Genomic DNA, 288,358 nt, shown 5'->3' with positions numbered 1-288,358 from the left:
TGGCAATCTTAGTCAGCTCATCCACTATGTCATTGCTCTCTATAGACATGCCTCAACTTGAAATCATCAAACATTTGAATCAGATTTTGAATTGGCTTCAACCATCAATCGAGCTTCTAGTTGGGTATGGTGCATTGTCAAATTACATTGATTGTTATTAGTGAGTCTCGCTCGGGATGGAGACACCTCACATTTATCTCCTTTTTCATCTACAATCTCATAAGAGAAGCTTTGAATTTTGCTTCAAATTGTTTGTGGCCACCCCAAGATATTCTGATTTCTTTGCATGAATGTTCCTGTAATGCTCTCGCGCGATGCACTTAGCCCCACTAACACTAGGGTTACCTCTCAATGCCCCATAAAAATTGATCTTGACCTAGCCCTCCTCGGGAGCACTCCAAACTACATTTACTCTTAGGTCGACAAGAAGATCAACCAACCTGGCTCCATTAACGGGGAAGGATAATAATATTATTATTATTATGCTAAGTAAGGTGCAACAGAGCTGCAAAGAGCTTATATTGATATCAGAAAATTTTTACATTGTATTGGCAAGGCATCTGAGCATTGCTCAAGCATACCAATCTAGACTCCCAAAAAACTAACTAAAAAGTTGACAAAAAACTTGAATACAAAATTCCCCATTGCACGGGGTTTCAATAAGTGAACTAACACCTATCATATCCATACCATTACATAACTATATGCATTAACAAAAATCTACAGCATAGCAATATAGACATGTAGAACATTAGATATGAGAATATGTAATTCTTAAATCCCTTAGCTAGAAGCCCTCCTCCTCCTCCTCACTATCAAGGCCCTTAACTCTTTTATATTCATTAATCCATTCACCCCCCTCATTCAGCTTCAACCCCATTCAGGAGAAAAACTCCACACTCCAAAAAGTCACTTCATATATTATTTTGAAATCAACAATAGAATACAACATACTTACAGAGAAAGCTTCTCACAAGAGTATCACCAACCAAAGAGATAGAAGTAACTCAAGAAATATAATTCTTACATACAACCTCCATCTCACACACCTAATATATAAAAGATCTACAATACATGAAATTGCCAAATAGTATTACAAAGTAATGAGTTAAAGGCACCTAAAAGGTTGTGTCCAACTTATCTCTAATCCAAGATTCTCTATGATGTGTCAAAACGCAAACCAATGTACTCCTTTACAATTCATTTATGTGTCTAACACATTTTTATATTTCCCATTTCAAGAGAACTTTTGGAGGTTGTAGCTTTTGATTCAGAAGTCTAATTGATGAACTATTTGAAGCATTAGAAAGCTCATTGAGTGCTCTATCAAGTTATAACCACTACACTTTTTGCAACCACTTTCAAGCCCAAAAAATGCCTCTAAGGCCTTCAAAATTGACTTTGAAACTTTAAAAAAATGAAAACTTCAATATCTTCAAATCCAGACTTGATTTTGCAACAAAAATTTAATTACTATTTAGCCAATTTATGGCTTTGGGGGAAATTTTGGACCAATTTGTGCTAAAATGTTAACTTACTATAATGTAACCTTATGTAATTGTAAGGTTGAGAGACCATTTTCCTAGCTATATAGACGCTATGACTTTTGCTCATTATACCAATATAATTAGAAGCTTGATGTATGCTATGGTCTATAATAAACTATACATCTCCTAAATAGTGGGAGTCTTGAAGCATTTTATAACTAATTTTGGACAAAATCATAGGGATGTAGTTAAGGTCTTTAGATATTTTTAGGCCACCTTTAAGTACTATGCTTGTTATTATGGTGTTTCAACAAAAGACCAATACTAAATGTATATATTCATGGATTTAAGGATTTTTATTAGATAAGAGATGTCAATAGTAGAATATCCACTTGTAGTTATTTATTTAACTTATTTGGTTGTGTTATTAGTTGGATGAGCAAGCAACAAGTTGTAGTTGTTTTTTCCATTATAGAGGCTAAATACATTGCAACCACTCATGCATGTCAATAGGTCATCTAGCTTAAGAGACTATGTTTATATGTAGGACAAAGTTAGTGAGCTATCATTTTTAGCTGTGATAGTTAGAGTCTCATATTTTTTGGCAAAGAACCTAGCCTTTCATGTGATGATGAAGCACATAGATGTCTAGTACCATTTTTCTTATGTCATTGTAGAGGATGGGGCTGATGTTGGAGAAATTTTACACTTATAAGAATGTGATAGTTGTCATAGGTGAATTAACAAAGTCAATTAACATTGAGAAGTTAAAGGGGTGTAGTGAATCTATGGGCCCAACCCCTATTAGATAATTGATAGTTTTGGCGTTCCTTTTACTCTTGTAAGGTGTTCAAAAAGTGGGAGAATGTTAGGAAAACATTTCCAACCTTTCATCCTTCACTATTAAGACCAGAAAATTTAATTTTTACAATATGAACACAAAAATAAAAACTTATACCTCTAGAGATCATTTTTGGCCTTGAGAAATTTTGAAGTGACCCTTAACCTGAGTAAGGTAGCTACAATGGCATATAACTAATTGAGATCTATATTGTATTAAAAAATAATCAATTGAATTTATAAATTAAAATTTGTAGCCTTCAAAAGATGGGCATTCCATATATTGAAAATGTAAGAGCATCTATGACACATAACAGAGCTATGAGAAGGAGTTGCACTTATTAACCAACTTATAACATGTGTTAGTCAAATAATTAGATATCCTTCAATGGAGATAATGGGAGCTAAAATATAGTGCCCAAGTTGGTGAGAATATCCTAACTAGCTTATGGCATGTAGAAGGAATGTGCTATTTTTATCCTATGGACTCATCTTGGGATTTAGGAACTAGATACTTTTACTAGGGATTTGGGCACCACATTTTGGGTGGTTTTAACTCATAGCTTTCTAATGCCATTTTATGGTTTCATGTATTGCTTCTCCCATTAATTGGTTGCTTGAGATAGATTTTTAATAGTAAGTTTTGTAGGTATTGTTATGTTGCCAAAATTGCTCTAGATTTCTTGTCAAGGCGATGCCCCTATAAAGGCTTAAACTCTACAAGTGTATTGTAACCTTGATTTATTGAACAATACATTGAGTTTCATTGGATTGTTGGTTTCTCCTAAAGGGGTTTTCCACACAAATCATTATTTTATGGTTTTTTTTGTGTACATTCTCATGTACTTGTTTATCATCAATTTAATTTTTGCATATACCTCCTCATATAGATTAGTGTAGGAAGCATATTTTGCACATCAACTAGATTTTTAACTAGAAAGAATCCACTCACAAATAATATAAGAAATACCTAATCCTCCTCTCTATATTTATTTTTAATATTTATTTACTTAGCATATTGTTTGGTATGGAGGAATCAAATTACTAGAGGTCCTTATTATGTAGCTCCTATAACTTCTAGCCACATGATGGGGGGCTATAATAAATGGAGAGATGGCATTATCACCCATCTTCAATGGCTTGATTTGATACCTTGGAGTATGTTGAGACTTTAGATGAGGTTCTTGATTTTCCTTCAAAGATAGTTGATCCACTTTCACTTCCTTTGGCTTCTTATACAAAGTAATTTGAGATTTCCGTCATTCTTGATTAGTAGGATCATCATCACTTTTTAAATTTGGAGGACATATTTGGTATTTTAGATTTATGGTTATAGGATGGATTCTTATCCATTATCTCAGACTTGGTTTGTCAATCTTTTACTACATATTTGGAGGATAGATTTGAGGGAATGACTTAAATCACACATACTAAGCTTACACTTCTAGGCTTAAAAGTGTTAAACACTCAAAGTTGACTTACATTTTCTAGGCTTAATATGTTGGTTAATATGTGTGGTCACACTAAGAATACACTTCTACGCTTAAAAGTGTTAAACACTCAGAGTTGACTATCATTCTCTAGATTTAATATGTTGCTTAATGTGTGTGGTTTAAGGCTAGTCACATTTGAGGGGCTCTCTCTCCTCCTTAATGACAATCATTTCAATCCTTTTGTCACATCATATTTGTCTTTGGAGTTTGTTCTACATCAATTTCCACATAGTTCTAGTTTGTCACCTTCTTCTTTAATTGATTGGATTGTGGCATCATCATATCACTTGGACAAGGAGACACATGATAGTTTTTGAAGACATCATCTTCATTCTTCATGCTTCCATGTTTTCCAACATATCCAAAATGGGAACCATACTTGCATATATACATGGTTTTGTTTCTTCCTAAGGGGAGACAAGTGGTTTGTAAGTATTGGGTGGGTGCAAGAAGTTGGGTCCCAATTTCACGGAAGTCTACGAGAAAAAAAATTTGCCGCTAGAAACGAGTGCCCGTTTTTTAAGAAACGGGCACCCGTTTAGCTTCGGAGCCCCGACCCATAAAAATAAAATGGGTGCCCATTTAGGATCGGACCACCGTAGAGAAACGGGTGCATGATTTTTAGAAACGGGCACACGTTTCTAATAACGAGTACCCGTTTCTAAAAACGGGCACCCGTTTCTGAAAAAGGGCACACGTTTCTTAAAGTACTATAAATTTCAAAACGGGTGCCCGTTTTTTGAATTTTAAATAATGGGCGCTCGATTTATAAAAGGAGCGAGAAACACACCTATGCCTCATTTTTGGCTTCGGGTTAGGCTTGGTGGGACCAAGCCTATGCTTGGACCTCCAAAAAAATGGCTAAGGCACTGGAATACCAGAATTCTGCCTTGCCGTAATTTTTTTAAGGTCTTCCTAATCGTTTTTTTTTATGAAACAAAAACCCATTAGATTTCTCACTGTCCTAATTTCAAAAATGTAAATTTCATAGTGATATGATTAGTTTTACTATTTTTGCATTATTTATTAATCGAAAGTGATACCTAAATGTAAAATAGTGAGGTTTAGTAACAATTTAATAACTTTTTTGTTTTTAGGTTTTTTTGAAAATAAATTATATGACATCAATCTATATACAATTCTTTTGAAGATTAAAAAATATGAAATTTTCATCAAATTATGGTGGTCGTACACCAAATGTTTTGAAAATGTACTTTATAGTCAATTAAAAATTAATTAAAAAAAATATATTCGATATAAAAATAAGAAAAAATATTGTCTTCAATATTTGGTGTATTAGGTATCTTTTCCCAGAAGGATTTGCAAGCATTCTTTTATTTACGTCAAAATATGGTGGTCGTACACGTGTGGTATAGTCCTAAAACAAGCATTTTGAAAAAGTGGTTTTTAAATATGTCTACTAAAAAGAAATTTCTACCATGTGGGTATTGAAATAAATTACATATTTGAAAATTAGACTCCAAGCACTACATTTTCTATTAGTAAAGTTTTTTCAGATTCAAACCTTAAGTACCTCAAATTTTGACCTCAATCGACAAAAAAATTGAAAAATAGGGAAAACACTTCCACTTTTTGCCCAAAAGTGGGACTCAACTTCTTGCACCCACCCTATTGGATTTTATTTTTTCTTCAAACACTTACCATTTGTGAAAGAGATTATTCATTATGGAGGGGGGCTACATTGTCTCTCATTTCCTTCTTATGGAGGGGGCGACAATTGTATTCTCATGATGGATGTATTTATTGGGAGGTATTGGTGTTGAGACCTCCTTACATCTCTTTTTTGGAGAGGAGTTTTGTCCCATGAGGTTTTCTCTTTTTCTTGTTTGTGAGAAATTAGTTGCATGATTAGTTGTACATGGATACCTAACATGGCCTAGTTGTTGGGACCCATCATCATATCATATTGCATTTTGCATGATAATTCTTCCCCCTAAGTTGCACTTAAGGGGAGCTATTGGAGTAAATATTATTTACTTGTGCTTAAGTCCAACTTAAGCAATTATCATTTAATAGTTTTAACTGCATTTAATGTTTGTAGCTAGGTAGCTGACGATTGTTGGCATCTACCTAACTTTGCATCCTATTGAGACACATGTTCACATCTTGTGTTCTCTCATATCCCACTCTTGCATATTTAAGAAAGGCTATTGAACATTATAAAGTATCTCAACAATAATATATCATTTCCTAGTGAAATTTTTATCTATCTCTCTCTTTTTATGGAAGTTGTTTGCATTCATGATATTGACTTGGGAGCTCACTCCAACATTTTAAAATTAATGAATTTTGACATAACTCATAAGATTTATTTTTAAATAATTAATACAATATTAATTATTATTTTTTATTTTTAAATGGGAATGTATGAATTCAAATGGTAAACCATTGGGCTTTCTTAGTAGAGATTGGTTTGAATCTAGTTGTGGATATTCTACAAACTTGTACCTCTTATGACTCAAGTAAATAATCATCACATCTTAAGGGAAAAGGTGAACTATCGAGACTCTTACATTTAATTTTAAATGTGGAATACATTAATAAACTTGCACCATCGAAGATGAATTTGTGTAGCTATGTATTATTATATTATGCATAACTTAATTAGATAATTTATGTACTTGTCTATAATTATGTTTTTAAATGAAAACAAGATCTCATCATATAGCTTTGTGAACTTTTCTTTATTTTTAAGATATGTGTCTCTTCTTTGTATTTTTATCATTGTATTTATTGTATAGAAATTTATTAATGGAATAGCTCAAATGTAATATGTATTCTTTGTTCATTGTATCAATTATTTGGACAACACTCCAAATTAGAAGGTTTGACAAGGAATCCCACTTTTGAAAACTTAAAACCTCATTTAAAAGCATTTTAAGGATAAAATTAAACACCACAATTACTAATATAAAATGTAAATTCAATTATTTTTGTGAGATTTTGCCAAGATCAAGAGCTCAATGAAATGTACAAAATAGAGACATAATATGGGACAAGAATAAACTATATTCTCATCAATAGAAAATGATCAATAATCATCATTACATAGTTACATACAATGTAGATGAGCTTGCTTATATAGGCAAGGCTAGGGATATGTGAGCACACAAACATGACATGTGGCTCAATAAGAAACAAGGGTAGGTAGGAAATAGGTGTGGGTAGGTAGGAGAAATAATATAATAGTCCACATGAGGTGGATCACCCACTGAATGTGGAGTGTAACAACAAGATCAACACCATAAAAGGTGGAATTTCTCCTACACACACTATCCCAATGTGGCACAAACACCCAAGTGTCTCATACCCAAACTATTATGAAATGCATTTCCTAAGTAAACTTAAGTAAGGTGTAATAATATCCATGATGAATAATTATTTACACCAACAATTTTCAAGCAAAATCTTTAACCAAAATGTCAAAATAATTTACTTATTCAATTTTAAATAAATGTCCACCTAAACTTCAACATTATTAAATAAATCTGTTAACATAATTATCAATTAAAACTAACTACAATCATATAAAAAATGCCATTTGTTAATATCTCTATTTTATTTTTAGATTTTAACAATATTTTTGTTTTGAAACTTCTTTACACAAAGTTAGTCAATTAGAATTATAAATAAGAGGGCACTAAAACCTATTACATTAAATTGATATTGATATCTAAGCAGTTCAAATTTATTATTATTATGGATGTAGGATCGGATCTTGACAATTTGTAAACTAAACTATGACAAAGTGAGATGTAAATTTTTCAAAATGGATGCCCCCTTGTCTAGATATAGCAAATTCCATAGAGCCAAGAAGGGCTCCCCTTGTCGTAAAATACACCTAATGATGTTGGATATTTCTTCAATGTAAATGTTAGACATGTTAAGTACCGATATTCGGAGGTCCGTATGTCATTTTAAGGAGCAAATGTACAAAGAGGGTCATCCAGACAGTTTTATCTTTCAGCATTATTGTTGTTTCTTTTTCTTATCAGATTTTTAAATCAAGATATACACTAGAAGATTCAAGATATAGAAAAAAAAAAAGAAATTAAATAGACATTGTATTTTTCTGTTTTAAATTTTTCATGCTTATCTGTTTTGTGACTATTTAACTTCACAAACATTTTTAAAAACATTCACTCATTTGAATCATATGAAAGAATGAATGAAAGAATTTTAATGACATTCAAAAGATCAAAGAATCTAAAAATAAGAAACACAACATTGACATTTTTTTTCTTATCAATTTTGACTAAAATACTCTAATTTTGTGATATCGCATCACTTCCAATAACTCATTCGGATTGTCCACTTCAAATTGTTTTCGTACAGAGTTCCTCCACACTATGATGAAGTAGAAAATGATAAAATAGCTGGGAAATATAATCCGTGTAAATGCAGGTACAGGCACATGCGAGCGTGGCCTACGCCGTGGGGCTGATCGACTACCAACAGAAGCTTTACCTCGAAAGCTTGCAGGAAGAGGCCGTCAGTCTGACCACTCAGCACAAATGGAACGACGCCCGCATTGCAAGAAACCGCGTCCTTGGCTACCTGAAAAATAGAACAGGCCTTGCAACCCTTGATGACATGAGGCGGACTGTTCCCTATTACAAATTCGATAACGGCACCGACTACCTACGTCTCTTCGTTAACCAGGGGGGTGTGAAAGAGGCTCTCAACGCTCATCCCACCGCCACCTGGGTCAGCTGCAGGAACACCGTGCGCCGGAGGATGCGAGAGGACATTATGAAGAGCACTAAATGGAAGGTTGAAAGACTTCTGTTGAAAATACCAGTTTTGTTGTATCAGGGGCAGTTCGATCTCAGGGATGGCGTTTTGTCCACTGAAGACTGGATGCGCACTCTGGAATGGAATGGCTTGGCTGAGTTTTGGCGGGCGGAGAGAAAAGTATGGCGAGTGTCAAAGGTGCAGGCAGGATATGTGCGCTCTTATTCAAATCTGACGCATGTTGTTGTAGCGAGAGCAGGGCATCTTGTGCCTGCCGACCAGAATCTTCATTCGCAGGTGATGATTGAATCGTGGGTAGCTAAATCTCTTGCTACTTCAGCGGTGCAGTGATAGCCGAATTTCTTTTCCTTTCTATCCACACCTTTTCAATGAAATTGAGATTTTAATAGCGTTTAAGGGTTGTGATCATGCAGCTTTAGTCCTGCTAAAAGTAGAGGATACTTTACTGTGATTTAGTTAATGTTTTGATTAAATTAAAAATTACAGAGCTAAGTTTCAATGCTTAAAAGGAGAGTTCAAAGATTACAATGCAATCAATTATTTAAAGGAAAACCTCATTGATTTTTTTTTATCAAAAAGTATTCGAATGAATGAAAAGTTTGAAAGTAGAAAATGTTGTAACGTTATTTAAAATATTAAAATTCTAAATAAAATTTATGAATATAAATTAGATATAATATGTATATAAATTTAGAATTATAAAAAGTATTTCATGTATACGTAAGAGTCAATTAAAGATCAAAAAAGTTATAGGAGAAAAGAAGCTTTATTAAATCTTTTTTGCTTTCATCCCACTATAACATTAAGAAAATTGGGCTACTTATTAAACTGATTGTTGAAGGATAACTATTTCTCATTCGCATTTTAAAAAGAATTATGTGCATCAATATTTAACTACCCTTTTTAATAAGTTTGATAATTTTAAAGTGTTATACTTAAACGAATGAGTTATAAGTTTTAATGCAAATGCACCTACATTGAAATATCAATATCTTTAATTGAATCCCCATAGCTAGAAAACTAGAAGTACTTAACCATCTTGTAAAAATTTTAGACCCTTTGTATCATTTAAAAAAGAACCAGAATGAATGGTTTGAAGTGGGGTCTTAATTCTTTGTTTTTTTTATGTTAAAAGACAAGTATGCCATTTGTTTATACATTTGTAATATTCTTTGAACTATTTTTTTCTCTTTTAGTATATACAAGTCATTAACAAAGTAATAATCATTCACCTTACTCTATCAAGAAAACATCAATACTTAGTAATTGAATAATTGACAATGCAATGTTAGGTATTTACAATAGCTTTTGAATAGATCTAATTTAATTGGATTGATCTGAATTATGGATTCGGATGACAACACCTGAGTGAGAACCTGCGGTATTGTAAATTCTGTTTACAAGAACCAGAAATCATAGAATTGAAGCAAGCCAAAAAAGTAATCTATTTCATTCGAAAATCCAACATATAGAAGTTCATGATATTCCAAGGGTCACAGAGACCTCTTGAGAATCGAAGCCCAATAGTCACATTTGTTTATTACATAATAAAATCTAAACACTACGAAATTTTCAAAAAACTATATCAACTTTTTGCATTCTGCATTGGGCACACAGATTTGGCCAAGGTGACAAAGCATTCCATCCTGCAGATAGAAATCATTCACTTGCTTTCCCTTCACTAATTGATTATAAACATCTGCAAATTCAACATCGTTCTCATACAAACAAGCCCAGGCTTCAGTTTGATGACCACATGAGTTCAAAACCATACTTATGGCTGCAATTGGAGGCTTGCTCAAATAGTCTGCTACTTTATTAGTGCTTCCCTTCTTGTGGTGAATATTAAGGTGAAATTATTGAAGATATGCTGACCATCATTGATGTCGATCATTCTGCAACTTCCCTTGTGTTTGCAAAAATTGAAGGGGTTTGTGATCTATGTGGATGACAGTCTCCTTACCCAGAATGTAATGTTTCCACTGCTTACAGGCTTGAACAATAGCATACAGTTCCTTGTCGTAAGTAGCATATCGACGCACTGTATCAGAAAAGGTCTAACTGTGATATGCAACTGGATGACCATGTTGCATGAGGACTGCCCCTAGAGCATATTCCGATGCATCTGTTTGTATTTCAAATGGCTGTTGTAGGTCAAGAAGAGATAAAACTGGTGCAAAACATAACCTTCACTTTAGCCCCTCGAATGCTTCTTGTTGAGCACTTGTCCATTTAAACTTTGCTTGTGTCCCCCCCCCTCAATGACTGATTTAGAGGCCAAGACAGATGAGAAAATTCCAACACAAACCTGCGATAAAAGTTTGCTAACCCGAGGAAACTTCGTAACTCTATGAGATTTCTAGGAGACGGCCAGTCCTTAATCACCTATATCTTCTCTGGATCAACATGGACACCCTCACTATCAATAACATATCCTAAGTATCTGGTACTCTGCATACCAAAGGAGCACTTTTCTTTGTTTGCATAAAGCCCATGTTCTTGTAAGGTTGAGAGAATTTTTTTCCACATGTTGCAAATGTTCCTCCCAAGTTCTGCTGAAGATGAGTATGTCATCCAAATATACCACCACAAAGGAATCAGTGAATGGTCTAAGTATATCATTCATCATTCTCATGAATGTCATTGGAGCATTTGTTAGACCGAAAGGCATCACTAGCCATTCAAACAATCCCTCTTTAGAATTGAACGTTGTCTTCCACACATCTGTTGATTCAATTGGTACTTGATGGTACCCTGATTTCAAATCAATTTTGGTAAAGAATCGGGCCCCTCTAAGCTGGTCCAAGAGGTCATCTATCTAGGGAAGTGGATACCTATTTTTTACTGAAATTTTATTCAAGGCCCTATAGTCAATACAAAGTCTCCAGGTTCCATCCTTTTTCTTTGCTAGAACAACAGGGCTACCACAGGGTGATGCACTTGGACGAATATGTCCCTTCTCAATCAATTCTTGTATTTGCCTCTTAATCTCATTATTCTCTAATACTAACCTATGGTAGACTGGTTCATTAGGTAATGGAGTTCCTGGTATCAAATCAATAGTATATCTCACTTGGCAGTGTGTAGGTACCCCAGTTGGTAACTTAAACAGATTGTCATATTTCATCAAAATTTGATCCATTGATTTTTTCTGCAGTGTTGTGGTGTTTGTGATGGTGTGGGAATTATAAATAGATTTCCTTTCTTCTTCAGAACGAATCATCAATAAAATGAATGTTCCCGTTTTGGCAACTAACCTCTTACATTGCTTGGCACTAATCAAAGAGGTAGTGTATGCAGGGCTTACCTCTGGTATTCGGTATTTCTGCTCACGTAATCTGATGGTCACCCTGTGAGGCCTAGACTCATAAACACCATGTCGTTGGTACATATATGGTTGTCCCAATAGAACATCACAAACATCTAAGGGAGCCACATTACAAATTACCTCATCTTTGAAAGGCTTTATAGAGTATGAAAGGCGACACTACTAGTGCACCTGGATATCTCTTCCTTAACTAACCCATCCCATTGAATAGGGTTGCAGGTGGGTTGTTGTTTTCAGATTCAGTCTCTTCACAATCTCTGCTAATATTAGGTTCTTTTGAATTCCGCTATCAACAATAAAGTGCAAAGCTTTTCCTCCGACCCACATTTGTGAATGGAACAATCTCTCCTCATCCTCCTGGGGCAATATCCGTGTAGTAGCTACCGTGGCATATGGATCAGCCTCAATGACCTGTTCATGATTTCCTTTTGTGCATGTTTCTGCCACCTTAGATTCTGCCTTGTCTTCATGCATCTCCATCATTAAGCTTTTGATGGTTCTGCAATCTTTTGTATTATGCGAGGGACTCTTATGGAATTCACACCACATACCATTATCTTGTGTCTTCTTCATACTCCATGTTTTTTTTGTGGGTGAATTGGGAGAGGGTTCCTTAGAGGTTTGTTTCCATGTAGTTTTGCCACCTTCACTCTTCCATCTATTGTTTGTGAAATTATCTCTCCTTCCTTTCTGTTTGAATTTCTCCTCAATTTTGGTAGCAAATTTATATGCACTAGGTAAAGTCTCTATGTTCAGGAATTCCATTTCAGTTTGGATGTACCTATGGAGTCCACTCTGATATTTTAAAACTCAGTGCTTCTCAGAATCTCTGATGCCAAGCTTTGCTATTAAGGCATGAAACATATTAGTATATTCCTAAACAGTTTGGTCCTTCTTTTGTCGAAGCAATTGCCACTGCATATATTTATGTTCATATGTGTCAATAGGAAAATATTCTTCCTTTATGTGCTCCATGAATTCTCCCCGTGTGGGTTTTTGATCAAAAATAAAAGTGCTACCATTTTTTGTTGCCTTGGATGCTAACTTTGCTTCCCACGAATCTTTCACATGGTTTTCAGCTTTCAAGAGAGTGAAAGTTATCTTCTCTTCATCTGAAAATTGATTGACAGAGAAATATCTTTCCAGTTTTGAAACCCAATCATCAACAGCATCTGCATCGATCTTTCCTTGGAATGTGGGTATATCAAAATTCACTTGCACCTTGAATGGTGTATGCCCTATGAATGGTGGGTTTGCTTGTGACCCACGACTTTCCAACATTTGCTCGAACTGCTCCATCATTTCTTCACGTTGTTTTGCTAGTGCATCTTCAACTAATGTTTTCATGTCATCGTCTCTCTACAACTTAGCCATCTGCGATTGTGTGCATCTCAAAGGAAGGTAGTCTGAAGGATTTCTTGTTTCCAAGTCCAATCTTTGATATGTTGATCACGTGTGATATGACATACAAGAGCGAACTTGCTCTGATACCACTAATCCGAATTATGGATTCGGATGACAACACCTGAGTGAGAACCTACGGTATTGTAAATTCTATTTACAAGAACCAGAAATCATAGAATTGAAGCAAGCCAAAAAAGTAATCTATTTCATTCGAAAATCCAACATATAGAAGTTCATGAGATTCCAAGGGTCACAGAGACCTCTTGAGAATCGAACCCCAACAGTCACATTTGTTTATTACATTTAATAAAATCTAAAATCTATGAAATTTTCAAAAAAACTATATGAAAATTTATCCTTAATTCAACTAGGGGCTAAAAATGCCCTTAAGACCTTCAAAATTGCAAAATACTAACATATAGATAAACTAAACTAAAAAAAATATAATTCAAAAATTCTTCTGTTCATGGATAGCCATAATAGCTACAAATAGGTGAAGGTCAAAATAAGATAATAAAAGCTATACAAAAGCTTTGGATTTAGTTGTGAAGCCACCCAAGACCAATGTGACTGAAGAAAAGCAATAGAAGAATCTAGAGAGAACTAACACTCATAATCAATTGAGCTAGTGATCTTCAACATGGGGAGAGGTGAGGGATAATTATATAAGAAAATATGGGCGTATAAATTCAAGAGGAATAATTACTCCCATCAACCCAAAATAGATGGGAGTTTTACCTACTTGGTAAATGCCAAATACATGGTTATGCCAACTTAGGTAAAGACAAACAAATGGATATGTGAGGTGGCAAGTAAATTCAAAAGAGGATGTGGCATTCAACTACCCAAAGGTGGGTGTGAATGACACATGTGAGTGTAGGATTATGTCACGTGTTCTCATTCTAACCATTATAATATGACCTAAAAAAACTTAATAATGTGTAGGAAAAATAATTATTCCCTAACATAGGAGAAAATAAAAAACCTACACTAACAAAAAGACTAGCATGAGACAATGATATTATTAAAAATCTCTTAAAAATTAGTCTCAACCTCAAATGCATAAATATACACAATCACACATCAATCCATATTTCATTTTCTCAAACATCAATGTCTAACTCAATCAAATTATCAAGAGTTTATATGGTCTTCTTTCTTTTAGCTTTAGGCTTTAGATTGAAGGCCTAAAACAAAAAAGCAATAAATAATTTTGATCTCGCACTTGCAATATTGTCGTAAAAAGAAATTGTGGCCCCAATATGAAAAAAAAAAGACTAATAAAACTGAGAATTGAGGTCGCATGATAGAAAATAGTTTCTAGAGAAAAACAAATTACAATAATTTAATATTCTCCTAAAAAGACACTTAGGACAAAAACATGAAAAGAAACACATAAACAAATTTTTGGAATGGATAAAATGTGTGCATTAACAAATTATTATAAGTGTAAAACTAATATTCAACCACTTGAATTCAACAAACGTAATGTATTTATAATTTCTAAACCATGAAACAAAATGCAAGCAAGCTTGAAGCTAAATTATAATATATAAAATAGAGTGTAGTTAAAATAATCTAGAGACCAAATTATTAGAGAAGTAATTATAAAAAGAACAATACAACAAATAAGAATGGTATCATTTATATAGTCATCCTCTAATAAAAATCAAAGAATATTGAATCTAAGAAATAGGAAACATTAATTTAAACTCGTGTATATCGTGTATATCTTTTAGTCACCACATAAGCAACATATATATCCCATGACTATAAAAGACATTGTTTGACAAGAGTGACACATTATAAGAAAGGGTTGAATTTTGATTTAAAAAAACATTAAGAGAACAAGAGTTATGTTCGAAATTAAGATTTGTTACATATACTCATGTGAGCTTTGACTAAATGTGAATTTCTTCTTGAATTGTCATGGTCATCCCTTTGGTCCTTCCTATAGCCCTTCTTAGCTCCAGTCTCATGAGATGGATGAGCACCTTTCACCTTGTGATCCTATTGCCCCCTCTTCATGTGTTGACAAACCCTTCATGGGGTTTCCCCTCCTACTTCCCTTTGTGATGCAAATTTGGATGGTAGTATTGCTTGGATTGTTGTTTGTAGATGGAGGAAAGGTCTTTCTTCTTCCTCAAGTCCCAAACTCATACTTGATTTTTGGGTGAAAGGTCAACTCAATCTTCATGTGGGGCATTTGTAGTTTTGCTTATGTGTTGTAAATGACTTGTATATGGCTTGTTTACCTCTACACTTGGGGATTTTGTTACAAATATTTCAACGCCTTAATTTTCTACTTAATTAATCAAAAACAAATATAATTTTATATTTTTAACTATTGTAATATAAATTTAATAAAAAATATTTTAGGAATTTTGTTGAGAAACTATACTTGTTTTCAAATCATCCATTAAAAAAGAACATTATATTTTTGATAACACAATTATCAACATAAATAAATTAAAAAATATTTACAAATTGAAATATTGAAATTCTTATCACAAACAAAAATTAGCAATTTATAAAACCTTTTATTGCTACAAATAGACTTTTGTTGGCCTCTCTAGCCCTATTAGCAAGGAAATTTGGTTTGTCGATTACTTTCTTGGTTGCTGATGTGATGGCTCTAGATGGCACCTTTGGCCCTACACACATGGTATTTGTTGTGTTGTAGGGTTCAGATATGGGGCATTTGGTCCTAAGGCTCATTCTAAAAAGATTTTCAATTCTACTCATGCCACTCAGTCAGGCCCTTCCCCCCTAGAGAGTGTTATAACCTTTTCAATGTGACAAATCCTCTCTCGTCATTGTCTATGGTGAGAATGTCATTGATAATGAGGAATCATATGGGAGGCGTGGCCTAGTTTGTAGGTTATCTATTTTCTGGTGAACTCTTCCTAACATGTACATTTGGGTCTAGTCCTCTTGAAAGTCTATTTTGAATGGTAAGATTGAGCTCTTTCCCGATGCTAAGGGATTTTCATATCTTATTTTGCTTCATTTGAAGACAAAAAATTGGTTGGACAATATTGGGTGTGGGGAGAGCACTCTTTCTCCATCAAAACAGTAGTCTCCTTCCTTTAATTCCTCACTAAACCACTTACTATGCATCTGATTTGGATCAAATTATCGAACCTTTCCCTTTAGTTTTGGGATGTTTCTTGTTCAATGCAACAACATCTCAATTGGTTATTTTAAGAAGGTTTACAAGTCTATGTTCGACATGGTTTAACCTACCTTTGTTCATTTCTAGTTGACATTGACATATCCAAACCTCTTCATAAGGAGGTGGTGTTTATGGTTGGAAATAGGCCTTTGATGCAACTGTTGGATTATGAGGGTCTCCCCTTTCATTGTTGTTGCTACTTTTCTATCAATCACTTGGCTTTGGCTTTCTCCTTGTGCACCAAAAAGGTGTTTATACTTAGTGGAAGGATACTAAGGGAGATCATTTAATAGTTGAGGTGCCCACCTTCTCTAAGACTAATTTCATTAAGGATGCTATTGAGCTCCCTAATGTGATTGTGGTTTCATCATGCTCATATCTTTCTATTGTATCTCCTCCTACTATTATCCAATCTCTAGTTGTATAGGTTTCTCCCCCATAGCTATTATCTTCTTCGATAGTTATCAACTCTTATTTACCTCGTCATCTTGACACCCCTCCTTTGATTGTGATTGATCTTCTAGTTGGGGAATCACCTCTTGTGTTACCTATTAATGAGGTGTTGGATGACAACATTAATTGTAATATAATTTGTAGGAGGAAAGGCCCTCCTCCTTCTCTCGTTACTCTTTCAGGTGTGGTGAAGGAAAATGTTGTTGAAGTCTAGAACCTAGTCTCCCACTAGTTCCTACTCCAATCAAAATATTTTTATTTCTTCTTCCTTTTTAACTCCATTTTCCTTGATGGATGTCTTGTTATGGGTCTAGGCTCTTCCCATGCTTATCTAATCAAAACAATATATAAAACCAAAACCTATAACTCAAATATTTCACACTAGAATACAACCACTTAACACAAAAACTTTGCCCAATTTTAAACAAAATTCTATTTGATTTATGATATTGCAAATGGATTCAACTATGTAGTTTTTGAGTTAAATTCATTGACCCATATTTCATGAGCAATGGTTCACAAGAACCCATCGCTCATGAGAATGAATGGTCCACTTAGCACTCATTGCATCTAGGTGATGCTCATAGAGGTGAAGCATTGGGCCTTCCCAGGATGCCACCCATCTCAATACTACTCCAACTCAAGTGTGCTTAACCATGGAGTTTCCTCCAAGGTTAAACCCACTTAGCTTGCAACCCCATTTGCAAAAATTTCAGCAAGTGGTGTGCCTTATCAACCATTCTTTATAGAGCCCCTTCAACTCATCACTTGATAAGTAGGAGAAATTTTCCTCAACAAGTCGAATTATGATATTGCTATCAGGATTCAACTGTGTAGTTTTCGATTCAATGATTCAATGTCAATGAGTGTGACTCAAAAACTACAAAGTTGAATCCTAATAACAAAATTATAATTCGACTTGTGGAAAATTTCTCCTACTTAAATCAATTCTAATTGATTCCACTATTCTATCTCTCACCCCTTCCTCCTCATCCAACCCCCAAAAAAACCCAATCTAAAATGAAAACCTATTATTTTAAAATATTTGGCTTTCACAAAACTATTCCAATTGATAAATAAATATTGCATAATTTTTGTAATTTTGTTTCTCAACTTTAGTGTTATTATATGGTTACAAATAGTTTAGTTATTCTTGTTCTATCTTGGTCACCATTTATTTAATTAGATTAAATTAATCTAAGCTAATCTTGTTGTAATGTTTATTTTTACAATATTCTCTTTATTCTTTCTTTTAGTATACGAAAAATTATAGTACATATTCCAACTATGGATGGCATATTCCAACTAGGCATGGATCAATATATAAAATAGAGCATGTTCATATGATTTATAGCTAATTTTTATTATAGAACTTTTATAATATATGTTTTTTCATACATTTTTAGATTTTGATTTTTTTTTTGAATTTAATATTTATTTATATAATTATTATCTATTTTAATATGACTATATGGTCATTGCAGGTAATTTTATAGTTGTATACTTAACTATTGTCTTTTTGTAGTTAGCTAACTAAGCCCCTTTTTCCTACCTAAGATCGATTAATTATAAAGTTTTTTTTTAAAAAAAGGTCATGTGCTAGCATTTAAAGGTATGCATTCATATTCAATTACAAATCAAGTATTCACTAGTCATGTCTTATCCTAGAAGATTAAAGGTGAAAGAAATAATAAAATATTTGTATTTGATGCACTACAAGGGGATACAAATATACAAAAGTCATTTTAAGATCATTTCCTGGAACATCTTCAATCATTAAAGCTTTAGAGGGGTTTGTTGTCATTAATTTTTTTTATGGTGACCACTCAACTCCTTTACCTAAATTACAAAGTTGAAAAAAAAATCTTTATTTTTAAAAAATTAAGTATAAAAGGGCAATTTATAGTTATAATAACTAATAGCATGCATTCAATGAAGTAAACCTAATAAATACTAAAAAATGGTGTATCATCTACAATAAAATAGAAAGTGGTGAAAACAACAAACAAAATAAGAAAATACAAGACAAACAAAATCTATAATGTGATCAATTCATAAAGAAATAATCTATCATTAAGAACATCTTTTCTAAAAGTCAAAAACTTCTAGAAATATACAATACTATTGTAGGAGCATCCATGGTAGATAGGACATTCAAACTTGAATTTATTAAATATTTTTCCTCGAGTTTTAAATATTTCTTTTTGGGTCTGTGAAAGAGGAGTTACAACTTGCCTTGACTCAAAAATGCTTTTCTTAATGCTAAATATTATAAAATAGGTGGGAAAGAATGAGTTAGAGCAATTTCTATTTATATTAAGTTGGGAATATGCTTGTCCCTTGTTTGGGTGTGACTTTGAGGGGTTATCAAACTTCAAGTTTTGGTAAATGTAGTGTCATAAATTGTATGCCTTTAATTAGGGTGTCCAATTTCACACTCTCCTAGTACTCATTTTAGTATCTCTCATTCCTATATGCATTATACCTATATTTTATTAATTTTAATTAATATTATGGGTCCTCTCTTAATTAAATCTCACCAAAATCTTGCATGGGCTCTTATATCATAAGTGTGGCCATTCCTTTGTCCATTATAAGATATTTTATTAATTTAAATTAATATTTTAATCAATATTATGGGTCCTCTCTTAATTATTTCATCTCCTCATTTCTCACCTATCTAGGTCCCATTTTAACATGTGTGGCCTTATGTATTTAACCTTGACATCACAACTCAATTTACATTTAATCCTAGCCTCTCCTCGGTATTTTGAATACTAGGTCCCAATTTTGGCCTAAGTTGGAGGGAGCATGGTGCCTTAGCCACGTCACTCCTAAGAGCATGGTACCTTGGGTACCCCCTCCTGTTAATTCGGCCCCAAATTCAAACCACTTAGTGGTCAGTTTGGTTAAGTGGGAATTCATTGCCCATGTCATGTTGCTCCAAGTTTTGCACCTCAAAATGCTAGGGGGAGATATAAAAGCAAGGTATCCTCCCTCATTTTGACATATATCTAATTCAAGAGACATCCTACATTAAGAATTCAAGAATTCAAGCATTGTGGCAAGCTTCAACAACCTTTATGCAAGCATGTGTTCGTGATTTTCCTTTTAGGTCTTATGAAGTCATGTTATTGCATCCACATTTGTAGTCACATTTAAAGAGAATAGCATCAACAAGGTATAAGACATCTTAATTATTAGATCTAGCCTCTATTGCATTCCAGCATGCTTTCCTTTTCAATTCAATTTCATGGTTAATTCCAAAGCTGGGATTTAACTTAGGAAAACCCCTTTCTACTCAACATTTTCTCTCTTTTCTATGTGCAGGAACAAGTGATAGACCCACGAAAATAGGTACAAAGGAAGCAAGAGTAGAACTACAACCTATAATTCATAGGATCTGAAACTGTCAGCAGTTGGTCGAGCATGGCACCTTAGTCCTGAGAATAGGTCAAGCTAGATACCTTTATACCTCCAGGGTATTTGCATAAAGATGGTGGTCAAAAAAGTGGACACCACCCAAAAAAAACATGGAAAAACAAGCAGCGCGTACGCGGTTCTAAAATTTGAAATGACCGCGTACGCACTTAGGTTTGTTGTTCCGGAGCCTAGAGAAGGTAGCGCGTACATGCTGCTTTTAGGGAAAGTAGCGTGTACGTGCTACCTCTAGGAAAATGAGCGCGTGCGCGCTAATAATTCCAAAAGAACCGCGTACGTGGTGCCTGTCAAAAAAAGTTTTTTAAAAAAATAGGGTCTTATTTTCCCATGAATAGCACGTTTTTAGTTTGTTTTTTCTTCATTTTCTCTCCTAAACTGCGAACGGGGTGCTAGATTTCTCCTCTAGACACTATGGATCAAGGTTAGTTTTTGTTTATTTTTGTCTTTCTTTCCTGTTTGTTCAATTTGTTTTACATTTTTAATTTAATTTCATTAATTTTGATTAGGTTTTTTCATTTTTTGTTTCAAAAACCAGATTCTTCTAATCCACAACAAGAACAACCAAATGTACCTCCTGAAAACCCAGAAGATACACCCCCAATTCCTCCTTTTGACTGCACACCTGAAACATAGGAGTAATTAATTAATCAGTTAGGACAAAATATGTCTAAAATCAATAGACTGATTGTTAAATTGAAAACATCCGAACTTGAGCATCATCAATCCCTCACCACTAGCCTAGAAACATTAGCTAGTGGTGTCATAGTTGTTTCCACACAAATTACCAAATGGGGAAGCTTAAGGGATAGGTGTCATCAATTCTATGCTAATGGGCTATCATACGAGGGAGTAAAAAACAAAAATACTAGTAAACAACAAATATGTGCCCTTTTTGTTGATCCCAAAACTAGTCAGTCATTACCTCTTAATGCAAAGAGGTTTCCCATACATTGGTGTACCAATGTGCAGATGAAGAATCTTTTTTGGCAGAGGTGGTGGATGGTTTTTGATGATCCACCTTGTAATAATTATGAGGTGCCATTATATTTTTTGAGAAAAGTATATTCTGAGTTTGTGCTCAATGTGCGCCCAAACTATTTAGACATGAGAGAGTTCCATGGTAGAGGTGGTGGCTCTACCCAAGATAGACCTGGAGCCCATACGCGATTACCCACGAAGAGTCACCACCCCCTAGCACCCAAACCCAAGGTGCATCAGGTTGTCCCAGTAGAGCTGAAAGAGTCGATGGAGCTACAAACTCTTTAGGCGACCACAGCGTTGACTGGTGCCATCATCCAACATGGGACGTCGTTAGCACACCCTATTGTATTGGATGATGAGCCATTAGTTGCTCCAGGTGGCGATAGAGAACCCATCCAACATATATGTGTTAGTTGCTCAGGGCTATGCTCAAGGATAGATGATGCAGCCGGTGCAGATGGATCCACATCTCATTTGTGCACGCTTTGCAGGAGTATATGTCAGGCCCGCACGGCTGAGGATTTCGTACTGACAGATGAGTTGATGGACATGGTGTTTGCCCATGAGCGACAGACGCAAGTGTGTTGATTTGAATTCATAGCATTTTATTTATCAGTCACTTTAAATTTGTAATTACATAAATGAATTTTCATTTATACATCGATTTAAATTGAGACAAATAATATGCATTTCAAGATGCAGCAGTGGTATCCCATACTCCTCCCCCAATTACTACAACTGCAACTTCAATGCCTGAGGTATAAATTTTGTAACATGTTAAAATAGAATAGTACACTTTGAATTCAAAAAAATACAAGATATACTAACTATCTTTAATGCTTGGTCAAATTTTTGGTTTGTAGGTGTTGACAAGGGACCAAATGTCCCAGATTGATGACATCACGCTCTCCACAATCGATTTTGGCCTACAAGGCTATACAGTATCATATTTTGTACAACCCTTTTTATGTATTGTTTTGATGGAATATGCAAGTCATTTCATTTTAGATTTTTAAAATTATGTTTAATTTATTATCTATACTAATATCTCATGTTAATTTTTCTTTTTTAGGTTACCCCCTCGGCGTCTAGGGCTCGTCCTAAGAAAAAGAATTCCTCGAAGACACAAAAATGTGGGAAGAAGGTAATTGAACACATTTTTAGTTGTATAGTTGTTTGAAAATTTTGAAATCAAGTATTAGTTGGGGTTTGTAGATTGATCAGTGTTTTTGGTCTATTTTACATGTACAACGGCCATTGAGCTATGTGGATTTGTTGAATGCGCCTGATTTGCCCATGGATCAAGAGAGGGCGAAGGTATGTATCTCTACTTTATTTTCTTGATTTCATGATTATATGCACGTGTACATGTGAACTTGTGATATATTATAATCTTATAATTTTTTCATCCAGGAAATATCCATACCTATTTCATCAATGGCGAACCCTCCTCTGTGCACTAGAGAAGCATCTCAGGATCCGGTACACTTTTGTTTGATATGTAAAATTAATTGTTTTTAACCTACAATAATTATCATTATATTAATTGTATTTAATCTTTACACATTTTTTGTATAGGTAATAGCGATAGTTTCTCCATCGATGGTGAGCCATCCTCAGTCCATTGGAGAAGCATCTCAAGCACAGGTACATCATTGTTCTCTATATTATAGCTTTTAAGTGTTTTTGATATATTTATTTTAGTACATTGTATTGATTGTACATTTAATCTACAATAGACACCTTCGCGGTACGGCCATAACGTGGATCCATTTAAGTATGTCTTCAAGAAAACTCCTAAGAGTGAAAAGGAGAGGAGAGCGAAGACATTAGCTCCTGGATCAGCCGATGAGGTAATCTACATTTCAATTGCAAATGAATTATAGTTAAATGCATAGTTATGTTGTTAATTGTGAACTATTTTCTACAAAAGAATTCTAACTTGGCAATTGAATTGTGGTTTTGCAGCCATCTACAGAGCCACGTACTGCATCGAAGAGGCTTGATTTTGATGATCCACCACAAGTTTAGGATCATATAGTGTTAGTTTTGGTCATAGAATGACCAATACATGTAGATATATTCTATATTTTTATTGTATATCGATTTGGACATGGCATATGCCACATTTTTGTAATACTTGTATTGACTTGGCAGACATGCCTTTATATATATATATATATATATATATATATATATATATATATATATATATATATATATATATATATGTCGATATCGATCCAATAAATGTGTACTGAGTTCATTATTTTGTATTTGTTGTATTTTGTGGTTGTCCTTTTATAAATTTAATTGATCATTTGCATATGTAATCAACAATATGAATATAAACAACAAAAATATATGATATAAAACATTGCAATCATGGAATATGATTTGATAAAAAATTTAAAATGTTGAATTAACCCTACAAAACTCCTTGTATTCAGTTCATTATTATGTATTCGTTGTATTTGGTGGCTGCCCTTTTATAAATTTAAATGAATATTTTCATATGTAATAAACAATATGAATATAAACAACAAAAATCGACAATATGAATATAAACAACAATATGTGTTTGGTGCGAGAGCACCCTCACGCTCACAATGGTCAAATTTTATTCATCGTGTGCACAAACTGACATCTTGAGTGCATCCAGGTGGAAAATTTTACACTAAGCATGCCCCTGTCATGCATCCCAAAGCGTCGGAATGTCGAGAGTCATACCGTACCGGGGCGATCTCTCAAGTGCCATGAGTCCAATAAATTGTCAAAATTTGACAAACTATTTCTTCCAATCCAGGACATATATGGTCGATTCGTTTGAACCTATGGGGTTGCATGAGGCTCCTCTACAATGGCCTATCTCGGTTTTTGACGACTCAGATCCATTTTCAATTGGTAGCATTTTTTCGCCTGCTACAAAAACTGTCAGTTGCATGCAATGCAAAGTTGTAGGATTGGCTATAATTTATTTGGCTTGTCGTGTACACAAACCGACATCGCGAGCGTGTCCAGGTGGGCAGGTTTATGTTAGGCATGCCCCTGTCGTGTATCTCAAAGCGTCGGAACGTCGAGAGTCATACTGTACCGGGGCGATCTCTCAAGTGCCATGAGTCCAAAAAATTGTCAAAATTTGACGGATTGTTTCTTCCAATCCAGTACACATATGGTCAATCCATTTCAACCTGTGGGGTTGCATGAGGCTCCTCTATAATTGCCTATCTCGGTTTTTGATGACTCGGAGCCATTTTCAATTGGTAGCATTTTTCGCCTGCTGCAAAAACTGTCAGTTACACGCAATGCAAAGTTGCAGGATTGGCTAGAATTGATTCAATTCATCATATGCACAAACCAACATCACAAGCACATCTGGGTGGGCAATTTTACGCTAGGCATTCTCCTCTCATTCATCCCAAAGCGTCGAAACGTCGAGAGTCATCCGTACCGAGGCGATCTCTCAAGTGCTCTGAGTCCAAAAAATTGCCAAAATTTGATGGATTGTTTCTTCAAATCCAGGACACATATGGTCGATCTATTTGAACCTTTGGGGTCACGTGAGGCTCCTCTACAATGTCCTATCTTTTCTTTTGATGATTCTAAGCCATTTTCAATTGGTAGCATTTTTTTGCCTATTGCAAAAACTGTCCGTTGCATGCAATGCAAAGTTGCAGGATTGGCTAGAATTGATTCAGTTTGTTGTGTGCACAAACTGACATCACGAGCAAGTCCGAGTGGGCAGTTTTATGCTAGGCATTCCCTTGTCGTGCATCCCAAAATGTCGAAACATCGAGAGTCATACCGTACCTGGGCAATCTCTCAAGTGCCCTCAGTCAAAAAAATTGTCAAAATTTGACGGATTGTTTCTTCAAATCCAGGACACATATGATCAATTTGTTTGAACCTGTGGGGTCATGTGAGGCTCCTCTACAATTTCCTATCTCAATTTTTTATGACTCGAAGCCATTTTCAATTGGTAGCATTTTTTTGCCTGCTACAAAAATCGTCAGTTGCATGCAATGCAAAGTTGCAAGATTGGCTAGAATTGATTTGGTTCATCGTGTGCACAAATCGACGTCACGAGCGTGTCCAGGTGGATATTTTTATGCTAGGCATGCCCCTATTGTGCATCCCAAAGCGTCGAAACGTCGAGTCATACCCTACCGACGCAATGTAGAAGTTGCTTAACAACTTTTTTGACAACAATGACAGTTTTTGCTCAAATTGTATCTAGTCTCAATCTATGACCCCTATTACCCGATAATGACTCAAATAATTCTCCATGATTATACAAGAATCAAGAATGCTCATGATTGACCAGGGACACATCACATATACTCAAAACATAGTCACAAAACATTGACACACAAAATAGTCACAAAACATTGTCACATATTATTCAAAAAATTTGCCTCTAAATATGGTCAAATCAGCTCTTGGCTATTTGATTATACAAAAAAAATTCTTACAAATCATCTCATGGGTTTTTATACAAAATTTGGCATTACAATATGTGTAATTCAGCTCATCACCATTTTAATATACAAAATTTGGCATGTACATATGTACAAATCAGCTCATTGTCATTTAAATATACAAAATTATGCCCGTAAACATGTAAAAATTAGTTCATGGGTATTTATATATACAAAAAATGAATATAGAACAATTCATCGATGATTTATACAAAATTCTCAAAATCATTCTACTTTGAACCGTAGAATCAATCAAGTGAGCCTTTAGGATCAGCTCTAACCCGTATTGTGTCAAGTATTGCCTCGTGGTTAGATTCATGAACTTTCCATAAAATCTTGTTATGAGGTCTACCATGATACTTCATCAAATGAATATTTGTTGCAACAACAAGGTTAGAGAAATGAAGAATATGTCTGTGTGTTTCAAAGTCCTCGAACAACCAAACATCGGAATTCTTGATAGGGTATCTTCGAAGCCATGTTCTTGTCACGACAATAGACACTATTGGGTACTCAATACCCTCTCCATCAATGATTGTAGTTGTCAATTTTCTTTCTGGCTCAACACAACGATACAAATACTAATTTGTTCCTTCTTCATTGTTCTCTTCTACAACAACTACATACACATCACCTGCATTTTATAAAGTGTTAATTAATACCAAAAATAAAGTATGATGTACAACAAAATGAACCAAAAAGAATACTTGCAAAAAAATTAACTCAAAAAATCACCTGAATCCACTAGGTTGGATACATGGTCAAAATCCACTGATGTCTCTGTCTGGCTCAATTGTAGTGCTTTGGGAATTTGATATAAATCAATGGGAACCAACGGTCTACAAGACCATTTGTCAACCCACTCTTGTGATTCACATTCTTCCCACGAACAATACATGCATGAAGAGAAAAAACATACCATCTGTCTCATATAAATTACCAGTGAACTTGAATTTGAACTCATAAATGAGTGCATGTCACTTGATCCTGCAACTGTACAACAATCTAGATAGTTTTCAATGTTAGATTTAGTGATCAACCAAAAATATCTATGAACCATTGACGTACCTGGATTACCTGAACCCATCATAGACTTGCACCATCGCATAATTGTTTTTGCATCTATCAACACAGCACCACCTTCGTACTTCAATTCTTCTCTAGCTAGGGCTCTTTTCACACATGCTCCTGCACCATTGTGCTCTCCCTTACCATGTCCAGCCTCAGTGAAATTCCAAAAATGTTGTACACCGCTTGTCATATGCATCCTTGTCAACCAATAAAACATCCTTGCATTCTTAAATTGTGTGGTGTAATTATCTGACCATATTAAGTGTTGGTTGTATCGTATGTAACTTTCCCTTAAACTATCATAAAAAACTTTAAAGCATCCTTGTACAAACTCTGATGAATGAGTACGATCATCACTTATGTAGAAGCGATACTCTCTTACAACCTTTCTATCCTCCTCTGTGTTATCATCTGCATGCATGAATGCTATGTGTACAAAAATAGAAACTTGTGTAGAGTGATAATACATAGATTGCACTTCATTTTGAGGTTGTAGTGTATAATTTTCAGTGAAATCAATGATAGAAACAATGGTGCCAAGAGGAAATGTGTCCTTACATAACTTGAATTTCTCATCTAACCATCGAGCTCTATGTGTATGCATTATGTACTCATAAACTAGTTTCTCTTGAAACATTTTTATAAATTCAGTTGCACCTATATCATTTTTCACTAGCTCACATCTCTTCAAATCTTTTCCATCTTTAACTCCATATGTGACTATCTTGTATTTTCCGAAAGAAACTAGTTTCATACCAATTTCATGTGTGCTCTCGAAATGTACGCATCTTGGTAAACATTGCAAACCACCACATATAGCACAAGAACCTTCCAAACAAGGCATCTTATAATAAATGCAACCATCATGTCTATTACATAACACACTTGAAATAAATTTTCTTACCGACTTAGGAGGTGCTTGTATATTGCATTCCTGCAAAACATCGTTAGTGTGCAAAGTAGAACAAATATGACAAAAAATATCATAGTGCATGGAAAATTAAATATGCATCCTACAACAACACGTGGTGCGTACATGATTAATCTTAATATAAAAAGGTTTTTCCATTTCAAAAAATCTTTGAGAAATTCTTATTTGAGGAAATTTTTGAAGGAGTCTTTCATAAAATTTAGTTTGAGTCATATCCAAATAGTGTTTGGCATGTGGCTCACGATTTGTAGACCCAATTCGCCTTCTAACAACATCTCTTTGGTTGGGCGAAACTCTTGTGTTGTCATGCCAAAAATTTTCAATTAATGTTCTTAGTGCATCAACAACAACCTTGTCTTTGCATGGTAGTCTACCCGAGAATGCCCAAAGAGAATTATTGTTAGGTTCCTCTATTTTTTCCCACCTCTTTAATGTTTTACTTAATGTTGTTCTACTAATGTTTAATGACTTACTTGTTTTGCTTATCAAACGATTTTATTTTATTTTCTGGCTCATTATGGTTGATGTAATGACACGTCGAGTAGCATTAGAATCTTTAGTATGTGATTTTGAACCAATAGCTTGATATGCATCAAATAGATTTCTCACAATAGTTCTTTCACTGTTACTTTCAAATGATCTTAGGCCTAGAATTTTCATTGTCTCTCTAAAATTCAAATTTTTAATCATTTGAACAATTAATTGACATCTTGCGGTTTGATTTAAGTTTTCAAAATAGTTTTGCCATATTATTTTAACCATTCTCCTACAAGTTCGTTCATTCATTTTATTGGGCATTGGCTTCAATATATTATCATCAATGTCAATTAGATACTTTGGTTTCCTACGAATGATTCTAGGAGGTGTTAACATCGATGCATTATGTACATTCAATTCATCAAATAGAGAAGGTGTATGTTCATCATTTAATTGATTATTCAATGCGATATCTTTTTCAATTCCATTAGGTTCATACGGTAAATCAAATGTCTCTTCTTCAATTGCATTAGGTGCATTATGTTCGTTTGGTAAATCTAATTGAGATGTTGAGGATGACATACCTTCTTCTCCCATTGTTCTTATGTCACGTAATTTCTTCGTACGCTGCCTTTGTCTTTCCTTTTCAACCTCTCATTGTTCCATTATTCCTCGCTTGTTCTTTCCCATGGTTGATATCGGTTGTCCTAAATATAATCATATTACATATATATGTAAACAAAAGTTCATAAACAAACAAATAACCATAAATATGCATCTTATCACTAGTTTTTGGAATCAAACTATTAAACAATCACAATACTATTGACAAAACTAATAAGAACAACAATTCAATCATTTGAAATCATGCAAAAACAAAAAATTCACTTACTTCTATGTATAAAATAGTGATAGAAGTGCAGACCCAGTTCTAGTGGGGCCTTCAACGACCTCAAAAACTTCTTTTGAGGTCATTGAGGCTCTTGGGTAACTAAAACTATGTCTATGTACCGCGTACGCGCTACATTAATAACCTCATGCGCATTGTTAGTCCATAAAATGTTGCAAGCCCAACAGTATTTTATTTTCCCATTTTGTACTTATAAGTAGCATGTATGCGCTCCTAAGCCTAAAAAAAGTTATCGCAGGGTAGCGAATAATGGGCTCAGTACCCCGTACATGCTTACAAGTAATAAGTACCATGTACGCGCTCCTACGCCTTAAAAAAGTTATGGCTGGGCAATGAACTAATAGGTTCAATACCCTGTACGCGCTATTGGTAGTAGAAAAAATGTGAATGAAAAGAGAGAGAGAGAGAGAGAGAGAGAGAGAGAGAGAGAGAGAGAGAGAGAGAGAGAGAGAGAGAGAGGAAGGAGGGGGGAGGGAGAGGAAGAGAGATTGAATCCAGGACACAATATGACCCCTAACAACATCTAAGGGGTCATAGGGTGTCGTAAGGGGTCATAGAACATCATATGACCCTTTAGAACACCATATGGTGTTGTTATGGGTCATTGGTGTCCTGAGGGGTCATATGGCATCCTATGACCCCTTAGGACACCATATGGTGTTGTTATGGGTCATATGGTGTCTTAAGGGGTCATATGGTGTCCTAAGGGGTCACAAGACACCATATGACCTCTTAGGAAACAATATGACCTCTAATGACACCTAAGGGGTCATATGGTGGGCTAATAAAATGATATATTAAATTTAAAGTTATGAATAGAACATCATGTAATAGAACATCAGTAGTTTAGTTTTGATATAGCTAAGTTAGACCATTGTCAGCATTAGAGAGACTCCAAGCGAACAAACAACGAGGCTTCACTAAAAAGCAAGTGTAAGAGCTTGACCTAACCCTAAGAGTACTACCTAAGCTCTAAAATATATGATGCTATTAAATTTACAAGGTTATAGGACTGATCTCAATTGTGACTATAGGAATTACAGAAGAAGAGAAAGAGGAAGGGAGAGAAGAAGAGAAAGAGGGATGGGGTATGGAGGAAGGGAGGAAGGGAGAAGGGGAGAGAGAGAGAGAGAGGGATGGGGTATGGAGGAAGGGAGAAGGGGAGAGGGAGAGGGAGAGGGAGAGGGAGAGGGAGAGAGGGAAAGAAGGAGGGGGGAGGGAGAAGAAGAGAGATCGAATCCAAGACATAATATGACCCTTAGAACACAATATGACCCCTAACAACATCTAAGAGGCCATAGGGTGTCCTAAGGGGTCATATGACACTATATTATCTCTTAGCACACCATAGGACCTATAACGACACCAAATAGTGTCCTAAGGGGTCATAGAACACCATATGACCCTTTAGAACACCATATGGTGTTGTTATGGGTCATTGGTGTCCCTGGGGGTCATATGGCATCCTATGACCCCTTAGGACACCATATGGTGTTGTTATGGGTCGTATGATGTCTTAAGGGGTCATATGGTGTCCTAAGGGGTCACAGGACATCATATGATCTCTTACGAAACAATATGACCTCTAATGACACCTAAGGGGTCATATGGTGGGCTAATAAAATGATATATTAAATTTAAAATTATGAATAGAAAATCATCCAATAGAACATCAGTAGTTTAATTTTGATATAGCTAAGTTAGACCATTGTCAACATAAGAGAGACTCCAAGTGAACAAACAGTGAGGCTTCACTAAAAAGCAAGTGTAAGAGCTTGACCTAACCCTAAGAGTACTGCCTAAGTTCTAAAACATATAATGCTATTAAATTTGAAAGGTTATAGGACTGATCTCGATTATGACTATAGGAATTATAGAAGAAGAGAAAGAGGGATGGGGTACGGAGGAAGGGAGAAGCGGGGAGAGAGAGAGAGAGAGAGAGAGAGAGAGAGAGAGAGAGAGAGAGAGGGAGAGGGAGAGGGAGAGGGTGAGGGAGAGAGGGAGAGAAGAAGGAGGGGGGAGGGAGAGGAAGAGAGATCGAATCCAGGACACAATATGACCCTTAGAACACAATATGACCCCTAACAACATCTAAGGGGTCATATGACACTATATTATACCTTAGCACACCATAGGACCTATAACGATGCCAAATAGTGTCCTAAGGGGTCGTAGAACACCATATGACCCTTTAGAACACCATATGGTGTTGTTATGGGTTATTGGTGTCCCGAGGGGTCATATGGCATCCTATGACCCCTTAGGACACCATATGGTGTTTTTATGGGTCGTATGGTGTCTTAAGGGGTCATATGGTGCCCTAAGGGGTCACAGGACACCATATGACCTCTAATGACACCTAAGAGGTCATATGGTGGGCTAATAAAATGATATATTAAATTTAAAGTTATGAGTAGAACATCATACAATAGAACATCAGTAGTTTAGTTTTGATATAGCTAAGTTATACCATTGTCAGCATAAGAGAGACTCCAAGTGAACAAACAATGAGGCTTCGTTAAAAAGCAAGTGTAAGAGCTTGACCTAACCCTAAGAGTATTTCCTAAGTTCTAAAACATATGATGTTATTAAATTTGCAAGGTTATAGGACTGATCTTGATTGTGACTATAGGAATTATAGAAGAAGAGAAAGAGGGATGGGGTATGGAGGAAGGGAGAAGGGGAGAGAGCGAGAGAGAGAGAGGGATGGGGTATGGAGAGAGAGAGAGAGAGAGAGAGAGAGAGAGAGAGAGAGAGAGAGAGAGAGAGAGAGGGAGAAGGAGGGGGGAGGGAGAGGAAGAGAGATTGAATCCAGGACACAATATGACCCCTAACAACATCTAAGGGATCATAGGGTGTCCTAAGGGGTCATATGACACTATATTATCCCTTAGCACATAATAGGACCTATAACGACACCAAATAGTGTCCTAAGGGGTCATAGAACACCATATGACCCTTTAGAACACCATATGGTGTTGTTATGGGTCATTGATGTCTTGAGGGGTCATATGGCATCCTATGACCCCTCAAGACACCATATGGTGTTGTTATGGGTCGTATGGTGTCTTAAGAGGTCATATGGTGTCCTAAGGGGTCACAGGACACCATATGACCTCTTAGGAAACAATATGACCTCTAATGACACCTAAGGGGTCATATGGTGAGATAATAAAATGATATATTAAATTTAAAGTTATGAATAGAACATCATACCATAAAACATCAGTAGTTTAGTTTTGATATAGCTAAGTTAGACCATTGTTAGCATAAGAGAGACTCTAAGCGAACAAACAACAAGGCTTTGCTAAAAAGCAAGTGTACGAGCTTGACCTAGCCCTAAGAGTATTTCCTAAGTTCTAAAACATATGATGTTATTAAATTTGCAAGGTTATAGTACTGATCTCGATTGTGACTATAGGAATTACACACTTGATTTCTTTCATGGGTATGTACCGTTCTAAGCCTTTTGACAAGTGATGATCATCATATACTACCACTGTCATGCATACAACAAACTTTAATTTCTTTAGGTGACAGGCGTTGTGTAACAACATGGGAACTCTTGCATACCAAACACTATCATTCTCCAGGACATCATCTGTGTTACTCTCCCTCTTTCTCTTCCTATCGGTTGTTTCCTTCTGACAAACATATTGCAGGTACTCTGACTCATCATGTTGCTTTGTTGATACTATTTTCCACACCTGCTCTGCTCATTAAAAATACATTCGAGAAGAATATTGCTACAGGTTTCCTTGTTTGTCACAATAATGCACCTGTGGTTCAATTTCAAACCCTATTCCTCCTATTAAATATACACACACAAATCCATCAGTCAATTTTCTTAGGAGAGCATACATGATAAAAATCAAAGAGGAATTTGTAGACAAAAAATAAATTCACTTACTTCTATAGAAGTGCAAACATAGTTGCAGTGGGGTATGGAGGGAGGGAAGGAGAGAAGCAGAGAAAGAGGGATGGGGTATGGAGGAAGGGAGAAGGGGATCGAGCGAGAGAGAGAGGGATGGGGTATGGAGGAAGGGAGAAGGGGAGAGAGGGAGGGAGAGAGAGAGAGGGATGGGGTATGGAGGAAGGGAGAAGGGGAGAGAGAGAGAGAGAGAGAGAGAGAGAGAGAGAGAGAGAGAGAGGCACCTTGTATGCATTTGAGAGGGGGAGACAATACACTTATATGTGTATATATATACTTAATATATTATATATTGTTATATACATACATACATACATACATACATATATATATATATATATATATATATATATATTATATGTATATACACATATTATATATACAATATCATATTATACACACACCCTAAATTTAAACAATAGCGCGTACGTGCTGTTTATAATAAAAAAGAGTGCATACGCGTTGTTTATAGTAAAACGAGCGCGTACGCGCTTCTTACACCATAAGTACCCCGTACGTGCTTTTTATACCATAAGTACCTCGTGCGCGCTTTTGACTTTTTAGGCTTGGAAATAGGCCTGGATGAAAAAGCTATGGTTTGGAAGTTTGATTTCCCTCCATTTCTCTCATTTTTGACGTGTTTTATTTTATCAACTTGGTTTATCGGCTTTGTCATCATCAGGTTTACACTTCATTAAGTGGCTATTTCTAAAATTGCCACCATATTTTCACCCATCTTCTAAGCTTTCTAACCATATAATTTTTTTTAAAATTGAACAACAATAACATATTATTATTGAATTTCTTTTACCAGTGTCTCCATAGTTCTCAGACACATAGGTGCACCATATTTTTAATAACTTTTGATATACTTATCCAAATTTTAAAAACTTTATACATTATTGTAGTGCACTTGATTCTTTACAATTTAAAAAAAATAAAATTGTATTTTCGATTTGTTTAGTGCAACTTATGTTTCGTGCACGAATAGGTACCTAATTTTCAGGATGTGCTCAATTGGAAAAATCATAAAAAAAAAATACTCAACCAAAAATTACAAAAAAATACACATCTTCTTGTGCTCACTCTTAACTATCTTTATGCCAAAGGATTTGTCAAAATACTAAATCCAACTATGACTTTTTTGATGCGCACGTCAGACACTATGTTATGTTTTTCAAAAAAAATCAAGGTCTGTTTTTCGTGCGCGAAGGATTTGACCCCCTTAATCTTATCCAATTTTGAAAATGTTTAGTAGTTTGGAAACTATATTAAGAGTACTACAATATTTGTTCTTTGATTATCTTCATATCTTAAGTGGATGACTTTCAAATTTTTCCTCAAGTTCAGGTTCACTTGATTTCAAAAAAAAAAAGTGTCCACTTATACCCCCCTTTTTTACCACCATCTTTGTGCACTTACTGGTGCAGGAGCACCTTCACAATTTTGGCTTGTTTGATCATGATGGGATCATGAATTGAATAAAGGACTATTGTAAGAGTCCAAGTGTGTGTTTTAGGTTTCATTATGGTTTAGGTTTATCTTAGAGTGGTTTACCAAAGGTTTCACAAGTTTTTCTTTCCAATTTTGGCCCATAGTGCCTTGTAAGCCAAAAATGGCATTATAGTGAAAATATGCTCAAAACCTTGTAACAAGCCTAGAAAGGAATTGGAGTAGGTGTATTTATTTATTTGACACCTTCTCAAATGGTTAGGTGTAAGATATTTGTCTTGTAGGTCAAAAATGCACTAAGAGTCAAAAATTGCCAATGTTGTCAAGCAACATTTTGACAAAAAGTGAAAAAAATTGTAAAATCACTCTACAAGGTAGTTATGAATGCCATAATGGTTGAAATGGTTTTATTGTGCCTATATAAGGACACTTCAAACATTGTAAAGAGGTTGGCTTTGTATTAGCAAGAGGAAAGTAATAAAATATGACTGTTTTTCATGCTTTTTAAGCTTAATATGTTGTAACAGTCCGTACAGAGCACTATTTCCATACTATTCTTTCATGGGAGTTTGTGCCATGGTTTCATGAAGGTTTTTAATTCTTTGTGTTATGGTTTTTATTTTTTTTTGGTTTATCAAAAAAAATCTTTTAGTTTTTGCTAGTTCGCTGCCCTGAACTGGGGTTTTCAAGAAAATGGGTTGAAACACTTGGTCTCCATGGGTAACCAAGCAAAAATGAACCTTGGAGACCAATTTGGACCTTTTTACATATTGTATTTTAAGTTTGTGCTATCAATTGTGATGGAAAAGGTGAATTTGAGTGCTTATTAGGCAAGTTAAGTGAGTAACTTGGCTAGTAGATTGAAATTATGAGCAAAATGTTGTTCTCAAAGTCTATTTGAGCTAACAACGTTGGACAAAGGTCTGAACCTCCCCTATGAGTGATTTGAAGCAAGTTGGAGCTCCATGAAAATCTATCTCGCCCTTGAAAATCACAACAAACAATTGGGGCAGCAGGTTCCCTGTTTTGGAGAATTAAATGGTTTTCGGCAGCAAATTGTCTTTGTAACCTTCCATGCTTGAAGGCTTTACCATACTTGTCAATGCAAGGTTAATTGTTGTTTTGAAGGTTTAAAAATTCTATGGTGTAACCATTTTGGGAGTCCTAACCCTCTAATGTGCAGCAAAGACAATGAATGACAGTGAAAACTCATAAAAACAGTGATTTGACAGTGCATTTTGCTCATTTAGAGTTTGTTTGTAAAGTGTTTGGCATAATTCTTGTGTGAAAAAGATAGGGGAGAGTTATAATTGGTGTGGCAGAGCTATATTGATAGTTTGGGAGCTTGATACAGAATAGAGAAGTGATTTCTAATGCATCATGGTTCAAAACCCTCACAAAAAACCTTGTTTTGAGGCTAAAAATAGGGCAGTCATAAATTGACCTTCCCAAGACCTCTCTTGGCACTAATTCATGATTTTGGCCAAAAGAGTACTCAGAACTATTCGCCTTTTTCAAATATTCCAAGTTGGGAGTGAGTAATGAGCAAAATAGTGTTTCAGGAGGGCTAAAAAGGGCTTATTCCTTGTAGCCCTGTTTTGAAGCAAATTAAGAATCCGATTGGAGTAAGGATTGGTGACCTTGTAAAACCTTTTGTAATTAGTCCAAAACAACCTTGGAAACCTTGTGAAGCCCTCATAACTCCAGTTTAAACATTTGGGGTTTAGACCTATAGTAAGGGTTTGAGTAAGTGTTGAGTAAGTGAGCATGGTAGTTTGAGTTGAGCAAGTGTATGAACAAATGATGGGAAGAACTCAAGGAGGAAGTTTTGGGGTTGAGTGAAGCTTGTGAACATTGAAAGTGGGCCCTATCTAGAAAACCAAAACCTTTTCTCTCTCATTTGTAGGAGTCTCTTAACAAGAAGATTATACTTAGCTTTAATGGGTCCTCCTGTGCATTCCTCCCTATCACTTACCCTCCACTTCTACCTAAAATTCAAACTGCGGGTTACTTACAGTCTTCTCTATTGGATCTTCTTCTAGAATCGATCTATCAATTCATTGTCTTCATGTGCATGAGGATCAAAACTATCATTTTAGCCTATTTGACCTACTTGTTTGCATTCTTCATTTGTGGTTTGCATAGTCCTTTTCAACTCATTGAGACTACTAAATTCACCTTGTGCCCAAGGATCTTGATCCAAGTGGATCATTTTCCTTTCAATGTAAGAGTAAGATAGGCTTGAGATTCTTAATTTGCATGAATATACTAGTGAACCCTATTTTCCTACATTACAATAACTATGGTGGTTAAAAGACAAGTTTCAAAAATTCATTTGATGATTCCCATTTTTAATTTTTTGGGAAGTTTGAGGAGAACAAAAAATTTGTCTTTGAATAAATTTCATGTTTGAAGATGGAGAAATATGATCATGGGTAGATTTCAGACTTAAAAACTTGAAGCCATGTTGATTCTTGTTGTAGGTTGAAGAGAAGCTTGTATGAAATAGGATGCATGAGATGAAGAAGTGATTTTGGCTTGTAGATGAAGAAGGATGCATGAGATGAAGAAATTGTTTTTTAGGCTTTTTTTATCAAGGAGTTTTGGCCTCTTGTTTGACTAATGAAGTTCTATAGGTGGCTTTTTTGGACATGTCACCCTTTCTTTTTCTATGATGTTGACTTATATTTTGGGGTATAGTGTTTTTGTTAAATACCTTTTGGAGGCTATTTATGTACAATGAGTGGTGTAGGTATTACTAAGCCTAACTTTTTATAGAATATTTATTTTGTTGTTAAAGTAGAGGAGTCTAATGTTTAAGAATCTGGAGCCTGGAGGTTATTGTTTTGTTGCAAGTCTATTTTTTAGAGAGTTTCTCCAAGACTATGCTAGTTACTCTTTTGGCTTCTAGGGTTTTTGGATTTCCTACTATGTAGGTTGGTGAAGCTATTTTTTATGGGGAGAATGTTGTTTGCATAGGGTCATGCTTGGACCTTTTATCTTACCTCCTAGTCTTGAGAGTTTCTCTAGGGAATGTTTGGTGGTTTTGATGGCACAAAGTTGTTGATTTCCATATTGGGCTTATCAGAAGAAAAGCAACTATGAGGGAGGTATTTAGGGTTCTCCTCTTGTTTAAGCTTGTTGCCTCTAAGTTTTAGGGTAGTTTTTTTGGGGGGTGTTTTCAATTGGGGGTTTATTTACCCTTTATGTAGGAGAAGTTTATTATTTTGGGTGTTGAGTGGGCTCTCTACATGTAGTGATTATTATTTTTTTGTTGAGGGCCTATGTTGCTTTTATCCTGACATCTCTTCATGTTTTTCCTATAGAGGCAGATATTTCTCCTTTGGAAGTGGAGAGCACTCATGTTGGAGAGGTTGAAGGTTTGTATCTTTTCCAACTTACTCTCTATCTTTCTTATCCTATTAAGTTGGCACCTTCTCCTATTGAGCTAGAGATTTTTTATGTAGGAGAAGTTTTATGTTGTTGCAGGTGGGTTGTTGCTACCCTTTGTCTAGATCTTGAATGAAAGGGGGTTTTTGCTACCCTTATTCCATACTTCTATCCTTTCTCTCCTATTGAGGCGGTAACTAAGGAAGATAGTTTTCTAATGTCTAGATCATTATATTTATTTGTTGTTGGGTTGTTGATTGCCTCTATTCTTTCTAATGACAAAATTTTGTAAGTGGTCTTTGGATCCTAATAAAATACATTTATACATGGTTTTGGATCCCTTATGTGTTGAACATACCCAAAGACTTGGAGGGGGGGGGTGAAACAATCTTGGATAAAACTTAAAACTTTATAACACAATATAATTTCCAAAAATTCTTAATCTAATCATAAAAAATGAACACACATACACAAGAGAACACCAAATTTACATGAAAATTCCAAGAAGGGAAAAAACACGATTAGAGTTAACTCACACTATATAAACACATGTTACAATATTTGTTTTAGGGCTCATTTCCAGGACATCTTATTTCTCTCAAAAGAACTTGTAGGTTGAGGTTCACTACCTCAAGGAAAGATACAAATTACTTGCTAAGGAGACCCACTATCTCCAAGAAAGATACATGAAAATATGTGTTACAATGAACATGCCTTTAGCAACACTGCATCTAGCGATCCCCCTAAAATTTAGTTTCTCTTGAGTCATTATCTCAAGCAACCATTTGAAAATTTGGCTCCAAAACTTCCACCACAGTCTTCCATTGCCTCAAAATTTTCATTTTAATTAATCTAAACAATAACATATACCTTGCAAATTATTATATCTTCTATATATACCATCTACATCTTCTCAAAATAGCAATTAGGTTGGTCAAAATAGGGGACAAGAAATGATGCCACCAGGTCGGCCACAAAACATAATTATGGTGAAAGCAGTCCAATATAGGAGATAGAGAGGACCTAAAAGCATCTTATTACATCTTCCTATGCAGTCCCAAACATCACACACACACTGGTGCACATCCATCCAAGTTAGCAACAAGGTAATGCATAGATAAAACTATGTAGCACATAACCATTCAGCCCAAACACACATTTTCAAAATGAATTGGCTAAATGTGAATCCCCACAAGCCATAGTGGGACCCAAAAATAACTTAGCACAAGCTCCAATGTTGGCATAGTCCCCCAAGGATATAGATCAAGCAAAAGAATAAGCCCTATCGACCATATAACTCTAAATTACCCTTAAAACCAACCTCCAGACACAATGCAACACCAGAGAGATCAACCAAAATCATGCATACCACATAAGGATATTCCCAGAACATCCATCAACACTTCTAAATACATATTTTATACTGTCAAGCTAAGACAAGTTGGCAAAACCAAACTGATACAAAGTTCTTCATTACCAAAATGCTAGGAAACACAATCGTGATCTATAAGACATTGACAAACACACTTGCATGACACTTCAATACCTAAAATTTTAACTAAGACACTACATAAACACTATAAGCATGTCCTCCAAACCGTAACAACAAAAAAATCAATGTCAAGCATTCTTCGAACCAATCCTAACTAGCCATCAAATTGCCAACATACTAACTTAACTAGAAACATCAGTTACAACACCAGGGGCTTGATACGATAGGAGAGAAATGTACACAAATGATATTTCTTCCAATCATATTAATACATAAGTGGGAGCCACAATACTAGGTGTGGTCCCTTTATCATCAATGTTTAGAAGAGAATTTACTCTGCTTTCTAAATCATTACATAGTATAATGCTTAGATTGATGAATGCTAATGTGCTTTAACTTCCTCCCATCAAACCTATAGATACCTCTAAGCCTTTATCAACTTAATTTGATCATAAAGACTTTTTTGAATACCATTTTCAAGTCGGCCATGATACTGAAAGCGTGTTATAAATTGAACCATAAGGTCCAAGATTTTATTGATTCAAATACTATATCTATGGGAGATGTGAATGATAAAAAAAAATCCATAGCACCTCCTAATAAAAAATTGTAAATATTTACTAATCCTTTGACTTATCATTCTACCGATGTTGTTGAGTCTAAGCAACTTAAAATTACTCCTAATAATATAGGCATAAAATCAAGTATTGTTGTGGACCTTATTGAACAATCCAAACCTACACTTGAACCTCACATTATTTTTAATTATAGAGAGATAATTGATGCACCCAATGGACCAAATTATACACTACAACAAAAATTAAAGGAGAGATCTCACAATGAGTGCTCATTGACCCAATATGTATGGTGCATGTTGTTACTAAAGGGCATCTTTATACTCAACAATTTCATCAAGAAACATATGAAAAATCTAATATTATGATTAAGTTGCATGATGGTTTCACTTGTCCTACTATAGGCTCTATCACTCTTCTAGTTTGAGGTTGGCACTAATTTCTTAGAGGTTTACCTTCACTATTATGCCTAACTCCAATCAATTTCGTGTGAAGTTGGGACATCCTTGACTCTTTTCCATGAAATCTATCTCCTGTACCATTCCTAAGTGTTTGAAATTCCCTCATAATGAATGTACTATCATGATTAATCATGGCCTTTTCCAAACAACAACAAGACATGAAAATTTCACCCTTGATTACTTTTGGCCTCAAAAACTTGAACCTTTGAAGCCTCAAAATGATGTTCTTTTTGTATATTATCAAAAATGGAAAAATGAAATGATATAGACCTTGAGAAAAACTAAGGGTCCATCACCTACGGATATTCCTCGTCCTCATACTAAACCTATACTTCTTCCTACTCCTATTCCTCCTATATATATCGTGGTCCCACCTCCTACATCTTATAAATGAAAATGCCTAGCATCTTGTATCTCTAAACCTAGTGAGGTTTATTTTGTTCCTCCCCCTACAAGAGAAGAAAAGAAACCTATGTTGATTGATCCTCAACCTTTGCAAGATTTGAGTTGAACTAAGAGAAATTGTAGTGCGAGATAATGTCAACGAAGACATCATGTCAAGGCTAGTGAACTTGCTTCTCGAACCAATTCCTCCCCAAAGATACCAAATGTTGACTTGGCCCGATTTGTCTAACCTTCGCCTAACCCTGGGGAGGAAGTTCAATGTAATCCACCATGTCAAAAGTTAAAGATGTCTATGAACAATGATTATTCATTTCCTTTACATGTTAAAGATCCTATTGTGATTAATTTAGATGATGATATTGATGTTGATTCTAATGATATGTATGAGGTTGTTGAGATTAATCATGAACCATCTTCATATTTTTAAAAATAATTAACCCTATCTCCTAGTGACAAACAAAGTGACTCGTAATTAGAGCATGGTCCTTGTTTGGAACTTGCAATAGCTCCATCTAATGTTCTTATTGTGGATCCTCTTGCATCTTGTCCAACATCCTTAAGTGATGTTAAGAAAGATTGGGATGTAGATGATTTTCTTGACTAACTTCACTTGTGCAATACACTCTTATGTATGTAATGTGTTTCCTATGTTAGGCTCTCTTATGTATGTAGATTGGTCTTTTCTTATGTGTGTTTGCTTGTATGTAATGTGCTTCCTTTGTGATGTGTTGCTTGATGTGTCTTGGTGTTATGTTAGGCTCTCTTTGGATGATCCCGGTTGCTCTATTAGTGCAAGGTAATGAAGAGACCAAATATACCATGACATTCTTCTATTTGCATCTCTAAAAATTCTTCTATATGTTGTATCTATGTTATGTTGTACATGTGCTATTATCGTAATTGTGCCTTTTTGTTCTCTACTTGGGGATGATGCAAGGAATTGAGATCTCTTTTTGGTCTCTACTATGTTGACCCAAAAAGACTTTACTTTTTCATCTTATGTGCTCTTCTTCCATTGTGCTCGTAGTTCAACTACCTTTGGGGGATGAGGTCAATTGAATGCAATCATAATTGATATACTTGATTTATCAAATGCACATACTGACCCCAGTTAGTGGATCCCTTATGTTCTTTCTCATTATATTTTGTTACCATTGTCCTTGTTTTGTCCTTGCTTGGGAGCATATCATTTTGACAATGTGCTTGTCTTTGGGATCCAGACATTCTACCTTAAAGCTATTGCTATTAGTAAGTCATACATAATCTCTTTAATGTGAGGGCACAAAATCTGCTCATTGTTATATTTTATGTACACACCATGAGACTTGGTTTGTACATTTTTTATCGCACACCATGACATGTTCGATACATGCTACAATACCCATTTTGCAGTCGATTCAATTCACTTATTCATATTACTTTGCAAACTAAGTCTTTTGCTTTGTGATCTTTTGGACCGATTATTTAATTCATTTTTTTCAAATCAACATGACTCATAGTAAGCATAAGCCTTACTAGGCTAGTATAATCATGCTCTCTTTTCTCTTCATGTGTTCCTCTGTTTATCTTGATAATAGACTGATAAGATCCTAAGTCCTTGGGGGTTTGTTGTGTCTTGCCTCTTTAATATCTCGATGAAAGTTTTTCAATGCTACTTTGTACTTTATCGAGAGTATGAATGTAGGCTCATACTCCCACTAAAGTTGGGGCTAAATGTAGCATCACAAATTGTATCCCTATACAATTTGGTCCTCACCTAGGCCTCACTTCAACATTTCAAACCTTTCATTCCTTGACCTTATTTTGATTTTTCTCACAAAACTCCTAAATCAACATCTTCAACACCTTTCTAGGACTTTGTCTAAATTTTTGCCCTAATGGGTAGGACAAGGATGTCACGTGAGCCCTTTCCCTCCCAAAAGGACCCCAAATTTTAACCCCTCAATGATCAATATTTTAGAGGCAAAAAAAATTTCTTTGTGGTCACTCGCTTCAAAATTTCAAATATGTTTGGTGTGGTTAGGTATAAAAGCGAGCCTTACCCCCTCATTTTATCAAATCTCTCAATTACAATTTCACAAGATCAATTTCAAAATTCCAGTGAGAAAGCAATCAATAATATTCAAGGTAGTGAAGGAGAGGTGAAGTTTAGATTTCAAGCACTCATGATGGCATCCATGATCAAAAAATTATGAACATACATTCCACATGAAAACATCAACCTTGGCATGAAGACTTCAAATCAAGATTCATCAAGGTATCAAGTTCCAATTCAAGCATTTCAATTTAGATCTATCCTTGCCCTCAAAAGGCAAGCTTTCCATTCCAATTCAATTACATTTCAAGTTCAATTTTAGTCTCAATTCAAGGGTTGATTCCAAACATAAGGTGACATATGTAAACTGCTAGCAACAACACCATTTCCCCTCTTTTTGTGTGTTGGTGATGGATCTAGAAACTATAATCAAATATTTTGACAAAATATACAAAGATGATAAGACTTGACTTTTGTAAGAGCAAAAAGTGGAGGATGGGGTCACCCCACACCACCTTGTTCGACAAATTTCTAACAAACTTTTGGGAGAAGATGCCAAGCAACATTCTAATTCTGAAAGTTTCCTACTTGTTTGCATCTGTCAATTTGAGGATATGACCCCCCCAAGCCACCTTGTCTTGTACTTTTGGGTCATATTTTTAGAAAAATGTTCCTCTTTGTTCCCTTACTTTAGATCTAACTCTGTGTTTGCATGTTGCATCTGAAACTTACTGTTCATGTCATTTTATGTCAATTTTTTTAAATCTTTGGTCCTAGATCTAGCACTTAATTTAAATCCCCTTAATACAAATTCAACTCAATTTCACAAAGGAAGTCAATTTTATCTACATTCAATCCATTTCATACTTAAAGTGAGATTGGATCAATTAAATTCACTCTCTCTTTAATGTTTAATGTTTGGAGAGTAGACTTAATTCCTTGTTTGCATGCATAATCTTGTAAACCCTATTTTCCACCATTATAGAAAATATAAAACTACAAATTTGATGATATTTTGATTCACATCCCCTCTCAGTATATTAGTGTGTTCAACAATTGGTATCAAAGAACTGATTCCTTGGTATAGTCTAACAACTAAAGATAAATCTTGGATTGAAACACATGGTATGTCAAAAAGGATCCACATCCAACAAGGCACCTTTGTTTAATATAATAGACTATTCATTTTGGAGCATTAGGATGAAAACTTATCTATCCTCATAAGGGTTTGATGTTTAGAAATTTGTTGTAGATAAATATATGGCTATTGCTACTGCTTCAACGTATTAGGTTGGAAAGAAGGCATATGAATGAAATGCTCAAGCAAAAAATGCCATTCTTTGTGGATTGTCGAATTTGAATTTGGAAAGGTGATGCAATGCAAATATCTAAGGAGATTTGGGAAAAGCTTCATAGTATCTATGAAGGAGATTAAAAAGTAAAGCAAGAAAAGTTGCAAACTTAGAGCTCGACAAGTTTGAAATCCTGAGGATGGAAGAAGAAAATATTGTTGACTACTTGCTCAAGGTAGATGAAATTGTCAATGCTATCAAAGGATTGGGTAAAGAAGTAAAGGATGATGTGGTTGTAAATAAATTTCTTAGATCACTTCCCTCAAGGTATGTTTTGAATTTTTTTCTATTGAAGAAGCTATAGATTCAAACAACTTTACTATGGGTGAATTGTTTGGTTCACTTACTACTTATGAAATGAGAAATGTGAGCACTAGAGAATCAAAGAAAGAAGTTCCCTTCAAGGCTATTAAAGATGAAGAATTTGATCATGACTATGAAGAAGACAACTTTATGAGAAGATCGAAGAGAGGCTCTGACAAATATAAAGGCAAGTTACCTTTTTAATGCTTCAAGTGTGGTAAAGTAGGTCACAATGATTCCCAATATCATCTTAGTAATGAAAGTAGTAATCAATATAAGGCCTTCAAGTATAGAAAGGGAAACCATCAAAAAATTCTATATTCAAAGGAAGACAGTAGTTCCTATGATGATTATAGTGATACTCAGTGCACCTCTAAAAATTAGAAAGAACTCCTATTCATGGCTATAGCAGGTAAAGAACAACAATGAAATGCATGATTTTGATGAAGAGGAAGGTGAAGTATATCTAGAAGGAGAACTCATTTATGCCCTAAATGAATTAGAGTTAGGTAGAAAATAAAATTAGAAGAACGAGAAGAAAATTGAAGAATTTGAAAAGTTGATCATAAGTCTCAAAATTCAAATAGAAGAAGCCAAGAAGATTGAAGATGTGTTGATAGCAAAGTTGCAGGCTAAGGTAAAGGACCGCGAACATCTTGAATCAAAGATATTATCTCTAAGAAAATCCTTGGAGAAAGCAAATGAAAACCTTGAAAGGAGCCTTAAGTTTTAGAAAAGCACTAGAGTATTAGATGAGATATGTAATGCCCCGCCAGGAACCTGAAAGGAATAACCACACTACTAAGCAACTAAGGGTGAAATAATTTTTATTTTAAAAGTATAAACCACATTAAGGCTTTAATTACTGCATTGCACATTAATTACACAAGCGTAAGACTAACACAAGAATTCCTAAAGGGTTACCAATGAAAAATAATACGAAAGGTTAAACTCCATAATAAAGATTAATCCAATTATCCATCAATTACTTATTGAACACAATAAACCATATTCATATAACATATTTCATCATGGAAAGATTGAAAGTATTACAATATAAATTACTCTTCAAGAAAGCATTTGCACAAAGCATAAGGATAACTAAGATAATAACATCCAATAACTTAAGATTACATTATTCATCAAATACATGCCTTCCAATAATACATATAAAATTTACATCATTACCAAATACGAGATTGCATAAATCCATTGATACAAATGACCATGTAGGTCTCAAAGTACAATAATCTCGAACATGAGAAGATATACAAATCATGAACCATGGGAATATCTGTGAAGCTAATCCTCGCATGAAGGCATGAACAAAAACATCTGATGGGAAGTGACACTACCACCCGACCATGTGATCCCAAAACGAAACCACCCCACCGTGCTAGGAGATAGCAACAGACCCTCAAGAAAGCACAAGCAAAACATGGTCGACAATACAAGTGTGACTCCATAATACTCTAGGTGAACTCAACATCACAAGAAACTAGTGACCCTAAAGAGAGAGTGTCATCGCATAGCTTATGATGGTTACCCTAGGTAGGCCTCCATAGGTCCCGACCCCCAACCTGGGTTATCCCGGTAACCTTTCTTGAACCCCCGGTTCCATCTAATTCTCATGTGAACCCTACCAACCCTTTGTGAAAGACAAGGTGGTCGGTTTGCCATTCCAGGCCTTCCCACTACATCTCGAGAAGCACTCAACCATGCGTGGGGTACAATATCTTATTTAATGTTAAGAACTACCCACCCCCTAATCAATTATTAGGTTATCACTTATTATCTCACTTTCGAGGGGTTATCCAGCCAACCACTTCAGGCACGACCCCCACTCGAAAGCCACTCTCCCATAGGACGCTATTCAAACATGGTCACTCTATGAGGACCCTATGGCGAAACAGTCAGCCATAACACCACTACAAAATACAGGTGACAAAACATAGTCTTACTAACCCTTGGTTAACCATAAGGAATAAGCACAATATGGTTTAAAACAACAAGGTCATAAAGACAACACCTAATCAAAAGGTACAATGAACACCACAACAAGACAACTAACATTTACAAGAAAATGCAACAAAATAAGCCCCTTGCAAGAAATGCTAAATTCACTAAGACTGTACTCAAACAATCTTTAAAAAATTAATAACATCATATACACTTGCAATTCAACATTTAAAATTTAATAAAACACAACCATATTGATTAAGAGAAATTCAAGTCACCATTAATCTAATAGGGCTAGAAATTTAACTAATCACAAATAATCAATTTACCTCTTTTCAATATGAATAAGCAAAAGTCATAATAACTTTAATGAATAAAACACCCCACATTAAATAATACATCTTTCCAAAGACGTCATTTAATTTTTATATTCCAATAAAATAATCCTAATAAAATAATAAAAATTCATATTAAATATATAAAAAAATATAATATATGATTCATATTTAAAAATTTAACCCACTTCAAGAATAAATTGAATTTACCAAAATTGACCGCATATAAATAATGCCTTGATAGAAATAATAATAATAATATATATATATATAAACCGCATAAAAAAAATAACATGAAAACATATCATAATGACAGTGTTGTATAAAACAGTGAACATATTTTTATTTTATAGCAGCGACACATTTCTATTAAAACACTGAGGGTTGTGGTTTAATTTCGGTGGCGAATGCTACCATTGGTAATAGTCTATGGTAGCGTATAGTAGCAGCCGCTACCAAGCGGTAGCGCTGCTACCCTTTGGTAGCAGATGCTACCATTCCACGTGGTGGGGTATACCCTGCCACGTGGGGTTTAAATAACATTTTTAAATTTTTTTTAAAAAAAAGTTTACTAACCAATAAGAAATTCTATTTTCTGCATAATATCACTGCTAAAAAAAAATAATAGAGAACAATTTTTTTTCCTTTAAATGGAAAGTTTTAATAAAGATTATTGTATACCAAATAATGCATAAAAGACCCAAATCTAAAGATCTTGGGCAAAAATTCAAGAGAAGTTTAAGCAAATAGAGGGGATTTAATTAGTCTCTTCATTTTTTTTCCTTTAAATGGAAATTTTTAATAAAGATTATTGTATACCAAATAATGCATAAAAGACCCAAATCTAAAGATCTTGGGCAAAAATTCAAGAGAAGTTTAAGCAAATAGAGGGGATTTAATTAATCTCTTCATTTCTTCCACACACACAGGGAATATCATGGATTCACACAAAGAGGGCAAATTGGCAAAATTTTGGCAGCATAACCTCTTGATTTTTTAATAAATAAAAAACTTACAAACATATAGGAAACAAACATATTTCTTGTCACTCAAATAGAGAGAATTAACAAAACTAAATTTTGCACAAACTTGAAAGCACACAAGCAACTAGATTTTGGACAAGCTCTTCAACAAATACATATTGAATTGGGAATTGATTAAATTCAAGAGCAAATTACTCCATTTCCAAACCAAACTTCCAATCTAGAGTTTCCAATAAGATTTAACAATTTCCAAGCACACACACAAGAAAAATTTCAAAACATTTAAATTTTTTTTGCATCAAAAGAAAGAGTGAAATCTACCCAACCTGAAAAGCACTTCAAGAAGAAAATTGTACAGGAGCTTCAATCCTCCACACCAAATCCACAATCTAGATTTCTCCTCCAAAATGGTTTCCAAATTTTGGCTTTCAAAAATTCCTCCTTCACTTCTCGTGAACTCACAGGTAATATAGGAAAAATATTTTTAAACTAAATTTTTAGGTTAAAAGTTTTTCTCAACCAATAGGAATATAATATTTAAAAAGTAAAAATCTAATTTTCCCCTTTTTCATGACACAATTCTTTTAGTCAAAAATAAAAATCTAATTGCTAACAACAAGGTCAATGGGGATTACTTTTTATTTATTTTATTTTCCCCATATGAAATTAACTCAACATTTATATTAAAATTCTAATAGCATAGCATTTAACTTATTTCTTTTTCAAATAAATTAATACAACTATTTTTATAAATATAATATGCAATTTAACCATTTAAATATAACAACTCCATTTATTTAATTAAATAAATAAACACAAGGGCATATTAATTAAATTAAATACACCAACACAAAAATAACATAATTCACTCAAATTAAATTTTTCCAAATAACTGGAAGCACGCAAAACGAGAAATGACCACACAACGACTCACAAAACGAAAATGTCAAAGGACTATGACTCGTATACCGGTCAAACGGGAAATGACGACCGACTGACAACACTCACATGAGTGTAACTACGGGTCAATTTAGGGTCTAACAACTATCTCCTCCACTCCCATAGAACAAATAAGATACGCTCAGACCTGTGAAACCAGGTGGAGACGATACCCCGTAACTACATGATACTTGTACCTGCAATGTCCTGCATCAACGAACCACACATGCAAATAGACATATATAAAAAAAGATATGACACACACACCAATTAAGGACAATCGTGACGTTTCTAGTCTCACCGAAGTGAGTGAAGGAAAATCATCCCCTCGCACCCCATACACTTGCAAACATGAAACATGTATATAATGCATCGTACATATAAATTAAATGTGTTAGTCCATGTCAATATTCCATAAAATCACATTTGACATTAATAAGGAAATACGACATGAAAGCATACACTACAAATCAAATTAAAGCATGCAATAACATCGCATAAAGTTTGAATAAAATATAACAATAATGTATCCACTAAACAATCAACCGAAGTCAAACATGAGTCTAAAAAGTCTGATCAAGAAGGGGTACTACAAGATATTAAGTAGTCAAAGGTCTCCTCTCATGACAACAAGGCTTGGTTATTGTGAATGTAAGAAATAAAAAACTACTGAAACTATCAATAAGGAGAGTGTAGAGAAAAGTAAATTAAGTGTTGATTCATCCATGAAGATTGAAGATAAGAAGAAGGATGATGGATTTATCAAAGTCAACATCAAAAAGAGAATATTAAGAATATTCGCTCCTATAAGACAATCACACCTAACTATGTTCAACTACTCATTCTTTGGTTATTTCTTTTCTTGTAATTAGTTTGATCATAGGGTTGTAGATGACAAAATCAATATGAGAAGAAATACTTTCACAAGAAAAAATATAAACGTGCCTCTAGTTGACTTCAATGTAATATGTTACAAATGCAACAACTTTGGGGATGTAGCAAAATTTTAAAGAATTATTATTGTGATGCCATCTAGAAAAGAAGATAGAAGAGTTGCTCCTTCAAAAGAAAATAAGAAAATAGATATTGCTAGAAATCAAAAGAGAGAACCTAAAAGAGAATGGAAAGCGAAGAAAGCAGAGAAAAAAGAGGAAAAATCTTTCCTTGGCAAAGCTACATTTCATGTGCAAAATGAGAACATATGGTACATTGATAGTGGTTGCTCAAACCACATGGCTAGAGAAAATAGACCAAGTTTCTTACTTTGAAGGTAATTGATGAAGGAATTATAAGATTTGGAACAAATGATACTGCAACCATAGTTAAAAAAGACAATATCAATTTTGATAATGGAAAGACCAAGATAAAAAAATGTCATGTGTTTTAAACATCTCAAATATAACCTTTTAAGTGTTAGTTAGATGTGTGACAACATATATAACACTATATTCCACAACAAAGGATGCGAGATAAAAAAGGCTAGGAAACTATTTGTAGATGCTTATAAAATTGCCGACAATTTGTATATCCTCAATGAGATAAAAGGACACAAGTTCTACATGAGTAAAAAAGATGAGAGTTGGTTATGGTATAAAAGGATGGGTCATATGAACTCTGATAGTCTTGTGAAGCTAAGTTTCAAGCAAGTTGTAAGGGGCATGCCTAAGATTGCAAAGTCTTCAATCACATTTTGCAAACAATGCCAACTTGGAAAGCAAGCAAGGGTGACCTTCATGACAAATGATCATTCAACATCAAGACCTTTGGAGGTGGTTCATACTGATCTATATGTGGATCTACAAGGACAAAAGGTTGATTAGGTGAAAGAAATTTCATGTTGCTCATTGATGATTTAACTAAAATGACTTGGGTTACTTTCATAAAAGAGAAATCTGAAGCTTTTGGTAGATTTAAGACTTTCAAATCTATGATTGAAAATGAAACTGGTCTAAGACTCAAATGCTTGAAGTTTGATAGAGGTGGCGAGTTTACCTCAAACGAGTTTGAAGAATAATATAAGAAATAGTTTAGTTAGAGTTAAAATGTGCTATTAACATAATATAATAAATAATAAATAATAATTTTATTTAATTAATAATATAGTAGAAATATAATATGAAATATATTTTAATTATAATTAAATTGTAATATTAAAATAATTTAAATTTTATTGAATTAATAATATAAATATAGTATAATATAATACAATAAAATATTTATAATATAATATAATATAATAATATAAAATAATAATATAAATATAATATAATATTGCAAATATTAATATAGACATAATATAATTTAATCTTTATTAATTATATAATATAATATAATATTATTATCTAATAATTACAATGATTATTTTAATAAATTATGCCAAAGGTGTACCCTTTGTGAAATATTTCAATTCACTTTACAAATCAATGGTTCTAATTCTCGGAGAGATTGTGCAAGACGATTAAAGCACTAGTGGTCGTTAGATTTCCCGTGAAGTTTTCACCAATTTTATGTTTCCCGTTGTCACTTTTTACACACACATGCCTATTTCCTTTAAGTAGGTTGCAGGACTGCAAGTGAACAAGCTAGCATTCTTCATTGTTTAGAAGATTACAATCCTATTTGGCTCATAGAATTAAGAAAGCATCAATGGACTAGAGTTTCAGAAGACAACAAAGGTTTCAACCACTTTGGAGAGGAATTGCTTAATTTGGTAGCACTTTTGATCTAATCATTTGCAATGTTATCAACAGATGGGAAAAGTCTGGAAATTTCACGTGTAACACTTACAATGGGGCAAGTGTTGTGGACTATGCAATTGACTCTCACAGTTTATGTGAGAAAATGGAGGAAGTTTTGATCGGTGAGCGGCACTGGGATTTAAAGTCAGACCATAAATCAATTTACTTAAGTTTTTCTTGGGCTGAAAAACAACGACATGGGATGAATTCTCAATATCTTCCTCAATCTCAATCAAAGGGCATAATTCTTTTGACCCAAAAAAACTGTAATACCTTCAAGATAACTCTCGAGAGGCTTTTTAAGAAGGACAAAATTTCGTGTCACAGGCTGCATAGTCATGAGTTAACCAATTTAATTCATAGTGCATTAGCAGAGTGCAAGAGAGCAAAAAATAAGAAATCAGATACAAATTGTTTTCTGGTCAATGCTTGGTTTGACGAAGAATGTAAAATGGCAAGGAAATATTTGAAACAAAAAAAATCAGAATTAAGCATTAAAAGTTACAAGCAAATTTTAAAAAGAAAAAAAGTTGATTACATGATCACAAGGAGAGAGGAGCTTATTTTCCTTGGTAAAAATTGTAGACACCTAAAATTGTCTAGTCTAATTAAATAAATATCTTTATTTATTTAATTATTTTAGCCTAATTCTTCTATTAATTAAATAAATATTTATTTATTTAATTAATTCATTTATCCTCTTCTAGCCTTATTTCTCATTTAAATAAATACTTTTATTTATTTAAATTATCCTTTTTCTAAATTAAATAAATATGATCCCACTTCCTCTATTAATTAATTAAATCTTTATTTATTTAATTAATTCATTAGTCTTTTCTACCCGTGACACATGTCATTCATCTCTTACTTCCTACACTACCTACCCTCTCATTATTTTCTTATTATCTCTACCTACCCTCTAATCATAGCCGACCATTTATCTTTTACACCTCTCAATCTTATCCCTCCATTTCATATAGTGTCTTCTATATAAGGAGATGCTTCTTTCATTATCAACCCTAGCTATGCATTCTAACTACCCAACTACACTACGCTTTTGAACTCTCATATATGATCAAGCCTACTTGCAACCACATTTCTATTCTTTGTTGAGCTCTTGTGCACATATAAAATCTAAGAGCAAATATATCAAGCAAGATCAATGGAGATAGGAAGAATGGAGATCCAAACCCTATTGGACATGCGATGGTATAATCTTTGTGATTTCATTTGATTTACATTGGCTTAGGTAATCTTCATATGTTATGGTGGATCTATGTTGTTGTTAGGCTAGAGTTTTGTGGTTGAATTCATTTAGTCTTTCAATATTGTTGTTATCCATTTTCACCATAAAAATTTTGGCACGCCCGGTGGGACATGGATTTTTGTTAGATTTTTATTTTTTGTAGGTTTTCCTAACCATATATTGTTGTTTTGTAAAACAATTTGGAGAATAACCTTGTGCAGCTAGGGTTTTGGACACAAAATCAAGATCTTGGAGAGATTCGATCATATCTCACAAACGCCTTGGAAATTTTGCACCAAATTTTTTTTGCAGGTTGAAAATAGTATTAAGAGCTCTCAATCCAAAATTCATAATTTTTGGAGCAAATTTGCATTTTCCATGAATTTTTATGATTTTTCATAAAAAATTAATTTTTAGAGCAAATTAACAAATTTTTTGGATTTTCTTATATTTTTGGAAAGCTCTCTGATTTATATATAGGCTCTGTTCTTTGTGATTTTAATTTTGATGCAAAATATTTCCTAAAAAATCAGATCTTTAAAAATTAGGGTTTTTCATTGTTTTGATCAGATCTCACAAACGGCTTTGAATTTTGGCATCAAATTTGTTTTTGCAGGTCAAGAACATTATTAGAGATTTGCATTAAACAAATCAAATTTTTTGGAGCATATTTGAAATTTCTATGAATTTTTTATGTATTTTCATGAAAAATTAATTTGGAGAGTAAATTAGCCAATTTTTTGGATTTTCTTATATTTTTGGAAAGCTCTTTGATTTATACACAGACTCTATTTTTTGTTATTTTAAATTTGATGCAAAATCATTCCTAAAAAATTGGATCTTTGAAAATTAGGGTTTTGCCTTATTTTGCTCATATTTCACAAAATGCTCGGATTTGTTACAGGAATTTTTTAATGCAGGTTTGGAAGACAATCAGGACTGTCTAGTAAAAATTTTGGATTTTTTCAATCAATTTTGCATTTTATATGAATTTTTTATGATTTTTCATAAAAAATTAATTTTTGAGCAAATTAGCAATTTTTTTGGATTTTCTTACATTTCTGGATATTTCTTGAAATTTTACAGGTGGTGTTTTATTATGATGAATCAGATCTTTGAATTGGTCAAAAAAAATCATTTTGTCGAAGGCCCCTATTTCACAAAGTCTTTTGGATCTAAAATTGACCTAACTTGTGTGCTTGCAGGAAGGGGTGATCATTTGAAACAATCCAAACTATTAACAGATCTTTTTTGCAGGACCTTGACAAGGATTTTCTTTTTTATTGTGTGCCTTGCTTTCATATATTATCAAACACTTCAATTGGTGCACTAAAATTGAACCAGTGTCTTTTGTGTCTTGGGCAATAGGCTCTTTTTGTTTAATCTTTAGAGGGTCTGTCTCCCCGTGTGGTCATTAGGACTACTAGTGAGGAGAGAACGACCCAAGTGGTAGCGAGGAAAACCCACCTCTTCCGAACCACTATAAACAACTGTATTCATGGTGAAAACCATGGGTAACGTGTGCTGATTAGTTCATACCAACACTATGTCTCCCGATAAACCCATTTGATCAAATTTATTTGATCATTTGTAGGGCGTAACCCCTACCGGTTGGGAGCCTTCTGTATTTACAGAGCTGAAAGTGCCACATGTATGGCCACACGAGCGGATGCCCTTACTAGCACCTTTTTATTTTAGAAGCCAAAATCCTTCTAGTTGTTGGGGCAGGAGGTCAGACCTCTGGAGCGGCCCACACACATACAGTTCTTAGTAGAGATACAAAGTTCACCACGGGGAGTTTTCGTGGGGACTGATGCTTGGCTGCCCCAAGAAGTGAGTGCCGAGGGTGGAGCCAGTGGGGTCAAGCATCTAAGTATCCGCTCTGAATAGCGTAGCCTCGGGGGAAACCCCATGTGGGATCAACAACTATTGTCCTGGCCAACCATAAGAATTGTGCTTGTATTATTTTGAACAATCAAACATTTGAGACCAAACATCAAAAACATTGTGTCTTTTGTGTCTTCAAGTGTATGCAAAACATTTTTTTCCTTTGAGTCATTTTGAGTCTAAACACTTGCAAACATTGAGTCCTCATCAACATTGTGTCCTCTTGTCACGAAAAACAGTCAAACAAATTCAGATTTGGTCACAACAACAACTTCACAAATTGGAAAAATTGCACTCAGATTTTAGAACTGTGTCTGTGAAGTATACAAACACATATGTGTTCAGTATTGGGAAAAACACACAATCCAACAAACAAGAGCAATCAGTTTTAGAATTCTTGAGCTTCCTAAGTTATTTCTCTAGATTTTCATCTAGCATTCAACCTACCTTTGGGTCTCACAAAGTTCATCATTGCTTTACACCTTGCATTACATTCACATTTGTCTAAACTTGAGTCAAAAGGTCACTTGCTTGTCTTCATCTTACTTTGTCAACACACTACATACAACAACATTTTGCTAAGTGGTCCCTCATCAAGGTCTATCACCTTTGGGTCTCATTTGGTCTTACTTAGAGTCAAGGTCAACTTACCTTATCAAGAGAAACTATCATCTCTTTGGAAGCCACACCTAGTCTACTACATACATACTTGGTCTACACTTTGGACATTGCAAGTAAACCTTAGATTCATTTACATTCCATCCAACTCTTGGTCTTCCATACTCTTTTCCATTTTTCATCTAGTCTCACACATCTTGGTCAAGACCTAGTTCATGGTTGAAACCCGTTCCCAAAAATCTAGGAGAGAAGCTAAAGAGGTTCAAGAGTCTGCAAACTTGAGTTCCTATGAGTATGACAATGATGTCTTTTTCAATTCTGATCATACTACATTACCTGACATGGATGCCTATAGAAACATTCCAAATGTTGAGAACATGGACACTATAAACAACAATGATACACACAATGACAATATGGACAACATTTCAATACATTCAGCAGAAGTAGAAGACTCCATTATGGATCCTCGTTTCAATCGATTGGTTGAGGAAATAATGAGGATAGATAGACAATATTTCTTACAAGTGATGGCACAAAGTGGAGCCAAGATTCCTCATGATTTTGACATGTCTCAAATAATGGAAAATCGACCTTTGCAACAACCTCACCTCAACATGGATCAAAGGAGGCCTAATAGTGGAGGCAATAGAGGACCACATATGGTGCCTGAATCACCATCATCTTTGTTTCAAAAACCTGAGGTCCCATACACACATGGTCAAGCATATGATACTCACCTTCGTAGACCATTATGGAGGTCTTATGCAGAAAAATATACTCAATCACATTCCAATGCTAAGGACCAACCACCACAACAATTGGATATTCAAAGGCATGCTCAAAATTTGGACACAAGGAAACCCCATGTCAAATTTGGGGGCAACACACTAGAACAAACTCATGACATTCCTGTAGAGTATGGTATACATGGACAAAGCAGATATTCCATTCCTCACCATGACTCTATATCGAGTGGTCCATATACGCAGCACCATTATAGACCTCCTGCATATGAACATGTGTATGATCAATATCATCCATATATGCAACATGCTCCTCTTCCACCCAGTGCTTCAAGCATGGGGTATGGTCCAAGAAGTCGATCTCCACCTAAGAACAATTTGGAGCAGAAAATTAAGGACTTACAAAAGAAAATGGAGGACATAAATACACCAAAGCCAACTTACACAATGAGAAACATATGTCCCTATCCATTTGACAAAAGCATTCCAATGCCTCCTTTTCCTACACATTTTGTGACACCTAAGTTTGATAAGTATAGAGGAAAAGGGGATCCTAAGGCACATATAAGACAATTTTTCACAGCTTGCATTGAGGTAGCAGCAGAAGAGACATATTTGATGAGATTATTCCCACAAAGCTTAGGTGATCAAGCTATGGAATGGTTCTCCCAACTCCCACCTGGAATTAAGTCTTGGGTTGATCTAGCAGAGGCTTTTATCCAACATTTCTCATACAACATAGAGACAAACATATCCATTACCACTTTGTGCAACACCAAGCAAAAGGATGGAGAGTCTTTTTCATCATTTTTACAAAGATGGAGGAATCTAGCCAGTAGATGCTCTTGTGAAATTCCACAAAAACAAATGGTAGAGATGTTCACCCAAAATGTTAACAAGGACATTGGTTATGACTTGAGAAAAGATTGCTTGTCCACCTTCAAGGACATCATTGAAAAAGGCTTGGCAACAGAAAAGGTCCTAATTGAACAAGGAGTAATTAAGATATTCAAAGAAAAGAAAGAGGACATTAAAGCAAAAGACAAGCCAAGATTTTGGAATAAAAACAAGAACACAGTCAATGACGGTGTTGTTGATGCCAATATGGTATGACCCAACATCGTTTTTTCTTGATCAAGCTCTACAAACAATCAAGTGAATACTCAAACAACTTCAAAGTCATGAAGGAAGTACACCCAATTGGGAGAACCACTAGAGTCAGTTTTCAAGAAGCTAGTGGCAAACAAAATAATAACAATCCCAGATCTACCTCCATATGAGCCAAAGGTTAAACCAAATTTGTGGAATGATGATGAATATTGTGAATTTCATAAGAGCAAGGGTCATAAAATAGGAAATTTTCATCGACTAAAGAACATCATACAAGATCTTATTGATAGAGGTGACATTGAGATTGAAGGACACTCATCCAATCAAGAACATAAGATGTTTAAAGAACCATTCCCAAAACATGACAAGGGAAAAGCTAAAGCCACAAATGAGAAAACCAACTATACCAGAGCATCCTATAACTATGATTCAACTGTTAATCACATTTCGATGGACAATTATGTCTCTACCATTATCATCGAGGACAAAACGCCTGAGAATTCTACCCATAGACCTAAGATTGTCCTAAGAGGCACTGGATCTTCTTCTGAACCTACCTCTGAATGTAATGTTACAACTAGTTGAGGTAAATTCACCTTGCAAGGTGCTCCAGCTAAAAACACAGCTTCCGCATCAACCAAGCCTGAGTATGACCTTGTAGAGTAGTTAGGGAAGACACCTGTGCTTATCTCAATCCTTGAGCTCTTATGCATATCCCCTGCACATAAATCCATTCTTGACAAAAACTTGAGAGACACTTCTATCCCTACCAATCTAAACGTGGACCAGTTTCAAGCCATGGTGGGATACCTTTCTGTTCCACACTCCCTTACATTCACAAAAGTAGACGATGCCTCCGCAAGACAACCACATAATGCACCTTTACACATTGAAGCATTCCTCCACAAACATCGAATAAAGTAAGTCTTGATAGATGGAGGAGCAGGTCTAAACATTTGTACATTGAACACTATTAAGCAATTGGGATATTCTAAAAAGGTTGTGAATTCTACAAACACAATTATGATCAAAGCATATGATGATGAAGAGCGTTCATCCAAGGGCACAGTTATTTTACCTCTCAGAGTTGGGCCAGTTACAAAGGATGTGGTTTGTTAAGTCCTTGATTTAGATCTCACATACAACATACTTTTGGGATGCCCATGGATTCATGAAATGAGTGCAGTCCCATCTACATATCATCGATGTATCAAGTTTCCACACAATGGAGTTGAAGTCATCGTCGAAGCTGACCCAAATCCATTCATATATTGCAACAATCTGCGACCTAGATCAGAAATAACAATCCCAGTCAATCGACAAGCTATTCCTTCTTCAGCATATGTTGATCCTGAATCATTAAAACCTTCTACATCAAAGAAAGCAGAGCTAAAAGAAAAATTCAAGGTTAAAGACCTGGGATGTGGTGAGTATATCTTTCATGTTGATCAAATCCCACTATCTCCTAAGGTATTCAGTCAATAGGAACAATCTATAAACAATTTGCAAGGAATTGGGTGTGAACTACCTAGTGTTGTGGCTACTAAGTCTGAATGTAAATCTCCTCTAGTGGTGCAAGCAACTCTTGATATCAATATTCCTAAGAGTGGTTCCAACAAAGAATCTATTGAGTATATCGCCAACCCTCTTGATAACTCACATAGCTTTACCATTTCATCCACTCATTCCATTTCCACTCCACTTCCAAACTTGTATCAAAAAGAATTAGAAAAGCCCTTACTCATTGGGGATCAAAAATTAAACTTTGAAAAGAAAAATCTAAAAGTCAAAAATAAAGAAAAGTCCTTTGGTTCAAATCAAAATCAAAATCTATTGGACTCTACAAAAATCAAAGCTAAGGATAAAAACCCTATGAAGAAAATAGAGCAAGAGATTATCTCCCCTAATATCAAAATAACTGGGGGCAAAAGTTCTAAAATTTTAAGTCAAAAAGCATACTTGTTGATCCTAAGTCTCCATCATGCTATCCTACTTTCACTTCTTTTTGCAATCATAAGCCTTCATAACTCATCCACTTGTTTCACACATCCATTCTTTTCTAGCGATACATCATGGACCTTTAATGGAACTTCCTTGAGGGACTTTGTTGTCAAGGATGCCCAAACTTCTCTAGGTGACACACATATGGGCCTACGTAGTCCACACACTAGTAATTCTATCTCAATTCATTTATCAATGAAGATAGTCACTCAAGCTACATATCATTCAGTCAAGGAACATCGCAGTTACAATCATAAAGTCAAGCCTCACACATTTGAGGTGGGTGACTTAGTTCTCAAGGAAAATCCTAAGAATCAACAAGACAGAGAGAAGAAGGGCAAGTTCGAACCAAACTGGTTCGGTCCTTACATCATCACAACAACATATAGATCTGGTGCATATCAGCTCTCAACCACAGAGGGTGAACCTTTGGAGGATCCTATCAACAACATGCACCTTCGCAGGTTTTACACATAGCTCTTCAGAGTATCCCAATTCAAAAATACAAAAAAATAAAAATAAAATTCAAAAATACAAAAAAATCATAAAACATAAAAAAATCGTTACTTGGTGAAAACTTGGCAAACAGGCACCTTGTGACACAAAAAATTTAAAAATTGAAAAAAAAACAAAAAAAAAACATTTCATCCAATGGTGAAAATCACTTTGGTGGCGCCCTAGACAAGTACCATGGTGAAAACTGGGTCACCAGCGCCATGCATAGAGACATTGCTCCTCCCTCCTTCGGGATTCACTTTCATCCTTCACTTTGCACACACTCACAACCTATCCATTCACAATAAACTTACCCATTCCCATCATAGCTTGTTATTGATCTACCCAAAATTGGTTAGCCATTCATAATAATCCCCTGCTTTTCACCCCTTTCCGTCCATAATAAATCAACTCCTATCTGTGGCTAAGGCAAATCCTACGTCTAGTGATGGGTGTGGAACTGAGGACATCACAGGTTTCGAGGAGTACAATTTCTTCCAATCTTCTTCAGTCTATCCGCACACAATCCGCAATAAAGCAACATTTGCATCGCCAATCCGCAATAAAGTTCCATCTTCTCCGCAATAAAGTATCAGTTTCATGGATTCAGTCAGTTTCAGATGAGACACAACAACAACAATGGGCTTCAACAAATCAAATCTTTCAACAGACTCAGATAACATTATGGTTTAGTGCTATCCATCCTTTTGTGAAACTAAACATTGTGACCACAATCAAATAAGACTTATACAAGTGACAAGAGACACTAAACTTGAGGACTATAGTGGATATTGGTGTCAAGTCTTGGTTTTCTTTTGATTTTATCTTTCTGGTGACATGTCTTTTAGCTTTTCCAGAATGTCTTTGACTAGAAAGGCGAGGATGGGGTATCGTCACCTATTTTTATATTGTTGTCTGTGGATTGTCTCTTAGTAATGCTATGACTTGTCCAAGGATATGAGGACACTGTGAGTCTAGTATGAACTGGGGCATTCCTTGTTTGCGACTATCTTATCTCCATGCAAACAGGTACAATGACTTTCTGGGTCAAACATATGCCTCGATTGTCATAACCTATTTTGCCATAATAAAGCTCAATGATGATAATGCACGAGAAGCTCTTTCACTTCCATATCTTCTATCTTTCATCCCCCTTTCTTGATTGACCTCCATTGTCCTTCCCGAGTCTATGTAGCCTGCTATCACATGATTGAGTATAATGACACACCAAAAAACATTTGCATTTCATGTAGTTGCCCCTGCATTACCACATGTTAGCATTTCATACATACATATAGATATCACAATTGCACCATATCCTGCACACAACACATGTTAGCACATTTTACATTCTCATCATGTAAATAATCATTTGCATCGTCATATCCATCTGCATTTCATACATTCACATTTGCATTTGCATAACATATAAAACAGAAAAGAACAAAAATATTGCATTTCCTCATGTACATATTTGCATCCACATCATAAGCATCACATAGGTACACATGCATATAGCTGCCGCAAAGATGAATCATCTCATATATATATAATCATAAGTGTCATGATACAATGATGTCAAAATCATATGGCTACAATCACCTGAAGGTGTCATCATACAAAATGGTACAAAAACTGATACATAGGGAGCCCTCTAAGGCTATGATGAACTCCCTCCCTCAGAGCCATCTGGGCTCGACGGAGTCTGAGCCTTAGAAGGACCCACCCCAGGATCATCTCTCTTATCCCCTCTGTTTGGTGGTGGTGGAGGACCCATGACCCCACCGCTCGATGCCTGCCTCCCTGCCCTCAGTGTTGTCTCAGCCTCTGAATAGTTTGATCCCTATCCTGCTCAGTATCCCTCAGCTGTCTCTTGAGTCTAGTTGTATCCCTCTCTAATGTCCTCCCCCATCCCACAACCAATCCTTGTGTCACCCTATCCGGACAAAGGAACCCACTAATCACTCCTGCCAGTACTGCTGGTAGTGCTAATCCAGTCCATGTCATCGTGTCTCATGCCACGTGTCCAACCCTCATCTCTAATCCTAGATCCTGGAACACTTGTCTCAGTGCATCCCTATCTCCGTCTCGATCGTAGGGTACTAACTCCCCATTGATCGGTATCCTCAGTATCCTATAAACATCCTCTAAGGTGACTATCATCTCACCCATCGACAAATGAAAACTACAAGTCTCTGAGTGCCATCTCTCAGCAAGCGCAGTCAACAATCCCATGTTTTTCCGAAACTCAGGCACATACATAATATGTCACGAGTTATTTTGGAAAGGGCTTCAACTGCAAAAGAAGCAAACGGTAAATAATATCACAACTACTGACTACGCAAGGCAACTTTATGAGCAGGTTTCTGAGATTGATCCCCACCCCTTGGTCAATACTGCGGAAAATTTGTTCACCATACAAGAGATAGAGATAGGAATTAAGAAATTGGGTGTTGGAAAAGCAAAAGACTTGTTTGAGCTTCAAGCTGATTTTCTAAAATGGGGTATGAAAACTCTCGCTCTGCATATTATGAAAATATTCAATGGCATCATTCAGTGTGGTTTCCCTAAAGATTGGACAACTAGCCTTGGTATTCTTCTTTTCAAGAGTGGTGATGTCAACAACGCATCCAACTACAAGAGCATTATGATTAATCCTCTATTTGCAAAACTTTTTAGCAGCATGATAGAAAACAAAATTAGCAAATGGGCAGAAGTAGAAGATAAATGTGCAAAGGGACAAGCTAATTTTAGGCCTAAGCATTCCACAATAGATCATTGTATTACTTTGAGGCATATCATTGAGAAGGTTTGGGAGAAAAAGGAAGAAGCCTTTTGTTGCTTTGTTGATTTCAAAAAGACTTTTGACATGGTCCCTAGAAATAAGCTTTGGCACAGGATGGAGGAGCTTGGGATTCCTTTGCATCTTAGAGCGGCTATCCATAGGCTTTATGAAGAGGTTAAAGTTAAAATTAGAACCTCAGCTGGCATCTCTGAGAACTTTAGGAGTGATATTGGGGTCAAACAAGGGTGCCCCCTATCCCCTACCCTCTTTGGTTTATACATTGACAAGCTTGAATAGTGGTTGAATTCGCAAGATGGCGATGGTATTCAGTTGGGAGAGTATGTGATTAGGCTTCTCCTTTATGCGAACGATCTCATTTTGATTTCTATATCTGTTGTTGGCCTTCAAGAGAACCTTTATGTTCTTGAAAGATTCTGCAAAGTGGTTGGGATGCAAGTCAATATCAACAAAACTAAAATCATGTTTTTCTCTAATAGAAGAAAACAAAACCAACATAAGTTTTACTTTGAAGATAAAATCCTTGAAGAAGTCATTGATTACAAATATCTTGGAATTGACTTTGGCAAAAACTTGAGTTGGGATTGTTGTAGAAAGAAGAGGACTTTGGGAGGTTGGAAAGCATTCTATGCTCTTTGAAATAGATGTAGAGAAGCATAGCTGTGGGATTGGAACACTACCCAAACTCTTTTTGGGCTTCTTGTGCTTCCAGTGGTTCTTTATGGATGTGAATTATGGGCCAGTAGTACTTCAGATTTACAATGGAGGCAAATTGAGCAAATTTAGAAACGTTTGATTACAAGCAAGTTCAAAATCAAAAGCACGGTCCCTTATGATATCATGCTAGCTGAAACTGGGGCTGTCTCAATTGAAGAAATGACTACGATTCGTTTGGTAAGGTACTTAAAAAGAATTCAGCAAATGAAAGAAAGCAAATGGCCTAATATTGTTTTCAACGATGTTTTGTGCAAAAGAAAGAAGACTTGGATGCGGCAAAACAAAACTTGGATGAGTAAATGGAATATATGCTTGAATACTTGTCCCACGACCAACAAGGAGATTAAGACTTTTGTTATGGATAAGTTTTGTAAGTGCATTTGGGGTAAAGGACTAGGGAGAAAGAAGCAATATTATATCAATGAGTTCAATCCCACTTTTGACCTTCATCAAAAAGTGTACATTGGTGCTATTATTTCGTGGAAAGATAAAATTCTTATTGCTCAACTTAGAACTAACTCTCATCAACTTCGTTCAGAAACTGGGTGTTGGAAAAGGCCAAAAGAAGTGTGGGAAGAAAGAGTGTGTATTTTTGCACCTTCGGGGAGGTGGAAACTAAAAAACATTTCATTTTGAAATGTGATGGATATAAGGACAATAGGGACAGTTATGCGAATATCTTGACAACTGGCTCTTGGTATAATTTATTTAATGAGGGGTTAGTGGAGAAGTTGGGGGCACTCATCATCACCTTGCATAGGAAGAGATTGGAATTGCGGAAGCCCATTTGATTTGGCGGTTTGTCCCATAGGCTTTTGTTAGTCTTGTGGACGTTAAAATTTATTCTTCTTCTTCTTCTATTGTTGTCGTTTTAATTGTTTTACCGCTTCAACCTTTCATTGTCGTCACTGCTTTTCGGGAAAAAAATCCCACGTATGCACCACTTCTCACGTGATATGGTGAACATGCATTTAGTTTGTTTTGACTTTAACAATTTTTAAAACACATAAGCATGATTGAAAATGATGATTTAAAAAAAATGCGCAGTCAAACCCCGATGATCTAGCTGGAAAGGACATACAACTTTCAATTGCCTAGGGTTGAAGCATATCTCATGATTCGAGAAATATTTTGATCAAAACCGCTGAGTAATTTCAAAAACGATAGGTACTCCAAGTGGATGAAGAGAGTTAAATAAACAATCACTAAATTGTACTGGTTGTTAATTTTCATTTCGACTCACTTTAATTTTGGTTATCATATGAGCTTTTTCCTTAAAGCATTAGTTCTATATTTATTTTTTTGAATTCTTTTATCTTTAAATTAAAACTTGAAAAGGAGTTTAGTTTTCTTTATTTGGCAGATTTTTAATCCTTTTTAAATTTTATTTTTTAATTTTTATCTTCATTTTATTTTTTGATTAATGTATGTTATTAAATTAAAAATATTATATAATTTATATTTTTATACGTAATATTCTTTAGACTAAATATTTACAAACTATTATATATAATTTAAATTAATTTATAAGAAATCTAACAAATTAATTATTCTTTTACAGAGGTGAAATGAGAGGGATGGAAGTAAAGACATAAATCTACTTGTGATAATTTACAGTTGTTATTGTCTTAAAATATACAAGATGATAAAACTCATTGGTTCACATACTTCACATATTAATGATGTACATCAATTAAACCAATCCTGGTTATTTTTTATTTTAGGGTTTTTGAGTTCATATAGTGATTTTTGTAGGTTCATCAATGAATAGACTAAAGGTTTGGTTGTAGGTATTTGAAACTATCTACATATTTTGTCAAATATTTTTATTGACACCACCAAGTTCTCTCACTAATGTATTATAGTTCTTGAAGATTAGACTATCAATAACTAGTCAAATATGGTGAGTTCACTCGATGATTACATATTAGAGCAATAACCTTGCCACTAAAAAAAATCAAATTCAACCAAATAATTTCTATATGTTATTAACTTAAGTAATACGCTTATTATATAGTAAGTTTACTATTATCTATTACTAATTTTATTTATTTTATATTATCATTTCTATTAACATTTATACTTTACATTCTGTCTCTCTCTCTCTCAACCTCTTTCAATCTATATCTTTCTCTACCTCTATCTCCCTATATATCTTTCTCCTTATCTCCCCATATCTTTCCCTACCTCTCTCTCTATCTCTTTTCATATCCCTCTCTATCTCTCTATGTCACCCTTTGTCCATACCTCTTTGTCCCTCCCTCTCCCTCTCCCTATTTATAGATTGAGCTCTCTCCCTTTCTACATATTGATTTCTCTCTCTCTCTCTCTCTACCTATTTCTCTCCCTCTCTCCCTCTTCTACATATCTCTCTGCATCTCTCTCTCTCTCTCTCTCTCTCTCTCTCTCTCTCTCTCTCTCTCTCTCTCTCTCTCTCTCTCTCTCTCTCTCTCTCTTCCTCCTCTACCTATCTATCCCTTTCTCTCCATCCCTCTCTATAACCCCTTCTCTATCTCTCCCTTATCTCCCTTCCTTTGTATCTCCTTATCCCCTATCTATTTCTCTATTTTTGCCTCTTTCTGCCTTTCTCTTCCCATATGTTCCCATCTCTCTCTTTCTCTTCTCACATATCTCTATGTCTCTATCTCTATTTGTTTGCCTCCCTCTCCCTTTATCTCTTTATACCAAGTTATATCTTTATTACTATATCTAACCATATATATATATATATCTATCTCTTGATTTCCCTGTTCCTCTATCTCTTTATCTCTTCCTCAAAATATCCCTATTTATCTCCCCTCTACCTCTCTATCTATTTATCAACTTCTCTCCCTCTATCTTTTTCTTCTTTGAGCTCTCTCTCTCTCTCTCTCTCTCTCTCTCTCTCTCTCTCTATATATATATATATATATATATATATATATATCTATTTTATTCCCTAGCTTTATCTCTCCATACTTATTCTTACACATTTTAATCTCTCTCTCTCTCTCTCTCTCTCTCTCTCTCTCTCTCTCTCTCTCACTACCCCATCTTCATCTCCATTTCCATCTTCCTCTCTATCTCTATCCCTTAGCTCTATATCCTTATACATATCCATCTCTCACTCTTCCCCAAGTCCTCTCTCTCTTGCTATCCCTATCTCTCTCCCTCTTTATATTGCGGACATAGCATGAGCCTACTGGTAATGAAGCTTGATTATCTTCATGATTTAGAGTTTTTATTTTAGTCATGTTTGCATCCATATAAATGAATGCATAGTTGATTTGAAGATATCACTTATCCATTGAGATCTGCATTGCATAGATAACATCATTTGCTATAAGGCCTACTAATTCACCACACTTACCACAAAAATTGTATGTAAAAACTAGACCAAAATATTTTCTAATTGACCCTTCACATCGCTTCGGCGTACCCATTGCACACCAAGGTGCAATTGCTAGTTATATTATATCATTTGATTATTGTAAAAAAGACACCTATATTTTCTTAAGATCTGGAACAATTTTCATAAATACGTTAGTATACATGTCATTAGAAAAAGTCTTATTATACTTCCACAAAAGATTATCTTTTTCTAGTTTAAGTGGAGTTTCAAATATGACCAATCACAACAAAGATAAAATATTTTTATGTATTTTCTATAAAATCTCCTTAAAGATTTTTTCCTTGATTTTCATTAATTGTAGTTTCCAAATTTATTCACTTGTTAAAATAATAGGATCCTCCTAGAATTTATTAAAATCAATCTTTCTAGCAAACTTTAAAACGATTTAACTAATAATAAAAAAAACTCTAAATCGATTTGATCAATAATTAAAAAAACCCTCTAAATTAATTTGATCAATAATAAAATTATAAAATTAACTAAACATGGGACCACCATGTAAGCGTTATACGCGTAGGTTGTATTCACAGAAAATATCTCACTGGCTCTTTCAAATTTAAAAAAGAAAGCAAAACACAAACCAAAGTCTCCAAGAATGTCGGGGAACCCTTCCCGTAAATGAACGCTCTTCACCCAGTGCAACATGTATGACGCGGCCAAGCTCCAAGTTAAATTTCCTAAAACTGAAGAGACGCGTCAGCGTGGGAAGGATGAAGGAATGGATTTTTTACTTTTTTCCAATGTTCATGAGACCGAGCATTCTATGGAGTGACGTGCGATTCCGTTCCGTTCCTCGATCACTAATCGGCATGGTCACGCGTCAATCCGCCTCGTTTTGTGTTGACCACGAGAAGTCGCAGGGGTCAAAATCTAGAATTTTGAATTGGAATAGGAATAGGAATAGGAAGCTTCTGGTTTTCATGGAAATTGAAATTGTTTTATAGTCCAAACTGCCGGGCAATTTGGTCTGGTTTTACAGAAAAAGATTTATCTAAAAAGGACAAGGGACATCAGCACATAACTTAGGCGGATGTAAAATGCCGATATCTCCAGCAGGTATGTCTGTATTGGTCGGAAGTATTAAGCGGAGGAGCCATAGTATTTGCAGATCCAGATTATTTTCATCTCAACCATCCAAACCGAGCCGGTTCTGGGATCACCGCGCATTTCTTCTGCTGGCGGCAGGGTGCGTTTTCCTCGTTTACACATTCCACCTTTTTGAATTATATATTATTTGTTGCATTATTTTCAACCACATACCTTAATTCAGTTGGCGCTGGCAAATCTGATTAATGCTACCCATTTCTTAATTTAATCCAGAGCACGTGTTTTAACCACATAGTTGCAAAAAAACTGTTAGTATTACATAGTAGATGTAGTGTTTAGGTTGTCAGGGGAGATACCAGTTTGGTCGTTGAGATTTTTCTTGTACAAACATGCCATAATGGGATTATTTTTCCATTCAACTTAGATCGTTTTTAGGTGTAGAACCACACGCACCTCAACATTTCAATATGTGATCTCCAGAATGAAGCATACATGGGTTTACCTTCAGGCCAATTCGAGACGCACTTTGTGTTGCCATTGCCTACGGATGGAAATATTTGCATCTTTATGCTTTAATGATTAAATTTTTGAAGATTTTGGTTAAGTTTCAATTCCAAATTGGACAAATTAAAGTAGGAATAGAGTGTAAATGTCCTTTGGTTTTGTAAACTTGTTTCATTTATTCGGCAAGCTAGGGGGAGAAAGATATGAAATTGTAAGTACAAGATTTGTTAATGTCCACATGGCTGACATTAAGGAAGAACATTAAACATGAGCATCCAAAATGAGGCAACCCTTTTGATGAAATAAATTTGGAAAAGAAAGAAAGAAATTGAAATTTTATGTATTTCTGTATGACAAAGAGTAGGTTAATAGGTAATAAAAGTACAAATTGGGCATCACTAGTGCTGACCTATTTTCTGAATACAAATAAGTTATTCATCTATTAAGGTGAATCTTGCTGATTAAGACATTATTGGTTCCTTTACACCGAGTATAACTGTCAAGTGCAGTCAAGGGAATTTACAGGAGGTTGAAGCTATCAACTTCAAGGTATTAAGATTGAACAAGTCAATAACGTTGTGTACATACACTAAAACCCTCCTCCTATCAAACTATGAATGGAGAGAACTTGGTGCATTCTATGTAAACTACTATGAATCCGCTAAGTACAAATCTATTTCATTGAAGAAAATCAGAAATATTTACATTCATATATTGAATTTTGTGGAGTCACTCTACAAATCTTGAACAACCCAAGATAGGGACATTACATGTAATGTCCCCTTTTGTGCTTTCCCCAACTTCATCATATAGTTATACACTTATACTTATTATTTGTAGATTGTCTTGAACACGCTTCAATGTGTATGAATATGAGATACTTATCAACAAACTATGGTAAGTTGTGATTACCATCACCTGGCTTCCTTAGCAATCTGCTATGAATCAAATAAAATTATCAAAATCTGATGCCTTGGAAGATATTGTCATCTATTAATAGTACTTTAGGCAGTCATGGTGTGAGTTGTATCTCTTTAATTGTGTCTCATCTACTTACCTAATCCTGCTTCTAATCGGGCTAGATCTCTTTGTTAATGACCAATATTGTTAACTTAACTAATTACTCCTTTGATTGATCTGATTGACCCTTTCTTAAGATGACGATACCTTTAATTCCTTGGGCAGTGGTGATGTAGAGGTAATCTCTTTTTTGAAGGGAATTCGATCTGAAATACTCCTTTGACAGTGATTTTTTTTCCAATGACTCGGTTTATCCTTTATAGACAGCGATGGCATGTGTTTCGAATCTTATCAGTGATAATCTATCAATTGCTGTTAATTCTAAGCAAATTGTTGCATTTTTCCTCTTATTAAATTCGATGCCATAAACATATGAGTATTGTATGGACAAGATTTGTTAATGTCCACATGGCTGACATTAAGGAAGACCATTAAACATGAGCATCCAAAACTGGGCAACCCTTTTGATGAAATAAATTTGAAAAAGAAGGAAAGAAATTGAAATCGTATGTATTGCTGAATGATAAAGAGTAGGTTAATAGGTAATAAAAGTACAAATTGGGCATCACTAGTACTGACCTATTTTCTGAATACAAATAATTTGTTCATCTATTAAGGTGAATCTTGCTGATTAAGACATTCTTGGTTCCATTATACTAAGTTAAACACTCAAGTGAAGTAAAGGGAATTTACAGGAGGTTGAAGCTATCAAGGTATTAAGATTGAACAATATTTTCAATAATGTTGTGTACATACACTAAGACCCTCCTTCTATCAAACTATGAATGGAGAGAACTCGGTTCATTCTATGTAAACTACTATGAATCCGCTAATTACAAATCTATTTCATTGAAGAAAATCATAAATATTTCCATTCATACATTGAATTTTGTGGAGTCATTCTACAAATCTTGAATAACTCAAGTTAGGGACACTACATGTAATGTCCCCTTTTATGCTTTCCCCAACTTCGTCATATAGTTATACTTATGATTTGTAGATTGTCTTGAACACGCTTCAATGTATATGAATATGAAATACTTATCAACAAACTATGGTAAGTTGTGATTATAAGATTCCGAGAAGAATTGGTTATTGATTTTACTGTAATATATAAGAATACTGATATTAAAATACATATAAATATTTATAAAATTCAGTATGCTATGTTTACAAGAATGTGCCTTTGATCCTTTAATCTCAAGATCGCAGTGCCCGAACTGTTTCCCTTATATCATACGGTGGGAGGATGAAAGGGTATGCTTCAATCTATTCAACATGTCTGATCTCAATCGTCATGTTCATGTGAGATGGTGGACACTGTCTCTGCTTATTTAATACCTGAATCTCTTGTGTCTATAGCCTTGCAAGAGGGTGGATATACCACCTTCACCTTGCTTCCTTAGCAATCTGCTATGAATCAAATAAAATAATCAAAATCCGATGCCTTGGAAGATCATATGGTCATCTATTAATAGTACTTTAGGCAGTAATGATGTGAGGATTTGTATCTTCTTAATCGTGTCTCATTGACTTAACTAATCTTACTTCTAATTGGGCTAGATCTCTTTGTTAATGACCAATTTGATTTACCCTTTCTTAAGATGGTGATACCTTTAATTCCTTGGGCAGCGGTGATGTAGAGTTAATCTCTTGTTCAAAGGGAATTCCAACTAATCACTCCTTTGATCGATCTGATTTACCGTTTCTTAAGATGGCAATACCTTTAATTCCTTGGGCAGCGGTGATGTAGAGGTAATCTCTTTCATTTTGGTAATCTCTGTTTTGACTTAACTAATCTTGCTTCTAATCGGGCTAGATCTCTTTGTTAACGATCAATTTGATTTACCCTTTCTTAAGATGGTGATACCTTTAATTCCTTGGGCAGCGGTGATGTAGAGTTAATCTCTTGTTCAAAGGGAATTCCAACTAATCACTCCTTTGATCGATCTGATTTACCGTTTCTTAAGATTGCGATACCTTTAATTCCTTGGGCAGCGGTGATGTAGAGGTAATCTCTTTTATTTTTGTTATGCAGCTTACCTTGGTCTTACATTTTGCCAAGTTGGGGTCAAGGTGGGGCGAGTTGAGGTGAGACTAATCCTTCGGGGCCACGCAGAGCTCCGCAGGGGACCCACCCTGGGTGTGGCTGAGTTAACCAGGTTGGGTACTGGACGAGGCTTGAACCTGTGTCGATCGCCCATGTCTTCCAACGGCTCGACCAACTGGTCTACACCCCAGGGTCAATGTGGAGGTAATCTCTTGTTCGAAGGGAATTCCATCTGAAATACTCCTTTGACAGTGATTACTTGTCCAATGACTCAGTTTGTTCCTTTTAGACAGTGATGGCATGTGTTTCAAATGATATCAGTGATAATCTATTAATTGCCATAAGAGAGATTAGATTTCCACAGTCCATTTGATTACTGCTTAGTTTCTGGATTCTTTTGTGTGAGTTTTGTTTGCATCAACGTTTCGGATCATACTCAATGATCCATCATCAGGATGAGAGAGCTGGATTTTCATCCTACAACTCTCTCAACCTGATGATGGATAATTGAGTATGATGCGAAACGTTGATGCAAATACACAGTGGAATCCAGAAACTAAGCTGTAACTATTAATTGCTTTAATTCTAAACAAATTGTTGCATTTTTCCTCTTAGTAAATTTGATGTCATATACATATGAGTCATTATTTCATTCTCAATATGGTTCTTGGCATGAGTCACTGTTGTTCTTTCAGTGAAGTCGACAATATAAAGATTTATCATCAAAGTATAATCTTTTGATAAATGGCCCATGATGAAGTCAGCCATTCTATAAAAGAAATTCATCATTGTGATCGGTGCCATCTACTGTTGTATGTCTTCTTACTTCTCTGCATCCTGGAATACACATCTCTGTATACAAATGCTTATCAACTGCATATATGCTCTTTGACATTATGGAATTGGCCCGTCTTATTTCTTTACTTGCCTAACATTGTGTTTGATAAGAATTGGCCAAGGTTCCCTATGAAGCCTGCTCATTGATTGATGGCTGGATTAACCTTCTCTGAATGTTATTGCTTTCTAGCCATGCTATTTCCTTGACATAGATGTCATTTGTCATTAACGACAATATCCCAACAAACTTGATCATATGCTTGCCAGTAATCTTACTCAGTCTCGTATGCTATCAACTTCATTTAAAAAGATAATAACGAGCTTTCTCCAACTGAACTTGTTTGCTGCATATTAAAATTACTTAAAACATCCCTTATGTAGTGTCCCCTTTTGGGAGGACAGATTTAGTTTTCAGTCTGTTGTGGTAATTTGGACAGATTTAGTTTGATGTTGTTTCCCTCTTTAAATGCACGGGTCTACTGTTTATATCAATCTGATCTGCTGCCTATACTCAGATATATATATGTGTGTGTGTGTGTATGAGAATCCTTTCTATTCCATCAAGTCTGATTCTCTGGTTATTGATTTAATATTTCCTCTTCTTTTCCTTCGATGCCTGCTTTATTATTGTTTGCAGATTTGTATTTGTGTTCTGATCTCTTTGATAAATGTTCATATCATTTTTCCAGAATTTCTTACAATTCTGACTTAGGTCTGCTCCTAAATCTGCTTCTAATGCTTCATAGATTTTTTTCTATTCCATGGATCCCTCCTTCTCAAATGAAAACTTCTCCACTTTATATCCTCCAATGTGAGGGAGAGTCACACCTCTTCATCATGTATGTCCTTTTGCAAGAGACACACCCTTCACCCTTAGCACCCTTAGCACCCTTTAAAAGAGTGTGACTCTTTATTATTTCTGTCCTTTGAAAGGGACAGAACCTTTCACAATCAGTTCTGCACTCCTTATTTAAACCAGATCTGCACTTCTGATTCCCAAATTATCCCCCTCAAATGAGGTTCTCTTCTCCCTTTTATATCTCATGTTTGAGGGAGTCACAACTTTTCATTTCATGTCCTTTGCCCATTCATTAACTTAATTAAAATTTAATTATACTTAACTATATTCTTTTATATTTATATTTTATTATTATTATTTACCATTAAATTCTATTTCAAAGTGGGGACAATACACCTTATTTTACTATTCTAGCTAAGTCTAATTATTGTTTTTGCTATTGACTATCATGGAGGTGTCCTAGGCTTATCGCAGATGGACCAAAAAAAGTTTCTTTTGCTTGGTTGGTTTCAGAGATTAGATGGGAATATTACATTACAGTGGTATCAGAGCCGATGAACCTACCAGCCTGTTGGGGAGACTTTCAACATTGTTTCAGATTAGTAGAAGATGAAGACAATTCAAGAGCTGGTGTTATAACTAAAACAAACTATCCAAAGAAGTGATAAAAATTTAGCCAATGGGGTGAGTTAAGAACAGAGCTAAAAAGAAGAGAAAAAGTGAATGAAAATGAACTATGCACAAGTGAAGAACAAAACTCTGCAGAAGGGCAGACTGGAGAAGTGAAATAGACAAATAAACGAACCACCTATCCAAACATCACAATTAAAGAGGATGCTAATAAGGAGCTTACAACTGCCCATAATCTCATGCCAGCATTTCAAGAGATTCAAGAAGAGGAAATGATTTCCACTATCTCAAAAAATAAGGAAATAATTAGACCTTCATATGCTTCTTCAATCACCAATGAAATGGGTACTTTGATTCATGAGGATTATGAGACAGCCATTAATGCAGAGTTGATACATGAGGAGCAAACTAAAATAATAGCCTCAAATACACCATCAGATATCAGGCATGAAAAAAATTATAAATCTTACTTTCACTTCAATGACCAAGGAGGTTTTTGGTTTGACTTTCGGATCAAGCCGTGGAAGACAATGACCTTTGCGATTCTAATACTTCATTTCAAGAATCATGCATTGAAGAGATTGATTATATTGATCATAAATCAGATTAGGTGCAGTTACTCAGGGATAAGGATGTTGATCATAGTTTTCTTTCACCTTTCGAGGAGGACATGGTCTCCTTCAATTTGTCAATTATTGATGAGAAGAGTATTCCTTCTAATGAAAGTGAATCAAAGGAGATGTTATATGACATTGAGACAAATAAACAAAGAGTTCTGGCATTGCAAGATTGGAAGGGACAGATATGGGTCACAAAAGAGAGAAGGGAAAGAAAAAAGTGAACAAAAGCACAAAATTCAGAGTAATATAAAGACAAGCAGATGAGAAAATTCTTTGATGAAGCAATGGCAAGCAAAGAAATAGGGAAACTAATGGATAGCGCCAAAGATGTGGAGAGGACTCTACGGCTATGTGAATGGTGGAATGAAAAATCTGAACATGCCAAGATGATAGCTTCTCAAGCAAGTGAGAACTTGTAGAAAATCAAGCAAAGGCATGGACACTTGGATAAGCAAGAGATGAGATTTCAGACTAAGTATTGTGATTCAGATATTGCATGGAGAGATCTGCATCCATCCTCACCTAATAAAAAATATCAACGAATAGCATTGGAGGCCTTGGAGGTTGTTATGCCCTAAGGGAGAGAGTGTGAAGAGTTTGACAGCTGGAAGTCATGATACCTTGGATTTATACAAACAAGAAAAGGCTAAATTGATAGATGATCATCAAGCATTACAAGAAGCAGAAAATCAGGATATAGTCACCAAACATTTGAGGGAGCCAAGGAACAAGGGAAGAGCTGAAGAAATCAAGAGACTAAGCTAAACACATAAAACCTATGACCATTGTCCTAAAGAATTAGATAAGGAAAGTTTGGAAATAGATAGGTCTAAGTTTGGAACTAAGGATAAATTTCAACTTGTGAATAATCCTTTGTTTGAGGTTAAAGCCAAAATGACTTATGATAATCCACTTTTTGAGTTGGACGAAGGAGCTCTACAAGAATCATGAGGTGAGATTGAAGTCAATCACAAAACTTGGGATCTATGTGCATTCTCTATCAGTAAAGTATTGAGGCAAGATAAGGGTTGAAAGACAAACCACTCTTCGATCAAGTTGCAAGAGATTGCAATTCACAACAGACCAAGGAGTTACATACATTCTTTTGATCAACAATTAAGTGATGGATGTTTAAGTTTGGTGGAAAGAAGGGACACTTCAATTGTATCTATGTCCATACCTTCTACACAAAATTGCTATTGTTGCCATTATTTTCCCACGATCATGACATCAGTTTGTGATCAAGTGGATTTTAAACCATTGATAGAGTGGAGGCGGCTAATAGTGGGAGGTTCTCCAAGTGCAATTTAGATTCTCACTTCCACAGTGAACAGTAATTTTTACCAACATTCTAGAGCATTCATAATTGCAATAAGTTGGAGTATTTGCAATTTTCCTCGACACCTTGAGGGAATGTGTCAAGATTTTGATTTGATGGTTGAACAAAGTTCTTTTGCAATTAATCAAGAATAAAACCGACAATGATATCTATTTCAGTTTGATTTTAGACAATGAACACTTCTTAGGATTCTAGAAGAGACGAAGACAGTTTGAGGATGTGAAGCAGATTGTTAAAATCAGAGTAATGCAACGTTAGCGTAATGGTTCATTTCTAAGGCTAACTTGGAATTCCGAAATTGTTTGGAGTTTAATAGTTGTTGAATGTAAGATGATCTATGATGAATATAGTAAATTTACTCTTATAAAAGTACACTCCTTTGAGGAGTTTATACAGCATTGGATTATTCTTCTTCTTGGTTGTCTTCAAGAGATCCTCTTTACTAGTGATCAACAAAATTATGTTTTGAATGGATGGTGCTACAAGCCTTGGGATCTAGGAATTTCTATATTGGATATATTAAATGACATAAAATTTCTTTGTTATATAATAGAAATTGATAAATTATGTGAGTTCAATGGCATCAATATGAAGCAAGGAATATGTGTGGAAACATCCAACAGGCTTATTTGGGATGCTGGTATCAACATCCTAATCTAAGGTTGCTTGTGGGCAAGCAATTTTATGAAGGGGAGACTGTAATATCCCCTTGTTGACTAAATAGTGACTAAGGACATGAAGACAAGAAATAGCTTCATGGTCCTTGTTGGAGGGATGGAAAGACAAACGACAGTTTGAATAATAAGAAGATTATTAATTAGATTTATCAAACACACCTTTGTATATCCAAAGGGAAATCTAAACATTATTATATGTTCACTAACACATGAATTATACACCATCAAATCGTCCAAGGGAATAATAATCTCATCGACCCAAGTGTTGAGAACACGGTTATACTAAGAGGGGGGGGGGTAAATTAGTATAACAAACTTTTTCTTTTTCAACTTAATATTATAAGCATATAACTTTATCTCAAAACATATTCATTGCATACTATCATTCACATTAAATCTAACTATTATGAACACAAATAGAATACAAGATATATATGTGGAAACCCTTATGGGAGAAAACCATGGTAAAATAGCTTCCTTATAAATAGAAAACTTCTTTTACAATTTCGTAGGTATCAACTCACTAGAGGCACCAACCCCTCATTCTGTTTGTGAGAACCTTTCCCAATAGAGGCACCAACCCCTCATTCTGTTTGTGAGAACCTTTCCCAATAGAGGCACCAACCCCTCATTCTATTCATGAGCACTTGCCCACTAGAGGCACTGACCCCTCCTTCAGTTAGAGGCACCAACCCCTTATTCAAATTCCACCTTTTGACGGATGATGGATGATCTTGTAATGTCCCCAACTAGGGATTACCTGAATTTTGTCCTAAATTAGTAATTCCACAATATAGTTTATCATTTTTGCAAATTATGAGAGTGACTTAATTTAGTCATTCAATAAACTTATGAATTGACGAATAAATACATGGGATTAATAGCACATATATTACAAAGAATGATAAACATGTCTTTCTACCTATAACCAATCATAGTTTAGTTTGGTAGGAAAAACTCGAGAGAGCGCCTGTAAACTGCTCAACCCAACTAAGGCCAAGAGCGCACATCATCCTACTAGAATAACTCACCTCTTGACCCTCAAGAGGCAGGAATGTCCCACTATGACAATTCCATCCCTTGGGTTGGCTTACTTAGCTTGGGAGATCCGTTAAACTGCAATTCCCTAACTTACTTCCTCCATTCATCCCTTTGATTGATTACGAGATAAGACATACACATATATAAATAATCAAACTAATTTATTTATAATCTTATCCATAATATTTATAATTCGTTCTTTATATATATACATATATAATCTTATTGATATTATTTCAAGTATATATGTTTGTATATCAAGCTATTATAAATCTTGCTAACATCGTTATCATATATAAATCTATTATCCTTATTCTGTACTATATAAATCTTTTTATGTACTATGAATGCATATTTAATTAAGTATGATTGTCATACATATTGCAGTCTATATTAATATTAATATTAAATTCTGCATAAGAACATTATCAGGCTTCATATATTAAGCATACATATTAAGCACATCCCCATGCATATCACCAAGAACAAGGATGTTATTGCTTGTAACTTAATAACAGTTCTGATCTGATCTGATCCATGGTGATGTCACTGGAGGCTTTTGATTCCTTTCCTTTATATCTAGAGGTCACACCTCTTCATTATGGATGCCCTTTGGCAAGAGACACACCCTCTCACTACTAGCACCCTTTGAAAGAGTGCAACGCCCTTTTAAAGGGACACAACCTTTCACAATCAGATCTGCACTTATGATTCCCAAATTATCCCCCCCTTTCAAAATAAGTTCTCTTCTCCCTTTTATATGTCATGTTTAAGCGAGTCGCAACTTTTCATCTTATGCCTTTTGACGATTCATTAAACTTAACTAAATTTTAGTTCTATTTAATTATATTCTTTTATATTTTAATTTTAATTTTATTTTTATTCTTTTGTATTTTAATTTTATTATTATTTATTATTAAATTCTATTTCAAAGTGGGGACATTGCACGCCCTACCCTCCGGCTGTGCCCAATGCCATGTCTCCACCATCTCAGGTTTCTTAGTCACTAGCCATCCTTGATGTGCGAAATGCTAGGCAAATTCCTCCTCACATCCACTCCGCATGAAGGTAAGAAGCCTCTTGGCCTTTGGTACCAAGTCGATGTCAATCTGCTTCGCTAGCTCTGCCACTCCCTGGGTGATTGAAGTGATGTCCTCCAACTTTGCTAGGTATCTTCGTATGGACCCGAATATGGCTCTCCTCCCTTTTGTTGAATTCATTAGTCACCATTAGGGTGGTCTCCCCACAATGTGCACTCTCCTCCCCAATTTTGATTACTTCCTTCTCCACTACCGGTTTACACTGCTAAGTCTCTTCTTCTTCCTTGTTGTGCTCCACTACCCCATCTTAGTACACTCTATCCTTCCTCCTGCTGTAACTCCTCTGTCAAGTGAGTGTCTTCTATGGTATGTGGTGATGGTGGTGGAGGCGCACTTGGTGCCACATCAAACTTACCCATTTAACTGTCCAATGTAGCATCTACCTCCTATGGTCTCTTGGCTAGTGTAGAGATTGGTTCAGTAGGTGTACTCGTAGTGTTTTCTAGTACGGTGCTTCTGGCAACGATGGCATGAGGAGGCCTTGTTTGCCATGCAATCGCCACAGGGGTAGCCTCATCTAGCACCTCGGGTGTTGCAATCCACAGAACTGTATTCGAAGAGAGTAAGTGGATTGTCAGAGATAACCTAGCTGGTGCAAAGGTGATGCTATAGCTCACTGTGTTGTCCGTATTTTGTATTCACAAAAATGGACAACCCCTTTAAAATTTTTGTTAAAAAATGGAAATTTTTACTCTAAGGTACAAGAAATTCTGTTTCGCCCTTGGACTGGTTTAATCTTCAATCCATCCCCGATCCACGTTTCAATTTTCATCGCATTTTGAGTTCGTTTGCTACGTCTTTTCTTCAATTTCGGGTTTTTTCTTCCTGACTGCAGGTGGAAAATTTTCCTTTGATTGCAAGTTTTATTTTCTCTTGTTTTAGTGTTGTAGGGAAATTTTAAGTCAATTGCAAGTGCACTTTATGTAATTTTTAAATTTGTAACTTACTTTTTATTTCCCCCTTGTTGCTTTATGTCTTTTAAGTCATTGTAGGAACTTTTTGGACATATTACAAGTAAATTTAAAATTATAAGTTAAAAAGAACTTGTAATTTCTTTAAAAAGTTCCTACTTAAGTGATTCTAAGTTGTAATGGGGATTTTATTTCCCTATTACATGTTTTATTGTCTTTCTAGTCACTTGTAAAGGGAATTTTATTTCCCTATGGCAAGTTCTTTTTTAAGTTAAGTCATTAAAACTTGTAAAGGGGATTTTATTTCCCTCTTACAAGTTATTTTGACATGTTCTTTTCTCTCACAAACCTGATTTGCTTAAGAGATGAAAAGTGAAGCAAATTTAAACTTGTAAGAGGGTTTCTAAAACCCTATTAGATGTCTTTTACAAGGCATTTTAAACTTGTTTCTTTTCCTCAAGAACCCGACTTGCTCTTCTCCCTTTAGAGTTCGATTTTGCCACAACTTCTAATTGATTTTGGTGGAGGAATCTATGGGATGAGGGGGCGTTTTGAATTCAAGGCAGATTTCATGCTTTTTGAAACACGTTGCAGCTTGTATGGTTGGTTGCCATTTCATTGTTCTTTGACTGTGTTTTTCCCTCCATAAGCCGTTTTTGGAATGACACAATTTGGAGTTGGAATGCCACATTTTGCAGTTGGAACTTAGATGTTTTGGTTCCTATTCTTCCTACGTGGGTTTTCCATGAGGTTTTGACCTATTCTTCCTCCATATTGTAAGCCATTTTTGCTGTAATCTTGTTTCTCTTTGGACGTGGCAAGGGTTTCGGTTTTGTGGTTTTATTCTCTATTTAAGGAATTGGTTCTTCCATTCAAGGATTGTTTCATCTTTTGAAAAGGCATCTTGATTAAGCAAGGTAAGGTTTATTTTCTGTTTTGCTTTCATTTCCTTTCTTTTTTGTTTTCATTCCTTGTTTGATCATTCTAGATGTATGTTTTGTTTTTGTTTCAGTTCGGGTTTGAGAGAGATCTCTCCCTTTCTTTCCAAGTCTTGAATGTAATTTAAGGATTGCATTGTCTTTCCCCTTCCGTTTTTCCCTCTTTACTTGCATTTCGGGTTTTTAAAATTCGATTGCAAGTAAGATGAAAAAGTGAGTTTTTCCCCTTTGGTTGAAAAGACTTAATCATCTTTTGCCAAAAGTTCAAGTTTCAAAGTTGTAAAAAAGCTTGTCTTTCCAATTTCGGGTTTTAAAAACCTGATTACAAGTGAAAGTTTTTCCCATTCTCTTGAGGTTAAAATCGAGGTGATCTTCCAAAATTCTTTCCTATTTCATCCGCATTCATTACCTTTGTTCACACATTCCATTCTCATTATCTTTTCCATGTCAAAATTCCATTTTTCACACATTCTTCCATTTTTCTTATTGCAAGTATACTTGCATTCGGGTTTTATAAACTCGATTGCAAATATGTCCTACCCCACTTACATACTTGTAACATATCTCCCAAGATCCAAAATTGACCAAAAGCCAATTTCCAAGTGTTCCTATTTATTCATCATTTTCCTCTCAAAGAGGGATAAAGTTTTTCCCATTGAAAAGAAGAAATATGTTTCTTTCGGCTGATCTTGATGTTGCTTTGACACTTCTAGATCTTCATCGCAGCGTGCCAGGCTCTTGTTCAATGACTGATCTACCGTCATCTTCCTCTTAGAAGAAGATGAAATATAAATATGATAAGTACCAAAATGAGATCTCTCCATCTCAAGTTTCCACTTCCATGGAGCATATCAAAGGTACGGAAATAGGGCTTGTTGACATGTTAGAGTTTGTTAAACGGGTGGAGGATCCCAAGAATAGCAATATACAATGCTTGTTGGACAGCCACATTCACCATGCTTCTTCCTTTCCAGTGGCTGCCCTAGAGCCTGAGTTCGTTCTTGCTTGTGCCAATCATTTTGACAAAGAGACAAGAACTATCAGGAATGATGATGGGGAAGTGATAATCCGGCTTGATGCGGATGCTATCGAGAAGGTTTTCAGGATACCACCGGCACCTATTTACATAGAGATCTCGAAAGATAGTGCAGCTGAGTATTATGCTTCAAGAGAAAAAGATTGGAAACGCCATATCAATAGATGGGTTAGTGAGCCACGAGCTGCTTTTACAAGGTGGGCAAAGTTGTACCGTAGTGATTTCAAGTGGGAAATCAGAGACACAATCACTCTTCTTAGCAGGATGATGGGTTTAGAACATTCTAATGTTTTTGAACCATGGATGTATAAGTTCATCATGCTCATAAGGCAGTCTCAACACATCTCTTGGGTTGAAATCATCAGTGATACCCTTTGTGAACAAATTGCAGCAGTTCCTTCCACCATGACGTTCTACATGAACTCATATTTGGTGTATATAGCAGCATCACTCAGACACATCCCTGGTGTTTCTACCAAGGGTGATCGCTCGCTTATACCGGTGTGGGATTATTATGACCAATTGCCTTTGAAACCTAGCAGATTGCACTTCAGGAGGGTCCAAGATGCCTTCTTTGGTCATTATATGTGCCTGTTTGATAAGACATTGAAAAATAGGAGAGTATCAAATTCTGCCTAGGAGAAGGTGAATGAAAATGGCTGCTTATTCCTTCAATTCCCAACTTTCACTTACATGAGAGTGGATGTTATAGCGGCCAGCCATATATGCTTCCTAGATATCCAATTGATAAGATCATTCTTATGGAATTGGGAAGATAGATCATGGCTGTCCATGCACATCAATCTGTTAAACATAAGGTTGGAATGAGAATTTCTACAAATAACCCATTGAAAATTGGCCATTATTCCCTCATTACATCCACCAAAGCCAAGGCCATGGAGATCAAAATGCAGGAAATAAAACTCAAGAGGTTCAAGCCAAGAGTAGATTTGTATTAACGAGGCATGAAGGAGAAGATCAAAAAGTCCTTCACGCATGAGCATCGGATAGAAGACATTTGGGTTGATCTCCGTATAGAAAAGGAGGTTTGTAAGATGGATTATTGCAGGCTCACTCTTGAACAGATTGTTGACCTAAACTTGGTAAACATTCCAGAAGGAATGATTGATGATGGAAAGGTACTTGATCCTAAATATGTTGAAAAGAGAGTTGATGAAACACCACTTCCGTCAATTCAATGGTCGCATAAGGAATGCACTTACATTCTTGATAGATTTCAGCCTATCTTAGCTAATACCAATACTTGGCTCAAGGGTAACGGTGTTAGACTCATTAAGATCAAGGTTGGAAAAGAAGACGATTCTACAGGACCTGTCGAACTCAAGTCTGAAATCAAGGTAGACAACAAGGAAGGTGCATCATCTTCAAGTATAAGAATCAAGTTGAAGGTTAGCAAAGCAATGGTACTTCCTCTTGAAGAAGTGACAGTTCGAGGGAAAGAAAAGCCTCAACTTCATATTCATGTAATTGATGTGGAAGATCCAAAGGAGGAACTACAATCAGATAATGCTCCTGAGTCATCCATTTTAGAATCACCTCATGAAGCTCCCCCTCAGATTCCTTTGGAATTACCTATGTCATCTCTTGATGCGAATGTGGATGCTTTTTCCACTGTTCTTATGGTTCCCGTTTCAGCGGGTGGATTTCCTCAGAGAGTCATTCCGATTTCAGCAGCAAAGCCGTCTCTTTATTATCCTCAAGAGAATTTGGTGAATATCTTTGAGGATAATCTTGCATATGCCCCTTTGTCAGGGATTGATACTTCTGTTTCTAGTTTTGATGAGTTCATGATGTAGTCATCGAGGCCTTTGATTAATGAGAAGTCTATAGTTGCTGTTCAAATAGTAACTTCTCCCAGGATGATGATTGTTGTTCAAACAGAAACTGTTTCTCTCTCACTTTCAGCCGTTGCTCAAGGAGAGTTGATGACTTTACCTCCATGGCTTAATTCTTTTACGCCTAAAAGAAAGAAGCAAGAAATCTCTCCTAACATATTTGATTTCTAGCATCTCAAGCAATCAAAACTCAAGGTTGCCAAAAGGGCTAAGACGATCTCAAGGGTTATAGTTGATAGTAATAGGATGAAGTTGGCCGAAATTGTTGAGCCAATTGTAGACAAGCCATAGGAAGAAATGCAAGTTGCTGAGTTCATGATTACAAGAGTGGAGTTGGTCAAACAAACATATGAAGTAGTCAAACATGATGCTCAACATTTTGTAGCTTCATTGGTGTAGCGGTGTGATGAACTTCTAGCAAAGAAGGATAAGCTAGACAGGAACCGGTCCAAGGAGTTGAAAAGGCTGCTCAAAGGGTACAAGCGTTAGACTCTTGGGTGGATCAGCTTCATGATCTGTATGCACAAGTGCTGAAAGACATAGTCCAAATGATGGTTATGTTAGAAACCATTGGAAGAAAGTTGAATCAGGCTTTTGAGACTTTCAAACAAGACCTGGAAAGGGTTGAAGGTAGCTTGATGATTTGGCGCAAGATGCCTCAACAACAGCTAGGTATTTTAGGAGCATGGCATTATTCCTTCCAAGGTTATGTATCTAGAATTTGAAGAGCTCCTAGAGAACAAAGCCCTCATTCTCAAATCCCTCATTGAAGATATGGATGACGCTATGAGATTGCAAGTAGAAGTATTCCAAGGTGTTGTTTCTCACTGTGTGAAGGCCTCTTGCAATATCATGGATTAGAATGGGGAGTTGCTACCAAAAGAAGTTCTCGGAGATCTACATATGAAGATTCATAATGACTGGAGAAGTGAACAATTTTCAGCTGCCTCAATTCAAGTTTTGATGAAACATCAAATCTTCTTGTAGGAAATCTAGTCCACTTTGGAGAAGAATAACCCTATGCTTCTTCAGTGCCATGATACCATTGTGAAGACCATGATTGTTGCCAAGAACACCCACGAGCCAAATTCTGCTGATCTATGAACGGTTATCCAGAAGTTCAAAGGATTCATGTCTAAACATGCTGCAACTTAAAGTGTTTTTCAACACTAAGTTGTATTTTCAGATTTGTAATTTCATAGTTGTAATATCCTTTTTGACATGTTTACTTGTAAAAGCATTTTTGTAAAATGCAAGTCATCACTTGCACACTTGTAATTACAAGTAGGCTGATTACAAGTCAATTTAGAATAGGATTTGTAACCTTGAATAAGTCTTAGTTAGTTGTTGAATAAGTCATGGTGGTTGAGAGAATTTCTCAAGTTAAATGGGATCCTCCCACCTTTTTCTCAAGACTCCTCTCCTATAAATACAAGAGGGGGTCCATTGTAATCTATATCTTTTGAGAAAGCAAGTAAAAAATCTGCTAAATTTGCAGCAAAGAAGTCTTTGAGCTTTTATGTGTAAATTGAAGAATTGAAAGGAATAGAAGAAGATTGCTCAAGTGTTGAGACTTTGTGCTACATTCTTGAGTTTATGTTCAATATTATCTTGCAAATTTTTTTGAAGAGTTTAATCAAATTTGATTTGTAGACTTTGTGCTGCTAGTATTGGAGATTAATTTTAGTAAGAATAGAAGTTCTATTGAGAGATGTTGTAAGACTTTGTGCTTACACTTGTTCTTGAGAGAGATTAGAAGTAGTTTTTGTGATAGGAAATAGCTGTGAGACTTTGAGCTCACACTAGTTCTTGCTGTTTTGTGCAGAAAGGAATAAGTTATTTCAGACTTTGTGCTGTTATATTTTGTTCTTGCTATTATTAGTATAGAAAAGGGTAGATAGGACTTCACATATCCGAGACTTTGAGTTTGATATTTTTGTCCCGTCCCAAAGGAAGTGACGGAAGTCTTTGAGTTTTCAGGAAACCTCATTTCTTTTCTCTTATTTTATTTCAAATGTTGTTATTATTGTTTTACGTTAAGTTGCTATCACTTTTCTATAAAGAGAAAAGGATATTGGCTTTCTTGAAAAAAGAAGAAAGACTGCTGTTCCATCCTACTTTAGTTTTAGTATTAGATAGATAGGGGGAGCCTTCCCTTAATTAGGAGAGTTTATACTCACACACTGTGGTTGAAGCCACAATTTTGTATATTTCTCCAAGTGTACAAAAATTTCAACCAACACACTGAAACTCTAAGTACCACTCCTTCGGCGAGGCTAACCCTCAGCTTTGATATCACTCCCTCAGTGCCATCCCTTGGCGATGGTATGGCTACACCAACTCTTGTCTGTATCCTTTGCCTACACCATCCCTTAGAGGTGGTACTACTACACTAACCCCTTTGCTTGTACCATCCCTCATAGCTGGTGTGTCGTCCATTGTACCCTTAGGCTAAACCTCCCCTTCATCCTAGTCACTACCATGAAGTGCCATCCTAAAAGTATTATCTCCACTCTCACTCTCGGTGGATGATACCTCCATTGTGTCCTCCTCCTTGTTAGGGCTATCCTCATCCTTGACACTCGACTCTTGCAAGAACTCCTACAATCTTCTCTTCCTTGAGATTGCTCATCTCCACCCGTGAGTGTATTCAAATGTATCCAGTAGAGCATAGCTGGCTTATTTAGTTCCACTCGGTTGAGAGGTTGGAATTGTCCCCACTTGTCTGTAAGTACTTGCGTGCGGAGTGCTTCCAAGAAGAGAGTGATGGCATGGTGGCACATGTAGAATGTTTTGTGTTCAAGGGTTAGGAATTTTTGAATGCATTCTGAGAGCTCCTTCCCCCATTTATATACCATACTATTCATGATTCCATTCATGAACCGTATCATCCTTACTGCGATGTTGGAGGCCATGTTGGCCCCCATAAGACGACTCTTCACCAGGTCCATAATGCATCTCCATTCCACTGTGGATTATCCTTAAGTTACGTAGAGTAAACACAATAGAATAGAAACAGTAACATACCATAAGTAATAATCACTAGCAATGTTCAACACAACATATGGCAGAAAGATATTCTTCCCTATCAAGTGTAATGTGTCTACAATCATCCCTATGAACTTGTGCCGGATACAATATTCCAAACATATATAATGCCTGGCGGTTGGTTAAGACTGCCAACCATTGGCAAGTGACACAACCTCTCGGGAACAACTAATTAGACTGCCAAGTACTAACAAAACATAACCAAAACATAACCAAAACATTATTTATTTACCGATGGCGGTTTTGCCGACTACAATGTCTGATCAATGTCATACTAGTATATGTATTGGTCTGAAACATCTTTAATCACTGCCACTATATGATCTTCATTGCTGTCAACATAGAAGTCGGTTTGTAGTTGTAAATATGTTACTTTCATTTCAAGTCATCCATAAAAGGATAGAGTCTTGCATAAGATGAAGCTATTGACATTGATTGATATATTTCACTGTTTGTGTTCAAATTCCATTTTTCATAACTTTCTCTTAACTGTTACTCTCATTTGTCATCAATGATAATGATGACAACTCAATGACAATCTTTCAATAATCTCCTTGTTCTTCCTCTAACATATTTGATAGCAAACTTCTTTATATCTTTGACATATATCTTGATAACTTAATATATTCTTTCTCCTCCTTGTGATATCTTCACTCTTATTGTTACTCTGATCAAACTCTTTAGACATCAATGACCGTAAGTTCCAATTGTCCTTGGCAGCAATGACAATATTTCCAACACGAAGGGATGGCAATTTAATATTATGTCATGAATTTTTAATTATTTAAAAAAAAATACAAGAGGATGTGATTGATACAAAGAGGTCATGACTGTTAGGAAGCGGACTCATATGAAACGGCATGACTTTTGAAAGGAAACAGTCCAGAAGGACATTTAAAGATGGACGTAGGGATCATTAGAGGAACGTGAAAATATTATTTTATTAAACACAGATTCAAAGTGCTCAGTTGAGCCACCAAGATACTGAACCAGGACACATGAGGCATACACACTTTTAACTGGGACAGCTACAGCTATTATAGGCGCATGAATACATTGTATTCATCTGCAGAAGCAGTAAGACCATACCAAGGTCTATTCAAGTTTTATACAATTACAGATTTGATTTTCTACTCTTCCATAGGTAGTCGATTTTATGTTATAAGTATTTTAAGACAATATGATCAACTAAGATTATTAAAAATCCATGTACATCATACAATCAGACTTATATCAGACTTATCTCAGAAATATAATCAGATTGCATTCTCCTTAAGGATTAAATATAAAAAACTTTATTAGACTTTATCATAAGAAGAATTGTATCCATATTGTTAGCATCTGTTTGATACAGATTTGACATTCCTCTTACTGAGTTAGGATCAAAAGATTTCATCAGACTGAGTTACATCATATTCCCTTCCAGGCTTTAAGATATTAGAGTTATATTGGAAGCAATATACAATAAAACTACACCAAGCCCATTATCACGAGGAAGTATATCTAGTGTTCCATGGGGATGCGTCCCCCCCCCCCCCCCCCAAAATCCGTGTCCCCTATAGGGGGACGTTTTCGAGACTTGGGGACTCCGGCGAAATGTCCCCCCACAACACCACCACTTCCGCCACCTCCACCACCTCTGCCGGTGTGATGTCCCCGTCAAATTAAGATTAATTTGGTATTAATAAAGCGAACTTTCCTTATATTATATCAGTTCTAGTATTGGCGTGATATATTATAATAAGAGTTCTTTTCAATAAAGATTAACGTTAAATATTAGTTTGCCTAACTATTATTTAATCTGCGGGAGTTGGTTCCTTACGGGAATTTTACCCATGTTTTTCCTTTAAATAAGATTGGCAAAATAAAGAGCAGCATCGGATTATATACAGAGCAATGTTTCAAATGAAGGTGGATAATCTGTGAGATATCCAGTTTACGAATGGTTTCCTTTCGCCAGCCCCACTGGCCTATTGGAACGGAGAATGAAGGAGTAGAGTACAATGAGAAGTTTTGATAATATTATTCATACGTGCAGATTGCAAAAAGGTTTCCAGGAGTTTGGCAAGGAGGCACGCTGTTTCCACTCCTTCACGAAGACTACTGAAGCTATTCCTCGTATGAGAGAGACCCGATATCAGCCGAAGTTGTTAACACAACTTTGGTTCATTTTAGCGTGAGAAAGAGATCGGATTTCGGGCATATTCCCATCTTGACCGCGCAGTCACCAAGAGACCATTGGAGTTTCAGAAGAGCGTAAGAGGTGGTATCCCGCGGAAGCATCCCAGCCGTGGTTGATTTAGCAGGCGGTTTATCAATCAACAAACCCGATATCGGGTTAACACTTGCTCCTTCCGTGAACCCACAGAGTGAAGTTTGTTGTGCGTAGTATATGCCATGGAGAGGCGTATTCCAAACGAGTGGTGCGAGACGTACTGAGAAGAGGTGTGCTTCCGGTACATCGCATGATCTAGTAATCCGCGAGGCTAAGTACAGAATGCATCTTCGATAACAGCCAACCACGTGATCTGCGTAGACAACCACTGCAACTTTGACAGGTGTACCGTGACTTTACTTGAGAGCTGTTTGGAAATTGTCATGATTATTGCGGTGTTGAATTCTGTTTAGAAATTATTGTGTTCACAAACATGAAATATAATTAGAGTCAGTACATAAAAAATTCTTAGACCTTCAATGATCAAACTGCTAATTAAAAAGTATATAAACTAGAGATATATATTTGATTGCAGTCAGATTTAGTCAGGAATTTTACAGTGGTATCAGAGCTTTTGAATCCTGCCAGCCTATAGGGAATTGAAACTTCATGGAAATTTAATGCACAGTTGAGTATGCACTAGGGAAATTATAATTTCCGGAGTACTAGGGCCTGTCAAAACAGATTTCCAAACTCTCCTTTAGCACAGAGTAGTTCATCTATTCCGTTTGAAATAGAAGATAGCCACACAGAAATTGACGAGGAATTTATTTTTGAAACCAACATGGGAGACTCGGATAACAATAGGGACCTATTGGCTGCATTAATTAGGAGTCAGCAAGATATGCAAGATAATGTTTACAGAATGACCAACTTGATGACCCAATTTATGGCTAATAATATAAATCAGCACCAAAATAATGGAAGACAGAATAATCAACATCAAAATAATGGGGGAAACAATGGGGGTAGAGATGAATAGTCAGCCAATAATCAGCCAGAAAGAACAGGAACAGCTAGACCATTTATGCCCACATTTACTGCTAGAAACCTGCCACTTGAAAATGAACCTACAATAAGAGAAATAAAGGAAGAAATACATCAGGATTGGTTAAGTTCTGGTGAAGAATTCAGATCAGCAATGCCATTTAGAGAATATTTAGATGTCAGAATGAAACATAGGCCAAGGGGACAGCGAGGAAATAACAGTGAATTACAAAGGAAAATTGGTAAAATGTCCATTCCTTATTTTGATGGAACAGGTAAAACAACTGCTCGGGCATGGGTGCAAAAATTAGACACATACTTCCAGTTAGACCCTATGTTGGAAGAGGAGGCAATTAAATATGCTGCATTACATCTTGACAGTGTAGCACATGAATGGTGGCACCATGGGCAAATAACTTTGGGTCATAATTTGATAGGTACTTATGTTGAGTTTCCTGAGAAACTTATTGATAGGTTTGATTCTAAAGATCCTGAATTACATCTTAAGGATTTGACTCAGCTTAAGCAAATTGGAACTGTTGAACAATATATGTCTGAATTTGAAAAATTGGCTGTCTTAGTTACTGAAATTTCAGAAAGGCACAAGATTGTAATATTTATAGATGGATTGTCTGATTCCCTCAAAGGTTGGGTTAAGTCCTTAAACCCTCCGACCTTACAAACCGCTGTCAAAAGAGCAAGAGAATTAGAACCATCTTCAAAAGGAATTTTTTTTAATAAAGGACCACCTCCTAAACCAGAAAAAGACAAACAACCTTTCAACAAAGATAATTTCCCTAAAAACAAGTTAGATAAGTTGGAGCGGGAAGAGCTCATAAGAAAAAAACTATGTTTCAGTTGTAGGGAAGCATGGCAGCTTGGACATAGATGTTTAGGGAAGGGAAAAATTCATTATATTGAGGTTATGTCTGACAGTGAGGATGAAGAGAATGTTGATCCTAACATAGAACGAGCATCGCAGAACACAGAGTCAGAAATAGGTACTAAACAAGGAGAAGGAGTAATAGCATCTATGACAAGAACTTCCCATTTTAATATTTTCAGAGTTAGAGGAGTTTTGAATGGACAGCGTGTGATTGTTATGCTGGATAGTGGCTCAATACATAATTTTATAGATGCATCACTTGTGGAAAGACGTAGCTTGCAGACTGAAAAACATGAGGGGTCAGGTACTAAACAAGGAGGAGTAATAGCATCTATGACAGGAACTCCCCATTTTAAAATTTTCAGAGTTAGAGGAGTTTTGAATGGACAGCGTGTGATTGTTATGCTAGATAGTGGCTCAATACATAATTTTATAGATGCAGCACTTGTGGAAAGAGGTAGCTTGCAGATTGAAAAACATGAGGGGTTTGATGTTAGAGTAGCAGGAGGAACTAATTTATCTAGCACTCATAAAGTTCCTAAATTGAATATTACTCTTGGCAATTACACTGTTACTGATGACTTTTATGTGATTGATTTGGCTGACACTAATGTTGTCTTGGGCATACAGTGGATGGAGACATTAGATGAATATACATAGAGTTTTAAAAGAATGGAATTCTCCTTTAAAATTGATGAGAAGAAGGTAGTCCTACGTGGTATGTCTAACAGTGGTCCCAGGATTGTCAGTGCTAAAAGAATGGAGGCTATTTTCAGACATGGAGATGTGGCATGGTTAGCACAATGTTTAATTTCCAACAAAGGTATCAAGCTTTGAATCTAAATCTTATCAGGATGATTTGTTAACAGTATTAGATTCACATTATTTGGTTTTCAGTGATATTCCTCCAGGAGTCGCACCTGATAGAGAGACACCCTAAAACATTCCAGGATGAAATAGAAAAGGCAATTAAGGAATTATTGGATATGGGGCACATCAGACCTAGTTCTAGTCCTTTTGCCTCATCTGTAGTGTTGGTTAAAAAGAAGGATGAAACTCTTCGTATGTGTATTGATTATAGAGCTCTTAACAAGAAAACAATCAAAAACAGGTATCCAATTCCTCGAATTGATGAATTGTTAGATGAATTGCATGGTGCTGTATACTTTTCTAATATTGATTTGAGATCAGGGTATCATCAGATTAAGTTAAGAGAACAAGACATTCATAAAACTGCTTTCCGTTGTCATTATGGTCATTATGAATTCTTGGTTATGCCGTTTGGTTTAACAAATGCTCCGGCGACATTTCAGTCCTGCATGAATCATATTTTTAACAAACAGTTAAGGAAATTTTTGCTAGTATTCTTTGATGATATATTGATTTATAGCAAAACTTGGGAAGAACATTTGAAACATATTGATATAGTTCTTGGTATTATGGAATCACAATCACTGTATGCGAAGGCGTCTAAATGTGAATTTGGAATGACTGAAATTTTGTATTTAGGGCATATGATCAGTGCAACAGGGGTATAGGTTCATCAGGAAAAGATAAGAGCCATTTTGGATTGGGCACCACCACAGAACCTTACAAAATTAAGGGGATTCTTTGGTTTATGCAGTTATTACAGGAGGTTTGTCAGAGGTTTTTCACAGCTTGGGGCACCCTTGACAGATCTTACCAAAAAAAAGGCTTTCCGATGGACTGAAGAAGCGCAACAGGTATTTGGGAAACTCAAAGAGGTAATGAGCTCTTGCCCAGTACTTGCTCTTCCAGATTTTAATCAGCCTTTTGTGTTGGAATGTGATGCTTCTGGTGATGGAATAGGGACAGTTTTAATGCAAAACAAACATCCTATAGTTTATGAAAGCAGGAAACTTAATAAGCTTGAGAAATTGTATTCTATCTATGATAAAGAAATGTTGGCAATCATGCATGCAGTGACAAAATTTAGGCAATATTTGGTTGGTAGCATATTTGTAATGAAAACTGACCATAACAGTCTGAGATATTTCTTGGGACAAAAAGATTTAAATGACAAGAACAAAAATGGATCAGTAAGATTCATGCTTATGACTTTGAGATTGAATATGTAAAAGGTAAAAATAATGTTTTTGCAGATGCTTTATCTAGAAGGTCTGAAATCAATGCGACATCTGTAGTTACAGCTGATTGGAAATCTTTATTGCTGGTTGAGTATTCAAAGGATTCTTTTGCATGTGATTTGCTAGATGGTAATATACAAGATGATAAATATAAAGTTGTTAATGATATTATTTATTACAAGGACAGGATTTATTTAATTCCAGGATCAAAGTTGAAAGAAAAAATTCTCCAATCTATGCATGATATTCCTCTAGCAAGGCATCCTGGATACTTCAAAACGTATCGTCAGGTAAGAGAAAGGTTCACTTGGAAAGGATTAAAAAACGATGTCCTACGTTATGTCAAAGAATGCACCACCTGCCAGCAAAATAAAGTAGAGCAAACTTATCCTGCAGGGTTATTACAGCCACTACCTATACCAGATCAGAAATGGGAAAGTATATCAATGGATTTTATCATAGGTTTACTGAAATCCCAAGGTAAAGATTGTATTTTTGTTGTGGTTGACAGATTAACTAAATTTGCACATTTCTTTCCTATCACTACAGAATTTACAGCAGTTCAGATTGCAGAATTATTCTTCAGAGAGATCTTCCGTTTACACGGTTTACCAAAGACTATAATCAGTGATAGGGATAGTAGATTTTTGAGTATATTTTGGGGGGAGCTTTTCAGATTGACAGGAACAAAGTTGAATCATAGTACCACCTATCATCCGCAAACCGATGGACAAACGGAAATAGTGAACAAATGGATCGAAGGTTACCTTCGTAACTTTGTAGCTGATCATCGGAAGGCTTGGGTTCGATGGCTATATTTGGGTGAATATTGCTATAATACTACCTTTCATATGTCAATTGGTATGTCTCCTTTCAAAGCATTATATGGCTATGATGTACTCTCTTTTCTTGACCTCGCTTTTGAGCAGAGCAATGTACCCAAATCTCGTGATTGGCTTCAAGAATATCAAGAGATTTTGTCAGCTCTTAAGGAGAATTTGCAATGTGCTTAGAATCAACATAAACTCTATGCAGATAAAAAGCGAGTTGAATGCCATTTTGAAGTGGGAGATTTAGTATTTCTCAGGTTGCAACCTTATCGACAATCTTCTCTCAAACGTAGTGGGTCTAAAAAATTAAAACCTCGGTTTTATGGTCCATATCAGGTAGTCCAGAAGGTTGGTGCAGTAGCCTATGAACTTGATTTACTAGTGGATAGCAAGATACACAATGTATTTCATATATCTTGTCTCAAGAAAGCCTTGGGACAACAGGTGTTAGTTTCCGAAGATTTACCCCCTTTAAATGATGAAGGAAAGCTTGAATTGATTCCAGAAGTAATTTTGGACACACGAGACAGGCAACTACCGAACAAAACTATCAAGGAATATCTCATCAAATGGAAAAATCTGCCTCAGGGTGATGCCACCTGGGAAAATGAAAGAGTTTTGGAGCTGCTTGAGGGCAAGCAACACGAGGAAGGGGAGACTGTGATGTCCCCGTCAAATTAAGATTAATTTGGTATTAATAAAGCGAACTTTCCTTATATTATATGAGTTCTAGTATTGGCGTGATATATTATAATAAGAGTTCTTTCCAATAAAGATTAACGTTAAATATTAGTTTGCCTAACTAATATTTAATCTGTGGGAGTTGGTTCCTTACGGGAATTTTACCCATTTTTTTCCTTTAAATAAAATTGGCAAAGTAAAGAGCAGCATCGGATTATATACAAAGCAATGTTTCAAATGAAGGTGGATAATCTGTGAGATATCCAGTTTACGAATGGTTTCCTTTTGCCAGCCCCACTGGCCTATTGGAACGGAGAATCAAGGAGTAGAGTATAATGAGAAGTGTTGATAATATTATTCATACATGCAGATTGCAGAAAGGTTTCCAGGAGTTTGGCAAGGAGGCATGCTGTTTCCACTCCTTCACGAAGACTACCGAAGCTATTCCTCGTATGAGAGAGACTCGATATCGGCCGAAGTTGTTAATACAACTCTGGTTCATTTTAGCGTGAGAAAGAGATCGGATTTCGGGCATATTCCCATCTTGACCGCGCAGTCACCAAGAGACCATTGGAGTTTCAGAAGAGCGTAAGAGGTTGTATCCTGCGAAAGCATCCTAGTCGTGGTTGATTTAGCAGGTGGTTTATCAATCAGCAAACCCGATATCGGGTTAACACTTGCTCCTTCCGTGAACCCACAGAACGAAGTTTGCTGTGCGTAGTATACGCCATTGAGAGGCGTATTCCAAACGAGTGGTGCGAGACGTACTAAGAATAGGTGTGCTTCCGGTACATCGCATGATCTAATAATCCGCGAGGCTAAGTACAGAATGCATCTTCGATAACAGCCAACCACGTGATCTACGTAGACAGCCACTGCAACTTTGACAGGTGCACCGTGACTTCACTTGAGTGTTGTTTGGAAATTGTCATGATTATTACGGTGTTGAATTCTGTTTAGAAGTTATTGTGTTCACAAACATGAAATATAATTAGAGTCAGTACACAAAACATTCTTAGACCTTCAATGATCAAACTGCTAATTAAAAACTATATAAACTAGAGATATATATTTAATTGCAGTCAGATTTAGTCAGGAATTTTACAGCCGGGGTTGTGGCCAAGTTGCTTGCTATATGGCACATGCCATTACATACTGGTTGCAACCTTTAACTTCATGAAAACTGGTTGGCCTTTCATGGGGCACTCAATAGAGATGTTATATTGCAGATTTTGCCTTGAAGATTTCAATTCACCTATATTTTTTGTTGATTTTAGTACTTTCAGATTAAATAAAACTCAGAAAATTAAATAAATTTATTGTTTTCCAGATTTAAGCATAGTAAAGAAATGAATGAATAAAGACAAGACACTGTTTCCCTGGGAAAACCTCCTAGGAGGAAAAACCCAGCCAGAAAAGATCCTCAGATCTTATTATGGTTTTGGATTCAAATGATAATTACACACTTATCTGAAGTATAGATGTTGTAGTCACAAGGAGATGACATAGAAGTCTACAAGATTAGCTTACTGATAGAGATCATGATTTGTAGTCCTTCTAATCTGATTTGCTGTGCATAACAAGGGTTAGCTGCACCTTTCAACTAGTTCACAGTCCTTGCTTGAGCCTTCAATGGAGTTCACTATCTTCTAATGATGATCTGCTGCCTTTAATGAAGTTCACTATCTCCTACTAATGATTTGCTGCCTTTAATGAAGTTCGCTATCTTCTAATAATGATCTGCTGCCTTGTATGTGTATTTCGCTTCCTCAATGTATATATATATATATTTCGCATTTGCTTGAAAAACTGAGTGGTTGGATTATTATGTGAAGTATATGCTTATTTATATGAGGAGCAATACTTCTAACCATGTCGGCTTGCCTTGAAAATTAAAACCTTTTAATTCATTTAATTTATTTAATGCGAAATGGATAGGGTTGGCCCTATCATGATGGCGTGTTGGATTTGAGTGTAGCGTGGAGACTTTTAGGAGGAGCCGAGAGGTATAGGGCCTAGCCCTATATGTTGGAGAAGGGGCTGGCCCCCTTAGGCAGATTCCAATGTTGCCCAGGGCAATTGGAATCCGCCAGCCCTAATTACAAACAACACTCCCTCTTAATTAGGAAAGAGAATCATAACCATAATCTTCCATCTTGCACACAAGCAAAGTATGGAACTACATAATCTTAATCTTCCAGCTTGCACACAAGCATAGATTGGATCCACCTTACATTGCCCGCACAGGGTGGAGAGGATCTTTTCTACCATCTTACATTGCCCGCAGAGGATGGTCAACAATTACACTTCTCCCTGAGAAGATTACAATACCATCTTACATTGCCCGCAGAGGATGGTTAACAATTACACTTCTCCCTGAGAAGATTTACAATACCATCTTACATTGCCCGCAGGGGATGGTTAACAATTACACTTCTCCCTGAGAAGATTTACAATACCACCTTACATTGCCCACAGAGGGTGGTTTGATACAACACAATGTATCACTGAGATTGAGACTCCCTCTCAATTAGGGTTTCATTTTCCACACCACCGAGTCTATCCCTGAAGTACACAAACTTCACTTTGGACAGAGGCTTGGTAAGAATAACTACAATCTGCTCATCAGTGCTGACATACTTCAGCTGAATAGCGCCTCTTTGCACCATATCTCGAATGAAGTGATAATGAGTTTCCACATGTTATGACCCGTCATGAAACACTGGATTGATAGACATTTTGATGCAACTCTGATTATCACAATGAATAAGTGTAGGATCCCAAGGCTGACCAAATAGCCCAGCAAGAAGCTTACGAAGCCATATTGCTTCTCTAGAAGCTACACTTGCTGCAATATACTCAGCTTCAGCAGTACTTAATGCCACCGAGGATTGTTTTCTGCAAGCCCAAGAGATCACTGCGGATCCCAAGCTAAAACAAATCCTGGAGGTGCTTTTCTTGTCTTTGATGCTTCCAGCCTAGTCTGCATCTGAATAACCTTCCAAGGTTATTGGAGTGTTAAGTGGATACTTCAGCCCAAAACCAACTGTACCTTGTAGGTATCTTAGGATGTGCTTGGCTGCAACAAGATGAACATGTTTGGGCATGGTCATAAATTGGCTGAGAGCATTCACAACAAAACATATGTCTAGTCTAGTGTTAACTAGATACATTAGTGATCCAATCAATTGCCGATACTCTGATGGATCTGCAAAATCAGAGTTAGCTGCAGAAACACTTAACTTCTTTAAGTTAGATTCCATAGGAGTAGACATAGGTTTACAATCCATCATTCTAAATCTTTTCAAAATGTCAATAGTGTACTTTCCTTGACTTAGAAAAATTTCGTTAGATCTTTGTCATACTTCTAGACCTAGGAAATAATGCATTATACCTAAGTCTTTCATTTCAAATTCTGAGGCTAGTTCTTTCTTGCATCTAATGATAAGTTCATCTTTACCAGTAAGAAATAAACCATCCACATATAGAACTAGAATTAGCATTTCATCATTAGATAACTTAAAGTATATGTTAGAGTCAACATCATTTTTACAAAAACCTAGACTTAACAAGTATTTATCAATTCTTTCATACCAAGCATGAGGAGCTTGTTTAAGACCATACAGAGCTTTCTTCAACCTGCACACATGAGTTAATCTATCCTGAATCTCATAACCCTCATGTTGTTCAATATAGACCTCTTCCTCAATGACACCATTAAGGAAGGCAGTCTTAACATCCATCTGATGTAGTTTCCAACCTCTAGCAGCAGCAATAGCTATTATCGTTCTAATAGAAGTATATCTAGTAACAGGAGCAAATGTTCTTCATAGTCTATGCCTTCCTTTTGAGAAAAAACCACGAGCTACAAATCTAGCCTTATATTTTTCAATACTACTATTAGCATTATGTTTAATTTTAAATAACCATTTAGAAGAAACAACAGATTTACCTTTGGGTCTGGGCACAACATCCCAAACATCATTCTTGATGATTGACTGATACTCTTCATCCATAGCAAGCTTCTAGGCATGATGATTCAAGGCTTCTTCAACATTGCAAGGTTCAGTTTCAATGAGATTGCACATCAATGCAACGTAGTTGGAGAATACTTGAGGTCTCTTAGCTTCACGGAAGGTGCCATTGGGAGCTGCAAATCTTTCGGCTTCTTGAATGGTGTTTCTTACCCAAAGAGACCTCTTTTTGGTAACGACAATGTCACTAGGAATATCAGTGGGATTCATGGGCTCTGGTGGATCATTATGTTCTTCTTGAGGTGGAGGTTCAATCGGCTCCCTCTGAATCTCAGGGTTAGTATCAACATTCATATCTTGATTGTCATTAGCTTCATCAATAACACAAGAACCTTTTGATTTCTTAAAAGCAATATCTTCTTCAAATGTAACATCCCTACTTACCTCAACATACCTTTGACTCGGGATGTATATCTTGAATGCCTTGGAGGATTCACTGTAACCGATTAGCATGCCTTTCTTTTCGGAGGGTTCCAACTTGGTTCGCTTTTCCTTGGGCACATGAACATAAATGGGACTTCCAAAAATTCTGAGGTGACTGATGTCTCGTTTGGATCCTGAGAAGGCTTCTTCAAGGGTCATGTTCTTTAGAACACGATGAGGACATCTATTCTGGATATACACTGCTGTTCTAGAAGCCTCAGCCCATAGGAAGGTCTGCAAATCTTGATTGTGAATCATAGCCTTTGCAGCCTCAACAATAGTCCTATTCTTTCTTTCAACAACTCCATTTTGTTGAGGATTGTATGGAACACAAAACTCCCTCTTAATTCCTGACTCAACACAAAAATCATAAAAGCTACCGGAGGTGTATTCACCTCCATTGTCAGATCTTAGACATTTAATTCTTTTACCAGAGGAGTTTTCAGTTAATGCCTTAAACTCTTTAAATTTACTTAAGACTTCATCAGATTTCAAGAAGTAGATCCAAGTTTTCCTAGAGAAATCATCTATGAAGATTACATAATAAATGAATCCACTAGGAGATGCTATAGACATAGGACCACATAAATCAGAGTGAAAAAGTTCTAGTTTGTCTTTAGCTCTATTTTCACTTTTATGGAAAGGACTTTTAACATTTTTACCTATAGCACAACCTTTGCAAGTATTATCATGAATTTGACTGAGTTTAGGCATACCTTTGACTAACTTTTCAAGAGAGGGAAGAGCTTGATAATGTAGGTGTCCAAGTCTTCTATGCCATAGCTCACAGGATTCGGGAGCCTCATTAATGAGGGCTTGAATAGGGTTAGTAGAGAGCTTATATAGACTATCATATCTATGACCGATAACACGAGCAGATTTAAAATTAGATTTCTTAGGCCAAGCAACAACTTTTCCCTCAGAAAATGCAATTTGATAACCTTCATCTTCTAGAGCAGAAATGGAAATTAGGTTTCTTTTAATTCCAGGAACAAACAAGATATCACTAAGGTGCAATGAAATACCAGAGTCTATATTTAAAGAAGTAGAGCCAGAACCTCTTATCGAATAACGAGCGTCATCACCAATCACCACGTGAAGGCTAGTATCCTTTTCTACTAAGTCTGAAAGATGATCACAGTAGCCTGTGATGTGTCTGGAAGCACCACTGTCAATCAACCATGTATTACTATCTGAAGGAATACTGCTAGACAGAGCAAAGATAAATAAGAAGTCATCATTTTGTTCTGAGACTTCATTCAAGTTGGCTTCTCTTTGGGTAGGGTTATTCTGACATTCTTTAGTATAGTGACCAAGCTTGTCACATCTAACGCATCGAACACGCGAGGTATCTCTTGGTTTCTTCCAAGAGTGTTGGGAACAGAGAAATGGGACTCGCCCGGACTCGCCCAAACTCGGCGAGTCCGAATACGAGTCATGCTCAGCGAGTCCTAGGGACTCGGACTCGGACTCGTCCGAGTCTGGGGAGTAAACTCGCCAGACTCGCCGAGTTGGCGAGTTTGGCTCAAAATCGCCAAACTCGGCGAGTCCTGAGCCCCAGACTCGGCTACTGGCTGGGTTAATAAAATGACAAAAAAAAAATATTTTAAAAAGTTTTTTTTAAAAGTAATAAGTCTTTTTGGAAGAGTCAGGAGCGAAATTTGACATTTTGGTCTCTCCGTCAGGATTATTTTATGGAATATAACATTTAAGTATAAGTGACATTTCCTTATATCTTTCTTCTTTCTTATACTTTAAGTTATATTCCATATATACTGTCAGGATGTTTGAGAGTGGTTTCGAGCCTCCAGGAGTTATATTGCAAAATCTAGTTTTTGGAGGATTCTTCAGTTTTCCAGACTTAGTCAAATTTTAGGATCAGGACATTCCAGACTTAGCCAAAATTCAGGGCATTTGAAGATCAGGATGACATTCCAGACTTTATCACTCACCAACTTGACCTAGCTCGGACCTTCAAGAATGATACTCACTCACCAAGCAAGACCCAATTAGCAACAAGAGCAAAACCAGGCCCTAAGGAAGACTCTCAAAGAAACCCTAATTCAGACTTGTAATAAGTTTTTTTGGCCTCGCGGGGTGCTGCCCCTCGACCTCGCCCTGTATCGCGACAAGGAGCGCGCAAGGGGCGCTGCCCCTTGACCCCACCTTGGGGGCGCTGCCCCCAAACCCTCGTCGAAAAATATGGGGGGAAACTACATCGATAGAAGTAGAGAAAATTTAACCTCCGAGTCTGACACTGATTGGATCGACCAGGTAGATATAGAGGTTAAGACTGTAGCCATGGCAGAGGAGGAGCGGAGAGCACGAGCACAGACAGGAGATTCAGAGGCAGATAGTGACACGGATGTTCCGGATGTTGGTGAGCATGGCATGGTGTCACGGGGAGCGGCTATGGCAGTCGAACCATCTAGGACCTACCTTAGACGCCTTCGCAAGGGGTCGGGGCCGGAGGGTGCAGGCTCCTCTAAGCCATAGACTTGTACTTGTATTTACCTTTGGTATTTGTATGAAACATTTGATGATGATCATATGATGACATGGATTTTTTATTCCATGAGTTTTGTAATATTGTATACATTTGACAATATTTATATATCTATGTTTGTTATTTTCTTCAGCTACAATTTGCGTTTATGCTTATGTGATTGATGTATACTTGTGTATGTAATCAAATGAGCTAAGTTTGATGATGTTATTGTGTTTTAAGGTGTATTCAATAAAGGGTGTCTGAAACAAGTTTTAAATATTTAAAAATCTCTAAATTTCTTGAGTTTTTCACTATCCCGAGTCCAGCCGAGTCTGGAGCCGAGTCTGACGCCGAGTCCCGAGTCCGAGTCCGAGTCGGCCTTGCCGAGTCCGAGCCGAGTTCGAGTCCCGTTTCTTTGGTTGGGAACTAAATGGTCTGAATTCCCTATTTCTTTTTGGATAAGGTTTCTTCCAATTTCCACCTTTCTTGCATTGGGCTGCAAGCATATGTTGATCATCAACATGAGGACTTTTGGTTTGCCCTCTTGTGATGAGGCGAGACTTTTCTTGGATGCAATCATTCTTAAGGCGATCAAGGGTAGGTAACTCAGTTCTACCACTTATGGTTTGGATAAATGACTCCCATGAGTGAGGTAGACCATTTAGGGCAATCATGACAAGGTCTTTGTCTTCCATGTTGTGTCCAATTAAACCTAGCTGATTCTTTAGTTCTAAAATTCTCATAAAGTAGGAAATAACAGAATCTTCTTTTGCCATTTTGATATTAAGTAGTTGCTGTCTTAAAGTAATTGCCCTACTGAGATTGTTAATTTCATATGTACCTTGTAGATGGCCGAACATTTCCCTTGCAGTAGTAAATGAGGCAATGGAGGTGACTAGGTGGTCTTTGATTGAATCTATGAGAATCTTTCTGGCCTTGACAACATTCCTTTTGAATTGTTTTAGCTCAGCTGCATCCGTAGGTTCAGTTAGCTCTTTCGCTTCTATGAATTGGAGAAGATCTTCTTCCTCTAGAGACAACCTGATTCAAACCTTCCATGCAGTAAAATTGAGATTCCCATCAAGCCTATCTTCAACTTTTAGCCCCATTGATCTGACCTACAAATGCGACAACAATCTGGAAATAAAGGAGTACTAAATTCTAAAATCTGAAAGTTGATCTAGCCTATAGCTCTAATACCATGTTGATTTTAGTACTTTCAGATTAAATAAAACTCAGAAAATTAATTAGATTTATTGTTTTCCAGATTTAAGCATAGTAAAGAAATGAATGAATAAAGACAAGACACAGTTACCCTTGGAAAACCTCCTAGGAGGAAAAACCCAGCTAGAAAAGATCCTCAGATCTGATTATGGTTTTGGATTCAAATGATAATTACACACTTATCTGAAGTATAGATGTTGCAGTCACAAGGAAGATGACATAGAAGTCTACAAGATTAGCTTACTGACAGAGATCATGATTTGCAGTCCTTCTAATCTGATTTGCTGTGCATAACAAGGGTTAGCTGCACCTTTCAATTGGTTCGCAGTCCTTGCTTGAGCCTTCAATGGAGTTCACTATCTTCTAATGATGATCTGCTGCCTTTAATGAAGTTCGCTATCTCCTACTGATGATCTTCTGCCTTTAATGAAGTTTGCTATCTTCTAATAATGATCTGCTGCCTTGTATGTGTATTTCGCTTCCTCAATGTATATTTATATTTCGCATCTGCTTGAAAAACTGAATGGTTGGATTATTATGTGAAGTATATGCTTATTTATATGAGGAGCAATACTTCTAACCATGTCGGCTTGCCGTGTAAATTAAAACCTTTTAATTCATTTAATTTATTTAATGCGAAATGGATAGGGTTGGCCCTATCATGATGGCGTGTTGGATTTGAGTGTAGCGTGGAGACTTTTAGGAGGAGCCGAGAGGTATAGGGCCTGGCCCTATATGTTGGAGAAGGGGCTGGCCCCCTTAGGCGGATTCCAATGTTGCCTAGGGCAATTGGAATCTGCCAGCCCTAATTACAAACAACATTTTTATATCAGCACCACCCTCCACTACTGCTCTGCTGCCGTGCCCCCATTGTCCCCTCACAGTTTCCAAGTTTAGGCCCTTTCTCTCCTTTCCGCAACCCGTCCTTGCATCCCCCCGTCAAGAAACTCAGTGGAACTATGAGTATATCACATTTGGGCATCACTAGTACTGACCTATTTTCTGAATAGAAATAAGTTATTCATCTATTAAAGGGGATCTTGCTGATTAAGACATTCTTGGTTCCTTTGTATGAAGTTTGACACTCAAGTGCAGTCAAGGTAATTTATAGGAGGCTGAAGCTATTAACTTCAAGGCATTAAGATTGAACAATATTGTCAATAACGTTGTGTACATACACTAAAATCCTCCTTCTATCAAACTATGAATGGAGAGAACTTGGTGCATTCTATGTAAACTACAACGAATTCCTGAAGTATAAATCTATTTCATTGAAGAAAACCAGGAATATTTCCATTCATACATTGAATTTTTTGGAGCCATTCTACAAATCTCGAACAACCCGAATTAGGGACATTACAGTAGTGCACTTTGCAACTTTCTATATGTAAGATAAGGGACAAAGACCTCCCAAAGTAACAATGAGAATAACATCTGATCCATCAAATAAGGCATACACATTTTATCTTTTCTTCTATTTAAACTAATCGTCTCAATATATAGCAGACTTTCATCTGCCTATGTTAACGTTTCAAAGAAAGCATTTGAACAAGGGGAAGGTGGTGCATAAGAAAACGGTTCTATAATTGTTCTTAGTGTTTGGACCTTTTTTGGTTCTAGCATTATCACATTCATTATATTTCTATTTGCACTTCGTTAAATGCCAAATTGGTGCTTGTGGATTCTGAACCCATCTGAAGCTATAGGCATAGAAAAAGAGGGGGATAATATCATAATAAACATTATATTGTGAATCTCGAAGTAGGTTTAATCACTTAATAGTTAATATAGGAACTGGAAAATGAGAGTTACAAGTTGATGTTGAAATTTGAGTTGAACCATATAACACAACAAAATGTTAAAGAGTATGTTTTACTTGTTTCTATGAGGTTGCTTTCTTTTATGTAAGCTTTTATTATATAGTTATTTTAAAATGAATGTTTCTTCTATTATATGAAAACTGGAATAATTTAATTTATCTCTTCAATCTACAAACAGGTTTGTGATGCTAGAAATTTCTTGGTTGCTTCTCGAGTGGAACATATGCATATTGATTTATTAAGTTCAACTTATTTCATTGAAAAAAAATATTTTCTACTAGAAGAGATAACGTAATTGGCTGGTATCTGAAGTATTGGTTATAATTTTTTTTGCTGCAGTAGTGGTGGTCTTATGCTTCTTGCAGATTCTGCATTATCTCAAGAACTGAACCCAGCTGAAGGATCTGATAAAGATCTCAATAAAAAGAAAGTTCTTGTCCTAGGTACTGGATGGGCTGGCACTAGTTTCTTGAAGAACTTGGATTGTTCAAAGTATGATGTTCAAGTTGTTTCTCCCCGTAATTATTTTGCTTTCACTCCTTTGCTTCCAAGTGTGACATGTGGAACAGTAGAACCAAGGAGCATTTCAGAGCCAATTCGAAAGATTGTAAAACATGTGAGTGGTAGTTTATGTAGTGCATTTGATGTGATTGATATTATAATCAGTTTGATCCTTCTCTTACTTGCAGCATCTGAGAACTTGTTACTTGGAGGGAGATTTGTTATTCGTGTTTTATTTATCTTGTTGCAGACGTCAAGCCTAATTCAAAATAAAGTGTAAAATCCAATACAGAAATAGCTAGCATGCTCAATTTCGGTCATTTTGTCTAAAAGAATATGGTTTGCATTTTACATAACCTTTGTTTTCCATCTTTATTGCACTTGATTGAATTTTGCATCTCTGTCTCTGTCCCTGTCTCTGTCTCTGTCTGTCTGTCTGTCTGTCTGTCTGTCTGTATATATATTTTCTAGAATAGATTGAACAATGGATAATATATGGAAAGCTCCAAAATGTGATTTTATTGGAAGATTTAGATACAATCAGAATAGACATCACATAAAAACAGAGAGTCAGAAATCTAGAAACAGCACATAGCAACATTATGGATTGTGGAAAACTGATATCACTAATCAGAATAGACATGTTATACAGATGCAACTCAGTCAAATTCACCTTAGGATCACCTGCGCCAATAACAATGTTCCATACTACATAATACAAATTCAGTAGATGAGTTAATGCTGGTAATTGACACAATAATCTAATAACTTTATCATGCAAAATATATGTCTTCACAAACACCATAAACTGGATGCCTAGACATATTTTATTCATAACCATAAGGAGATAGAGGTGGAAAATCAATTACAATTATTTAACTATTGAAAATGGTTAAGATTCACATGGTTTGTTTAAGTGAGCTCAATTAGGTCGATAATATGTGCAAAGATGATTTCTTAGTGAACTAGGACCAGCTCTTAGAATAGCTAAATATAATTCTGTGTCAGCTAATGATATGTATAGCTGTGGAGCCACATTTACATAATTATTTGCACAACTATTGGAAATGATTGCTTTAGAAACATCACGATCCCATTTTAATGTGCATTGATACACGTTATCTTTGTAGGCTCACTTTGTTGATATACAAATCATTCTCTCTTTGGTTTTCTTATTTTGCACCACTATTGGACTAATCCATTCCACATCTTCAATTGGCTTGACTATTCTTGTTGCAAGCATTTTACTTAGTTCTGTTTTAACTTTCTTCTTCATATTAGGGTTAAGTCTGCAGGGTCTTTTATTTTGCAGTTTGACACCCTCCTTTAACAGGGTCTGTATCACCCCTACTTCTTTGATGTCCTTGAGTTCAATAAATGTCCAAGGAAATAGATCTTCATACTAAGACAATATTTCAATCACTTTCATGACTACTTGTTCATCCCAATAATCTCTAATCTTTGCTAGTTTGGAATTGTTTGTGTGGTTATATTTTCTTCTCTTATTTTCAAGGGCTGGCTGTAGTACTTATCCTTGGAATCATTCTTCATTTGTATTTCTCTCTCTCCTTTGGCCACCTAGAGATCTAATTTTGGTTCTTGCTTTCCATCTTTTTGATGTGTTGTATAGCATCTCTTTTTCGAGAGTTGGGTTTCCTTCTCCATCCACTCAATTAGTTTCATACTCCTGTTTTTGGTGGTGGTGGAGTGTGTTCATGTATCTTGAAATTAGTTTCCTTCATTGGTCTAGAATGTAAGATTATATATATTTCTCTCTCTCCTTCGGCCACCTAGATATCTAATTTTTGTTCTTGCTCTCTATCTTTCTAATGTGTTGTATAATATCTCTTTCTCGAGAGTTTGGTTTCCTTCTTCATCCACTCAATTAGTTTCCACTCCTATTTTTGGTGGTCGTGGAGGGCATTCGTGCATCTTGATTTTGGTTACCTTCATTGGTCTAAATATAAGATCCTTCATCCACATCCACAGTAGTGTGGTATGAATATCTTCATTATCATTAAAAAAATAATCATCATAAAAAGAGAAGGTTCATATAGTCTTGCTGAAGTTCTTCCTTATCTTTTGTTTGTGTCCTCTCCTGCTTAACGTACCAGGTTTGTACTATTGGTGCTAAATTCTAATAGAAAAATTGTATGTATAACCTAGTATCATAGTCCCTCCTTCCTTTCCATGCTATTATACATATTTCTAGGTGGTCATCAAGTGGAAATGGGGATTATTCCATATTCTCCTTTTGTTGACAGGTACATTGTTTTGATTAGTATTTGAATGCATGTGAATGGGGAACGCTATCCTGATAGGTTTTCCACCAGTATGCAGCATTACACACTAGGGTATTATGCAGTACGACAATCGACAAGTCTTCTTTATCAAAAATTCTCTCAATATCTTCAATGTATCCATTAAGATCTCCAACTCCTGAATATCGGGGTATCTTGATATGGGAGATATCTCATGAGATATGGTTCAGGTACCTTGGTTTTTTGGAACTAAGGCAAGAAGTATCCTCTGTTTCATCTTTAATACTTTGCGGTGCATTTTATGCTTTTGTTGTAATTTGTGCCGTGTTTTTGGGATGCTTATGTATCATAAACACCTTTCTGATTCTATATAACTTTTGGGATGTCAATTCCGAATCTTCTTGGAACCAAGCATTAAGACTTCTTTAGTATCTGTTTTTCCATCTTCACCCTTTATGTCAATTTCTTCTTATGTTTGGTTCCTCAAATATATCAGTTATTGGGAGTTTGGAAATGATGTAGATCAGTCTTATATTCTCTTCATCTTCTTTTGGAGCAACTTCTTCTATGTATGGTTTGTTCGCATCTACTCCTAGATGTATGTGAACTATCTTATTATCATTGGCAAAGAATTATTCTTTCTTCCTTGGGTCTACCATCCCATTAGCATTCACAAACCATTGTAATCCTACTAACACGTTGAAGGTATCAAGTATACCTTGGAAAATCCATCATTAAGGAAAAAACAACCTCGAAAAGCATCCATACTCCATCTTATTAATCAACAATAAAGTAATTCAAAGCACTTACATGGTTACAAGGTTCCTTCATTGTAACAACTTAAAAATCGACAACTAGTTTTACTCCCAGGACATTGACAGTTTTACTCCCAGGACATTGACAGTTTTACTTCTAGTTTCTTTCATGTCCTTATAGTCTCCATAGATGAACCATTAGAAATATTGATGTTATAGGGTGCATTACCAAATTTAGGTTTCCCCAAATTTTATCTAGTCCTTTTTGGGATCATGATAATATCTATTTTAATATATTGGACCAAATTTTTAATCCAAAACTTTACAATTTCCATACCTAATGATGCACAAACTTCGTCAAACAGTTTGCACACCAGTTGTTTTGGGTTTGTTTTAACTTTTTGACTTTGTGTGCTGTTGTTATGAGATAATATACTAAAAAATTCACACATAGAAATTGTGATATTTAAATAATAATATTCATAAATCTTATGGCTGAATTGGATAGTAGATTGATCAAGAGTAACCAACAACAATAATCTTTTTAACTCTTATCAATTGTATGGACCCATTCACAATAGTACGGTCCTCTAGGGAAATTATGACAACTTAAAATTGTAGCATCAATCTCCTTTTGGTTAATGATAGGTTTGAGATAGATTTTAAAGGCTGCATTGACTTTGTCAATACCTTGGAAGATTATTAATTTGTATTGATCCTCTCTTGGCAATTTGAACAGTCTATGTGCTGCGACAATTTGAAGGAACCCACACCAAGTACATGGGAAGGCTTTTAACAATCTAAGTGCTGAGACAATCTGAAGGAATCCGGTATGAAGAAGAGTGTACCGGTATGGTGAAAGACAAATAAGGTATTGAGAAGATTAATATGAAGGCTTGTCAACCGGTATGGTGGAAGACAAGTAGTTATTGAGACTTTCTGTGACCTCACCGGTATGAGGTAAGGTGCATGTGTGTGTTAGCATGTTGAGTCATAACCGGTAGAGCTTGAACTGGTTTGGAGGATTGGCTGCATGTTTATGTTGAAGAGGCAGAATGTTAAAATGGTCACAAATCACCAGAGGTGAAGTTTGTGCTACCGGCGTAGTATGCACTACCGGTTAGCAGAAGGAAAAGGTCTCACCGGTAAAGGCTGGCACCGGTATGAGTTTGGTAAATGACCAAGTGTAAACCGACCTTGTGTCGACAAGATGAGTATGATAGATGTGATGTCAGGTGGAGCTGAGGTGGCAAGCATGCAGAGGTCGGTGAAGGTTCCAACGACGTGGTTGTTGAAACAGCTAGTTGACATAAATGAAACAACCACAAATCACGGGATGGTAACTGACTATTGCGGCTCGAGGAAGAAATGTGAGAGAAATATCAGGGAGTAGTTGGTGCCTGGTTCAAAGCAAAGAAATCAGATTGCAAGATGACCTCGAGAAGGAAACAACTGGATTGTAAATGTGTAGACATATTTGAAAGCTGAAAATTGAGGACAAGATTGCTATCTTTAGCAAATGTGCATTGGATTTTGGAAAACGCGTACAGATGCATTCCTCGAGTACAGGTGATTGATCCAAGGCAGATTGGATCGGATCTCATGCAGACTTGGTCGAGTGAAGGAAACCCTAACCGCCCTAAGTTTGAATTGATTCTTGGTGGGAAAGCTCAAGTTTAAATATGATGACTTGAGACTGTGATTGTTGTTGCCGCAGAGTGAAGACAAGTGTGAAACTACTGTCTGAGAGCCGAGGTGATAAACACTTGATGTGTTTATGAGTGAAGAGTGTATCGGTAAGGAGAAGCAGGATAAACTGGTTTAAGGAACAAACTGGTGGAGAAGAGCATAAAACACAGAAGTGACAAGCCAACAAAAGCGGCGCCTGATAAAGAGTGATCAAGTGTGAGTTGAGGATCAAGTGTGAGTTGAGGAGAAAAGACATTGTGAGAGGGGATGTAGAAAAGTGATCAGCAAAGCCAGGTTGTAGAGTGGGTGGAGAGTATACAGACTGGTAAGGTTGAAACCGACAGAGCAGAATACTGTATGGTTGCAAAACTTCATTTGCAACAGTGATTTCATTTGTATAACTGATTTTTAATATTGTTTTCACTAAGTTGAAGCTTAGTGCAGGGGTTGTAGCCTATAAATTGTGCAGGGGTTGGTGCTCATAAATCAAGGGTTGGTGCCCTAAATATTGTATTCAGAGTTTCTTTGTGAGGTTGGATTGGAGCAGAAGATCTCCAACAGCTATTCTCATCGAGGTTTTTCCCACATTGGGTTTTCCTTGTATATTTGGTGTTGTGTGTTGCATTCTTGTGCTTGTGTTATGTTAATGCTTTAGCAATTTCATTTTCACACCTAGTTTGCATTGTTTGAGCTATCGGTTAGCAATCAGTTTGTTTTATATACTATCGGTATCTCTCTGTCAGAGAAAAGAGTTTAAATCATTGATTCACCCCCTACTCTCAGTGATCCATTGTGTCCAACAGAGTCATCACCTTTCACAAGAATTGGGTCACCACCCTTCATAAGAATTGTGGCACCACCCTTCATAAGAATTGTGGCACCACCCTTCATTTCTGCCTTTGAGAATAATAATTTATTTCCAATTTGGTTCCTTCATTCCATATTTATGATTTATTTATTCCTTGCTTGATGATATCCTCCCAAGGAAATGACCTCCCTTTTATACCTTATTCTTGAGAGAGGAACAACCTTTCATGATTTCTGTCCTTTGAAAGAGTCAAAACTATTGCTGGGTTGAACCTTAATTTAATTTTAATTAAATATCTTTCATTTGATGAATTATTTAATTTAATTTTAATCAACTTTCTCTATGAATCATTAGCAATGTTTTTTGGTGCCATCTTTATTTAGATCACCTAAGTTATATTTTTCAAGGGCCTACGACCATGGTTTAATAAAAGTTCTGATTTGATTTTTGGTGGGGCATGACAGTCAGCCCTTCCCAAGATTGCTTGTCCTCAAGCAAAATCAGTCTTAATTTTTCAAACTGAATTATTTTGCCAATACTAGGATGTCAAATCAAATATGGAAATTTGTAATCTTTACATCCTCCATATGATGAAATTAGCTTTTTCTGTGTTACTCGGATATAATTAAGGAATTGGAAATTCTGCACCAAGTGATGTTTCTTTCCTTATCTTGGTTATGTTCAAGTCTGAATTACCAAGGTGTTGTGCTTGGGCAGTTGTTTATTTACTTGCCAAACGGCCAATATAGTCTTTTAATATCATAAGGTTTTTACCATCATTTAAATTGTGAGGATTAATTGTCCAGTATCTTTTGGCTTGTGTACTTGTATTTCCCAATAATTCTCAATAATAAAACCAAGAGATGGAAATTGGCAATGTCCATATTTAAAGATAAGTAAGAAACAAAAGAAATCTTGCAATAGTATAGCTTGAAACCAAGTAAGGGAAGCATCAATCAAAAAATAAATTTCTATATCAGCATTGACTGCATCTGTAGAGAATCGCTTTGGTTGGCCCAGACTTCGCACGGTTTCATGGATATTTCTTTGAGGCAAAGTCAAAAAAAGAACTTTCGATATATGAAGGTGAAAATTATAAGCATGAAATGCTCGTATTTCTTCCTACTTATCGAAAATGCAAAGTATGGGAGTGTTGTGATGCAGGAGCATCACCTGGGGTTTGTATGGAAGGCCACAGTTGTTCACAGTTGTGTGGCCTTTAGACTAATTTTGGTGATAATTGTATTTTCAGTCTTTATAAATCTGATGATTCCATTGAATCCAAGTTCGGTCTAGGGAAAAACTTAGTTCTTGTCACCACATTGATAGGTTGTTGGAGGGGTCGTTAGGAAGATTACTTTCAGTGAGAGAAGTTGAGTAGTGAAGGATGGTTAAGGATTGTTGGTTAGAATAGGAAACATCGAGCAGAAAAATAAATGGGAAACCAGCGGAACAAGGACGATTGGGCGGTGATAACTGGGTTGGTCGGAAGAGGCCAAACAGGCCAAAGAGATGGAAAGGTGTTGAAGAAAGAAAAGAAATCCCTCAAGTTGAATGAGAGAGGACCGAGCAGTTTGAGAACCGGGTAAAACCAATACAGTACGGTTGCAGCGTAGAAGAAAGGCTGAGGTCCGTAAGGGGTAGTGTTGAATTGTCTTAAAGCCAGAGTTGTTTGATAAGAGGGGAAACAAAAGATAGGCAACATAGTTATTAGACGGTTGGTGGAATGACAGAGAACCAATGGAAAAGGACGGAGATTGATGGAAGTAACGAATGGGAAGAAGCAATAAGGAAACATAACATCGAGGAATGGACGAATGAGAACCAGACGGCCAAGGAAATAAGATAGCTAGCAGAACGAATAAGGAAGAGTGTTGAACATTGGAGGAAGAGTGATAGAAGCGATGGAAGCATGTCAAAGACCAGGCTCAGGCTTACTTTGTTGAATAAATAATTTGTTATGTAATGGTGCATCCTTGTGGAAGATTGAATAAATGAATAGCTGTTCTTTGTTTGTTATTCAAGTGGGTTTGAGTCACTTTGATTATCAATTTCTTGGTTATTATTTGTTTTGTTGATTCACAGGAATTCTTGTTGACAAATTTCTGATTGTGTATTGGTTATCTGAAAACTACCGATTGGTAGGGCAAGTTCCTGTCATTGTTTTGACAGGGAGTCTGTAGAATGTTATTATTGTTCAAAATCATGGTCTGGGTATGTGGGTGTGAAGCATCACGAGCAATCTGTGTGTAGGTACCTGAGGGTTGTCTTCATTGTGTTGTGGCTATACACTATAGATGATACTATCCATATAAGCATACATCTTCAAAAATTTCCTCTTGTTGCATTTTTAAAAAATCCAAGGCCAAAATGATTTTTTCCCAAAAAAATCCCGATTTAATGAGCCACAATTTTCAACTATGTTCAACAATTTTAAAGGTTTAAAACTTTAAATCACAAAAAATTACAAAAAAATCACCTAGGAAATGCATTTACTATCCACCAACATGTTGTAATATCCTAACTACTTGACATCGCTATTTTATCAGGGTTTTCATTGATTAGCACATAACTGAGCGTTAGTCGTTTAGACATGATTCGCCATTAAAGATTTCCCATATTTCATCAGGTTCCTGAGGCAAATAGCAGGTAGGCGACCTTGAATGGACATATATTTCTAATAGATGTTAAGGACATCAAAACAAAGACACGTTCTTTGGTATGCTTCTATATTTGATGTAGAGGTTAACATGGAATGGTTAAAAGATGTGCTGTTGTTTTCTCAATATTCCACACTACTGTCATTTGCTTTAGGCTTTTTGCAATACTTTTCATGTATATAGCTTGTAGTAATACTTTCCATGTATATAAATTCAAAGACATAATTTAGTGGGAAATAGTAGAATATCATAAATTCTAAGTAATGATTTTTTTAACATATTTGAACCATATAAGATTACTTGCAAAAAGTAAATATGGAAAGCTAGACTAAACTAAAACAAAACTTTATTCGCTTGATATCAAGCTAAATAGGTTTGTTTTCTTGGAATTCTTGTGATCTTGACTATTCAAAAGAATTTTATCATTTTGTAATGTCCCTTGTGGATTTCCTAGAATTTTGCCAATGATTGAGCCTGTTATGTTTATTGTTTTCAAGGTTTTACTTGGAATTGTATGGTTGAGGTGTTGATATATAAGACTTCTACAATGCTTGGATGCCTCGAGAATAAATTTGATTAAATTATCACTGTACTTAAGTAGTGAATCTTAGACAAATGTGAAATGTATTATCAGCCAGTAGACATTAATAAAGTATCCTTATATAATAAAGTCTGATATAAATTCTAATATTTTGTCTGAGAGAGGTCTGATCTGATCTCTGATATAGATTTTAATTGCCAGTTAAGTGGAGGGTTGGATGGGACTCCTCACAGATAGGCAAGAGGTCTGCTTAAGGATGAATTTTATGATGGACTGGGTTTTTGAACTAAACAAGAAAGAATGAAATTTCTGATCCTTATATAGATCTGATTGCTATTCCTGAATATTGGCATTGTGTTCATGCGATGGTAGTTGGTGGGGCCATCTCTGATTCTATTCCTTTATTCCTCACGTGTCCTGTTATGTGTACTTCTGCTGCTCGACTGAACATTTTAGATTGGATTCAGTAATAAAAAAAAATCTTCCATGCCCTCCACAAAATGATTTTCATCTTCTTTTTATATCTTTCATGTAGCCTTTCACAGAAAGGTTGTGACTTTTCAATGTAAAGACAACCATTGATTTGGTTGTGACTTTCCTTTAATTGCTTTGACTTTTAGTTAGAATTGTTTTCTTTCAAATCATAATCACATCTCTTCTCTTAATTCTCTTAACCGCTTCTTACCTTGAAAGTGTTTTTCTAAGTACCAAGTGCCTTTTTATTTTGTTTTTCAGAAGAAGGAAGACGTTAGATTCTGGGAAGCAGAGTGCTTGGAGATAGATTCAAAGCAGAAGAAAATTCTCTGTTCTTCTAATATTGATGCTGGCAAAGAGAAGGAAGATTTTCTCTTGGATTATGATTACCTGATTATTGCTGTGGGAGCAAGATCAAACACATTTAATACTCCTGGGGTAGCTGAGTACTGCCACTTTTTGAAGGTGCTACTTGCTTTTGACTTTTGACTGCATTTGGTGAAAAAATAATGGTACACATATCTACAACAATTAGGGATGTCCCAGAAGGAAATTTCAAAGATATCTCAAAAGGATTTCTTTTATCAGCATAATGTGAGACAAATGCTTATTATCTATTCAAGTGTTGAAGTAGCCTAATTAAAGAATTTTACATGAATTTGAATGCATTCAGGAAGTGGAGGATGCTCAAAGAATACGCAGGAGTATAGTGGATTGTTTTGAGAGAGCAAGCTTGCCTCATTTAAGCAATGAAGAAAGAGAAAGGATTCTTCATTTTGTAGTAGTTGGTGGAGGGCCCACTGGAATTGAGTTTGCTGCAGAGTTGCATGATTTTGTTCATGAAGATTTGCTTAAGCTATATCCTTCAGTGAAGGAGTTCGTGAAGATAACGGTCATTGAGGCAGGGGATCATATCTTGAACATGTGAGACACTAAATTATATTCTTTATATGTATAGTTCTAAACTATAAAGAAGCTAGCTTTTAGAATTTATTTTTGAACTTGTTACAATGCACATCTTCTATATTATTGGAATACTGAATCAATTGTAAGACATTACTGTTTAATAATTAGTTTGTTTTAGGTTAATGGTTTACATGCCATTGAATAAATAAAGTGAGCAATGAACAAGATTGGTTGGATCTCAAGAACAATTTAAGGGATGATGTAATAATTTTGAATGTTGTGTGTTATAATGAATGCTTCCCCCTCAAGGATTATTGTATGATAACCTTTAGTAAGCTGATTTTGGAGCCCTGCAATTGCTGCTCCAACCCTATCTTATTAGATGCACCCTCTAAAACCACCAGATAAGAAGCTAGAGTTAGTTTCCTCCACCAACCTTGCAACAAGTCCAATAAATTCATCTGGCTTATCGGATCCACTCTCTACAACCACCAAATAAGGGGCTAGGGGTAGTTTCCTCCACCCATTTGAGGAGGTCATAACCTCTTCATAAATGAGAGAGCAACCATGATTCACTTAAGCTATTTGTAATATACTGCCCAAATTTTTTTACCAAAATATTCTAGTTTTGTCAAGTTTTACCATGTAGGCATTTCATCAAATAGCTATTTTAACACAATAGCATAAACAATCACCATAAGACTGATTTATCAAATGCAGATGCTAGTAACATCCTTTCTTCAATTAAATGCTAGAAAAAGTGTACATAAAAGATTGATTGATAAATATATGAGCTACTATAGCAAACTGTGGAATACAGAAATATGATATAATGCTTATGATATAACAGAAAATATAATATATTATTTGCTGACCTTTCTAGAAGCTTCCTGATAGTCCAAACAGCAACCATATAAGCTCCAAATACTCCCTAGGAGTGGTACGGCAGTCCCATGAATGGTACAGCAGGCTTTTAGGATCTATGGCAGCCTTGTTTGGTGTTGCAACACCCTTTTAGCATACTGCCCTGACCACAATCTTTGACTTAAGAGGATGCTTAGGAAATTACTAAGGCTTCAATGCCTTTCCTATGCATCGCTCCACCCTTATACTTGCCACTAATATGGTATGGGCCTTCTAAGCATGACAAAATGGTACGGCTTGATTAACCCAGCACAAATTAAAATATTTGTTTTTAAAACACTTCTAAGACACACACTGCACAATGGTTTTCTGATCTTTCTCCTCTTGCACACACGACACTTATTTACAAGTTAATTATTTGGTGGCAAATCCCAATAAATTTGTACCTGAAGTTCCAATGCTTGCAATTGTCAACAATATCTCTGTTTTCTCCATTAGTTGGGAATGTGAATCCACCATAGATTTGATTAGAAAGAAATCTTTCATCTTTGAAGCCAAATACCCAAGAGTTTACATTCTAGGGTTTAAAAGTTGAACTCACAGTCTAAACTTTGCAAATGAGAGAAATGAAATGACCAAGATGTGTAAATTAGCTCCTTCATTCTTCTTTTATAACTTTGGAGGGAACTTTTGAGAAGTTTCATTTTAAATTCACCTTTATTAAAATAATAATCCTTTAGGCCCACATAAAGTGAATTTATATTATTTTTTCTTTCTGAGTTTATTCATTTTATAGAAATTAATTAAGTACAATTAGCTCACAACATTATTTTAATAGATCTAGCAAAATATTATTGAAATCTTGCACAAATAATAGGTAGTAGTAATAAATCACTCGTAATAGAAATTGAAAACTAGCAATATAGGAGTACATTAAAACTCTCAATAAGGATACTGAAATCTGCTTGCAAGTCCAAATTGATTTCTCATTGAAGCACAATCATGACACTCATGTAGAATCACCCAGTTGGAGATGAGGGCTTTTTGTCCTCAATTTTCAAGAGGTTTCCAAGAGGCTTTCCATCCTCCAGAAATTACCAAGGGTACACATCCTTGAATATAATCTTAGAATTTCGAATTTGAAAATTAGATGATGAATAATGAGCCTTGACTTTTCTTTTATATGTGCTGTGTCTCAGGCTCTTAATTTTATTTTAATTTTTATTTATGTTGATTTTTCTCTCCAAGTATTTCAAAAGTACTTTTAAACTACATCCAAGGGCCTTTTTTAATTATATTTCAAATAAGTATTAAAAAATCCTTTTAAATAATATTTAAATGGCCTTTCAAAAATGAAGTAATGAGGCCCACTTAAAATATTATTATTATTATTTTTAATTTGAAAAGGGGACATGACAGGTAGGATTGGGGCTACTAGAGAAGATGGCATCACTATAGTAACAATTAGAGATAGAATTGTTTGTTGCTTGCTTGGAGGGGATGGTGGAGGGTGTAATATATCCTGCTTATATTGGACTAAAAATGCAAGGAATATTGTCAAACAATTATCTGACAACCTGCTGTTCTAAGTCTCAGACTGTATAACCTGCGTGTTATGCGGTTTACTAGACTGCTGAATAACTTGCTTGTTATGCTGATTTGACTGTTACAAGGTTTCAGACTTGTTTGGAAGCATTAACCACAAAGTATAATCAAAGTGTGACTTGTAAACAACTACCAAACAATAGCATAACCCACTAGGATAATTGTGCAACTTGCTGTAATTACATGAATTTGAATACAAAATCACACACCTACAGCTGACTAGAATTTTATCAAACAGTTGGCATGAAACCATAAGACAATGCGAAAATGAGTGGCAACCTTATCACTCCTTTATTTAGGAAACAATTGAGCTCTTTACAATGACCAAACCAATGCCCAAACACTTAGCAATTTATTAATAATTTTTCAGTAAGTCTGAAGATACATGGCAGCCATGGACACATGCATATAACTGAGAAATACAAGGAAAGATTGATGCCAAAAGAACCTGATTAAAATCGCCTAAGCTTGTGGTTGAAGAAGCAAGCAATATCATGTTGATTGAAGCCTCCACAATGTCAAAACAATTGGATCTTCAAAATCGCCCCTGCTGCAAGTGCAAAGCTCTGATAATAAATAGATTCCAGCTCTACAGTCTCCTCTTAAACCCTGATCATGATCGCTGTCCTCCTCCAACCATGGCGCTATCACCAAACGCCAAGTTTGATGCAAAATCGTGGTATAGGTGGGTGTAGTTCGAATTGCTTCAGATCTGATTTAACCCCTGCAACTTCTCTTATTCACCTTCAAATACACGCTAAAATGAATCGCCTTATGTCCCCATTGATAGCGCTGTCCTCAAATGAAGGTTCTGATGCTTAAACAAGATGATAATAGTAAAATCGTGGGTATGGAGGATAGAACTTGATGTGTTTCAGACATGCTACACAACCTGCAATCTTCCAATTTCTCCTTCAATTGGTCTTCTAGGAAAATCGCTTATCCTTCCCAATAGAAATCGACGCACATATATGATAAATATGGATGAGCTGAAAATGCCACAAAACGTCTACCATGAGATGCACAAGAAACTCATTGAGCACAATGTGAAGGACTAAAATTATCCTCCACTCTCAGCTGCAACCCCTCGGAGGATCTTTCACCACCTCAGTTATGCAAATCATAGGGAGGTTTTGTTCCCAATGATTAAGTCTGCAAAAACCCTTGGCTCCTCAAGTCTACACAAGAAAAGATGTCAAATAACCCTTGGTTCTTTTCCTCAAGAGGTCGGCCTCCTTCTAGAAGAAACAAAATAATATTTAATTGACCTTTCTAGAAGATTCCCCTTAAATAATAATTATATTATTTAAGTGACTTTATTATTTAATTGCACTTTAAATAATTAAAATATCATTATGAACATAAAGTGCAACACACGTGACATCATACGTGAGAAATCATTATCTCACGAAAAATCATATAAAATTAAAATGTGAAGACATGAGTAACTGCCCAAGTGCCCCTCTTATCAACTCCGTGGCCTACGAGGGTCAAGTAATAGGCCAAACTCCTCTGTGGACTGATCCTCATGAAAATGGGGACATTACAGAGGGGTCGTTGATTGCAAAGGGGATGGGAATGTTAGAGGTAACAAGAGGAGGAAGAGGGGAAGAGATTAGCTATGGCATAGGAATGCTTGGCTTTGCTAATCTTGGGGTGTTTGGTGTTGTTCAACTACTTTCTTAGGAGAACCTTCAAATCTAAAATGCCTTTGGATCTTGTGTCTTCTCTAGAGAGCTTTGTAGCTTCGAGCCTTGACTTGGAGGCCCCTGTGCAATTGATGTTAATTCTATTGTTGTTGATGATAGAATTGGTGACTCTCCCATGGATGGTGAAGGTTTTCTAGATTGCTTTCAGAACCTCTCCATCTCTTTCTAGAGAGTTACTGGAGAGGCTTGATAAGCTCGTGATAGTTGTGCTCCAAAGCTTAGATAAGTGACCCTCTCAAGCCACACACATGCAAATCAGCAATGACTTGACTTAATTAGGTGAAGGGTACTCCCCTTACACATTCAAACTCAAAGCAACAATGAAATTGACAGGAAATTGCAAGACATGATTCTTGCTTTCTATTGATTTTCATGAAATAAAAGTACAATGCTGTTTTGAAATTACAATATTTTCAGCCTCATAGGCAACATATATTGTAAAAATTTGCCTATAGCAACCCAAGATCTAGAGGCCAATGAATAGCACAAAAGCAATAGAGAACAAGATAGACAAGAACAAACTGTATTCTTATTAAGATGCAAAAATTGATCAACTATACAATGTACATGAGCCTGCTTATAAAGGAAAGGCCATAGGGAAATGAGAGCACACAATTATGGCATGAGGCCCAATGAGATACAAGGGTAGGTAGGAGAAATAATAGATAATTTCACTAAAGGTGGTTCACCCACGGAAGGTGGAATTATTATTCCACTATAAGTGGATATGAAAATGTGATAACAAGATAACACCACCAAAGGTGGGATTTCTCCTACAATCCTATTCCCTAGATATGCAATTCCCTAGGTGTCTCACATGCAAACTACTATGAATGCATTATCCTAAGTCAAATTAAGTAAAGTGTAGTTACATGAGACATAAATTACACCAACACCCCCCCTTAAGTGCAACTTAAGGGAATGTAGACCCAAGTTAACAATGCAAGATGGGTCTCGACTACTAGGCCATGCTAGGTACCCATGTACAAATGCAATGCAATCTCTTGCAAACTGAGAGAGGGAGAAAACAAAGTGGGAAAAAAATCCCCCTCAAAGAGAGATGAACACACAAAAAAACTCTCAAAGAAGAATGAGAAGGACAAAATCTTGAGAGAGGAAAAAGTCCCCCCCCATAAGAGAGAATGGAGAAGTCAACTAATCCCCCCTATGAAATATACCCCATCCCCAAGAGAGCTTGCAATTGATGAATCTTACTCTCAGTGAAGGGTTTGGAGAATATGTCTGCAACCTACTCTGCGGTAGGACAATACTGCAAATCAATGACTTGTTCCTATATTAGCTCCCTGATGTAGTGCATATGGATCTCTATGTGTTTGGTCCTCTGATGGTGAATCGGGTTCTTCGTGATCTGAATGGTACTCTGATTGTCACAATGAAGGACTGTAGGCCATGTAGTAGCTGCATTAACAACCTCTCGACACTTAGCCTCAGTCAAAGAGAGAGCAATAGCATGCTGCTTCTTGCTCTGCCAACAAATGGGGCGAGAACCGAGATGAAAGCTATAACTTGAAGTGGACTTATGATCATGAAGATCGCCAACCCAATTGAAGTCTGTGTAACCAAGGTAAGTCTTGTACCTACTGGATAGTGAATCCCAAAGTGATGTGTACCCTGTATGTAGGGCAAGATGCGTTTGGTAGCTTTCCAATGAAGCTCATGTGGTTCTTGCATAAAGCGTGAAACCATGCCAACTGCAAAGGAAATATTAGGGCATGTGTGAGTCAAGTAGATGAGACTCCCAACAAGTTGACGATACAATGTAGCATCAACAAGTGGAGTGGAACACTTAGCCTCAAGATTGACTCCTGAAAGAAAGGGAGTTGGCGCATGCTTACAATCAACCATGTGGAATCGTGGTAGAAGATCAAGAGCATACTTCGGCTGAGCAAGAGTAATCTTGGAAGAAGATTGTGAGATCTCGATCCTGATAAAGTAGTGCAAAAGGCCCAAGTTAGTCATAGCAAATTTCTCATGCAAAGTAGATTTGACACTGCTAATGATGGATGAGGTACTCCTTGTAATGATCAAGTCATCGACACATTGCCCAAGTAGCAAATGAGAGTCATCCTGTCACAAAATGTAAACATTTGTATTTGAATGACACTTGGTGAATCCTACAGAGAGAATAAAGGAATCCATCTTGGCATACCAAGCCCTAGGGGCTTGCTTGAGGCCATAGATAGACTTCCTCAATCTGCAAACCAAAGAAGAATCCTAAATGAATCCCAACAGCTGCTCCATGTAAATCTCCTCTTCAAGATCCTCGGGAAGAAATGCACTCTTCACATCCATCTGATGTACAACCCAACCATGAGCTGCGACAATAGCAAGTGTCAAGTAAATGGAGTCCATCTTAGCTACGAGTGCAAAGATCTCAATATAATCAACACCAGGAACCTGTGAGAAACCTTTGCAACAAGCCGAGATTTGTACTTATCCACACTACCATCTGCTGCAAAATAGATCCACTTACATCCATCTTTCTCCCCTTAGGGAGAGGGACTAACTCCCATGTGTTGTTCCTCATCAATGAACTTTACTCTTCCTCCATTGTTGAATCCCACTCAAGAACCCTTGATGCTTCCTTAAAGGATTGTGGATTGAAAGTTGAAGCAATGTAAGCATATGGAAGATCCTGATGTTGTGACCAAGTCCTTCAAGTATCTAAAGGATTGCCAACAAGAGAACCCAATGACTCGATTATGCCGAGCCCAACAAGGTCTTGTAGGAGATGAAGGACGAGCTTCCTCAACTTCAATTGGACCCTACAGAGGTGGGAGCCTGTGAGTTGAAGTTGAGGTGGAATCATCATCTGAGTCACTATCATCACTTTCCACTATAGAGGAAGGATGAGGAGGATGAGAGGCCAATCTAGGAGAGCTTTCCTCAAAGCAAACACTCCTCTCAATGAATACCTCATGTGTCTCTAGATCCATAAGTCTATATGCCTTAACACCCTCAGGATATCCAACAAATATGTAAGGCCTACTTTAAGGTTCCAATGCCTTGCGTTTTTGTGGAGGAATGCAAGCCCATGTTGGACACCCAAAGACCCTGAAGTGTCTCACAATCGGTTTTCTACAACACCAAGCCTCAAAAGGAGTCATACCCTTCAAAGCTTTGTGGGGAACCTGATTTTGGATGTGTGTGGCACAACTAATAACTTGTGCCCAAAAAGCAGGACCAAGAGAACGAGCATGAATCATGCAGCTAGCCATCTTCTTAATGGTTATATTCTTCCTTTCTACAACACCATTCTGTTGTGGAGTGTAGGCAACTGAGTGCTGAAGATCAATCCCCCCAAGAGTACAAAATTCCTCAAGTCTATTGTTCACATATTTGTTGAAGATTGGCAGCATCAGTCATCACTTCCAGCCTGAGGAAGACAAATATGTAAGTGGCATAATCGGCCTAATCGATTAAGAGAGAGTGTTGATGCTATGGTCGGATTCCTTCAGGCCAACATAGACAACATAAAAGTTGTGATAATATAATTATATTATATTTATTGTGATAATATTATTATTGAGAGATAATATAATTATATTATTTTGAGATAATATAATTATATTATTATGTGATAATATAATTATATTATAATAATTATTATACTGTTATTAATAATATAATAATTGGAGACCAACTTGAAAGAGTGGTGACCCTTGGTGAAGGGGCACCACCGATAGGTATAAAGGAAGAATAAATCTTCCTCTCTAAAGTGATTGATGATAGAATAAAATATACAGAATGCGTATATAACATTTCAACATGGTATTAGAGCAACAATAGGATGTTGGGAATATAAATGGCCTGCGTGGAGGAAGCATGAAAGACATTTTTCACTTCCAGTCTGAGTAAAGAAGCCTCAGTCTACGTGAAGAAGCCTCGGTTTGCGAGAAGAAGCCTTCTGACTGTGTGGAAGACACTTATAGTGTTGTGTGGAGGCTGTGTGAAGTGCTGCGTAGAGAAATTATGCATCAACTTTTATTCAACGTAAAATCTAGCAATGAGCAGGGGAGACTCTTTATGCATCAATGCTTGAGCATTCGATACAAACCAGTGATGGGTTGGTAAGAGATCATGATCCGTGAGAACTAAGATCCTACATCGGGCCGTGGAATTCATATTATCACGCTAACGTTGTAAGTTGGGGATTGAAACAATATTTGCAGCATATGGAGGTACGCTAGACTTTGTGTTGTCTTCGACAGGGAAAGTCCAGTCATCGAAGTCTGAAGTGTTCAACACTATCTTCCAATGACTATCGATCATAGCGTGGAGCCACGTCAGTAATACCATCGCCAATTATATTGTTCTTCATAATTATGATATTATCGGAGTATGATGTAACACAATTCCGATAGATCATTATTCGCACGGGTCTTGTATGGAGCAAGGAACCGAAAATACCTTTACAAAGGATGTCGACTAAGATAAAATATACTTAATTCATTATTGGCTGATTATGTCAATATTGCTGCCTTCATTAATGACTTTGGCTGACCAAATGGAGTTGATCTGCCACGCAGAAGTTTGACGGCTATTGCCAATCAAAGTTGCACTTCAAATTAATTTGATGTGGGTGTGCATATTTGGCACAGCCTGGACCAAGTATTGCAAATGTGAAATAATGACGAAGTCGCTGTCTTCCAGATGCAAATTTGCTGATAAGTCTTGGTGTATTCGCTGTATAGCTAAATCATCTAAGCTATGAAACGATATAAGCATAAGTGCCCTTTGTTTTTTTGAAATCACTGTCAAGAGACGTTATCTTGCAACATCTGATCAGAGGAGGATCGCTGCACCTTGTCAAAATCATATCGCCAGCCCTATTGGCAAATTCGCCTCAGTCCAATTGCCATCCCATTGAGATCGCTAGCCTTCAAAATCTGATCAAAATAACCATCGCCTGAGATAAGACTCAAATCAGTACTTGTTGATGTGTTTTTTTAGACAAAGATAACATGGGTGTTTGGAGTAATTAGTGGTGACAGTTAGTTAAGACCTAACAAGTAGTCCGTGAGCATGAAAAGTTACGATTATAGAGAGACCTAATGAAAATGAGACATGTCTCTTAGAATGTAACCATTATCATCGTGCAATATACATAAGGGAGTTGGAACTCATTCAATCAGACATCATTGGATTTTGTGCCACAATGCCACCCCAAGAATATAAACTGCTGGGCTTTCTCCATGGTTGCAGCGGTTGAAGGAGTTAATCAGATTGTGACTGGGAAGTTAATATCTTTGTCTGAACAAGAGCTTGTAGACTGTGATACTTCAACCAACCATGGGTGCAATGGTGGATTAATGGATGCTGCATTTCAATTTGGAGAATGGTGGTATTGACAGCGAGGCCGATTACCCTCATAAGGGTCTGGAAGGTGCCTGTAGCATGAAATGGTATTGCTGATTAATTCGAACTACAAGGCCAGAAAGAACAAGACATTGACTTAAACCGAGACGCTCTCTCTGCACCACATTATACTGTTGTGAACAAATATTTACCTACAGAGGTGCAACAGTTCACTTGTGAAAGCCATAGAGGCACTTGTGCTGGTAATGATAGCATCTAGGGTTACAAAGCCAAGATTGAGACAAGAGGGCTCTCTCAGTGAGATGGAGCATATTGAAAGGGGATTTTGTTCTAAATTTCAAGATGATCATATTCCTGCCTAGGGCTTGATCTTATGACAGTAGATCCATGGTGGTTTTGGATCTAGCACTTCCAACCGTATGAGGATCATACCAGATGATGAGAGTCTCCTAAAGAAAGATATCTTCCATGATTGGGACCATATGAGTAGGGGATGCTTCCGTGACAGAGGGAGCAACTAAGAGGATGTTCTTCTATTGATATTTGAGGATCTTGGTTATATTGGTTCAGAGGGAGTGGACCATGTCAAGATGGTTTCTCTAGTGATCAGTCAAAGGACTATGATTCATGAGATGGAGTCCCATTTATGTAGGCTGGAAGGCCTTTATACTGACTTCTAGGTCATGATATTCCTTGATAGATGAAAACTTGGTGAGCTTGGAATACACCAAGAGTGATGTAGACTCCAACCTTGTATTTCATGAAAGGTAAAAGCATGTGGAGATCAAGTATGACTATGTTAGAGACATGGTGGAAAGGTATGCTATTCACTAATGTATTCTTCTTTCCAAAAGATGTTTTAAAGTGTAAACTCTTGTGATTGCATTTCTCTTTGAGAGAGAATTAAGGAGAAAGCCCTTATCTTCACCCTTTGATATGGTTCATGGTGGATGTCATGTGTGTGACTCCATGACAATTTTGGTTCAGTGCTTGATGAGCCCCTGTGAACACTATTGTGAGGTGAAGACCTCTCAATAGTGAACACTTGTACATCTGATCATTATCGTAAGGTGAAGATCTTACGATATTGATTGATCAAACCGTTATGATGGATATCATGGGACGTGATATCTATGGATATGTCATAATGGTTTATATCTCTAGTAGTAATATCTATGGATGTGCCATAATGGTGGATATCATGAGGCGTGATATCCATGGATAAGCCATAATGGTGGATATTACATAATGAGATATTCATGGTGGATTTCATGTGACGTGAAATCCGTGGACATGCCATGTAGTAATATCTTTAGATATACCATAATAGTGGATATCATGTGAAGTGATATCTATGGATAAGCCATAATGGTGGATATTACTTGAGGAAATCTCTATGGTGGATATCACGTGAAGTGATATCTATGGATAAGCCATAATGGTTGATATCACGTGAGGTGATATCTATGAATAAACCATAATGGTGGATATCGCGTGAAGTGATATCTATGGATAAGCCATAATGGTTGATATCACGTGAGGTGATATATCTCCTTTGCACATATGTATGTAACCATTGTGGTCAAAACATCATGATGAGGTAATGTGATATCACAATGAGGTGATAAGCAACCTGCTTGCTCATGAGTACAGTCATTGTGTTGGTCATCTCGATGAGGTGATATGTCTTGTGCAGCTGGAAGTATCCTCCCTAGCTAAGAGGGAGTGTTGAAGATTGGCAGCATCGGTCATCACTTCCAGCCTGAGGAAGACAAATATGTAAGTGGCATAATCGGCCTAATCGACTAAGAGGGAGTGTTGATGCTATGGTTAGATTCCTTCAGGTTGACATAGACAACATAAAGGTTGTGATAATATTGTGATAATATTATTTTTGAGAGATAATATAATTATATTATATAATTATTATATTATTATTTTGAGATAATATAATTATATTATTATGTGATAATATAATTATATTATAAATATATTATAATAATTATTATATTGTTATTAATAATATAATAATTGGAGACCAACTTGAAAGAGTGGTGACCCTTGGTGGAGGGGCACCACCGATAGGTATAAAGGAAGAATAAATCTTCCTCTCTAAAGTGATTGATGATAGAATAAAATATACAGAATGCGTATATAACATTTCAACAATATTCCCTTCCATTGTCTGTTCGGAGAATCTTGACTAGCTCCCCTGATTGCTTCTCAACATGAGCCTTGAAGGCTAGAAATCTGTCAAACTCTTCACTCTTGGGAACAAGAAAGTAGACCCAAGTGAAGCGAGAGTAGTCATCAATGAAGGAGAGGACATAGCCGGCCTTGCTAAATGAGGGCACTTGAAATGGGCCTGCTACACCACAATGAAGTAATTGAAGAACTTCCAAAGCTCTCCGAGACTTCCCTTTATCAAACTTCTCTTTGGGATGCTTGCCCATGGAACACCCTGAACATACATCATCTGAAAAGCTGATTTGAAGTAGACTTGTGACCATGTCATTGGAGCTTAGCTGTTGAAGATAGCGGTAATTGAGATGACCAAACCGCTCATGCGATAGGTTACTTTCTGAATTTGAATGAGTGAGCAAGGCGATAGAAGGAGATCGAGGCACAAAGTGGGAGAATAAATAATGCCGTGTGTTGTGATTAGCTTGTCCCATCGCTACCAAGGCATCATTCTCAAGTTCTTTGACCACAACTGAATCAGGTGTGAACTCAACTTTCTTTCCATCTCCATAGTGGGTGATTTGATATATTGAAAGGAGGTTGGTGCTCAAGTTAGGAACATAGAGAACATTCTCAAATGTTCCATCATCCATGGCAACCGAACCCTTCCCCAACTTCCACTTGTGTATCATCACCAATGAAAATGTGAGGTACCTTGGATGGCTCCAATGAGGAAAACTGCTCCCTTGTAGAACCCATGATATGAGAGGCACCAGAGTTAAGTATCCATTGCTGTGAAGAACTTGTTGCCACAAATGCTTTCCCTTTTCCTTTTGATTGTGAGGAGTGGAAGAAGATGAGTCCTTCTTGTAGGCAGATGACTAATTGATGTTGTTCTTCTTAATGATGTTTGTCAACTCGTCAATTTGTTTTGAGTGCAACGATGCTCATCATGACCAACTTTCTTGCAATATGAACAAGTTGGCTTCTCCTTCTTAGATGTATTTCCCTTCTTGAAAGAAGATGAAGTATTGCCTTGTTGTAAAGAGGATGATTGTGCTCTATCTTGATGTGGCTTTGGCTTAGATTGCTTTTGGTTCTTGCCTTTTTCTTGATTCCTTTGATTCCCTTGATTAGCCACCAAAGCTTTTGACTTTGAAGACTTGAGAATTCCCATATTGATCAACTTTGCTTGCTCAAGCATCAACATTTCGGTGAATGCATCAAATGATGGTGTAGTGAATGAAGCACTAGAAGTCAACTGTTGGGTTTGGAAGCTAGAAACAAAGGCTGCATACTCTGATGGAAGCTTGTCCAACAAATTGTAAACCAACTGTGCATCTTTCTTGTCAATGCCACAATCCTTGCGTTTTTCTCTTAGCTCAGTTGCTTTCATATTACCACATCATATTATCTTACTTACCACAAACCTTGAGTATTACCACATCATATTATCTTATTTACTTTATTATAGAGTACTTTTTGCTTGGTTGCCATAAAAGACATTGTGAAATCCCCTTTCAATTTTTTACCCCTTTTTCAGATGGTTTGCAGGTTTGTATTGAAATGTGTTTGCAGGTTTAAGTAATGCCAAGTTTCAAGGGACATTCATTTCATGCATAAAAACATATCATGGAATTGCAACTGAACTTATACTAATTTCTGTTATAAAACATCACAATGTAATCTTATTGCATATTATTTCCAAACTCTTATTTCTGACTTCAGCATTGATTCAATATTGCTGAAAATACAGTAATATTTTCCTCAGTTTTTAAGACACATCCAATTGACTGAAACCTTTCCATGCACAGCCCCAAACTTATTATGTTGCAGCAGAAATCAGACTTCATATAGCTATGTGCAGGTCTGAAGTATTTCTTCTCCACAAAACCAACATACAGTATGATAAGTAGGTAGATAAAGCAGAAATTGGAAGTATGAAGTCGCCCAAACATGGATGACATTCTGATCACTGAGATCTCCAGTCCACACCCATCTGAGAGTTCCACACTGCCGTACAATGCCTCATGTGACCAGGAGAAAGTTTCATGCCGCCCTTTATTCCTTACGTACCATGAATAATACCATGTTGACCTCCAAACCCTTGTGTCAAGCTTCATAGGCAGCAGTAAAGATACTCTAGCATCAAAGGAAATAAACTCACGTCCTCCTAGTAGTAACAACTGTGGTTAGAATTTGAAGGGCATCAACCAAGCTTATCTTTTAACATTGACCTTGGTTTACCTCATAGAATGGCATCCAACTTCATGTCCATTCGCCCATACCTTATTCCACACAAACTCTCATATCACCGGCTAAACTGAGAAATTTGTCTTTGCTAAAAGATTTCACTAATTTCGAACTCAATCACTGAGAAATCTGAGTGACTTGTCCAACAGCCAGCTAGGGTAGAATCTTGCTCTACCGAAACTAGCAATCCCTCAAGGGTTTTGTCCTATGGTTTTCAGCTCCAAAGAATCTCTCTGAATTCCAAAAGGAAGAAAAATAATCCAAGCATGTGAGAATGAGCCTCAAAACATACTTTATAATAACCCCAGAAAAATTCTTGAAAAGCTTTCAATTTACTACACTTTTAATATTTCATTTAAATTCCAGACTAAGGTGGCTTTATTAATTCCCTTTAAATAAGTCACTTAATAATACTTTCTTAATTTAATTAACATTACCCTTTAATTATTACTTTGTTGGATGATATTAAATAATTAATTTAAATTATTCCCTTTCCCTCCACCCTTCATCCCCTCCCCCCCAACCTTTTTTAGACTGCAAGAATCAGGTAGCCTCCCTATAAACTACAGTGCATCTATGAAATATCCCACCGCTCTGTGAATATTTAATTTTCTGATTTTTGTGTCTTTTATTTATATTTTCTAATTTCTGATTTTTTTTGTAGTTTTGAGATATAATGAAATAAATTGCTGGAATTTAAAGAGGAATACTAGAAAACTTTTCTAAGCACTAATAATTAAATTCACTTTCCAAAAATTCAAGAACTTTATTGCTGAGTAAATAAAGAACAGTACATACTCTAATCAAATGCCATCCCGATAGCATATAAGCAGATTACATAGTATGGTTAGGCTGGAATGAGGGTACATCAGCTAGTTGGTATGGTACGACCATGCTGGGACTGCAAACAAGAGATTAATCTGCACTGAAAATTACACTGATTATAATCGCCCTTCAACAGCTGACAAACCCTTTAAAATCAGATCTGAAAAAGCTCACAAAACCCTACGCTAGGACCATAAAATAGTACAGTCAGCCTTGAGAAAGGTACGGCTGGGCTAGTGAATGGTATGACCCTCCAAAATGATCTTCAATCTCTTCCAATCTGCAAACAATCGACTTCCAGATGGCCTATCTACTTTGCAAACTGATTTCAATGATACACAAATATAATCTCTAAGTGAGCTTATCAAAGAGTGATCTTCCACACCTGCAAACACTAATCCCTCTGAGAGTTTTTCGTTCTCAGAAGGCCTAAAATTCATCAGCAAACCCTTGCTCTCCAAGAACTTCATTGATTTCTCCAAACATGAATGAATTAATGATCTCTCAAGGGCCCTTTTATAACCTTCTCAAAAACCCATGACTTGGAGGAAATGAAATGCACTTTGATGTAGTTGGGCCCCCCATAAAGACTTAATAAATGACTTTATAATCATTAAAATAACTTATGCAATTAATACTCCTTATATCCCCTTAATATAAAGTCATTAATTTAATTAATATTATTAAAGTTGAAACTTTAATAAATTAGTATTAATCATTAACTCCAATAAATGCCAATTTCAAAACATTTAAATAATTCTGCCAACTACCCAGTAATAGCCGTGGTAGCCTCCAGCCGTCTAGATGACTTACTATAAATAGTAAGTATGGGACCAAATGCTCAATAGATTTACTAAAAATAGTATGTACAAATGGAGCCTAAAAAACCTCTTTAAGGCAAACCACCAAAAAACAAACAACCCAAGGGTCAGTCGAAAATCCTTGAATCACCCACAAAGGGTCTCCTATACACTCCATTAGCCTACGGGGACCAAAGTCATAGGCTAATCCATGAATCCTGATGTTGGCTAGAGTGGGGACATTACAACCGAGTAAACTTTTTAACATGATCGGTGATGTTGGCGCAACACGCCCTCCAGTACCATGTGGTCTGGGGGTAGACTGGACCTTGTGACTACCACAGGAAGAACTTGCCAATCTAGCCAAGTCCCCAACCCTAAATTATTCCCTTTAACTTGACTTTAGCCTATGGGAATTAAATAGGCTAATTAGTTGTTTCGGACTACTACTCGTAATGGGACATTACGAACACTCACTGTACTTTATTGTTCTTGGGTATTTTGATTATGCCAATGCTTAAATTCTGCATTTAGCTATCATGTGGTGCGTCCCTTCTCTCTCCATGCTAGTTGTTGCTCATCAATGGCTTTACCCACATCTAATATGTGCCCATTCAACATATTCCCTCATATGTCATCAATATCAAGGTTCTTGTGGTGTTCTATCATCCAAGGTTTGTGGAAATATTTCTTTGTCAATCTATTTGTGAATCCTTTTTGTTTGGATTGATTATTTCTTTTCTCTTATTCTAATCTTAGCATTTTAGGCAATTCAGTTCATTGTTTTGTATATCTTGAACTCCAAATTCAAATTGCATTTTGTTCATGTCTAGCCAATATTTTATGATACTGCACTTATTAAAATACTCTAACATTGTTTTAAGTTATGGTTGGATGCTTTAATTTTAGGTAGTTATAAAAACCAAAAGCAATCTTACAATAACCATCTCAAACTTGGTAGGTGCTTCTTATATATATTTGTTGATTCATTTGTAGGTTTGATCAGCGAATCAGCAAGTTTGCGGCAAAAAAATTTCAGAGGGATGGTATTGATTTAAAAACAGGATGTCCTGTGGTTGAGGTAACTGACAAATACATTAGCATGAATGATAAAAAAAGTGGGAAGAAATTATCCATCCCATATGGCATGATTGTCTGGTCTACTGGAATTGGGACTCGTCCTGTTATATCTCAATTCATGCAACAGATTGCCCAGGTTTTCTCTTTGTTCAGATGCCATTAGGAAGCTTCTAATTTATGCCTTTCCCTTTTTAACCGTTACCTACATTGATCTCAATGTTGACCTTGATTGACAATGTTGCACTTTGATTTTTAAATATATTTTTGAGTAAAGTTAGAATTGTGCAACTACAATGCAGACCGACAGGCGGGTTCTAGCAACAGATGAATGGTTGAGAGTTAAGGGATGTAATGATGTATATGCACTTGGTGACTGTGCAACCATAGACCAGCGAAAGATAATGGTATGATAATACACTTCTTTGAAATGCATCTATAATGTCTTTATTTACAAGTTAACAACGACTTAAAGAGGAACTTTGCCATAGACTAGTCTTTCTTTCAAATTGTAAATACAGTGTAATTTGATGTGGCACACATTTTGTGAAGGCGATAGTTGTCTCTATCTATCATATTCTTAGTGATATTCCTCAAATCATTCATGGCAAATGGGGTCAAATTTAATTTTTACACATGGCAAAATATAAAATATTTTTATATAGCATTTGATGCATATTGAATTCGACACTAACTTTTTTTCTGTATCACCAAGATCCATATTGAGCAATGTGAGACCATACGACATGAAGTGTTTTGGTGGTCTTAAAAAGTTCACGTGTTCATCATATACATCAAGCAAATTATAACAATTTTGATTCTGTAATTTCCAAAAAAGGAATCTTGACTAAGGTAGATTGGCAGCAAAAGGGTAGGCACTATTTTCTGATCTCTAAGTTCCTTATTGACAAGGTGAGAGCATACGATGGATTACCTAATCCTATTTGGAAGTCCAACCAGCAAGTTGAAAGTGATTAATATTTCCTATGAAAAATCAATTCTTCTTCTTCAAGTCCTAGAAAAGTTAACAGTATCAGATTTTTTTCATTTTTTAACAATAATTAGGTTAATCATATAAAAAATTTAACATCTAAGAGTAACAAATTTTTTGTGACTTAGTTCATACATTTTTAGAACTTCAATGTCAAGGATGTAATGCTATGTGGATGGTTGTGGAAAGAAAACTAATCATTTTCTATGCTATCAGATAGATGATTCAATTTGAATATCAAATAATGCCATTCAAGCTAAATGTTTTATTTTCCAAAACTATATCTATTCAAATTGCATGAATAAATTGGAACTTGTTTAAGCTATTTGCAATAGAGCTATATTTTTCAAATCGCGACGACAGATTTCTTATGGCTATACTCAGAAAGTCAGTATCAACTATTGACTAGCCTATACCTTATAGTTAATTATCAAACCACTAATTATTATATCTTATAACATGTAATAACCTATGTTGTCTAAAGGATAAAACCGTAACCAAAATAACAAGTTTTTTTTTCCAAGTAATAACAATTTGATGGCTAAATAGAGTGCTAATATTTAAAAAGTTCTCTAAATTTCAAGTGATAATCCACTTGTTTACTAGGTAAAATGACAAGATATTAACAAAAAGGATAGCTAAATTTTGTTCTTTTAGCTATTAGTTTTACAATTAGGTGAAATAAATATTTCTAAGCAAACTTGATGACTAAGATTATGACAAAATAGCTTAGCATAAAAAACTCTAATTAATATTCTTGTTAATTATATTAACCAAAATCAATAAAGTTATTATTACTAATGAGAAAACTTGAAAGTTGAAACAATAAATTACCGATCAACACCATGTTGTGACGTTTTCACACATCACCTCATTGCAAAAGGGGACACCCACGTTTTGCTTGATAGCTTTGTTTGCAAGAGATGCTGCATAGGTCATCAGATGTTGTCATTGATGGCAACTCAGGTCAGTAATTTCTGTTAAATTTTGTAATGTCGGTCGTACTTGTAGACACCTAAAAATGGTCAATGCTTGCGGAGTCATACTTTAACATTGATGCATTGCCTTATTTTAGGGTTTTTGCGTCGCATTAACATTTCTCCTATGATTCGTACTTGATCTTTATCATTTGCGAGCATCGAGTCATTCTTCTACATTCTTCATTGGTCTCGCTTTCGAATTTGGTCTTGTCGATAACAATCTTCAGTCATGATTTTGGTCAATCTTATCCCGTCGCATCAATGTGCGTGTTCATTTGTCATCATTTTGGACATCGTCAATCCTAATTAGGGTTTTGTCCTCTATCAATCTTGTCATCTTGTGATCGATTTGTCATCGATCGTTGTCGTTTTCAATCTTGTCGTCTTGTCATCGATCGTTGTCATTTTCAATCTTGTCGACTTGCGATCGATTTGTCATCGATCGTGGTCATTTTTCAATCTTGTCGTCTTGCAATTTATTTTGTCATCGATCCTTGTCCTCTTGTCAACTTTGTCATTTTGAGATTGATTTATCATCGATCATCATCGTCCTCTCAATCATGTCAATTTGGATCAATTAGTCGTTGTTCCTCGTCAATTGGCACATTTATCAATCAAATCATTCGTCAGCATTGGTCATTTATCAAGTCAGAATCATGATCAAATCGAATCGACATTAATTATCTTCAATCACGACCTAATTGTCATCCTTGCATTGCTAATTCATTTTCTAGGGTTTCATGATTTAATCATTTAACCTTGTTTGTCATTTCTTCCTCTAGGATTAATAAATTATTTATTTATCCTAAGTCTTTGTGTCACAATTAAATGTTCATTTAATTGGCTAATTATTCCTCTTTTTGTAAATTAATTAATAAATGACAAATTATTAATTAATTTACCTAATTTCTCCTAGCTCCTAATTTCCTAATTTTCATCAATTTCTTAATTCCTAATTTTCCTCTTTTTCTATTTTCCTAATTTCTATTTCATCTAATTTCTATTCTCTCCTATTTTTCTCCTAATTTCATGGGAATGATATTTCAATTTGTCATAATTTGTCATAATTGACAATCAATCAATTTTGACATAGAAATTTGTCATAAATCGTCATGAATTATCAATCAATCAATTTTGCATAGCAAGTGCAAAAATTGTCATAATTTGTCATAATTGACATTTTTGATTTGCAATTTCCATTCGAATTTCTTCATGCTAATTTGATCTTTTCTCCAATTTGTCTATAAATTGGATGAATTTCTTCAATCCCAACTAATCACTTTTTCGAATCACTTTGTCGAATCAATCACGCTTTGAGTATTCTTGCGCTACTTGTCAATCTTGCTTTTCACATTAGGTTTATGCACTTGAAGGTGAGATCCACAAACAAAGGCTATTTGAAGAAGAAAGAAGGACAATGGAGCCGCATGAAGGAAGCATTCAGATCTACATTTTGTTTGCTTAGTTTTTAGTTTTGAATGTTTTGTTTTTCATGTCTTTATTGAGTGTGTTTAAGATTGATCATTGCATTTGAGCTTTTGTGATTGAGCTAGATTAGTATTGACTTGCTTGTGATGATTTCCAATTTCCTAGCTACATTAATTGGTGAACCCGACGTGAACTAACCCCCTAACCATGCTTTTGAGTGCTTTTGAGTTGATTTGCAGGTAAAAAACCCAAGAAATAGGGTAATGCAGGGCTTTCTGGGGACTTCTGCGCCTGTGTGAGACAACCTGCGCCTGTGTCAAGCATTCTGTGCCTGTGTCAAGGACATTTTGTGCCTGTGTCAAGCATTCTGCGCCTGTGTCATGCATTCTGCGCCTGTGTAAGTCCAGAAACAGAGGTAAAAAAAGCAGTGTTTTTACTTGAAAATTGTTGTGTTTTGCATTCTGTTTCTGCTTTTTTGGTTTTTGCTACTGATTCTCTATGCAGCACCTTGGCATTACGCATGGCAAAGACAACAAATGAAACTACTAACACGTTTTATGTAGGTTCGATAGCCGAAGACTAAACATATCAAACTTTTGACTTGGGTTTTGTAGGTTGCCTTGGACTACAACTAAACTTTGTGTTTGCAATTAATATTTAGGCACCTAGTATGATTTCTAAAGAGGATGGAATGAATGTATGTTTGCTTTGATTGTTGAGTTTGACATTGGAGTAGGAGAGTATGCTCTCATCCTTCTTAGGGTGATCATAAATCCAGATCTTCGATACCATTCTCATGTTTTGATTGTGTGTTACCTTTAGAAGGCTTGCCTTCCTGACCATTTGCTTTCTTTTGCAAGCAAGTGACAATCGTGAGAAGGGAACGACCCAAACTGAGCACAACCATAGTACCTTGGCATTCTAACTCACTATAAATAAATCCCTGATGTGCGAAAGCTTTGAAGGAAGGGTTACGTGGGAATTGTAGTTACTTGGGAAGTGATGACCCTTGAACTCTTTCTCATATCAACATCTAAGTAGGACCTCACAGTCTAAATCGTGCTTGCGCGACTACATTTGTTTGGTATCTTGGTGGGCTTAATGTCTCAATCACGCTTGCGTGACATCAATGAGTAACACTTAACAGAAATCCTTACTAAACACCTTGTTTTTAGAGGCCAAAAACCCTTCTAGTTGCTTGAGAAGGACAAGTTCGGATACTTGGAAGAGATACTAAGTTCGCCATGGGGAGCTTTCCATGGGGATTGATGCTTGGCTGCCCTGAGAAGTGAGTGCCGTGGAGGGGAGCCCGTGGGGTCAAGCATCTGTGTATTCTCCTTGAATCCCGTAACGAGTTTACCTCTCAAGTACCTAATGTCCTTGCCTACCATAAGAAATGTGTGAATGAGCATGATTGTCTTGAGTCTAAGTTGAAATATCTTGTCTTCTTTGCTTGTCAAAAGTTGAATTGCATCTCATTTCAAAAACAAGACAAATTGATTCAAAACAAGGTTAAACACAAGAATATTTCATCCAACAAAGTTAAAAACATCTTCAAACATGGTTGTCAAACATTCTTCAAAATCTTGTCTCAACATGCATGTCACTTAGGTTTAGGTTCATCCTAGGTTTGCATTTGGCAAAGTTCATTGTCAACTAGCAAGGTTATGTTTCACCTAAGTCATACTCCTTTGCATGTCAATAAGGGTCATCCATTTGCATGTGTCCTCTTGCATTAGAGTAATACCATTGTCATACATTTTCATTTGCATCCTTGTCCTCATAACATTAGGTCACATTTGCATACCCTAGATCTCTTCATCAAGCTTAGGTCATTATCATATCATATTAGGGTCATTTGCATAGTAATTGTCCCTTTGCATATAGTGTCAAAACTAGGTTTTGTCATACTTGAGTAATCCAAATCTTTGATAAACCCCAAGTCATTGTTAAGAAGTCTTGACCTTATCAAACTTTTATCTTTTGTCATTTTGTCAAACCTAGCTTAGTATCCAAGCATATAGGGGAGACATTGTCATTTTGTCCTTTTGTCACTTGGTCCTTTTGTCCTTTGAGGTCTAGACATCATTTCAATTTCCTAAGGGTCTCATTTTTTAGAATTGCATTCATAAGTTTGTCAAAATCTTGAAAAACAACAAAAACATTAAGTTGCATTGTCATCCTTTTAGGTTGCATTTGTCAATCCCATTAGTTGCATTGCATAGTGACATGTTTGTTGAAATGAGGTCTCAACCTTCTTACGAAGCCATGTCATCACAATTGAGCAATCAATCATGTCAGTCCAATCTCTACATGTCTCAGAACTTGGATCAAACTTATCATGATGATGTAAATGTCCAAATACAAAAACTAGAGGAGAAACTAGCTCAAGAAAATGAGATTTTGGAACAAAGAGTGAAAAACATTGCGAAGAATAGATCACAAATGTCCAAAATGTTTCAAAAATTTCCAGGTCGAAATCCAAAGATTGAGCCAATTGATGTAAGATCTCTTCTTGAACGATCAGACATACCAGCTCTCCTCTCCCAAATAGAGATGATGAAACAATTTCAAGAAAAGAGACAACAACAATTTCAACATTATGTGTCTCCACAACAAGAACAAGAAGGTGTTTACTATCAATCAGATTTTCAATCAATACAACCAATGGTTCAACCAATTGTTCAACATATACAACCAATATAACCAATGGTCCAATTTCAACAATATGTCCAACCAACTATACAATGTCCACAAATGGTTCAACCAATGGTGGAATATCAATGTCAACAACCACAATCACACATTCAAAAACAAAGGTTGCAGCCCACACCAAGCCAAGTTTCAAACATGTCGGAACAATTGAACCAAGTTCAAAATCAAAACATGACATCAAACCAAGACCAAATTCTTGCCAAACAAGTTCAAATTCCAGATACAACCATGTCAAAACCTCGAAAGAAAGGTGGCTTTATTGCAAGGCTCTTAAGGAACCTACCAAGTGAGTTCTTTGAAGAAGATAAAGATAATACACTTCTGTCTAGCAATGCCTCATCCCCCCGCAAACAAATTGACTCTTCAGTGGCATCTATCCCTACACCTCTAGAAGTTTCACAAGAACCTTCCATATTGTCCTCATCAAAAAATACAGCCAAGGATGCAATTATCCAAGAGCTATCCATAATTGATTGCCAAGATAATCCAATTCATGATGCACATCCTTGTCATGTTTCAGAAATACAAGACCCAATGCCACCATGCACTTTATTGCCATTACCTGTTTTAGAGGACCCCATTCAAAGTTCCTCTTCCTCATGTTCAAGCATTGATTCCTTGCCAGAATCCATCACAAATGTTCAAAGTGCATTTTCTTCATGCCAAAACATTGATCCCTTGTCAGAATCCTCCATGCATATCCAAAGTCCAACCTCATGTCAAGAGGATAATTTAGAGCATGAAGAAACGTGTCTTAAAACAGATCAAGATCAAGATCCTGAAACCTTATCATCCCATCCAATTGTTGACCAGGACTCCATGTTCCCAGACACTCGCAATGATTCACTTATTCTTGTCCATCCTATCCAAAGTCCTATTGACACTCCATTCCCCGAGCAAGATCAAGATATCCTAGTCCATCCAATCCCAAACGATCCCCTTCCATTTCATGAAAAAAATGTCCTTTCAAATCCCATTGACATTCCACTTCCTAAGAAAGATCCCGATATCCCTTCCATCCTTTATGATGATCCTATTGAAAGTCAAGAGCAAAGCACCTTTAAAGAGGATTCCAATGATCTTCCTCCTTGTCAAGATCAAATTATTCCTTTAAATCCTCCACAAGATCCTTTTGTTCCTCCATCTCCTTGTCCTAATGCTCCATATACACTCCAAGATCTCATTTCTTTTGATGATCCCATTATTTCTTCCATTCCATCTCTTGAAGAGCCTGTCATTGAACCATGTCCACTACACAATCCTAGCCCCCCTCATGATCCTAATCCCCCTCATGATTCTAACATGTCAGTGCAAGATGTTCATGAACCCTCGACATGCATAATGGGTTCTTCCACTTTGGTGCAATCTGATCCACTTCAAGATCTCATTATTTCTCTCATATCATATCCACCTCATAATGGACTTGCGTCTTCTTCCCAAAGAAAAGAGTATCCTACAAGTCAAGATATTGATAAAGGCAAAGGAGTAGACATTCATGAGAAAGAACTCCTCCATATCAAAGGAGATCTTAAGGGTCATGTCTACACAACTCACTCTCAAGACGTTAGTATCCCTCCATCAAAATCAAAACATATCCCTTCCCCTTCATACCTTCCATCCATCTTAGGTCCTTATATCCCTTTGTCCTCTATGCAAGGTCAGCAAAGGCACACATCCTTGAGTAAATTTCATCCATCCAAAAGAACTCCATTTCATTCATATCCATCCATGCGTTCATTTCCCCCTCCAAGCAATTTGGATGCCAAGTATAAAAGTCACAAGTCTAGAAATCCACATGTATTCAAGGATCAACATGTCCAATATAATCAACATGTCCAAACAAAGAAAAATTTGATCTATAAAGAAAAGGAAAAATCCAAAAGGTCACAAAGGCCCATTGCTCAAAAACAAAAGTCAAAATATAAATGGGTTCCTAAATCCCTTGTGCAAGCAATGCACTCTAAGGAACCACAAAAGCATGAAAAATCAAAAACCATGTGGATCCCTAAGCGGCTCCTTGAAGCACAAAAGCCTAAAGAAACATCCAACTTGGCATCCAAAGTTGCTATTCCTCCATCCAACCCTCTCAAATTTGTTCCTCCATCACCTTCTTCATCCATTTTGGGCCCTTATGTCCCCAAATCCATAGCCTTTCCTTCGTCAAAATCTCAATATCCAAAATCCATCTTTCCTCCATCAGTCCATCACCCATCAAGGTGTGTGCCAATGTTGATCTTGCCATCATTTCCATCCACTGAAGCCCAATTCTTCCAATACCCTACCTATTATCCAATGCATATTTTCCATCCTTCCATTCCTCTAGTCCAATCCTTTGCATAAATCCTTGCCTTAGTTTCATCTTATTTTCCATGTCCTTATCCTACCAACGTCTTTGAGCATACTTTTAAAGGTCATGGTCCATTTTTTTCAAGGCTACTATCCAAACAAAAAGACGTTTGAGTCCTTCTTCCATCCCCTATCATGTGTCCATCTTCTATTGAAAAAGTCAAAATACAAAAAAAAAAAAAAAAAGTGAAAAAAAAAAAGACAAAAAAAAAAAAAAAGTAAAGCAAAAATAATTCGTCCACTGGTGAAAACCTGGCAAACAGGCGCCTTGGGCAAGTACCGTGATGAAAACCTGGCAAACAGGCGTCATGCGTAATTTATGAACTTCTTGCACACCACACTTGGGGACAAGTTTTATCCTATCATATCCTTTTGTCCTTCATTGTTCCATTATCCTATCGAACCCCTGTCATTACCCTTCATATCCTATCATCCCTCATGTCTAGTTTCCCTTTCCACCTTTGATCTTGACAAGGCTGACGATCTTCATGAGCATCATGCATCTTGTTTGCGGCTTTCAGTCTATCACAGCTTTTGGTCCTTATCCATTTGCTTATTATAACCTTTCATCCATATTCCCTGTCTTATTGCAACTTTCTGCCACTATCCCATATAATATCCCGACCTTTAGTCCATGTCCCTTATCCATTCTTGGTCCTGCTTATCCTATCCATATCTTATCACTATCCATACACTCTTTCTGTCCCTTGATCTTGATCTGACATAAGGACGCAAATTTTAAACATGGTTTCAAAAACCTCTTGACATGTCCCTCATGCCATGTTCTTGCTTTACATTGTTATATCCAGTCTCTTGTCCCATCATGCAATAGCCCTTGAAAATTGCATCAGTATTGTCTCCATGATAAAAGGCCTTTGTCTTCCCTCTATCCACCAACATTTTAGAAAGCCTATTTATTCACCTGTCATATTCCTTGCCTTGCTAGACGTTGGGGGCAAAATCCAAAAAAATTGAAAAATGTCTTGAAATAATCAAAAAAATTAAATAAAGTCCTGAAAAAATCATAAAAATTGAAAAATGTCCTGAAATAATCATAAAAATTGAAAAATGTCCTTAAAAAATCATAAAAATTGAAAAATGTCTTGAAATAATCCAAAAAAATCATAAAAGTCCTGAAAAAAATCCCTAAAACATCAAATAAAGTCCTAAAAAAAATGAACACAAAAAAATTATAAAACTCGAAAAGCAAAACATAAATATATCCCCTTTGTGCATAAGATAGATCACTGAGCATCCCTCCAACGACATGCAATCACACACTGCGCTTTACTGAAATCACGCATTAACAGATGAACCTTTTTCAATCAAACTAGACGTCCAAACTGATCAACATTGTGATATCAATCAATCAGCATCAAAATAATTTGTCCTTGTCACCACTATCATGGGTCTTATACAGGGTGTGGTATACTCGAAACCAGACTGTGTCCTGTCTTAGACGGGGTACCACATGTCCTGAAACCAGATAGCATGATTGTCTTATCAGCACTTTCAACTTTTGACAATGAAGATCAAGATGTTTGTTTGATTTGTTTGAATTTGTGCATCTTATCTTTTTTGATTTATCTTTGGCTTCGATCATGTTTCTATGTTGCTCGATGATGTCACTGAGTGATTTAGAGTGACCATGATGGTTCATGGTCTCTTTTTTTTTTGTTGTGATTGTTTTTGTCTGCGATGTGTCTGTTGCAAAAAGGGTTGCATTTCAGCTCTGGCCTTCAATGCCATGATGCTACGCATCCATTTTGCTATATTAAAAATACAGGTTCTCACCTACAAGTGCATTACTGAAAGCAAGTTTTTCTTCATCTCTAATTGTCCTCTGTCGCATTTCTTCTTACTAACATTTCTTCCGTCAATTCGGATAGTCAGTCTGGTCTAGTGCTCCGATCTCCAAACACATATGCTGCATCTTGCATTCATTGGTTAGTACATTTGCATTATATCAAACATCCCATCACGCATCATATCAAGCATTTTATCCATTTCATATTATAAATGCATCAAAAATACATAAAAATATATCCATACATGTTCATAATCAGTGCATAAGTCATCCATACATCAAAAATCACACATAGATCATAACACATTGCATCCCATCATATCGATGTATATCATATCACATATCAAAATATTATCGGAGTACACAATTGGACTGTCTGTCCTCAGTATGGCCCGCAGGCTGACCACATAATGTCAAACTACATGATGTCATCTGTCTCTATCCTAAGGAGCACGTGCCTCTGTCACTGGGTGCTCCCTTTGTCCTCCTCATCCTTGCCATGTCTCAAGGATGATGTCCCTCCTGTCCCTGGTCCTGGCTGTGGTGGTCTCATAGGTCCACTCACCCCCATGCTGCTCACTGACCTCCGAGAGCGTGCCCTGCTCTCTGTCCTCGATCGTGCCCGATATGATGCTACTCTCTGCTCTGGTGGAACTGCACTCTCATATAGTGTCCTCCAATGGCGTATCTCCTCTCCAGTCTCTACCAGCATCTGTGCCATCTCACATGCACTGGCATCTCTAATCGACCCAATGTACTCAGTGACTCTTTGTTCCTCTCGCTGTGCCTGAGCTATTGCTGTATCTCGAGCCGCTGTAAGTCTGGCTATCTCCGCTCTAAACTGATCTTGCTTTGTCCTCAAGATGGAATTCTGTCTCTCTAATGTCTCAATGTGATCCTGCTGACTCGCTATGGTAGCCCTGCACATCTCCATCTCCTCTATCCTAGCTGTCTCCGGCTCTATGGGTATATCCTGCAATGCCTCTTGATCAGCTGAGTCTGACTCATCATCGTCATCCCTCTCTTCATCTCCGTCCTCGTCATCCCCCTCATCCTCATCCCCACCCTCATCCTCCTCGTCCTCATCATCTCCCTCCTCCTCTCCAACGAGTGGGAAGTCCTCCTGTCTCCTAGGTACTGGAATGTCCGGATCTGTCAATGGCACTGGCCGTCGTCGTGCAAACCATCGCTCATACTCCTCTGTCGTCCTAGCGTCCACCACATCTGACCTACAATCCCACTGTCTCTACTGTAGCTGTGTGAAGTCAGCATATGCTATGTGTGGCTGAATCATACTCCCCCACTTACTCGTCTCTCTGTGAGATCGGGCAAAGTGTGCAGTCCTTCTAGGTACATCCTGCCTCTCTCCAAACTGTCGTCTGACTGTCATGTCCCCTCTTTAGTATGACATGACACTTTACGTGGATTTGCCTGTTCCAGACTCTCGTAGGCAAATGGTTGTGATGAGAGAGTCATTTTGACGTTTATTTGGTGATTGGATGGCTCATTATGCTCTTGGAGACATTATATTTATTATTACTTTTTATTTGGGGCCAAAATGTTATTGAGGTGCACTTTTTATTTTATGAAGTAACTTTTTATCTAAAAAGTGCAATGAGGCTTCTAGAAGATTCTATTATGGATACTTCTAGAAAGTTATGGATACTTCTAGAAAGACTAAGAGGCTTCTAGAAGATTCTATTATTTGTATAAATAGACCCCATGGGTCTCTCATTTGGCATCGAAGTCTATTTTCTCTAGTGCATCTACTTGAGCATTTGTGGAGCTTGAAGGTCTGCAAATATCACTGATCTTTGGGAACGATAACTCCCTTAGATTAGCATAACTGAGGAAGTGAAATATCTTCTGAAGGGTTGCGTTATTGGAGATGGTACTCAGCCATTTCATGTTGGATTTCAATTGAAGGTTGATTTGAGGGCTTGTATTTGGTGAATAAGGGTTTTGAATTCATCCCAGCTCAAAATTTGGTACTGCAGCCGCACAGTACGACCCAGGTACGGCCTGCAGCAGGGACAGTACGGTAGTGACAGAAGGGCATTCTTGGGACAGTCCAGTCCTCCTTTCATCAGCATTTCATAATCGGAGTTCAAGGAGCGATTTCCAGGTTCCATTGCATGGTTTTTGTTGTCAATTTTTATGATAGAAGTGCACAGTTGTAACAATCATATATGTATTCAGAAAACAGTCCATTGTAATCAGACATTGCTATCTTGTAGTTGGATTGATATAGTAGAGAAGGTGCATTGCAAGGTCATTGTTCATGTGTGATAGTTTATACATTCTCTCGTCATAAATTCAGTGCTCATGTGTAAGAGTTTGTAACAGTCATACATTTTTAGAAAATTAGTCTACTGAACAATGCAATCAGAATTTGGGAAATTCATGATATATTAGCATTGAAGTCCTTGCATGAATATTTAGAGTTTCATTATTGTTTATTGTGTTACATTTCAATATTGGTATTGTTATCTCAATTGTACTTGATGCTCAAAACAACTATCATATTGAAACACTACATCACAAACAAAACAATTCAGTGCATGCCAAGTGTTTGACAAATTGTCTCAGTTCAGATTTGGGGTTTATTAGTGGCCTTTATAGTAAGGGTCATTACAGTGGTATCAGAGCGGTGTTCTTGCCATCCTGTTGGGTAAGAAACATTTATGCATCCATCAGCATTGGGGCATCACAGGTACTACACACGCAGAAGAGCAGCACTAGAGGGTGAACAGGAGTACAGAAACATTCTTACCATGGGTGAAAGACAGTCACAGAGTCCACCTAGAGTTCCCAGAAATGAGGATGATGAGGCTAGGGACTTTTTCAGAACCATGGCTACTGGACAGCAGGAGATAGTCCAGTCATTGCGTGCTTTGACCACTATGATGGAGAGAGTAGTTCAGCCAGAGTTCAGGAGCAGGGTAGAGTTACACCTGATCATGACAATAGGAGTGTAGCAGGTTTACAGGGTGCTCCTAGGCATAGGTCTTGGACAGCGGATAGACCTACTCGTCCTACTTTCCTTAGAGAAGAGGCTCAGGAGGCAGGAGAGGGCGATGTACAAGATGAGTTTCAGGATGATCTTAGAGCTGCTACTGCAGAGTGGCAGGCATTACCACCACATGTACGTGAGTTACTTAATTTTGATCGTTACTTGAATCAGAGGAGAGAGCACATGAGGAGTACTCAGCAGAACAGGAGACCTAGAGGCCATGACAGTGAGTTGCAGCGAGCTGCTAGCAAGCTCACTTTACCTTCCTTTGATGGTAGTGGACGGATGACAACACAGGCATGGATACATAAGTTGGATACCTTCTTAGCATTGAGGCCCATGTCGGAGATAGATGCCATCAGATACGCCACCTTGCATTTGGAGGGCGCAGCTCATGACTGGTGGTCACATGGTATGGTTACTTTACAGCACAACCAGGTGACTTCATACTAGGATTTTGTAGACAGATTGGTGGAGCGTTTTGATAGGAAGGATCTTGAGATATTCTTTCGTGATCTTGCACAGTTGAGACAGATAGGCAACTTGGAGATGTATATCAGTGAGTTTCAATGGTTGTCAGTTATGGTACAGGATGTATCAAAAAGACGGTTGGTCATACTATTCACTGAGGGATTGTCTGAACCCCTCAAGAGTTGGATCAAGGCATTTGAACCATCGACATTACAGGAGGCCATGAGGAAAGCTCGCAATATGGAGCTTACAGCACCTTCTAGCAAATTCACCCCTAGGAGTTCTACTTCTTTCAGAGATAATAAGAAGTTTGATAAGGAGAAAGGGAGGAAGGTTGATACCAAGGGGAAATCCACCACACCCTTGGATACTGAGGCACTTAATAACCTACGCAGGAAGAAGCTATGCTTCTATTGCAAAGGTCCTTATGACAGGGATCATGATTGTCCGTTGAAGCCTAAGGGGAAGGCCAATAGAGTTATGTGGGCATATTATGAGGATTCAGATTCAGATAGCGCAGTACATGAGGATGAGCACAGTGACACAAAGCCGGAGGTAGAGGCAGAGGCTATAGAGCCTAAGGATGAGCTGGAGTTACATTTGCAGCAAGCACGCTTGTCCAGTATCCAGCAGGAGGGGTCCTTTAGATTGCGTGGAGTTCTAGCAGGACAGAAGGTGATTACCCTAGTTGACATAGGTGCTACTTACAATTTCATTGATGCACTATTGGTTGAGCGCCGTGGCATTGAGACAGAGGAGTTTGAGGGTCTTTGAGTACAGGTTGCTGATGGTTACACTCTTAAGTGTAACAGGATGATTAGAAACATGCCTCTACGCTTGAACAATTATGAGTTCAAAGCGGATTACCATGTAGTTAACATGGGTGACCTAGACATTGTATTGGGGATGACTTGGTTACATTCATTGGGTGAGGTCACTCTCAGACTCAGAGACATGGAGATTAAGTTTGAGGTTGATGGGAGACGGCATGTATTGAGGGCTATCAGAAATAGTGATGTTAGAACTATTTCTTTCAGGCGCATGGAGAGGTTGGTTAGACACGATGGGATTGGATGGGCAGCCATGTGTACTCTCATGCCTACACAGGAGGAGCATCAGAAGGCAGAGTATCACCCTGACATTCAGAGATTGAGAGAACGGTATGATAGGGTGTTCAGTGACATTCCACCTGGTGCACCACCTGACAGGGGAATAGAGCACATCATTGAGTTAGAGGAGGGTGCTAAACCCGTGATGATCACACCATACAGGCATCCTAAGAGACTCAAGGATGAGATTGAGAAAACCATCAAGGAGCTGCTTGAGATGGGGCATATTAGACCGAGCAAGTCTCCTTTTGCTTCTTCAGTAGTGTTGGTGAAGAAGAAGGATGGCTCGTTACGTATGTGCATTGGCTATCGGGTGTTGAACAAGAGGACTATTAAGAATAGATACCCTATCCCACGGATTGATGAGCTGATAGATGAGCTTCATGGGGCATGCTACTTCAGCAAGATAGATTTGAGATCAGGATATCATCACATCAAAGTTAGAGAGCAGGATGTGGAGAAGACGACATTTAGATGTCATTGTGGACACTTTGAGTTTGTGGTCATGCCATTTGGGTTGACCAATGCACCAGCTACTTTCCAGTCTACGATGAATAAGGTCTTCCATCATCAGTTGAGGAGATTTGTATTGGTTTTCTTCGATGACATTTTGGTATACAGCAGATCATGGCAGGAACATCTTGAGCATCTGGAGACAGTATTAAGCATATTGCAGAAGGAATCCTTGTATGCCAAGGAGTCCAAGTGTGATTTGGGTATGACTGAGCTCTTGTATTTAGGACATATTATCAGTGCAGAGGGAGTAAGGATGGATCCTGATAAGATCCGTGCTATAGTAGAGTGGCCTATTCCTGAGAACTTGACACAGTTGAGAGGGTTCCTGGGCCTATGTGGCTTCTACTGCAGATTCGTTAGTGGATACTCACGACATGCAGCCCCTATGACAGATTTGCTGAAGAAGGGGGCCTTTGATTGGACACCGGAGGCACAGACTTGCTTTGACAGGTTCAAGGAGATCATGACCTCATGCCCGGTGTTAGCCTTGCCTGATTTCTCGAAGCCATTTGAGCTTCAATGTGATGCATCCAGCGATGGTATAGGTGCTGTGTTGATGCAGGACAAGCACCCTATTGCATATGAGAGCAGGAAACTCCGTGGTCCAGAGAGATCTTTCAGCATCTATGACAAGGAGATGTTAGCCATCATGCACGCATTGGCTAAGTTTAGACAGTATCTAGTGGGTGGTAAGTTTTGTATTAAAACTGACCACAACAGTTTGAGGCATTTCCTTAGTCAAAGAGATCTCAACGATAGACAACAGAAGTGGGTGAGTAAGCTACAAGCTTACGATTTTGACATATCATACATGAGAGGGACTCATAATGTGGTAGCGGATGCATTGTCACGTAGACCACATCTCAGTGCATTGATTGAAATATCAGAGGATTGGAGACATATGATAGTGGCAGAGTATGCTAGAGACCCATGGGCGTCAGGGATAGTTGATGGGTCAGTTATTGATACCCGGTATACACTTGTAGATGATTTAATTATCTACAAGAGCAGGATATTTCTAGTCCCAGGATCGAAGGTGAAGCAATCTATATTGAGGGCTCTTCATGATTCACCTACAGTTGGTCACCCCGGGTACTTCAAGACATATAGACAGGTTCGGGAGCGGTTCACTTGGAAAGGGCTTAAGTCAGATGTTTTGCAGTATGTTCGTGAGTGCCCTGTTTGTCAGCAGAACAAACAAGAGCACACCTTTCCAGCTGGGCTCCTACAGCCACTTCCCATTCCAGATCAGAAGTGGGAATGCATATCTATGGACTTCATTACGGGCTTGCCCAAGGCTCAAGGGCATGATTGCATCTACGTAGTAGTGGATAGACCGACGAAGTATGCACACTTCTTTCCCATCACTACTACTTACACAGTAGTACAGGTAGCTGAGGTCTTCTTCAGAGGGGTCTTCAGATTGCATGGGATACCCCGCAGCATAGTGAGTGACAGGGACAGTAGATTTTTGAGTCACTTTTGGCAGGAGGTATTCAGACTTTGTGGCACTGAACTTACACCTAGCACTAGTTATCACCCACAGACGGATGGACAGACGGAGATAGTGAACAAGTGGGTGGAAGGTTATTTGAGGAATTACGTGGTTGGTCAGCAGAGGGCATGGGTGAGATGGATTCATTTGTGTGAGTATTGTTACAATACCACATTCCACATGTCGATTCAAATGACACCTTTCAGAGCTCTATATGGGTATGATGCGCCTAACTTCATTGATTTGCTGATGTCTGATGTTAGAGTTCCACGTGCCGGGGATTTGCTTCAGGAGAGCAAGGACATTGTTGATGCTCTCAAGGATAATATGGCCAGGGCACAGAATCAGTACAAGCAGTACGCAGATCGAAAGTGGATTGAGAGGAGTTTTGAGGTTGGTGATATGGTTTACCTCATGCTTCAGCCCTATAGACAGTCTACTCTTAAGAAGAGTGGGTCAGAAAAGCTTAAGCCGCGCTATTATGGGCCTTTCAGGATTATCAGGCGGGTAGGAGAGTTGGCTTATGAGCTTGAGCTTCCAGCAGATAGCAGGGTGCACAATGTGTTCCATGTGTCGCGCCTCAAGAAGGCATTAGGACAACATGTTGTGCCTTCCACAGTGCTACCACCCTTGGATGATGAGGGGAAGTTGATATTGGTGCCAGAGTCTATTTTGGATAGTAGGGAGAAACAGCTCCGCAGGAGAGTTATCAGGGAGTATTTGGTGAAGTGGAGAGATCTTCCTGTTGAGGATGCCACTTGGGAGACTGAAGCCATTCTGCAGCATCCTGCATTGAGATTGCTTGAGGCCAAGCAATTTCAGGAAGGGCGGACTGTCATGTCTCCTCTTTAGTATGACATGACACTTTACGTGGATTTGCCTATTCTAGACTCTCGTGGGTAGATGGTTGTGATGAGAGAGTCATTTTGGCGTTTATTTGGTGATTGGATGGCTCATTATGCTCTTGGAGACATTATATTTATTATTACTTTTTATTTGGGGCCAAAATGTTATTGAGGTGCACTTTTTATTTTGTGAAATAACTTTTTATCTAAAAAGTGCAATGAGGCTTCTAGAAGATTCTATTATGGATACTTCTAGAAAGTTATGGATACTTCTAGAAAGACTAAGAGGCTTCTAGAAGATTCTGTTATGTGTATAAATAGATCCCATGGGTCTCTCATTTGACATCGAAGTCTATTTTCTCTAGTGCATCTACTTGAGCATTTGTGGAGCTTGAAGGTCTGCAAATATCATTGATCTTTGGGAACGATAACTCCCTTAGATTAGCATAATTGAGGAAGTGAAATATCTTCTGAAGGTTGCGTTATTAGAGATGGTCCTCAGCCATTTCATGTTGGATTTCAATTGAAGGTTGATTTGAGGGCTTGTATTTGGTGAATAAGGGTTTTGAATTCATCCCAGCTCAAAATTTGGTACTGCAGCCGCACAGTACGACCCAGGTATGGCCTGCAGCAGGGACAGTACGGTAGTGACAGCAGGGCATTCTTGGGACAGTCCAGTCCTCCTTTCATCAGCATTTCATAATCGGAGTTCAAGGAGCGATTTCCAGGTTCCATTGCATGGTTTTTGTTGTCAATTTTTATGATAGAAGTGCACAGTTGTAACAGTCATATATGTATTCAGAAAACAGTCCATTGTAATCAGACATTGCTATCTTGTAGTTGGATTGATATAGTAGAGAAGGTGCATTGCAAGGTCATTGTTCATGTGTGATAGTTTATACATTCTCTCGTCATAAATTCAGTGCTCATGTGTAAGAGTTTGTAACAGTCATACATTTTTAGAAAATTAGTCTACTGAACAATGCAATCAGAATTTGGGAAATTCATGATATATTAGCATTGAAGTCCTTGCATGAATATTTAGAGTTTCATTATTGTTTATTGTGTTACATTTCAATATTGGTATTGTTATCTCAATTGTACTTGATGCTCAAAACAACTATCATATTGAAACACTACATCACAAACAAAACAATTCAGTGCATGCCAAGTGTTTGACAAATTGTCTCAGTTCGGATTTGGGGTTTATTAGTGGCCTTTATAGGAAGGGTCATTACACTGACTCTCTCTGGCAGGTACATCTCAATCACTCTTTGGCGATTCACTGGTCGCCCAATCAGGTATGTCTCCTATATGCAATACGATAGCTCATCATGATCATCTGACCATCCAAGGCAATCAAGATATGGCCTCCATGTGAACTCCCTCAATCTATCTAGCTCGTGTCGCCAATAAAATATGTATCCAAAAGGACCCTGTCTCAGTGCTCCCCCATAGCAGTACACATATGGTCGGTGTGGTACTACCTGTCTCTGTGTAATCGGTCGACATATGGCTATGTGCTCAAATGCCCATACCTGTAACAATGTGACTCCACAGCTTAGTGTCTGCACCCCCTAATATGCTATTTGATGCAATTGAAAATATAGCATAGCCAGTACACATGGTCCCCATGCATACACTGTACCCTTTGTCGCCATCCGCTCTAGCACTCTTCCCCATACAATAGGGAATCCATGTCCTCGTCTGTCCCCTGCTAGTAGGCATGCTATCACCACAGCTATCACCACATATCGCCGATCATACTCTGATGCCATGCTCTCCTAGCCGATCTCCCTCTCGATGATATCCAGATCATCTGTGTCGCACTCAAATAACCTGCATAACGCGTCTCTCCCTGTCACTGGGTCATACTCTACCATCTCCCCATGAATCGGAATGCGGAGGATGCGCCATACATCCTCTAGTGTCACAGTCGCCTCTCCAGTCGCCAGATGGAAGGAGGAATGTAATGACCCTTACTATAAAGGCCACTAATAAACCCCAAATCTGAACTGAGACAATTTGTCAAACACTTGGCATGCACTGAATTGTTTTGTTTGTGATGTAGTGTTTCAATATGATAGTTGTTTTGAGCATCAAGTACAATTGAGATAACAATACCAATATTGAAATGTAACACAATAAACAATAATGAAACTCTAAATATTCATGCAAGGACTTCAATGCTAATATATCATGAATTTCCCAAATTTTGATTGCATTGTTCAGTAGACTAATTTTCTAAAAATGTATGACTGTTACAAACTCTTACACATGAGCACTGAATTTATGACGAGAGAATGTATAAACTATCACACATGAACAATGACCTTGCAATGCACCTTCTCTACTATATCAATCCAACTACAAGATAGCAATGTTTGATTACAATGGACTGTTTTCTGAATACATATATGACTGTTACAACTGTGCACTTCTATCATAAAAATTGACAACAAAAACCATGCAATGGAACCTGGAAATCGCTCCTTGAACTCCGATTATGAAATGCTGATGAAAGGAGAACTGGACTGTCCCAAGAATGCCCTGCTGTCACTACCGTACTGTCCCTGCTGCAGGCCGTACCTGGGTCGTACTGTGCGGCTGCAGTACCAAATTTTGAGCTGGGATGAATTCAAAACCCTTATTCACCAAATACAAGCCCTCAAATCAACCTTCAATTGAAATCCAACATGAAATGGCTGAGTACCATCTCCAATAACGCAACCCTTCAGAGGATATCTCACTTCCTCAGTTATGCTAATCTAAGGGAGTTATCGTTCCCAAAGATCAATGATATTTGCAGACCTTCAAGCTCCACAAATGCTCAAGTAGATGCACTAGAGAAAATAGACTTCGATGCCAAATGAGAGACTCATGGGGTCTATTTATACACATAATAGAATCTTCTAGAAGCCTCTTAGTCTTTCTAGAAGTATCCATAACTTTCTAGAAGTATCCATAATAGAATCTTCTAGAAGCCTCTTAGTCTTTCTAGAAGTATCCATGACTTTCTAGAAGTATCCATAATAGAATCTTCTAGAAGCCTCATTGCACTTTTTAGATAAAAAGTTACTTCATAAATTAAAAAGTGCACCTCAATAACATTTTGGCCTCAAATAAAAAGTAAAAATAAATATAATGTCTCCAAGAGCATAATGAGCCATCCAATCACCAAATAAACGCCAAAATGACTCTTTCATCACAACCATCTGCCTACGAGAGTCTGGAATAGGCAAATCCACGTAAAGTGTCATGTCATACTAAAGAGGGGACATGACAAGGAAGTCTCTGAATGCCATCGCTTTGCCAATGCGGTAAGCAATCCTGTGTTTGCCCTAATCTCAGGCATGAATGTGATGTAATATATCCCAAGTCCTGCTAATGTATCTCTGTCCGTGCTCCTGAGTCTATGTCGTAGCATGAAGTAGTCAGGTCGGTTCTCCGGCGTGATCAATGGATACTGTAGACTCTGCATCACAATTGGGGTATATTTTGTCAGTATTAGGGTTTGCTCCTACGGGCTACATTTCCTTGTTTCATGGCCAAATCAGGGTGTTCTTTATCTATTTTGACCTATCCTACCCTTATCCCCCCTTTTCGGATCATTCGCATGCCATTTTTGACCAAATTAGGGTTGCCAATGCACAACTGCGCCTGTGTCAAGCATCCTGTGCCTGTGTCATGCAACCTACGCCTGTGTACCCTACACAAGCGCAAAAGACCTCACACAAGCGCAGAATTCGCCCTACACAAGCGCATAAGTTAGTTTCTGCATTCCCTGTGGGCCCCGCTATGTCCCGCAAGCAAGTGAAATTCATGAAATTGAAAATATGGGTTTTTGAGATACATACCGCTGCTCCCGCATCCTCCGGTCGTCTGTAAGTGTGTACACGTTCTCCGAGGTGATCCGCCATTGGAATGTTCGCCATCTCTCTGCAAGTGTCCTTTTCTAGAGCAACAAATTCTCCTCTTTGGCTAGTGCAAATGAGCAATTTTCACTCTCTTGGTCTCATTTATAGATCTTTGTCAGTGCATAGATGGACGTGCACTCTCTCCATCTTATGCTGGTCGCGGTCTTTTGCATCATCAATTGCTTGTCCTTCATGCATCCGATCTCCGATTGTCAGTCCGTTCGATCCTATCATTTTTATCGATCAATTGGCCTCTTTTCTGCTTGTTTCCGGCCAATTCCTCGAGGGGGCATGCATATATCATTGTCAGTTGTCTGGGGCATCTTCATTATTGTTCTTTGAAACAATGCTTAAAACCGCATTATCTCAAAGAGGGGCAAAATGTAGACACCTAAAAATGGTCAATGCTTGCAGAGTCATACTTTAACATTGATGCATTGCCTTATTTTAGGGTTTTTGCGTCGCATTAACATTTCTCCTATGATTCGTACTTGATCTTTATCATTTGCGAGCATCGAGTCATTCTTCTACATTCTTCATTGGTCTCGCTTTCGAATTTGGTCTTGTCGATAACAATCTTCAGTCATGATTTTGGTCAATCTTATCCTGTCGCATCAATGTGCGTGTTCATTTGTCATCATTTTGGACATCGTCAATCCTAATTAGGGTTTTGTCCTCTATCAATCTTGTCATCTTGTGATCGATTTGTCATCGATCGTTGTCGTTTTCAATCCTGTTGTCTTGTCATCGATCGTTGTCATTTTCAATCTTGTCGACTTGCAATCGATTTGTCATCGATCGTGGTCATTTTTCAATCTTGTCGTCTTGCAATTTATTTTGTCATCGATCCTTGTCCTCTTGTCAACTTTGTCATTTTTAGATCAATTTATCATCGATCATCATCGTCCTCTCAATCATGTCAATTTGGATCAATTAGTCATTGTTCCTCGTCAATTGGCGCATTTATCAATCAAATCATTCGTCAGCATTGGTCATTTATAAGGTCAGAATCATGATCAAATCGAATCGACATTAATTATCTTCAATCACGACCTAATTGTCATCCTTGCATTGCTAATTCATTTTCTAGGGTTTCATGATTTAATCATTTAACCTTGTTTGTCATTTCTTCCTCTAGGATTAATAAATTATTTATTTATCCTAAGTCTTCGTGTCACAATTAAATGTTCATTTAATTGGCTAATTATTCCTCTTTTTGTGAATTAATTAATAAATGACAAATTATTAATTAATTTACCTAATTTCTCCTAGCTCCTAATTTCCTAATTTTCATCAATTTTTTAATTCCTAATTTTCCTCTTTTTCTATTTTCCTAATTTCTATTTCATCTAATTTCTATTCTGTCATGTCCCCTCTTTAGTATGACATGACACTTTATGTGGATTTGCCTATTCCAGACTCTCGTAGGCAGATAGTTGTGGTGAGAGAGTCATTTTGGCGTTTATTTGATGATTGATGGCTCATCATGCTCTTGGAGACATTATATTTTATTATTTGGGGCCAAGATGTTATATTTTTAAATTGAGGTGCACTTTTTATTTTATAAAGTTACTTTTTTATCTAAAAAGTGCAATGAGATTTTATAAGAATATTATGGATACTTCTAGAAAGTTAAGAGGCTTCTAGAGGAAGATTCTATTATAGATACTTCTAGAAAGTTATGGATACTTCTAGAAAGTTAAGAGGCTTCTAGAGGAAGATTCTATTATGGATACTTCTAGAAAAGTTAAAAGGCTTCTAGAGGAAGATTCCAAAAAGTGAATAAATAGACCCATGGGGTCTATTTAGTCACTTTTTAGAATCTTCCTCTAGAAGTCTCCTTATCATAAATGCTAAATGATCGCTCAGGCCCCCTAAGTCTCTTGCTCTCATAAGCAATAGGGTGCTTGTCCTGCATGAGTACAGCACCAACTCCCTCTCCCGATACATCACATTGAAGCTCAAATGGCTTCGTAAAATCAGGCAGTGTTAGAACTGGGCATGTAGTCATTATCTCCTTGAATCTCAAGAAACAATCCTGTGCCTCCGGAGTCCACACAAATGCCCCTTTCTTCAACAAAGCTGTCATGGGTGCTGCGTGCCGTGAGTAGTCACTGACGAATCTGCGATAAAAACCACATAGACCAAGGAACCCCCTCAACTGTGTAAGGTTCTCTAGTGGATGCCAATCAATAATAGCGCGGATCTTTTCAGGATCCATCCGCACTCCATCCGCACTAATGATGTGTCCTAAGTATAGAAGCTCAGTCATGCCTAAATCACACTTGGACTCCTTAGCATACAAGGACTCCTTCTGCAATATGCTCAATACTGTCTCCAGATGCTCAAGATGTTCCTGCCATGATTTGCTGTATACCAAAATGTCATCAAAGAACACCAGTACAAATTTCCTTAGTTGATGGTGAAAAACCTTGTTCATCGTGGACTGGAAAGTGGCAGGTGCATTAGTCAAACCAAAAGGCATGACTACAAACTCAAAATGCCCACAGTGACATCTGAAAGCAGTTTTCTTAATGTCCTGCTCTCTCACTCTGATCTGATGATATCCTGATCTCAAATCAATCTTTGAGAAATAACAAGCCCCATGCAATTCATCTATCAACTCATCAATGCGTGGGATAGGATATCTGTTCTTAATGGTTCTCTTGTTTAAAACCCTGTAATCAATACACATCCGAAAAGTACCATCCTTCTTTTTAACCAAAACAACAGAAGATGCAAAAGGTGACTTACTGGGTCGGATGTGTCCCATTGCTAGCAACTCCTTGATGGTCCTCTCGATCTCATCCTTGAGTCACTTTGGGTGCCGGTCTGGTGTGATCATGACAGGCTTGGCGCCTTCCTCCAACTCGATAATGTGCTCAATGGCTCTGTCTGGTGGCCTGCCTGGTGGAATCTCGCTAAATACCTTCTCATACTTGATTCTCAATTTTTGAATATCCGGATGATATTCAGTCTTATGTTGCCCCTCTTGGGGAGGCATCAAGGTGCATATTGCCGCCCACTGTATATCATCATGCCTGGCTAATCTCTCCATCCGCCTAAATGAGATAGTCCTGATATCACCATTACGGATAGCCTTCAACACATGAGTCCTGCCATCCACCTCGAATCGTATCTCCATATCCTTCAGTCTCAGGGTAACCTCCTCCAAAGAAAGTAGCCACTGCATCCCAAGTACTATGTCCATGTCACCCATGTTGACCACATGGTAATCCGCCTTGAACTCATAGTTGTTCAGGCGTAGGGGTAGATCACACACCATCCTGTCACATCGAAGTGTATATCCATCAGCCACCTTAACTCTCAATCCCTCAAACTCCTCAGTGATGAGTCCACGTCTCTCCACAAAGCGTGCATCAATAAAATTATGCGTGGCACCTGTATCTAATAGTGTAATAACCTTCTATCCAGCCAAGACACCTCTAAGTTTGAAAGATCCCTCTCTCTGAATACTAGATAGACGTGCCTCTGGTTTCTCCTTCTGTTCAGCATGATCTACCTCCTGTTCCTGCTCTGCATCATCAGGAGCATGGTATTTTGAGCTATCTGAGTCTGAGTCCTCGTAATAAGCCCACATCACCCTGTTGGCCTTTCCCTTAGGCCTCATAGGACAGTCATGTCCAAACTCATAGGGACCCTTGCAAAAGAAGCATAACTTCTTCTTACGCAAGTCATTAAGTGTCTCCCTATCCAGAGGTGCAGCTGACTTGCCCTTTGTGTCATCAACCTTTTCCTTACCTTTGTTGAATCCCCCTCTATTATCTCTGAATGATGAAGAGCCCTTCGAACCAAACCTATTTGTTGGCGCTGCAGGTTCCATGCTACGAGCTTTCTTCATGGCTTCCTGTAATGTGAGAGGATCAAAGGCCTTAACCCACCCCTTGAGTGGTTCAGTCAACCCTTCTGTAAATAAAATGACTAGCCTCCGCTTTGAAATATCAGGTACCATTACTGCAAGCTTTTGGAAGTCATTAATAAACTGCTCTAAACCTCCTGTCTGTCTGAGCTATGCTAATTCCCGGAAATATACCTCAGGATCCTTCTTATCAAACCTTTCTATCAGCTTATCCACGAACTCCTGGTAAGTGGTTACCTGATTGTGCTGCAATGTGATCATGCCGTGCATCCACCAATCATGAGCTGCCCCGTCCAGGTGTAAACTGGCATACTTGAGTGCTTCGAATTCTGTTATAGTCTTCAAAGATAAAAAGGTATCCACTTTATGAATCCATGCCCGAGCAGTCATTTTCCCACTTCCATCAAATGTGGGTAATGTCAACTTGTTAGTGATCTGTTGCAATTCACTCTGTTTTTCCACCTGTTTCTGTCTGTTAGCCCTATAATTCAGATACCTGTCAAAAGTCCACCCATTCTGTACATATCCTGGTAAATGTTCCCACTCTTGCCTTGCCAGTCTGAGCTCATCTCTAATATCTCTTTTCAAATCATCAGGTGTGGGTGGTGGTGTTTCCGGACGGAATGTAGGACGTGTGGGTCTGTTTGCTGTGGTAGACCGTGTTCCCTGTTCGTGTTGTGATCCTGCTATGCTCCTGTCATCACGGTCATCATTATGGTTATTTCTCCTATTCCCCCTAACCAAATGGCGCATCAAAGCTTCAATGTTCTGCAGGGTTCTATCCTGGGTTGTGGCCATTTGTTTCAAACGTTGCATAATCTCATCATCCCTCCTGTTTCTAGGTGGGCTTTGTGATTGCCTATCACCCGTGTCCTTACCTGGTGTAAAGAGAGCCCTGCTACCTCTGTTGTACACTTGATTGTACGGTGACCGCATAAACCCTATCAGGCTGGCAGGAAACCGCTCTGAGATTGCTTGAGGCCAAGCAATTTCAAGAATGGCGGACTGTCATGTCCCCTCTTTAGTATGACATGACACTTTACGTGGATTTGCCTATTCCAGACTCTCGTAGGCAGATAGTTGTGGTGAGAGAGTCATTTTGGCGTTTATTTGATGATTGATGGCTCATTATGCTCTTGGAGACATTATATTTTATTATTTGGGGCCAAGATGTTATATTTTTAAATTGAGGTGCACTTTTTATTTTATAAAGTTACTTTTTTATCTAAAAAGTGAAATGAAATTTTATAAGAATATTATGGATACTTCTAGAAAGTTAAGAGGCTTCTAGAGGAAGATTCTATTATGGATACTTCTAGAAAGTTATGGATACTTCTAGAAAGTTAAGAGGGATACTTCTAGAAAGTTATGGATACTTCTAGAAAGTTAAGAGGCTTCTAGAGGAAGATTCTATTATGGATACTTCTAGAAAGTTATGGATACTTATAGAAAAGTTAAGAGGCTTCTAGAGGAAGATTCTAAAAAGTGAATAAATAGACCCCATGGGTCTCTCATTTGGCATCCAAGTTTATTTTCTCTAGTGCATCTACTTGAGCATTTGTGGAGCTTGAAGGTCTGCAAGTATTCAGCTGAATCATTGGGAATGATACCTCCCAAGTGATTGCATAACTGAGGGGGTGAAAGATCCTCTGAAGGGTTGCTCTTCGGAGTTGGTACTCAGCCAATTCAAGTGTGCTTAATTGGAATCCTATCTTGTCAAGGTTCGATTTAGAGATCAGTTGAAAACTTACATCTTTGTTCATGTATCAATGAATGTCATTGTCTATCTTAGAAAGTCTGAAATAGTGATCAGAAATTAATTACAACAGTTGTATACTTCAGACTCCCATATTTCTGAAGCATGTATGACATCTATTTGACATAATGTCAATTCTAGTATTGATGAAAAATTGAGTTGTTCCCTTGGTAGTTAAATTGATATATGTTTCCTATATGCTTTGCAAATCAGTAAAGTGCTTAGTTGTAGATTGTATGTAACTTGTTGGACAATATTCCTTGAATCAAAATCATCAATTTTTCCATACATAAGGAAGGGATACTACAGTGGTATCAGAGCGGTTTCCTGCCAGCCTGATAGGGTTTATGCGGTCACCGTACAATCAAGTTTACAACAGAGGTAGCAGGGCTCTATTTACACCAGGTAAGGACATGGGTGATAGGCAATCAGAAAGCCCACCTAGAAACAGGAGGGATGATGAGATTATGCAACGTTTGGAACAAATGGCCACAACCCAGGATAGAACCCTGCAGAACATTGAAGCTTTGATGCGCCATTTGGTTAGGGGGAATAGGAGAAATAACCATAATGATGACCGTGACGACAGGAGCATAGTAGGATCACAACACGAACAGGGAACACGGTCTACCACAGCAAATAGACCCACACGTCCTACATTCCGTCCGGAAACACCACCACCCACACCTGATGATTTGGAAAGAGATATTAGAGATGAGCTCAGATTGGCAAGGCAAGAGTGGGAAGATTTACCAAGATATGTACAGAATGGGTGGACTTTCGACAGGTATCTGAATTATAGGGCTAACAGACAGAAACAGGTGGAAAAACAGAGTGAATTGCAACAGGTCACTAACAATTTGACATTACCCACATTTGATGGAAGTGGGAAAATGACTGCTCGGGCATGGATTCATAAAGTGGATACCTTTTTATCTTTGAAGACTATGACAGAATTTGAAGCACTCATGTATGCCACTTTACACCTGGATGGGGCAGCTCATGATTGGTGGATGCACGGCATGATCACGTTGCAGCACAATTAGGTAACCACTTACCAGGGGTTCGTGGATAAGCTGATAGAAAGGTTTGATAAGAAGGATCCTGAGGTATATTTCCGGGAATTAGCACAGCTCAGACAGACAGGAGGTTTAGAGCAGTTTATTAATGACTTCCAAAAGCTTGCAGTAATGGTACCTGATATTTCAAAACGGAGGCTAGTCATTTTATTTATAGAAGGGTTGACTGAACCACTCAAGGGGTTGGTTAAGGCCTTTGATCCTCTCACATTACAGGAAGCCATGAAGAAAGCTCGTAGCATGGAACTTGCAGCGCCAGCAAATAGTTTTGGTTCGAAGGGCTCTTCATCATTCAGAGGTAATAGAGGGGGATTCAACAAAGGTAAGGAAAAGGTTGATGACACAAAGGGCAAGTCAGCTGCACCTCTGGATAGGGAGACACTTAATGACTTGCGTAAGAAGAAGTTATGCTTCTTTTGCAAGGGTCCCTATGAGTTTGGACATGACTGTCCTATGAGGCCTAAGGGAAAGGCCAACAGGGTGATGTGGGCTTATTACGAGGACTCAGACTCAGATAGCTCAGAATACCATGCTCCTGATGATGCAGAGTAGGAACAGGAGGTAGATCATGCTGAACAGAAGGAGAAACCAGAGGCACGTTTATCTAGTATTCAGAGAGAGGGATCTTTCAGACTTAAAGGTGTCTTGGCTGGATAGAAGGTTATTACACTATTAGATACAGGTGCCACGCATAATTTTATTGATGCACGCTTTGTGGAGAGACGTGGACTCATCACTGAGGAGTTTGAGGGATTGAGAGTTAAGGTGGCTGATGGATATACACTTCGATGTGACAGGATGGTGTGTGATCTACCCCTACGCTTGAACAACTATGAGTTCAAGGCGGATTACCATGTGGTCAACATGGGTGACATGGACATAGTACTTGGGATGCAGTGGCTACATTCTTTGGAGGAGGTTACCCTGAGACTGAAGGATATGGAGATACGATTCGAGGTGGATGGCAGGACTCACTTGTTGAAGGCTATCCGTAATGGTGATATCAGGACTATCTCATTTAGGCGGATGGAGAGATTAGCCAGGCATGATGATATAGAGTGGGCGGCAATATGCACCTTGATGCCTCCCCAGGAGGGGCAACATAAGATTGAATATCATCCGGATATTCAGAAATTGAGAATCAAGTATGAAAAGGTATTCAGCGAGATTCCACTAGGCAGGCCCAGATAGAGGCATTGAGCACATTATCGAGCTGGAGGAAGGCGCCAAGCCTGTCATGATCACACCATACCGGCACCCAAAGCGACTCAAGGATGAGATCGAGAGGACCATCAAGGAGTTGCTAGCAATGGGACACATTCGACCCAGTAGGTCACCTTTTGCATCTTCTGTTGTTTTGGTTAAAAAGAAGGATGGTACTCTTCGGATGTGTATTGATTACAGGGTGTTAAACAAGAGAACCATTAAGAACAGATATCCTATCCCACGCATTGATGAGTTGATAGATGAATTGCATGGGGCTTGTTATTTTTCAAAGATTGATTTGAGATCAGGATATCATCAGATCAGAGTGAGAGAGCAAGACATTGAGAAAACTGCTTTCAGATGTCACTGTGGGCATTTTGAGTTTGTAGTCATGCCTTTTGGTTTGACTAATGCACCTACCACTTTCCAGTCCACGATGAACAAGGTTTTTCACCATCAACTAAGGAAATTTGTACTGGTGTTCTTTGATGACATTTTGGTATACAACAGATCATGGCAGGAACATCTTGAGCATCTGGAGACAGTATTGAGCATATTGCAGAAGGAGTCCTTGTATGCTAAGGAGTTCAAGTGCGATTTAGGCATGACTGAGCTTCTATACTTTGGACACATCATTAGTGCGGATGGATCCTGAAAAGATCCGCGCTATTGTTGATTGGCCTCCACGAGAGAACCTTACACAGTTGAGGGGGTTCCTTGGTCTATGTGGTTTTTATCGCAGATTCGTCAGTGGCTACTCACGGCACACAGCACCCATGACAACTTTGTTGAAGAAAGGGGCATTTGTGTGGACTCCGGAGGCACAGGATTGTTTCTTGAGATTCAAGGAGATAATGACTACATGCCCAGTTCTAGCACTGCCTGATTTTACGAAGCCATTTGAGCTTCAATGTGATGCATCGGGAGAGGGAGTTGGTGCTGTACTCATGCAGGACAAGCACCCTATTGCTTATGAGAGCAGGAAACTTAGGGGGCCTGAGCGATCATTTAGCATTTATGATAAGGAGATGTTGGCAATCATGCATGCCTTGGCCAAATTCAGACAGTATCTTGTGGGCAGCAAATTTTGTATTAAAACTGATCATAACAGTTTGAGGCACTTTTTGGGACAGCAGGACCTGAATGATCGTCAGCAGAAGTGGGTGAGTAAGTTATAGGCCTATGATTTTGATATCACATATGTTAAGGGGACACAGAATGTTGTTGCAGATGCTTTATCTCGTAGGCCACACCTCACTTCTATGATTCAGATATCAGAGGATTGGCGACACTTGATTGTAGCAGAATATGCCAAAGACACATGGGCCTCTGATATAGTGGAGGGGACAGCGATTGACACCAGGTACACTTTTGTAGATGATTTGATCATTTACAAGAACAGAATTTACTTAGTCCCAGGATCGAAAGTGAAGCGGTTGATTTTGAGAGCACTCCATGATTCACCTACAGCAGGCCATCCCGGGTATTTCAAGACTTACAGGTTAGTTCGGGAGCGGTTCACTTGGAAGGGGCTTAAGGCTTATGTTTTGCAGTATGTGCATGAGTGTCTTGTTTGCCAGTAGAACAAACAAGAGCACACTTATCCAGGAGGGCTCCTACAGCCACTTCCTATTCCTGATAGGAAGTGGGAGTGCATCTCCCTGGATTTTATCACGAGCTTGCCCAAGGCCCAGGGGCGTGATTGTATCTATGTGGTGGTGGATAGGTTGACAAAATATGCTCACTTCTTCCCTATCACTACTACATAGTCAGCAGCTCAGGTGGCAGAGGTCTTCTTCAGGGAGGTTTTCAGATTACACGGTTTGCCTCAGAACATTGTGAGTGATAGGGACAGCCGCTTCATGAGTCACTTCTGGCGGGAGGTATTCCGGTTGTGTGGCACTGAGCTTACACCTAGCACCAGTTATCACCCACAGACCGATGGTCAAACGGAGATTGTGAACAAATGGGTGGAAGGGTATTTGAGGAATTATGTGGCAGCTCAGCAGCGAGCTTGGATCAGATTTATATATTTCTGTGAGTATTGCTACAACACTACATACCACATGACCATACAGATGACACCCTTCAGGGCACTTTACGGTTATGAGGCATCCAGTTTTTTGGATTTAGTGTTGGGTGACAGTCGAGTACCTAGTGCAGGTGAGTTACTACAGGAGAGTAAGGACATAGTTGCGACTCTCAGAGACAATATTGCTAGAGCTCAGAACCAGCAGAAACAATATGCAGACCAGAAGAGGACTGAGCGTAGTTTTGAGGTGAATGATATGGTTTACCTCATGTTGCAACCATACAGGTAGTCCACTCTCAAGAAGAGTGGTGCAGAGAAACTCAAGCCACGTTACTATGGACCATTCAGGATTATCAGGAAGGTTGGTGAGGTGGCTTATGAGTTGGAGCTTCCCGCAAATAGCAGAGTGCATAATGTATTCCATGTGTCACGCCTCAAGAAGGCGTTGGGTCAGAGTGTGGTGCCTTCTGCAGTATCACCTCCCTTGGATGATGAGGGGAAGTTGATCTTGGTTCTAGAATCCATCTTGGATAGCAGAAAGAAGCAGCTTCGCAGGCGAGTGATCAGAGAGTACTTGATTAAGTGGAAGGATCTACCTGTTGAGGATGCTACTTGGGAGGGTGAAGCCATTCTGCAGCATCCTGCATTGAGATTGCTTGAGGCCAAACAATTTCAGGAGGGGCGGACTGTCATGTCCCCTCTTTAGTATGACATGACACTTTACGTGGATTTGCCTATTCCAGACTCTCGTAGGCCAAAAGTTGTGGTGAGAGAGTCATTTTGGTGTTTATTTGATGATTGATGGCTCATTATGCTCTTGGAGACATTATATTTTATTATTTGGGGCCAAGATGTTATATTTTTAAATTGAGGTGCACTTTTTATTTTAAAAAGTTACTTTTTTATCTAAAAAGTGCAATGAGATTTTATAAGAATATTATGGATACTTCTAGAAAGTTAAGAGGCTTCTAGAGGAAGATTCTATTATGGATACTTCTAGAAAGTTATGGATACTTCTAGAAAGTTAAGAGGCTTCTAGAGGAAGATTCTATTATGGATACTTCTAGAAAGTTATGGATACTTCTAGAAAGTTAAGAAGTTTCTAGAGGAAGATTCTATTATGGATACTTCTAGAAAGTTATGGATACTTCTAGAAAAGTTAAGAGGCTTCTAGAGGAAGATTCTAAAAAGTGAATAAATAGACCCCATGGGTCTCTCATTTGGCATCCAAGTTTATTTTCTCTAGTGCATCTACTTGAGCATTTGTGGAGCTTGAAGGTCTGCAAGTATTCAGCTGAATCATTGGGAACGATACCTCCCAAGTGATTGCATAACTGAGGGGGTGAAAGATCCTCTGAAGGGTTGCTCTTCGGAATTGGTACTCAGCCAATTCAAGTGTGCTTAATTGGAATCCTATCTTGTCAAGGTTCGATTTAGAGATCAGTTGAAAACTTACATCTTTGTTCATGTATCAATGAATGTCATTGTCTATCTTAGAAAGTCTGAAATAGTGATCAGAAATTAATTACAACAGTTGTATACTTCAAACTCCCATATTTCTGAAGCATGTATGACATCTATTTGACATAATGTCAATTCTAGTATTGATGAAAAATTGAGTTGTTCCCTTGGTAGTTAAATTGATATATGTTTCCTATATAGTTTGCAAATCAGTAAAGTGCTTAGTTGTAGATTGTATGTAACTTGTTGGACAATATTCCTTGAATCAAAATCATCAATTCTTCCATACATAAGCAAGGGATACTACATATTCTCTCCTATTTTTCTCCTAATTTCATGGGAATGACATTTCAATTTGTCATAATTTGTCATAATTGACAATCAACCAATTTTGACATAGAAATTTGTCATAAATCGTCATGAATTATCAATCAATCAATTTTGCTTAGCAAGTGCAAAAATTGTCATAATTTGTCATAATTGACATTTTTGATTTGCAATTTCCATTCGAATTTCTTCATGCTAATTTGATCTTTTCTCCAATTTGTCTATAAATTGGATGAATTTCTTTAATCCCAACTAATCACTTTTTCGAATCACTTTGTCGAATCAAGCACGCTTTGAGTATTCTTGCGCTACTTGTCAATCTTGCTTTTCACATTAGGTTTATGCACTTGAAGGTGAGATCCACAAACAAAGGCTATTTGAAGAAGAAAGAAGGACAATGGAGTCGCATGAAGGAAGCATTCAGATCTACATTTGGTTTGCTTAGTTTTTAGTTTTGAATGTTTTGTTTTTCATGTCTTTATTGAGTGTGTTTAGGATTGATCATTGCATTTGAACTTTTGTGATTGAGCTAGATTAGTATTGACTTGCTTGTGATGATTTCCGATTTCCTAGCTACAGTACTATTTCATGCTTCCGATATATATATATATATATATATATATATTAATTTGATTACATATACTAATATGTTAATGTTAACTAATGATAAATAAAATCAAAGTTAACTTATCGCGTTTGACCAACGGTTACACCGTTCATGGTATCGGGTGGTAAAGCGATTCTCAAACAAGTCGCACTCCTTCCGATTGGGTAAGTAAACGGTGACTAGTTTATATACTGTGATGAGAGGTACGTAGGGAAGAGATGTGTCTTCCCATGTGGGAAGACATATCTCTTCACTGCGTAACCCCTCATCCAGTTATATAGCATGCTTACATTGACGAGGATGTACACACTGAAATTAATAAGTGTGGTGCATCTTTAAAACACGCTATAGTAGATAAAATACAACTTTCAGATCATATCTCCATCTCTTCTATTTTGATCACAAAATTTTGAAAGAACTTAACATGGTATCAGAGCAGAGTTAAGGAAGATCATATTAAAATTCTGTAATGATCTCATAAACTTTCACGAGGCTCTTACTAAGATCACATTCCCATAATCCTAATGGCAACCGGAGTTAGGTTTGAAGATAGATTAGATGGAGCATCAAATTTTGTATCTTGGAAATTCAGTATCATGCTTGTTTTGAAAGAAAATAAAATTGACTCCCATGTCAAAAGTGAAATTCCTGAACCCTCTGATGATACAGAGAAAATTTAGTGGAGCAAGGACAGTGAGAAGGCTCTTAAGATAATTGTGGATTCAGTAAGAGACCACAGTGTACCAGTTATTTCTAAATATGAGACGGCCTTTCAAATGTTCAAAGCACTAGCTAACATTTATGAAATCAACAACACTAGCAGGGCTCTCACCCTAAAGAATCAACTACACCATATAAAGATGAGTAAAGGAGAAACAGTTACATCCTATTTCTTGAGGATCATTGAGCTTAGGGATCAACTATCCACTATTGGACATCTAGTAGACAACAAAGAACTTGCTATGATGGCCCTAAATGGACTTCCTACCTCATGGGAATTGTTCATTCAAAGAATCAGTGCTCGTTCTAAATTTCCCTAGTTTGATAGATTGAAAACCGATTGCATTCAAGAGGAATCTCGACTTGTCACAAGAGGAATAAAACAAAACAATGGTAATGAAGACATTCAAGTTCTAGACTCTAATTCCCACAAGAAAGGAAAGGAGAAGAACTTTAAGAGAAAGAGGGACAAGAACTCAAATGGGAAGAGGTCTTCAAAGAAGAAGAGAGACATTTCCGAAGTACAATGTTTCAGATCTGACCAATATGGGCACTATGCAATGATGTGTCCAGACAGGATCAAACAACAAGCTTCAATGGCAGAAATTAAGAAAGGGAGTAATTCCGAGAAGCTAGTCTTCTACTCAGCCCTCTCTAGTCAAGTCACCTCTAGTTTCAACACATGGTTGATTGACAGCGGAGCATCTCGACACATCACTGGATTTCGTGAGCACCTAGATACACTTGTGGAAAGTTCAAATGAAGAAGTGACAATTGGTGATGACTCAAATTATCCAGTTATGGGTATAGGAACCTGCAATATCAACCTAAAGTCAGGCATATCCCTACACCTAATTGGAGTTCTATTTGTACCTGGTATAAAGAGAAACCTTCTCTCAGTTTCTGCACTTGAAGATAAGGGTTACAGATTAACCTTTATGGAAGGAAAGGTACTTGCTTGGCCAAAGAACTCCACCATCAAGAAAGCCCACACCATTGGAGTAAGACAAGGGAGCCTCTACAAACTTTGCACCACTCCACCTCTAGCCTTGATTCATGAGACTCCAGATTCGAATGAATTTTGGCACAGAAGATTAGGGCACCTTCATTTCCATGCCCTACCTAAGATAGAGAAGATGGTGATCGGCTTACCCAAGCTAAGTCAAAAATTTGAAGGAGCTTGCAAAAGGTGTGCCTTGGGAAAGAATACTAAAGGGTCTTTTAATTCTAGCAACAGTAAATCCAACAATGTATTAGAATTAGTTCATTCTGATTTATGTGGACCCATGTTTGTACCCTCATTAGGGGGATTTTTATATTATGTAATATGTGTAGATGATTATTCTAGGAGACCTGGATATATTTTCTGAGGTACAAAGAGTCTGAAGAAATCCTTTCTAAATTTATGGAATTCAAAGCTTTTGCAGAAAATATGACAGGTAAGAAAATCATAACCTTAAGAATAGACAATGGGGGGGAATACACTTCTGATATGTTTAAAGATTATTGTATAAATGCTGGGATTAAGAGGGAGTTAACTGCACCTTATAACCCACAACAAAATGGGGTAGCTGAAAGAAAGAATAGGACTATAGTAGAAGTTGCTAGGGCTATGTTGTTTGACCAAAATATAGAAACCTCATTTTGGGTTGAAGCATCTAGGACAACCGTGTACATTCAAAATAAATGTCCTCATTCTCTTCTTGACAATAAACCCCTGAAGAAGCCTTTACTGGCAACAAACCTGACATAAGTCATTTCCGGATCTTTGGGTGTCCAGTCTATATTCATGTCCCCAAAGAAAAGAGGTCAAAGTTAGAACCTTATGGAAAGAAAGGAGTATTTGTTGGGTATAGTGAAACCTCTAAAGCCTACAGAATATACATACCTGGTCAAAGACAAATTGAACTAAGCAGAGATGTCATCTTTGAGGAAGACATAGCATTCAGGAGGTCCAAAAGCTCTAATGAATTAGAACACCAAGACCCTCCTACAAGCTTGGATGAGGATTCCACCTGTGAGATTCAGAGGGAGACCCTTGAAGATGCTGAGCATGAAGTTCAAGGCTTACCTTTAGAAGAAAATTATCCTGAAACTAGGAAGAGACCACTTTGGGCTAAAAAGATGCTTCAAGAAGCCGGAAATTATGCTGCTCCAAAGGGGACCTTCAGAGAAAGTAAGAGACCTAACCTATTTTCCAGTTATACTGCCTTGATGAGTGAGATCATTGATGTAAAACCTTCCTGTGTTGGAGATGCGCTCAAGCATCAAGTTTGGAAAGATGCTATGTCAGAAGAGTATTAGTCAATTCTGAAAAATGATGTGTGGGATATTGTGCCTAGGCCTAAAGGCAAATCTGTGGTATCTTCTAAATGGCTCTTCAAAATCAAACATGCAGCAGATGGCAGCATTGAGAAGCACAAAGCAAGGTTTGTTTGCCAGAGGTTTCTCCCAGAAATAAGGTATTGACTATGAAGAGACATTTGCTCCTGTTGCCAGATACACTTCTGTCCGAGCAGTTTTGTCTATTGCAGCATCTAAAGGATGGAAAGTCCATCAAATGGATGTTAAGACTGCTTTTCTGAATGGTAAGATTGAAGAAGTTTATTTGGAGCAACCTGAAGGTTTTGTGATTCATAAGGCTGAATCACATGTCTGTAGATTAAAGAAAGCTCTATATGGACTGAAACAGGCCCCCAAAGCATGGTATGAAAGAATTGATCACTATCTCTTGGAATTAGGGTTTTCCAAGAATGAAGCAGATCCAAATCTCTACTACAAGGTAATCAATGGTGAAATATTAATTTTTATTCTTTATGTTGATGATCTACTAATCACAGGAGAGGATAATTGTATTTCTCGATGTAAGAAAGAATTAGCCTCTGAGTTTGATATGAAAGATTTGGGAATTTTTCACTACTTCCTTGGATTGGAAATTTGGCAACAGGCAGATGGTATAATCCTTAATCAAGGAAAACAGACCATTGATATACTCAATAGATTTGGAATGATGGATTGTAGATCCATGACCACACCTATGGAGAGAAATCTACACAAACTAAAGGAAGCAGCTGCAGAATCAGAGTTTGCAGATCCTACCCTCTACAGACAGATTATTGGATCTCTGATGTATTTGGTAAACACAATACCTGATATATGTTATGTTGTTAATGCACTAAGTCAATTCATGTGTGAACCTAGGGAAATACATCTTGTTGCTGCAAAACATATTCTGAGATATCTTCGAGGAACTATTGGTTTTTGTCTGAAGTATAAACATGTAGACCTTGACCTACATGGATTCACTGATTCTGATTGGGCTGGAAGTGTAGTTGACAGGAAAAGCACATCAGGATGTTGCTTCATGACAGGTCTAAACACATTGAGATTCCTTATCACTATGTTCGAGATATGGTGGAAAGGAATGTGATCCGATTGAATTATATTGGTACAGGTGATCAGATTGCAGACATTCTTACCAAGCCTCTCTCCAGGATCAAGATTGAACACTTTAGAGATAAACTTGGTATGGTTGAAAATGTTATTTAATTTTGAGATAGAGTCTCATTTATTCTGATATACTAATATATTTAAAGATGTTTAGTGTGTAAACTCTTTTATTTGTCATGTGTGTGACTCCATGATTGCATGGGCCTTCTATGAACATTATTGAAGGGTGACGACTTTTCAATAATGAACTCTTGTTTCAAATTGATATTGTAAGGTGATGATTTTACAATTATCAATTTAACTATCTTGATGGATATCATGTGACTTGATATCTGTGGACATGTCATGATAGTATATATATCTCTGAGACATTATGGTAGATATCTGTTGGTTGATATCATTAAATAAACCATAATTATGACATAATATTCATGGACATGCCATGAAATCATTATCAATATGGTAGGCATCACGTGACTTGATGCCAGTGCACATACCTTACTTGATAACTATGAGTTATGGTGAGTATCATGAGACTTGATATTCATTGTTGAACCATATTTCTGAATATCACTATGGTGTGATATCTCCTCTCTTTACAATCAATGGATGAATTGTGATGTTTTCTCTAACATGAAATGTGTCCTCCCTAGTTAAGAGGGAGTGTTAAATTTTGTAACGTCGGTCGTACTATTTCATGCTTCCGATATATATATATATATATATATATATATATATATATATATATATATATATATATATATATAAATTTGATTACATATACTAATATGTTAACATTACCTAATAATAAATAAAACCAAAGTTAACTTATCGCGTTTGACCAACGGTTACACCGTTCATGGTATCGGGTGGTAAAGCGATTCTCAAACAAGTCGCACTCCTTCCGATCGAGTAAGTAAACGGTGACTAGCTTATATACTGTGATGAGAGGTACGTAGGGAAGAGATGTGTCTTCCCACGTGGGAAGACATATCTTCACTACGTAACCCCTCATCCACTTATATAGCATGCTTACATTGAGGAGGATGTACACACCGAAATTAATAAGTGTGGTGCATCTTTAAAACACGCTATAGAAGATAAAATACAACTTTCAGATCATATCTCCATCTCTTCTATTTTGATCACAGAATTTTGAAAGAACTTAACAATTTCATCCACAGTTCATGATTTGCCTATATCGGAAGTCTGAGTGTAGATTTGGCCAAGTCCGGTTAAGTTAGAACAAGGCATCTGGCAGAGTTCAACATTTTGGTCGGTTTTTCATTTCAATTGGATATTTTGTGTTGCGAAGATATGGGAAGCTTGATAGATGTCCGGAGTACCTTAATCCATGATTTTAGCCTCCGATGATAATTCATGTGCAAGTTAGAAGATTTGGTATATCAGTTTTTGGGTTGAACAAGTATGGTCGACTTGTGTAATTGATCATTGTGCGGAATTGTTGGAGCCGATTTGGTGATTGTTTTTGTGTTCGAGGATGTTTAGCTAACATTTGGGAAGCATGTGAACAATTCTTTTTGGTTCGTATATGCATTGTAGATTGGATTCAGTTGACAGTTCATACACGTTTGGTGAATATGTTATATGTTCTTGAGACGACATGTAGCCGATGTGATTTCATGTTGCGGATATATAAGGCCGATGTAGTTGATCATTTTGAGTATGAAAAAGGTTGTGTGATTGATGGTGTGCAGTTTCACGCATGCAATTCAGAGATTTATGCTCCGAATTAATGCAGAAAAGCGAATCAAAGCAAGATAAGGCAGAGTATGAAATGTTTGTAAATTTGCTTAACTGGAACTGTAATTTGGCATCTGTAGATGCTATTGTTTAGTTTATATACTTTAGTAATTTGTTGTAATTCATTTGTAAGATAGTGAGTCTTCCTTGGTTTGTAGCCCTTGTTGTTTTTGAGCAGTGAGCTCTAGGCAGTGTGCCTGAATGGATGTGCATTCCTAATTGTAATATTTCTATACTTCTGCAAAGTATATTTATATTGTGGGTTCATCCCCACCATGGTTTTTCCCTTAACCGGGTTTCCACTTATAAAAATCTTGGTGTTATGGTGTTGTGGCTATTTGGTTTATGTTCTTGCATCTTTCTTTTGCTCATATGCATTAAGTGGTTGAATGAACAGGTTAATAAAGCTCCTTGATTCCAACAAGCTTAATGTTTTGTTTAAGTCGTTTTTATCTTGGCAGTACTTCCATAGTTTTTAGCCTTTTGTTTGTGAGAAGGATGTTGTCTTGTCGGTCCAGGTTAGATATGTTGAGTGATCCTTTAGGTGACTTAGAGTGTAATCCCTTGTCGTTGGGGTAAGTCTAGTTAGGAATTCAACTTTTGAGTCCGAGACTCATGAATGGGTGTCAGGATTGAGGATTGAGAATTGAGGATTGAGGTCAAATTGCTGAATGTTGTCAAAGTTGTTGAGGAAAGGTCGTCATGAGGGTTGATGTTTGAGTTTTGATAAATGATGAAATATTGAAAGATGTGATGTCTTGACAAGGAATTCCTTGTCAAGGTTGGATTTTCCTACCTTGATTGGAGGGGAATAATGAGAAAATCTTTTGAAAATCCTTGAATAAAAATGGTGCAAGTGAATTTCTTTGTGCGGAGAACACTTCAAAACTAAGTTGTGGATTTATGAATCAAAGTTAAGTTTTTTTCTTAAACAAAATCCCCATGTTCATTTGGAAGTTCCTTGCCAACATTTTGTCCTTATGAACTTGGTTCTAACCATCAAGAAGTTCCATCTCAATTAAGGATTTCTTATCTAAATTCCAGCTGAAACATGGACTAGTGACCAAGAATCCAGCTTAATCACGGAATTTCGCCCAAGGTTCCAGCTCAATTGGGTTTTAGCACTCAAGAGTCTGGGTAAGACTAGTCCAGCTCTACTAGGGACTAGCGCTCAGCACTAGTGAGTTTATCCTTCCTCACCAAGGAATTGCGCTTTGATTTGTCCATTCATATTGAGGATTCCTGCTCAGCGTCAGTCCTTGCATCCCTTAAATGCGCTCAGCATTTGTAGATTGTCCCTAGGACTCATGAAATAGCACCCAAATCAATCCTCAAGAAGGTCTAATACCTGCCTAGATCTGATCCTTGACCTTTCACACATATTATTCCCGCCTTCATCAGTCCCTACACTCCCTTAGAACCTTCCCTTGTCCTTATTAGGCATGAAATCCCGCCTAGGAGAGGGGATGATCAGTGAGCAATCAGATCCTGAAAAAGAAAAAAATCAGACCTAAAAACATGAAAATCAGACGTTAAACCTAAGTGCAGGTCCTAATTTACAAGGCAGAGCAGACTTGATCAGGATTTGAAGGTGAATGGTGAATTATGTTTGTGCTTGAATGCTTCAACTTTATTTATACATGGCAAAAAGGGTAACAACAAGCCTGCGAATAAGGAGAAGGGTCATTTTGTCATATCAATTCAAAGTGAAAAATCAGAAAGAGAGGAATGCAAGTTCACAAGTGCAAATTCAAGGAGGATGAAGGATTTTATGAATTATTAGCTTATTTCACAAATTTCTGATTTTATGCAAATGTTAACTTTCTTACATATCATTTTCATTCACAAGTATGCTTTTGTCTCTCTTTTCAACTTTGGATGATTGAATGAATGATGAAAAAGAACATTACAAGGCAAAGGAAGACAATTTCAAGAATTTCAAGATGAGGACTCAACAAGGAAAAATGTAAGATGACCTTGGATTTCGAAGATCAAGGTCTAGTACATTCGAGATATTTGAAGGAAGATGATTGCAAGATCAAGGTCAAGATTCACATACTCAAGGCAAGATGATATTCGAGAAGAGGAATTCCAAGGATGCACAAGGAAGAGGAATCAACATCATGAAGGTCTTACATGTCAATATCCACTCTTCAAGAAAAGAAGATTCAATCACATGGAGAGGGCGATCAAAGGGATGGAAATCATCAAGGTTAAGGACACTAAGGAATCCAAGTCCAAGACAAGGAATTTTAGGATCAAACATCATCAAGGAGAGAACAAGGTGAATTCCCTAACATGAGGATGGAAATACATCACATAGAAGGAAAATTCCCAAACATGAAGATGGAAAGGTGAAGTGTGATCAAGGATGAATGATAGTTTCAAAGGAGTTAAAAACTTGATCATCAAAGATTATACAATTTGGGATGAGATGAACCACCACAATCATTCAAAGGATGATGATACTCAAACCAATCAAATCATGACAAGTTACGGCATTCGAGTTCGTTTTACCTGACTCATCAACAAGCTACACATGTGGAGGTGTTAATGTGTCTTTTGTACACGACCAAACACAAAATAAACTACCTAAAGGTACCTTATCCTCTCTTGAATAAAGCTTCCCCGAATGCTGAAGATCTCCCAAAAGGATCAATCGGAGTAGCTCCAAGGTTCTATTATGTAGGTTCTCTACTCGTGGATAAGCTCTTTGCGGTACGATGTGATTTTACCGGAATCACAAGGGGACTTACTTTCGACGACCTGAACGTCTGATTTGCTTTGGATATTACTGGAACGTGGAATTTCATTGGCCCTTGATTTTGAAAAAAGGAAAAAGGATAAGGGTTGGAACGGGATCTATTTCTAACACTACGAACGTAAGAGCAATGAATTACCTTTTATGAAATTCTAACTAAGTCTTGCTTTGACATCCTAGGATCATCTCCACAAGATTAGTGCGATCTTCTGAGGAAAGCTTTATGATGTTTAGATCACCGCTACAAGCATGAACACCGTCAGGTTGATGCATATCAATGAAGAAGCGATAATTAAAGTTAAGCTTAAGCTGAATGATTCCAGTTGACTACGCAAGGCAAGTCTACAACCAACAAACCGCTAGTAGTATGGATATACGAATTTCACCGTTGATCATACAAATTTCTTCCATTCACCTAATAACATGAAATCAAATTTGAGAAGTATAGAGACCATGCAAATTGTTGAATCGACCCATAGAATTCACCATTTCTTCAATGAAGTTTACAAGTCTTTTGCAACAATATCTTGGGAACAATTTTTGCCTTCTCTTTCTACTCTACTCTAACTATTTCCTACTCTCTGACTCTTCCCTATTAACTCACTATACACTATTCTCTGACTATCAACTATTAGCTAACTATTGACCTTTACAAATGAGGAGCCAAGGCTTTATATAGGAAGCCCTTTACAAACAGACGGCTCTGATTGACTTAGAACCAATGGCTAGGATTACAAGATAGAAACCCTAATTAGGGTTTGTTACAACAAACTTCCTTAGCCAATTAGAAAATTACATTCCCCGAGCGAGGACCAATAGGAAGCAAGGGTAGGTACACCGAAGTTTGTGTCGTCCCCGATGAGTCAGGTACATTGAATCTGGACACGCTAAGGTGGACCAATTTGACCGGAGGAATGATGATTGGGATGCCACCTTGCCTAATGCTTGTGACTTGGTTGATCCTCCTCTGTCTTTGATATGATGAATGATGTACTTCCTTTGCTTGACCAGGCTTCCTTATTGTCAAGTCTTCCTTCTCTAGTTGCATATCTCGCCCTGAAGTGCTGGCAAAGCCTTTCTTTGTCATCTTGTGGTAGAATGAGGTCTTGAGGCTAACTTGAACTCCTTGAACACCCGTAGTCTTCCAACGCTTCAAAGCACCTTGAGTGCTCCCTTTGTGCATGTGGAACGTCCTTGATGATGATGGACTGGAAGAGGTCGTCCTTGCCCTAGCCTGGTCTTCTTCCATCTGCAAAACCAACCAAAAGGTGATTAAGGACACATAATGAATTCATTCTAACACAACATTTTCTACCTTAAATCATTAGCAAGAAGACATTAAAATGAAGTTTGCTCAAGATTCTCCCCAGGCAGGGACAGGCCTTATAAGAATTTTGCTCTGGACCCTTTGGAAGGGTCAGGAGCGAAATTTGCATTCCTGGCTTAAATTCTTCTCATTTTGTGACCATGCTTGCTTAGATGCATGCCTAAGGATCCCTTTAATCTCAACCAATATCAAGTTTGAGGTAAAATTGGAGCAAGATGTGTCTTTAAGGATTTCGCTCTAGACCCTCTGGAAGGGTCAAGAGCGAAATTCTTGTTTAGGCTCAAGTTCTATCACTTCTCCACTCCAAAATGTCTTCCAAGGCAAGCATACACTAGTCTTCTCTCCACCAAGGCCTAGGAATCCATCTCTTGACCTTCATCATGAGCAAATTAGGTGAAATTGAGAATTTTGCTTCGAACCCTTTGGAAGGGTCAGGAGCGAAATTCTTGACTTGCTTGTTTTCCTTCACCTAAGTCTACTCTTTTCACTTTTCATACCTGGACTTCCTTTTTTGAATCCCTTCTCTCAACATGACAAAACTTGCTTGACCCTCACAAAGGAGAATTGCTAAGAATCATGGCTAGGGACAAGACCTATTTAGGATTTCGCCCTAGACCCTTTGGAAGGGTCAGGAGGGAAATCCTTTCCCTAGCTCAAAATCTTGGCCATTGGTGGCCACAATCCATTCCAAGGCATGCCTAGGGGCTCTTCTCACCTTGGTCTAGGCCTGACTTGGCACAAAATTTGGAGGATAAGATGGTTTTAGGGTTTTCGCTCTGGACCCTTTGGAAGGGTCAAGAGCGAAAATCTTGTTTTGAGCTCATTTCTTCATTCTTTCAATCTCAATCAACTTCAAAAGGCAAGGACACACCTCTACACACCCATCCAAGCCATAAGAACTAAAGACTTGACTTGCTTTGAAGGGAAAATAGGTGGTTTTAAGAATTTCGCTTTGGACCCTTTGGAAGGGTCAGGAGCAAAATTTATGTTTTTGCTCAATTCCTTCAAGTTTGAAGATCACCAACAAGTCAGAGTCATGCCTAAAGACATCTCCCACCTTAATTTACCATAGCCCAAACTTGACTTAGCAAAAAAATTGAGAGAAAAGAGTGGTGTTGGGAAATTTCGCCCTGGACCCTTTGGAAGGGTCAGGAGCGAAATTCCCATTCTAGGCTTGATATTTCATCTTTTCAACTCCAATCTTCTCTAGAAGGCAAACATACATCACTCTCCACCCAAGGAACAAGGTTTGTGGCCTAAGCTTGGAAGCAAATGAGGTCAATAAAGAATTTCGCTCTGGACCCTTTGGAAGGGTTAGGAGCGAAATTCATGTTTTAGGCCAAATCTTTATCTTTCAATGCGTCCAACCACCTTTCAAGGCAATAACATACCAATCCACCCTCTATCATGCCTTAGAAACCAACGTCTGTCCAAAACAAGGAAGGAAATGAGAGCTATAAGGATTTTCGCTCTGGACCCTTTGGAAGGGTCAAGAGCGAAATCCTTGTTTTGAGCTTGATTTTCTACTTCATCCTTCCAATTCTCGCTCAAACTTGATCAATTCAACTTCCTTCCATCCCAATCAAGGCAATCCACCATCAAACTAGCTCCAGGCAAGGCTAACCTAGGTCTTAAGGCAAAAAAGAAGGTTAAATGGAGGATTTCGCTCTGGACCCTTTGGAAGGGTCAGGAGCGAAATTCTCCATCCAGGTTGATTTCCACCATTTCATAGTCTTAAACCTCCTCTCCAAGGCAAACATGCATAAAAGCCTTCTCAACTATGCCTCAAAATCCAAAACTTGGCCATATCAAAGAGCAAAATAGAGGAAGAGGTGAATTTCGCTCTGGACCCTTTGGAAGGGTCAAGAGCGAAATTCTTGCCTTAGACAAAATCCACACTTTTCAACAACTTCAATCACTTCCTAGGGCTAGAACATATCAATTTGCCCTCACCATGCCCAAGGAACAAGGTTTTCAGTGCAAACAAGGAGAAAAAAGGTGACTTCTAAGAATTTCACTCTGGACCCTTTGGAAGGGTTAGGAGCAAAATTCATAAAATTAGGTTGATTTCACACTCTATTGCCTCAATTCACCTTCAAACTTGATCAAATTCACCTTTCCTTATCACCATCATGTCTATTTGCCACTTACTTAGCTTGAAACAAGGTCTTTCCAATGCCTTAGGCAAAATAGGAGGTCAAATGAGGATTTCGCTCTGGACCCTTTTGAAGGGTCAAGAGCGAAATTCTTCCTCTAGGCTAATTTTCATCATTTTGTCGCTTCAAACCTTCTTCCTAAGGCAAATATGCATCCGAGCCTTCCACACCATGCAGTAGAAGTTTCAGACTTGGTCAAGACAAGGAGCAGAGCAGAGGAAATATGAATTTCGCCCTGGACCCTTTGGAAGGGTCAGGAGCGAAATTCATCCTTAAGATCGTTTTATACTTCAAACCTCCTTTCCTTTCCTTGGATATAACTTTTCAAGACTTCTCTTATCATCTCCAGGTTGACTTACCTCTTACTTAGCCCAAAAATCTTCATTTTCAACGCCTAAGGCCAAAATTGAGGGTCAAATGGAGGAATTCGCTCTGGACCCTTTGGAAGGGTCAGGAGCGAAATCCCCGATTCCAAGCCTGATTCATTTTGGAATTAACTTGACTTTGCCCTGGACTCAACCCTTGGTGCATATCCTTCCACATCCTTGCCAATTTGCTCAACAATTCCTGAAGTCGCCTCCTGAATCTTCCCTTGGCCACTGACTCTCCCTAATCGACTCTGACTTGGAGGAAAACAGGACTTTGACATGAAAACCAACACTCCTGACCCACCCTGACCTGAGACCTTTTATCTCTTTTGCATAATTTATCCATCTTCAATCTCCTAAAAGGTAAAAATCCTCTAAGACAACCCTAGGGTTCAAGGCAAACAACATATGACTTCCCAAATCTAGGCCACACTCAGCTTTGAAAGAAACCTGTTGACGTGTCTGAAATCATGGAACTACGACTTCATCCGGCCAACGCAGAATAGAATGATCTCGCCGAGTATCCTATCCTCTCTTGAGATAAGGAGATCCCTAATGCTGTTTCTTTGATCAATGGGGACGACCTCAAGGTTTTGATTGTCAGGTCTTGATTGCGGGATTCCTCAGTGGTTTGATGTGTTTTGCTAGAAACACAAAGGGGACTTACGGTGAGATGGATAATTGTCGAATGAGTTCCCTAAAATTCTAAGAGTCTTGTCATCGGTTGATTTCAGTTGGATGATACTATTTCAGCTGGACTGTGGGGGTTTCTTGGTTAAAAAAAAAAGGAAAAAAGAGGGATACGAAAAAGAGATACAGAAAATCTAACTATTTGACTAAGATAGCATGCTTAAGAAAAACAGACAGACACCTCCAAATAACCAGATTAAACACTAGCTATTTAAGCACAATATTTGTAAGAATCTAGTGCGATCTTCAAGGAAAAATGAGTTTTCATGCTATTAAACATAACTTCAGAACTTTAACATTCATTCACTAAGTGTTCAATAACCAAACTAAGCATATGAGAAGGTTCAGATTAATCGTGCAAAAGGAATGATAATCAGTCAGTCCCTAATGGTATGAACAACGAGGATTCTATCAGATGTTTATCTAGAAAATGCTATAGAGAAATGAAAGACATAACAGAATAATTCTAATGGTGAAGAAGGAGACCATGCACTCACAATGAAATAGAAACAGCCTTAACTTTGCATTAAATCCTGTGTAAATTTCGCCAGAGCTTCAGCAACAATCCATGTTCTTACAAAATAAGGGAAAACCAGTCCCTTTAAATATGTTTCCAAAAATAGATGAATGGCCAAGATCTAAACTAAACAAGTGGCCCAGGTTCATCTTTACAAAAGGTACCTATACCCATAAATGGAGGGTAAATATCAACAACCACCCAAAAGGGAGCAATAACTACCTAAAAAAGTAATTAAATAAAAACCATCCATAATAATTCAAAAAGTGCACATGCACAAAAGTTTAAAACTTTTAAAGTTTACAGCTGACTTGGCAGTCAAATGTGAACTTTGCCAAAAAAGTGCTTTTTCAAATTTAAAAGAAAAATGCATTTTAAGAAGGCACTTTTTCTTTTCCAGTTTCATATCCCTTTACTAAAAATTGATCCTCACCATGCAAATACTCTTGCCAAATGTCCCGACCTGCTGCACGTTCTTCGCGAACATACTCTTGGAACCTGATGCACAATTGGAACAACAAACTGAATGGAGGCATAGGGGGATGATGAATTTTATACTGCATGCCCTCAAGGTAACGGTCTACGTGCTTCAAACCATCCTGCCAGCTGGACCGATTACGCTCAAAACACATGTTTGAATGTAGTTGACCGACAAAATCCAGGTCCTTAGTGGAGTAGGCGATTCTATCCGTTCGCAATCTTTTCTCCCAGTCTGGCTACATTACGTCATCGGACAGATCATTTTTCCACCCCAAAACCATTGATCGGAGGATTGTCTTGCCAAGTTCTTGCATGCTTCTTGCTCTTTATCGATAATTTCTCTTGTCTCGTTCTTCATAGTGATAGTCCAGTACCATTCTTTAAAAATGCTGATATCATGGGGGTCCAGGATGGCCGAGAGTGTAGGGATCTGTGCTTGGGTCCAGAAAAGAGCTCTTACAAGAGGAAGAGTTGTAGCAGCTACCTCATGGATTCTAAGGCGTTTCCGTTTTACCTCGATCAGCTTGACCAGAACGGTCTCCCGATGGTGGGCCATCTCTTTTACCTCTTCAAGGATTTGTTCTCCCCTTTCTTTAATGCCTCGCATCCATTCCTTAACGGCTTTGGCAGTATCCCATACTCCTTCAAATTCTATGGTGGTCCTTTGCGCTAGTGTTGTAGGGGGAATATGGGATTTGGGGGCATTATGCAATGGTCTCAGGAGTTGATCAATGTACCCCTCGGCCTGCTCAGCACGAACTCGATACATGTTCTTTTGAGCTGTTATCTCTTCGAGTTGTCTGAGCATGTTTTGTACGGAATCCTTGAATTCTTCCCTTTCCTGTTCCTTGGTGGCTCGTCCGATGGGGACAGTCGTGATGCTATAATCAACCAGTGTAATTTGATCTGCTAGCTTATTGACAGGCGGGGTGGCGATATGAAGGGTACGGTTCCTTTGCTCATCATGGGTTATCCTGGAATACGCCTTGGGCTTTTTCTTTCCCTTGGACTTGGCTTGGCCTATGCCTGAGAAGATGTCTTCCAAGTTGATGGGTGGCTTAACGGCTGCCTTGCGCTGAGCTCGAGCAATCAACCAGTCTTGAGGTATAGTCTGTGTTGATGATATGGTTAAATTTGCACTCTGTTCTTTAATGTTTTCAGCCGGCTCATTGCATATTTGCAGCTGCTCCGTGACGGGACGAGTGGAGGAAGTGTCAAGTCCTTTGCTCGTAGCTAAATTCTCTCCTACTTCACTGAACAACTGTTTGGTATCTTCATGTGATGGTTGTTCTTCGGTCTTTTCAAGCTCGCGAGTCTCATCCTTCAATGGTGGAGTCATCCTTGGCAGTACTATGTAGCTGCAATTCATGGCGGCGACCCTGAGTAGGTTCATGGACTTCTGGCCCTTGAATGGATGGAATTTCTCCTTCCTCTACTTGATTATCAGGTTCGGCAGACTCAATGACTCTTACCTCTGTATCAAGCCTGTCTTGTTCAGGAGGATCATCAACTCTGAATGCCTCGATATCGCTCTAGGAAGGCGGAGTAGGTATATAATCTAGTTCAACTACATCATCAGATGAATTGGGGTCTTTTGATGATGAAGTTACTTCCGGTCTCCTAATAGGGATCTTCTCCCTTCTTGTTCTCTTAGATGTCCGAGTTCCTCTGCTAGCTTTAGCCTTCTTCTTTTTCTTGGGCTTTTCAACCTCTTCCTTAGGTGCACTGGAGGTTCCTTCATCGTCAGAGGACTAAGAATCAAGGCTACCCATCATGTGGTAGGTGAACTGGACTTCCTTATGAACCAGTCGCTCAATCTGCTGGTGCAACCACTAGTCAGTGTATCTTCCTGGGGCTACCCTAACTGCCTCAAAATCAGTGATTGGATCTTGTGACCAATCGATGCTTGGCAAAAGATGTCTTACTGCCTCAAATTCTCGGACCTGTAGGCAATTTCCAGAATCTGTTCGCTGATCTGGGACCCAACAGTACTCATAGAGTTGCATGTGCTGCACACTTAGCCTTGAATATTTGCGCCGTCAGACTTCATAGTCATCAAAGCAATTGTTTCAATATTCTTCAACTGACTCCTTTGCTCTGTATCGCCTGCCGTAGGCTCTCTTTGCCAGATTGTCGTGATCAAACCATTTCCTCAGGAAATGTTCTTGTAGGCCGTAGGAGGCTAGTTTTGCAAGGGATTCCTCAGCATGGGCTGGACTCTTGAGATGGACATCGAGGTTACCTATGATCATAGGGAAGGTGAATCCTGACTTCTTGTCTTTGAGTAAACTGTTCACCGGACGTGACTGCCTTGTGACTTCCAGGAGAACTATTTTGTCGGTCGGGTATCGTTTAAGTCGGAAAGGAGTGTCGTCAAAGCCAGCTATTCGGATATAGGATAATCTTGGGAACTGGATGAACCAGGTGCCATACCTCTGTATTAGAATAGTAGCTTGCTCTGAGAGCCTTAGTGTAGTCCTCCTTGCATCATCCTAACCAGGCGCATTGTGAAAGCATCATTGACACGCTCATACTGACCAACTGCATAGGCAGGGCTATTCTTTTCCCTTTGAGCTATGTCCTGATAGTGTAGCTATGGATAACAATCATATACCTTCACCTGATTGGGCCTATTCCCAATTTCACCCTTCACGATTAAACCTGGAAGTGGCTGGTTTCCTGGCGAACATGTAGACTAGATAGGATGTCATAGTGAAGTACTTTTTCACCTCAAGTTCGATCAATTGGGTATGGATGTTGTCACTTATGATCTGGGCCTAGTCGAACTTGGATTTCCCAGCGAAGACCTGTTCTGTAAAGTAGAACATCCACTCTTCAAAGTAGTTGGATTGGGGGAGTCCCATAATCCTGCTGAGCAATGTGACCATGTCTCCATGCTCATTGTGGAAGTCGCTCCTGGGGGTCTTTTTCCCAATCCTGATGCCTAGAGGTCTTCTCTCCTTGTACCACTCCTCATTTATCAGTGCTTTGCATTTGGCAGGGTTCATATCATACGCCACCTGTGCTTCATCTATAGTTGTTGCTATGGGGTTGTTCGGGAAGGGAATATCAAATGCGTTGCCAATGGCTTCAGGAGTGAAGTCAGTGAGGACCATATTCTCGAGGAGCACCAATCTGGTGTTTCGTTGGTAATGCCGGACAACCTCTACTACCAGTTCATAGTTTTGCATTGACAGGGGAAATCCTGCTGCCTGGGCAATGCCACTTTCCATCATCCGCCTAGGCCTGCCATAGGCATTAGGGGAGAATACTCAGTCTCTGAAATCTTGAATATCAATGTGGCCTAGTTCAGTATCACCTATATTTTCCCACACACTCTGAACTTTTGATTCCCTCAGTCCCCCTCTCTAATACTGATATTTCATCTTTTCAACTCTGTGAGGGATATCTGACTTGGATGCTCGTGACGTTTCGGCTGCACCAGGTGTCTTTGATGATTCTACCGCCGATTTAGGCATTTATCCTGTATTAGCCGGATGCAAATTATGAGACGATATAAAGGAAACAAAGCGGGTTAGTTAAAAGGGATACGTTAGCACACAAGGATTAATTTGAAAACCGAATTTAAAGAAAAGCATAATACTTTAGCTAAAAAGCTTGATTGATTTAGACATGAATATTTATGAAGCTTTTTCGATTACAAATTTACTTATTCGGCTGTGGTTCAAAGACTTAGGCGATTTCGACTGCTGAACTTACACTTAGGCATTTTAGGATCAATTTTCAAAATGGACGAAGTTTAAAATTTTCCCTAAGTCTGAAAAATGCGTTTCCTGGTTAATTTTTGGGAACAGACTTGGATTTTAATTGCTTTTCTGACGCCTTATAAAAAGGAAAAGATGCGGTTTTTTAAAGATTTAATCGTTTTGATCAATTGTTTTACACAAACACATCTATTCCCATTTTGCATATATTTTAAGCGATTTTAAGAGGGACAAAGCAAACTTACCTAGCGAAATGAATGGCGTGAATCCGCACAACCTGCCTTGCAAGAATTATTTCCTTTGGATTTGAAAAATGATGCCTCTTATGCCCTACGTTTGAAAAGACAAACTCACAATTTGCAAATTTGGGAATGAGAGAGTTCTGCAATTTCAAACTTTAGCGGTTAACTCCCTATTCCCAATTTCGCGCCTAAGTTTGGAGAGAGAAATGCAGTAATTTAAAAACTTAGATTTAGCGATTTTACCTTGGTGATTTGGCGATTTACTTCTTGCGTGATTTTCTTCAACAAATTATTTAACCTTCTACACTTCCGCGATTTTACCTTGGGCGATTTTTGGTTTAGGTGTGATTTAGGTTAAAATCGATTTTTACCTTGGGGGATTTTCAGAGAATGGGGGTTTATGGCGTTGCAAGGATTGAAAACTCGTGGCGTGAATTTACCTTATACTGCGATTTCGGCACTTTGTGTGCTTCTGCAAGCCTTTATACTTTATCGCGATTTTTTCTTGTAATGTGAACTTCGGGCTTTTAGATGCTTTTGCAAGTTATATACTTAAAACTGATCCCTTAGATCGCGATTTTTGGGGTTTTAGATGATTTCGCAAGTTTTGTGAAAATCTCGATTTTCTCTTATAATGCAAACTTCGGTCTTTGGGTTTACCTTTCAAACTTTACACTTTTTCCCCTTCATGCGATTTTCGGTGATTTCGGGGGTTTTGCAAACTTTTCTAACTTTCATGCACTTTACCTCAACTTCGGGTTTTTGAGGTACTTTGCAAACTTTTTAAACTTTATCGCAATTTCTCTCTAAATGCGAATTTCGGGTTTTGGAAGGAGTTTGCAAACTTTTATCTTTCACGCACTTTACCTCATAGTGTGATTTTGGCATTTTGTGGCACTTTGCAAACTTTCTTAATTTTAACATTCCTCCCTTATAGTGCGAATTTCGGGGTTTGGAGGCATTTTGCAAATTTTAAACTTTCACGCACTTTACCTCATAGTGCGATTTCGGCATTTTGAGGGGGTTTTGTCAATTTCAACTTTTTGCACTATTCCATTACAATGCGAATTTCGGGGATTGGAGGCACTTTGTAAACTTTCACTTCTCACTTTTCCTCCATAACGCGATTTTCGGGATTTTACATATTTTTGAAAAGTTTTACTTCTATCACTTGTCCCTCATTGTGCGATTTTTGGTGAATGGGAGGAATTTGTCAAGTTTTACCTCTTGTATTTTATCCAATACTGGCGAATTTCGGGGATTTCACCCATTTTGCCAATTTTTAGAAACTCATGTAATTTCCCCCCTAGTGCGAATTTCAGGATTTGAAGGAGTTTTGTCGACTCTTGACACTTTGCATCTTTTTATCTCCTCTATATCCCTTGGCGAAAATCGGCACTTTGGGTCCTCATGCGTCCTTTAGACGCTTTATCTTTTACTTGGGGAATTTTGCTAGTTTCTATGATTCCAAGCCTATCTCAGGCGATTTTACAAGTTTAAACGATCTCTTGAAATTTTCTAATGCCCGAAGGTTAAACTCACCTTGCGAATTCACTGGCTTCCGCTCATGACATCATCATCTCATGGACTGATTACGGGCACGCCCCAAAAGGATGCGAGACACCCTGCATGGGACACAACAGGGCGAAGGCGAAAAGACCAAAAAGAGTTAAGGGGACCCCGTCGGCGACAGGGAGTGTGTGCAACGCACAACAAAACCCTAGGATGAGCTCTTCGAGAGAAACCCTAATCTACCTAGCCCAGGCAAACACTAACTCACTCAAAACACCTAGCAAGCAGAGAAAAAACCTAGCTAAGGGAAAGCAAAACCTAAGGAAAAGAGGGGGTCCCCATCCTAATAGGGCAATGTGTGAAATGGTCACAACATCTAAATTTCGCAAAAGGATCAATCGAAGAAACTTCAAGGTTCGGGAACTTTATTCAAGAGAGGATAAGATACCTTTGGGTATTTTATTCTGTGTTTGGTTGTGTACAAAAGACACATCAACAGGAGGGCACCAATTTCAATTTACCTAACCTCATTTCCCATTGGTCCGAATTCAAGGGAGGGACATGTGTCCTAAATGTTGTAATTATCTCATTGGTCAAAGAGGAGTTAGTTATAACTAACCCTAATTAGGGTTGCATCTTGTAATCTTGGCCATTGATCATAAATCAATCTTGGCCCTTGAATTGTAATTGGGATGTCTATGTAAGGGATTGCCTTCTTATTTGTAAAGGTTAATAGAAAATAGATCATTAGGAGTTTAAAGTAGAGTAGGAGGAGAAGACAAAGATTGTTGCTAAGACTATGGCAAAATAGATTCTTAATTTTATTGAAGATATGGTGGATCGTTGTATGAACTTCAGCATGTTGCATGGTTTCTACTTCTTGAATTAGATTTGTTTATATGGAGTTGATTAGATGAATGGAATAAGTTCTTGTTGATTAAAGATGAAGCTTGTATGTTCATACCATTTGTGATTTGTTGATTGCAAGTTGCAATGTATGGTTAGACTGAACTCAATTCAAAGCTTAACTTCAATTGCTTTATGCTTATTGTTCATGGTGTTGATGTGCATAAGGGATATGAAAATCATTCACTTATCCTTAGGAGATTGCACCATCTTTATATAGTTGTTTCCTCATGGCGAAGCAAAGCTTGATTTGGTTTCATCAAGTCAGCAATCATTTCTTACATCCATTTGTCTTTTTTTTCCCCAAGTTAGTTAAGTGTTCCACTCTCCAGCAAAATGTAAGTCCCTTTGTGATTACCAGAACTATCACATCAAATCACTGAGTCTATCCAACAACATTAAAGTCGATTGTCCGCATTGTAAACCTTGGGGTTGCCTTCTTTGATCACAAAGCTTAGCATTCAAAGTTTCCTTGTTCAAGAGAGGATAGAATACTTAGTATTTTATTCCGTGTCCGAGGTGTCCTAAAAACCACATCAACTCACTTGATACATTGTTAACAAATAAACCTCAATTTGCTGATTAATGAATATTAGGTTCAGAAAGAAGTTAATACTTAACCATTACATAAAATGGAAGGTGCATGATTTCTTGTATACTCTAGGTGTGGCAGTATTTCTTTGTGTTGCACTTGAGATTCTCTTTGTATTGCATCTTTTGCATAAGTTTATCAATATTTCTCTTCTTTCAAAACCTATGGGTACATATTTGAACAACATATAAGTTAAATGGAAGTAAATCTTGCCATTGGCTTCTAGGGGGAGGGTCTCAAATAAAAAGTTGGCATTGGCTTGGCCACAACCTAAAAAACAACCATTACCTTTTATATAGAGGGCTGACCAAAACTATTCACCCATTTTTAAACATGCACTAGTCTTTGATTCACGTACATCACTTGGAAATTAGTATTTACTTCTATGTAATCAGTTCATATGTTAAAAAATATGTTAACCACAACAATTTTATTAATAATGTAGTCAATTTATTAGGTAGTATAGTTAGTATTGTATTTACATTAAATTTTCCTTAATCACCATTGTGATGTAGTAGTTGTACACTTTCATCTATTGGAAGTTGGAACATATATTGTGCTCTTTTGTAAAGATCATGGCAACCATGCATGTGCTGAAAATGAAATAGGAAAATACTCAAGCTGGAGATACACATAAGTAATATTAAGAGAAAGAAATCAAACCAAGTCAGCTTTTAAATTCACATCATAAGAAGCTATTACATAACTCGACCATATCATGAAGACATTCACTACACATCATAGCTATTAATGTTTACTTTTTAGGTACTTAATAGGACATTCTGGAAACTTATTCCTCTAGGTCCACTGGTTGCTATTTGCATCTAACATGGAATAATAATAACAGTCTTGATCTCTCAAGGTGCCATGGATATTAATCTCTGTTACTAACTAAACATAATGCCAAGATCATACCCAAAGATTAGAATTTGGAGATTTTGATCAGAACCTCATTTTTGACGCATTTAACTTATAGCAGTGTTGTGTCCTTTGTTCTATGGTAACTACATACCGAAAGATTTCAGGTTTCCCAGTGCACGATTTTTTTGTAACATATCTTTTGAGTAAAATTTGTAAATGGTAATTCAAAACATTACTGAAGCTTTCATCCGGAAGATTTGTTACAAGAAAAAATACCTCCTAATTATGGAAAACATGAACAAAATTAGTAAGACAAAGTCTTAATTTTGATGCAGCAGTCCTAGGTAATAATATTAAATGTGAATTGGAATGCTCCAATACTTAATATTGATATTTCTGAACTTGTTAATGATGCTAGAATAGATCTACTTCTTGTGGTCATGATGTTGAATGTTGGATAAATTGCAGGAAGACATATCCTACATATTCAAGATTGCAGATAAGGATAATTCTGGCACCTTAACCATAGAGGAATTTAATGATGTAATAAAGGATATCCGGCTGAGATATCCTCAAATAGATCTTTATTTGGAAAGACAGCGTATGAGTAATGCAACCAAACTGCTAGAAGGGGCAGCAGAAAGTGGACATGATAAGACAATAGAACTCAATATTGAGCAGTTCAAGTCTGCACTCAGTCATGTGGATTCTCAAATGAAGACGCTACCGGCAACTGCACAGGTACTTGTTCTTTTATTCTTTCAATTTATCATGCTGAGCATAGACATCCAACAAATAATTCTGGAATTGATCATTGCTTTGTCTTTGGGTCCTTGTGCTCCAATGGGGTTTTCCCAAAGCCTAAGTTTAGCTGGAACATTCTAACAGTAAAGCATAGAGCAAAAATAGGCACATTAATCAAATAATTATCTAGAATGACTGTAATGGAATTATATCAATATAATGTTTAAGCAATGTTTAAACAATGTAAGCACATTAATTCTAGAGTGATCACCAAAGTAAAAAGTAAAAATTTTGCGCTATCACGACAACACCAAAGTTCAATTAGGATGATCTTGTGAGGGCGAGGTGAGAGCATATGGTGAACAAGACAAGAGATTAGTCACTATATATTTTCTTAATTTAATAAGAATTCTGCTGTTTACTCGGGTAGGGTAATGTTCCTTACAGAGCTAACAAAATTTAACTTACAGAACATGGAATATCAGAACATAGATTACCAAGTACAACTTCAGAAAGATAGAGCTTTTATTCCAATACGCATTGTTGATAAGACAATGATAATAGGCCCTGAGACATCCAAAATGAGTACATAAATAGTTTGAAGCTGGTTAAGATTACCAATTGTCAAGAACTATCAAGTAACAACTACTTATCAGGGACAAATAAGCACCATTACATAACATAGTCGACTAACTGCTACACAATTAACACATTTGGGTAACAAACATTTAGTTATAAAGAAACTTGGCATAATCTGTTGACAACATCAGCTCTCCCAAAAAAGAAGTCTTCCAGACAACTGAAACAAAATGGGGCAATTTACAACAACAAAACTATTGAGGAGGGTGAGAGGATATCCGTAGACAAGTGGAGGATGTTGGGATCGACGTGGCTTTAGAAGTGGAGAGCCCTTGGTGAAGGTGCATCACCTGATCCATGCAGATCTTTAAGTCACTCTCAGCCACGAGCTCACATTCCCATGACCTCTTAACCATAAGAACCACCTCTATCAAGTCACTCTTAATTCTCCAACTCCTGGGCCATAGCCTTAGTTTACTACTCTTGCACTATCAAATTTGCATTCTTCTTTGCCAATTTTGCCTTCTTGTACTCCAGTTTGCTCTCTCACTCAAGCAACTGAGCGTCCCATTCCACCAAGGTGGCCTTCAAAGCTATATGGCACTCACACTTTGCAGTGGTGATCTGGGTCTCTTGGGCAAGCTGCTCTTGAGATATGCTCATATGGGTAGATAGCTCACTCCTAGCATCTTCTGCCTATCTAAGTGCACTTGCCTTGGCTGTATTAGCCTCCTCTAGAGAAGTTGTCACCCTCATCATTCTGTAGAAGACATCTCGGAAGAATGCCTCCATGCCATGGAAAGCAGTGAGCACTCAACCATGCCTTCTAGTGGTGGTGGGGCATGGTGGGTGTTATGCTGCCAACATAGCTGAGGTCTCAACAGTGGGCCATCCTTGAGATACAAAACACTCAAAGAATTCCCCCTCACAATCCACTTGCATGAATGCAAGGATCTTTTCAACTTCGGTGACTACTAAGGGGGCCAGGTCAATATCCAGTTGTCGAGACAAGAAACTTCATGCATAATGAAGGCAATATCCTCCAACTCTACCAAGTATCTTTGTATCGTGCCAAGCATGTCATGGCGGTCTGGTCTAGAAGTTTCTGTGCATCCCTTGAGTCTCATACTCATTGGATCAGTGATCCGAACTCTCACAATTCTAAGTCTTAGCCTTTTCAGGTCGAGAACTAGTAGCACTCTGCCTATCCCGCTCTTTGGGATCACTTTGCTGATTAACCATGGGCTCAACAAATGTCTCTATCGCGTGAGATGCCTCTATTGCTGGTATACCGTGTTTTGCTTCCCCTGCAGGTGCTAGGTGCTCTTCTCATTGAATTGCCAGCTGCTCTACCTTCCTTTCTCCAACTGCTAGCTATTCTACCTTCCTTCCACCAACTCCCAGCTGCTCTACCTACCTTGATCCAACTGCCAGCTACTTGCTTCTCCTCCCTCAACTGCTAGAGAATCCAAGTTCTTGTCTAGGAGACTTGGTGGTGGCGGTGGCTGTGTGATTGGTGACACTTTGAACTTGCTAAGCCAATTGTCCTCCCTAGTAGCTCCAACTCCCTCCTTAGAATTTGGTGGTATCACTTTGGCAACAACTAGCAATGGTGTGACAACTAGTGTCACTTGGTTGACAATGATTGTTGATCCCGTGATTTGTGCCACTTCAACAACAATGGCTATTGGAACTCCTTTAGCTCGTGGAGAGACTATAGTTCATGAGGGTGTTGAGAGTGTTGAGAATTTGGAGGACGAGAGTATGGTGGGTGAGAGTGCAATAGTCACTGAGGCAGTCTTCTCTAGAGGTGGAGGTCATACTGGTATAGAGTATGCTTTGTTGAATCATTCCTTGAACTAGTATGCCTGGGACTAGTATTTTCGAGAGCGGTGTCTTCAGTAGATGACAATATCGCAATAGCTGCACACTCACCACTTTCTTCTTGGCGCTTCCTTTTCCTTGGCAATTGCATTGTTGGTGGAACGACCTCCTCTCCAACTGCCTGAACTCCCACATTAGCCCAATAGAACACCGTTGCCCATCTTGGTTCCAACTGTTATATAGGTTGTAATCTCCCCCATCTGTCCGGAGGCACTTGCCTATGAATCGCATCTAGAAGTAACCTAATGGCATTTTGGGTCATGTAAAAGGCTTTGTGTGTTAAACTTAGAAAGTCACGGATTTTGTTGGATAGCCCTCTTGCCCAGTTATAAACTTTGCCCACACTAAGTTGTTTCATGAAATCAATCATCCAAAAGGCAACATCGGAAGCGTGGCTGGCACTAATTAGCCTGGTGATGTGTTTTTTAGGACACTTTGAACACAGAATAAAATACTAAGTATTCTATCATCTCTTGAACAAAGAAACCTCATATGCTATACAATGTGATCAAATGAGACTACTTCGAGGTTTACACTGTGAACAATGGAATTTATGCTCGGGATAGACTCAGTGATGTATGATGTGATATTGCTGGAATCACAAGGGGACTTATGTTTATGAACACTGCTGGAATGTAGAAACTAACTTGGAGAAATAAAGACAAAAGAGGTAAAGGGTTAAGGGAATCTAATCTAATCCTAGGAATGTAAGAGTTGATTGTTGACTTAGTGCAACCAATCCAAGCTTTGCTTCGCCATTAGGAAACAACTACACAAAGATGATGCAACCTCCTAGGGATGAGTGAATGATTTTCATATCATCTATGCACACCAACATCATGAACAATGAGCATATAGCAGTTGAAGTTAAGCTTTTAATCAAGTTCAGTCTAACCACCCATTGCAATTCGCAATTAACAAATTCCAAGTTGTGTGAACAAGGTTTCACCATTCATCAACAATAAGATCTTGCATTCATTTAACTCATCTAAAGTACGAGAAGTAGAGACCATGCAACAAGCTGAAATAGCACACAAAATCCACCATCTCTTCAATGAAAATAGTATGTTTATTACAACAAGCCTTGGCAACAATCTCATTTCATCCTACCCTACTACTACTAAATATCATCTATCGATCAACTACCAGCTATTAACCTTTACAAAAATGAGATCATTGAGCCTTGTATAGAGGTCTATTTATAATTCAAAGGCTTTGTTTGATTCAAGATAGACGACCAAGATTACATGACAAAACCCTAATTAGGGTTAGTTACAACTAACTCCATTCGACTAGTGAAATAATTACATTTTGTTGGACACATGCCCATCTTTTAATGCAAACCAATGAGAAAAGAGGTTAGGTACTTGGAACTTTGTGCCACCACATGTGCAATTGTAGATAAGTTAGGTGCATTGAACTTGGATGAGTTGACTTGGAATCTCTTGATTGGCTTGATAATGACTAGGCGCCAACTCATCATGCATATGTTATAATTCATCACAAGGAAGTCTCCATCTTGAGCAATATCTTCTTGATACTCAACATTTCCAAGCTTGATGATGATGGGATATATTCCCAAATTGCATCGTCTTCTAACTTTGATTAACTCTTCTGAAACTATCTACTCAAGAGATGCATTCATTGATTTTGTCTTTCATCTCCATGTGTGGGAATTTGCCTTTATGTTGTCGAATGCTTGATCTTCATGTGTAGTCATTGCAAGTCATTGCAAGTGTATCCTCCATCCGCATTTGCTACTTGTGCATGATGTCTCTGACTGGCACTACTTTCTTGTTCTTCTAACCTTGATTCTTGAATTTCAGAAGGAAATTCAAGATTGTTGTTGCATTTCTTTCATTTGCAATGTTCTTCTCTTGTTGTGATTGCAATGTTAGAGTCTTCTTCATTTCATTTTTCATGATGTTGATCTCCTTGTTGTAATATTGTTCTTCTTTCACATTGAAATCTTGATGTTCATCCTCTCGCCTATGTGAATGTGGTCTCTCATTGATGATGAATCTCCTTTCACTTGCCATTGTTGTTTTCTCATCATCTATGCCTCCTTGAACATTGAATTTAGCCACATTTCCTTGACTAGGTCGGAAATAAAGGGTGTAGTGGATTAGCGCCTATGCTTAGGTGCAATTGCAAGGCAGTGGTGGAATAGTGCCCATCTCTATTTGTTTTCACCTTGAACTAAGGGTGTTTGTATGATAGTGAAGGAATTGCACTCACTTAGTGTGGGATTGAAAAGGTGTAGTGCGATTCCGCGCTTTCTTTTCCTTTCAATGATACCCCTTGGGCAGGATTGCAAATTTAATGTGTAGTTGTGCCCTTTCTTAACAGACTTATCAATTTCACCTTCCAAACTTGGCGGATTTAACATGAAGTAAGGAAATTCTGTTTCAAGTTTGAGCGCCATTTTCTCGTGTTTACATTGTGATGTCATGAATTTATCTTCCCTTGTAGTTCTTGAATTGTAGAACCTGTCTTTGATGTGATTGATTTCCTTGTAGTAGTTGCTGTGGAGTCCTTCATGTCATAATATGTCTTCATGCCTTGAGGTAGTCCTTGTCATGATTCCTTCATGCTATTATTACAACGCTGAAGTTGTGAAGTGAATATGTTGATCTCCTCCTTTGCATTGTGAAGTCCTCCCTTGTCATGTTTTGAATTTGACTTTGTTCTTTTGCACTTTCATCTCCATGTAGTTGAGGTATCTCTCTTCATGTATCATTCCTTGAATCAAAACATAAAATATCTTGAGATACAAACAGGAATGAAATCATATATTGAATTTGGAATACAATGCAGTGATAACTTAAAACTTGCACATCGCTAATCTTCAGGAACCTCTAAAAGACAACCATGCTACTCAATCCTCATGAGAAAATTGTAAAACTGAGTTTCAACGATATCATTCACTTCCTTTGCAAATCTTAAGTTTTTACCTTTGCACAATATCTTCCAGAAACAATGATCTCAAATTATGTCTGATTTTTACCTCTGAAATGTTACTTTCAGATTGGAGAATTCTGGAAATGGAAGTGTCAATCTTAAATAATGCTTATAGTGCTGATTGAAAATGGTTCAGGTCTGAAAAAAATGGATTTGTTTCTTCTTCAATACATAATCAGACATCTGGTCTTTTTTACCTCACCTACAGTCTGATCCATATTGACCTTTACTTGTATTCTGCTCCAACCTCTCTTGTCTAATCCGCACCCTCTCCTCACTCCCACCTCCCTCTTGTCTCTTCGGTTTTTCAGACTCTGGGGTTCTTGACTCCTCATCCTTAGCAACGTTTTCCCGAAGGCCCGACATTCGATCTCTGATGACCAACAACAACTTCCAAATGGCGTGATCGACACTCAAGGATCTTAATGCTTCACCAATTCCTGCAGCTTGTCTAGTTTTATTGATGGAGCTACAGGGGCCCATTTATTATATTTTGCAAGTTACCATCAAGTGGAGTCCAAGGCCATGCCTATTTATGGTTGCTTGATGGGTTTCATGTCAGGTCTGCGTACTCCAACCTTGGATTGTAAGGCAATCCACGTTCTAGAAGTACTTTTCTTCTTGGGATTGCCTTGTCAGGGTATGGTCTGGTTTCTTGCATGCACACTACTGTCAGATCCAACCACTTTCCATCTTCACAAACTGACATTCTCTTGTACACGCCAGAATCAGGGTCTGTCCTCTTTGACCGTTGGTTTCTTCTCTACGACTAGTTGGCTATAAATAGGTTGTTTAGCCTCATTGTAAAGGGTTCTCTCCCTGCTAGCTTGAGCTATCTTCTGCTCTTTCACTTATCTTGAGGATTTGTATATTTTTCTGCATTTCTGCAACCGTAAGTTTGGCCATTGGCCTGTGAATGAATTGAAATCACCATTCTTGCCTCTCTTCGATTGTGCATGTTGTGTATGTTTTCTTACCTTCATGTAGGTGTATATTTTGTGGCTTTCTGTCACACATATGCTGTGTTAACTTGTTTCTGAGTGTGATTTGGGGAAAATCTTCTTCCCTTTTAGCTTTCAACAAAACTTAACCTCCATATATGCGTTTGGTGTCATTTATACAATTGAAGCTTGTGCATCTCCATAGTATTTTGATTGATTCTTTGTGTCATTTCGGGGTAGGGAGAGAGACATCTCTTATCTTGGTGCATCACCTCTTTACTTTTTGCATTTTCTCACCTCTTTTCTGCTACAATCTGTTAGAGTTGGTTTAGAAGTACGATTTGAAGTGATGAGTTTGTTCAACACATGCATCTGGATTAGGAAGGAAGCTGGATTTCTCTGAAGTTTCAACCCCCTTGTGCAAGGTCCCACACTTTGGGGTTGTTTCCATGTTTCACGAGGTTGCTGATTTGGTAGCTCAGCAAGGGTGCAAACTTTTGTGACAACACAATTTGTCTTCTACACCTCTCTCATTTCTTCCACAATATACTCACATATGCTTTAATCTGCAAATATGCTCCTTAAGATCTGCTCTTCATATCCTTGAATCTGCTGGTGTATTAATGATATATTTCTGTGTCTTTTATGCCTCTCTCACTTCTTCCACATCATATTCTCCACATGTGACAAATTAATTTTATATCTTCATCCCTCCATGAAGACAGACATCTCTTAGAAAAAAGATAGCTCTTTGAAAATATATCACCCTTTGTTAAGAATCCTGCCTTTTAATTGCCTTTTTAAAATTCTTTTATTTATCTTCAAATCACTCTCATTTTTATTTCTGATATATTTATTTTTTGCACCCACAACTCACACCATCATCCCTTACCCAATGCTCTCTTTATATCTTTCCAAGAGGCAATTTCACTTAGAGACATCTCCTTTCACCTTTAAAAATTTTAACTCTTAATTTCATATGCTAATCACACCTCTTCATTTTATAAATCTTTTTGAATGAAAAAAATCTCTTATTATATTCCTCTCTCCAACTTCTCTTTAGCTTTATATCATCCTTATGCCTTTTAATGAAAGTAGGCATCCATTTGAATGGAGACAACCTTTTATAAAGGTATGACCATTTGTTAATTAACCATCTTTAATTCAAACCTTAATTTGCTGCTTTTTATAAATTAAACATTGCTTCTTCAATATTATCTTTTAAATTAAGTTTAATAAACTTCCTTTGATCATTGTCATTTTATCCTTTGACAGTGATTTACCTTTTGACATCAATGATAATTAATCTTTCCTACATTTGACATCAATGATAATGATGTCTTCCTTCTGTTGACATCAATGTCAACTTCCAATACCTTGGACATCAATGACAACTTCTAATACTCTCGTGTATTTTTTAATGATAGCAATAAAGAATACCTTCTTGACATCATTGGCAACACTTCCAACACTTCCATCTTGTTGTGGTATCATTTGAAGGGTTTGATCGCTGTTATAAATGTGTTAAGATTGATTTTGTTTTGTAAAAGGCAGCAAGATTTGAAGTATCTTTTGATTTTCTTGTGTTGCAAGCATATTTTATAAATTGTAAGTGCTGTTTTGTGGATGTGAATATTTTATTACATTTTTTCAAAAGGTTAAATTGTTTGAATTAGTGGGTTGCAAAAGTTCTTATTTTGATTTGATTTATTGGTGAGAAGGATAAACCTTGCAAATTTCATTAGAATTCATTAAAGTACCTTGTTTGTAGTTTTGGTGTATAAAAAATTGCTGTTCCAGAATTGTTTGTGAGTTTGAAATCAAGGAAATTCACATGAACTCATTCACAAGTTGAAAGTAGAGGATTCTGATCAGACATTGGGCTATTTTCAAGTGGTCAAACATAGTAGTTTTTTCAAACCAAGTTTGTAATTCTTAGAGTTCCACTAAAACCCCTTGATTGGGATTGTCAATTAGCTCACCTACTGATATATTTTAATCATCATTGCTAATAGCAATTAGAAGAAGACTCTCAAGGTTACCCTACTTTTCAAGTAGTGAAACTAATGCTGTTTGAATACATTGATGTGCTAAACCATACATCAACACTATGTGATGTCCCCATCTAAACAATCAAAACATGATGATGCCCACTGTAAAATAAAATTTAATAATAAGTAATAATACAATTAATATATATATATATATATATATATAAAATCAAATAAATGAATGGAATGAACTAAATAAAATCTTAATGATAATAATAAACCAGATTTAATATATCTTATATTTATTAAATATTAATATTAATTTCATATTTATCAAATAATAATATAAATTTACAATATTATATTATTGGCAAAATAACAAAGTAATGAGAAAACAAATATAATAATAAATAAATTCAGAAAAATAACTATTCAATAAAAACAATATATAATAGAATAATAGAATAGCAACCATCCTAAACAATAAATAAAGTTAGTTATTAAAAGTAAATATAAGTAAACTACTTGTCCCCTCACAATAGACAGTGATATTCAGTAATATAATAAAAATTAATCAAATTTGACATAATCTAGGAGGCAAACAAGGATTGATATCATAAATAATTAAAAGGGTCCAATTAAGAAACAAATCACATAACCACTGATTAAGATCGGCGATTTGCTGAAGACAAAAAGAAATGTAATACATATAATCAACGATGTGATAAATGTATTCAGATAGGGGGATAGTTACCGATCGGGTAAAGAATTCTAACAGCGACTTCATATTATATGTAGCAAATACCCCAGAAGATTCATGGTAATGGGACTACAACAGGAATAGTTTGTATATTATTGATAAGCAGTAATTAAAGACCACTGCACATTATATAAGCAATCAGCATATGCAACGAATCTTATAATGATTAAAAAAAATGATCATTGAGAAGGTGGTAATATCGTTAACAACAATTTATATTAAGGAGCAAGCCCGAAAGAATAAAGAAGATGCATGACTTGATCAACCAAGTAATTCCATGAGCAGCGATTAGGATAGTTAAGATTATCTTTGACATTGATTTATAAAAAGGGGTACAAATGCTAAGGAGAGGCAAGTCAGTAATTAAAGGATAATAAACAGTAACAAAGATGTGTCTGATTTAACAATTATGTATATTAATAAGCAAAGAGATATGACTCCTCAAATGAAGTGAGGCGACTCTTATGGGAATTAAAGATATAAAATAAAATGAGAGATGTGTGGAAAGAGGGGAAGTATCTATCTTATCCAAATCTGAGTGCCCAAGTAGAGCGGGAGGAATACCAAGCTTGGATGCATAAGGAGAAATATGAAAAGAAAAAAGGATAATATTTGGGATAGCGGGTTGTAAGTGTATAGTGGGAATACATTCACCAAGGGAATAATTCATTATATAAAAGATTAATTCAAAGTGTATATGATAAGGAGGAGATTGTGATCTCTATAAATCAGACTTGTGACCAGATCTATAGCAGTCTCAAAGGTGATATAAAGAACTACTTTGTGAAGAGAATTGTGTGGCAGACTTATAGTCATTTCACAGCATTGGAAGATCAAGTTGAAAGGGAGAAATATAGCATAAGTTATTGAGAATCTATTTTATTATGACTCTAATCTGAAGGCTCAGTTGAACAGTAGCAATGTGTAACATTGAGGCATATATCTTAAGGGTACAAATCAGAGAAAACTGATCAAGATAAGTTCCATTATTCGGATTAATCTCAGAATTTTATAGTAAATATATCTAGTTTTGATAAAATTATATTTATTAATATATTACAATTCTGATTTGAGGCTAGAATGGTTGTCTCAGGTTTAAATCAAGAGAATTTCTACAAGGGGACATTACACGCTACAACTCAAGTGCACTTAACTGTCTCCAATTTTAATCTAAATTTGATTTCTGTACAGTCACTATGTTACATCCTTTTTACACTAATTTTATGCTCCATTATGTTCTTTGGAGCCTTTTTTTACTTTTCCGTGCTATTTATACTGATTATTGTTTTGACATATTTATGGTTTACTTCCTAAATAATATTTATTGTTTACGTGCAATGGTAGAATATTTCTATATGTTACACCCTTGGTACACATTTAATTTTATCTGGTACCCTCTCTCTTTGGAGCCTTTTTCTTCTTTTTCATGCTATGTCTACTGATTATCTCTCTTTCTAACATGTCTTGATTTTGATTTAAATTAAATACATGAAAATTTCAGTAGGATTCAAATTTCTCCAACATACAATAGGTTTGACACCATGTATAGGTTCTATCAGGGCTATAGGCACATATATTACGAGACATAAACTGAAGAAAATAAGTCAGTTTCATTCACATTTTAATGGATTATGTTCTAGGTATTACTGAGATGGGCTCTCATACAGGTCTGTCACAGTTCCACATCCTTCTATTCTCATTAGCACAATTTACATCTCTTTATTGTAGTACTACTACCAACGACCATCAGTATCATGCTAATGTTAAAATTTAATTGTCTGGCTAACATTATAATTTGTTTTTAGTTGTCTTCTCCAATGCGAGTTCTCTCCTTATTTTCTTCCCCATTAACTTTAAAAGTCATTTACATTAGTTTTGTTAATATTCTATTTACTTTCCCTTTTGTTGCGTTTGCAGGTTGCAGCTCAACAGGGCAACTACCTTGCGAAGTGCTTCAATAAAATGGACAAGTGTGAAGCTGAGCCAGAAGGTCCTTCACGTTTTAGGGAGTCAGGGCGTCACCGATTTCGCCCATTTCGGTATGAGCTGATACTATCCTTGAAATTATTTGTTATCTCCATGTTTCACTGCATTGGAAATTTTAGATACAATTAAGCATATGCCATTTACATTATGGTCAAATTTGGCTCACCTCAGTTTTTCTTTAGAGTCCCTTAACCAATATTTTGTAAGTGCTTATTAATGACAATACCTTATCAAGATCTCTAAAGCATGGAGATTTTGGATGCATAAATTCTGTTTTGACAAGAACATATTCTATTCTAAATTTATGTATAATGAATCAATGTCTCAATGTTATGTAATATCCCCATTCAAGACCTAAACTAGGTCATGGATAAATCGCAAAAGCAACATGAGTTGATATACGATTGAATAAGTTTTAATTAAAGATTTAAACTTATTCATGTGGGCAGCTATGTGTTGGATATTTTGTCATTGATGTCAAAGAATGATGGTCAAGGTTGTCTAGCAATCGCTTGTTTGAGCTGCTTGCTTGCTTGCTTGGTTGAGCTGCATGTTTGATCGGTTGAGCTACCTGGTTGTTTGGTTGAGCTACTTGCCTACGTGTTTGTGAGCTACTCGGGTGTCAACTTGAGCTGGTTGCTTGTCCACTTCACCTGCTAGCTTGTCTACTTCTAAGTGACACATCACCAATTGAATATCCAATAAAAGTGTAATGTCCCCTTCCCAAATTGCACTAACCTTTACCTATAAACATAAATTACACAATTTAGGGCTAGGGATTGAACTTACCATTTAATCAACTTGCTAAAAATTGAACTCTTGTATGTAGAACCTATATATAAAGCATAAGAACAAATACAAAAACGTATTCATCTTATTGTTAGAGTTAGATCAAATACTAAGTTTATAACACATAAAAGTTGGAAAGAAGAGATATGAAGGTTTGCTTGGAGCCATTTCTACACCAAGCCCAAGAAAGGCTGCCTTCTACAACCTTCTTGCTCCACTTGGCAGCTTGCACTTGCTTGCCTATCAAGTCTGCTTCTCCCATGTTATCATGCCTTGTGGGGGAATGGGTAGAGAATGCGACGGGTTCCTTGGCTCATCTATGTAAGGGCCATCCAAGCAATTGATGCCACTTTGGTCATCCTAGGATGGCTTACTTATGAGCCCCTCATTACCCCTCCATCACATTTTGTACCCCTCCTCCACAAGGTTGTATTCTTATGATGCAAGCATTATTTGAATATTATCTAAAGAGACACATTTTATATTTATAATGACTATGCATAATATATCATTCATAGTTAATCATGATTGATTCCCAATGAGATATGATTAATTCAAATCTGATAAATATATTCTTTTTTCCTAAACCCATCATATCCTTAAGTCTGCTATGAAAGGACAATATTGAATTCTGCAATAAAGCAGCGTATTTAAAATATGCTACTAGTTTGTGTTGAAATCGTTTGCCGTTGCGCCAAAAGCTCGAACTATCAACGCCCGATACAAATGCCAAATTTAACTGGACCCATGAGAGGTAGTTAAGTGTAATGTCCCCACTTTAGCAGTTGACCAAGTGTATGTGCGTTAGCCTAGCTCTACATGGTCCCGAGGGCTAACGAATTGTTTAAGGGGATCCTGAAGTGTTTTGGCCTAGTCATTTCCAGTTTGGGCCAAAACGGAGTTGATTTACTTAGTTTTAGGCATACTTACTATTTTTAGTAAGTCAGCAGGACACAACGGAGGCTAGTTTTGGTGATTGGATTCGATACTCCTCGGCGAGAGCTTTCCGACGAGCTATCACTCGCGCTATTCAGAGTTCGATTGCTAATATATTTTAATGCCTGAAGTGTTATTAAAGTAACATTTAATTTAATTGTAAAACATTAAAGTGTTACTTTAATATTTATTTTATGGGGATGTGTGCAAATCAAAGGGGCACCCAAGGGAGACATAAGTGAATATTTTAATATGTTTTATATTGCACATCTTTTATCCCACATGCTCAAGTGAGTTGGGTCGACCCTTGGAGAAAGAATAAAAGGAAGCTTTTGTGGCTTCATTTAGCAGGTTGAATATGAGAAGAAATTGATGTGTGAGTTGCAAATCCGTTCTTGGCATTAGAGGACATCTATCCTCTCTTGTGACATTCTAGACGTCATTCCCTTGGGGTTTGGCCTGTAGAATCCATTGGTATCAGCTTCATTAGTAGGCAGATTGGGTGCATCTCCAGCTACAGGCAGATTAGGTGTTTTGCTCATACCTTTTTCACTTCTTGACCAATGCTTATGCCATTCTGAAGGGATGATTTTATGAAGATATTGGACTGATTGAAGACTAATTAATATTGTAGCAGCACTGTAGCGCAACACTATTCATGCTACTGTAGCATGACACTATTCATGCTACTATAGCACGGCACTATTCATGTTACTGTAGTAGCAAGATGGGAAGTCATTGTTGGAACATTATGTCAAAAACGCTAGAGTATTTAGTGAGTTGAAAAATCTGCTATGTATTTGATTTTATTAATTCTGGAAATAATATCATATCAGCAGTAGTTCAATCTTCATGTTGCATATTATTATAATTTCCTTCTAGTTCATGTTATGTGATTTGAAATCTATGCAAAGACTTAAAAACAAACAAACATTTCATTTCTGAAGCCATAAGAGGTTTAAACATTAAACGGAGAAATAAGGAGTTGGATGCAAACTGTTTGACTAAATTCTTATCAGCAGTTGGTTTAGTTTTTGGGCATTCTAGGGTATCCATTACATTAAGCCATGTCACAAGTCCCCAAGGAGGTGCTGACCACCAAGTCAACAATCTCCCCCTCAGCACCAACCGAGCCTTCATCACCCACTGAAGGGAGACTCAAACCCGTGACCTGAGGCTTTGATACCAATTGTTGGAATCGTTTGTTGTTGCGCCAAAAGCTCAAACTATCAAAGTTTGATACAAATGCTAGATTTAACCCAACCTATGGGAGGTGGTTAAGCCATGTCACGAGTCCCCAAGGAGGTGTTGACCGCCAAGTCAACAGTTTGAATAGCAAAGTGTATTGCAATGATAAAACATACTTGGCTCGTTGCTTCTTGTTTCCTATGTAATTTCCTATGAACAGATGTAATGTCCCCTATTCTAGGTGACATGAGATGAGCAGGGGTTGACCTACCATTCGAGTTCCCGTAGGTCAACGACATGGTTAGGGGACTCATCCTGAGGGTCATGGAGCTTTGCAGGGGTTCTGTGAGCCGTTTCGGACCTTCAGACGAGGTCTCCTATTTTTTAGGGAGAACTGGCAGTTGATTGAATGACCACCTGGGGGACCAAGGAGTAGAGCAGGATCCTTTTGAGCAGTTACAGTTGTTTGGAGAGAGCTTCCTACTTTTTAGGGAGATTCCCTACTTTTTAGGAGGTTGTGTTAGTTTCCATATTTGAGGTTCCACGGGACCATACCATGGTTTCAGTTTCAAGAGATTTGGGTGTGTTTCCTAGTTTCTAGGAGCATCCCTAGATTTTAGGGATGAGACTGCCAATTGATCCATGATTTCCGACATCAGTCACAGACAGGTGACAGGTTCAGTTTCAGGCTTTTGGTGTGTTTCGAGCTTTCTGTAGCTATTTGGGTTATATTTTTAATATATTTAAATATTTCCTAAGTTAGCGTTTTAATATTTTAAATAAGGCTATGTCTATAGCCATTTCAGAGTAATAAGGGGTTTTTGGCTTCATCTGGATTCATATGCCCATGCTTTATAGCTCGTTGGAAAGGTCTTGAACTTTTCTAAATGATTTTCACTTGCCAGGGTCCTTTTGGTGCTCGGAGTTATTTTATATTGAAAAAGTGGTGTTTTCTCTACACTTGGGCGCCAATATTAGAGCGCCCAATATTAGAGAAAACACCACTTTTTCAACATAAAATAACTCCGAGCGCCAAAAGGACCCTGGCAAGTGAAAATCATTTAGAAAAGTTCAAGACCTTTCCAACGAGCTATAAAGCATGGGCATACGAATCCAGATGATGCCAAAAACCCCTTATTACTCTGGAATGGCTATAGACATAGCCTTATTTAAAATATTAAAACGCTAACTTAGGAAATGTTTAAATATATTAAAAATATAACCCAAATAGCTATAGAAAGCTCGTAACACACCAAAACCCTGAAATTGAACCTGTCACCTGTCTGTGACTGATGTCGGAAATCATGGATCAATTGGCAGTCTCATCCCTAAAATCTAGGGATGTTCCTAGAAACTAGGAAACACACCCAAATCTCCTGAAATTGAAACCATGGTATGCTCTTGTGGAACCTCAAATATGGAAACTGCCACAACCTCCTAAAAAGTAGGGAATCTCCCTAAAAAGTAGGAAGCTCTCTCCAAATACCTGTAACTGCTCAAAAGGATCCTGCTCTACTCCTTGGTCCCCCAGGTGGTCATTCAGTCAACTGTCAGTTCTCTCTAAAAAATAGGAGACCTCGTCTGAAGGTCCGAAACGGCTCACAGAACCCCTACAAAGCTCCATGACCCTCAGGATGAGTCCCCTAACCATGTCATTGACCTACGAGAACTCGAATGGTAGGTCAACCCCTGCTCATCTCATGTCACCTAGAAAAGGGGACATTACAACAGACCTGCGGATTCTCTTCTTATTCTTCTTCACTTTTTGTGCGATGCCTTTGATGAATGATGTCTGGTCTTCTTATATCCATGTCCTTGAATGGGGGGGTTGGTTGGGATAGGTCATATCCCATATCTTTTGGCAATCGCATCCTCCCTTAAACAATGCTAATTGCTGTATAAACAATAATCAGTTTCCTACTTATAATCGGATCCTTCACATAATGATTCTTATCTATTCGCATCCTTTGGTGTGCATTCAAGTTATTATTTGGAGATTGTTAGTTAAGGTCTTGACTCTTAACCGATATGCATTATGGATTCTTTACTAGTAAATTGATATTCCTGATTTGATGCTGATGACTTTTTCCTTCTTGCAATGACTGCGACCAGGCCTGCGATATTTCCTCCCTTCTAGATCGATGGTGATCTCCTTGGATGCTTTTGATTCCTTTCCTTTATATCTCTCAATGTGACTCTTCATCATTTATGCCCTTTGGTAAGAGACACACCTTTTCATCATTAGCACCCTTTGAAAGAGTGCAACTCTTCATTATTTCTACCCTTTGAAAGGGACACAGCCTTTCACAATCAGATCTGCACTTCTAATTCCCAAATTATCCCCCCCTTTAAATGAGTTCTCTTCTCCCTTTTATACCTCATATTTGGGGGAACCACAACTTTTCATTTCATGCCTTTTGACCATTCATTAACTTTAATCAAATTTTAATTATATGTAATTATATTCTTTTATATTTTTTTTTTTTTTTAATTTTTATTCTTTTGTATTTTAATTTTATTATTATTATTTATTATTAAATTGTGTTTCAAAGTGGGGACATTACAAAATGGTGGTCAGAATTTAATAATCTTTCATGGTTTCAGATGTTGATTCGATATTTATATGGAATCGAATAATCTTAATGTTTCGATAGTATGTTGTGTAGTGGTGGTTATCCGTGAGAGTCCAACTACCCTTAAATAGCTAAGGATGGGATTCATTGATTATATTCTTAGCAAACAAGCAGATATGTTTTTAATAGAACAATACAAATATTGGATTGGAACGCATGGACAGTTTTTGATTGAAAACACCTTTCTGACTGAACAGATTTTCTTTTGGAGAGTACAGGAGCTATGGGTTTTTGTTCATAGCAGACATCGTGCTTTCTATTCCTAGGCGTTGATTGTCAGTGGTGGCTTCAAACTTTTTGTAGTGATGACTATTCGTGGGTGGTGAGGAATCATTATTGAAGTGTGGTGTATTGTGGCCTTTTTCCCTTGGCACAAGTCTAATGGAAATAGAATCAGTTCTTGGTTTTATTAATGCTAAACCGTTTTGAATTCTTAAAAAAACTATTTATTTGCACTAATTTTTTGGTGTTGTTTCTTTAGGTGTAATGTTTGTGTGGGAGTGCATAGAGCACGACTTAGAGTGAATACTTACTGCCTTATAAGTGTCATATCATGTTCAGACGTGGAGACTGTTATTGGTGTGGTTTTGTTAGTGGCGGGATATATCAGTCATGCATCACGTTTTGACCTTGGTGTGGTTCTTGCGTTTTATCTTCTAACTAAATTTTATTTGTAAAGTGATTTATGCTTTGAGGACCAAGCTAGTTTTGGGAATTGTCTTTGATGAAGACAGGTTAAAAATTGCTTTGCTTTAGTTTGTGCCGGTGCCAACAAGACTGAAATTTTCTGAGTATTGTATGGGTGTTGTTACTAAGAACTCATTTCATCATAGGGTTGCTGAAGATTAAGGAACATTATAAAAAAGGCGTGGGGAATAGCACAAATGATATTTTACTACAAATTAAAAGTGTTTGGATGTTAATTTCTTAGTGAAAGTTTGGAATGGTTGTTCATTTTAGGCTGGTTGGTGTAATGAATGGGAGTGTTGTGTATTTCTTGCATCCGACGAAGTTGGTGCTTCGGGGAGAGTCAATGCTCTCAGTGAGTTGGTGTTCACTTTTGTAATTTGGGTTGGTGCCCATTTGTTAATAAAAGCTATCGGGTGCTATGTTTTTTTATCTGAAAGGGTTTTCCACGTGAAATCCGGTGTTTGCATCTTGATGTTTGCTCTCTCTATGTTTTATCTAGTTTTGTGCATTTAAAAGTTTAAAATATTGATTCATTCCGCCCCCCTCCTCTCAATATTTTGTGTTCTTTTGAATTGGTATAAGAGCCAGTTATCTTCAAAAATAGAGCTTAAACGCTTGGAGTTTTATCTTGATAGCACAACATGAGTGCTCTTGAAGGTCTTTCTACAAGTAGAGCACCCTTATTTGATGGATCCAACTATGCATTTTGGAGTGTGCAAATGCGAGCTTATCTGATGTCTCCTGGTTTTAATGTTTGGAATAGACTGGTGACTAGTTATGCATTGTGATACAACTTATGACATTTGGGAGAAACTTCAAAAAGCATATGAAGGAGATGACAAGGTTAAGAAAGCAAAATCTCAGACTCCGAAGAATTTTTGTGAGTCTCAAGATGCAAGAAGACAAAAACGATGTTTCTTATTTTTTGTGAGTAGATGAAGTTGTGAACTCTATTAAGGGTTTAGGAGAAAAGGTTGAGGAGCCCATTTTAGTCTAGAAAATTTTAAGGTCTCTTCTTTGCGATTTGATGCAAAGGTTTCAGTGATTGAAGAGATGAAAAAACTTGATAAGTTGACTGTTGATAAGCTTCATGGTATTCTAACAACCTATGAGATGTAATCAAGCTCTAATTCTTCATCCAAAAGGGAGGCAGCCTTCAAAGCTTCAAAGAAAGGAAAAGAGTATGTATCTAGTGAAAGTTCTAATGACGAATCTGATTATGAAGAAGCACATTTTATGAGGAAGTTGAAGAAAGGTTTTGGTAAATATAAAGGCAAGTTGCCTTTCAAATGCTTCAACTATGGTAAGGTAGGACATTTTGTAGCTAAATGTCCATATGCAAAAAGTGAGGATAGCAACTACGAAAAGAAGCCTAAGATCAACAATAACAAGCACAAGGAAAAAGAAAAGAAGGCTCAAAAATTCAAAAAGAGTCTCTATTCAAAGGAGGAAAGTGGTTCATCAGATGTTAGTGATGAAGAGTCTTTAAGTGATGAAATATTGTTCATGGCCGTAGAAGAAGTAGACATTGAAAACCAAGAAGATGAAGATCACATCGATGAAGAAGAAGGAGAAGTGAATCTTGAACAAGAGCTACTAAGCGCATTAAGTGAAATCAAAAAGCTTAGAAAGAAAAATCAGAACTTGAAGTTGCTGCTACAAGAAGGGAATGAGGAAAGAACCAAGACATCTCAAGCCCTTGGAGATGCAAGGAAGCTGATAATTGATTTGATTAGGCTGGAGAAGTGAAGAAGATAGAAGAAGAAATTAGGAGTCAGCTTAAGCTCAAAGAAGAAAACTGTGAGAGACTTGAAGCTGAAATTGTTTCACTTACAAAATTGGATAAATCTTTGAGACAATTGAATCATGAGAAGATTGATGAGAAAAGTCCCATGTCTTTGGACAAGGTGATTGACTCACAAAAATCATCTATTAATAAAGGTGGAGTTGTCCTTGAAGAATGTCAAAGTACTAAGTACAAAAGAAAAACAACAGAAGATCAATGATAACAACACAAAAGGTTCACCTTCAAAAATTATAAATAATGCTTTCAAAAAACCTCCTATCTCAAGGCAAGCACATATGACCAGGTTTAACAATTCTTTCTTTTATGGTTATTGTTTCTCTTGCAATTATTTTGAACACAAGGCAATCAATTGTAAAATGTTTGCAAGAGATGATTTCAGATTTATGAGTAGGAACTCTTTTGTTCCTCCAAGAAATTACAATGTTATATGTTATAAATGTAAAAAATTTGTTCACATTGCAAAAGCTTGTAAAAGTGGTATGGTAGATTTCTCTAAGTAGAACCAAAAGGTTGAGGAAAAGGACAAAGCAAAGGAGGTTACTAAGGATTGGAGAAAGAAGGAGAAATAAGTTTTAGGAGAATCCTTGATTCTGCAAACATCCTTTCTTGCACAAAATGAAAATGGCATATGGTATGTTGATAGTGGCTGCTCTAGGCATATGACTGGAGACAAGAGCAAGTTTTTAACTCTCAAAAGGACTAATGGAGGTAAGATTTGGTGCTAATTCATCTGCCAAAGTTGCAAGTAAAGGTACACTTGTTTTGAATGATGGTGAAAGTTGAGAATGTGTTATATATAGGTCTAAAACATAATTTATTGAGTGTGAGTTAGTTATGTGATCAAGGACACAGTTTGGTTTTCAATTCAGATTGTTGTGAAATTAGTAAAGATGGTAAACATATTGCTGATGCAAGTAGGGTTGCTATCAATTTTTTCATTCTTGATGATATTAAAAGTGAGAAGTACTATTTGAGTCAGGTGGATGAAAGTTGGCTATGGCATAGGAGATTGGGAGTCGGGACACATGAATTTTTATATTCTTGTTTAGATCAATACAAAGGAAGCTGTCAGAGACATGCCAAAGCTCACTAAACCTTCAAACATTGTTTGCAAAGAATGTCAACCGGGAAAGCAAACAAGGAAGAGTTTCAAATCAAAAGAGTACTCTAGCACAAAATTTCTTGAGTTGATTCATACTGATTTTTGTGGGCCTACAAGAACAAAGGGTTTGCAAGGTGAAATTTTTTTTTTTTTTTAATTGATGATTTTTCAAGAATGGCTTGGCTTGCATTTTTGAAGGAAAAATCAAAAGCACTTGAGAAGTTTAAGGCTTTTAAGGCCTTAGTGGAGAATGAGAAGGGTCTGAAAATTAGATGCTTACGTTTAGACAATGGATGAGAGTTCACATCAAATGAGTTTGTAAATTTCTGTGAAAAACATGGTATAAAAAGACAGTACTTAGCTGCTAGGACACTTGAACAAAATGGTATTGTTGAGAGGAAGAACAAATTAGTCCAAGAAATGGCTCATAGTATGATGAATGAGTCTAAGTTGAATGATTTTTTTTTGGAGAGAGGCAATCCATATTGTTATTTACATTTAAAACTCCATATGAATTGTGGAAAGGTAAGGCTGCTTCAGTTAAATATTTTAGAATTATGGTAGTCCTTGTTATATAAAGAGGGATGAAGACAAACTTGGGAATTTTGTGTCTAGGGCTCTTGAAGGAATTTTCTTAGGATACTCTTAGTAAGGCTTATAGATGTTTTAACCAAAAATTACGCAAGATTTTTGAAAGTGCTAATGTGAAGGTTCATGAAGATGCTAACATTTGTGATAAGATGCAAGATGATGATTGTAGCCGTCAAGTAAATGAAGAAGAAAGTGTTGTTCAACAAATACCCTCAAATGTTCAACATGGAATAGTAGATGCAAATTCCGGGATTGCAAATGTAAATTTTGAAAATGCATCTTCGAGTGATCAACATGGGACAACAGATGTAACTATTGAAAATACACCTACAAATGATCAAAGTAAGAGCACATTCAGAACCTTCTTGAAGACTTCATCAAAGTTTGTTCAAAGAAATTATCCTATTGATCAGATTTTGCAAGAGGATAGACCAAGAGCCACACGAAGAAACGTCAACTACTCTGAAGATAAAGATATCTCCTTTCTACCCATGATTGAGCAAAAAAGTTTTAGGTAGAAAAAGATAAACATTGGGAGGCAGCCATAAAAGAAGAACTTGAATAGATTGAAAAAAATGAGTCTTGGGAACTTGTCCTAAGGCCCAAAGACAAGAACATGATTGGTAAAACTGAGTTTACAAAAATAAGTTGAATGAAGATGGTAAAGTGGTGAGGAACAAGGCAAGACTTGTGTGCAAGGCTATACATAGGTTGAAGGTATTGACTTTGAAGAAACTTTTGCTCTTGTTGCATGCTTAGAAGCTATTAGAATGTTCTTAGTCTTTGCTTCTTCCAAAGATTTTTGTTGGTGTAATTATTTATTCATCTTGGATATAATTACACTTTACTTAAATTTACTTAGGTACATGCATAACATGGTAGTTTGCATATGAGACACTTAGGGAGATGTGCATAAATTGGGAGTGTGTATGTAGGAGAATTTCCACCTTTTATGGTGTGATCTTGTTACTTTATCATATCTACTTATTGTGGAGTGATAATTCCACTTTCGGTGGGTGATCCACCTCATGTGGAATATTTTACTATTTCTCCTACCTACCCCTACCTACCCTTGCATCTCATAGAGCCACATGCCATCATTGTGTGCTCTCTTGTCTCTTAGCCTTGCTTTTATAAGTAGGCTCATCTACATTGTATGAAATAATAATAATGATCCAGTTGATCTCTTTTGTATCTTGATAGGAATACAATTTGTTCTTGTCATATTTTCTCTCTTTTCATTGTGCTATCTTATGGTCTCTTTGATCTTGGTTGCTTCAAGCATAATCTCACGTGGTATCAGAGCTGTTGGAGTGCCTTTGCATAGCCTTTGGAGAGAATTTGAAGGAGGTCAAGAGGCAGATCTGAGGAGCAGCATCTTATAGAGGCATCCTAGACCAAATCCGAACTCACCATTGCGTCTGGGTGGCCATTTCCATGAATTTCGACTATAAATTTGCCTATATAGGGTGAAAAGTCAATTTGGGGCCTTGGAGAATTTTTTTTAGCCTATTTGGCTATACGGTACGGATTTTTCAAAAACAAAAATTAATTTTTTTTTTTAATTTTATGCGAAAATTGTATTCAATTTTCATTTTAATATTGTTCGCAGAATATTTTAATTGTAAAAGTTTTCATTTAAAAAAAAAAAATCAAAATAAAAAATATTATTGTAAGGGGGGGGGGGGGTTCATGTTACCCTTGCCCCCGTACTACCACTGTTTTTTTGTAGAGTCCGTGGCCCCACCATCGTACCCCTGCCACCGGCAAACCTGCATCCCGTCGGGCATCGTACCCTCTCGCTGCCAAGCTTTCGGCCCTGGGCCCGACCCTTCCCACTGTTCCAATCGCCGGCCACATCCTCCGGTGATTGTTGCACCCTTTGGCCGACCCTGCTGAACCCGGTCCCCACCTAGTGCTGGTCGCTCCTCTTTTTCGGGCTGCTCTTTTTTTTCTCCTGCACCTCAGTCACGACATCCGATACTGGCTTACTCTTTTCTCAACGAACTTTTGCTCCGCCTGCACTATCCTGGAGGGTCTCGCGACCGCCATGTGGCAAGAGGCCACTGGCTTGCGAATAACTTTGTAACATGCCACGCAACTTCCACGCGAGATCCACATGGCCGCCACGCGGCTTCCATCAACGCCACAGACGCGCCACATAATTGCCACGTTAGATAGATCGTACCTACCACATCATTGTCCGTACGAACACGTCAACAACTCCAACCAATCGTGTTCTGCCACGTCATTAGTCCATACGGTACGAACACCCAGTCAACAGGGGTGCGATGGTTTGGTGACAGCGATACGGTCGTCAAATTTAACATAGTGGTATGATGACGTCAGCATTGCGTAAGCATTTTTCGAAATTTTTGGACCCCCTCACCATTGAGCTTTTTAGTTTTTTAGTTCAACTTTCTCACAATCAAAGGGGAAAGGGCAAGCATTCATGGCCTCAACAAGTGGGAAGACTCACTCTTTTGGGACAAGAAAAGGAAAATCTCTTTGTGCTACTACAAGTCATGATTCAGGGAGATGGCTTCTAGATTCAGGGGCTTCTCATCACATGGCATCTTCGCAGTCTATGTTTTCTACATTTGAGTCTTGCACCATGCCGTAGATTGTGATAGGCAATCATACATACATGGATGTGATTGGGAAAGGAACTATTGCCATTGGGGATAACTCCTTCAATGATGTGTTGTGTGTACCCCATTTAACAAACAATCTTCTTTCCATCTATCAAATCACACATGGGGCAACAAAAAAAATTGTGGAGTTCACACCTAAGTCTATTTTCATTAGAGACTTGGAGAGTAAAGATATCATTGCGACTGGGGTTGTGGATCATGCATCTCGGTTATATTTCTTTTCAGATTTTGTTCCTATTGATGAGGATGATTTTACATATGATGATTCTACATATGATGATCACACTTCTTGTGATGATTCAGATTTTGAGGAGAACTTTGGGTACTTGAACTTGGGGATTCTCACATGTGACCCCGTTCCCGAGCCTTGCATTTTATCTCCTCCTATTGATATCACATCACCTATTGCACCTGATGATGCGGGTAGTACGACAATTTTGCCTTCTTGTGATTCAGTGCAACAGGATATATCTTGTCTTCCAGCTTCAGTTCATTGGGATGAGTACTTGACAGACATTGCAGGTTTGTTTGTGGACTCCTACATTGCAGATTCGGGAGACATCATTGATGATATTCATCTTCTCTTTGATGAAGATGATCCTTCTTCAATTGTTGTGAGGGAACACTTTGACCCTCTTGTTCATTCTCTGCATGATCATTCTTTCGAGGTTGGCATGATTGTGGATACTTATGTACAGCAGTTGGAGGTCTCTTTATCCTTAGAGGAGACATGTGAGTCTTTGGATCATGTTCTATATTCCTTGCCACTAGATCTTGGAGTGCCTTTTTCAGCAGTGTGGAGCAGTTCACCACCTTTGGAGGGGTAACTTTCAGCATCGGCATGGGGACACTTGAGCAGTTTTTCAGAGACTTCATTCATCGTGAGTTTTTTTCCTACTGCTTTCCTTCATGATTGGGGAGACTTCATGGATACACCTTTGGTTTTGTTTCTTTCTAAGGGGAGGAACGTTGTTCGACATTCATGGAGCAGTTTCTTCATTCAGTTTCGAGCTTCTACCATTCTTACAGATTCTACATTGAGAGGGGGCTACCTAGCTTCTCTTCTTCTCTCATATGGGGGGGACTTTTTGTTTTTTTTATGTGCTCATTTAACCAAGGGCACTGATTTGCCCTCCCAGCCATAGACAATTCACAATTGTCTCCCTCGAGCACTATATGTTCCATTTGCAATTGTATTCCATTGTTATATATATATTTTAATGAGATCACATATCTCATTATATATGCGAGAGGTGTCTATACACCAAGAGTCGCCACTCTTCCAAGTGGCACCAATTATTACATTATTTGAATATAATATAATAATTATTGTATTATCATATAATATAATAATTATACATTATAATTATAATATAATTATATTATCTCATAATAATAATATAAATATAATCACAACCTTTGTGATATCAATGTCGGCCTGTGGATTCCGACCACAGCTACAATAGAATCAACACTCCCTCTTAGCTAGGGAGGAATCCTTTTTGATATCAACTAGTCACATTGCCTCTTTGTAATGATTGACCACAATGGCTACATCCATATGTGGAAAGGAAATATATCACCTCACGTGATATCAACCATTATGGCATATCCATAGATATCACCTCATGTGATATCCAATATCCACCATTATGATTTATCCATAGATATCACCTCACGTGATATCAACCATTATGGCTTATCCACAGATATCACTTCACATGATATCCACCATTATGGCATATCTCAAGATATTACTACATGGCATGTCCACGGATTTCACGTCACATGAAATCCATCATGAATCTCTTTATGTAATATCCACCATTATGGCTTATCCATGGATATCACGTCTCATGATATCCACCATTATGGCATATCCATAGATATTACTACTAGAGATATAAACCATTATGACATATCCATAGATATCACGTCCCATGATATCCATCATAATGGTATGATCAATCAATATCGCAAGATCGTCACCTTACAATAATGATCAAAAGTACAAGTGTTCATCATTGTGAGATTGTCACCTCTCAATAATGTTCATAGGGGCTCAACAAGCACTGAACCAATGAAGTCATGGAGTCACACACATGCCATCCACCATGAACCATATCAGAGGGTGGAGGTAAGGACTTTCACCTCAAGTCTCTCTCAAAGAGACATATATTACCAAATCACAGAAGATCACTAATGTTGAGCCTCCCTCTCAATTAGAGCTTCATTTTTCCATATCTCCAAGCTTGTCTCGAAGGTTTGCATCACCCTTGGTGAATCCCAAGCCCACCAAGTATCCATCCATCCAGGGATATCACATGGAACTCTATCTCATGAATCATAGATTCCTCTAACTGCTACAATTTCCTGATCACCAGAGAAACCATCTCGGCATGGTCTACTCCCTCTAAATCAATATGATCATGATCTTTGGAAATCAAATAAAGCAGATGCTCTAGCTACTCCCTCTGAAGCTTGAAGTACTAACCTCAACCTCCTGACCTTCTCGTCCAAGGTTGCTTCTGTAGGTTTGTCAGACTCCCTTTGAATGTTAATTCCTCTTCTTCGAAGAACCGTCTCCAATTATGTGCCACCAACTCAGTCTCGTGACTACAAGCTTCAATGCATCGAACAAGTATCCAAGTGCTAGATACGCAGGTCCACACCTCTCAATCCGCAAAAATTCACGATGCAACGATGCAAATACGCCAGGAATAATGCAGGTGCAAGTCATAGAGGATATGTGCTGGAACAAAGCAATGATAGTAGGTGGACACATATCTCACATGTTTAGATAAGAGACTAATGCACCTCCTAGTCAAATCTCCTCCTCTTAACAATGACTGGACCTGCAGAAGCAAAGTGCAACCCAAGAATCACCATGATCCAGGCACTGCAATCTCCAATAAAGACTACAGCCACCTATAATTTACTTTGGCATATATGGATATCTAATCCTTGTTGTAGATCAAAACAATTTTGTGGTGAATTTGTGTTGCAGCTAAAATTAGTGGAAATGAATATAGATTATTCTTGTCTCTTGACATTAATTCACCAGTTGCTTATCAAGATGAGAAACTTATGATTCTTTATTTCTCTAGCTTTAAAAATCTTTCTTTCCTTGATTAATATAATAAATGCTTAGTTAATATCATGCTTCTCTCGAGGAAAGATAGTCTTCTTTCCTTAATTGATATTGCAATCAATAGTTGACATCCGTTAATGGTATTTCGATCGGTCAAACTATCATCGATGCTAATTGATGTTTATTCGATCAATTATGATCATGTCCAATAATCGTTGATGGCAAATATTAGTCACTTCACAGAATTGCAAATCCCCTTCACAAACGAAACCACGAACCAACAATTTGTCGTCCTCCACATGCCCGCTAACGAAATGCATGGCATGAATCATCTCCCTCACACCCTCCCACTTGTTCGTCAATGGATCATAAATTTCACTTGATTTTTGACAATTACATTGTGTAATCAGAATTCTGGGCACCCACATCAACAGAGCTCTCTCCATCTGCAACATAAACCTTCCCGTTAACACTATTGCACATGCAAAATATGCCTGCGCATCTTTCATGCCCTCTACGCAACTCCACAGATTTGTTCTGGCATTGAAGACGCTCACTTTTTCGGTCACCGGAAAACTGCTACAATTCCTGTGCCATTCACAGCTGCCCATTACAAACATCAGCTCACCAATTACTTCACAACTGCGTTCATCCTTTATTCCTCGATAGAGATCGATGATCTTCATGCTTCAAGTTCTTTAAGTAACCATTTGATTAGTAGACCCCTTCGTATCTAATACTAACTCTTCTCTATTCGATTTGTTGCTGATCATATCTCATACTGGCCTTAATTGATCCGTTCTTTTGACAGTGATTATCAAGGTTGCTTATGAGTAAGTCACCATTGATATCGATATGCAATGATGTCCTGACACTAGCAAACTAAGCTTATGATCCATACTAAGGTGCGAATAGCTCATGATCTCTCTGCAATTATATAATGGATGGTCTTCATGTCATTTCTTTGCTTCTTCTCCAGGTGAGACTAATTGAATTAATGCTCTTCTTGCTCACTATGTTCATCTTTATCACTTTTGGAAATGGAAATGGAAGAAGGGCCAACACCCCCTCGCTTCCTCTTTCTCGTCTTCACAGTATTCATATTGTGCCTTGCTTCTTCGTCATGAGCTTATACAGAACCAAAAGAACCCTTCCAATGTGGGAATTATTTCTTCGAATATCCCTTCAGAAGAAAGAACAGCGGTTGTAGTGACCCTGCTCTTCAGCTTGACTGTGATAATGCAACCAAGATGCCTATACTTAATATTAATGGGTACGAATACTACGCAATGGAATTCCCTGATCTCCACCATTACATGACAATAATTGGCAGGAATGTCTTCGAAAGTACATTCGACCCACCGATTAGAAACCAAGCAACGCAAACCCCGTGTAGAGATTAATTTGACTCTGAAGATAGTCGGATTTATCACAGTTATCGTGCCACTTATATATGATTTCTGGAACTGATTGTTTCAGATTATCAACGAGTTGCTTGCATCCCACAATGTTGTTGGTAGGCTATACGATCCTCAACCTCTATGCTTCCTTGGATACGAACTGCAGGTTTGCCTTGTACGTTTTCAAAAATGTTGATCTGTGATTTGTTCTTATGGGTTTCTGCTTACCCTTGAATGTGGGTTACGGCTTTCTCTTCTACAACTTCATCTCTCTCAAAGACTTCACAAAGTTGATCAATCGCTTCAAGAGGAAATTTTTTCCTTCTGCTTTGTGAATTTTTACTTCCCTTTATTCGTGAATCCGTATAGGCTGGTAGGGAGCCCGCTCCGATACCATGTTGTTTTTATGTGCTCATTTAACCATGGGCACTGATTTGCCCTCCCAGCCATAGACACTTTACAATTGTCTCCCTTGAGCACTATATGTTCCATCTGCAATTGTATTCCATTGTTATATATATATTTTTTAATTAGATCACATATCTCATTATATATGCGAGAGGTGTTTATACACCAAGAGTCACCACTCTTCCAAGTGGCACCAATTATTACATTATTTTAATATAATATAATAATTATTGTATTATCATATAATATAATAATTATACATTATAATTATAATATAATTATATTATCTCATAATAATAATATAAATATAATCACAACCTTTGTGATATCAATGTCGGCCTGTGGATTCCGACCATAGCTACAATAGAATCAACACTTTTTCCTCACATGGGGTTTGGTCCTTCACATACTTCTATGAGAGTTCTTTGTATAGTTTTCATCTCTCTTTTTTGGGGGAGGATTTTTCTCTCTTTCCCCGCTTTATGGGAGATTGCATTTGCATTTGTATATGGGTACCTAACATGGCCTAGTAGCCGGGACCCATCTTGCATTGCTTAGTTGCATTGTAGACTTAAGTGCATTCCCCTAAGTTGCACTTAAGGGGGGGGTGTTGGTGTAATTATTTATTCATCTTGGATATAATTACACTTTACTTAAGTTTACTTAGGTACATGCATAACATATTAGTTTGCATATGAGACACTTAGGAAGATGTACATAAATTGGGAGTGTGTATGTAGGAGAATTTCCACTTTTTATGGTGTGATCTTGTTGTTACTTTATCATATCCACTTATTGTGGAGTGATAATTCCACCTTCGGTTGGTGATCCACCTCATGTGAAATATTTTACTATTTCTCCTATCTACCCCTACCTACCCTTGCATCTCATTGAGCCATATGCCATCATTGTGTTCTCTCTTGTCTCTTAGCCTTGCCTTTTTAAGCAGGCTCATCTACATTGTATGAAATAATAATAATGATCTAGTTGATCTCTTTTGTATCTTGATAGGAATACAGTTTATTCTTGTCATATTTTATCTCTCTTGTCATTGTGCTATCTTATGGTCTCTTTGATCTTGGTTGCTTCAAGCATAATCTCACAGTTTTAAAGTTCTTCAAATGGATGTTAAATCTGTTTTTTGAATGGTAATTTTAATGAAGAAGCTTATCTAGAGCAGCCATATGGGTTTGTTTTATCAGAAAATCAGAACTATGTATGCAAGTTAAAAAAGGTTCTTTACGGTCTTAAACAAGTCCCATTTGCTTGGTATGCTAGACTTGATAGTTGTTTGCAGCAATAGGGATTTAGAAGAGGGATAGCGGATAACAATTTGTATGTTAAGGAAGAAGGTAATCATATGTTGATTGTTGTAGTTTTTGTTGATGATCTGATTTTTGGTAGTGATTGCGAAGAGATGTGTCAAGCTTTTGCCACTAATATGTAGATGGAGTTTGAAATGTCCATGTTGGGTGAATTGTCTTTCTTCCTTGGTTTGCAAATTCATCAATCATTTAAAGCTATTTTCATTTCTTAAACAAAGTATATAATAGAGTTGTTGGAAAGATTTAGAATGGAGGATTGCAATCTTGTGAGCACTCCAATGGTAATAGGATGTAAGTTAAGTAAAGATGATGTGTCTCCAAATGCTAAGTAAACATTGTACAAGTCTATGATAGGAAGTTTATTGTAGGTTTCAGCTACTAGACCTGGCATTATGCAAGTTGGTTATATTGCTAGATTTCAGGCTACTCCTAAGGATACTCATGTTCATGCAATGAAAAGAATCTTGAAGTATCTTAAGGGTACTATGGATTATGGGTTATGGTATCTCAAAGGTAATTATTTTACTCTCACAGTTTATACAGATGCAAATTGGGGTGGCTTAGTTGATGATAGAAAGAGCACAAGTCAAGGTGCATTGTTTCTAGGTGGCTGTCTTGTTTCATGGTTAAGTAAAAAGAAAGCTTCTACTTCTTTGTCTATAGCTGAAGCGGAGTATGTTGAAACAATGTCGTGTTGTACACAAGTTTTATGGATGAAGCAGACTGAGAACGATATTAAGGTAGAGTATGATCATCCTATATCTATCTTTTGCGACAACATGAGTGCTATTAATATTTCTAAAAATCTAGTTATGCACTCTAGGACTAAACATATTCCTATTAAGTATCATTTTCTGAGAGAACAAGTTAGTAATCAACAAGTTAAGTTGGAATATGTGTATAGTATAGAGCAGATTGCAGATTTCTTTACTAAGCCTCTACCAAATGAAACTTTTGAATTCTTGAGGCAGAAGTTGGGAGTGATTTCACTCCATCATTGAATTAATGTTTTAAACTCAGGGATAGTTTTCATCATATTCTTTTAGCTACATTTCAGTTATGCAGATTGATATTAGTCATTGATGTCAAAGGGGGACTCATAAGTTAAGGGGAGCAGTATTTTTTGAAAGCTTTGTTTTAGGTTGGTTGAAGATGGAGTTGCCATCAGTAGCAAAAGGGGAGATTGTTGGATATTTTGTCATGATGTCAAAGAATGATGATCAAGGTTGTCTAGCAATTGCTTGTTTGAGCTACTTGCTTGCTTGATTGGTTGAGCTCCTAGTTGTCTAGTTGAGCTACTTGGTTGTGTGTTTGAGCTACTTGGGTGTTGTTGTGACCATTTCACACATCGCCCCATCGCAAATGGGGACCCCCTCTTTTTGCTTGTTTTTCGCTTGTTTTCGCTTTCGTTTTTAGGGTTTTGCTAGTCCGTTAGTTGTCTGGATTTAGGGCCAAGCCTTAGGGTTTTAAATTTTGCCTTTTCAAGCCAAAATCCAGTCACTTTTGGGAGCTTTTTGATTTCCTTTTCTAGAATGCAAATTTTGAATGCAATGATTTCGCCAAAATGGTCTAATTTTTCAATTGGAATGTTCATGCAGGGCTTAAATTTGTCTTAGTGTTGACCGTCGATATGAATTTTTGTCTGATTGAATATTTTGACCAAATTTTGACTTTTTTGAATTTTGATCCTGGGCATTGGAATTGATTTGTTTTCGCCTCGTGAAGTGTTAAAATGTGAAAAATCTTGTTATTTTGGCCTGTAGGAGCAAAATCGCTCCTGTCCCTCAGTAAAGGACGGGAGCTCAATTTCAAATATCTCATCATCCTTGCAGAGTCCAGACAAATTTTACGTTTGAAGTGATAGAGAACGACAAGATCTTTCATTTGAATATAAATTGAAGATTTTTATGAGCACAGAAATGTCTCCAGGAAGAAAATCGCTCCTGTCCCTCAGTGAAGGACCGGAGCTACAATTCAAATTTCGCTTTGTCCTTGCAAGATTTTGAAAACTTAATGATTTGAGGACGTCCGAAGGAAGATACTTTGCCAAATAAATATAATTTGAGATGCAAAAAACGAAGGAAAATGACCTATATTGACTAAATCGCTCCTGTCCCTCTCCAAGGGACCAGGGCGAGGTACCTTGTAGCTCTCGTCCCTCTTCCAGGGACCAGAGCGATTTCCTTCATTTTGCAAAATCCAGACAAGGGTCAAGGCAAGTTTACGTTCAAAAACAAAGGAGAACATGAGATGAGCGCATTGAATATAAATTGAAGATTTTTGGGACGTCCATACCACTGTTAGATGCCTAGTTCGCTCTTGTCCCTCAGGAAGGGACCAGAGCGATTTTTAATATAATTACCTTTCTTGCAAAGTTACAAATGATGTTAAGGCATGGACGGATAGAGTAAAGAAGGACGAATCCGTTGAATATAAACTTAGAGCATGGCAAAGTGAGATGAAAGCCACAAGGGAAGGATCGCTCCTGTCCCTCTCCAAGGGACCAGGGCGATACAATGGTGATGATGCGTCCCTCCAAAGTTCAAGGTCGTCCCTCCAAGGTTCAAGACCGATCCAAGTCAGGACGAAGGGTGGCGAGGACATTTCAAGGCATTTCCATCAAGCGCAACGTTGCAAAGGGTCGTCACATGGAAGGATTTGCACTCTAAAGACCTAGATCGCTCCTGTCCCTCTCCAAGGGACCAGAGCGATATCTACATAATGGCGTAAATTTCAAAAGGCAAACAAGTTTTAAGTTACCAAGAGGGTCGAAAGGACATCATTCCACGCAATGAAGTTGATTGCAAGTTGGTACAAACAAGAACAAGCATATTATGATGAACTTCGCTCCTGTCCCTCAGGAAGGGACCAGAGCGATATTGATATATTAGATTAATCCATGCAAGATTTACGTAAAGACAAAGATACACAAGGTTACATATGCTCCAGGACATCGTTTGAAGATAATTTGCAAGAGTTTTAAACGTCCAAACATTGCTAATCGAGGTAAAAGTCTCCCATCGCTCCTGTCCTTTGGACAAGGACCAAGGCGATACTATCAAAACACTCACGTTCCTTCAAAGATCAAGGCGAAGCGAGGTTAGGAAGTGCGAAGGACAACGTTTGAAGGACATTGCAAAGGAGATCGAAGTTTAAAAGTCGCCAAGATCAAGGAGAAATAATGGATCGCTCCTGTCCCTCTCCAAGGGACAAGGGCGATGGTCCCTTTAATGCATCCAAACACATAATGAAAGCCAATGGAAATAAGCGCAAAGGACACGAGCAATGATATTTCGAAGGTCAAAAATGCAAGATGAACATGAAGACATGGAGATCGCTCCTGTCCCTCTCCAAGGGACAAGGGCGATGTTAGACAAAACACATGATATTTTTGAAAATCACGTTAAGACAAAGACGCACAAGGTTCTAAATGGCATCTGGAAGATAATACAAGGAAAGGATCGTACCAAAATGAAGAATTTCAAGCGAAAACATGGAGATCGCTCCTGTCCCTCTCCAAGGGACCAGGGCGATAATGGTCATAAGATGCACTTGCTCGCACAAGAAAGAAATTCAAGTTCGAAGGACCACCAGATGATCGATTTGGGACATGGAAATGAAGGAGTTGAACGTTGAAAACGCAAGAATCTAGACCAAAATCATGGATCGCTCCTGTCCCTCTTCAAGGGACCAGAGCGATGAGGTACGTCCCTTTTATTTTCATATTTTTTGGCGCCAAATTAAAACAATTCGAATTTGCTTTAAATGCTAAATTAATTTAAAAAATTGAAAATCCATTTTTTATTGGCATTTAATATGGCGTTAACATTTATTAATTATTTTTGCCTTATTTAAAAATCGAAATTTGCAATTTAAAAACGCAAGGCATTAATAGTTAATTATTTAATTAATAAAAAAATCGATTTGAGCGCTCATATATGGAGGTCGGCCTTGTTATGTCATTGCAAATCATTTAAAAAATGGTTTTATTTTTATTAAGTCGGCCTAAGGGGTAAAGGATGCAAGCGCTATATAAGGGGGGGTGGAATTATCATTTTCTACACCATTATTTTACCTTCCTTCATGCGAATTGACAAGAGGCGAATATAGTGCGAGTTTCATTTATCCAAGGTGGCGAAGACATTCCAAAGGTGGTGCGACTTCAATTGAAGACCAAGGGTGGCGCGCTTAGACATTCCAAAGGTGGTGTGAGGCGGGCGAAGTGTGTTTGAAGAGGTGCGAATTGCATTGAAGATCAAAGGTGGTGCGAATTCGAAGACCACGCCCAAGGCGAATTTGCTAAAGACTTGGAGATTTGTTAGTGCGAATTTGAAGATCCATTTGAGACCGCGTCCAAGGCGATAATTGAAGATCACATTCTATCCAGAGGTGGCGAAGTCAAATTTGAGGAGATCATATTGAAGATTATTTTATACCTCAATTTTGCCTAGGCAAATTTTGTTTTTGCATTCTAGAGTTAGCTCTATATCGAGGTATGGCGATTTAATTATTATTGTTTTATTCATTCATCGTCATATTTCAAATTTTGAATTTTAAATCTCTTAGCTCAATCGTTGTATTTTAGGAAATGATAACTCTAGGGACTTATCATGAGGTTTCCTAAAATCTATCTCTCTTATCTATGTTATTTATTGCAAAAATCTATTTCTTATAATGAAATGTTGTGTAGGTATGGCGACCCCAAAGGCGGGAGCATCCACCAGTCGCTCGGCTCTCATGAAAGAAGATCAGAAGACTGAAGAAGTGGAGACCAAGATCGTGTCCAAGTGGAGCAACATTGGAGATACCAACTTGGGGAACTTTAGCACGAAGAAGTTCCGAGAGGTCCCTTACATCGGCAAGCCATCACCTGTCGCCCGGAGAATAATAGAGAGTGGCATCATCAAGGCGGCCGGTTTTCCTCCAGCCATTCAGTGCCACGAGTTGATGATCGAGTGTGCCCGTCATTACAATCCACAGTCCAGGACAATTGTGTCCAATGAGGGAAACACTTTGGCGTACCTTTCAGAGGAGGCCATAAGTGAAGCCTTCCATCTTCCAGAGCACAGGGACATGATATACAAGAGCATTGAAGGAGCCAGATCAGTGTACGATGATGATCCAGATGCTTGTCTAAGCATAATCAACAAGAACTGGCTACTTAAGAGTCGTCCCCGTCTGAGCAAAGTACCGAACACACCACACAGGATCGATTTCCAAGAGGAGTACAGAGATTTGATCACCATGCTCAACAGAGTTACAGGAGCACCTCATGCCTTCTATTTTGAGAAATGGATGTTTTATTTCATCCAGGTGATTGTTCAAGGAAAGGGTACAATACATTGGGCTAGGATAATTAGCCATTGCTTAGACGTACAGTTGAAAAGACTCAGGGCTACTAAGTCCTTCCACATGAGTTCATACGTCATCTATGCCTTAATCAGGAGCGTTGAGTACGCAGGACTACCTCACAGAGGAGTGATTGGAAGAGGACCCGGCGAGGTCAGAGTTTGTGAATCCTATACCTACTTGCATCATCCACCAGGGAAGAACTACAAGTTAATCAATGATACTTTCACGATGAACATCACCAGGATGTTGCAAGGAGGGATTCACAACAGATTATCTCAGGATGCCCAGGAGTTAATCAAGAGGTACGGTGCTTGGTTCATTCAGTTTCCCAAGTTCACTTACATTAGAGTGTATGGATGTCCTTTACCTCCATACATGTTGCCGAGGTACCCTATAGATAGAATTGTGTTACTTGAAGTAACAAGGCAATTGGCAGCATATGTGAAGGCATTCAGACACAGACATCAGAATGGAGTTCAGGTACCTATTATTTTGGGTAATTCAGTTGAGGTATGTCCCAATGTCTCAGCCATGGATGACGCAGAGAGGGAGTTAGCCTTGTATCCTTTTTCATCTTTTGCTTGGAGGAATAGTTTTGACCCTCATGGACATTTAGAGGAGACAGTCGGTAGAAGATTTAGACATGAGTACCAGATTGAAGATTTTATGATGAATCTCCTAGATGATCTTGAAGTGAAACGCAAGATACATTCTAGATTGCCTTTGGATTTCATCAGGAAATGTAAGATTTACAGAGTGGCCGACCAAGCTCAGGACAACGGCAGGCACATCCAATCTTCATATGATAGAGAAAGCAAAACAATAAGTTTGAATTGGAATGAGCCCGAGGCCGTGGATTTAGATGATTTGATGGCACCAGTCTTGTCTTGTACTCGCAGATGGGTAGACGTTCAACATCAGAAGTTGAGAGAACAGGGCATAGCTATGTCTTTTACTTTGGAAGAGAAGCCAGCCGAAGGTGGAGCCAGTGTTAGTGAAGGCAATCCTAATCCTAGGAATTCAGGTGAAGGTAACCTTCGATGTGCCAGTGAGGGCAATCTCCATTCAAGAGGTTCGAAGAGAAAAGAAAGATCAGAAAAGAAAGAGCCTTCCAAGAGAAAGCAAAGTGCCGGCAAAGATCAAACACGAGGTACTTCTTCCAGACCAGAGGATAGAACAGTTCGAGTGGAAGAATCCATGGAATCGATGGTACAGAATGATAGACAGGAGGAAGAACAGGCACAGCATGTTTCATCCGATGGATCCCTCCAAGACTATGATTTAGATAATGATAACGAAGTAACATCTCCTCCCAGACAAGAAGAAGTAGTACACAAAGAAATTCAAGTTCAAGAGACAAGATCAAATATCCCAGATTGGTTGAAGGAAAGATTGACTAAGGTGATCGTAATTGAGGATGAAGACAGTGTAATTGATTTAGAGAGCCTCGTGGGACGTTCACATATGACAACAGAGAAAAAGAAGGCTACAAAGATGTCCAAGATGATTCGAGATGAGACTGGATCTAGAAAACTGCAGATAGCTACACCGGCGGCAGATAAATATGAGGGTGAGATCCTAGCAGAGGACTATCATATTCAGACTATTGAGTTAGGACCATCCACAGCAGAGCAGACTTTAGATGATGCCACCGACACATTTGAGGCATTGAAGGATAAGTTTAGAGAAGAAGTAGAAAAGAATAGAAAGCTTGAGAAAGAGGTCGGTGCATGGAGGACATATTTCAGTCACATCAATGAACCTTTGGGACGTCAGGATCCAGTTAGATCACCATTGCAGGCATTGCCCCTTCAATCAATCAATGAAGCAGAAAGATTCAGGAATATGGTCCAGCGTACATGTAATTGGATGGATAGATCTCACACGGTGGCTATTGAGTTTATTACAAGGATGTCGAAGATCACCCACCAGGCTATCCAAGTTCTTGAGATAATCCACAGATTGATGGCAACAGTAGCTGCATTTGCCCATACCAAGGACGTTGTCATCCCTGTCTTGAAAGTTGTAAGACATACATCTAGGAGAATTTTAGCACAAGAGAGGATCTTAGAAGGTGATTCTCACAGTTTGTTTCAGTGGTCAACCTTACTCCATATAAAGAGTGTTCTCTTTGAGGACATCAGTGTTAGATGTGGTCAAGTTGAGGAGGTGATCAATCCGATCCAGGACAGAGTATTTGAGGTACTTCGTACCATTCTTGGCAGAGGGATCGAGGTCGAGACAGATGTGGATTTACAAGAATTTGAGGATAGAATCAAGATCATCTTTCGCAAGGACGCAGATGTTACAGATGAGCAGTATGATCAAATGTATGCCACCATGCTCCTGATTGATAGAACAAAGGAACTTGAACCTACTTGGGACATAGCTCTTCTAGATGCATTTGATCAGGTTATCCACTTAGAAGAGAGTATCAAGAATCTTCCCGAGATTCCAATCACAGAAATCGAAGGAATCGTGACAAAATTCATTGCATATGCTAAGAAGGAAAATTGGAAAGGGAATAAGATTCTAGATGAAAGGTTGTTACAGATGACATGACATCTTATTTTTCATTGGTTGATACCTCCTAGATTTTTGTGCCAAATTTAATATTTGGCTATGTATTTAATATTGTTCAGTAAAAAGGAGGTCATTTGTAACAAACCCTAATTAGGGTTTAGGTGTCATGATCTTGTCCGTTGATTTACTTTCAATCTGGACCTTTCATTGTAATTGGGGATGCTATTTATACCCCCATTTTTCATTTTATTTGAGGTCAGTTAATAGAGAATAGAGTTAAGAGTGAAATAGAGAGATTAGAATTGTAAGCAATTTTTATTTTGTAGCAAGATTGAGTCTTGAAGAGAGAAATTCAAGCAATTGTTGTATATGATGACTTGGAAATCAATAAAATATTGAAGTTATGGTGTTTTGTTGCAAGTTTCTTGAGTTATCTTCATGGTTGTTGGATGTACTCGAATCACGCTCAATCAAAGTAGTTTGTTAATTAGAAAGACTAAGTGTGAGATTTGATATTTGGTAGGATTCGCAATCCAAACCACTAGCTTCTTGCTGATTGTAGGAACGCCTTGCGTGGTCGACTGGAAAACACTTTGAGTCCTTAACCTTCAAGCATTTTCGCATCTAGGATATGTACCTTCGTAGTAGTGTCCTTGGTCTTTGATGCATTGAATACCATTATTACCTTAGAAGATCGCACTAATTTCAGTTGAGTTGTTATCTTATGGCAAAATTGAAATTGGTTGAGTCTTGCCAAATCTCATTCATGCTAAGTCGTTCCTAGGGTTAGGCTAGATTAGATTTACTTAAACCCTGTCCTTTTTCCATTTTTTTGAAAGTTCTTTTTAGATTAGCGAAATCTTCGAACCATTGAATCCGTAAGAAGCCTTGAAGGAAACAGCAAATCACATCATACCACTAAAAGCTTGTCCACACGTGGAGACCCCACTAAAAGAACCTTGGAGTCCATCTAACTGATCCTTTTTGCAGATCTTCAGCAGTTAGAGACTATTTTCTCAAGAGAGGATAAGATGCCTATTGGTATTTTATTCTGTGTATGATTGTGTACAAAATACACGTCAACAGGTGTTAGCTTGAGCTAGTTGCTTGTCCACTTCACCTACCAGCTTGTCTACTTCTGAGTGACACATCACTAGTTGAATATTCAATAAAACAATTGGTTATAATTCAATATTCTTTCATGGTTTCAGATGTTGATGTGATATTTATATAGAATCTAATAATCTTAAAGTTTGGACTGTACTGTGTAGTGGTGGTTATCCATGAGAGTCCAACTGCCTTTGAATAGCTAAGAATGTGATTCATTGATTATATTCTTAGCAAACAAGCAGACATGTTTCTAATAGACCAATACAAATATTGGATTGAAACGCATGGACAGTTTTTAATTAAAAATGCCTTTCCTACTGAACGAATTTCTTTTTGAGAATATGTGAGCTATGAGTTTTTGTTCGTAGTAGACATCTTGGTTTCAACTCCTATGTGTTGATTATCAGTGGTGGCTTTAGACTTTTAGTAGCGATGACTATTCATGGGTGGTGAGGAATCATTATTGAAACATGGTGTATTGTGGCCTTTTTCCCTCGACAAAAGTCTAATGGAAATCACATCAATTATTGGTTTTATTAAAAGAACTATTTATTTGCATTGATTTTTTGGTGTTGTTTCTTTAGGTGTAATGTTTGTGTTGGAGTCCATAGAGCAGAAGTTGGAGTGAATACTTATTTCCTTATAAGTGTCATATCGTGTTCAGATGTGGAGATTATTATTGGTGTTGTTTGTTAGTGGTGGGATGTATCAGTCATGAGTCACATTTTGACCTTGGCGTGGTCCTTTCTTTTTATCTTCTGGCTAAAATGTTTCTGCGAAGTGATTTATGCTTTGAGGACTAAGGTAGTTTTGGGAATTGTCTTTGATGAAGACAGGTTAAAAATTGGTTTGCTTCAGTTCATGCCACTGCCAACAAGACTGAAATTTGCTGAGTATTGTATGGGTGTTGTTACTGAGAACTCATTTCATCATAGGGTTGCTGAAGAATAAGGAACATTATAAAAAAGGCGTGGGGAACAACATAGATGATATTTTACTACAGATTGAAAGTGGTTGGATGCTTATTTCTTAGTGAAGGTTTTGCATGGTTGTTCATTTTAGACTGGTTGGTGTAATGAATGGGAGTGTTGCGTATTTCTTGCATCTCATGAAGTTGGTACTTTGAGGAGAGTTGGTGCTCTCAATGAGTTAGTGCTCACTTTTGTAATTTGGGTTGGTGCCCATTTGTTAATGAAGGCTATCGTTTCGGGTTCTCCACATGAAATCCAATGTTTGCATCTTGATCTTTGCTCTCTCTCTCTCTCTATGTTTTATCTGGTTTTGTGCATTTAAAAGTTTAAAATACTGATTCAACCCCACTCCCCTCCCAGTATTTTCTGTGTGCTTTTCACTATGAAATTATGAATATCATACCCAAGCAAAGACTATATCAGATGACTTCATTAGGAAGTGATCAATGTATTGAAGACATAAATGAGTAACAAATGATAAATGAATGGTTTCGTGACTGTGCATGAAGACAATGGATTAGAGAATGTGAAGCAGTTTGATAATACGATAAGGCAGAAATGGAGAATAATAAAGAAGCGATTTGTCAAGAGATAATCGACTTCATAAAGATGGTCTATTACATATTCCAGCAATTCGATTTATATGTGCAATGCTCCATGTGTAACATCCAACACTTTGGTTGATTTGTAACGTCCCCATTTTTGCGTCTTCCTTAGCATCAGTGTTTATTAGGGATTAGCATATCTAACTGGTTTCTGTAGGCTAATGATTTGATTTGGAGGCCATTCAGGGTTCTTCAGCTGACAGTTTGGGTGTCGTTTTCTTGTGTTCTCCTTTCCAATGCATTGAGATATTTGAGATTTGCCTTCCATGGGTCATTCAGGCTCTATTTACACTCACTATATTTAGTAAGTCACATGGACGTTGGGTTGGACCTTACTATTTATGGTAAGCCATCTGGATGGTCAGCAAGAACTATGGTTACCCCTAGGGTGTTGGCAGAATTAATTAATTGTTTTTATATTGGCTTTAATTGGAGTTTATGATTTATTTATTATTATTAATATTAAAGTAATGACTTGAAAAATTTATTATTAAAAGCGACTTTATAATTGATGGCATTCAATGCATATATTCATTTAATGATATAAAAATCATTTATTAAAGCCCAAAGTGGGAGCCAACATATGGAGGTATAAGGATATCAAAGTGACTTTATATTAATGATGCTTTAAATGATCCCCATCACATCCACAATACCAACTTGCCAAGTGTCACATTCACTGTCCATTCCATGGCTCTCAACATTAACTGCCTTAGCCAATCGGCCACTTGCAATATATGTATCCAATAGAAAAAGGTGCTTCACTCTACTGCATTTGATCTGATCTGATGCCTGGTAGGCTCCTAAGTCACTTGGAACACTCTCAGCACTATTGCATGTTAACTTGTAGCCATTCAGAACGTGGCCAAATAGAACATCTGCAACACTGTTGTAGGTCATCTTGCAGCAACACTGCTACAGGTCATCTTGCAGCCAACCATAAGAACTATAGCACCTGCTGCAAGCTATATGCAGCCAAGATTTAACATTTGCATCACCACAATGTTTCTATCACTCATACAGGCGACTCAGCAGTATTGACCCTGTGTGGTCCATTTAAACTGAGCCACTTTATGGATCATATATACTGCTTCTTTTAATGCTTTCATGAAAAGATGAGTTTATGCCAAAATTTTGTCACAGTAATGTATAGTTATATATTGTCTCCTCATCTTATAATCCTTTTTATATTTGGTTAAGGATTATGGCTTTTTGTATAAATTACTTTCATACGTAAATATTATCCTTTATCTTGTTATCAAAAAATTGGGTGTAACATTTCTTTCTAGACATTTGTGCAGAACAATTTGGGTTGGAGCAAATCATTTCACCTGAGTTTCTGATGTAAACTTCAGTCATTTCTTATCCAGCATTCCAGACGTGTCTCAGTCTAGCTATAAGTTTAGAGTGTACACAATTTCTTAGAGGATGTCATTTTCTTCATTCAGCTTTAATAGAAAACCCAAGATTGTTCCATTTCAGTCTCTCTGTTTTTGCCAGAGCACAACAAAGTGCACTAATTCAGTTATGCAGAGTGCTTTTGGATTCAATTGTGTATTTTTACATCCAAAAAACACACTGTATAACCAGATTTATGGGCTGTGGAAAATTGTGCCTACTTAAGCACAGTAAGCTAATAATAATGACACTGAACAGGTACAAGCACTTGGGGCAATTTGCTCCCTTGGGTGGTGAACAGACAGCTGCACAATTACCCGGGGACTGGGTTTCGATTGGCCATAGCAGTCAATGGCTTTGGTACTCTGTTTATGCCAGGCATGTTTACATATCTTTTTCAAAAACTTCACTTTCCTGCCACTCTTCTTTTTGAGTGTATTTTTGTATTAGAAATCTGTTTTTCATCTGCTCACGTGTTTACTTATTTTGTAACCCAGCAAGCAAGTCAGTTGGCGTACAAGAGTATTGGTAGTCTTTGATTGGACAAAGAGGGTAATATTTGGAAGGGATTCAAGTGGCATGTGAGACACATCAAATTTCTAGATCCAAAGATGTTCAATATTTAAGCTTTTACCTTGTAAACTATAAATCCATTCATTCAGCTTATAACATTTATCTTATGAGCTATTCAGGAGATAATATTGTTTCCCTTTATGTAGAAAAACATTCTGTTCTTTTGTTTTGTAAAATTAGGCTTCATTATGTGAAAAAGTTCTTGAAATATACAACTTTTTAATATGTCAAAAGTATCTAGCTGAGTTAGACGGTATGTGGCATGATTTCCTTGAACGTTTTGGACTCCCAAATAACAAAAATGATAAATTTGGCACAGCAAAATAAATAAACGAAAATCAATATGCAATTATAACCACTATCCTCACATCTGGAGGTGGATATTTATTGATTTTTTAATTTTTTTTTGAAATTATGGAAATATATTAAGCACACCAACATATTTGAATAATCTAGCCCTTCAGCTTGGCCAGTTTAAAGCCATTTCTGCTCTATTATCTTGTATATGGAAATCATCAGATTTATTTTAAAGGAGTTCTGATTTAGATTTATGCTCATTCAGCATGCAATCATCTTAATAAAACGTCAGAGATGCTTATATACCAAGAAGGTTTTACTTACCCAACCTGAAGTGTCTATTCAAACAGATGGATGAGTATTTAGAAGTAACTATAGAATTGGACAAGAAGGTTTTCCAAATAAAACGAGGGATTAGTAGAGATTTTCCATAAAAAGACAATACATAAATATTTATAAGTATGAAGGATATTATCTGAAGGAGTTTTCTCAATGGAGAAGATGACTTCGAAAGATTTTAAATTTCCCCATGATACAGTTGTATAAATCATTCTGGACAAAGCTGCATTGATAAGATTCTTGTTAGTCAATGACAGGGCACATGTTAATCACCTACGTTTATTATTCAGGCATGTTCTAATTTTTTTTAAGACGACCATGACAATGGCATTTTAATTTTAAAGTTACTTGCACATGTGACCTACTGTACTTTTTAATCAACTAGATTTTTCTTTAGCTGAGGAAGCATGATGACAGGGCACAAGAAGTGAGCAAAGTAACTGTTTAACCTCAGATGGGGCAGTCAACAACAACCAAATTCTGGTTTCCATCACTCTTAAACCTCAAACAATTCTCAACTTCAGTAATTAGTTACAAATGAAAGGCAATTGAAGAATATGTTCCATGGTTGAATGAAACACCAGTCTGATCATCCATTTCATCAATCAGCAGGGCATCAACTATAGCTCAATCCATTGCATTGGAAGGCATGTATTCTTGAGGGGCCACCAATTGCCATTGACTAATAGAGAAAACCTAAGTCAATCAAGAGAACATATCGTATTGAATCGAGGTGGTAAATCACAATATTGTACTAGGAAAACATAGCTTATCTAGGGAAAGTAATTAGCAGGCATAAGGCATACGCAGGCTTTGGTCCTTCCCTATGTTCCACTCTCTTTGCCCTCATTTGTCTCCCCATTCTGTCCCCTCTCATTAATGACCTATACAAGGGTTTTTAGAGGCCTTCCTAAAGAGAGGGAAAGTTGGTGAAATTTAATGCTCCAAATAGTCAATTCAGAGTAGGAGTGAAAATAGAAGAAAATGCTAAAATTATAGTACCATTGCATCCAAGATCATATGCCGAATCACACTGTTCAACTATGAAGCCTAGTAAACCATGGAATGCCGCTCTTCTAAGGGATGCTTAGCTAGTAAAAGAAGTATAAATTTTAATTCCTTTTTCAAATGAAGGGTCTCTTAATTTGTGTAGAAAGTAAAAGAAGATCAATTTTGATTTTCCCCCTCAAATGAAGGGTAACTTTTAATTCATTGAAAAGTGTAAATTCTTAAAACTTCACTTGAAATGCTGACAGTCAAACAACCATTCAAATGTGGTTTTAGGGCATCCTGCAAATGTGATTACTTCTCTAAATCTTTTCGGCTATTGAAGGTTTGTAGATCCTATCCTTAGAGGAATATGGTGGCGACTCTCAAACTGAGAAGATTTTGAAACAGATCACAACTTTGGGAGTTATAAAATGAATGGTTTAGTACACTAAGGTGTTACACATGGGGTAGCACATTGATTGTCAAGGAAAATGCCAAGGTGTTATGAGTACTTGAGGCATGATGGTAATGACTAGGCAATCTTAGTGCAATTCTTAATGAAGGTGAATACTGCTATGCGACAGTTTATTTTGCTGGTTTTATTCCCATTCATTCACTCTTGCAAGCATTATTTAGTGAAATAAATATCAAATCCACCATTCGATCTCATCAAAGATGTAATTTTGAATCACCACTCATGAGAGATGTATAGTGTGAATAGTAAACAAATATAAACTTCCCCTTGCAATTAATCCTCAAAGGAGATATTCTTGCATGCTTAAGAATATAACTAACGATATTTAAAGTATGATATTGTAAGGTACTATACTTGTTGAAGCTTTCTAAATGGGGTAAGAATTCAACTAAAATTGACCACAAGAAAGTTTATAGTGAAGCAGTTTTCTCTCAATACCCAACACAACTTTAAAATATCTACTATATTATCATGTTTACTATTTGACTAAGATACTGAATTCTTTTGTTTTAGCCCGGGTCTGGGTATGGCTTGGGTTCTTCTTGGGTGCCTGGATTCTTGGTGGGTTTTTCTGTGAAGGAACCATAGAGAACTCGAGCACCCAATAAGTACCAAGGGCCATACCCAAGCTTAATTTCATAGATTAAAACCTCAGTTTTACTCATAACTTTGTGACAGCATTTTTATCAAAATTTGCCAGCAAGCAAGCAATTAAATATCATTTCAGATGCATTTGTGAGCTATACCTATGAACACGGGTTTAGTAAGCTTTATATCAGCATTATTGAGATTGAGTTCAATTGATTTACATTATGTATATGTAGCAGCTGTTTGCTTATGTTTTGTGAAATCACTTTCCTTATGTTATTAATGATTTGGCATTTTGTCAAATGTTTGAAAAATGAAATTGAACCAGCTTCTACACTTGGCACAGCTAGTAGTAATGGCAATCCAATTGATTGTGATTGACCTTGATGCTCCTTGAAGAAAATGAATATTAAAATCGATTTGAATTTGAATTTGCACTGTGTAATGACATTTTGAGGCTTGAGTATTTTCATTTTGCAAATTATGAATGAGCTATCAAAATATTCTATTTATTGGCAATTATGGATTTATGAGTCTCTCTCTCTCTCTCTCTCTCTGTATATATATATATATATATATATATATATATATATATATATACACACGTATGGAAGTAGGAATTTTTTTTGGCCAATTCTACAATTCCATATTTGTACCCGAATCGGTAACTTGGCTATTTGAGGCTAAGGTAGGATACCATTGACACCAACTATAAACAACACTTAAAGTTTGATTGAAGTTAATTGATTAGGAGCTTTATTGAATCCTTCACATTCCTCTAATTTCATTTCCATGCCTCAAAAAACTAGAAGACAATTCTAATTTCATCTCATGGTAGCCGAGATTACAAAAGGATGAAATAATTGGAATAGTGATGCTAGTTAGGATTTTATTATATTTAGGATTTATGAAGGTGCACCTCACCATTTGTATGTTTATATGGAGCTAATTGTATAATGAGCATTAAGTTCTATGATTTGCATCTTTCTTTCCTAATGAGAGTGAAGTCAAACATAGGTTTTCTAGAGTTCTATTTTAGGGTTTGCTAAGGCAAATTGCTTAGCAATATTATGGATATTGGGTAAAATAAAGTTAAAACAATTCTCTTGTTCCTAATGTGGATCTCATACATAAAGGAGAATGATTATCTTTCATGGCATATTATTTTGGTTAAGTAGCCAATTATTAAATAATTTGTAATGTTGCATTTTTTGCCCTATTCCAAATTTTTTTGAAACTCCAACTTCCTTGGAGAGTACATACCATTTCAAAAAGGGATTTGGATAGTGGCAATGACCTCGGGAGATCAAGATAGTCCGATGGTACTTTTTCAGATGTAGTTTTGACATTCTAAGAGCAATTAGTTTACTCAATAATTCTACTTGAATGATTACTAGGGAGTAAACATGATAGCTTTCAATAACATAATATAATAATTACTTGCAACAATGTTCTAGAAAGATATGTCATTTCATTCATTTGTTCATTCATTCATCAAATAAGAAACAAATATAGGAATTCATACATGCGGTCCTCGACTTTGAGTAGAGTAAGAAATATATAGTGAAGTCAATGGTGGTTGGAAATGCCAACTGTCGGTAAGTACCAACACCCTATTGTTGGGAACTAATTTCTTAATTACAAATCAACTTATTTTGTTTATTTAGGAACTACATTATGCCCCTCCTCCCCACCCCCCAAAAAAGAAACTTGTCTTCCAAACAATAGATTGACAAAGTTGGGAGCTGAAAGCATGTAAAATCAAAAGCTATTGAGAAGGTGGATGAGAAGACATTCTTGGAGTTGGATGTATGGAAGATGTGGGAGTAGAGGTCAAGGAACTGAGTTGTTGAAGCTTGTGTACCTCCTTTGTATGCAACTTCAAATGGTGGGTTGATACCAATTCTATGAGTTGTGTTTGCAAGGCAAGTTGCTCCTAAAAAATTAGTCCATGCTCATCCATCTCATCATGTATTTTATATACCATTTGGAGGGCTTCATCTCTTTGCTGCATAAGTTGGTTATTAGAGACTATATGATTCATCTCTTTGTTCCATAAGTTGGTTATTAGAGACTATATGACACTTCAACCTTTAAATCAATTCTTTGTAAGTTGTCTCCATCCCAAACAAAGTTGTGATTGTTCTACCATCTAATCCTCTTGTAGTAGGCCTGGTAGGGCACCAAGTTGCCAACATCTCAAGGGTCTACACCTTTGGCCATCCTCTAGACGTGAAGAGTTAGTTAAATCCCCCCTGACACTCCTTTGGATGAATGCCAAAATATGTTGGGCTTCTCGCTCCACCAATTATGAATGTACTCTACCCAATCATATGGATATGTCTCTTACCTCCTATATCACTAGTACCATAGAATCTAAGTTTTGGATGTATCTTTGAATTGTGCCAAGTGGATCTTCTTCATTACGATTAACAATCTCTATAATAATTTACTTTTGACTCTCTAGACTCCTTATCCCAATCATGAACAGGTGGGTTGGTTGGAACGACCATAGTCAACTCCCATGAAGGCAAAGGTGGCTACGGTGCATAGGAGTGCTCACCTACATCTTCAGTGTGCTCAACACTAGGTGGAGTTGCCTATGGAGGACAAGGTTGGGCACTGTAAACAATCATGACCAACTATTTTATCTCTAGTTGCTTGAGTCCTTCGGTAATGATCCCTTGAAAACTTGTAAGGGGAAAGCTAGAACCTCCATTGGAAGCCTAACTAGCTTCAACCAATGATCAATCTACTCCATTTAGGGTGGCTTCCTTAGCTAAGGTGGTGTTTGTAGGTAAGGTGCAAGGCGGGTTCTATCGGCAAGATGGCTTCAACTAACAATGTTGGCAATGTAGTTGGAGTGGCCAAAGTGGTAGTATCTTTGATTGGGATGGACTCTGCTATATCTATGTCAAATGGGACCAATGATTGTGCATCGACAGTCAAAGACACATCATTTGCCTAGAATTGTCCTTGGGTGTAGTGGTAGATGTAAAAAAGAAATGACTCAATTATCTTTCGTACTATCTCCACCTTCGAACGACACATATCTTTGTTTTCTTTTCTTCCTAGCCTGTTATACCTCTTCCCCAATTGGTGCTTGAATGTCTAAGGTAGTCCAATGGAATGCAATTAGTCATAAGAAATCAAACTACAATATGGGCTAAAAATTGCCCCATTTATTTGCAAGGACTTGCGTGTAGAGAGTATCTAGGACTATGGCGATGGTGTGTTGAGTCATGTAAATAGTCTTGTGTTTTAGAAAGAGGAATTTCTTGATTTTGTTGAACAAAAGTCTTGCCTAATTGTATACCTTACCCATGCTTAAGTTGATCATGTAGTCAATCATTCATAAAGCAACATGTGATGCTTCACTATCAATTATCAATCGACATTTTCATCAAATCCATCACACACTTCTATTCGATAGCATCCAAGAAGTGTTTAAGTGTTTGTGTAGTTCCTTTTTTTTGACACTCCATATACTTTCCTTCTTTCGTTAAGTTTGGGTGGCATATTTGATGAAGGGAGGCCTCTTCGTGTTGTGGGGTAATTTTCTTATTGTTTTGTACACCACTACCCTTGTAGAAAGTATGTCAAACACTTTGGTAAAATCAATTGGCCAAAATGAAATGGTACAGGAAAACCCTTATAATCAATTATTGATTAGTGAGACTATCAACTATAGTTTGCCACTGTGGCATTCAAATGAGGTTCATACTCCCAAGAATTGAATAATGGGAGTTGGGCAACTTTATCTACATGCGCATGTTGTAGTGTCACTCTCAACAAATTGTTATTTATGGTATTCTACCATGTCTGACATTCATTGTCGATGGGACTTTACCAAGTCGTGAAACCCATTGTAGTATCCCCCTTTATTGCTTTTTCTCGATGCAATTCTCAACTTGTAGTGCTTCTTATTCTTTTCCCTTTGCTATTGCTCCCATCCATATCTTAAAAATGTATTTGCAAAAATGCTTTAGGGAGTACACGACTAAATTTAAAATAGATAATACCCTTGCAAAAAATAGTCAAGGTAATTGGCTAGCAGTATGAAGAGTTGTACTATGTAAGAGAAGAATGGAGAATGACGATGAATGGTGAAGAACACTCCCTGTTGGCGGGTGGCAAACTTATGTTAGTGTACTAGTAGCTAGGGTCGTCGTATGGAATGATATTTGCAGAGTTAGAGTGGTTACATTTTTTGATGATAGATGAATATTAAATTGTGTCATATAAGGAAGTTATGATGTACGTTGAAGCTATTATGTTGTATTCTCTAGGGAGTGCATGATTAAATTTAAAATAGATAATACCTTTGTAAAAAATAGTTAGGATATTTGTCTGGTAGTGTTTATAGTCGTATTATGTAAGAGAAGAATGGGGAATGATGTTGAATGGTGAACATTACCTATTGGCGGGTGGCAAACTTATGTTAGTGTACTAAGGTTGTCTTATAGAATGATAGAGGTGCTATGAGTTTGGATGCTAGATGAATGATAAATCTTGTCATACAAGGAAATTATGATGGTGTATGCTGAAACATGTTACTAACAATGTTTGTTGAAGGGAAGAGATCAACCATACAATGATGATGAATGGTAGCCATACTTTGCAAGTGGTACGATAATTGTTTCATATAACCAATGGGTAATGAGGGCATACATTGTCAATCGAAGTTCGTCGTATGTTGAGGAAAGCCCCTGCCAAGAATTGTACAATTTAAAAAGGGTATTGCATGCCAAGTGAACGAGATCGACATACGATCACCTCTAGTCACCAATGCCATATAGAGAATGAAGGGTGAAGTGAGGGCATACAACTTGTTGTACTGTTTGACTAGGTTGTCTTCCAACTGCTGAGAACAACTATACAATGTGAGACTTATTGGTGTAAGAGATTGGAGAATGATGTCAAATGGTAAAGAACACTTCCTACTAGCAGGTGGCGAACTTATGTTAGTGTGCTAGTAGCTAAGATCGTCCTACAAAATGATGTTTGCAAAGTGAGAGTGGTTATGTTTTTGGATGCTAGATGAATGATAAATTGTTTTGTACAAGGAAATTATGATGTTATATGTTGAAGCATGGGAATGACAATGCTTGTTGAAGGGAAGAGATTAGCCATATAATTATGATGAGTGGTGGCCATACTTTGCAAGTAGTATGATAACCATTTCATTAAGGGGAATGGAGTTTTGGTCCTACAATGGGTAATGAGGGATGTACATTGTCAATCGAAGTTGTTGTATGCCATCGAAAGCCACTACCAAGTGTTGTGCAATTTAATGAGGGTATTGCATGCCAAGTGAATAACATCGACGTATGATCACCCCTAGTCACCACTACCATAGAAAGACATGAAGGGTGAAGTGAGGGCATACAACATGCCATATGCTTTGATTGGGTTTTCTTCCAATTGCTGAGAGAAAACGTATGATGTGAGACTTATTGGATGTGGAGACCTTCCTTATGTTACTCCTTATAAACTAATCAATAAAATGTGATCATCATACTGCGATTGAAATATCACGGTAGCTGAAAAATAATAATCCCTTCGACCTTGTTTCGTAATTGATGCTTCTATAAATTTTTGGAGATTTTTGTTCTCTCCACCCTTATGTTGTACAACATAAAAAATATGTAGTTGTGCTTTATAATTTTTGAAAGTCAATATTTTATTATTTTTTGGTTTCATTATTTTAATTTTTTTTGAATTCATCATTTTAGTCATATTTTTCTTTTTACTTTCTTCCCCATTTTTTATTTTCCCCTTTCCATATGTTTTGCTTTAATTTCTTTACCATGCCTCCACATACATGAGTCATGTGGTTTCTTATAACATTTATTTTTGCAATAGCTACACCCATCTCCTAAATCAAAAAAATTATCAATGATTAGAGGTATTATCATCCCTTTTCCCGATTCTTGATGACCATCAATAAAAATCCCTAAATGCTATTGGTACCAGTTGACATTCCCCCCTTGTATTGTCTTGTTGCCTATTGAGTTGTGTACAACGTGCTAAAGCCCATTTGTGTAGGGTACTCAATGTGGTGGTATTTGATGTTCCTTTATGTATTCAATTTTGGCCTTGTTGTACCTTGACCTTTTAGCTACCATATAGTATTCTACCATTAGTATGGATCATGGCTTCGAACTTTTTCCATTTTCATTTGCATTATTGTAGCATGTTTGTATCCAATTCATGGGTCATGTAACTCATCGTTCTTCCAAAATATAGAGCATGCATTATCTAGTATCCCTTGTAATGTTTTAATTTCGTATCTAGTCGCTCAAATACACAAGGCATGTGGATGTGTCCTTGCTATGGCAACTCCTTCAACCTCCTTGATGATATGTTGCTCTTATAGTATTGCATTAGGCTAGTTGATAGGTTCCTTTGTGCAAGTTGTCCAATTCACAATGTTGATTTTGATTGGAGCATGTCTTCTCTCCTTGTATGGCTTTAACTTTAGGTTGTTAATATTGTCTTTCAATAAAGTGTCATATGAATTATCTAACTTGATAGCCCCATTGTCAAATACTAGGATTTTAAAGGGATCAATCTATCTTGATTTTTCTTGGTTTAATTTTGTTACAATTGTTATATTTTATAGCTAATTGTTTAGGTTGGAAATTCATTTGTTGGAGATGTTTGCTATGCCAATACTTCATTATTGCTTTGCTTCAATTGCCCATTGGACAAGCACCTTTCAATTGTCATGTTTGTTCAATTAGAGTAGTAATTCTTTTAAACTCTTTGTATCACTTAGTTGATTGTCCACGAAAATCCTTTGGCTTGGGACCATGTATTCAACAGGGAGCACTGCTTTGTGATTGTATACTAGTTGGAATGGTGTGTGACATGTAATAACTTTGTGCATTGTTTGGTACACCCACAATATGTCTACTAGCTTTTCTTACCAGTCTATTTCTCTAGCCACATAACTTGTGAATTACCAAGATAAGCACTTTGTTTGTGGACTCCACTTGTCCTTTCACTCTTGGGTAGTATGGACTTGAGATCTTATGAAAAATGTGCAACTCCATTGTCATTAGACGAATGACATGATTCATGAAGTGTTCTCCCTACTATTTGGTAATTTGTATGGGGATATCGTACTTGGTAAATGTTTCTTGTAGATAAACCTCATCATATTGACTTCCATATTTTCTTGGAGTGTTATGGCCTTTGCCCATTTGGTTAAGTATTATGTGGCTACATCAATGTACCTCCATTTGTAGTTGGTTGACCTTGAGGAAACTGATGTAATTGAGTGCCCATCGCTCGAAGAGTTCCTATTGTTGTGATGGGAGCAATGGCATATAACTCATTATCTTTTCAGTGGTTTGCCAATCCTCTGGTAGGTGTTACATCCCACCACCCACTCTTGAGCATCTAGGTGTAGTGTTGACCACCACAAATCTGCTATCAAAATTTTGTGTTGTAGCATCTCGTCCCATATGTCCTCTGGCAAGCCCTTCGTGAGATTCTGAAGTACTCAGGGTATCTATTCTTGAATAGCACATCGCCTCGAGACATGGTTAGACCCTGTTTTATACAATACTTTGTGAATGAAATTGAATGTTTTAGTCTTCAAAGCTAGCTTTCTTCTCTTTGCTTGTGGCATCTCCTTCAGAAAGGTGAAAGTGGATAGGTATTCTCCAACACTCTCATGCCATGGAGGTAGTACTATAATTTGGAAGAGCACTCGCTTGGGTAGTCCACTTGACTTTATCCTTGACAATTGGTCGACTATGACATAGATTTTCCTTGGCTAAACAATAATGGTAAATGTAAACTCTTTCAGTAACATTGACCACCTACTTATTGAACTTTGGATGATTGGCTTGTCCAAGTACATGAGGGGCCTGATGATTGATGCTGGTGAATGATGTTTCTAGTAGATCTTAATGCTTGAAAGTTTGCACTAAATAGACCATTCCTAGTGCTTCCATCTCCATCACACTATTGTTCTTGTTTACCTTTGACAACAACTAGTTGGTTAAGAAGACTAGATGCTTCAATCCTTAGGTTCGCATTTGTCCCAATGTTGCTTTGATTGCATAGTTTGTTGAGTCGATGTGTATGTGGAACTCCTTACTCCAATTTAGGTATGCATGGATTGGTGAAATTATTAATCATCCCTTCTATTCATCGATGACTTTCTCTTGGTCCTCGGTCTATATGAATGGTTGGCCCTTCCTTGTGAGTATGTCGAGGGGGTAAGATATTTGAGAACTTTTTTCGATGAATCTTTTGCAATAGTTGACGTGACCCAAGAATGATTTTAATCCAATGATGTTTTGTGGTGTTTCCTTTTGTACGATCACTCTTATCTTGTCTAGGTTATTCTTCAATCTATATTTATAGAATATGTGCCCTAATAGTTTGCCCTATTGTACCATAATTTGACTCTTTTTCGGGTTCAACACCAATCACACTACTCTACACCATTTAGATGCATTCATTGAGAGGTTTCAAACGGGTCCCCTAACCATTATAGATTGACCAATGGTCTAGAAACAATTTAAAGTTTCGAATCAACATTTTATTAAAGATATTTAGGATGATTCTTTGAAATGTTTTTGGAGCATTGCACAGATCAAATGACATTTGGTTGTAGGCATACACCTCATCTTTGACCACAAATGTAGTATTTAAGTTGTTTTCCTCGACTATGCTTATTTGGTTGTACTCGAAGAACTTGTCCATGGATGGGTAGATCTCATTACTTGCAACCTTTTATAAGATTGAGTCAATGAAGGAAATTGGAAATGTTTCTTTAATGGTTACTACATTCAAACTTTTAAAGGCCACACATATTTGAAGTTGTTTAGATTTCTTGTTCAGGGTGAAAACTATTTGAGAGACCTAATCACTGGTCTCAACCTTAAAAATTATGTCGACTTCCAAAATCTTTTCTATCTCCTCGTGGACTTTGACATCATAATTCTTATTCATTTTGTAGCTTCACTTTCATATGGGTCGTGATCTTGGCACCAGAGGACTCCTCTATACACATAGTTCTAGACATATCCCTTTTAGGTCTATGTACATCCAAGAAAAAGTGTCCTTATATTCCACAAATTTTTGAATGCTACCACTTCCAAAACTAGGTCCTAATCACCATTGGCCATGATTGTTCATGGATTGGCTTCATTTCCCAAGTTCACTTTCTTCATTGTCAACTCCTCATACTTGATCATTTTGTCTCACTCAAAGCTATGGGCTTGCATATCATCTGATCTAGCTACTCCCTCATATTCTTCATACTTCTGAGGAAACTTCTTCTTCTTCAATTTCCTTGATCTGCAACATGTTGTAATCGAGCTGGAACACTTCATAGTCTTCCATTTGCCAATGGAAAAGTCAATTCAAGGATCTTGTTTCATCCTTGGAGCAATGCTATAGGTCAAGAACTCCTTCATTCAGTTTCGTGAACCTTCTTTCTTCTACTCACGATTCTTTTTTTGATTCTAAATTAGATGAATCAATCTCTTCTCTCACTTCCAGGTTCCTGAAGTCAATAGTATACTTCCTTCAATTATGTTCTATCAAGTGGATGTTTTCTTTCCAATCATGATTTTCCTTGGCTGCAATCAACCATCCTCTCTTGAGAAATCTGTCATATGCTTTGTTCTACAACAGGATGACTACAAAATTCTTGATTGTTACCTTTTGCATCATTAGTGTCACCAACAACTTGATTTCATGTTTGTCAATGCCTACTAGTTGGAAAGTTAATGGCTAGAGGGTTGGCTTCTTGAGGAATTTCCATGTATTTTCCAACATGTTGACTCCCAATCCCCCATCAACAATGGCATTCATCAAATTCTTCCTTCATATATGCATTTGGACGACAATTGACTTCTTCCCTATGTTCACCTTCGATAACATCAAGTCAATGACTTGTTCTCCTTGGGTTAGCAACCCCCCGACTCTATTATCATATCTTCACTTATGGGCCCTCCTACCACCAATTTTGGTTGTCATTAATCATTTTGGTGATTTCCACTTTGACTTGTGGCATGCTTTAAAGAATGTCAATTACCTTGATCATCATGGTTGTTTGTAGTACCTGCCACACTATGTTCTGATTTGACTCCAACCACATTGAGGTAGTTGTAATTTCGTTAGTGGTTCTTTGTTCCTTGGTCATCGCCTATTCTTCTTTTGCTTTGGCTTCTCAGAGTTGTTCCTTCTCTATACGAGGGTCTAGGGATACTATCGTCTTAATTTGTGCTATAATGATTAGAATTGTCTTGTCTTGTTCTTCCACATCCACCATATGAATACCCTTTTGCAAGTAGTCAATGTCTCTATGGTCACTTGTCCCACACTATTTTCTCAACATTCTTACTTTATTCTGATTGCTTTGTCATTTCATAGCAAATTGACCCCATTCATTACATTCATGACTTTGGATCATCAATCTTGCCTTGGTGTCATACTTGATTTTTCTTCTTGGCCCACTTTTGTGGAGTTGATTGTTATTTGCTTGTCTGTCGCGATATTTACTAGGAGATGCATATTTTGAGGTGTGGTCAACAATGTTGATTGTTTCCCTCAAGTGATAAGCACTTGTGAGCTTCTTGTCTTCAAGTTGTATGGCAATTTCTTTATGGAATGCCTCATCATTTGGTAGGTGTCACATAATAATTCTTTTGGACAATTTACTTTGGTGTGACCTTCAACCTTGCACTTGGTGCACCATAATTCTCTAGTCTCCTTTGAAATTTATTTCTCGAGTTTGAGCTCCTTATAGTGTCGTAAATTATATACCTTTACAATTTCACAATTTACTTGACACCTGCTTTAGTGTGATTTCCTCTATATTGTTTTATGTTCGTTTATGCCTTATTTTGCCCTATAATTTTATTGTTAAGATCGCAAATTAATTATTGTCAAATATTAATTCCTAGACTAGGCTCTATGTTTTGGACCTCGACACATTGTTTCCCCATTTGTTGACTTACTTTTGAGTGGAATAGGGTTCCCAATGCCCTAGTGCCTCCAAAAGGGATCCAAATTTGAATATTTGCAAGTGTTGGCCTACATCATTTGTGATCCCATTTCATTCTTTGCATTTTATCATTAGTAGTCGGCCTACATTCGAAACAACCCTGTAATCCCTATATAATGAATTTCTTGTATCATTCATAAGGTCTAAGACATCTAAAAGAAATTCTATGATTAATAAGCAAGCACTACAATTTTGAGCTATCAACATATTGAGCAACAAATTATAGGCATCATGGAAAGGAGGTGAAGAAGATACTCTGATATATATAGGTTCTTGTGGTGTTTATATTATAACAACTTATTATAAGTTTCTTTAATATTGAGTGATGTTTTGTATGATTTTTTACTTGATTTGTTTTACTCACATATAAAATCTGTAATATATTCTCTCTATATTTGATAATATTTATTTAATTTGTATTCTATATTTTATATTTAATGATTAATTTGCTTATAGATCTTATTCCCTAATAAAAATAAATGTCAAAAAATAAAATCTTCATATATCAAATACCTTCAAATATGTATAGACACAAATAATCTATGCGAACAAAAGTTAAGATCACTACAAAAGTTCTATGTCAATCTTTCATTCTTACCTCTTTGTTTAGTGACACTAACCTTCTATGGAGAGATGGTAGATCCATTTGCACCTTTTTGTTTCTCTTTGGCTAAAGTTCATCTTCCTAAAAAGCATGCCCATAGTAAATACACTTGCCCAACATTTGCTATTAATAATTTTGAATCTCAAAAATATTAAGAAAAATTATGAAGGCAATGGAGAAAGCAAAAAAGTCAAACAGTTTTAAGTTACAAACGTGTAGTAAAGAAGAGAAAATCTAGGTTCTTCTAATCCTTGCCATTATTAATGTTGTTGTTGATTGCAAGGGTAGGATACTTTCCCATAAAAAACTATTTGAAATTTTACCTAACATGTTTCCATAATGTTGGAGTAATTAGGACAATTAGCTAATGGTTTTATTAATTAGGTTCTTATTACTTTAGTCACTTACGTTATACTTAGGTGCTTTTTCCTTTTATTAAATTAGGCTAATAATAGCTTAAGTTGTCTCATTCATTATGATTGTGATGGTTGGCACCAACTAATTTAATTGTGCTTTAAGGTTTAGCCTAGGATTTCATTCATCCTTTTTGTAAGGATTCATTCGTTCATGTTGTAACATAATATTTTTGTGCAATCAGTACAAAATTTTTAGGTTGTGTTGAGAATTATTTTTGCTTGATTTCTCTATGTGACAAGTGTGTTTGCAGAGGGTTCTTGGCTTGTGAGGTTGGAACATCAACTTCTACATGGTATTAGAAAACATCTACTAAGATCTTGCCCATATTCTTGAGGGATCCAACCTCGAGAGAATTTTCTATGCATTTTGGGCTCAAACAAGGGTTGCCATCACATTCATAGTGTCATATAACCTATAGATTGGTTATCATTTCGTCAAAATTTGAGTAGTTGAAGTTTTGGGTCAATTTTGCTGAGGTTATGGAAATCGAGACAAAATCTGGGGGTCGGCTAAAATTTTGGGCACTTTGGAGTTAAATGATTGTTGAAATCGCACCTAGGGTAGCTAAGAATCCTAAAAAAGCCTGTTCAAATGCAAAAACTTGAGCAATTGCAAAAAATCATTAAAAAATTCGTTGCTTGAAATTTTTGTACGTATGGATTCGTACAATCCCAAGAAGCCATAAATTTCATGTAGAGGCGCTTTTTGTTTTTACGTAGGAATCAAAAATATTTTGTGCAATTTTTTTAAATTTTTTTGACAAAAAAGTTACTTTTGTTTTGTTTTGGGAGGCGTTTTTTACCAAAAAATAGCTACAAAGAGTTAGGTATGAAGTACACACACAGGTAATTAGGCTACCTGTGTCAAGGAACATTCTTTTTATTTATTTATTTATTTGCACGTAAAGGAATATTTTAGAAGAATATTCTAGCTTTGGGGAACCTTTTCAACATGTTCCAACAATTTTTTTCTACCAAGGATTTTTTTTACAGCCTTAGGTGAATATTCGAAGAATTTTTGCTGACATCAACATGACATCATGTCAACAACATTTGTATAGACACCATATTAACACTCAGGTTTCCTTACAAGCCATTTTGACATACCTTCAATTTTTTGGCCATAACTTGGTCATATAGAGTTGAAATTATGCAATCGAGATATCATCAAAAAGTTGGTTCCAACACCGATCCAATGGTGCTAGTGTGGATAGTTGATTATGCTCCAATTTTTTCATACCAGACTTGTGAAGCTAGATCTTTAGTTTCGCACTTCCAAGGCCATATCTTGCCCATTTGGACTCTGTTTTTCACAAACGAATAAGTTTTGGAAAGTTGGTGGATTCCTCTACACAAATATTAAACCCATTTAGAAGAATATTCACCAAGTACTCGGTGATCTCAAAATTAGTCTTTTGGGTTCCTTTCTTGGAAAATGTGCAAATTAGTAGATTTTTTTAAGATTCAAGTGAAATTTTTCTACATTGAAAGGTTTTATATTGATGTACTAGTCTATTTTTGTACTCTTTTCATTCATTTATCATTGATCCAAATCATATTACTCCCCTCACTCCATTTAACTACTATATTTGAAAAAATAAATGGAGATTAATTTGAAGAAATATGGGTTATATAGAGTGACCATGGGTACAAAACTTGAACCTACACCTATGTTGTTGAGAATAATAAGTAGTTTAATAGGTGAGATGAATATTTTGGGACATTATGAATATCTATGTATCCATGACTTCTCTTTCATGTTGAGTCTTGCACCACACCTAGTAAGATCTTAGACTACATTAAAGTCCTTGTATATGAAGCAAGATACATGGAAGGGATTTTAGTTGGAGAATAAGCTTATTGGCTTGAATCCTATAGACAAAAGTCAAATATCTCAGATTATAGTTGTAGCAAAGTGGTATTTAGAAGGAGGACTCTCAATTGATTCTCTCTATCCTTGCCAAACTTGGTCTTGATTATTCAGTTTTTGTTTCTACCTTTTATGTCACCAAAGATGCATTCGGTTCCAGGTACACCATGGTTACACTTGGTGAGATTTATTCTCAAGTCATTTGAGAGAAAACCAAGTTGATTTATATGAGTTGATTGAAGTCTACCAAATCATAGGCTTTTCTTGCACCCCAGGGAACCACTAATCAGAAGGCTTCACATGGAAAAGGAAAGAAATAAAAACACAAGGATTCCAGTTTACATAAGCAATCCAAGGATACACAATCACATGATACTTCAGATTCCTTCCTCTTCTAGGAGGTTTTCATCTAAGAAGGATAAACCAAAGTGTGCACATTGCATTAAGACAATACATGACGAGCATCAATGTTTTGCAAAGAAGATTGATGAGATTCATAACCTTCTCCTAAGGCATAATATAAAGCCATTCTTCCAATTCATCTTCTTCTACCACTTCATGACTTGCACATTATAGGTCTGCTTCTATGGAATGTGGTAAATTCAAGATGAAAGGTCATGCTCTCTTTGCATTCACATATCTTCAGTCTAATAGGTGGTTTATTGTGCTTATCAAAGACCTACATAGTAGAGAGATGATTGTGGTTGGTAGTGTTGATCATGCATCCCAATTGTATGAGTTCTTTCATTTTGGTCCCACCAAGCATGTAGTTTCATTGATTGGTCCTAACTCTCATGTATCTAGAGTGGATCATAATCCGAGGAGAGGTTAAGTCACTTGAGCCTATGTGTGCTTCTATCATCCACCATGGTTCTTTAGACTTTTGTTGTACCTTCTCCACCTCTTGGTTCTTCAAAGATCAGTTCAATTCAACATGTTGATAGTCACCTTCTATTTTTTACTTCATTGGGGGTAAAAACACAAAACTGTGTCACGTTTCAGGCCAACTTATCAATACAAGTGAATTTAGGTAATTCTAACTAATAATTAATTTTAGTCAAACATATGGTCTATATAGATTCATTATAGCTATCTTATATATGAGCCACAACTTTTCCAATTGGAATTGTCCACTAATGTATATTTTATACCACTTTGGGTCTAATTACCAATTTCTTTTTTTGAAAAACTTGATGTTTCAACAACTCTCACTCTTATAAATAATATTTTTTTGAAATATAAAAATACCCTTTTATAGATCTATAAGTGATTTTTCCAAAATATATATCTTTTAATATTTTATTTATTTTTTATATTTTATATTTAAGTTTTATTGAAAGTAGGCCATTGGCACTAAAACATAAGGTTGATTATCTTGTAAAGGAAAAATATTAAAAATTATTTAAATTTTTTGAAAAAAATTGATGCACTAGAGGAAAGAGTTTATGTTATGATGATATAATTATTTTCTAATTTGGATAAATAACTAAGAAAAAAAGTGATGCCAAATGGAAATAGTTATATTTCAGTACACAAAACTTTTCAAATTTATTGAAATATATATAGATAAAAAAATAGTTAAAAATATATTTTTGCACTAAAGTTTCAAGTTATCAATATACACAAAAAATTTGAAGAAAAATAGGTAAAGTTTACTATATAAAGTGTGACGCCTCTTGTAACTTCAATTTCAACATTTTATCAACAACTAAATTATAGTGTTTACTTTATAAGAAAGTATATTCAAATAATTTTTAATTTTTAATTTTTTTAAAATTACAAACATAAAATATACATTTTATTAGTTTACATCATTTAAAAATTCAAAAAAAATATTTCACTTTCTATTGATTCAACTTAAAAAGTTGAATCAACATTGACCATTTCCTTTATAAAAGTGACACAACTTTGTGCTTTTACCCCGGGATGAGTACTTGCTAGATATTGTAGTGTTGTTTGATACATTACACACTCCACACAATGGGGACACAAATGAGGATATTTCATTCTTCATCAATGATAACTTGTGGATTCTTGTCATCCCATCTTTAGTGCCTTCAGAGTTTGTCCATCAAGTATATTAACAGTTGTTTGGATTTTTTTTAGTTGATTTGGCATATCATGATTCAAACACATGCACAATTGAGCGATATTCCATGACACACGTCATGATAATATTTATTCCATCTCCTTTCATGGGGTTGCTTCTACCATGACCATTGGATATTTTCTTCACAAGGGGAGGAATGAGGTTTGTTGCTCTTGGATCTTCATCATCATTCATCCTCCAACCTTCATATTTCACATTGGAGCTTCTCTCTTATGGGGGGATACATTGCCTCTTCTTTTCTCTCCTATGGGGGATATTGTTTTTACTTATGTGATTGGTTTAGTGCTTGGGGGGGCATTTGGAGTCCTCCATGCTTAGTTACATTTACTATTTTTCATTTCTTTTTCTGTCTTTTGGAGAGAAGTTTTCTCCCACGGGATTTTTATCCTTTTCTCTATTTGTGAGAGTTGCATTGGTTTATAATGGGTACCTAATTAGCTTATCCCTAAGTTAATTTTACCGGTGGGAGCATGTTGGTTTAATTAGGACAATTATTTAATTAATTAAGTCCTTATTACTTTATTCAGTATGATTGTGACACTTGAAACTAGCTAATTTAATCTTGATTTAGGGTTTAGTCTAGGCTTTCATTCATCCTTTTCATAAGGATTTATTCATTCATTTTGTAAGATAATCTTTTTGTGTAATCAATAAATAATTTTTAGGTTGTGTTGAGCAAAATATTCTTGCTTGCTTTCTCTATGTGATAGGTGGTGTGGTTGCAAAGGATTCTTGGCTTGTGAGGTTGGATCATCAACTTTTGTGCATAAAAAACCACTCTCTTTCTTCACCTTATTAATAGATAATTACCTCAAACTCTATCCAAAAATATACAATGACTCATCATGATTCTTAAAAATTAGTTAAAGGGGGAACCAATATATAAGCACATGTAAAAAATAATAAGATGAAAGGACATAAACAAAGGCACCTCAAATGTTTATCAATGTTCATATGAAGTAATAAATGGTAACCTTAAATTTTACTTCATAGTCATAGCTCATGTTTGTAGACTAACACAACTACATGAAATAAGGATGTTATCTTTTGACACCTAGATGGTGATGAGTTTGAATCTCCTACAATACAAAAAAAAAAAAAAACTACATGAAATAAGGATGTTTCTTTTGATTGTCCTCCACTATAATTTTTTTTAATTAATTCAACTAAAAAAAATACATGAAATAAGAATTTTCAATCCGACCACCTTTGTTCAAATGATTTAATGTTTCCAACATCTCCGTTAGTTTTCCTTTGCCTTGCATGTGCATCTTGGTACGATCAAACCTTTGATACTCTTCTTTCTTCCATCCATATTATATAGTAGATTCAAAGGGACATGTCTATTCTGGCTCTAAAACGATAGTACGGATTGACTAACACACATGTTAGTCGCGCGTTTTACATCATCGATTTTGCAATAAAGGACTGCAATTGACTAACACGTCGCTACGAAAGGTCCGTTTTGGAGCCAGAATAGCCGCAGGCAATTCCAAGGCTAAAGAGATGATATATGGTAGTGTAATGTTATGTTGACTAGTTGACAATTGTGTTTTTACAACTTGAGATGGAGTTTCCAAACCTATACTTTAACATCAACTTTGAAAATTGTCAAAAGAGCTTTGATTTAATGGCAAAGTTTGTATTATAGACACCTAGATGATAGGAGTTCAAATCTTGTACAATGCTTTGAAAAAAATAAAAATCCAACAGATCAGAAGTCCAATAACTTACAATGTACAAAAACTCATCAATTGAATAAATGTAAAATAATATAAAAAAAAATTGGTGTTGTTAAATGGCCAAAGCTATTCTGGCTCCAAAACAGACCTTTCATACAGCGTGTTAGCGACAGGTTAGTCAATTGCAGCCGTTAATTGCAAAATCGAGGGTGTAAAATGCACGACTAACACGCACGTGTTAGTCAATCCGTACTGCCATTTTAGAGCCAGAACAGACGCGTCCGAGTGCGGGTTCGATGGCTTTGTAGTATGCATAGAACATTAGGGTGCTGGGCTTCTCTTTGATGGTGAGGTACCCTGATGCCGTTGGAGGGCCTCTTTGCGAAATACTTCTTCTGCCACATTTGTGACCAATGCTGCAATTAGCAGGGCAACTGTGCTCAAAACTGTTCTGCTTATCTTCTTCATCATTGTGGACTAACCTAATAAGGATACGATGAAGTTTGGTCTTCATGAGTGTGGATGCCATTTAACAGGGACGCGTCTATTCTGGCTCCAAAACTGCAGTATTGACTAGTCGCGCGTTTTACACCGTCGATTTTGCAATTAACGACTGCAAAGCCCGGCACCCCAATGTTCTATGCATACTACAAAGCCATTGAACCCGCACTCCAACTTTCAGACAGACCGATTGTTTTGTGGCTTGAAGGGGGCCCCGGTTGCTCCGGGCTGATTGGCAATCTGTACGAAATAGGTCCCTGGAGAGTTGCTCAAGATCTCCGGCTGCACAAAAATTCGGCCCCATGGAACCGTGTTTTTGGCCTCCTCTTTCTTGACAACCCCATCGGAAGTGGCTTCAGCGTTGCCCCTACCGACCAACATATTCCGAGCAATCAGGAAGAAATCGCCAAGGATTTGTACAGCGCACTGCAAGCATTCTATGATCTCAATCCTCTGTTCAAACTCCGGCCTTTCTTTGCCACGGGCGAGAGCTACGCAGGAAAATACGTGCCCTCGCTAGCGTATTACATGATTCAGCAGGTGGAGAAAGGGGGATCCTTACGAATTGATGGCGCTGCCATCGGCAATGGATTGACGCACCCTGTTGTCCAGGTAAGTGATCAAATCACACTTCTGTACCGGGAATTTGGGAAATTCGGCTGCTACTGTTTTTACTATGGTGGAAAAGGGCATAGAAATGGATTTACGCTTAATTTAAATTTAACAGTTTATTAGTTACCATAGAGAAATGTAATAAGCGCACACACAAATTTCTCTAGATTAAACTGTTCAATTTTAAAATATTATATCATTAGTACTTATTTTTTAAACAGGCCCAATTTTGTTTGGAATTTTCTCTTTCTATCAAATGATCAATGATCTTGATCTTGGAATGGTTGTTATCCCCAATTTTATATTGCTTCTGACCTTCGAATGGGTGTTATAACCAATTTTATCTGCTTCTAACCTTGGTAGGCGAGCTTACTATTTTAAAAGTATATATTGAAGACAAGAAAAAAGTATTTTGTGTTAAGCAATAGAAATAAATGCAGGTACAGTCTCATGCGAGGGTGGCTTACGCCATGGGATTGATCGACTCCGAACAGAAGCTTTACCTCGAAAGCTTACAGCAAGAGGCCGTCATGCTGACCACTCAGCAGAAATGGGACGATGCCCGAATTGCAAGAAGTAACGCCCTTAACTGGCTGCAAAACACAGCAGGCCTTGCAAACCTTTTCGACATAATGCGGATAGTTCCCTATTACAGTTTGGATAACAGCACCGACTTCCTCAGTCTCTTCGTTAGCCAGCTCGTTGTAAAAGAGGCTCTCAATGCTCATCCCACCGCCACCTGGGTGAGCTGCAGTAAAGCCATGGGCGTGAGGATGGGAGAGGACATTATGAAGAGCACCAAATGGTTGGTGGAAAGCCTTCTCTTGAAAATCCCGGTTTTGTTGTGTCAGGGGCAGTTCGATCTCATTGACGGCGTTGTGTCCTCACAAGACTGGATGCGTACTCTGGAATGGAATGGCTTGGCTGACTGTTGGCGGGCGGAGAGAAAAATGTGGCGAGTGGAAAACCTGCAGGCTGGATATGTGCGTTCTCATTCAAATCTGACGCATGTTGTTGTAGCGAGAGCAGGGCATCTTGTGCCTGCTGACCAAAATCTCTATTCTCGGGTGATGATTGAGTCGTGGGTAGCTAAATCTCTTGCTCCTTCAGCAATGCAGCAATAGTCGAATTTCTTTTTCTCTTTCTATCCACATCTTTAGAATGAATGAAAGAAAGGCTATAAATCAAAACAATTTATGGAAGCAACGTCAGCTGTGGCAAAAAATTCCACACAAGCACAACCAGTTAACTGAAGGACTACCCTATTTCAAAAGCAGTTTCAGGTTGAAACTTGAAATCATCTCTCTATCTCATGTTTAATAATTTCTTGATTCTATTATCAGGAATTTCCCATGTGCGAGAATTAGTTACTCTCTCTAAAGTAAAAAATTACGATTGTTTATGACAGTAAGGAATCTCATATCTGAGCATGGATCAATAATACAAATATATTGACAAATGACATTAGACTCATTTACTTAGTCTGATCTGTTTTCATACATACATTACTGATATGTTTACTGTTTAGTCTATTTTATTTCTATATTTCTGTATAAACATACCTTGATATATTCATCCAAATCTTGTATTTATTACAATTACTCATACATTTACATATATAACCATTACATTTCAATATAATATTCTCTAACCTTGGACCTCTTACATGTTTGTAGATTTGGCACTTGTCAAATTTAAGTAAATTAATCCTCTTTATTTTCTTGTCCCATTCCTTTTTCTTCTTGCAAGATTCTTATATGATTTTCATTTGCCCTTCTATTAAAAAAAAAAAAAAACCCTTACATAGGGAATGTTTGCGAGTCATCCAAATAACCTAGGGAATGTTTGCACTTAATGTTCATTTTATTAGCAATGATGTGACAAAAGAGGTGTTTACTAACATAAGCAACAATAAGGCACTCTATGAAAACGCGCTTTATAGATATCAAATACAAAGACATTATTAAATCTATATTTTATTAAAAGTAGGGTTTGACAAAATTATTGATGATTATAAAAAATAAATCATTTCTTATGATTTCATGATTTTTTATTTAAATAAAGTTTTGATTTTATTAAATAAAATTGATACTAAATGAATCTATATATGTCAATGGAATGATATAATTGCCAAAATAACTCATAGTAATGTGTGAAAGGAGAATCTTATGGATAAAAGCACTTCACAATAAGGTCAGACATATTTTCATTTTGATCTAATATTTAAACAAGAGTTTTGCACTGGCATAAATAATCTGAATCTGAGGATGTTAAGAAGCTCAAATGGTATCCACATCCAATTGCTTCCAAATACCATCTATGATTATTAAATGTTGGCATTTCAAATCCATACAGGGCTCTGACTATGTAATTATGTTGCCTTGCAACAATAAAATTCTTGGATAATGAGTTTTGGATCTCACCACATTTAGTTGATGGTAGTAGAATTATTATTACATAATGTCTAGCAATATGATCTATTTAGGTTCGTACATTTGACAAAGCACAAGAGAAGAGATAATATATAGCAAGTGAGAGTGAGAGGACAGACTTGAGAGATGGTTCCTCCCATCTACTACACAAGAACATCCTAACTTCCTTGCCATCCTTCTTTGTTTAATTGAGCAAGAAACATCGTCTAGTGTAGTGACAACAAGAATTAGTCTCTGGTTCTTGGATGAATTTCTTGCAATAAAATTCACTTTATTGTTTATCATAATATAACTTTGCTCCTCCCACTCCTGCCTACTAAAGCCATGCGACACCATATGATCATATTTCTCATTTATGAATTATGAAATAAATCTTGGAAGCCGCGACTAGGAGAAGGTGAGAAAGAAATAAGAATCAATAAAAACTAGAAAGGGTGATTGAGAGACAAGTACAAAGTGAAGGAGAGAGAGAGAGAGAGAGAGAGAGAGAGAGAGAGAGAGAGAGAGAGAGAGAGAGAGAGAGAGAGAGAGAGAGAGAGAGAGAGAGAGGTGCAGATAAGGTGGGAGGGATACAGTGAGATATAGGTATAGACCTAAGTAGTAATATAGGCCAAGTGGTAAAAAACATAATATAAAAAAAAATGTGTATTATGTGATGAGGATTTCCTTATTATTTGATCTGCAACCATTTCTTTAGACTCAAGGGTATTTTCCTCATTGAAAATGCATGGTACAAAATTCTCCCCCATTTCTTCATCATCTATGGTGAATGCAAATGTTGAAGCCTATACAAATCAAGTGAGACTATTAGAAGGTGAGCAAGAAATAAGAATCAAGGCAAACTAGAAAGGTTGACTAAGACTAAGTAGTCATACCTCAAGTAGTAAACGAGGGAGAGAGGGAGTGACAAAGAGTTATCTAGGTAGCATAGAAAGGATAGAGGGATGGGGGAAGGGAGAGAGGCAAGGAGAGAGAGAGAGAGGGGATGTACTTTTGAGAGGATAAATAATTTGTATGTGTATGTGTGTATCGGGTTAATTCAAAAATAGTGCTCCCGATGTTCTATCACAACTCTGCTAGTGGTGAGCTCCTATCGGGTCTTTGGAGTAGCTCAAAAACTCTCCACCCGATGTCCAATGAAATATCCTCAAGGTGGTGCGCTTTTCCATCGACTCTTCGGGATAAATTCAAGTGTGCTTTGCCGATGCCCAATAACATGTGAACACAAGTCTACCTTTCCATCAGGTCATCGGGATGACTTCCAAATAGTGTCTCTGATAGCCAATGCCAAAACTCCAAGTGTGTTGTCTTATCGAGTCATCGAGGTAAGTCAGGATCCTTGACTTTTGATCCTCGATGCCATTTGCTTATGCATGTCTTGCTATCGGGTTATCGGGTGGTTCTCACAACTGCTACACCAATACCCAATGACAATTCTTCAAGAAGGTGACTCTATCGGGACAAGTTACACCGAAAATGCAACTTTTATAACTTTATGCAACATTTGGTCTATCAACTAAATTTATGCATTTTCTTGCACTTCAAAGGTTTCCAAATGAATCCTAAGCACACTAGGCACACAAAATTGACTCTTCCTAATCTACCATAGATCCATTGACCAAGTTTGACCAAGTAGTTTATAAATGTACCATCTTGACAATTGGTCTTACAAAAATGGATCTTTATTACAAACATGAAAATGAAAAAGGGGCTTCATTATTAGGGTGCTCATGCATTATACTCCCCCTGTTGCTTTGAACTTAAGTTCCTACTTGAGAGTAGCTCTTGTAATGTGGTGCCATGCTTGAGGATAGTCTTCTCATCCATCCAAGTGGCATCCAAGTCTAGTAAATCTCTCCACTTGACCAGATTTTCCTTGTAGGTGTTCTTCCGAGTTTGTTTTACCACTTTAGTGTCCAACACTTTCTCCAAATAGAGTGGTTGGCTAGGTGGAAGGTCCTTCAGCCATTCAGCCTGTTCATCATCAACTTCCTGCAAAGAATTGTTATCACTTGCAATACTCTTGAATGGAGTGAGATCACAAAGATTAAAAATAGGAGAAATAACAAGATTAGGTGGTAGAGAGATTTCATATGCGTTATCTCCAAATTTCTAGATAATTTGGCAAGGACCAATCTTCCGCATCTGCAACTTGGTGTACTTGCCTTTAGGCAACCTTCCTTTGTTCAAATAAGCCCACACTTGATCTCCTATTTTAAAACTGACATATCATTTTCTGTGATCAGCCTACACCTTATACTTCTCCATGGTAGATTTCAAAGTCTCCTTCACCTATTCATGAACTTGTTTGATAAACTCTACCAAATCTTCTCCTTGGGCACTTGTTTTGAAATTGTTTGGTAGCTCTCTTAACTCTAGCACCCCTCTAGGATGAATACCATAGTTGATCTATAAAGGATTTTTTCCAGTGCTCTTGTTAATAGTATCATTAAATGCAAATTTTGCCTGTGGGAGAATTGAATCCCAAGCTTGTGCATACTGTTTGGTTAGACATCTGAGTAGGTTTCCAAGAGACCTATTTACAACTTCAGTCTACCCATTTGTCTAAGGATGGTATGCAAAACTAAAAGACAAATTTGTGCCTGACTTCTTCCAAAGAGTTCGCCAAAAATGACCTTGAAACTTTACATCTCTGTCTGAGATGATTGAGGAAGGCAATCCATGGATTCTGACTGCAATGTGAGATGCATAATTTGTGGACTTGTAGGGTACAAAATGTACCATTTTGCTGAATCTATCTACAATGACAAAAATGTTGTCAAACACTTGTCGTGTTCTAGGCAAACCCATAACAAAGTCCATACTCACACTATCCCACGATTTTGTAGGTATTGGTAATGGTTGGTAGAGGCCTTGATTTGTGCTAACTCCCTTAGCTCTTTGGCAGATTGTGCAAGACTCAACAAACTTCCTAATGTCTATCTGCATTTTAGGCCAAAAGTAGTGCCTCCTAACCAATTCTAGTATTTTATCAATACCAAAATGACCTCTCATAGGACCACAATGTTTTTCCTTAATGAGATTTCCTCTCATTGAACACTTTGGAATACACAAATGTCCCCCTTTGAATAATAAGCCGTTCTGAATCATATAATTAGAATACAAAGTGTGATATGCATAAGAAAAAGTAATACAAACCTCATATATCTCACCAAAATCTGCATCACCCTTGTATAGGTCTTTGAATGCATAAATCCCAATACTTTGGATCTATACCTCCTACACTAAATGGACTCTCCAACTAAGTGCATCTACCACTTTGTTTTGTGTTCCCTTCTTGTGTTTTATAGTGAAGGTGTATGCCTGCAACTGCTCAACCCACTTCATATGCCTACAACTTAGTTTCTCCTATCCATTCAAGAAGATTAATGCATGGTTGTCAGTGAAAACAATAAATTATTTGGGCAAAAGATAATGCCTCCACTTTTTAAGTGCTTGTACCATTGCATACAGTTCCAAGTCATAAGTACTATACTTTTGTTTAACTTCATTCAATTTTTTAGAAAAGAATGCAACCAACCTACCTTCTTGGCTAAGGATTGCTCCAATGGCCAAATTAATTGCATATGTTTCTATTGTGAACAGTTTATTGAAATCGGGAAGGGTAAGAATAGGAAATTGTGCCACTCTACCTTTCAGGTATTCAAATGCTTCCTCTGCTTTGGGTGTCCATTCAAACTTTACCTTTCTTCCTCCCTTGATGGTGTCAAGGAGTGGTGCACAGATGTGACTGAAATTCTTAATGAATTTCCTATAAAATGTTGCCAACCCATGAAAACTTCTCACCTCTCCTGGTGTCCTTGGTGTTGGCCAAGTCAAGATGGCATCTACCTTCTCCAGATCCATTTGCAAAGTACCCTTGGATATCACAAATCCCAGGTATATTAGTTCTTCTTGCATAAAAACACATTTTTCCAGATTTATCAACAATTTCTGTTCATGAAGTCTTTGTAAGACTTGACCGAGATTTTCCAAGTGTTCTGCCTTGGTTTTACTGAAAACAAGTATATCATCAAGATATACAACCACAAACTTTCCACTGAAATCCTGAAGAACTTCATTCATCAATCGCGTGAGTGTGCTAGGTGCATTACTAAGGCCAAATGGCATGACAAGCCATTCATATAATCCCTTGGTGATTTTAAATGCAGTTTTCCACTCATCTCCTGGCCTTATCCGGATCTGGTGATAGCCTGATTTAAGGTCTATCTTTGAAAAGTAACATGCACCTCCTAATTGATCCATTAGATCTTCAATCCTTGGAATTGGAAATCTATATCTAATTGTGATTTTGTTCACTGCCCTAGAATCAATGCATAGCCTCCATTTGCCATCCTTTTTAGGGGCTAATACACTAGGGATTGCACATGGGCTCTTACTCTTTTGGATTAACCCTTTGTCCAGTAGATCTTGGACTTGTCTTGCGACTTCTGCAGTCTAAGTAGGGGTAAGCTTATAAGATGCTTTGTAAGGTAGAGAAGCACCAGGTACGAAGTCAATGTGATGACATATATCTCTTGAAGGTGGCAGGGCATTTGGCAAGTCTCCTACAACTACACCTCTGTTAATGTCAAGAAGTTCTTGCACCTCTCTGGGTACCTCCTTAGGGTTTTCTTGCTCCTTAGGCTTCAAGATTAAAGCATAGGCTGCTTCGACTTCTTTTATGGTTTCTACCATCTCCCTTTCTCCTACCAGTAATACCAAAGTTGGTTTGTTTTGTTTTTCATCCCTCAGGTCAGGCAGTGGTTTCATGGTGTATACATTTCCATCCTTGTTGATGGTATAAGTGTTTTTCATCCCATCATGTTGTGCCTTAAGGTCATACTGCCAAGGGTGACCTAACAACAAATGACACACATCCATGTCTACAACATCACACAGTACTCTATCCCTATATTCTCCTATAGAGAAATCGACCCAAGCCTGTTCATTTACGAGGGTTTGTTGGCCTTTGCTAAGCCAAGATACATGGGGGGGGGGGTTGGAATGGGGTAACTTTACAAGTTTGAGTTTGTCTACCATTTATTTAGACACTAAATTCTCAGTTGAACCAAAATCAACAAGTCTACAGACCTTACCGTAGCTCTTGCACTTTGTCCTGAACGGTGTCTTCTTTTGTGGTGGTTCTTGTGGTGCTGGTGTCTTTAGCAACGTCCTCTTCATCATTAGGCATAATCCTTCTTCTGGATCCAAATCCTTTGAGGGTGAGTGAGAACTTTGTGCATCCTCCTGGATCAGGTTTGTTCTGTAACACCCTAAAAATGGTCATCTAAACCATGGGCCCCTAATCTCGACAACATCACCAAGGTCCTAACCAAAGGCAATTAAACCAATCTTGAGCACACAATTAATTCCTAAAATCATCAAATGTCACATGGCAAAATCAATCACTCAATATTAATTAAATATTTATTTAATTAATAGATCATCCCAAGTAAATCATTTTAAACAAGTATCTTGTTTATTTTAATTGAATATCCTAGCATATTTAATTAAATAAATAAATTAATTTGCCATAAATCTTCAAAAAAGGAAACAAATCAAGAAAGAGGAATTAATTCAATTAAATAAATCAATTGAGCACAAATCTTCAAAAATGGAAATAAATCAAAAAAAGGAATTAATTGAGAAAAGAAATCAAGTGGAGACAATCTTGAAAAACAAATTAAAAATTGATAAATAATCTCAAAGAAATCAATTAAAACAATTAAATCTCAAAATTGAATGAAATAGAGAATAAATCAGTTTTTTCTGATTTTAATCTTAATTTTAGTTCAACTTCCTTTAAAACTGATAAAAGCATCCAATCACATCAATTCACATGGACTGTGCTTCCTCTTGGAAAATCTTGACCGCTCATCATCATTTGATCTTAGCCATTGGTTTCTTTTTGAATTTTCTATAAGTTCAGGCTCATCTCTCATTCAAAAGAGGCTGGAGAATACATCATTATTATACTGTTTTTTGATCTAGAATCATTGAGAAAATTCCATATTAATTATTTCATATTGATTAGATCATTTAGCTTAATATTGCAAAAATCTTGTTAGATTAATCTTGCATCCATCTAGCATTCATCATGCTCATATAGATTAAATCCTTCGTTTTGATGTTTTCTAGTCATTGGTATTGCTTATAATCTGAGAGCAATCTTATACTTGCATCTTTTAGAAGGCAATGGGTCGATTTGTTATGATTTTCATATTCATATTTATATCTGTCTAACCATACATGTAATGACTTAATTGAAGTGTTGTGCTTACAGGTCCACTTTTCACACACACATGTTCTCCTATCCCCTTGCGTGCTTGATCATGTCTTCTTCGGACATCTTTTAGCATGGTGACTTGTTTGGTTGCAATTGAAACACCTCATAGGACCTCCATTTCTTCTGCCAAATCTCTCTTCTATTGGATCTTCTGCCTCTATACCCACCTCTAGAACTGCTCTCTCCTTGTGAGGTCTCTTGGTTTGGCTCTCCTTGGGGTCTGAAGTTTTGTCCCCTTCCACTAGACATTCCTTTACCTCTATTATTGAAGTCATTTTTGCCTCTACCCCTGCTGTTCTGGTCTTGCTTCCTCTTGAGATTCTCTTCGACCTTCAGTGCCAATTGATAGCACTTTTACATCGTCTCTGGGTTGCAAAGATTTAGTTCATCTTGAATACTTACTCGCAGGTCGTTCAGGTATCTAGCGACCTTCTCAGTGTCACCTTCCATTGCTTTGGATTTCAAACATAGCCTTTGGAATTCCTTAGTATAGCTACTGACATCCATCTCTTTTTGTCTCAAGTTCTATCTTTTTTTATGAAGTTGTACTTCATAGTCTTCAAGTACATAAGCTTCTTTGATCTTGGTAACCATCACTTTCCATGAAGTGATCATGTTTTTTCCTGCCTTCACCCTTTCTCCTTGAGTGAAGTTCCACCAAGTCAATGTTGTACCTTTCAATTTTGTCTTTGCTATCTTGACCCTCTAGTTCTCAGGGATCTCATCACATTCAAAGAAACCTTCCAATGCATCCACCCATTCCATGACTAGGTCCAGGTCCATCTTTCCACTGAATATGGGCAAGTCCGATTTACTGTCTGCAGTCCTTCTAGCCACAGACTTGAGGGCATTCACAAGGTGTCTTTGGTCTACAAGAATTTCCTCTTCCTCTTCTTCTTGCTCCAGTGTCTCCTCTTCTTCTCCCTTTTCTTCCACTAGACCTTCTTCCCTCCTCACAATATTGCCTTTCAAATTTCGTAGTTCAGTGCTCAACCCTTGCACCATCTTTGCAAGTTCAACATTGGTCACCTTCGAAGGGATCTTGATGATCTCCTCCTCTCCTTCTTGGTTTTGGTCAGACATGTTCTACTACTTCTTCCCTTAGGCTTCGCCTAAGCTTTGATACCACTTGAGGTAGAGGACGTCAAGGGAAGCACAATCAAGCCCTAACTCCCATCTTCTACAAGAAATCAATTCCCTTGTTCACTCTGACCCAATGAACAATGTAGCCTTACTTAGCATGCTAAGGCTAATGGCTGATAAGCCAAATTAGCAAAACGTGATACTACTCGAACCCTTCGGTTTAGGGAGTGGATAGGGTTCCCCTATCTCATTTCAAACTTGTTCTGATCAACCAAGTTGATCCCAAACAACTCCTAGACCCACAACACCCAAATGCAGCTTGACTGTTAAACCAGACTGTTTTCTGTTTGTAGCCCTCCAGACACTGTTTTTGGCAAAACAACCTCAACTTCTTCAAAGGGTGAAGAAAAAAACTACAGACCAAAGTACCCTTTATTGAGTACCTTAAGAATCCAAAAGGACAGGCTCCAACTCCTCCTGTACACCTCTGAACTGTCTAGGATAGATAGGCCTAATAGGGGTGATCAGGTTTGGTTTGGGGCAACAACCTGCAAATGAATACACTTGGCTAGATGGTCATTTGTTTCAGGTATAAGGATGTTCCTACATGCATATTCCAACCTTGGATTGGTTCAGTCCACTCCCGGAGTCTTTCTACACTCCTACTTCCTTAATTCTGATACCAAGCACACGGGCATGCTTGGCCTAGGGTATGGTGTGGAACCTAAGTGCTAACACCTTCCAGGTTGCAATTACCAGAATCCTAATGTACATTTCTCTAACTTGAACTCCCCTAATGGTCGTTGTGCTCCAAGGTAGGAAACTCAAGTTAGAGCCATCATTAGATGAAACCCTGATTTCATCTTAACCTAGTTGTCAGACTAGACCAAAAGAATTTCTGACTCAGGTGTGTCCACCTAGATCCTAAGCCAACTTGTAAACAATTGGAACTACACAATTTAAGCCCTTATGTCCGTGCCAATTCCTACTAATGCAAATTATTGATTTTCAACGGCAAAAGATGTTCTGTGAAATCTACAACTGTATTTTTGTTCACACCAAAAGTTATATTACATTTGTTGAATCATCTGCCTCTCATCTAGAAATGATTCAAACATGTTCATATATGTTTCCCTTCAATGTCCTCAACCAAATTTCAAACTGGTTTATCCATTGGAAAGAGTTGGGAGACCGAATTCCTTTTCGGTTACGTTTTTTGATAGTTGGCAACTTCCATCGGGTCATCGACATAAGTCGAAAACATGACCTTTGATGCCAGATGAAATATTTTACAAGGATGCATTTCTATCGGGTCATTGGGTTAATTCAAAAATAATGCTCCCGATGTCCGATCACAACTTGTCTGTGGTGAGCTCCAATTGGGTCTTCAGAGTAGCTCAAAAACTCTTCACCTGATGTTCGATGAAATATCCTCAAGGTGGTGTGCTTTTCCATCGGCTCTTTGAGATAACTTCAAGTGTGCTTTGTCGATGCCTAATAACATGTGAACACAAGTCCGCCTTTCCATTAGGTCATCAGGATGACTCCTAGACAATGTCTCCGATAGTTGATGCCAAAACTCCAAGTGTGTTGTCTTATCGGGTTGTCAGGGTAAGTCAGGATCCTTGACTTTTGATCCTCGATGCCAATTCTTTTCGCATGTCTTGCTATCGGGTTATCGGGTGGTGCCCACAACTGCTACACCAATACCTGATGACAATTCTTCAAGAAGGCGACTCTATTGGGACAAGTTACACCAAAAATGCAGCTTTTATAACTGTATGCAACATTTGGTCTATCGACCATTTATGCATTTTCCTGCACTCCAAAGGTTTCCAAGTGAACCCTCAGAACACCAGGCACACAAAATTGACTCTTCCTAGTCTACCATAGATCCGTTGACCAAGTTTGACCAAGTGGTTTATAAATGTACCATCTTGACAATTGGTCTTACAAAAATGGATCTTTATTACAAACATGAAAATGAAAAAGGGGCTTCATTGTTGGGGTTCTCCTGCACCACATACCATGTTCCCTGACTATTAGACACATACAAGGAGGATTAGGGGTTATTTAGTCACCAGATGCATTGATCCGATGGTGGCCCCTTTCAATTATCCTACATCGTTGGCAGCCCTAGATGTGGATTATGCTAGTATACCAGGGAATGCATGATAGGGTAGGGGGAGGCTTTGTGATAGGTACATATGACTAGAGGCACCGGTGCTCATTAATTAATGAGCATTAGTTGGTCCAAACCTTTTGGTCCTACCAAAACGTTTGGAGTTAGCATAGGCAACCGATGCAGCAATAGATGATACCCGATAAGATATTTACTCCAACATCATAGAGATTGCCGCACAGGTTGATCAGATGACATCTGATTGCATTGGGAGATATCTCCTATTGATGCCATTTAGTTGATAGAGGTTGATCCTTTACATTAGATGAGTGTATTGTTGTCCAATGACCTATTGGATGCATATACAACTCTTGTGATGGTTCTTAGGATCCCACTTGAGGATGGATCGAGAGAGGTGAGACGCCTTGTACATAGAGATGTTGGTGGTGGAGCGTGTCAAGGTGATATGGAGAGAGATGAGGGAGTTCCAGTGCACCATACAACCCCTCCACCACATACTGATGTTGATCCTACACCTCCTCAACGTACACCACTTGATCCGACACCTGGGCCCATACAACCTACGTCACTACGGCTTGTGACTTTCACACCTCTTGCTGGAGCTCATTGTGGCTTTAGTAGTCTGCTTGTTCACAGTTTAGAGGATGCAATAATGGATCTAGATGTTGACGAGGTGTCCTTCCATACATTTGAGATCAATAGGATTGGGAGAGCCTTGGAGTCTCATGTATACATTATTTTTTCTTTAAGGTCATATCATTTATTTGATTTTAAATACTGAAGTTAAGCTTCGAAATTGTTAACACGATTTGAATTTGGGATTATTTATAGCGTGGTGCTCCATTGGAGACGTTAGGAGATTATTTACATGCACGTTTGAGTTCTTCATCTTAGACAACTGTGGCCCATGCACACCCTAATCATTCATCAAGTGGATCACATTAGGTAAAATTTGCACATGTACTTATGTTGAAGTAAAATTTCCATACAGTAATAGTTAGATAATATTTGTATTTGTTTATATATATATTTGTGCTAAACGTGTACATGCACTTTCTTGTGCAGGGAGAGCATTCAAACCATGGATCAATGGAGGGCCTGCCGAGCTAGTTTAGGGATCATTGATCATTGTTTGATGATATTATATGTAGCTCATGCATGTACTCTTTTTTATACTTATATGTATCTAACACTTGTTTGATGATAATATTTTTATACTTATATGTTTGTTTATGTACCTGACACTTGTTTGATGAGATTTCTTGTTTGTTATTTACATGTGTCTATGAGCTCATATTATATTTTTATAATTAGTTCAAGTTACATATATAGAATTGATCATGTTATTGTAGATGATAAATATTGATATTTTTTAGTTGAATTGCATTTATTTATTTGATTTAGTTACTTGACTAAATTAATTAAGGGTTAGTGCAGGATCAAGGGGGGCCAAAAAGTGGCGATGTGAAAAAAATAGCCTTCTTCACTCGCCTAAAAACGTGAAAATGCATGTTGACTTTTTGCTTGGCCTAGTAATTACCTATGCAAATCGGATATCCAATTTTTATTTGTAATTTTAATTTAAAAAATATATTATATGTTACATATTATATAATATATAATCTATTATTATATTATATAATATATGTATTATATATAGCATAATAATGTAATATTATATAATATATAATATAATATAATATAATATAATATAATATATTATTATATTATATATGTTATTTAAAAATAATTTAAGTATAAAAATCAGATATCCGATTTTCTGAGACTTTTATATTTTGACAGTGGCAGCCCGTGAGTCATTTTTAACTCATGGGTTGCGTGATTTCATCACAATCCGATATCCGCTCCATCCAATATCCGATTTTTTGACAAAAAAAATGCTTAAAGATAGATTTAGAGGTAAGAATTTTATCGTTTTGAATCATTTTCATTCATTTTTTTTTAATTTGTTAATGTTTATTTGATTTTTCATTGAAAATATGTTTTTTTTATGGAAACTAGGTCTTTTTAAATCAAATACCTAATTGTTTAAGTTTGTTAACTAAATTTAATTGTTTACATTCAATTAGGTTAAAAATGGGGGATAACAATGAAAACATTGACGAACCACAACTGCAACAGCCAAACTCTCATTTGCCAAACCCCCCCTCAATTCAGGATTTGATTGCACAAAATTTGAATAAATTGAGGTGGATTGCAGAAGTATATCGTAGGATCCCTCGTCTAAGCCCAATGTTTGATCCTCTCACGTTGATCATAAAAAGTATGGAAACCATGACTGAGCAGCACGATTCCGCCCTTTTGTGGCGAGATTCTATGAGGGAAAAATATGTAGATGGCTTGTCATATAAGGATATCAAGGATCTTGAGATATCCAAAGCCGAAATCGCCTCATTGTTTGTCAATTCCTGTACTGGTCAGCCCATAGATCTTAATAAAACAAAACTTTCTATTAAATGGTGCACAAATGATGGGATTGTGAAAAACTTTTGGGATCATTGGTGGATGGTTTTCAACAAACCACCCAACAACAATCTTGATATCCCCTTCTATTTTATAAAAAAACTGTATGCTATGCTGAGTTTGTTTTACACAAACATGTGAACTACTTTGACATCCAACCTTTCCAGGGTGTAGGTTTAGGTATGCCCCAAAATAGACTTGGGGCAGTCAGAGTAGTCCAGGGCCCGTATGTCCCCCCTCCTCTTGTTGATCCCCCACCTGCAGTGCAACATCTTGATATCATTCGTGAGGCGGCTTCACGGACCATATCGCTATTCACTCTTTGAGTAGCCTTTTGGTTTCTCAGGCTGTGTCAGTAGCTCAGCCTACTCTTGATGGTAGCGGTGCATCTGGTGGCATTGACACGTCATCCTCGGCTCCACACATATGTGTTCCCTATAGTTGTGTCATGTGTGGGCACGTATGCTTGGGTCCAGTAGGACAGCCCGTCGATCATCTTGTGGACAGTGCAGATTATGAGGTGCATGAGATGCATGATGCACCAGATGTTATTACATAGACTGGAGGATACCCTGAGGAGTCCTCACATGCTAGAGGCAAGGAGGCATCATCATCATACATTGATGATGTAGTGGTGAGATTTGTATTTTCATAGTCCATGTTATATTTTAATTAAATATTTATAAATTAGATAATATTAAGTACTAATTTTTATTTACATGGTCTATTTAACAGTTGATGACCGAGGATGAGTTGAGACAGATTCAGGAGGGCACCTTGTCAGCCATTTTATTTGGCCTTGATAGCTTGATGGTACATATATTATTGCACCTGGTCGTTTGTATTTTATTGTACATACATGCTCATCATTTATATTGGTATTAATTACACTATGTAGTAACTTGCATGTATATCTTATTTTACTCTTGTAGGGCACAAGCAACATGAGTGCGGGGCAGTGTGATTTAGGATCTGGTAGTGCAGTTGGAGACAAAGGAAAGGTAATTGAATGCAAATATGATTGAATGAATAGTTTAAATAACTTATAGTGATTATACATGTCTAGACATAGATTGATAGTTTCATATACTTGTTGTGTATATATACAGAGAATTCTTGGCTTCACATCCTTGATGACTACACCCAGTATACCTGAAGAAGAAGAAGAGATGCCTCGAGTAGATGTGTGTTTATTTTATTTTTTGATTAGTAGATATAATTTGTTATTATCAGTGACAATTATATGCTAACTTGTATCAATGTCATGTTTCTTAACATATGTAGGTTGTGTATGAAAATATTCAAAACATACCTCCTCTACCGAAGACATACATCAAAAGTCCTGCAAAGTTGAAGAGAAAACGTGGAGATGAGGTAAACATGAATAGTTCAATTATAGTTCATTTTTATGTTAACTTTTCGAATGTGAATTATATAATATAACTAATATTAATCGTGGTTTGTTTTTCTTGTGCAGGATCCTTCAGAGCCGAGCAGTGTGGTGAAGAGGATCGATTTTGATGATCCATCAACAGCTTAGGATGTTATAGATAGCTTTGGGATGCTTACATGTCTAGTTGGCATGTATATTTTTTATATGGACATACATTCACGTATTTGGACATACATTTGTAATCATTTGACATTTTTTATATATACAGAAGTTGATATTCAATCATATAAATTGTTGCTCATCTGTGCGTGGTGTTATCATGGAAATCTTTAATCTTCATTCCAATAATTAACAATGGTTAATAATGGCTATTTAATGAACAATACAATTCATTTCATTTCATCGTAAGTGTTGTTTTTATAATGAACAATATAATTCATTTAATGAACAATACAATTCATTTAATCAACAATACAATACAATTCATTCAATGAACAATACATTTCATGAACAATACAATTCATTTAATGAACAATGCAATACAATTCATTTAATGAACAATACTTGATACAATTCATTATTACCCCATGCATGGTCCTATTTTGCCCCCCACCTCGGTCGAACACTCAGAGTTTTATTAGGGAATCAATTTTTCAGTTGGCGAAAAAATCGTCAGTCTCACTCAATGGAATGTTGTCACGTGGCCAATTTCTTGTTCTGCTCGTCGCGATGATGAACCATCAGCTTTGACATGTCCAGTTAGGCATCATTACCCTATGCATGCTCCTATTTTACCCCCCCACTCGATCAAACGCTCGGGGTCATACCCTACCGGCGTCATCCCTTGAGCACCCTAAGTGCTCAAAATTATCAAACTTTGACGGGCCCTAACTTGAAATCCGTGGCACTTGCGAACATTCTGTTTAAACCTACGAGGCCACGAGAGGGGTCCCTACAAAAGCCTATCTCAGTTTTTCAAGTTGCCCTACGGTTTTATTAGGGCAGCAATTTTTCGGTTGGCAAAAAAATTGTCAGTCTCACTCAATGGAATGTTGTAGCATGGCCGATTTCTCGTTCTGCTCGTCATGATGACGAACCGTCGGCTCTGACTCATACTACTATCAAAAGCATCAAAGATGCTACTGCTAAAGAACACCATGCTCCATTTTGGAGAGAATATTAGGTGCATCTGATGTCAGTGTCTGAAAATGAAAGAATGTTATTCAATTGCCAAAATCTAACTGACTTTATTTTATAAACCTGTAGACACCCAAAATTGTCATGTCTAATTAAATAAATATTTTATTTATTTAATTATCTAAGCCTAATTCTTCTATTAATTAAATAAATCTTTATTTATTTATTTAATTAATTCATTTATCCTCTTCTAGCCTTATTTCTCATTTAAATAAATACATTTATTTATTTAAATTATCCCTTTCCTAAATTAAATAAATATTTTATTTATTTAATTGTCTTACTTCTTCTATTAATTAAATAAATCTTTATTTATTTAATTAATTCATTATCTTTTTCTACACATGACACATGTCATTCATCTCTTATTTCCTACACTACCTACCTCTTTCATTATTTTGGTATTTCTTATACCTACCCTCTAATCCTAGCCGACCTCTCTTTTTACACCTCTCAATCTTAACCCTCCATTTTCTATTGTGTCTTCTATTTAAGGAGATGCTTTCTTCATTGACAAACCCTAATGACTAATGACTGATTTTGGAGTACTTGGCTACACTACGATTCTACTTGCAACCACATTCCGTTCTTTGTTGAGCTCTTGTGCATACAAAAATCTGAGAGCAAGCATATCAAACAAGATCAATGGAGATAGGAAGAATGGAGATCAAAACCCTAGTGGACATGTGATGGTATAATTTTTGTGATTTTGAGTTGTTTTGCATCGTCTTAGGTTATCTTCATATGTTATGGTGGATCTTTGTTCATTGTTAGGCTAGGGTTTCGTGGTTGAATCCATTTTAGTCTTTCAATATTGTTGTTTATTGTTATCCATTTTCACCATACACATTTTGGCACGCCCGGTGGGACTCTTGTCCCTTTGCATTTAACATTTTTGTTGCAGATTTTGCATTTTTGAAGTTGCAGATCGGACGATTTCGACGACATTTTAGGTTTTTTCCGCGTCTGCGAGTGTTCGGATCGCGTTTTTGTATTTCAGAGGCGTCTGTGATATCTTTTATCGCGTCTGTGTTTCTGTCATTTTCTATTTTTGCAGGTTTCCGAAAGTCGCGTCTGTGATCCCGAATCGCGTCTGTGAACCATCTGATCGCGTCTGCAGAATAAAAAGGCGTCTGTGTTCTGAAATCACGTCTGCGAATCACATAACCGCGTCTGTGTCGGACAGACGCGTCTGTGTCTGGTATAACAACGTCTGTGCATTCTGTTTTGCAATTTTTTTTTCAAGTTTTTTTTTTGATTCGGGTTTTCGGATTTTGTACTTAGGGTTTCAGATCTGGTTTATTTTTGGCTAACCTTTGCAGATCTAGCTAACCTGGTTTGTGCAGCTTGCTTTGGAGGCAAATACGTTTTTGTTGAAGGCCCCTTTTCACAAAGTCTTTTTGGGTTTTCTAAAATTTACCTAACTTGTGTGCTTGCAGGAAGGGGTTATCATTTGAAACAACCCAAACTACTAACAATTTTGTTGCAGGGCCTTAGCTAGGGTTTTGTAATTTTATTTGTGTGCCTTGTTTTCATAGCTTAGCAAACACTTCAATTGGTGCACTAAAATTGAATCATTGTCTTTTGTGTCTTGAGCAATAGGCTCTTTTTGTTTACTCTTTAGAGGGCCTGTCTTCCCGTGTGGTCATTAGGACTACTAGTGAGAAGAGAACGACCCAAGTGGTAGCAAAAGAAAAGCCATCTTCTTCCAAGCCACTATAATCAAATGTATTCATGGTGAAAACTATGAATAACGTGTGCTGATTAGTTCATACCGACACTATGTCTCCCCATAAACCCGTTTGATCAAATTTATTTGATCATTTGTAGGGCGTAACCCCTACCGGCTGGGAGCCTTCTGTATTTACAGAGCTGAAAGTGCCGCATGTATGGCCACACGAGCGGATGCCCTTACTAGTACCTCATTGTTTTAGATGCCCAAATCCTTCTAGTTGTTGAGGCAGGAGGTCAGACCTCTGGTAGCGGCCCACACACATACGGTTCTTAGTAGAGATACAAAGTTCGCCATGGGGAGTTTTCATGGGGACTGATGCTTGGCTGACCCGAGAAGTGAGTGCCGAGGGTGGAGCCAGTGAGGTCAAGCATCTAAGTATCCGCTCTGAATAGCGTAGCCTCGAGGGTAAAACCCCATGTGGGATCAACAATTATTGTCCTGGCCAGCCATAAGAATTGTGCTTGACTTATGATAAACATTCAAACAATCAAGACAAAACAGCAAAACATTGTGTCTTTTGTGTCTTCAAGTGTATGCAAAAACTTTTTACATCAAACAACACACTTTTTGGAGTCTAAACAGTCTGCAAACATTGGGTCATCAACACTGTGTCCTCTTGTCACGAAAAACAGTCGAAAAATCAGATTTGGTCACAGCAAAACAAATTCACAGATAGGAAAGATTGCACTAAGGTTACAGAAACGCGTCTGTGTCTGTTAAAACCGCGTCTGTGTCCGATAAACGCGTCTGTGAAGTACAGAATAGCATCTGTGTTTTTACCAGCGTCTGTGTCGAACAGAGACACGTCTGTGTCTGGAAATCGCGTCTGTGAAGTATACAGGCGCGTCTGTGTCCACAATTGCAAAAACTGTTACAGTCTTAGCAAACATCAACAGGAAATCTCAGAATCACGTTTGTGTCAAACAGAATAGCGTCTGTGTCTTCAAACCGCGTCTGTGAAGTATACAGAGGCGTCTGTGTCAGGATTTGAAAAAAGTTTAACAGTTAAGCAAACAAAGAAATCAGTTTCGGCACACTTGAGCTTCCTAGGTTATCTCTTCAGGTTTCATCTAGTATTCAGCCTGTTCTAAGGTCTTACACAGTCCATCATTGCTTCATACCTCATTTTACATTCATACTTGTCTAAACTTGAGTCAAAAGGTCACTTGCTTGTCCTCACTATACTTTGTCAACACACTACATACTACAACACTTTGCTAAGTGGTCCCTCATCAAGGTTTCTTACCTTTGGGTCTCATTTGGTCTTACTTAGAGTCAAGGTCAGCTTACCTCATCAAGAGAAACTATCCTCTCTTTGGAAGTCACACCTACTCTACTACATACATATTTGGTCTTACACTTTGGACATTGCAAGTAAACTTCAGATTCATTTACACTCCATACAACTCTTGGTCTTACATACTCTTGTCATTTTCGTCTAAGTCTCTCACATATTGGTCTAACACCTAGTTCATGGTTGAAACCCGTCTTCAAAAATCTAGGAGAAAAGCTAAAGAAGCTCAAGGGCCCGTAAACATGAGTTCTTATGAGTATGACAATGATGTCTTCTACAATCCTGAGCACACTACATTACCAGACATGAATGTTTATAGACACAATCCAAATATGGAAAGCACAAACGCTATACACAACACTACACACAATGATAATGTGGACAATTCTTCAATACTATTAGCAGACATACAAGAATCTATAATGGATCCTCAATTTAATAGATTGGTTGAAGAGATAATGAGGAGAGATCGTCAATACTTTCTAAACATGATGGCACAAAGTGGAGCTAAGATACCACATGATTTTGACTTATCTCAACTTATGGAAAGTAGACCTTCACAACAAACTCAACCAAATAGTGGAGGACCCAATAATATGATGCCGGAGTCACCATCAGTTTTGCTTCAGAAACCAGCAATCCCACATACACAAGCTCAAATGCATGATACTTACACTCAAAGACCATCATGGAGGCCTTATGTTCAAACACATGTTCAAGATATGGGTCAACCAAGACAAATGGATACTCAAGGACTTCCTCAAAATTTTGACACAAGGAGACCTCATGCCAAAATTGGGGGCAACACAATGGAAAATGAAAGGCCCATTGAATATGGTTTATACACACAAAACAGATATGGGGTCCCTCAACAAGAAATTATGCCAAGTGCTCCATACATGTCGCAACAATATAGACCTCCATATGGACATGTCTACGATCAGTATCATCCATACATGCAACAAGCTCCTCCTCAAATGGGTGTTTCAAACATGGGATATGCTACAAGAAATCCATCTCCTCCCAAAAATAATTTGGAGCAACAAATTAGAGATCTACAAAAGAAAGTGGAAGACATGGGCACATCAAAACCCACATATACTATGAGAGATATATGCCCTTATCCCTTTGATAAGAGCATTCCAATGCCTCCGTTTCCTCCGCACTTTGCAACACCTAAATTTGACAAATATAGAGGGAGAGGAGATCCCAAGGCACACATAAGACAATTCTTCACAGCTTGCATTGAGGTAGCGGCAGAAGAAACATACTTAATGAGGTTGTTCCCACAGAGCTTAGGAGATCAAGCGATGGAATGGTTTTCTCAATTACCTCCTGGTATTAAGTCATGGGGTGACTTAGCAGAGGCATTCATTCAACATTTCTCTTACAACATTGAAACAGATGTCTCAATTACTACCTTGTGCAATACGAAACAAAAAGAAGGAGAATCTTTTGCGTCATTTTTGCAAAGATGGAGGAACTTAGCTAGCAGATGCTCTTGTGAAATCCCGCAAAAACAAATGGTGGAAATGTTCACACAAAATGTTAACAAGGCTATTGGTTATGATCTCAGAAAAGCTTGTTTGTCTACATTTAAGGATGTCATTGAAAAGGGCCTAGCAACAGAAAAGGTCTTGATTGAACAAGGAGTTATCAAACTATTCAAAGAAAACAAAGAGGACTTTAAGGGAAAGGACAAACCAAAGTTTTGGAATAAGAACAAGAACACAGTTAATGATGGTGTTGTTGATGCTAACACAGTGAGACCAAAGTTCATCTTTTCTGGATCAAATTCTACCAACAATCAAGTGAACAATCAAACGGCTGCTAAACCACGGAGGAAGTACACTCCATTGGGAGAACCACTTGAATCAGTATTCAAAAAGCTTGTAGCAAACAAAGTGATCACGGTCCCAGATTTTCCTCCATATGAACCAAAGGTAAAACCGAATTGGTGGAATGATGATGAATATTGTGAATTTCATAAAAGCAAGGGTCACAAGACAAGTAATTGCCATCGATTGAAAAACATTGTACAAGATCTCATTGACAGAGGAGATATGGAGATTGAGGGACATTCATCTAACCAAGAGCATGAGGTGTTTAAGGAACCATTCCCGAAACATGACAAGGGAAAAGGCAAAGTCACAGATGATCAAGCTAATTACACCAGAACATCTTACAATTATGATTCCACTATTAATCACATCTCAATGGACAATCATATTTCTACCATTACTATCAAAAATAAAAATCCTGAGAATCCTCCTCAGCGACCTAAAATTGTCCTAAAAGGTGTGGGATCTTCATCCGAAGCTACCTCTGAATGTCATGTTACAACCCGTCGAGGTAAGATCACATTGCCAGGAACCTCTTCTAAGAATACCAATCTTCCGTCAACTAAGCCTGAGTACGATCTTGTAGAGCAATTAGGGAAAACACCCGCACTCATCTCTATTCTTGAGCTCTTACGTATATCTCCTGCACATAAAGCTGTCCTTGACAAAACCTTGAGAGATACTGCTGTCCCTACTGATCTAAACGTGGACCAGTTTCAAGCCATGGTGGGATACCTATCAGTTCCACACTCCCTCACATTCACAGAAGCCGATGACGCCTCCATAAGTCAGCCTCACAATGCACCTCTACATATTGAAGCCTTCATACATAAACACCGAATAAAACGAGTCCTGATAGATGGAGGAGCAGGTCTTAATATTTGTACATTGAGCACCATCAGACAATTGGGATATTCTGACAAAGCTGTGAATGCTACAAACCAAATCACTATTAAGGCTTATGATGATGAAGAGCGTTCGTCCAAGGGCACAGTCATCTTACCACTAAGAATAGGGCCAGTCACAAAGGACGTGATTTGTCAAGTCCTGGATCTAGACCTCACGTATAACATATTGCTAGGACGTCCATGGATTCATGAAATGAGAGCGGTCCCATCAACATACCATCAGTGCATAAAATTTCCTCATAATGGAGTCGAGGTAACGGTCAATGGTGATCCAAATCCATTCATATATTGCAATAACTTGAGATCACATACTGAGATTATCATTCCCAGCAATCGTGAGGCTACTCCTTCTTCAGCATATATTGATCCTGAGTCATTAAAGCCCTCGACATCCAAACAAGGTGAACTTAGAGCCAAGTTTCAAGACAAAGGCATGGGAGAATACACTCTGAATCAAACCATGTTCTTACGACAAGTCATGAACTCCCTCAAGGAATATGGGAGACCACATCCTAATAAGCAAATCTCCATCATGCTCCTCAAATGGGATCCTACCGTCTTTCAAAAATGGGGCGAACTAGAGGAAGAAAGTTTATATAAAATGCTATATAAGGACGCTGAAGATGATACACATGATCAAATTATAATACCCTGTGAAAACTATGGTAAAGGTTTCAAAATTCTGCAGAGATTCGGGTATGATGGAAAAAGTCCTCTCGGACTACGCAAAGAAGGTGTCATGGAGCCTCTACAACTTGAGCTAACTACAAGAAGAGAACGCTCTAAGGGGCTTGGTTTTCTAAATCCCAAGATTCAAAACAAGAGAACAAAACAGATATGGCGAGTCAAAGTGGCTGAAGTTCAACAAGAGGATAATTATTCCACAGACTCCAATGAGTGGGAATGGGGTTCAGACAAATCCTCCAGCGACTATGAACTTAATGAGACATTTAGAGAGCCAGATGAACCTACAGAGGAGGAGGAGTTTTACAAGAAATTCAGAGTTGGTCAAGAACCGACCCATAAGGATCCCGCACAAGCTTCGTTTCAAGGCCCTAGGTCAGGATCACATAGGATGAGGACACCTGTCCCTGAGGGTGCTACTAGTGATGATAATTTGGACTCACTCACGATCGACACTGATGAGGAGAGTGCCATTGACGACCTCGATGACTATCTTGACATACCTGAATATAACCACATCTTCACTATTAGCCTTGCGGACTCTAAAAACACTAAAGACCTTCCCCTCGTTCACCCCCAACTCATTGACTGGGATCAGGATGGACCACCACAGATTGATACATTTCAAAATGACGAAGCTATTGTTGATTATCTTGGCATTCGCGATGATCTTCCTCTTGGAGACCATAAAGCAGGATACGCCATAGAGCTAAATAACATGGCATACTTTGGTGAGGGTGTCGGCCCTTCTAGTCGCAAAAATGTGAAAATAAAGACAAAACAAGGGTCTTATGGCGAAAACCACACTGTGGCGCTCTCTGACTCTAAAAAAGTAAAAAGAAAGGACGTATCTGAGGGTGAAAACCTCTCTGAGGCACCCGAAGATGGAAGGCTTGACATTCTCCCAGCATCATACGAGGAAAAATCATCCATGTTGGTAGAGGAGACTATAAAGACAAATATTGGTACAGCAGAGGTTCCACACAACATATTTTTGGCTCAATCATTGACAGAGGCCGAGAAAGCAAGGTTCATAAGCTTCTTTAAGGAATGACAAGTCAACTTCGCATGGTCTTATGCTGATATGCCTGGACTAGACCCCGACTTAGTAATGCATCATTTAACAGTCAAACCGGGGGCAAAACCAGTAAAACAGAAATTGAGGAAAATGCATCCACAGGTGGCATTGCTAGTCAAGGCAGAGCTGGAGAAATTACTAGATGTCGGATTCATACGCCCAATTGATTATCCCGAATGGATTTCCAACTTAGTACCTGTTAGCAAACCAGATCGCAGCATCCGAATATGTACAGACTTCAGGGATATCAACAAGGCTTGTCCGAAGGATGATTTCCCATTACCAAACATTGATTTAATTGTTGATCTCACAGCAGGCCATGAGATGTTATCTTTAATGGACGGATTCTCTGGATATAATCAGATCAGGATTGCACCTGAAGATCAACATAAAACATCATTCACTTGTCCATGGGGAACCTTCTGCTGGAATGTCATGCCCTTTGGGCTGAAAAATGCAGGTGCCACGTATCAACGAGCCATGACTACTATCTTCCATGATCTCATGCATGTAAAGGTGGAAGATTATGTCGACGACCTTTTGGTTAAATCAATAGACAGAAATACACACTTGGACATACTTTCAGTTGCTTTTGATAGGCTGGAAAAATACAAGGTAAGATTAAACCCAAAGAAATGTGTCTTTGGAGTAACCTCCGGGAAGCTCCTAGGATTCATTGTGTCTAAAAGAGGAATAGAAGCGGATCCAGCAAAAGTCAAGGCTATCTTGGACATGCCGCCACCCAAGAATATCAGTCAACTTCGGTCTTTACAAGGGAGACTCCAGTCCATACGAAGATTCATAGCACAACTTGCAGATAAGTGTAATCCTTTCCAGCACCTGCTACACAAAAACATTAAGTTCAAATGGGACGAGAACTGTCAACAGGCTTTTCAGGCACTTAAAGACTATCTTTTGAACCCGCCAGTTTTGATGCCACCAATCCCGAATCAACCATTGCTACTTTACATATCAGCTACTCCAACAGCACTGGGGGCACTACTAGCACAGCAAATACCTGACGGCAAGGAAAAAGCAGTCTACTATATCAGTCGCACATTGGTGGGATATGAGCTCAACTACACACCAATTGAGCGTGCATGTCTCGCTGTGGTCTTCGCTTCACAAAAATTACGACATTATATGCTCACTCACAAGACCAAGTTGATTGCCAGAATTGATCCACTAAAATATCTGCTCAACAAAGCTACACTTACTGGGCGACTGGCCAAGTGGGTAATGATTTTGAGTGAATTCGACATTGAATACGTGGACAGAAAAGCAATCAAAGGACAAGCCATTGCAGATCAACTGGCAGATGCTCCCATGATAGATGATGTTCCTCTACAGTCAGAATTTCCAGATGAGTCCATTCTAACAATATCACCTGCAAAGCCATGGCAACTATACTTTGATGGCTCATACACACAGCATGGGGCAAGAGCGGGTATACTCTTTATAACTCCCCAAGGTGATTCTATACCAAAGTCATACCGCTTATCATTTCCTTGCACCAACAATATAGCGGAATACGAGGCATTAACAACTGGGTTAAGAATTGCAGTTCAGTGGAAGATCCAAGAACTTCATGTTTTTGGGGATTCTCAACTTGTCATCCGTCAAACAACTGATGATTATCAAACAAAAGATGAAAAGCTAATGCCTTACAAACAACTGGTAGATGATCTGAAACAACACTTTGCAAAGATAGAGTTTGAGCAGATACCAAGAGAACAGAATCGCGCTGTTGATGCCATGGCTACAATTGCTTCACTCATTGACCTACCACAAAATGAGACCTGTTATGAGTTCCTGGTTGACAACCTGCTGATTCCGTCATATGAGATCACTCTCACGGAAATGATATGTGTTGTTGGTCCTGAATCCCAGTTATATGGTTCCATATTCACATACCTTCGCGACAACATCTTACCTCCCGATTTATCGAACAACCAACGCCGCACTTTCATCCGCCAATCCTCCCGATACGTTATCCTAGCTGATATCCTATACCGACGAGGTCTAGATGGCACCCTCCTTAGATGTTTAGAGAGTGACGAAGCTCAGATTGCGTTACGAGAAGTGCACGAAGGGATATGTGGTCCACATACTAGTGGTCCTACCTTGGCCAAGAAACTCATCAGGACTGGATACTACTGGCCTACTATGGAAAAAGATGCATATCAGTTTGTCAAGAAGTGTAAGCAGTGTCAAATTCATGGAGACCTCATACACGCACCAGCACAAGAACTACAGCCACTTGCATCTCCTTGGCCCTTTTGTCAGTGGGGACTCGATCTCATAGGCAAGATTCACCCTCCTTCTTCCAACGGACATAAATTCATTATCACAGCCACAGAGTATTTCACAAAGTGGATTGAAGCCGTGCCTCTCACGCAAGTTACTGGGAAACAAATCGCTACTTTCATCCTGAACTACATCATTTGCCGATACGGGATTCCTACTTCCATTATTACCGATAACGGGCGTCCTTTCAAGAACCAGGATGTTCGTGAACTCTGTGAGCGCTTCCATATCTTTCATCGTTTCTCCACACCATATTACCCCCAAGGTAATGGCCAAGCTGAGGCGTCTAACAAAACAATTCTCAAAATACTTAAAAAGACAGTCGACGACGCTGGCCGTAACTGGCATGTCCAACTCAATCCCGCACTTTGGGCCTATCGTACCAGTGTCCGCACACCTACAGGAGCTACACCTTACTCACTTGTTTACGGTGCTGAAGCCATCTTGCCTATTGAGGTCGAGTTACCTTCTTTATGGGTCTCCTTGAGAAACATAATCAACGATGAAGACTACAGGGTCTCTCGCTTACAAGAACTAGAACTGCTGGAGGAACGACGACATACTGCTTTTAATCATCTCAAGGCTTACCAACAACGAATGAGTCGCAGTTACAATCACAAGGTCAAGCCTCGCACATTTGAGGTAGGTGACTTAGTCCTCAGAGAGAACCCCAAGAATCAGCAAGATAGAGAAAAGAAGGGCAAATTTGAACCCAACTGGCTTGGTCCTTACATCATCACAACAGTATATGGATCTGGGGCATATCAGCTCTCTACTACAGAAGGTGAATCTTTGGAGGATCCTATCAACAGCATGCACCTTCGCAGGTTCTACACATAAGCTCTTTTTGAGTATCCTAATGCAAAAATACAAAAAAATCAAAAAAATTCAAAAATACAAAAAAAAATTGTAAAAACAAAAAAAACCGTTACTTGGTGAAAACCTGGCAAACAGGCGCCTTGTGACAACAAAAAAATTGCAAAATCCAAAAAAGTAAAGAGAAATAATTTCGTCCAACGGTGAAAACCACTTCGGTGGCGCCCTGGGCAAGTACCATGGTGAAAACTGGGTCACCAGCGCCATGCGTAGGGACTTTGCTCCTCCCTCTTTCAGGATTCCCTTTCATTCTTTCACTTCGCACACACTCACGACCAATTCACTCACAATAAACTTACCCATTCCCATCATGGCTTGTTATTGATCTACCCAAGATTGGTTAGCCATTCATAATAAACCCTCCCTTTTCACTCTCTTTCCATCCATAATAAATCAGATCCTATCTGTGACTACGGCCAATTCCTACGTCTAGTAATGGGTGTGGAACTGAGAACATCACATATTTCGAGGAATACAGTTTCTTTCAGCTCTCTTCAGTCTATCCGCGCACAATTCGCAATAAAGCAACATTTTGCATCGCAGATCCGCAATAAAGTTCCATCTTCTCCACAATAAGGTATCAGTTTCATGGATTCAGTCAGTTTCCAAGGAGACACAGCAGCAACAATGGGCTTCAACAAAATCAAATCTTTCAAGAGACTCAGACAACATATGGTTCAGTGCTATCTATCCTTTTTGTGAAAGTGAACATTGTGACCACAATCAAAATTTGACTTAAACAAGTGACAAGAGACACAAACTTGAGGACTACAGTGGATGTGGGTGTCGAGTCTTGGTTTTCTTTTGGTTTTATCTTTTTGGTGACATGTCTTTTAGCTTTTCCGGGATGTCTTTGACTAGAGATTCTATCTCCAGGATGTCTTTGACTAGAAAGGCGAGGATGGGGTATCGTCACCTACTTGCATTTGCTGTCTGTGGATTGTCTTTTAGTAATGCTATGACTTGTCCAAGGATATCAGGACACTGTGAGTCTAGTATGAACTGGGGCATTCCTTGTTTGTGACTGTCATTATCTCCATGCAAACAGGTACAATGACTTTCTGGGCTGAACATATGCCTCGATTGTCATAACCTATTCTGCCATAATAAAGCTCAATGATGATAACGCACAAGAAGCTCTTTCACGTTCATATCTTCTGTCTTCCATCCCCCTTTCTTGATTGACTTCCATTGTCCTTCTCGAGTCCGCGTAGCCCGCTATCACATGACTGAGTATCATGACACACCAAAAACATTTGCATTTCATATAGTTGCACCTGCATCACCACATATAAGCATTTCATTCATACATATAGATATTATAATTTCATCACATCCTGCATACAACACATGTTAGCACATCTCACATTTTCATTATGTAAATAATCATTTGCATTATAATATTCATTTGCATCACATACATTTTCATTCGCATCATGCATCACATATACAACATAAAAGAACAAAAATATATGGCATTGCATCATATAAGCATCCATATCATAAAACATGCATCACATAAGAACATCTCATCACATAAGGTACACATGCATATAGCTGCCGCAAAAGATGAATCATCTCATATATATAATCAATCAAATGTGTCATAATACAATGATGTCAAAAGAATCATATGGCTACAAAAGAATCACCCGCAGGTGTCTACAATACAACAATGATACATCTACTGATACAATGGGAGCCCACTATAGCTATGAGGAACTCCCTCCCTCGGAGCCGCCTCGCCTCGACGGAGTCTGAGCTATAGATGGACCCGCCCCAGGATCCCCCTGTCCCTCTGGTGGTGGTGGAGGCCCCATAACCCCACCGCTGGATGCCTGTCTCCTGCGGCTCCCTCCCGTAGCCGTCGCTGTGCGCGACGACCTCTGGAAGCTCCTAGCCCGCTGCTCTGCTGGCACGGCTGCATAATATAGATCCCTCCAGTAGGCGATCTCCTCTCCCGCTCGCAAAACATAGGCGTAGCCTGCCCCTGCATCCTCTGCTGCCCGCCTACCTGCCCTCAGAGCTGTCTCGGCCTCGGTATATCTCTGGATGGCCTGATCCCTCTCCCGCTCTGTATCTCGGACCCTGATCCTGAGGTGGTTCCTCTCTCGAACCAAATCCTCAATCTCATCTGCCTGGCCCTGGCAGATCTCCCGCAGCCTCACCACCTCATCCTCCTCGGAGTCTCCGCTCTCCGTCCCTGCCTGTGGCTCCTCCTCTACAGGTGTCTGTCCCTGTGCCTCTGCCTGCACCTGTCCCTGTGCCTGTATAGGTACCTGTGGCTGTACCTGTCTCTGTCCCTCTGGCTGCACCTGTCTCTGTCCCTCTCTAGGACCCTGTGCTGCTGGCACCTGTAGGGGCAGTCCACCCCGTCCTCTCACCACTGGAGCTGCTCTCTCCTGACCTCCCTCCCTTCGAGGTGCTACCCGTCTCTCTCCCACCACTCCCCTCCGCCTCCGCCGGCCCCTACCTGCATCCCCTCCTCCATCATCATCATCTCCTCCACCCTCTCCATCCACTGGCTCTGCTGGATCTGTCAACCTAGGAAATGGATGCTCTGCCCAGTACGCAGAGTACTCTGCGTCCATCCCTGCATCATCTACCTCTGGCCACATGTCCCATGGCATCGGCATCATCTCCGCTAGCTGCATCACTGCCTGATCATATGATAGCAGTGGGCCAAACTGCACCTGATCTCTGACCGTACGGGCATACATGCCCGAGCCTCGCGGCATCCTCTGAATCCTGCCATACTGCCTGCATACCCTGTCCACCAGCTGTCTCTCTAATATATAGGGCGTCCGCCCAATCAGGTACCTACTCCGGAAGGTGTAGGGCAGCTCCAGTGCATCGTCCCCCCACTCCTCGCACCCCAGGTACGGCCTCCAGATCACCATGTCAATATCGTCAATGACTCTCCTCCAGTGCTCCAATCTCCCAATCCGAGGCTGGGATGTAATCATCGCATATAGGTGCACAAAACTCTATCCCTGTCCTCTGCCTCTGAAATGAATAGGCCGTGTGATGGGAAGGTGCTCATAGGCCCACACCTGCAAGAGAGTCACACCGCAGCCCAACCCCACTGATCCATGGTATACAAACTGATGCAGCTCATAATACAAATGTGCTAGGACACATGGACCCCATGCATACCTAGTGTGCTCTGCCATCAGCGTCTCCAAGGCCCCTCCCCAGCCCACTGCCAATCCTCGTGTGGCCCTGTCTGGACACAAGTATCCACTGATAACTCCCCCAACAACTGCCGGCAATGCTAATCCTGTGGCAGTCATGGTGTCCCAGGCTACATGGCCTGCTCGCATCTCCAACTCAGGATCCTGAAAGACCCGTCTCAAGGCCTCCCTGTCACCGTCACGGTCGTAGGGGATCAACTCTCCATCAATGGGAACATGTAATATCCTGTATACATCCTCCAATGTCACTGTCATCTCACCCATCGGCAGGTGAAACGTGCATGTCTCTGAGTGCCATCTCTCGGCCAGTGCAGTCAGCAAACCCATGTTTGCCCGAAACTCGGGCACATAGAGCATATATGTGAGGCCCATCTCCTCAATGGAAATCATGTCCTGGATAGACAACTCTGGTCGCAACCTCTGAGTCGATGGGAATCTCTCCCGTGACTCCAACATCGGCAAATACTCCTGCAGTCAAGCAAATCAATCTTGTCAGTTATCGTGGCATTCACTGTTTATCACAAAATGCTACTTGCTACCTAAATGCATATGGCTATCTACCCTAGTGACACTCACTGTTCATCACAAAGTGTTGCTATTTATCCTAGTAGTGCTCCCTGTTCATCACAAAGTACTACGTGTGTGACATTCCCTGTTCATCACAAAGTGTCACTCACATTCGCACTCCCTGTTCATCACAAAGTGCTGCATATCCTGGTGCTCCCTGTTCATCACAAAGTGCCTTGATCTATCCTAATCTTCCTAGAGGACCTGCTTGAGTGTATCCTCTCAGCAGCTTATCCAATCGACAGCGTATGTTCATCACAGAACTGCCGATTTGACCTACAGGACTAAAACCATGCATTTAAACACACAAACGCACTTTTTCAACACACACGCGCTTTTAACTCATAAACGCGCTTATAGACTGCATAAACGCGCCTCTGCAACACAGACGCGCTTTCTGAACACAAACGTGCCTATGCCAGACACAGACGCGACCAGGGAACACAGACGTCCCTGCATGACATAAACGCTATTCAAAAGCACAGACGCTACTACATTTCACAAACGCGTCCGCATTCAACACAAACACGGCTCCAGGCACAGACGCGCATGGACCCGACACAGACGCGCCTGTTGGACACAGACGCGCCTGGCGCTGACACAGACGCGGTTGCGCGTTTTTGCACTTTTTAACTATCCTATTTCTAGCGCATTTATTGCTCCTAAAACATGCATTTATGACAAAACTCGAAATGCGTGAAAGTACGAGGAGGTTTTCGGGTACTTACCGGCTCTCCTGCATCGGCTGGTCGCTGGAATCGGCAGACACGGTCGAATCTATGAACGAATGTCATCGCTACTGACTGCTGCTGCTCTTTTCTCGCTCTGCACTGTGATCTCGTAAGGGTGTGAATGACAATGAGGATGTCTTTTGCCCGTGGTCTATCTTATAGCCTACCCTAGCCCTCGCCCTCATTTCCCGAGTCAGTCTTCCTCGTCCCGTGACTTTGTCACTTTATCCAATCAGTCCATTCTATCCCATCTTTCTTATCGAGAGATTGTCTGCAATCTTTTCAGACTTTTTCATCCAATCTCTCGAGGGGGCATATTATTCCCATCCTGGGGCAACTCTGTATCAGTTCATCTTATTTTCTTTGAAACAACGCGACAAGCCGCATTGTCTCAAAGAGGGGCAAAATGTAGACACCCAAAATTGTCATGTCTAATTAAATAAATATTTTATTTATTTAATTATCTAAGCCTAATTCTTCTATTAATTAAATAAATCTTTATTTATTTATTTAATTAATTCATTTATCCTCTTCTAGCCTTATTTCTCATTTAAATAAATACATTTATTTATTTAAATTATCCCTTTCCTAAATTAAATAAATATTTTATTTATTTAATTGTCTTACTTCTTCTATTAATTAAATAAATATTTATTTATTTAATTAATTCATTATCTTTTTCTACACATGACACATGTCATTCATCTCTTATTTCCTACACTACCTACCTCTTTCATTATTTTGGTATTTCTTATACCTACCCTCTAATCCTAGCCGACCTCTCTTTTTACACCTCTCAATCTTAACCCTCCATTTTCTATTGTGTCTTCTATTTAAGGAGATGCTTTCTTCATTGACAAACCCTAATGACTAATGACTGATTTTGGAGTACTTGGCTACACTACGATTCTACTTGCAACCACATTCCGTTCTTTGTTGAGCTCTTGTGCATACAAAAATCTGAGAGCAAGCATATCAAACAAGATCAATGGAGATAGGAAGAATGGAGATCAAAACCCTAGTGGACATGTGATGGTATAATTTTTGTGATTTTGAGTTGTTTTGCATCGTCTTAGGTTATCTTCATATGTTATGGTGGATCTTTGTTCATTGTTAGGCTAGGGTTTCGTGGTTGAATCCATTTTAGTCTTTCAATATTGTTGTTTATTGTTATCCATTTTCACCATACACAAAACCATTAATGAATAAAAATAGACAAGGTTACCTGAGTGAAAGTTCGATGACCACCTTGACTAGTCAATGTCAAATGTTTGTTCAATAGATCATCTGTCATGACAATTTGATCCACTGCAGATGTGTCCTGGCCACATGCATTTGAATCATCTTCATGATAATAAACACAACAAGACCCACAATTTAATCTCATTAATGCACAAAGGAATATGTACCATCACCAAGAGAGGGCCTTGTCAACGATGGATGAGCTAGCATGAACCTATATTTTTAAGAATTGTTAGTCTACACATAAATTGCATGGATGAACATAAGTGGTGTTGCAAAAATACATCCCTTCCAATTATATCGAGTGTACTCGCTATGTGCATGCAAAAACCGTGTTGCCCAAAAAAAAGGTTCATCAATAGACCTGCATTTTGAACACATCCTTAATATACACGTAACAAACTTGAACATTAAGGTTTAATGATCATTGTTTGAAATGAAATGCATGATAAAAAAATAAGGCACCATTAAATACCTACTACTCAAGTGTGCCTGAAGGGTCATCTCTTTGTTTAAGAGTATCCAGTATTGCTTCATGATCAACAGTAGTCACTGTCCATAGCTCTTTGGTCTTTGATTTTGCTTGATGCTTCAACAACTTGACATTTGTAGCTATAATAAGGTGTGAATACATTATAATAGTTTTGTGTCTCTCATAGTCTTCAAATGTAGGTATGCCTTTCTTTCTAATCATGTATGTTCGCAACCAAGTTCCCACAACAACAATTGAACTTGTAGGATATGTGAACCCATCATCATCTGTCACTGGTTGTGTTAGCTTTTTTTTTCCGACTGTTCCCTCCTCAATCAACCAAAAGAATCTACTCACTGCTAAATCAAGAGTACCTCCATGTGACAATACTGAACTACACCAATCAACAATAGAACGTGCATTAGAGAAATTTGCACCTAATATCCTCAATTGCTCCTTAACTAGAGCTCTCTTCAAACATGCACCTGCTCCATCATGCTCTCCCTTCCCATGCCCTGCCTCAAAAAAACACCAAATATGAGGTATACGCCTCTCCACATGCATTCTACTCAATCAATAAAACATACAGGCATTCTTGAATTGACCCGTACAGTTATTTGACCATATTATATGTCGGTCAATTGCAATATCTTTCTCATGCAAGAACTCAAAAAATTCTCGAAAGAATGTTGCACATACTCGGAGGAGTGTGATCTATCATCACTAATATAAACATGATACTCCCTGATTATCTTCGTGTCCTCTTTTGTACTATCAGGAGCATGTCTATATGTAATGTGAAGAAAAATAGCAATCTGGATTGAATTGTAGTACTGAGACTGTACCTCATTTTGTGGTTGCAATGTATAGTTCTCTACAAAATCAACCACCGATACAATAGTGCCAATCGGGAAAGAGTTCTTACACATCCTGAACTATTGATCCAACCATTGAGACCTATGGGTGTGCCTTGCATACTTGTAGAAAAGATTTTCCTTAAAATCCAAAATAAAATCAGCAATACTCACTTCTCTTGAGACTAATTCGCATCTAGAACCTTCACCTCCACTCTTCAAATTATATTTCACTATCTCATATCTTTTTTTCTCAACATAATTATTTCCAAACTTGTGTTCGCTACCCTCATGAAAACATGAAACAAACTTTGACAACCCACCGCATTCTGAGTGCTTCTCATTCAAACAATCATTTCTATAGAAATAGCAGCCATCATCTCTAGGGCATAAAAATAGATCTTGCAACTCTCTTGATGATCTTGGAAATAGAATTGCACCACACTCCTGCAACATCTCATTAGTATGCATCGTAGAATGAATATGACATAAAAGTTCATGGTACATTGAAAACTCCACATGGTACTTGCAACAACAGGTATTGCGAATCTTAAGAGGAACACAATAAAATGGTTTCAAAGATTCAAAGGACCTTTGTGATATTCATAAAGTTGGATGTAATTCACAAAAAAATTTGTACAACATTGTTTGGCTTGACTCCAAGAAATGTTTGGGATGCGGTGTGCGGTCTCGTTTGCCGATTCTTAATTTCAAAACGTCCTTTACATTGGGTGACACTCTAGAATTAGAGTGCCAAAATTGTTGAATCTCTTCCTTCACATTGTCAATCAACTTTCTATCAACACGTGGAAGCCTCCCACCAAATGCCCATGTATCTTGTTGAAGTAGATTGTCAAGGCTTTGTCTTCGTGCAAGTGCTCTATCCAAAGTTTTATGGTTTATGTTAAAATCAACACAAGTTTGTCTCATTTGACGAGCCTTCCTCAATTGATGGCTTACTAAGGAGGTTGTAATCACTCTTCAAGCGACTCTCTTATCTCTTTCTTTGGTATTCTTTCCAATAGAATTGAGAGCGTCAAATAGATTTTTTGCAATAATAGAATTTCTCTCTGTCTTCTTGTTCATACGAATCTTCAATTTGTTTAGCAATGGTCTCATCTTTATCATCTTTAGCAATTGAACAAAGAGTTGGCATTGCTCGGTCAATGTCTTATTTCTAAAATTTTGGTTGAAAAGTTCTGTAGCCCACAATTGAACAGTTCTTTTTGACCTCTTGCCTTCAAGATTCGCAATAATGTTCTCATCGATTTCAAATAACCATTTTGGGGTTCTTGAAGGTCTTGGATTTGGAATTTGTCTTTCATCCATGAGAGGGTCTTCATTTCTAAAGTAATTAGGTGTTACATATGGTTCACTTGGTGAGGCAATTCCACCTTCAATGTTAAAATTTTCCACATTTTCACCTCCTATGTCAAAATTTTCCACATGTTGAGCATTTTCATTATCACTTTCTACATTTTCAAAATTTTCAATATTTTCATTTTCATTTTCAATTTCAATTTCCTCTTCAGTTGAAGTAACATTAGCAATATTTAACATACCTTGTCTTCTCCTCCTATGGCATTCTCTATCTCTTTCTCTATACACTTCAACTTGGTCATTTGAAAGTTTTCTTTTGCATTTAGACTTCCGACGACTACTACTCCCCATTTCCCTCCACACATATGCTCCTTCGTGATTGACAATGTAAGTTTTCACTTTAAGAATCTCCCAAAAGCACAAATTTGTCTCTAGCTATCTAAAACCTCGTGATCCTTGACAGAAAACATAGGACCTAGACTGTCAGCCGTTGGAATCTACAGAATGGCCCACAAACCCTTTTTTTCTTGGTTTTTAGTACTAAAATCGGATATCAGATTTTATCCGATATCCGATTTTTGTACAAAAATATGTGGTCCCCCAAAAAAATTCCCGTTGCCACCATTTATGAACTAAACTGCCACATGGCAGAAATCCGATATTT

The 288,358-nt window shown here is 37.4% G+C and overlaps 3 protein-coding genes across 3 annotated transcripts in view; all 3 read left to right on the top strand.

Annotated features, from left to right (window-relative positions):
* LOC131069242 (serine carboxypeptidase-like 50) overlaps positions 1 to 8,994 on the top strand; it is a 15,029-nt gene extending 6,035 nt beyond the window's left edge. Inside the window, exon 2 of the mRNA XM_058004605.2 lies at positions 8,246 to 8,994. Within this exon, the coding sequence (XP_057860588.2) occupies positions 8,246 to 8,926 (681 nt within the window). The 3' untranslated portion in view covers positions 8,927 to 8,994. The remainder of the gene's footprint in view (positions 1 to 8,245) is intronic.
* A 58,218-nt stretch (positions 8,995 to 67,212) lies between these two features.
* LOC131069249 (external alternative NAD(P)H-ubiquinone oxidoreductase B1, mitochondrial) lies at positions 67,213 to 230,489 on the top strand. Its single transcript, XM_058004614.2, has 10 exons — positions 67,213 to 67,795; positions 104,098 to 104,374; positions 113,709 to 113,912; positions 114,121 to 114,371; positions 130,927 to 131,146; positions 131,310 to 131,414; positions 187,528 to 187,800; positions 198,837 to 198,958; positions 229,737 to 229,856; positions 229,976 to 230,489. Exons 1-10 carry the CDS (start codon positions 67,647 to 67,649, stop codon positions 230,061 to 230,063), a joined length of 1,809 nt encoding a protein of 602 aa, XP_057860597.2. The 5' UTR covers positions 67,213 to 67,646; the 3' UTR covers positions 230,064 to 230,489.
* A 20,258-nt stretch (positions 230,490 to 250,747) lies between these two features.
* Positions 250,748 to 252,874, top strand: LOC131069248 (serine carboxypeptidase-like 50). Its single transcript, XM_058004613.2, has 2 exons — positions 250,748 to 251,570; positions 252,011 to 252,874. Exons 1-2 carry the CDS (start codon positions 251,091 to 251,093, stop codon positions 252,692 to 252,694), a joined length of 1,164 nt encoding a protein of 387 aa, XP_057860596.2. The 5' UTR covers positions 250,748 to 251,090; the 3' UTR covers positions 252,695 to 252,874.
* The last annotated feature ends 35,484 nt before the right edge of the window (positions 252,875 to 288,358 follow it).

This window comes from Cryptomeria japonica, chromosome 6 (genome assembly GCF_030272615.1).
Source record: "Cryptomeria japonica chromosome 6, Sugi_1.0, whole genome shotgun sequence".
Classification (NCBI taxonomy): Eukaryota; Viridiplantae; Streptophyta; class Pinopsida; order Cupressales; family Cupressaceae; genus Cryptomeria; species Cryptomeria japonica.
This window is presented reverse-complemented; position numbering and strand designations above follow the sequence as displayed.

Excerpts from the sequence above, each read along its gene's own strand:
- LOC131069249 (XM_058004614.2), top strand. The coding sequence starts at position 67,647 with ATGCCGATATCTCCAGCAGGTATGTCTGTATTGGTCGGAAGTATTAAG. Across the intron at positions 114,372-130,926 it reads GGGGATCATATCTTGAACAT|GTTTGATCAGCGAATCAGCA; the intron begins GTGAGACACTAA and ends ATTCATTTGTAG. Across the intron at positions 131,415-187,527 it reads TAGACCAGCGAAAGATAATG|GAAGACATATCCTACATATT; the intron begins GTATGATAATAC and ends GATAAATTGCAG.
- LOC131069248 (XM_058004613.2), top strand. The coding sequence starts at position 251,091 with ATGTTCTATGCATACTACAAAGCCATTGAACCCGCACTCCAACTTTCA. Across the intron at positions 251,571-252,010 it reads TGACGCACCCTGTTGTCCAG|GTACAGTCTCATGCGAGGGT; the intron begins GTAAGTGATCAA and ends AAATAAATGCAG.